The sequence below is a fragment of the Pteronotus mesoamericanus genome, unplaced genomic scaffold (assembly GCF_021234165.1).
Source record: "Pteronotus mesoamericanus isolate MK-2021 breed Mesoamerican mustached bat unplaced genomic scaffold, CSHL_Meso_final contig_1242, whole genome shotgun sequence".
In the NCBI taxonomy this organism is placed as follows: domain Eukaryota; kingdom Metazoa; phylum Chordata; class Mammalia; order Chiroptera; family Mormoopidae; genus Pteronotus; species Pteronotus mesoamericanus.
The window spans coordinates 1,925,390-2,195,094 of record NW_026555053.1 but is presented as its reverse complement, the minus strand read 5'-3'; the positions used below and the strand labels follow the sequence as shown (position 1 = coordinate 2,195,094).

The 269,705-nt window shown below is 50.9% G+C and overlaps 2 protein-coding genes across 3 annotated transcripts; both read left to right on the top strand.

Moving 5' to 3' along the window:
• Window positions 1-77,771: 77,771 nt before the first annotated feature.
• On the top strand, window positions 77,772-115,275 carry SH3GL3 (SH3 domain containing GRB2 like 3, endophilin A3). Of its 2 annotated transcripts, XM_054588474.1 has the most exons (9): window positions 77,772-77,940; window positions 90,672-90,740; window positions 91,442-91,514; window positions 93,726-93,869; window positions 97,521-97,654; window positions 98,856-99,014; window positions 101,317-101,420; window positions 102,541-102,650; window positions 114,647-115,275. In XM_054588474.1, the coding sequence occupies exons 1-9, from the start codon at window positions 77,896-77,898 to the stop codon at window positions 114,850-114,852; spliced, it is 1,044 nt and encodes a 347-aa protein (XP_054444449.1). In that variant the 5' UTR covers window positions 77,772-77,895; the 3' UTR covers window positions 114,853-115,275. The 2 variants fall into 2 exon arrangements, with proteins under 2 accessions (XP_054444449.1, XP_054444441.1); XM_054588466.1 differs by lacking the exon at window positions 77,772-77,940 and having other exon boundaries at window positions 90,697-90,740; window positions 93,733-93,869.
• A 7,545-nt stretch (window positions 115,276-122,820) lies between these two features.
• ADAMTSL3 (ADAMTS like 3) lies at window positions 122,821-266,281 on the top strand. The gene is made up of 29 exons (XM_054589091.1): window positions 122,821-122,949; window positions 124,259-124,361; window positions 143,262-143,381; window positions 176,524-176,651; window positions 182,763-182,808; window positions 185,510-185,746; window positions 191,324-191,450; window positions 198,877-198,951; window positions 204,856-205,013; window positions 207,137-207,248; window positions 209,322-209,460; window positions 210,542-210,592; window positions 211,274-211,478; window positions 214,540-214,687; window positions 216,207-216,291; window positions 221,602-221,891; window positions 226,289-226,418; window positions 231,295-231,487; window positions 231,571-231,750; window positions 234,568-234,721; window positions 236,799-237,858; window positions 243,264-243,391; window positions 245,391-245,519; window positions 254,066-254,248; window positions 257,133-257,316; window positions 259,594-259,789; window positions 260,735-260,832; window positions 264,182-264,396; window positions 265,107-266,281. The coding sequence occupies exons 2-29, from the start codon at window positions 124,293-124,295 to the stop codon at window positions 265,241-265,243; spliced, it is 4,977 nt and encodes a 1,658-aa protein (XP_054445066.1). The 5' UTR covers window positions 122,821-122,949; window positions 124,259-124,292; the 3' UTR covers window positions 265,244-266,281.
• Window positions 266,282-269,705: the final 3,424 nt, after the last annotated feature.

Here is a 269,705-nt window from a genome sequence, read left to right as displayed (position 1 = left end):
ATCTTTATCTTTGGTCAGATTTACCACACATTTGAGGCTTTGAAATCTTGGTCCGGTGGGAAAGAGGAGCATGTCAGCACCCTCCTTTTTCAGTTGGATTCCACAACGGACAATAGCCTTTGGGGGAGACGGTTTCATTTTTCTCGCAGGATAATAGTCAGGAAGGCTCAGGCCTGCTCGTCTGAAGGCTAATTAATTTCTTTAATCCTATAGAGTCTGTGGAAAAAAAATCTATGGCGACTATGGGTGGACAGCTATGGCGTGCGTGTATGTGCGCGCATGTTTTTCTTCCTGAATTTCTGAGTTTTAACACATTAGATGAGACCACGGCACCAGGAGAGAGAGAACAATGAAATGTTGGCAAACTGGCAAGGGTATAGTTACCAGACCAGCTTCCTTGGATATACCTTGAAAATACATCTGATGTATTTCCAGTAAGTGAGTAAACCCCTCTAGGCTGCAAAGAAAGATTTTTTTTTTTTAACCACTCCCTTTATTCATTCAACTTTGCGACATTCCTCCCCAGCACCCAACGAATGACAAATGCCATTTCAATAGTTTGGAGATAATAAAATAATGAAATCATCCGTCACCTCCGGGAAGGTCGGGGGGGAAATTCACATTCAGGGTGGTTTTGTACGAAGGTGGAGGCTTTGGCTCTAGCGGAAATCCAGCCATGTCAGTTTGAGCAGTGCAGTTCACGCTTTGGAGCCTCAGTTTTCTCATCCGCAAAGTGAGGGAGACGGATTAAAGTCACTTGTTTATTCCCCCCAATACTTGTTAATACTGAGTGTTTTCTGTGAGTCGGGCGCTGTTCAGGGGCCGAGGACATGGCAGACCCCGCCTCTGTCCTGCGAGCTGCCACTCAGCGCCTGTCACTCCCTGGCCATGTCCCGCCCTTCACTGCTGACAGGGGAGATCGGCTTAGAACTTTCCACCCCACCTGGATCGTCATTAATTCCTGGATTTAAATGTTGGCGTGGTCTGCCCGTCCAGGACTGTAGCCATGCCGTCCTTGCCCCGCAGCGGGCTTCAGGCGTCTCTTCCCTTTCTCACGTCTTCGTTCACACTTTGACCCTGCAGAGACCTCCTGGTTCCTGGCCCCTCTGTTCCTCTCTCAGGCCCCTCCTGGCCTCCCTGTCTTACCTGTGGAGTCGCAACCCCGTTTCTATTATTCATTTTACTCTCTCCAGTGACCCCTAATTCCCTGGCCTTCTCTCCTCCTGTAGCATCCGGTGGCTGGTTCTAAGCCTGGGTCAGCGCTGTTAGCAGCTTCAACATGCAGATCAAATGCTGACCGAATGTGGAGGGTGGATCGAACCTGCAACCGTGGCATACTGGGATGACGCGCGACCCCACTGGGCTACCTGCCGGGGCCACAACAGTTTTTCCTAAGCCCGTCAGCTTCCGTTTATCCACTCCCCTCTCCTCTGTCCGAACAGCCTCACCCATGGAGGGGAGCACTGCTCCCCACACCTCCCTTTTGGCTCATCCCTGCTCTTTTTAGACTTACTTGGAGCGCACCGTCCTCCAAGAAGTCTTTGCTGAAAGCGCCATGTTTTCCCTTTCCTTGCTGGGCTAGATGTCCGCACTCCTCGCTGGACCCTGAGAATAGGTTTCATTCTCATTTAACACATTTTAATGTTCTTTTATGCGCCTGCTTTGCATTCGACTCCGAGCTCCACAGTGGCCAGGACCGTAGCTGCTACTTAAGTATCTCCCAGAGATTTCACAGTATCATCTGTGCCCAGTAAGAGGTGTTCAATAAAGCACCATTGAAGAACTGAATGGTGGAGTCATTGTCCTGTGGCACTAGAGCTTTGCATATCTATATTTATAAGGGACAGTGGCCTGTAACTGTGTGTGTGAAGTCAAAGAAGTTTGGGATCAGTTGGTTGCTTCCCATTTCCCTCAATGCTATGGAGAAGTTTTTCTTTTTCTTTTTTTTCTTTTTCTTTTTTTTTTTTTGGAGAAGTTTTCCTCACATGGAAATTATCTGTTTCTCTAAGATTTGACAGCATTCATCTCTATATTCACTTTTTCCTAGTGCCTGGTAGGGGCAGAGTTTTTATTTTTTATAATTTTTTTCTGTTCATTTTCTTCTATTACTCTCTTCCAAGTTTTCTGTTTCTTCTACTTCTAATTTTTAAATTTATTTTTAGGGAGAAATGTCCATCTAAGTACTGTTTTAAAGTTCAATAACGTAACTGTGCTCTTCCTCTGCCAATTTTTTCAATTCTAATTTTTCTTAACTAGATTTGCTGCTATAGAGTCTATTTTATTTGTTCCTTCAATGAGCCAACTTTTTTTACCTTTATTATTTCCTTACTCTTATTTTCCTTAGGATTTCTTTTGTGTTCTGTTTCTATAAGTTTAATTTGAATGCTAATTTATTCTCAAACAATTATTTCACGGTCTAAATTCAACTCTTGAGTGTGTCACCAGCCACATTTTCTGTGATTTCTGACGTACTATTTCCATAACTGTTTTTCCAAATCATCTCTTATTATATTATTTTTTTTCTTTTCGCCAGGTGTTGTATAAGGCTTCCCAATTTATTAATGACGTTTTTATCTAAAAGGATATGATTCCTCACTTTACACAGACGGAGATCATAGCTAATATTAATTTCTACTTATTTGCATTTATTGAATTTGTCTTATAATAAAATTATTTGTGTTTCTGCTTATAATCTACTAATTCCACCTAAATTAGTAGTGTTCCTATTCTCTGGTTATTTTTGGGGGGTGTATACACTATTTAATGTCACAACCTGATAACAGGGAATTTAAAATTTTCACTGCAGTCCTCAGTGTCGGGGGGCGGGGGCGGAGTTCGGGCTTGGGGATGTTGGGGGGCTGCTTGGAGGGCGGTGCCGATGTGTGCATAGCCCAAAACAGAAGAGCTTAAAAATACAAAAGTAGAAAAATTTGCATTGATCCACTTTTCTTCTGCCCCGTAGTTTCTTCATTGTTGCACTTACTGTCCTGTGTTATAATTGCTTATTATTCAACATCAGATTGAATCAGCCTTGTGCACCAGGAATCCCGGTAGATGTTCAATACGTACTTGTTAACCACGTGAGTAAATGCTGTTGGCTTCTCTTTTTCAAACCAGCCTGAGATCGCTTGTTCCCTGAAACGGCACTTGATCTAGTTGCTACACATGCTGTGACTTTAGAGATTTCATGACAAGCTTTCTCAGTCTTTTCTATTTTCGTGCTGACACGTGACATATGTTCTGTTGACTTTTGGCTATTTGGAAGCCAATCACTATAGTGTTTAATCCTAGTAATAATGTCTGAAAACACTGTATAATTTTTTTGTTCTGTACTTAATCAAAGGGGGTATTTTTTGACTCCCTTTCATGGGAAAAAAACATATTATGCCCTTCTCTCTCTTCCTTTTCCCATTCTTCTAAAATCTAAAATATAACCAGACAATAGGTATATTAGTTCTATATTGCCATGTAACGAATTATCCTAAAATTTAGTGACTGGAAGCAACAAACACTATTACCTTACAGGACGTGGCGTAGCTGGGTCCTGCGGCTCGGGGTCTCTGTTAAGACTGCACTCAAGGTGTTGGCAAGGGCTGCAGTCATCTCGAGGCTCAACTGAGGGAGAAGGTGCTTCCAGGCTCACCATGTGGCTGTTGGCAGGTGTCAGATCCTGGCGGGCTGTTTGCCAGAGTTGTCAGTTTCTTGCCACGTGGGTCCTTTCTTAGGGCAGTTCCCAACATGGCAGTACTTCATCCAGAGCGAGCAAGGGAGAAAGCGAGAGGGAACAAGAGAGAAGGAGAGAGACGGGAGATGGAATCTTTCTGTGACCTCATCTCGAAGGGGACATCCCGGCACCTCTGCTGTACTTCGTTGGAAGAGTGTCTCTTGGGGCAGCTCACCCTGCAGGGAAGAAGTCACAGAGACCCGCACCCTAATGGTGCTTTCACTGATTCTGACCACAGTGATGCAGATACTTTGGAAGACTATCTGCATAAGCAGCACTGAGCTTATCAATCTTTTTGTAGTCTCTGCAACTCTTGGAACATCTTTCTCTTTTCTTCATAATGAGAAACCGGTGGCAGGCAGGGACCTTCTCGTGTGTCACACATTCACCGCAGTGGGCTGCAGAGTCTCTCCTTTCTCTTTTCACATGGACTACTTTCATTTCTCTCTCTCGTTTTTTTTTTTATCCTCATCTGAGGACATTTTTTCATTGCTTTTAGAGGTAGGAAGGGGGAGGAGGGGAGGAGAAAGAGAGACAGACAGAGAGAAAGAAATATCAATGTGACAGAGAAACGCCGATTGGTTGCCTTCTCGTTTGCTCCCCGACCAGGGATCAAACCTGCAAGCCAAGTATGTGCCCTGACCAGGAGTAGAGCTTACGACCTTTTGGTCTATGGGATGATGCTCCAACCCGTGGAGCCACACGAGCCTGGACTAACACTGACTATTTTAGAAGAGATATATGAAGCAAGTTTGATTTTAACTCCTTTAATATGACCTTTCTCCTTTCCCCAACTGATTATCATATTGTAATTACATCTTTCCCTTGAGGTTTAGGAATACATCAGGATATCGTTTCCATTTTATTGATCTTTTCTGGGATAAGGTAGGTCTTCTTGATTTACAATTTCAGACCCCACTTCCAAATTCTGGGAACTTCAGTAATTAATTCTTAACCAGATGTTCCCTCTCTATCGGGACTGTAGTTTAATGAAGACCCGATTTCTGCTACTATGGGTATGGTTTTGTTGCATTCTCTTTCTGTGCTGACCTGTTCATCGAGGGACACAATGAATTCCTTTATCTCACTGGAAATACAAAACAGCTTTATCGTCCAGTTAACTTACTTGAGAAGGAAGTTGTTCCTTTGGGCTCTTACATAGTCTTTAGTGCTGCAGAATTTGTTCATAGGCCCCATGTTCCTTTCTCCCTTAAGTTTGAGTTTTCTAAAAGTCTTTACTATGTTTGTCTGGAAGACCTGAGGGACTGGATTGCTTAAAAAACCCACATCCCATGATTCATTCGAACATGGAGAGCTCTCCCTGGGACTAGTGCCAAAGGTTCAATCAAAAGCTTGCCAATGACTCCCTTAGGAAGTTTCTGGATCTGAAAATGAAGACTAGACCAGGAATAGCTGAAGGTTAGCTAACCTAAATCTTTCTTGGAATATCTTATTGCGTGTAAATCAATCAGTAGATGCCGGTCACTCATTCCTCCTCTGCTGAATGGCTGAACAAACACAATCTCCAGCAGATCAAGTCCTCCCTTATTAAAGTGGGTGAGTTATTTCTTTGTTTTGCCCATGTTTCAACATTTCCTTTTTGTCTTATGCATCTTCAGGTTAACATCTGGCCCAAATTTATACTCCACGGGTATAATCTACCAATATACCTTTCCCTATTTTTGGGCAGTCTTTGTACCCATTTCATCCCTTTGGACTCACTTCTCTTTTTGCTGAAGTAAATCCTGTGGTAGTCTTTTCAGTGAGGATCTGTGAATAGAAAATGCCCATAGAGTTTGTAAATCTGAAAAAGCCTTTATTTCACTCCCTCTCTCATGAGTAGCGGTGTAGGTATGTAAGGGCTCTGAACTGATGATTTTTTTCGCTTCAGTACATTGATGACATTATTCCATTAGAACCCTTCAGCTTTTGATGTTATTGATGAGTGGTGTAATTATCATTTTGTAACAGGTAATCTGTCTTTAGCTTTAATTTTTTTCTCTTTATCCTTGATTTTCTGCAGTTTCATAATGTTGTGTTTCAGACAATAACAGAGCTGTCTGAAAATGACTTTAAAATGATGACTTTAGGATCTTCAAGAGGAACAATAGAGGAAGAATTTATTTTCAGTTATCCTGCTCAGTATTTGGTGCAATATTTCAGTATGAACAAAAATTCTTGCCAATATTTCTTCTACTATTGCTCTTCCCTCATTTTCTCTATGCTCTCACTCCAAACTATGACTAGACACATGTTAAAAACTCTCTATCCATCACCTGGAATTCTAAACTGCACTTTCTTATTTATCTATGCTCTGTTCGGAGTATATTCCTGGTGCTAGCTCTCAATTTTCTACTTTTTTTGTGTGTGTGTCCAATAGAGAGGAGTCTTATTTACATTAATAAATATATTTTTCAATTCTAAGTTTTATCATAAATTCTTTTTCATATTCTTGTCCTTACTTCATTCCTACCTATTTTGTTTCACAACTTTTTATTCTTTTCTAGATCTTATTCATTCATTTATCTCTTGAAGATCCTAAAGTCATCATTTTAAAGTCATTTTCAGACAGCTCTGTTATTGTCATTTCATCTGGAATGAATTTCTCTACTCACTGTTGATTTAAAACTTAATGGAAGAGTGGAGACCAGAACTAGGATCGTCGTCTAAAACGTAGATTAAGGTGGGACTCTTGTACTCAGAGAGAAGCCTGAAAAAAGTGCTAAGACTGCCACCTGCACCTATGGCCCTTCAGAAAGCCACGTAGCCGTCGGGGAGGGAGAAACTCCACCTTATATCCCGGACCTGAGAGTGGCCATGTCAGTGTTTCGTGTTTGGAACTTCATTTTGCAACGGTACTGGCCTTGGTTCCCCATCTTTCACGGGGTATTTTTGAACACATAAACTCTGCCTACCACGTGTAAGCTTGTATTTCTGATAGATTTATGGCCCATGGAGGTGCTTATTTTCTTTGGGAGCACAGCTATATATTTTTAGTGTTTTGTTTTTACATTGTATTTTTCATTGTCATGTGATGAGAATTAGGGGCTGAAAGTGTGCAGTGAACTTAATTTTGACTAAGACCTTTCACTTTAAAAATTTTAATTGATTTTAGAGAGACACAGAGGGAGAGAGGGTTGTTATTCCATGTATTTATGCATTCATTGATCGAGTCATGTATGCGCCCTGACCAGCCTTGAACCCGCAAGTATGGCGCATCAGGACAACACTGACCAACTGAGCTACCCGGCCAGGGTACTAAGAGCTTTCAAATGTACATATTTGACCCTTAAACAACCTGGGGTACAGGGCTCTGGCCCCATGTAGTCAGAAATCCATGTATAACTTTGACTCCCCCCTAACTGAGTTGTCCCTCAGTATCCACGGGTACCAAAATCCACAGATGCTCAAGTCCCTTCTGTAAAATGATGTAGAATGTAGATCAACGCACACAGTCAACCCTCTGCATCTGCGGAATCCCAGCCAGATTGAAAACAGTACAAGTATTTATTAAAAAAAAAAATACGCTTGGAAGTGGACCCTGCAGTCCAAACCCATGTTGTTCAAGGGTCCACAGTAACTTACGTTGGAAGTTCTGTATCCATTTTATATCTTCACTGTCTCTACATCTCAATAACAAGTTCCAATGTCCAAGAACAGTTTTAAAATTCACTTAACAACAAGCAAGTGTTGGAGATGATTCTTTAATTTTGAATTTCTATTTTATTACCTGTGTTGAAGGTTAGCATCATCCTATGACACATTATCCCACCAACCACAGCTGCTCTCTAAACGTAAATGCCTCATGAAGCTTCGAATTATGGATATATGTCCAGAGATGCGGCCATTATATGGAATGACTACCAGTGTAATCTATTTCCAGCCCACAGTGTTTGTTTATAGAGATTTGGTTGATTCTCTCAGGCAGGTCACGGATGACGTTGCCCCAGCTCCGGGCAGCGCCGGGGCCTGGGAGCAATCGTGTGCATGAGACGTAGGTCAGCGGAGGCCCCTCTGCCCCAGGGGGCCCCGGACCGCCGTGCACGCTTAATGTTACACGAACACCTGCGTAATAGCCCCAACTAAGTGACAACCTGTCCGAGGTGATAGTCACTCATAACCTCTCCTTTCCATCCCTCAGTTACCAAGGACAATCGCAACCTCTCCGCTTTCCTTCCTTGGCCCGCGGGGAGCCTGACGGTGTGTGTATACACATGCGCGTTCTCCCCCACCCGTATGCACCTGCAGCTGCAAGGGAAAAACTTTTCGGAGAACGGTCTTCTACCCATCGTTCTGCTCTAGAGAAAGGACTCTGGCCAGCGTGTAACAGGAGGTGCCGGGAGTCCAGGACTGAACGGTGTCGAGGAAGAAGGGGCTCTCGGGTTCTCGGGCTTTCGGCAGGAGGTCAGTGCAGACTCCAGTGGCCACAGAGGCTGAGTAGCAGGGAGCCGCAGCCAGGCCTGTGGCAGCCTCCAGGGTCGTGCAGCCAAGGGCACGGGCCCCACGCCGCCAGCCTGCGCCTGCTCCGAGACAGGTGATGCCGCAGAGGAGGGGGTGCGGGAAAACGAGTCCAGGAGAACGAGCACCGTGTCACTCATCCATTCATTGGGGGGTGTAAAGTGAGAAGCGTCAGATATGTAAAGTCTTCAATACCCAACCAGACACTCCCACTCCGTGCAAGACAGAGCAGGGGTTGATTGGCTTATGTTCCTAAATGCCAGGGACATGATATAAATGTTGTTTCCTATTTTGTTCATCTCCCGCTATCGGAGTTCTGACAAGTGATTCTCCTCCTCCGTACTTATCACTATGATAAGAATGCGCTCTGATATTTGTATTGTGTTCTGTTCTAGCAGAGTCCTTTTATTATTATTATTTTTTTAAGTCTGCAAGTGGTCGTTAACAGATGAATGGGTAAATAAAATGGGGGCATTACATATATGTTATAGATACATAAAAATGGCCTATTATTTCAGCTCAAAACGGATGCAAATTTGGTCACATGCTAACACGTGGATGACCCTTGAGGCCATTATGCGAAAGTGACACAGTCACAAAAAAGTCACAAATACTATATGATTCCATTTCTTATACGAAGTACCTAAGGGCAGTGAAAGTGAGAGAGACAGAAAGGAGAGTGGCGGGGGCCAGGGGCTGGGGGAAGGGGAAGGGGCAGCTACCGCTCAGTGGGGACAAAGCTTCAGTTTTGCAAGACAAAGAATTTTGGAGAGGGATGGTAGCAGTGGTTGCACACAAATGTCAACATACCTAACACTGCTGAGCTGTGCCCTTAGAAGTGGTTAAGATGCTAAATTTTATATTATTCAACCACCCCCCCAAACCGCAGTGAGGTAATTATGACAAAGCAAGTGGGAACATATAGCAGTGGAACCCTGCCTAATCAGGGTTCAGTCAAGGAGGTCTCCCCGGAGGCAGCGGCAGCGGCACCAGGCCCTAAGAGATGAAGGATGTTAACCACGAAAGGGTGCGGAGGGCAGGGGCCGAGGGGGCTCCAGACTCTGAATAGGTTCAGCAGCTGCCGCCCAGCACTTATCAAATCCGGTGCGGGTTCCTGCAGTCCATGGGCTTCCTGCTTTCAGTCTCTTTCCACCTATTCGCCGATGCCGGGGTAATTTTTCTAGAACACTGCCTGGGTCATGTCACCGTCCCACCTCCTTGGTTAATCCTTCCGGAGCTCTTTTCGTTGTGCCCGCTGAATAAGCCCTCTGCCTCGCACTCGAGGCCCTCTTTGCCGCCCCGCCTGGCCCCACCCGGTTCTCCAGCCTCACTCTTCACGCCCGGAACTCTGGCAGCAGGCCTGTCCCTCTGTCGTTGTGAGTGGGCTTATGAGTTCGCTCCTCAGCACTTTGCTTGTGTCACTTGTGGTCCCCGCTTGTTCCTTCAGTTACTGCCTCGACTCCTTCTGCCGCTCGGGTCGTTCCCTTTTTGGACTCCGGACCTTGTCCTTTCGCCTTTGCTGTCCTGTCCTTTAACTTCCCCCATCCCTTCCGCCTCTCCGCACCCATTACCCAGGGGTGGAGTCCTACTCCTGTCCCCGGTGCTTACTGCCGCATCCAAGGAGCCAGCCACGCTCCTTGGTGCGCACACAGTCATCCGCTAGCAATTAGTCCTCGTGGCCAGCAGCTTATCGCCGGCCTGCGGGAGCCGGCGGGCCCAAGGCGGATGCCGACCAGGGCAGCGGCCTGTTTTCCCTCAGCGCCGAGCCAGGAGCCCACCTCTGGCTCCGTTCGGCTACCCCTGACATTCCTGAGCTGCGCATCCGCTGACCAGGCCCTCCAGATGCTTAACAGGATTATCCGCCCAGCAGCACAGCCCTCCCAGGCGAGTGACTTCACCCGCGGTGCAGGGCCAGCAATAGCACACAGGCACATTTTTGGGAGAGGCCAGGGGACACGCTGGCAGGGCCGATGGAGGTGGGGTGGGGAGGGTGGAGGAATCAGGTGTGGCCCTGCGCTCGTTAGAAGCGAAACGAGTGTTTGAACTCAGGAGCAAAGCCTCTTTTGCAGACTGGAGTTTTTGCACAGCAACTCACTGCCTAACTATTCAATTGGCAAATGCAACCACCGGCGTCACGGGCCGGGGAGAAGTGGGGGCGGAGAGTGAGGAGGCGCAGGGGTTGGGAAATCCACCTGGATGCCATCAGTCTTGCCAGAGTAAACAGAGCTGACAGGAGTGCTTGCCTGCAGCCTGGTACAGGTTAGGGGGGGTCACAGAAACGGCCTGGTGACCCGCCTGCCTTAAGGTAGAGACGCTCTGGAATCTGTCACAAAGGACAGAGCTGAAAGCTCATTCCTTGCAGAATGAACTCGGTCCCTGGCATTCCACACAGTGGGGAGTGCATGCACCCTGCACATGGTTTAAATGTAAATCTGAGCTGGGATCAAATACACACATTTAAAGCAAAACAAACTGCAAAGATTCCCCTCCCACCCGCCCCCAAAGTAGGACCCTTTGTGATAGATGCCACCAGCAATAAAAAAAAATTGGTTAAAAGCTCTTTCTCAGTCTTCTTGAGGGTTTAGAATGAATAAGCCGGATTTATAAGGAGAACCTGCCACTTAATTATCTAGAACTCGCCCAACAGAATAGCAGACTCTAACTTGAGCAACGATCCTTTAGTAAAAAACCCCATTTAATGGAAGATGGAAATCTCTCTTCATGAGAACAAAAACCCCAGCCCCGGTCTGGTGGTTCAGTTGGAGCATCGTCCCGTAGACCGAAAGGTTGCAAGTTCGATCCCTGGTCGGGGTGTATACCAGAGGCAATTGATGGATGTTTTTCTTTCACATCGACGTTTCTCTCTGTCTCTCTTCCCTCCCTCTCTCTCTAAAATCAATAAACATGTCTTCGGGTGCTGACTAAAAAGATAATAATATTAAAGAAGGAACAAACCCCCCAAACATTCGAACAAAACCCCCAAACACGCGATTGTTTTTAGGGAAGGCCCCGATGGGCGAGACAGCAGCAGCCATCGGCACGCTTTCCCACGCCCTAGGAAGCAGTAGAGAAATTGTGAATAGAAAGAGTTTGAGTAACTAACGAGGAATTTTCGGATCGGAGGTTAACTCTTCCCCTCAGCAGACCCCGAGGGGCAGTTTTGTGCCTGGAATGTGCCCGAGTGCCCAGGGGCTACCCACACATTCAACGTCACGGCCGTGGGCCCGTCGCTCAAAAGACACACACGTGGTTCCTTGCGAGGCTGAAGAAGAACAGTCACCGGCCTAAGCCTGCCTGTGCCCTCGCAGATGTCCCGCTGATTTGTCTTGTGACCCTGGGCAAGTCACTCCACCAGCCCGGGTCTTGTTTCTTCAGCTATAAAACGAAGACAGTACACCCCTGCTGCCTTCGGGGTGTTCCTGGCACTAATGAAGGCTCGTAAAGGCTTTGAGATCCTTAGGATGAAAGTGTCTTCAGAAGAGCAAAGCCTGATTATTACGCCTCGGCCATGACATTCCCATGAAAACCGTGGTCAGACTATTACCCCACCTCTCAGTGAAGATCGAATAGCAGAGGGTTGTAATAAGTTCTGAAAGGACGGAGACCTCCATTACTGATACAAAATACGTCGCAGTGAACTAGTATATTAAGGGCTATTATCATGAATAATTAAGGCCAGGTTCTACTTACAGATTAATGAACCAAGTGTCTGTTGTGATGTAGTGAACTTTCATTGTGGCTTCCCCCAACTGTCTAACGTCACGAAATGTATTGATTCTCAGGGGATCCTCCAGTTTGCATGGATGATCAGGTTTACTTCACACAATGGGTGAGTGGCATGAACTTCTGAGGGATCCTCCTCTATCTACTGTAGGAAATAAACCCAGTTAGAGGTCTCCTCTTAGGAACAAAAAAACACAGTTCCTCAATGATAAGGAAGGGCTCAGCTACACGAGGCCCTTAAGTTTGTGATTAATCTTGAACACATCTTCCAGATTAAAAATATTGAAGAACATCAAAGTCACATCCACGGCTCCAGGCTCCACACATGAGTGTGCAAAGGGGAAGGCCGGCTCCCGCAGACGCTTCGGCTGATCTCGAAAATACCACGGCTCCTGAAGATGCAGCCGCTTCGGAACGTGGGACTGTAATTAGGTAAAATAAAAGCCTTTGGATAACTCACTGAGTTTGAATATTAAGAATTTATAATTTCTAAATTCAACAGCATTAAGAACGGCGTCTGGAGTATGGGGTGAGATGTGGATTTTAAAAAGATACGGCATATGGCAGGGTGGCGTGGTTGGTTAGTCCCATGCACCAGAAAGTGGGTTTGATTCCCAGTCAGAGAGCCTGGGGGAGGCAACCTATTGATGTTTCTGTCTCCTCTCCCCCCTTTACAAATCAATGAACATATCCTTGGGTGAGGATTAAAAAAATAAAAATAAAATAACACGGCTAAGAGGAATTACAGACACTAATATGCCTATATTAATTAGTGGGATGACTTAGGTTATAACTGTCCCAAGGCGATTTTAAACCAATATCCGAAGTATTCGTGTTTACATCGTGTGGTGCCTTCTTCATGACATGTTATATATTTTTAAAATAATGCTGCCATTGGAATTAGCCAATATAAGGTAGGTAGCAACACCAGTGTGCCTATGACTATATTTGGTGGGAGAGAAGAACAGATTCCTTTCTGTGGCGATACAGGGTCACTTTCAGATTTCTGGGATGCTCTTTGAAAAGGGGAAGGCGCTGGGCAACAGATGAGGGGTGTTTCTACTACAGTCAGTTCTGTCTTTGCAGCTGGTAAATGCATCTGCGCAACTCACTCTGATGGTCCGATACTGAAAAAATAATTAAGGCCATTCAGGACCATCGGGTTTATAGATAAGCCGGATAAACCACCGTTCAGGGCAACCTGCAGTTCTTTTCCTGACTTGAGCCAAGTTTTCCAAACATGCCATGCCGTGCCTTTGCTCAGCAGGTACTTCCGCCCGCCCACCCCTCCTCTGCCTGGGAAACTCCTGCTCATCCTTTAAGACGCAGGTCTAAACATCTCGGTCTCTGTGGGGCCTGCCTTGGTGTTTCCAAGCAGAGACGATGGCTTCCCCCCAGTTGCTCTCACATACTCAGCTTACACCCTGTTCTATGGTGCAATCACCATATCCCAGTGCAAGTATTTTAGTGTTTATTTCCCCGCCAGCCGTGAGCTTTCAGACATGGGGACCGTATCTTCTTCACCTCCGTTGTGGCTCTAGCGACAGGGGGATAGGACAAAGTGCTGGGTGTCTAAAATAAGTCCACTGACTCTAAATTCAAATGTTTACCAACCACCATGACAGAGGCCCTGACGAATGAGAGCAGATGCTGGTTGTAAATAATCACGAGGGCCCTGGCCAGGTAACCCAGTTGGTTAGAGCGTCATCCCCTTATGCCAAGGTTGTGGGTTTGATCCCCAGTCAGGGCACATACAAGAATCGACCAATGAGTGCGTCAATAAGTGGGACAACAAATCAGTGTTTCTCTCTCCCTAAAATCAATTTAAAAAAACACAGTCATTTAGCCTGTTCTGGAATATAGTCCACCACAAGCTGCGTAACAGGTGCTGAATCATCTGAAATAAGTTCAACTGTGGCCAAGTTACAACACGGGGCTTGGACCTGGAGCCAGGTGTTGCCATTGTCCCACCGGGTAAAATGGGCAAGGACTACCTTCTTCATGGTGCTGTTACAAATGTCAGAAGAGGAATCGAGTCAGAAGGCTCCTCGTGCCCAATACAAGTCGATTGATTCTGAATGTGCCTGTGGCTACATCACCAGCTACTAGAACCTCTAGAAAAGTGGCCCTCACTCATCACCTCTACAGGGATCAGCATGTCCTGGGTCATCAGGGATCCTTTGGGGAGTTTGGCCTGGAGCCCCTTCAGAGGAGATCAAATGCAAGGGTCTGCGTGAGGTGATGCCTCACCTGAGCAGGTGGCCCAGCCTCCGTCAAACCTGCGGCCCAGTTGGCACCGCGGAACTAAATCAGACTCTCTGGGGGCAGGACCCAGACGGGGGTATTTTTGAAAGCTCCCTTGAATTAGTCCACCAGGGAGCCAAGTTCGAGAACCAGAGACTAGAGGATAGGGCTCACAGACAGGGACGGCCACAGAGGCCTGGCAGGTCACAGGGACAAGCCAGAGCGAGACAGCTGGGAGTAGCGAGGACTGCGGCAACCTGGAGAGCACGTGTCCTATTTACAGATTTCCAGCTTTCAAAAACGAGCACACTGCTCCGGCCAAATGAAACACAGCTGTGAGCTGGATCTGGCCCATGGGACTTGGGCTTGCAAACCCCGCCTGCCCGGTGACGCTCGAGTGGCCACCGAGGGTTCTCAGAACAGGTCACAGCCCGGCCTCAGGAAGTGCTGCCGCGGCGAGCAGCCGCGCTTCCCGAGGATTTCCCCTGCATTCCGCTCCCTGCTCCCCAGGCAGCATCTCCCCAGATGCGATGGTTAATTGGCTTTTATTTATTTTACATGCGTTTACATCTCAGGTGCCTAGAAAATATATTTTAAAATGCCTCCACAGCACATGCCTGGGAAGGTTGAATTTTATCCTGGCAGAAAGTGTTTCACAGTGATTACTGCTGACATGGCTCTTATTGAAGCTATTATACGAGTTCTTCTGTTTAAAGGGAAGGAAGTAGACCAGGTCAGCTGCACGTTTTTTTGTTGGTTTCCTCCCCCCACCCAGTAAAATGGTGGGATGTTCTTCACAACAGACCTCCCTTTCAGAGCTGCCCTTGCCGTGGGCAGCGTTATCTTTTCCTAGCAGAGGACCAGGCCTCGTGTCGCTGCAGGAGCAGGATGGCGTTTTTAGTTTGCAGCCCCAGGTACAGCCTCCACTGTGTTCCTTTAACGTTCTCTGGGTTCAGAAGTCGTTGACTAAACTGGGTGTGGCCTGGACAAGGCTGAACAAGTCCCGTAACAGTTTCCTCCCAGCTCTTCCCCACCCGTTATTAGTAAGTAATTCCCTTGCTGCTCTGAGGCCACGGCACAGAACGGGAGGCCCGGGGCGGGGCGGCCAGGACACAGTGCTGACCGGAATTGGCCCCCCAGAGGAGGGTGACCCCGACTCTGTTTCTTTCTGCCATTCCTCCAGGCCTCCGTGGTCGCTGCAGTGAACTAACACCAGGGTCTGATACTTCTAACCCGTAGTGTCTGAACGTCTTTCCAGAAACTTACCCATTTTGTATGGACTAGCTATTCCTCTAGCAGCTGTGCAATGTACTATCTTTCACAAATGGAATTACTTAGATCCATGACGGGAAAGAAAACCATCACCACCATAATGATAATGGTGTGAGAATGAACAGGCATACCTGGAATGAATGAATGACTGAGTGAATGAATGAAGGGCGGTCACCCTGGACCGCGTTTCTCATGGGCTGATAGCAGGCACGTTTCATGGGGAAATGTGAAGACCGTGTGTGATTCCATGTTTGGTTTCTCTGCTTTGTGTCAGTTGCTGTGTCAGAACCAGGGAACAAAGATGAGCAAGTAAGCTCCTGGCCTCAGGGAGCTCCCTGAAGCGGGGGTGATCTAAGACGCCCCAGTGTGCGCAGAGGGGTGTACAGGTCCTGTGGGAGCTGAGGAGGAAGTGACTAACTCTGCCTCGGGGCACAGGGAACGTCTTAGAGGAGCTGGGACATCAGGGCTGGGTCTCAGAGGCACTCCCTTTCCCAGCAGGAGCCTGACTCCAGGTTGGGGACCAGGGCTGGCCTCGGGGAAAGCCCACGCTGGCCCTCTGCCTGGTTTCCCAGCTGTTCTTCTCCAGGCTCCTTCACGGGGAGAGGGGAGGGCAGACACGGCCTGTAAAGGCCACTTCTCTCCCTCCTCCCAGAGAAGCCTCTCATCCCCCGCCATCTCTCACAGGGGGTACCAAGGCCCGCGGTGAGAGAGGGCTTTGGGGCTTGATGAGCAGACTCACACACCAAACAGTGGGACGTAAGCAGAGGCAGGGGCGTGCCACGGTTTGCGGTCGGGGTGACTGGGAGTGGTCCCGGGAGTGGTCCCGTTTACCAGGTGGGGGTCTTTCATCACTGACGTTGTTTAGAATTGTTGGCACATGGAGATAATAAAAAGCAGATAGTCTTTTAGTTAGCTCTGTTACTGTTTTAAAATTCTCTGCAGATAATGTGCCCCCTTATTCTGTGCACCCCAGGTGGACTCCTCCCAGCTCCCCGCCCCATTTGTCACAGAATCAAACAACTTCCTGAAAATGCAGGAAAAAAAACCCCCTGAAAATTCAAGACCATTCCCCATGTCTTGGGATTTCGAACAGGGCGTGGCTCTCCATGTGCCCAGCACGCAGCCCCAGCCCCGGGAGGAGACACTGGGGACTTGAACTGCAGACTGAATCCCGAGGATGCAGTGTGGTGTGGCACCATCACGCCCTGTTCTCCTCACCCAGAGGCACTGTTTGGTGGGGGGGGGTACAGCTTTCTGGATCTTTTGTATCTCATACTCACCTTAAATTTTTTTTTTTATTTAATGATTTTAGGGGGGGGAGGAGAGAAAAAAACATCAATTTGTTGTTTCGCTTATCTATGCATTCATTGGTTGCTTTTCATATGTGCCCTGACCAGGGATCAAACCCGCAACCTTGGCGTATAGGGACAACGCTCTAACCTCCTGAGCTACCTGGCCATGGCTCTCACACACAGCTTTTAAAATAAAAGTTGGCTCGTGCTGTAGATTCTAATTTGGAAAGTCTATTTTCCACTTGACAATCTATCGTGAGCATCTTTCCATGTCAGTAAGTATTAGTTCTGCAGCATCCGTTTTAATGGCTGAATAGTTTCATTTGCTAGACGGGCCATCTTCCAACACAACCCTTGTTGCACACACAGCTCCTAAGTCTTCAATAGGGTTGCCAATCAGCCACCTGGAGGATAGTTGTTTGGACACACCCTCCGCAGAGTCAGAGGCTACCTGTGCTTGAAAGGTTTGCGCTGCATGGTGCCAGTTTGTGCCCTAGTGCCAGCAGCCTGGATTCTCACCTGTGGAAAATTATTGTTAAAGCTCCTTGTCCATTGATTAGGCCAAAATATGTCTTAGTTGAACTTATACTTTTGATAGCTAGTTAGATAGAATATTTTCAATATGGTTACCAGCCATCTGTATTTCACCTTTTATGTCTTCTATTTTTCGGCGGAGGTGTTAGTCTTATTCTTTTTCAGTAACTTGTAAAATCTGAAAGGGTAAGATTATTGACCTGGCCATACTTGGGGCAAAAAGCATTTGCCTACTTCCTTTTGATTTTAAGTTTTATTTTTTTAAATACAAATCTATAATCTTTCCCTTTTTAGTTTTGATCATTCAGGGTGACTTACGTTTTCTTTTGGTAATCTTTATGGTTGCGTTTTTTAGTTGACATCTAACTCATATGCCATAGAATTTACCATTTTTAAATGTAGGATTCATTGGGTTTTAGTATATTCACAATGTTCTACAACTCTCACCACTATCTAATTCCTAAACATTTTCATCATCCTCCCTCGAAAAGAAACACCCACACCCAGTAGCATCCCTCCTCACCCCTTTATCCCAGCCCTGGAAAACCACTGATCTGCTTTCTGTCTCTACAGATTTGCCTGTTCAGGACATTTCATGTAAATGGCATCACACACTCTGTGGCCTTTGTGCCTCGCTTCTTTCACTGAACGTCATGTTTTCAAGGTTCATCGTAGAAGGAATCAATATTTTGTTCCTTTTAATAGTTTTCCCTGTATAGATACACATCTTTATTCATCAACTGTTGTAATTTTATAATACATTTTCTGTGAAGGAATCGTTTACCTCCGTTGTTCTTGATGCGTGGCCCTTAGACTGTCAGCATACCTAGAAACTTGTTAGAAATGGCAATTTTCAGGCGTCACCCAGACCGACGGAGTCACAACTCCTAAGGTAGGCCATGGCCATAGACAGTAAGATGCTCAGAGTTGGGGATGGGGTCGAAAAAGGAACATTTCAGGAGGAGGAAACAGGAGGGAAAAGTCACAGAAGCTGGCGCTATTTATAGATATCCCACTTCATTAAAAATGAGTTGAAGAATCTCAGAGATGGGAAAAAGAAGTCTTCATTCCGCCCCCAGCCCTCCCTGCCCCTCTTGTCCCCATTGTTAAAGGGGCATGCACGCAGCCTTAGGTGGTGTGGCTCACTTGGTTGGAGCATCATAAACTGAGAGGTCGTGGGTTTGATTCTCACTCAGGGCACATGCCTGGGTTGCCAGTTAGATCCCCAGTCAGGGCACATACGAGAGGCCACCGATTGATATTTTTTTTTGTATCAATGTTTTTCTCCCTCTCTGCCTCCCTCCCTCCCCCTCTCTCTAAAATCAATGAGCATGTCCTTGGGTGAGGATTAAAAAAAAAAAAAAAGGGCACGCATGTAAAGAAAACTCACTCGGATACCGCTTTCTTTTGAACCAAAGCTTATTTTATTAAAGATTAGTGTGTCTGAAAAGGAGAGTTGATTTAATTTAAAAGATGCCAAGCTCATTCATTCATCACAGAGCCTCTATTGTCCGTGTAGGCCACGTTCCTTGACACTGCAGATGCACAGGAGTGAGGGGTGGCCTGAGACCAGCCCGTCGCCGAGGATCTTCAGCAATCCTGAAGCCCACCTAGAGCGGCTGTGAAATGGTTAAGCAGCAAATTCCTGGGAAGGCTCGCCACAGGAAGCTTGGTAGAGCTGATGATATCTGCACGGTGGGGGAGACATTTTCAAGTTGTTCTCAGCCTGGAAATAGTTCCCTTCAAAAAAACAACAAAAAAAAAACCCCCAGATGCTGTAAAAGCTCCCTCATGCAGGCTGCTGGACGGAGAAAGAGTTTGTAGGCAAGACGTGCCCGGTGCAAAGACAGCACAGACAGAGCCATGGCGGGCGTTGTGCATTGTGCGCGCGCGCGCACACATCTGCAGCCACCAACGCAAAACAGGCCTCCCCAGAGCCCTGTGGGCCGTGTGGAAGAAGATGTGCTTACAGTGTGAGCTCCGAGCAACTGCAGATAAGAGCCCGAGCCTGTGGCTATTGAAACGAGAACAATGAGCACCGGGGCGGGGGGAGGGGGGCTCCTCCTGCAATGTGTGTTGAACATGGCATGGCACGGGACCCAGAAAAGGACATGCGGGTGATGGAAATCTAAGTGACAGAAGAAGATGGAAACAGCCTATGCAAGGCTGTTCCCTTCCACATGGGCCTGAGAGCCTCCGCGGTGCCAACGTGGACGTGACCGCCAGGGCCCCCATGTTGCAGACATGTTGAGTTACAGCCAGGACACATGCACACGCACGTGAGCAGTTATCCTGGAAGCCGTAGAAAGCACACTGTATGAGATGAATTCAAGTGTTAGTCATATAAGGTGCCTGGATGAGACCAGCCCAAGAGATAAGAAGTCCCAAGGCCATCATTCTTCACACGGCGTCTCACGTCCTGAGAAAGAGGCTGCACGGCGAGGTTCTGGACAGTGTGGCCTCCGCCCAGGGACCAGGTCCGTTGCTCTGCTCTGACGGCGAGGGCCCACGAGACAGCAGCAAAGAAAACCCTGGAGTGTCCTCGCCCAGGGATGTCTTCCAGTCCTGCCAAAGGACCGGCTCTCAAAACACTACGAGACCGTGCAGAGTCACTGTGCTGGCCATCGCCGCACGTGGACAGCGGAGTCGGCCACCGAGAAGGAAGAGCCCACTCTCCTCAGGCTGTCGGTGGAGAGGAGGCTCCTCCACGGGATCCCGAGGAAAGCACTCACCCATACGTAGAGACCGCATTCTCTCCCTCCATCTGGGGGTTTTCAAAGTTGCCTGCTGAGTCCCGCCTCGGCCCAGCCCTCCTGTGGGTGCCGGAGGGGTGACCGTCCCACAGGCCCTTTGCTTGGAGCTGGAGTACGAGGAAGCTTTGCTCTAGGGAAGACAAAAACCTCCTTGTCATCGGCCAGGCCCAAGGGCCCGTGTCCTTGGGGGAGCGCGAGGGCCTTCCACCCCTAGTTTTACAGCTAGAGAAGCTGAAGGCTTTGAAACCCACACTCCCAGGGGTCTGCCCCACCCCTGACCCCAAGCCAAACAGGCCCACGTCAGTGCCGATGGAGGCCTGCGGGCAGCATGCTCTGTGGCCTGTCCAGGTCCTGTGGGGGGTCCATCTCGAACCCGGGCAGGAGCAGCCTGGCTCCGGACCGCTGTTCCAGGCTTCCTCCTTCAGCGCTGCCCCTCAACCATGGCTAGCGCCCCGTCCCCACACTCCTGCACGTAACTGAAGAGCCTTCCAGGTGGTCGCCTTCAAATCTAAACATAAAAGTGGAGTGGCAGAGGCGTGTCTGGGAAAGGTGTGTCCGTGTGGTTGGGGCGGGCTGGCTGGCCCCCCCCGCCCCCACCTCCCGTGGGGGCGGGCGGCTATGGCTGCTTCTGACAGCGGGCGCCTGGGTGGGCAGCAGGGGCACACGCGTGCCCTCGGCCCAGCGGCAGCAGCTGCAGAATTCAGACACGGGCTGTGGGAATGCTCGGGCCGCTTTAATCCTCTCCTGCGGCCTTTTCTCTTGGCATTTCCTGAGGACAGTGTGGGGCCTGCAGCGACTAGTTTTGGGTCTGACTAAGCGTTTTCTCTGGAGAGGAGCAAGCTGCGACGAGGCCTCATTCCTGGACGGGTGCACGGCCCGGGGAGAGGCAGCGTGAGGATGCAGCGGGCCCTCGGCCTGGGCCTGGTGTCCTTCCGAGAAGGGAGGGCCCGAAGGCACGTGGCCACACACTTACAAGTGTGTGAACTTGGCCTCAAGATACCGACAGGCTTCAGAAACCAGAACAAATCCAGAATTCTCCCCCCCACAGCTCCAGAGCTTCCCTCTGGGAATATGCTCTTCCTTCATTGTGAAATCTCGGGCCTGGGAAAACGCTGCGTGCTGCAACATACGGGTTATAAAATCATTTCACCAGACCCCTGACCTTGGGTCCTCTAGGCGAGTTCATGGCAATTTATAAAATTTCTGTTGTTTGTGCCTGCTGAGATATTTATCAACTAAGAGCCCGAAATAAAAATGCCTTTTTAAATAAAATTAAAATGGTGACCTTCCTGGGTCGGCCGTTGACAGGGACGGGTTCCGGAGTCTTCTGGAGAGTCGGGAATGTTCAGTCTGGGCAGTGGCTTCATGGGCGAGTGCACGTGTAAAAAATAAAAAGGCATCAGGTGTACACTTGAGATTCGTGCCTTTTACTCTATTTAACTGATGCCTCAGTAAAAAAGAATTAAAATTCTAAATGCTGTTTTTATTGTCTTGGTAAACTAGTAGCTTAGGAAGGGTGCTTTCATTTCCCAAAACTAAAACCTGCGTAACGTATACATCCCAAGCTGTCTCTGGGCTCTCTCCTTGCAATACCTCTTGTGCCCAAGCCCTTACCTCATAAAACAAAACCGACTTTTCAGGGTCAAAGATGATTTCTCTCCGTCTGTCATTCTTGTCCGTGGCAAATGTGGACATGTCATTCGGAATGTAGCGCGGAGGCCCTGATGAAATTGGAAAAGCATGTGGAGATAAAAATCATCCTGGGATGAATCCAGGCACTTCCTGCCACTCTCCAGATGTCACGGAGCTGGAAGCCACCCTCCCGGGGGAAGTGATTCAGCCGGCCTCAGCCAGATGTGTAGGAAGCCGCCTCAGACCCACATGCTAACACTGTCCTGATCGTGTGCAGCATATGCTCTCAGTCAAGAGTGAAAAATGCAGGCAGGGGCACATGCCAGGAGTCTTTCAAGCATGGCCCACCAGTCAGCTGACAGCACGGTGCGCTGATCCGTCCCGTCAGCAGATGTGTGTCACCGTGGCACAGGCTGAGGCTGGTTAAACAGTAACAGAGCTCAGTGACCTCATGCACACACTCAGCCCTTCCCGGGAGCCTCATGTCGCGGTTCCGAGGCCACCCGAGAGTCTGCGCTTGAACGGCGCGAAGTGGCAGAAACGCCCTGTCCTGCTCCCAGCCGTGCGTCAGAGACCAGGAAGAGCAGACGAGCAGCCCTCTGGTGCCCACGTGCAAAGTTTTAGTTCCATGTCATTTGGAGTAATCTTTTTTTTCAATTGATTTTTAGAGAGAGGAAGAGGGGGAGAGAGAGAGGAAGAGGGAAAGAGAGAGAGAAACATCAATTTGTGGTTCCACGTTTTTATGCATTCTTGATTCTTATATGAGCCCTGACCGGGGATCAAATCTGCAACCCCAGCGTATCGGGACGATGCTCTAACCAACCGAGCGACCTGGCCGGGGCCTCCCCTGGAGTTATCTGGAATACGACGGCGCCTGGGCTGCTTCGGGAGAACTGTCTAAGTCACTGAGGCTCTCTCCCGCTCTGGCTGTCCCTGCAGGAAGCCTTCGAGGCTTCCGCCAGCCCCTCCCCCTTTGTAGAATGCCCTGAGTGGGAATTTGTCCAGATGTTCCAAGCTCACAGAGACGGACTCTGCAACAGCCCTGCCTGCTCCGAGGAAAGGGGGAAATGTGCATGCATACTTGCTCACAGGTGCGCATGCACACACGTGCACGCACCCTTCCATGGGAGAGGAGACAGGCAACCGCATACAGTGTCATTCAGAGAGAGACAGACACAAGTCAGGGACAGAGACACTGTAGATAAAGCCAGAAGCCTCGTCAGGAAAGCGTCTTCTGTGCACCCAACCCCTCAGCTGGCCCACAGCAGCAAACACAGTTGCGAGACACAGGTCGTGGTATGTGGTTGGTTCTCATGGGCGAATGCAGGTGGGCGGATGCAGAGGTATTGCTCAACAGCCATTCCCACCACTTGCCCCGAAAGCAGGCTTCACAGAGCTCAGCCCCCGGAGCTTTATCCGCAGACCTCCCAGCCGCGGTGGAATTCACTGATGCCGCACCAGCGCTGTGTTCCCCAGGCGCCGATGGAGCGCGAGGTCTGTCATTTTTGGCAAAGGCACGTACCTGTTCTCTTTTCACCCAGCCACCAGGAAAGCCAAAACAACTTCAATCATCACCTCAACTCATCAAAAAACTATTGCTTCTTGTCCACATGAGATCTGCCTTTATACTCGTGGCTCTAGCTGCTCCAATGCTGACCCTCAGCATGGCCAGGCCAGAGAAAGCGCCCACCCTAACGTCTCCCTCACCTTCCGTCCCAGCAGCGCACCCTCGGGCTGTGTGTGGCGACCTACCTGCCAGCCACCACATCCGTACCAAGCACTCAAAGCAGTTGCTAAAATGTTGGCTGCAGCTCCCATTTGTGGGGTGGATCTCCTCCTCTCGCAGAATTCTCAGGGAAGAGCAGTGGCCGTGAGTGATAACACATACCTGTGGCTCATCACCAGTCATTTCCTTGGCCTTGGAATTTGTTGTTGTGTTTACCTTGGAAGATGGGCCTGCCTCAGGCAGTGGGAATGCACAGCCCCTTAGAGAAACTCCATGTTCTTCCCCCGCGAGACCTGACTCAGGCAGAACCGCAGGTGACTTCATCTCCTGTTCTGTCTGCCCCTCAGAACCAGGCACCATGAAGCCTCTTAGGTTTGTTCCTGGGTTGTTCCACCTGCCCGTGTGTTCCCAGGTTGCTGCCTCCCCCTGACAGCTGGTCTCTTAAAAGCTCCTTGTTTAATAGCATGGATTTGGGGCCATCGAAAGGGCAAAAAGGGGCACTTGTCATTTGGCATGTGTGTTTATTTCATAGTGGTGCCTTGGGTATTTCTGCGTATTTGGCGGAAGTGATGTGGACTGTCCATCATCTTGAGGGAGAAGGACTAGAGGGGAAAATAGAAGGTAGGAAATGACACAGGAGACACAACACCTGAAGACGAAGACCTTCACTCGACAGCAAGCACCTCCAGGGCAGGTTTTTGTCTGTTTTGTTTCTTCAGCGCCTAAAATAGCCCTTTGTGCATGTCATATAGTCAACAAATATTTTGTTGAATAAATTAGGTGAATCAACCCTCCCGTCTCTGGAAATTCTGGGATTTCTTTTTTTCCTCTAAGAAAAGCAAACAAATATGCGCAGAGAGAAAAAGAGAAAGAGAGAGAGAACTCCAAACAAAAAAAAAAACCCTCTCAAACCATGAACTCTTGATTTTCTGAGCAAATGGTAAAGAAGGTCTCCTTGGGTTTATTATTTACTCAACGTCTGTTCCTTACACCCTAATCACGTGCCAGGCGCTGGGCCCCAGGAACGGTGGGACTTGAGCTCATGGAAGGGCGCAGCCCCACCCCCGAGGGCCCCGTCCCATGGCAGGCAGACAAGGGCCCCGATAATTACCGCACAATGTGAGGAGTGTTCTCCGGCCCTACGAGGGGCCCCGGGAGCCAGGGAGGGCGTGACTAACTTCTGACTTTGCCCGGGGGCCTTGGGAAGGCTGGGACTTGAAGCCCTAACAGGAGTTCACATGCCTGACAAGGGGCAGAGAGAGGGAAAGGCTCCAAATTCTCATCTTGGACCCCGGTTTCATCAGATTACACACTTACCAGAGCCGCTGACAAGGAGCCAAACGGACAAGCAAATGTTGGCTCTCCTTTCCTTTTCTCCCAAGAGAGATGCTAATGAACAAGAGTGGCCAAAAGGCAGGTGGGAGTCGGGAAGAGACTGGATCATGGGCCGACGGGAGAGGCGGCCCCTTCCTCATCGTGGGCCTGGGTCACACGTATGTCAGCAGTGGGGACTGAGGCCTGGTCACCACGCGGCTTCCCCATGAGGCGGGGCCCTCAGACAACAGGGGCCTCAACGATGACGTCCACTTGGCTTACCGCCTGGCACGGTGCCAGCCGCCGGGGCTGCCTAATCAAGACGACTTGACAACATGATAGACAGGGATTCTTTAGACAAAGAGTAACTGCTCTTGAGAGAGTGGGTGCTGCTAAAAACCTGTTGGCCGTTAATTGCTGTGGAGTGTGGAATACGCCAAGGTATCTTCATTCAAATCTTACCTCACCGTCCTGGGGACCTTTTGTTGCTGTAAGGATGGTCCTTGGTTCCAAGAAGAAAATTAAAGGCTGCTCCCAAGATGAGCACAGTCATTTGGATGAAAGAAAACACATGGTTGCATTTTGAGATCAGATCTCAACAAGACGGGGCACCACCTCCTGCCCGGAGAGGAGCGGGCCACAGGATGAAGACTGGGGTTTATGTGAGGGTGCTCTGCCCTTATTATACCCCCTCCAGCAGAGGATCTGGACATGCATTTCAGGCGCTAATTAGTTCATGGGTCTATTGCCTTGGGTGCCTATTGTGCGAGCCCATTTTGCTGATGGGAAGGCTGATGAAGAGGAGATAGGCAGAAAAGACATTCGTGGAGGAAAATGGTACCTGCGGTCCCTGAATCTGTCTCTGAATTTGAAATAAAAATGGCAAATACCTGTGTTGGAAGCTTCTTGCTCGCCAGACTGCTGCTTCTGAAGGACGACAGCGTGGCGGTAAAGGGTGTCACCCTGGAGCCAGCCGTGTGCGGTTGAACTCGGGCTCTGGCGCTTCCCCACGGGCTGTGGGACCTTGGCAAGCTTCTCGCGTAAGAAATTGTGCCTTGGTTTCCTCGGCGGTATCACGGCCTTCGTAATAACAGCTCTTTTCTCCTAGGATCGCCCCGAGGATTAACTGAGTATTTGTAAAGCTTTTGAAACAGTACCTGACCTGCTATAACAATTAGGTTAGGTCCATGTGAAATTACTAACCCCTGACTGCTTTTGACCTACAAAAGCAGTAATTTCATATGGCTCACTCCAATTTGCCTAGTAATAAAGAAAAGGGTGTTATGCATAGGCTATTTATGAAATTATCATATTTATCATATTTTCATATTTTATTGTTATTGCATTAGCTATTGCCACTTGGTTTATTACTTATTATTATTACATAGCATACTGATTTGTTATAGGCCTGCTTTTCATTCCCTCACTCATTCCAATATACTTTGAAAGCAACGTGCAATTCCCTTTAAAAAAATTATGTATCACAGGGTGGTATTGGGTGTCATGTGCCCGAATGCACACCCAAAGCCTGCAGCTAAGAAACAAGGGATTGGGGCCTGACCTCTAGGGTCAGGGAGCTGCAGCTCTGGGCTGCTGGGCAAAGCCACTTCAGAAAGTGTGGGTGTCACCCCCCAACCCCTCAACACTGCCTATCAGGGGAGGCCTGGAGCGGGAGCAGAAGGGGCTGCTTCCCTCTTTGAGGCCACGGCAGGGAGGCCTCAGGAGAGCTCTGGTCATACTGGTGGGACGTGGGTTCTGTGCGCTCAGGAACCAATGAAGCCCCGACCCAGCCTGAGGCAGCAGCGCCCAGGGTGTGGGGCAGGGGTCTGGGCTGAGCTGCGCGTGGAGGCCATGCGGGGCAGGGCAGGATTACCTCCCTCCCCGTGCCCTGGCTCCTGGCCTGGAGTTTCGGTCCCAGCTGCAACATAAAACTGATTCTGCACATGCGCAGGGGTTACCAGTTGGCTGCTGCAGGGAGGTGCATTTGGGAGCCAGCAACTGCTACTGAGCAGCGTGTCAGACGTTTGCCACTGGGGCAGGAAGATACAGGTCAGAAGTCTACAAGGACCATTCCTGGCCGTGGGAGGGACCACCTTCCAGCATCAAGTCCACGGATAGCGTGTTACTGCTGGGAGGAGAGAATGTCCCCCTGGCTGGGGCGAGTGGGACAATGGCTACCTTCCACTACTGCTACTTCCTGCAGGCCCCAACGCTGGCCTCTTTCTGGACAGATAGAGGGAGAGAGAAGGGTGAGAGAGAGAGAGAGACAGACCACCAGAAGTGCACGCAGGCAAGGCCGCAGGTCTAGCCTTGTCTGGAGAAGCAGAGGAGCTTTGAGTTGCTAATAATAACAGCAAAGCTCACATAGTGTTTTTTTTGTGTGTGACTGGCGCCCTTCAAGCGCTTTAATCTCATTTAACGCTGGCAGCAATCCTATAAAGTAGGTACTATCATTATCCCCATTTTACAGAGCAGAAAAACGGGGCACAGAGAGGTTAAGAAACTTGCCCAAGGCTCTTAGCTAGTAAGTGCAGAGCTGGGATTCAAACCCAGGCAGCTGGCTGCAGAATCCGTAGTTTTCACTGCAGAAAACAAAATCTTAAGAATTGAAAAGTCAACAGCCATTCAAAGTAACACTGACAGAAAAATGGTTGAACAAAAAAGTAGCTGAGAGGTTACAGACCCAGAATTAAGTATCATCAAGGGTGATACTTACTCCAGCCAAGAAAAGGAGGTGCCCTGGCTGGGTGGTTCTGTTGGTTGGAGCATCGTTCCACTACCCCAAAGTTGCAGGTTTGATCCCCAGTCAGGGCACATAGAGGAATTGACCAATGAATGCATTGATAAGTGGAACAACAAATTGGTGTTTCTCTCTCCCTCCCTTCTTCTCTTTCTCTAAAATCAACATAGAGAGAGAGAGAGAGAGAGAGAGAGAGCGAGAAAGAGAGAGTGCACATGCGCGAGGAATGGTTGACAGACCAGGACCAAGGTCATAGTTTAGGCAAGTAAGACAATTCCTTATTATCCACCCCATTGAGCTGAGCGTCCGTAATTGCTTCTGGGAGCCTTCTTTGTTCCTGCAAGCCTGCGAGGCAGGCATGGTTAGTAGCCTCATTTTGCAGATAAGGAAACTGAAGCAGAGAGAGGTTAAATAAGGTGCCAAAGCTTACCCCCCGCAAAGTGGGTATTTGAGACTAGTTCTACTGGCTTTCAAACCGGAGCTTTGAACGCCACAGCCGCTGTGGAAGACGCCACCAGGAAGGCCATGTGGATGTGTAGAGTGTTTCTGGTCTCGTTATACAAGGGAGATGGCGCAGTGTAGAGGCGCCGCGGGAGGGAGGGAGGTGGAGAGACCTTTGGGACTCAGGTGCACATGTGGCCTTCGAGCGAAGGAGGGAGGGAATCAAAGCTACGCCTCCTCAAGGTAATTAGAAATGACAGAGACTAAGGACGTGACTCACACGCTTCAAGGCGGTAACAGCGATGGCCGTCCTCCTGAGCCCTCTCAGGGCACCAGATGCTAAGGGAGTTCCGTGTCGTGAGCTGAGCTGAGCTTCACGGCACCCCGAGGAGAGAGGCGGCCTCAGACCCGAGGCTCCAAGTTATCAGGTGACTTACCCAGGGGCACACAGCTCGTAAAGAGACAAGTGAGGATGAAAACCATGGGGCGTAGGGGTCCCCCTCCCTGTCCCAGTGCCCTGTCCATCCCCCTCATCCGAGCCGTCACTCACTAACATGTTAACTTATTTAACATGCAGTCTCCTCTGCAAACACCGTGTTTTTCTGCCCACCACTGGGTTCCTAGCAAACGTCTGGACAGACGCATCAGTGAATGGACCGGCGAAGGCTCACAGTTATTACAGGAGAAGGGCCTCCGGGGTCTGCACTGGGAGTTTGGGGGGCAGTGAGGACAGGCGAGGCTGGAGGAGGAGCGGGGGTCGGGACCCGGGTGGGTCTTGGGTGCCTGGCAGGGGTTTGGACATTGTCTTGGAGGCAGTAGCATCTTTTTTCTTACTGGAATAGACGCTGATGTGGATTTGCCTTCCTGCGTCCAATGCTTCTGACAAAAGTATCACCCAGGGACCTATGGGGGCCTTCTCCACCATCACAGCATTCCACACGGGATTGTTTCTTTTTAAAAATTTTTATCTGTTGATTTTTAGAGAGAAACATCGATGGCAAAGAGAAACCCTGATTTGTTGTTCCATTTACTGACGCTGTCATTGGTTGATTCTTGTATGCGCCCTGACTAGGGATCAAACCCGCAACCTTGGGGTGTCGGGTCAATGCTGTAACCCACTGCGCTACCTGGCCAGGGTCCACGCAGTGTTGTTTCTGATCAAGGAACTCATCGAAACCATAGCTGGCTCCTTGCATTTGCTGAGGAATATTTAGAGCTGCTGCGTATCCAGGAAGCCCGAGGTGAGTGCACTAACTAACCCCCACCTGGAGTAATAAGGAAGAGGCAGGCGCGGGGAGGGGACAAGGATGGAGGCGCTCTTGCCGTTGAGCCGGGCTGGCCCCCTGCCGGGGGTGATGAGTGTTTACGCGTGTTCATCTCAAGGTCCTGAGGGATGTAACCGAGGCCTCAAGAAGGGACCTGGGAGACAGAGGGGAAAGGGTCCTGAGGGGAAAACAAGGTCGGGGTCCTCCGCCCTAACCGGCCCTCCCGGCGTGGGGGACTCAGGGAAGATTTTGCTGCGTTGAGTGACTAGGAGTCGTCAGCAGAGAAAGAAGGACTTCTAGGCACAGGGACAAGCACATGTGTGCGAGTGAAGCAAGGAGCACATGCCAAGGTCAAGGAGCAGCAAGCAGGCGCGGAGAAGTGGAGCCCAGGGAGGGAAACGACAGGCTGCAGCCTTTCTCCCCGAGCCGCCCAGTCAGTCCCTCCTCTCCAGCTCCTAACGTCAGCAAAGGTCGCAATGAATTTTAATTCTCTCTAAGGGCTGTTGAATTTTCATCCAGATTGATCTCTTTGTTGTAGAACATATGGAAAACGTTTTTCGAGCAGGGAACTTTCTGTACCGATTCCAGACCCTCATGTCTCTCTGGGGAAACCATTCCTATCCTTTCCTTTCGTTTGCCACTTGGACTCAGCAAAAATAAACATTTCCTGCTCGAATTGGCACCAAGAGCCATGAACATGTTCCTCAGCCAGTTAACGAGGACCTCAGAGTAAGAGGCCGAAATTATGAATTACCTCGACTCGGTGTTTTTAAGTTCCATGTGCAGCTGCTGCAAGGATTCAATTATCTGTGTATCTACACCAATGTGCTAGATGGTGTGAATTCTGGAGAAGTCGTTTGATTATGGTTAATTATGCTGATGGACTATAAGGCAGAAGTATGATGGCAGAGTAAAACTTATTGATTTGATCCTTCCAGAGCAAAACTTAAAAGACATCAACATCGCATTTTTCACTTTGGTCATTCTTCGTTCTCGCTTTTGCCCCGTTAGCATTGCATATGTGTCTCCAGTCCCGCGTCCTGGGTCCCTGGCAGACATTCTCATTGATCTTGAGGACTTTCCAGATGACGCACACTATGGCCTCAGAGGCTTTGCAACCCGACTCCCAAACGCCACGCCTGTTCACCAGCCTGGCCTGGTCTCCGTACTCTCTTTATCTTTTCTGCCACTGGAACCCTGAGGCTTTGAACACACATGTCCAGCTCGGTGACTCTCGTCTGTTCCTTCCCAGTGGCTGGCCACATCTGCGGTCCCATCTTGCGCCCTGTTCTTTAGCAGCGGAGCCTCTCCTCACATCCGTGTGGCAGAAGCGTGGATGGCACAGTGGCCGGGTTGGGGACTGCGGTGCCAGCCGTGAATGGCCCGCGTAGCCGTCTTTTCCAAATTGGACGAAACGAATTCCGCAAAAGTGCTTGAAGAAACCACCCCCTTCCGCAAAATATTCCTGGCTGTGGGATTCCCTAAAGGTGTTTAAGTGCAGGAGACAGTAAAGAGATGTGCTGTGAATGGCCCTGCCTTCGGGCACAGAAGGGTTTTCTTTATAAAGCTTTCGTTTGAACTCACATCAGACTATTTACATTACAAAAATAGTGCCTATGTGTTTATCTTAAAAACAGCCACAGAATATAAAGTAAAAGGCAAAAGTCCCAGCTCCTTTCCAATTCCCTAAGGGTCATTTCTGTCAGATCTTTAAGACTGCCTTCCCTGCGCATGTCGATATATGGCTGCCTCTGTGTAGTGAGAACGTCTTTTCTTTTTAACAAGAACAGTTTGCATCATGCATATTATTCTGAAATCTGCTTTATTTCCTCTATATGATTGATATATGTAGGCATGCACAGATACATATGCTTCTATGTCAATACTTATAATTCTTTTTTAATTTTTAAAAATGTATTGATGAGAGAGAGAGGGACGTGTGTTGTTCTGCTTACTGATGCATTCATTGATTGCTTCTTGTATGTGCCCTGAGCAGGAATCGAACCCACAACCTTGGTGTATCGGGACAATGCTCTAACCACCTGAGCTACCCAGCCAGGGCCTGTGAGGTTGTCTTTTTTATTGATATGAATGTGCTTGAATGTGTTTAGTCCAGGGATCCTTTATTGTGCTCATTCTATTGCATGTGACGATAGTAAAACTAGAACACTGAGACTTCTGAAGCAATACTTAACAAACCAGGGAGTTGTCTGTATGCACGGAGATGGCTAGACCCCACATATTTAAACTCAACATGTCTTCAAGATGGTGTTAATGACTCTCCGCCAACTTGAATTCACTCTTTCATCTTTTTCCTCAGCCAACAGTTTCATAATAATACAATTGGAAATGTCTGTACCAAGTGTTAACTTATAAAAAACTTTTACTGCCCTGGCCAGGCGGCCCAGTTGGTTGGGGCCCCATCCCATACACCAAAAAGGTTGTGGGTTCGATCCTAGGTTGGGGCAGGTATGGGAGGCAACCAATTGATGTTTCTCACAGCAGTATCTCTCTCTCTCTCTTTCCCCCCGCCCTGCCGCCTTCCTTCCTTCCTCTCTCTCCAAAATCAGTAAACAGATCCTTGGGTGAGGATTTAAAAAACAAAGAACTTTTACTGACGGGTGAGAGAAAGCGCAGTGGTTTGCACACAGCGAACACGCTGGAGTCCCCAGAGTGATGTGCTTGCACGTCCCTCACCCTGTTTAATGATCACAGCCACCCCGGAGGTGGACGAGACAGGTATTTCTAGTTCAAGGCTGAGCAAATTGAAGCTCCACGGATTAAACGTCTTGTGCAGGATACCTCAGCTAGGGAGAGGCAGGGACTTGAACCCTGGTCTCCTGGTTCTCACTGCCAACCCCTGGTGTCCATTTTCTTTGCTGGCGTCAAATATAAATACCAGGATGAATGAGGGAGAGGGAAGACAAAAACCTTATTCAGTCGCGGCTTGGGAGATAGGGCACCAAGGAGAATAATTCTGCTTATTTGTTTTCAGTAAAGGAAAAAATGGGATATTCAGCACCGTTGGACTTAACATTAAGAACTCTTTCATTAAATCTCGCCATTTTCTATAAACAGTAATTTGTCCTCAAATGTTCCCAGGGGGAAATAGACACAGAACAAATACATACTGAGTCCCTATTTAGTGGGGAGACTGCAGGGGACCAAAAAAATAATGAACAATGCACCGGTTTCCCTGGAGGACTGTGATATTTGTGGGTGGGATGGTATACAGGCGGCTGCCCTTCCGGAGCGGCGTGGGGCCGGGGCGGGGCAGACCTTACTCCCAGAGGGCGCTGCCAGGCTGGCGGCAGGGGCTGGCCGTGCGCTGGGCCCGAGAAGCAGGGACAGCAGTTCCGGGGCCAGGAGGTGGGTCGAGTCTTGGGGACATTTGATATGGAGCAGCGACTCCTCAGGTCGGCCGGGGAGCCGGGCTTCGTTCCTCAGCCACCCGACTGCTCTGCCGCACCTTTGTTTATACACTGTACCTTCTCCCCAGAAGCTACCTGAGGGAACGGAGGAGTTACGTGACGTAGCTGGCAGTTTGAGAGCAAAGGTAAACAGAGGGCACCCGCAGCCTGAGTCACAGAGCAGGTAATAACACCCCCCCCCATTCCTACAGGGGAGGGTGGTCTGCTTGTGCCTGCAAACACCTCCAGGGAGGAGGGAGGCACCTGCCCAGGCTCCAACATGCCCCATTTAATAAGCTTTTCCTGACCATCGCGGCAGACCTGGGCGCACAGGTGGGTCCTCCCCTGTTGCTCGCAGGGCCCTGGGGACACCTACAGATGGCCCGTGTCTTGGGCACACAGGCTTCCGCCCCGGCTTCATAGGTCCTGAAACTGTTGCCAATCCTGTTAGGGGATCGCAGTCTTTTCAGATGAAATTTGGGAGCATCTGTACAGATAGGAGTTTAAACAGTCACGCGTGCGAGGGAGATAACATTGCACGTGTAACCTAGGCCATGTGCATTTTGTTTCAAAACAGAAACTAATACAGACTCTAGAGTTGAGTAATGTGGCCCGTAATAAAATGTTAACAAGTCTAAGGTTTAACAGAATCAGAAACCAGATGCGGAGTGCTCACGCCTCCGCTCATAATAGGACGTCAGCATCCGGGGAACGTGGCCTTCATTACCTGGCTCCCGGCCGCGTCCCCGGTGCCTGGAATAGCTCTGCTTGGTTTTACTTGGAGTCCTGAAAAATTCTGGGTAGTAAAAGTGACCACGATGGCTCTGGTCCTTTCCTGACTCCTGAGGCCGGTCAGCAGTTGTCATTTCGATTGGAACCCATTTGCTTCTCCCTTCACTCAGGTTTTAACGCGTTGATTCACAGGGTTTTCCGTGAGAAAACGGGTGTTTTAGGAACATACAGCGTGGAGACACACGGGCACGCATTCAGTCACTGTTGCCCAGAAATGTTTCAGGCACTAGAATCAGAGCCACTCCGCTGGCAGGTTTACGTCGGATTCTCAGCTGCGCAGCAGCCCGAGCTCCTGAGTGGCAGAAGCTGAACCCTCAACGGCACGCAGGTCCTCTGGGCTCTGTGCAGGGCTGTGCGGCACCGAGATGCTAAGCCCTGCCTCGTGACAGCCAGTTCCTCCAATTGGCCTCTCCAGGCCCAAGCAGTCCCTGCTCTTTATTTAAAACTTGTTCAAAAATATACAGGGCCCGGCAGAAGGAAGGCTTGCTTGAGCGTGCTCGGTAGGGTACGTGAATGTCTCGAACGAGATGGACAGCAATTTGAGCATTTCGTCCCAAACGTCCTCTGGTGCGCTTGAGTGTGATATTGCTACGTTACAGAATTGCATGCTTACGATTTTGTAATTTAAAAAAGGGGTGTTATTTGTGCTGGACCCTGTAACTACTTCTCATTAGATCCCCCCCCCCCCATCTCCTGCAATTTGAGTTAGCGCTCATAACACAGAATGATCAAATGCTAAGTCAGGCCGTGTGTGAAAGCCAGCCCTATCCCTCTGAGACACCACACCCCTCAATTCGGCCCGCAGGCCGTCCCCGGGCGTGGGGTCCCCCAGGGAGGGCTGCGGCAGGAAGGCGGGGGGACGTGGGCCCGCTGGGAGCCTCACGGCGGAGCCCACACTTCCGTCCCCCTCTCCTCTGCTTGGGACTCTCTTGAGGCAATCATGTCTCCCATGAAAGGTAAGGCCTGTCTAGACACGAAGCAGCCACGGAAGGTCCTCTGGGCAAGGCTTCCCATAGACGGTTTGGCCAAATTCATAAATTAAGTTGAAAATTTAATGCCGCTTGCTGCCAAGTGGGGCTAATTAATTTCTGTAGAGACTGATGAACAGGAAGCACACTATTCACATTATTTCATCAACAATTAATTCGCTAAGCTCAGATTCATTAGTTTCCTGGCATTCGCCATCCTAAACAGTGTTGGAAGGCGCTTGTGGAGGGAGCCCGGCTATTTTAAGGCTCCTGGAGAACACCTGAGGCTCAGCGGCCTCCACGCAGGCGACTCCACCCTGCCCCGGAGAGGACTCATTAGGGAGTGTTTTGCAGTCCTGGGAGGCGGGCCAGGCCAGTGCTCCATTCCTGCCCAGGACGTTCTGGAACTTTGTGGCCTCCCTGGCAGGGGGAAGCCGTGTTCTGGGCCTCATGTTAGTCGCTGCTTCTCTCATGACCTTCACAAATGCTCCCAAGGACAGGGAGCTGGCAGGGATGAAGCGCCAGGTCTGGGCAGCAGGTTGGTCTCCCCCCGCCCTCCTCCGATTCCCTCTAGACCAGAGGCCCCCAAGTTCCAGCCATTCATCAGCCGAACAGGAAGCATTGGACGCAACCCGGGAAGGCTTCCCGGGGTGGGGGGAAACAATATAAACGCTCCACATTTACGAATGTGAAACTCTATGAAGAATGTCAGCCCCACAAGGGTAGGGGCCAGATCTGTTTTACACCCACTTACATCAGGACCAGCTCCCAGCACCGGTCCTGATGTAGAATAGGCGCTCAATAAATGTGAGAGACAGGAAGAAAGGCAGGGAGCAACGGAGGAAAAAAGGAAGGACAGAAAGAAAGAAGGAAAGCTGACGACTGAGAGGACCACGAGCCATGCCCAGGTTGGAGAGATGGGGCGAAGACAGGAGTCACAGCCGCGCTGCGCGGTGGTGCAGGTTTCTGAGGGCGCCGTCCACATCGATGCCCACAGGTCTAGGGTTACGCCGTCCACGACCCGCACAACTCTACAAGGCACTCCCAGCAGCAGAGGGTGAAGAGAGAGGATTTCAGCCGGGAAGTGAAAAGGAAAACGGCGTGTTGAGTAACTGAAAGCAGCTCAGAGCACCCCAAACCTCTCGAGGGTGGAGACTGTCTTTTCCACAACTGTGTATCTTCTACCCAGTCACTCCCACGGAGTGGCAGGTGAGAAATGGTCCCTGGATTTAGGAACACGTCAGGTTTCCTGCCAGAGCACAGGGACCCCAGGCCTCCATGTTGGGGTTAAGCCGCATGACCCCGCCCAGCACCATGTGAATTTCAGACCAGCCCGAATGACACTGCGTGGCTCCGTCCTAGTCATGTGACCCCCTAGAACCTTCTCCTGCAAGCCCCTTGACCTCAAAGAGCATGTGCAATGCATGGCAGGGGAACACAAGGTGAAATGGTTTGGAGAGAGCCACACGAACCCCCCGCCCCACACCCGCCCAAGAAAGCTGTAAGTTGTGAGTCTGCACGGGACAGGAACTTGGCCTGCAGACCTGGCTCAGTGACAAAGGGCATCCTCACGCAGACGGAGGAGGAACAGAAGGAGCCCTGCAGGGACTCGCTTCCCGAAGCCACAGCCATGGGCTCGCACACACAGGCGGTCAGGTTGGTTCACCTGGCCGAGCTCCACCCTGGTGAATGAGCAAAGGCCGAGGAGAAGCCCGGCCAGGAGATCCTGGCTCTCCCTCCTGGCAGCTGCCACACACTTGACGTTCTCGCTGTTCGTGAATTTCCTTTTTTGTCTATGCGTAGTAAACGGCGCGGCCAAAGCTGGCCACGGCCCAGGGGGCAGGCGAGTGGGAGCCCGCCGCGGCAGCCCGCTTGCGCGGCCGCGGGTCCCCGAGGAGGGACCGCGCGCAGTCCGCCCTTCTGTGCCCGCTCGCGGAGGAGCTTGCTCATTGCTGCTTCCCCGCGTCCCCTGGCTGTTCCCAGAAGCAGGATTTTACTGAGCCTCCTGCATGAGAAACAGTTTGCAAAAAAAATGTTAAATATTGACCTCTGTCACCACTGTGAACAGGAAGAAAGGTATCCAAGTCGAAATAGCTTCCTGAAGACAGTTTCCAGGTTGAACGAGCCAAACAACAAAAAAAAAACAGTACACTCGGCTTTCAGGGTAATGTGGCCTTTCTTCACAACTGTAAATTAAATTATGGAAGACCCATGAAAATGGGGGAAGGCAGCATTCACATAAGAAGCTGGATGAGGGTGCCAAGCAAATGGCAGAAAACTTCAAGAAATTTGAGGGCCGCAGTGTTGGAAGGAAGGTCTGGTACAGAGGCACCGTCCTCCAGCCTCCGAGCCCTGGTGGCACAGGGATGTCGTGGGAGCTGCAGGCCGAGGCCCCCGTTTGGGGGGGGTCCAAAGAGAGGCTCTCAGTGAGGGCAGGAGGGGAGACCGGGGCCCTGGTGGGGAATCTGGTGACGGAAACATCCAGATGCAAGGATTATCGCTTTTCCTCCATACACTTGGGGGACTGGGCCACCGACCTGTCCTCTGTTTTGAGATCAAACAGAAAAATCAAACAAGGTGTGGCCACGTGAGGGCCCAGCTGGGCGGGAGGGAGGAGTCAAAGAGCTCCGAAGGTCCAGCTTTGGTTTCTGTGCTGTAGGGAGCAGGGAAACGGGTCTACAGAAAACTCTCATTGTACAAGAACAAGAGCTGCCCGAAGAGCAGAGGCTGTGAAAAGACTCTGAGATGATGATGATGATGATGATGATGACGACGACGACGACGGCAACGGTAGCAACGGCAGCGAATGCTCGTGAATGTGGCTACAGGCCAGATGCAAAGGCCGACGTGTCGCCATCCCCACAATCGACCCAAAGACACAATAGCATGGTTATTATCCCCATTTTACAGATAGCGAAACGGAGGCTCAGGGAGGCCGAGGGATTTGTATGCGGTCGAAGAGCAAGAGAGCCTTTCTGAGAAGTATTTACTGCAAAAAAATACATTTTTACGTGGCATCCGCTTTATTCTCCCTATAAAATTCAGGAATGCTTTCAAGATACAAAACCTGAATTAAGATGAAAGAAAAAATAGGAAGGAAGCTGGATGACTAATGATAAAATGATGTGAATCTAAAATGTTAGGGTGGAATTTGAAGCCTTCGAGGCGGTAAAGGGCAGAATTTATACCGGGGAAAATGAAAACGGAGCCCGTGTCTTCATCTGTTGGAGGCATGGGGGCTGGGGGGGGGGAGATGTGAAAGGTCTAGAATTGTTAGATGCCCAGGCTCAAGGCTTGATTCTTTCATTGGAAACATTTACACATTTCCACTCGCCTGGAAAGATCTGGATTTGATCCTGACCAGAGAGAGAGGATCAGACCAGATGGCTCCCCGCTTGCTCCCTCAGCCCCTTCTATCGGGGCACATGCGTAGGTCCTGGCGAGAGGGAGACGGAGGGCGTAGTGATCTGGGGAGAAGCAGGCTTTTAGACCTGCCTAGCTTTCCTTTCTTAAAAATTTCCTCCAGTACCTTGCTTCGTCTGTGGGTCCCATGCCTCCTGCATTTCCAGCCTTTAACATTTTTTTTGTATTTATTGACTTTGAGAGATAGAAACAGGACATCGATTTGTTGTTCCACTTATGGAGGCGTTCATTGGCTGCTTCTTGTATGTGCCCTGACCAGGGATCGAACCTGCAACCTTGGCGTATCAGGGACAACGCTCTAACCAACTGAGTTACCCAGCCAGGGCCTCAACTTTTGTACTTGGAACAAGTTTCCTCCGCCTCCCAGCTCCCAGGGTGGGCACTGGTGGTCTTCACTCCCTTTTCGCTGTGGGATTTCCAGCTGAGCTGCCCTCAAGGGGAGATACTGTCTGACCACAAAATCAAAACACAGGAAGAGCAGAGCTCTGCTGAGCACTAATAACACTGTCTGTCCCCTGCATTACCTTGTGCTTGATACTTCGCCCTGTACCAGGACTGTCAGGGAACACAAGCCAATAAATCCCCTTCCTGCTTAGGATAACTTGAGCTGGGGTTTCTATCCCTTGTAACCAAGAGTCCCCGGCTCTGGTGAGGCAGAACCAATCCAGGGCCCCGCCTACAGGCAGCCGCGCCCCTCGGAGAACCAGCAGGTGCTGGATGCAGCATTAATATTCACATCTGTGCTCCTGAGAACATTCTGTCTTAAGATACTTTTGAAGAGCCATCCGCAGAAGGAAAATCGATGAGCGATACATGAAAGGCATGTACAGAAACAGGCCTTCTTCACTCGCGTGCGCTGTTAGCGTTTCAGCTGTCCTGAGGGCTTCCCAACCCGGGCACTGACCCTCGGGGCCCTGAGACTAAAGGACACCAAAAGCTGAGTGAACTGAAAGCGGCAAGACTTGTTCCCCTGCCCTCCCAGCCTGAGGACCCGCTGGCAGCTTCCAAGGGGGCAGGGACGCTCTCTCCTAGGACACGCGATGGTCATGTTCCAGGGGAGAGGAAAAAAGGGGAAGCTCTCTTTTGTTCATCGAAGAGCACTCCCCACGCTCGCACTGTGCTCTGGCCACACCGCTTCCTGGCCGTTCCTTAAGTTTGCCTCGCCTCCTCCTGCTTCCCCCGCACACGTGCTGTCCTCCATCGCGCCTGCCCTCCCTCGGTCATGCAACGCGTATTGATGTTTCTTTGCTGGGTGTCACTCCCCCTCAGCTGTAAGGTCTGCGAGGCAGGGGCCAGTAGGGTTCAGTCTCTGTCCTCACAGGGGCCTGCCAGCAGGGTGTTCAACAATGAAGGGAGGGAGGGAGGCAGGGAGGGAGGGAGGGAGGAAGAAAGGGAGGAAGTGAAGGAGGGAGGGAGGAAGTGAGGGAGGGAGGGAGGGAGGGAGGGAGGGAGGGAGGGAGGGAGGGAGGGAGCGAAGGAGGGAGGCAGGAAGGGAGGGAGGGAGGGAGGGAGGGAGGGAGGCAGGAAGGGAGGGAGGGAGGGAGGGAGGGAGGCAGAAAGGGAGGGAGGGAGGGAGGCAGGAAGGGAGGGAGGGAGGGAGGGAGGGAGGGAGGGAGGGAAGGAGGCAGGAAGGGAGGGAGGGAGGCAGGAAGGGAGGGAGGGAGGGAGGGAGGCAGGGAGGGAGGGAGGGAAGGAGGGAGGGAGGGAGGGAGGGAGGGAGGGAGGGAGGGAGGCAGGGAGGGAGGGAGGATGCATGACTAAGTGAGGACTTGTTGCTTCTTTGAAGGTAAGAGTGACGAAGGAGTTTCTTTGTACGTTACTTCTGAGTTATTTTTCTTCTAAAGCTTTTCCTTTAATAAAAGGTGGCTGTATTGTCAGTTGGTTTGGATCTTAGATTCCTTCGCGGGGAGAGGGAGGTGGGGATGCTCAGAGCCCCATGCAGGAAGGAAGGCGGGGCTTGGTGCTACCCAGAAGCTGCGGGGTTATCCTTCTTTGGATGCGGGCTGCTTAGACAGGGGAAGGAAAGCCAGGTTGGTTCAGCTCCTGGGAAGGAATCTACAGAGGCAGGTAGCGTGTCCCGGTGAACAGTCCAATTCTGATTTAGGGTAAAAGAACATCCACATGTCCACCCGGCCCAGAATTTTCCAGTTGGCCATTATCTGGAGGCCTTGGAGAACCACGAGGGGAGTGGAGTATAAAGAGAAGAAAAACGAGCGTGCCCTCGCAGGTTCGCTCTCTTTCTCTCACAGAGGATGCCTCATCCATTGGGAAATGTTATGTCTCAGAAAATAGTTCACCATACTGTGAACCATGATTACGCTAGCGTATCAAGTCCAAAACAAACACCAAAAAAAGCAGGACCCAATATTGTAGCTGCAGGATGATGACACCTGGGCTGATAAACGCCCGGCTTACGTCCCCGGCAGCGTCGCTGACCGTCCCTGCCCCGGGGGGGGGGGCCCCGCCCTGCACCCACACCTCACTCACGCCCCCCAGGGCCCCTCCCCTCTACCCGACAGCTCCCCTCAGTGCTGCACGGCTCTGCTTCAACATCTCTTCCTCTGAAACCCTGTCATAATCCCGCCGTCCGGGGAAGCACCCCAAGGTCAAGTGCACCCCACAGGTACTTCTGGTCCTCACACGCGACAAGGGCCTGTCCCCTCGTGAGGGTGGTCGGCGTCCTTCCTGTCTCGTCCCCGGCGCGCCGCGGAGCGCCTGGCACAGGGTCTCAGTAGGTACTGGCTGACGACAGACCTGAAGGAAATAGGCCACAATTAGTTGCCCCCAAAATGCCGATTTGTGTGATTTCTACTTTTCTGAATTTTTTGAGTTTTCTGCACTCAGCGTGGATGCCATCTAGGATAGAAGGCAGTTGCAACACTTGGATGATACCGTGTGTGGAGAGGGCAGAGCAGGGTCGCCGTCACCCCGGCGTTCGGGCTGTGCAGCGCCCCGTTCCAAGCCCTTGGCAAGCGTTTGCTGAATTCCCTGATGCCATGAAATGAACGTAGATTGACGCCAAGAAGAGCCTGGTGCCATGGTTCTGGAAACTTGGGGAAATTTCCCTCAGAAACAAGAGCACAATTGGAAGATATGCGAAGGTACAGTTAGTGCCATTCATCTAGAGGTAAGACTAAGGCAAGCTCCATTGTCCAGATGATGACTAAAAATAAAAACAAGCCCCCCCAAAAAAGTAAGAAAAAAAGGGCGCTCCTTTGCAGGCCTTGTGGACCCGGAGACGCCCACAAGGGCCACGCGGTCTGGGTCACGCCCTGCAGACCCCCAAGAACGTGGCAGTTTGGGTGTAGTTCCAGCAAGCGCAATTTTGAGCCCGACAGGAGTCCCAGAGCGTCACCTGCTGGGGGCGTTTCCCGCAGGGACACACAGCCACCCCTGGGGCGTTACTGATGGTGCCTCATACAGAGAAGCAGCCGCCGCCATGGGAAGAAAACTGGGATATGACAAAAATAACAAATAAGCAAAAAGCTCCCAGGCTCCCAACTCCTTGTGCCCAGGTAACTGTCACTGAGGGTCGGCATGACCAGGTGAGATCCAAAGACAAGGGTGTGAGCCCAATATTGTCAGGGGATTCCCAGCAAAAATTCTTTTGTCATTTTTAATTGGTGCTGTAGGATCACTCTCCTCGGTGACTGGAAGCGCTGATTTCCCAGCAAAGCCCTTTGCCCAGTGTTGGGGACAGATGAAGAGCTCCTTAGTTATTTATGTTCCCCCTCCGTTATTGCAGAACGGATTTAGTCATGACCCCTCTCCGCCCCACACCGTGTTTTGTGTCATGCCATGGGGCAGACTGGGCGCTGGGTGAAGGCAGGGGCCAGCCTGCCCATTTCTGTTCGGTGCCTGGGGCAGCGCTTTGTCTGGGTGAACGAAAACATGAACGAACAAATGAATGAACACCCGAGACGTAGTAGTCGAGCCGGCCCATTTAGCTTTCCCCGCCGCACGCCCAGGTCTGGAGGCCAGCTCTTGAAATCAGCGTTGCCGAGGCGTTCAGCATGACAGGAAGTGATTAAACACACCCTCAGCAGCGAGGCAACAGCTGTCAGCGCTCGCGTCTGTAACCAACAAACAATGTGGAAACGGCATTTCTCCCTGTAAAGGAGGCCACGCTGACACGCGGACACGCAAACAACTCCAACACAACACAGAACCTCCAGTTGGGAAGAAAGAAACCACGCGAAGGAGCGATCCTCCTAGTTTGATGCCAGAGCTACACAATGCAGTTTCATCTTTCTTTTGCTAACTCACCTCTTCCTCTGGGAACAACTGTTAAAACCGTCCTCTCCTTCAGCCCCCTTATTGAGAGCCCCCTTAACATTCAAGGTGCTATTATTCTTTTAATGAGCAAAACTGGGGGCTGTTACCCTCTCCTGTGCATCTCCTGCGAGACTACAAATTAGCAGGGTGCACCTCATGTCTAGACACTCACAGGTGTCATTGGAATCCCTGATTTAAGCTGTTTACACATCGTTTTATTTATCCTTCAACATCAGGCCTCTGTTTAATTAAAATCTGCTTTGGTCCTCCCGGCGCGCGCAGACGCTCTCTCCATCGCAGCACAGAAGTGGTTTTGCTCTTATTAATTCCATCCTCGCCCCCGCCTGCTCCGACACTCCGGCCGCCCCAGCCCCCGGCTCGCTTTCCTCGGCTCTTGAAAACCACAGGCGATTGCCAAGGATGCCTCCCATTTACAAGCTGTTCTCCAGGCGAACGCTGATCTTCCCCAGACGCTAAATCATAATCTTCGTGTTTTTCGTATTTCACATTCTAGCCACAATTTCAACATCCCATCCCCGTGACATTAGGGAATGATAAATCAGCAGGCAGGACAGCTCCCCTGTACAGACTGGTACGGGCGGGCGGCGGCCAGGGCTCTGCCAACGCCCTCCCTCCTGCCAGATGTCTGCGCCCGCGGGGTTAACCCTTTCCCCCCGCGGACCAGGAGTGTCCTCAGGCAGCTCTTTTGAACAACCTACAATAGCTTTTATTTCTTTTTCCTGTCTCAACTCCCCTCCTTTTTTCCCCCTCTCTCTTCCTTGCCTTGCCAAACCTAACAATACTTGAAGGCAAAGAAAAATGCTATCAAACCACAGGTGATGTAAATGTATTCTTTCCTGAAATAAGTTAGTCTGCGTTCAAACTTCTTGCTCCCCCCTGTTCCCTGCATGTTATTAGAGGAGGATGAGGGTGGGAAAAGTTCTTCTGAAGGTGGGTAAATACTTATGACTAATGTTTTCTTGCTTGTGTTATTTTTAAAGTAGCTTTATTGAAGTATAACTTACATACCGTGAAATTCATCCGTTTTGCCAGCCCAACTCCGTGGTCTGGGGTGTATTTATAGAATTGTGCATCGAGGCTGTGATCTAATTTTAGAAACTTTCCTATCACCCCCTCCCCCTAACCCCCCCCCCCCCCCAGTGCCCCTCCGCATGTACTTCTCTCCCCAGCCCCAGGTAACCGCTAATTTAGCTTCTGTCTCTGTAGATTTGCCTTTTCTGGGCGTTTCATGCAAATGGAATCATACAATAGGTGGTCTTTTGTGTCTGGCTTCTTTCACTCAGCCTAATGCTTTTGAAGTTCAGTGCTAATGGCTTTTATTACATGGCAAAGCCGTTCGGGCTGACCAAACCGTCCCAGAAGACCACATGATCTAATGTGCACATGCTCCGGGCGCGCTCAGGATACAGACTGCAGAGCCGCGTCCCAGGCGGGAGGGCGAGAACCTCCCTCCTCCCTTTAGGGTCAAGTTCAAGGTGTGTGTGTTGGGGGGAAAAGGCGGGTCAGTCAAGAGCCACATGCAAATACAAAGCATGGTAATTAGCAGGGCTATTGGTTTTGTTTGAGAGAGAAATCTAAACCATTCAATTCACCTGTTAATTTCAACGACAGATCAGGACCATTTGCCTTCATTAGATAAATACCAGGGCTTTTCCAAGCTCTCCCCTTCGTATTCCCTACTGAGCCGGCATATGTTAAAGTACTTTGCATACTGAAATAATAGGTTCGTGGGGAAAGTAGCTTTTTCGGGTAACTGATGTGATGTCATGGAGGGGGAGAGAGAAAGAGACAGAACGGGAGGCCGCAGGCGCGCCCGCGGAAGGGAGTGGGAAGGGGCTGTGCGCCGTGGGGCGGCCGCGCGGGGGCCCTGTCTGTCCCTGCCCCAGCGATGTCCTCCGCGGCTCCTGCCGCCTCTGCAGCCTTTCGCTTCTCTTTCAAATTTTCAAGGGGTCACGGGGCTGCCCTCAGAAGGAACGCTTTGGCTCCCTGAGGGTCCCGGTGAGGGTCCCGGGGGCTGCAGCCACGGCCACGCACCACGGCGCCCTGGAGGGCTGAGACCGGGCCCACGCCCAGGCCGGAGCCGAGGTCAGTTAGACCGGGGTCTCTGAAGGCAGGGCCCGGGCACGAGTATTTGTGAGAACCTCCCCCGGTGACTCTACAGGCAGGGCCAGGAAGGAGAGCCAGGGCCTAAATAGAGCTGCGCTCAGCGAACTTCCACGGGCGCCCAGAGAGTCAGCTCCGAGAAGAACGTAGGTGCTGCTAGCCCCAGACCACACTTGGCAAAGTAAGAACTAGAGAAACTAGAGAAAACCCCCTTTTTTTTTTCTTTTACTTATTGATTTGAGAGAGAGAGACATCAATTTGTTGTCCCCACGTATTGACGCATTTATCGGTTGCTTCTTGTATGCTCCCTGCCTGGAGATCAAACCCACAGCCGCGATGTATCAGGACGATGCTGAAACCAACTGAGCTACCCGGCCACAGGGATAAAATGGTTTAACAAGTGCTTCATTACAGTTTGAGAGCCTCTAATCCACTCCTGTTTCCTACACATGTGCTGCCCCTAAGTGCGTATTCCTTCTGGCTAGAATACCCTCCCCGCTGACCTCCCTCCACCCCGGGATCGCCATCCAACTCCTATTCATCCTTCAACACCCATCTTTTCTGCGATCCCATCTATCCAGGGTCGCACTGGTACGTGCGTAACAGTGAGCTCTCCAGAGGCCTGATGGCACAGTGTGTGTTCATTTCAGTGTGTCAAGCGCAGTGCGAGGCCTGTGAAAGCAGAGTCGGGGCAAGAGGCGGCTTGTTCGCACGGAAGGGGCTCTTCGGGCTGGTGGGTGCCCGATGGGGGGTGTTGGGGGACGGGGTCAAAAAGGTGGAGGGGTTGAGAACTACAGATGGGCAGCTGCAGAGGAGCCATAGGGATGTAAAGTACAGCACAGGACATACAGGCAATAATATTGCCGTATGTGTGTGTGGTGCCAGGTGGGCACGGGGAATATCGGGGGGGACCCTTTGCAATGTACGCGGTTGTCTAACCACTGCTCTGTGCCCCTGCACCCGATACAGAATCGTATTGAAAGTGACCTGGAATAGGAGCGGAAAAAAAAAAAAAAAGCAATGATGTTTTCGCCCGCGGATGATCATTTGGTCTCCGCAAGATTTCCTTGTGTTGTCTTTCCAGGTAAATAAAAACATTTGGTGCCATGTCTACAAGTCTCTAAATGTACTAGTGAATATTAAATACGGAATGGATTATAAATTGTGTATTTCTGTGAATGTAACTCCCTCTTATAAGCTGTCACGTGTTACAAGAAAACGTGTTTTCTCTTTTATTATTACAGTTACAATTAGAACGCTACTATATACCAGAACGGGATTTCCCTGAGCCTGCCTTTAGAATTAATTATTTCCCTTCTTATAGTAAACAGGCTTCGTACAAGGGACACTGCGCCCTCGGCGCCGTCCTCGCCTGCTGCAGGGAGCGCTCGGCCGTCTGTCTTGTCCGTAGCGGGTGAGCTCCTTCACGCGGGTCCCCTATCACTCCTCTGCCTTCCTCCTTGGCCCCCAAATGCTGCCCTGCCCACAGAAGGTCCTCCTCATTTACATCTTTGCTACGCTGAACCCCACCAACATCTCTTACCCACACCCTCACACACAACTGAAATCCTCCCAGCGAAACGCAGTCCATAGTGAGATCCTTGTTTTCACTTAAAAAGAAATTAATTTTAGACTGAGCATCATAAAATGTACCGCCTATACTTCATTCTGGGATTTGGGGACATGGTCCAGCGAACTCTGATGGGGCCCATTAGCAACCTCGTGAATCAGAAACACCGTTTTATTTAGTTTAAAAGTATGCACAAAAGCGGGAGGCTCCAGATGGTGGCCTCCCACAAGGAGAGGGACCTGGGAGCCCGGGGAGCTGTCCCCAGCTCTGCCACCGCCTGGTTCCAGGGCCAATGCCCCCAGCCCCGCACCCTTTCCGGCGGAGGAAGGTTCTCCATGGCCCAATAGCTCTCTAAAGATCTATTCCATCTCTATTTTTTTATTTTGAGAGAGAGAGAAAATTCGACTTCTTGTTCCACATAGGCATTCATCGCTTGATACTTGTATGCGCCCTGACCGGGGATTGAACCCGCAACCTTGGCTATATCAGGACGATGCTCTAACCAACTGAGCTACCTGGTCAGGGTCTATCTACCTTTAGCTGTTCAGTTACAATTCAGGACTCCAAACGCTCTTTACCCGGAGAAGAAAGCATGTGTTCAGAAATGTTTTGGGTTGTTTTTATATTTAAAAACAAATCCTTTTTATCTTACAGAAAGGGTTAAGTACCTAACATGCCCTAAAGACTCCAGAGCTTGTCAGGAGTCTTGTCCTCCTCTCTCCTGATGAATTGCCTGACACGTCCCGATCCTGCAGCCCTCCTCTTCAGAAAATAACATTTGGTTCCAGTCATGGCAGAAGCCCAGGCTCTGCTGATTTAAGGCCATGAAGGAATGTGACAGCAAATTTAAATAGTTTCGTATCTATGAACACATGGGGTCCTGAAATACAAGTGTTAGCACAAAATGCTCTTCGCCGGCTGTAGCCGTCGGTGGCTCTGTTACCATTTGTTTATCTCTAGTTCTCTTTCGGGCGCGAGAACTCCAGTCCGGGTCTAATTTTCTATGTTGCGCGACCGTATGAAGATGGAACTGTAGTTTCTGGGTCCAGGTTTCAATGGGTTAACTTTATCAGAGGAACAACTCTGAACCACTTTTTCTCTTACGACTTTTTTCCTTGCGTTTCAGTGATCGTGGCATTGAGTCCACGGAGAAGGGATTTATCAACACAGTATGTCGTGTGATTTTAAGATACAAATAAACAACTGGGGCAATAAAAGAGACCCTTTTCAAAAGACTCCCCCAGAAGGATTAAATATTTTTGGCAAGTAGGCGGTGGGCGTTCAGAGGTAACTATGCCTTCTGCGATTCAAAAACATAAATTAGGGTAATTGTTTTAGAACACAGAGGCGATGCGCTGATAAATTTGGGCTCTAATTAGTAGCTTCTTTCTCAGCTCATGCTTCAGTTTAACTCCAGATACTTTTCCCTTTTGCTGGTCAACACGGACGTAGACACATCCACTTCGAGACCATTTGTACTATCCCTTTATGGGGGTTACCACTTGGGTTTCAACAGGAGGCAGGGGAAAAGAATAAAAGAGTGCTTTGAATCTAAACAAATCATGAAGTTCAGAAAAGACCTTGGCGATGTTTTTATTCGTTTCCTCCAGTGGCCTCCTTAGCATGTCCAACTGGAGGCAGAAAAACAGAATGAATTCCCTCGCCCACAGAAATTAGAACTGCCCCGGTAGTTCACGCGCCAGCCCCTCGTTCTCCCAGGCTCCGCTTCTGGAGGGGGCTTCTCTTTCTCGCGTCTCCCTCACATTCCAAACCCAGACAGTCACCAAATCCTGCCACCCATTGCTGTCACACATCTAGAGTAGGTCCTCTCTTTCCTCAACTTGAGAGTGCGCCGTACCCCCAGGGCAGCTTCCTAAAAATGTACCATTCCAGGACTCCCCCTGCCCTGAGATTCGGATGCAGGATGTCTGAGACGGGTCCCAAGAAATCTGCGTTTCCAAAAAGGCAACCAGGTGATTCGGGGGCGTGAGAAGATGAGCAATAGGAACCGGACTGGGAGGGAAAAGTGTGTCCCAGGCAGTGAGGCTGGGAGGCAAGAACCCTGAGCAGGAGGGAGCTGGTGCGAAGGAGACAAGGGGGGCCCCCCAGCCCCAACGAAACCGGTCTCTGCTTTGGGGTCTGAGGGGCAGGTGCGTCTCAGTGGAAACTACCCATTGGAAAGCAGGAAATGAGGATCAATAGCTGAGGAGGAAAACCTGGGCTGGATGTGATCATTAGCTCCTGGGGAAGAGCCTGTCCCGGGGGATGCGAAGGGAGTCAAGACGAAACCCTGTGTCAAGTGCTTGGGGAAGATGAGCCAGCAAACAGTGTAGGCGGAAGAAAGAGAAGTAATGTGAAAACCAAGAAAAGGCGATAATTTTAAGAGAAGAGGAAGTAGGTGACTATTTTACAGTCACCCTGGTTTTTTTGTGCCCTCAACAGGGCAGGCACATAATCAATGTTTTTAAATTTTTTATTTATTGATTTGCGAGAGAGAGAGAGATTTGTTGTTCCACTTGTGGATGCATTCACTGTTTGATTCTTGTCCGTGCCCTGACCAGGGTTTGAAACCTCAGTCCTGGCACATTGGGACGACGCTCCAACCAACTGCGCTCCCTGGCGAAGGCCGACGTTTCCTGAACAGAAGAGCAATGCTTCCCGGGAAGGCGGGCACGATGGGGAGGTGGGCGAATGAAGCCGTTGGAGGGTCCTCGTGCGGCCTTGGCAAGGGCAGCCTCCGTGGGTGGAGGAGAGGACAGAGTGTCTTGACAGCCAGGGCGGGTGCTGCGGTGGCCGCCCTGCGCACGGGAACAGGGCGGGGACGGCGGTGGAGGCGGCCGCTCCGGGTGAGGCGGGTTGGCTCTGCAGATGGGGGAGGAGTAAAGATGCGCAGATGAACGCCACTCGATTCTCCCCTGGCGAGGTGACGTTCCCTCCGTGGTTAAAGCCATGTCTTCCACCAAGCGTGTGGCATCTGCGGTCCTGACCCAGTGATTCCTGACCTCCTGCCACCTGCTGTGATGTCACCGCGTGGCCACCTGGTGCGCACGCCCCCACGGTAGTCCTGTTGGGCGGGTGTTGCTCTGCACCCCCCTCCTGTGACGAGGGCGACCCCAGGGTCTCTGGGCTGATAAGGGGCCAGGCCGGGAGTCCGCCTCGTTCTGTCTAACTCAGAAGCCTCACTCCTCGACCGAGGCTGCCCCTCGCTCCAACGGTATAAATTCCAAAATGACAGGAGTGCTTTCTCCCCACAGTTCCCGACCTTTGTACATTCCAGACTGTCCTTTCTCACTGGGGCGCCGTTTCTTTAGTCACTAAAGGCAAAACCCTTGCAACTCTGTTCCCCAGCCTCCTCGTCTGCTCCACCTCACCCCTTCGCACACCACACAGAGAGTCAGCAGAGGGGCTGCCGGCTGCTCCCCTCGCAGAACCGCAGGTCCGCCCCGCTCTGCGCCTCCCGCCGGTGCCGGAGCACGCCCGGGCCGGCCGCGTGTGTGGTCCGCAGCCCCCTCCGTCCCAGGGAGAAATCCCATCCACGCTGCAGGGCGTCTCGTTTATTCCACCTGGAGCTGCCAGCGAGATGCTATCGCCTCTCCCTTGCGCTAACTGTGCCTCAGGGCGGGAAGTGACTTTAAGGACACCTCCGCGGGGGTGTCAGAGCTGGCACCTAGCCGAGGTCCACCTGCATGGCGGGACGGCCTGTCTCGTCCCCTTAGCACGTGGATGAAATCACGGACCATCACTCCTCAGGCTCAGAGCTGGGCGGCTGCCCCGGGAAGGAGGCGGAAAGGAAGAGCGAGGAGCAGTGACGGGCGAAAACACCCTGTCACCACTGTGCCCGTGACGGTGAGAATGGGACAGTTGAAGAGATGAGCCTCTTCAATCCCACCTGCCCCGGAGTCGGGGTCCCACGCAGCAGCGCGTCTCTTCTACGTGCGTGTGTGGTCCCGCCGCTAGCCTCTCTCACGCCTCTGGACCTGGGCTGAGCGTTTTGCATGAGCACTCCCCGCTGCCTCCCCCTAAACCAGGAGAGGAGCGTCGCCTGCGTGCCGGACGAGAAACGAAAGCGTAGCCGCTGGTCTGTGTAACTCACCCCGGCCGTGCCAGGGCAGAGCCGGGGTTCAAGCCCAGATCTGCCTGGAACCCGCCACGTCCTGCTCCTAAGCATCGTGGAACGAACGTCCTTGGGCTCACCCGGCCTGTCACCGTGCCCTCCTGTGCCCTCCCGACACAGCCCCTCACCGATGACATCGGCTTCTTTTCTCGCCTGTTTTCCCCGCGGCCCTGGGAGTGCCCAGAGGGCAGAGACCCTGTCTGATTCAGAGCGCCTTCTCCCACCCCGGCCCTCCTGGTGTGCGGCGGCCCCCACTGGGCGTCATGATGGCAGGGAGCTGGGCCGCACCCGGACCGTTCCAGCAAAGCGAGGTTTACCTCCCTGCATCATTCATTCATTCGCTCGTGCGCGCATTCACCTGAACGTTCATTCAGCAAGTGTTAATTCGGTGTCTTCACTGTGTCAGTTGCAGCAGACACAGCGGAGAGCAGAGCAAACCGGAAGCTGACCTCGGAGGGGGGGCCGGCAAAGGCAGCCTCCAGGCCCCCTGCTTGGTTTTGCTACTTTTCCTCAAGGCTCGGACACGTACAGGCGTTTGTTGCCAAACTTTCTCGTATCTCCTGAGATTTCTATCTCCTATGCGCAATGCTCAGGCAACACACCTAAAGAACCTAAGAAAGACTGACAGCTCTGGCCGGTGTGGCTGAGTTGGTTGGAACATCATCCCGTACACCAAAAGGTCACGGGTTCGATTACCAGTCAGGGCACATACCTGGGTTGTGGATTCGCTCACCAGTCGGGGCGTGTACAAGAGGGTGATGGATTGCTGTTTCTCTCTCTCTCTTGCTCCTTCCCTCTCTCTCTAAAAGCAATGAAAAAATGTCCTTGGATGAGGACATATATATAAAAAGTCTGAACAGACAGGCGGTGAACAGACAAATTCTGAAGGCTGACAAGTCACCTAAAGCCCCTGGTGAAGTGTCATCCTGCCCTGGCTCCGTCTCTAATCTGCACGTCTTGATCCCTAATCCCAGAGTTACAGGAAACAGCCAGGCCCGGGCAAGGGCTGAGAAGGAGCCACCGGGACCCCCACGGTCCTGGGAGGTCGCTGTCCCTGCCCCCCCTCTGATGAATGATGGCTCCCCGGGGCCAAATCCCCTCCCCCTCCCCTGTGCCCGCACCCCCAGCCCGGGAAGCCCACCTTGCCTCCACATCGCCCCCTCCCACCGTCTGCGGGGGAGCCGAGCAGGTGCGTGGACCTGCTGTCAGGGAAGGAGCCAGTCTACAGCTGTGCGGGGATGCGGGGTCCGCGTTTGCCTGGGCACCCGTGGGAGGGTCCAGAGACCCTAACACCGGAGGTGCGGGAGGGGCTGGATGCCAGGAGGCTCTGCGGTGCAGGGTGCAGCTCCGGGGTCTGCCAACAGCCTCAGAGCCTCTGCGTGCCCCCGGGGGATCCGCAGCGGTGGCTTCCCGAGTCCCGGGACAGGATCCTGGGCCGCTCCCAGCACTCTCAGCATGAGATCATCCTGACAATAGGAACTTCCTGTCCCTTAAACACTGACTGGAGACGGTCCCCACCCTCCGCCCAACTGTGGACTCCCAGACGCACCTAATACCTGTGGCGTTCAGTGCCAGGCAGCGCCAGGCCCTGCCTCCAGGCCTCCTCCGCGCTGGGGCGGCCTTCTCCCTCCTGGCAGAGCGGGAGCCACGTCGTCGCGGGGAGGGGGGTGCGGGGCATGTTGGGTCGCGGGTGTTCTCTGCGCCAGAGGAGCCAGCTCTCGCAGGCAGTGACCCCGCGTGCCCCTCTCGGTTTCTCGGTCCCAGGGCTTGGCCAGGTCAGCGCAGGAACTGGGATCGCTGGGGAAACAGACCTGTCGAGGACAAGGGGCCCTGGGAGCACCCTCTGCTTCCCCGAAGCGAGGAGGCTTCACCGAGCAGTTAGGAAGTGAATCTTAGGCTAGGAATGTGGGTGCGCACCACAGAATCTGTCCCTCCCCAGTCAGATGACAGTGACACAAACCTCCCTGCCGGCCTGTGAACGGGGGAGGGGGCACAGGGTGTCCCTGGGTGTCACGTCCGTGTCTGATGCACTGTGCACACAATGGGAGCCTCTGCTAGGGGAGGCGAGTTGCGTGGTTTTTCCTAGGGCTTGAGCGCTGTGCATCTGGCTAAGGGGACGGGAAGGGTCTCAGGCCAATACGGGCGCACGCGTGTGTGTGCATGTGCGCCCTGCGGGAGAGGACAAAACGGTCTCAGAAGCAGCAGCAGCTCGGATGGGACTGGGTCAGGACTGCTGGGTGAGGTTCCTTAAGGGCCGAAGGCAGGAGTGGACAGGGTGTTTCTTGGTGGGGTGGCAGGGGGCGGGGGATAGGGAGTTTGGGAACAACGGGGCCAAAGTGTCCCGGTGTGACCAGATGCGGGAGGGATGCCTCTCCTCACTCCATCATAGGCGCTGGGTGGCAGGACCCCAGGCGGCTGGGCCTCGCGGAGGTCTTGCTCTTTGCAGTTCCAGGAGACGCAGCCTTGGGGTGTGCCTCCCGTCCGGGCAGGGCCCTGTGGTCACGGCGGCACAGGCGCCCCCACGTGGCTTCTCAGAAGGAGACCTGAAGGAGGAGGACGGTGCCCAAGAGGGTCAACACCCGGGACACCCTCCCACCCCCGAAGGATCCCGGCGGGGCGGTCAGGGATCCCGGAAGACTGACTACGGGCGTGTTTGTACCGGTTGCACATGCAGGAGAGAGAAATCCGAGGGAACTGAAACACGAAAGACTCTGATATTTTGTTTCTCACTTATCTCCAAATAAAATGACATTTACCACGTGGCTTCTGATTACAAATCAGCATTTGTTCATGGAGAAAATATGGGCAAAGTAGAGACACCACAAAAGGAGAATCAAAAGGACTCACCCGCCGATCCCCAGAAGTTGCTCCTGTTTCCATTGTAATATATCACACATGTAGTTTTGTAATTTACTTGATCCACTGAAAAGTCTATCACGGATCTTCTCCCATGTCATTAAATGTTCCTTCACATTATGGTCGTTGAGCGCGCCTTTCCATAGGTCTGCCAGAAAGTACTGAACCAGTCCTTCCATCGGACAGCAAGGTGGCTCGCGACTGTTCGCCGTGAAATGAAGCTGTGAGGGGAAGCCTGTGGACTGACAGGGGCACCTGCTCCTAATGAGTCTCTCGGAACGAATTCCTAGGGAGACAGCTGCTGGCCGAACGGTGGGCCCACTTTTAAGTCTTCGACGTCTGTTGGCAAAGTGCCTCCCAGAAAAATGGTTCCGACGTAGACTCCTACCCGCAAAGTACGGGGAGGCCCTTGCCCCACGGCCTCCGCCAGACTTGGCGTTAGCGACCTTTTAAATGTCAGTTTGAAAGTAGAATGCAATCGTGCTTGATGGTTTCAATTCCCATTTCTTTGATTTGTCATAAGGGTCCACGAAACACCTTTTCATTATTTTCATTTCTTTTTGTGTTGCCTGTTTACATCATCTGTTTATTTTATTGAAAACTTATTACGGGTGCCAGACACTTCTATGGGGTATCCTTGGCTTTCTGTCATTAATTTTCAGGAGCTCTTTATACAACATTATTAGCCCCTTGTTTTCACATTATGAAGACTTCATTCCTGTTTGTCTTTAAGCTTTTTTTTCCTTGCCTTGCAGAAGTTTTAAATGTTTGTGTAGTCAAAATTGTCGGCCTTGCTGTTACATCAAGGAAGGGTTTTCTTTATCAGCAATCTAGAAACATAATTTTCTATTCCCCCTAATCATTTATAATGTTTTCATTTACATTTAAATTTTTAAATTGATTTTAGAGAGAGAGGGAGGGAGAGAAACATCGATTTGTCATTCTACTCACCGACGCGTTCATTGGTGGCTTCTCGTGGGTGCCCTGACCGGAACCAAACCCGCAGCCTTGGCGTCTCAGGACGACGCTCTAACCCACTGAGCTGTCCAGCCTGGGCTACCTTTAACTAATCCTCTTGCATGTCTGACGTAACTAAGGACCTAATTTATTTATTTTTTTTCCAAAAGTTGGGCCATCTGTCCCAGCATGATTGATTGAGCTCTCTTCCTGTTCTCCAAGAGTTTCACGTTGATAGTTTCGATGAGGAGTTCCTTGATTTTCGTGTTTATTAACCCTTTGCATTCCTTCCTTTGTGAACGCCTTTGTCTTCCTCCCATCGGTGCCTTCATCTCTGAGGGACTGAGAAGACCACTCTTTATACTGAAGCCACAAATCCTATTTTGCTCCTTAACGTTGCAAATGTTTTCTCCAGTTTCACCCCATGCATTGATTTCCATAGAGATTTTGGCGTATAGAGGCTTTACATTTTCTCAAGTCATATTAATCTTTCTGTTGATGGGTCTGATTTGGGGTCGTCCTTGGAACAGCCTTCTGCATGCCATGGCCATGTGGAGCGTCACTTACTGTTTATTTCGTTTTCTTACTTCTTTCCACCTTCAGTTCTAATTTCTATTTTGTGTTGATCTGGAAGAGTAGGCAAAAATGCAAGTTTATCGTTTCCCAAAAGAGTTACCCAATGGCCTCACTATTGTTAACTGCCGGGCCTACACCTTCCGATTTGAAATGTTACCTTTATCATACACGGACCTCTTCTACGTCTCAGGTCCTGCTCCTTGCCCATAGCTTGCCTCTGCCCTGTCTTTTAAAAAATGTATTTTTCAATTATAGTGGACATGCACTATTGTATCAGTTTCAGGTGCACAACATAGCGATCAGACATTCTTATACCTTACGAAGTAATCGCCCCGATACGTCTCACCGATACGTCTCATACACCTGGCACCACGCGCAGTTACTACAATATTATCGACTGCATCCCTGTGCTGTGCTTTACATCCCTGCGGCTGTTTTCATAACTGGAAATTTGTACTTCTTAATCCCTTTCACCTTTTTTTGCCCAAATCCCCTCCCATCTGGCGACCATCAGTTGGGTCTCTGTGTCTGTGAGTTTGTTTCTGTTCTGTTTATTTTATTTTTTAGATTCCACGTGTAAGTGAAATCGTATGGTGTTTGTCTCTCTCTGACTTCGTTCACCGAGATAATACCCTGTAGCTCCATCCGTGTTGTTGCAAATGGGCTCTGCTGTGTTTTTAATTCCGAGGTTGCCTCCCGACAAAACCCCGGTCCCGGGTCGATCTCGCGCTCCCTGCACTTCCTCTCTGGTGCTGAGAGCTGCTGAGGAAACTCTTCAGTTCTGCTGGTTGGTCCTGCTTCATCCTCACCTTCTTCAGCCTCTCTGCAGTCATGTCAACTCCTTTTCTTAATCTCGTTCAAACCTTCTTCCTCGCCCTCATCCTCTCCTCCAGCACCTGCAGATAACCTCGCCTCTCCTGGGGGGGGGGGGGAAAGTAAGTTCTGTTGGCTCTTTCTCAGTCTCCGCCCACCTACGCCCTCCCGCCCTCGAGGGACAAAAATCACCGTTGTCTGCACCGGGTGTGGTTCACCCGCACAACAGCTTTGCACAGCGGGCCACATGATTACCCTCAGGGACAGGAAAAGAAACTGAGGCCCCACGTTGTCATTTGCTGCCACTCACTCTACCAGTAGTGGCTGAGGAGTGGGGTTCGCCTCCTGCAAGCGCCTTGCGAGTTCAAGTTCTTGGCTGCTCCTCCAAGCAATTCCTTTCAGTGCTGCTGTGTCTTAACACACGGGCAGCGTGGATGACCTTGAATTTCACCTTCATTCTCTGGCATAGCACTAAAGTCACTTACGTCTTCCTTTGTTCAACGGTCCCACAAATGCTTGTATGTGCCGGCCCCTGGACACAGTCCCGGATGCGCTGAAGCTGACAGTCTGTCGGGACCCAGAGAAATGGACCGAAAAGCCGCACCAGCAAACACCAAACAGCATCCAAATAATCGCTGCAAAGGAAAGGAACACAGTTCTTTGCGAGTGGACAGCCGGCGCCTGGGGAGAGGGGAGGGTGTTAGGAGACAGTATTTCCATCTGTTTCACATGCCTTATATTTATCAATTGGTTCCATATTTGGGAGAGAAAAAAGGGGGCATTATTTATTGATTGCGCTCCCCCCGCCACCCCACAGGACACATCTTGAGAGATTCTTCTCCATTAGGCTTTGCGGCACTACATCCACTCCTCTGACTAAACGTGGTGGAGACGCCTTGAACACAAGGCTCCATGCCCACCAGGACATAGCAGGGTCCTGAAGGGAAGCCCGGTGCCCTCCGTTCAAAGGTCCAGCATGACGCCCAGAGCTTGTCCCCAGGGCCCGGACGACTTCCGACACAGCAATGGCCTGCGTGAGCGCCACGCGGGAGTTCTACCCCTCCCCCGGTCCTGCGTCGCCCACAACTCTGCAGCCCAGCGGTGCGGGTACTGGGGACACAATTCCTCTCGCGAAGGTTCCCGAGCTCACACTCGTTACGAAGAGTCCAGACTCCCGTTGGCTGGGGACCCGTCCACTCTGCTCTGCAGCGCGTCCTGCCTGCCCAGCGAACCACAGGGACCCCATGGGCACTCAGGAGCTCTGGGGGCACAGGAAGCCCTTCCCTTGCCACTTGGTCCTGCCTCAGAAGGTGTCAGCAGAGCTCTGACAGCGGAGACGGGGCAGGGCGCAACGGCTTGTGGGGGGGGGACCCTGGGACACGGCCGCTGAGAGACTGGTGAGCAGGGACAGGCCACAGCCCTCCCTCCTCCGAACCGCCAGCATCGACCCTCACCGACTGGTGGTTCCACTTGTTTACGCATCCGTTGCTTGCCTCTTGTATGTGCCGCGACTGGGGATCGAACCTGCAACCTGGGCATGTTAGGGGGATGCTCTAACCCGCTGAGCCACCCGACTGGGGCCTAAACTGTTTTTGTTTTGTACTCATCTGTCAAACTACTAAGTGACAAGCATGTGTCACACATACTGTTCTGGGAGCTAGAATAAGACAGTGAGTGGAAATGGGTCTGTCCCCCCGGACTTTACATTTATGGCAATCGCGGTATTTCAGAGAATGCTCTTCCTCTCAGCCCCCAGGGTCATGGGCGTCTTCTAGTGCTGCAGGTTTGTTCCCAGCCAAGCCCACGGCCACCCTGTGTCTGGGGCTGCCGTCCTTCGACAAACGGCATCACGGGCGGAGAGTAGCAGTGTGCTTGGCTTCAGCTCCCCTTCACGCCCAAGGCCGAGGCCTTGTTTGCTGTCCTTTCTTCTCCGTGTGACCCATTCTGGCCCCCCAGGCGGTTCCCAGGGCCCCCCGCCCCACGCACGGGGCAGCAGCGCCCAGGGTTTCAGAGGACGCACAGCAGAAAGCGCAGCCCAGCCCCTCCTGTGCGTGGAGCCAGGAGGAAGCTTCCAGGAGAGAGGTTAGCTGCGTCCTTCCTCTCAGCCGTGGCGCCTTCTGCAGAGGAGACGGGCCTTCCCCACTGGCCTCCCTGGTCCCGAGGTGGGGGAGCCCCGTACAGCTGCTGACGCTGGAGGACACCTGTCCTGTTGGCACATCATCACGGATATGGAATAGAAATAGGCGGAAAGCAGCGCGGGTAGGTTTACTTACTCTGTCAGTTTCTACCGAAGCCAAGGGGCTCCCCTTATAGAAAAGGGCAGAAAAATATCGAGGAAAAGCAGTTCTGAACACTTTCCAGAGGCCTACTTTAAAACGAAGGCCAACATTGTGTCAAATGGCAAAAAGCAACAAGTAGTCCTTCTAAGCGAAAGAGCAAAACAGAGCCTCCCTCTTTCTCTTCCTCTTTCTCTTCTCCCCGGGCTGGGTTTTCCCGGCTTTATCGAGCGCCTTTCCCGCCAGGCACAGGAGCTGTGCGTGTATGTGCCTCAAATCACCGTCTCGTCCGTCTTGGACGGACACAGGGCGGTCCGCCCCCCACATCTCCCTAAAGCTGGACCCCATGGTATGGATTTGGGTTTCTAAACATAGTTCATGCTTTTCTTTCTCCCTCCAATACTTTTTGAGCATTTATCACACAGAAATTAATGAAGTGCCGCCAAATGGAAAAAGTGAATGCAACTTATTCTGAACTCGTGCAGCCAGGGGGTCAGCGGCGTTTGGCAGAGATGCCAAGGCGGGCGGGACCCAGGGAAGCTTCCGGTGGTCAACGGCGGGCGCAGGGGCGGCCTGGCGTCGGGCGTGGGGGCCCGGGGGGCTGGAGGTGGCCTGGCTGCAGGCGGGCGTCCTGTGTAATCGATTAGGGCCACATATGTGCCCTTCTGTGATTGGTCCTAACCGGAAAACAGGGACAAAAATCAGGGCAATGGTGAGTAAAAAAAATGAAGTCCTGGCCATTTGAGGCCGATTGTTACAGAGTTATTGTTTAGCTTCCTGCCTGGATTGTTGCCGGAGACAGCAGCCTGGCTGGCCGGCGGCTTCCTCCTCCGTTAATTAGGGTAGATCAGAGGGCTGGTTTCCTGGGCCAGTGGCTTCAGATTGTGGGTCCAAGTTTTACTTTCATGTGTGGCCTCGTCACTGCCTGTCTGTAAACAGGAGACAGTCTCTCAGCTACGTTTCGGATGCTGGGTGCCGGGATACGACGTCCTAAGAAGGGTGCTCTGAAGGAGTTCGCTTCTGAAGGAGGTCGAAGGGAGCTCTAGGAGTTACCATTATTTTTAGGTTAGAAAGTTTCTTCTAGCGCAGTAAGACATGAAAAAAAGCGAGGAGTAAAGATTCGGGAGAAGAGCTTAGCTGCACCATTGTGCTCAGGGGGCTCGGATGCACTTTTCACTGTTGGCACATGGGGCGAGGCAGACTCTCCCTCCCTCTCTTTCTCTTAGAGAAAAAAAAAAGTCAACATTTTTTGTTTTCAAAAACAGTTTACAATTTTTTTTTTCCTGTTAAAAAACGCTCAGGCTGTGAAAAGCAAAGAAGGCACATGTCTGGACCCGCCGGAACCACGATGGTAACACGTGGGCTCTGGCTCGGTGGAGCCCAGGCTGGGCCGAAGGGGCTACGTTTCTAACAAGGCCCCGCAGGAGGCAGGAGCCCGGGCTGCTGGGCTCCGCCCACCCGCTGTAAGTTCAAGACCTGGGCAGTCGGGGAAGCAGCCCAGGGCAGGCCGCAACATTGCTGCCCCCATCCTTCGGCACCAGGTCGGACAGCCGGCCTCTCACCAGATCCAAGAAGTGCCAGCAATGTTCCCCTGTGGAAGCCAGTTACTCCAGAAGTTTCCAGAAGAATCCAGAAAACAATGCACATTTTCACTTCTTACAAAGAGAAATGATGTTCTTGGGCAGCCTTGTTGCAATTCAGAAACAAAAGCTTTTCATCATGCTTTGATTAAAGGTGAGGCGTGTTCTTAATCTAGACCCACCGCCTGAACAGCCGCCACGCCCCAGTTTGGAAAATGATTGCCAAATGCCGTGGGATCCCCCCGCCACGCTGGTTCCCCAGCGGGGTTGGAATTCTGCGCTCAGGACAGATGGATGTTTGGGAAATTACTTTGTTTCACTGAACGTTGCCGACCCTGTGTGATCATTACCAAAACCACCGCTAACGAACGCTTCCAAACGATGACTCACTCCCCGATCGCACTCTTCACAACGTCTGCTCCGCCGTAGCCGTCCTGATCGCTGCTTTTGTCATTGGACTTGAAGACGGGTGCCTGATGTCCTTTGATATACTGTACATGACATCCCAACAAACCCTTCCCTTTAATCAGAAGAATCAGACACACGCCACCGTCAGAAGCCGGGCGGGGCAGGCCCACAGCAGATGTGTTCCTGCAGGTCAGATGGAGCGAGTGGATTTGGAACATACACTTGGCATAATCTTTAAATTAACCCCGGGATCTGATTTTAAAGGAAAACCCCACATTTCTCACAGGGCAGAGACGTTGTAGCCAGCAGCTTTTAACGGCAGCGAGAAAGCGCAAGTCCTGAGGTAACTTTTCATAAATCTATTTGGAAGGATGCACGACGTGGGGAAGCTCTTGGGCCCTGGGGGGGCCTCACATTGTTCAGTATCTAAAGGACAAAAAAAAAAAAACACTTCCACATTCAAACACCAAAAGGGACCTGTATCTATGGATGTCAGAGCAGCCTTGCAACACAGGCACATGTGCTACTTGTGCGCACATATTAGTTTTTAAAAATCGCCATCGCCGGATGCAGGTCTGCAGTAAGAAAAAAAAAAATAGCGTTTTTCTGACAATTCTGCAGAGCTGTTTTCTTTCAAAAGGGGACGAGGTGTTCGGCAGAGGGTCCGTTGTGGGAGATGCTCCGCGAGCGCTGAGAGGCAGCCCAAGCAGACAGGTTATCTCGGAGCGGCCCCTGAGGGCCGGCCACGCTGCGTGTGGCCGAGGAAGGGGCCCCCCACCCCGTGACCTGCTTGCTCTGCACCCCCAGAGCCGCCTGCCGAGTCTCAACAGAGCCTGGGCTTTTCCCCAGCCGCCCCCCCCCCCCTCAGCCCCGTTCCCAGCAAATGTCACCAGCTTTCTGGCAGCTCTTCCCCTTTGGCTACCGGCGTCCTTTCGGAAAAGGAAGAGACCACATGAGCGGCTCTTTCCAGAATTTCTCTCTCTTACCCACACACAGTCTCCTTATTTTCTCCGGTTTCACTTCGGAGAGGCAGGGTGAGGAAGGCTGTATTCGTTGCTTGTGCAGATTTGAATCCTAGCTCTGCCGTTCACTGACCTGGGGCCCTGAGGAAGTTGGCGAGTTTTTGGCGGAGACAGGCGTGTGGTGTGAAGGGCGCACTGTTTGCGCCCCCGTGGGGACCGGGGCAGGGGAGGGGGCGGGGAAGGGGCTGTGGATGTAGTTCAGGGGAAGGACCCCGGGGGCGCGGAAAAGAGACAGAATGGTGAGTTGGAGAAAGCAGGTGTATCTGAGAGAAACCGAGGTAGGATCAACAGAACATGTCATAGAGTTTTGGTAGACGAAGCGGGAAGAGAAGCCCTTGACTTTGAGGGGTGGGCTCCGCTCCGTCCGCCTACTGTTTCAGGCACAGCAGCTGCTAAGCGGAGATTCTGCTTTCCTCTCTAAGTGAAGTGAGGGAACCAGCTTCTCCCACATGGAAGCACGTCCAGATTATACCACGATTCCAAGAAGAGGGAGAAGGGTTTGCTAATACAGTGTGAGGCAACCGAGGTTTCCAAACAGCTAGAACCGCAAAAGCCTTCTGAGCTGATGCGTCCGGGTGATGTAAAAACAGGAAACCCAGGAAGGGAGGACCCAGGGCCTCCCCACGGGATTGGAATTGCAACCAAGTGAACACGAACTCCCACCGCTCCATTACTTTGTGAATGAGATGCCACCCGAAATGGAGCGGGAGACCCCACCACGCTCCTGCAGAAGCATCCCGTGTTTTCTAGAAGACCTCGGTCAATACTGGGAAATGCCTCCTGGCAGGAAGCGTGCGATCTCCTGAGGCCATTAGACACAGCCGACGGGACTGAGCAAACATCTCAGCGTCCGACTATGAATGGATAATGGAATCTACGGGGAGGGTGGGAGATCAATGAGCCATTGCAATTTGCAGATGCGGAGATGGACAGGTGCTTGGGGAGACGGTTCCTACCTCAGGCCCGACTTGGGAGCAGGCTCCCTGGCTGTCACGTGTGGCGGGTTGCAATGTCTTTGAAATCTTTTTGGAAGATTTCAGTTGAAGACAGTGGTTCTCCGCCCCTGAGACATTTTTTGGTTGTCACAGCCGGTGGGGGGCGGGGGGAGGGGTCAAGGGCTTCCCGTAAAAAACTGGAGATGCTGCTCAATGTCCTACCATGAACGCGATCGCTTCCACCCTCCAGCACGAGAAAGGACCACCGAGCCCAGATGTCCGTGGTTTCTGGGCTGGGAAATGCTGGTATAGGGAGGAAACTCCACGAAAGATAAAAAAGGGGCAATAATCCGCGAAACAGGTCGTGTGCCCTCCAGCGTGAGGTTGGACCCACCAAGCCAATGGCTCTATTTCTTTTCTCAACAGTGTCTCTTGATAAGCAGCATATTTTGGCTTTAAGTCCCTACAATTTATCAAACATTTCTTTGTGTGTTTCCTTCAATAACAAATTTTTACATATTCCCCTGTTTTTATCCTCGAAGCTTCCTAGTCTTGGCTTTTATGTTTAAATCAATAATCCATCTGAAATTAATTTATGTCCATTTATCCAATTGTTTTTGCTCTGTTTGTTGAAAACCTTTCTTTTCCTCCATGGACTTGCCTTGGGGCCTCGGTTGAAATCAGCCACCTTTATATACACGGGCCCTTTTCCTCTCCCATTAGCCTGCTTATTCGCTCCTACACTAACACCGCGTTCTCTTGGTTCCTGTAGCTTCATAGTAAAACGTGAAGCCCAGCAATGGGTGCACTTAAGCTCTGGTCTCCTTTTTCCAGGTTGCCTTAACTCTTTTAGGTCCTTTGCCTTTCCACATGAAATTTGTAGTTAACTCATCTATTTCAACAGCAAAATTGTCCTTTGGGATTTTGATTGGGTTAATCTACAGATTAATTTTGGGGAGAGTTAAAACCGTAACAAAAATGTGTTTTCCTCTATGTGAACTTGGTGTAGACGTGAGTTAGACTTTGACCCTTTGAATTTCTCTCTCACAATGTATGTGCACGTATACATAGGTACATGTCTCTATGTTGGACAGTTCTAGCCAATAGACGTTTCTTTACTCTTCTTCCATTGAGGTGAAAACTGCAACTCCAGCCCCTTGCACCTGCTCCCTTGGCTCCGAAGCCGGGGTGCTGGGGGCGCAAGCTGATTCTGGGAAGAGCCCGCCATCGGGGTGAGCGGGAGACAGGCATGTCTCTGTCCGGCCGCTCAGGCGACGGCTGAAACAGTTAGAAGCGCGGGACCGTGTCCAGGGTAGTGGCAGAGAGAGTTCTGGCTGAGGGGGCGGGTCATGGGATGAAGTTGATAGAAAACTGTCCCCCTGAGGCAGATGCGTTGAAGTGACACCTTCCCCAAAGGAGCACATGTCCCACTCAGGGCTCTAGGCTGAGTCGCTGGGTCTGAAGGATAAACGGACTTGTACTTCTCAGCGCGGGTCACTTGTGTGGCTATTTCCTGGTAGAAGAAAATATTGACACCTCGAACAGAACAGCCGCTACCATGTACGGGGCACTTATTGGGTGTCAAGCCCGAGCATGCGTTCTGTTGTCACGACAACCTTTTGGACATTTGGGAACAGGTACTATTACCTATATTTTACAGACGAAGAAATAAAGACCTTGAATGGGGAACTGCTCCAGGCCCCCACCCCCGGCGGCAGCAAGGGGCGGAGTCCACCCCCACGGCCCCTGGTCTCTCTGCCCCACACCGATCCACGGTCACTGGAAATCTCACAGCCTCCAAGGCCCCAAGGCCTCCTCATGCTGGGGGAAGCCCGGCTGATGTCAAATTTACCTTCTTGGCAGCTTCTCTTCCCATAAATCGACACCAAGGCCGGGGTGAGCGGCTCTGTCAGGTTCTGTCTCCCCATCCCTTAACGAGCCCAAGGAAGACAGGGCGCCATGGCCGCCGGGCCTGGAAATTAGACCTGGGGAGTCCCTGGTGGCCTTCATGCCATTATTCCTTGGCCTGGGCTCGCTCCTGGGCTTTTAAGTGCATTAGAGCGCTTGGCATTGACCTGCCGGCCGCTGCGTGCTGGCTGACTTGTCAGATTACCCCGCATTTGTACCGCTCACCTGCTGTCGTGGAAGCACTTTCCTGGCTGGTCCTCCTGAGGGACCTGCGGGCCGGCCTCATTTTACAGGCGGGGAAGCTGAGACCCGGCTGCACAGAGTCAGTGGGTCTTCGGTCTCCGTCAGACACTGCACGTTGGCAACTGCAGTGCTTTTTTTCTTTCCCATGGCCGGATCAAAAATTTCCACCTGGCCGTTTAACTAGCCTCTACAGGAGGCTGAGTTCGGGCCCCAGAGTGGCGCAGAGAGGGGCCTGGCTCATTCATTGCTGAGTACGGGCCCTGTGGGCTATCTTGGACTTGCGGGTTGATGGTCAGTGTCTCTGTGGCCTGGGGTCATAGGCTGGAGGTCCAAAGTGACGCAAATGTCCGTGCACACTCCTGGAAGGGGAGCCAGAGTGCCCGAGGGCCCCACGGGCAGCAAGGGGCAGAGTCCTCGCTCCAACCCCCATCCCCTGGTCTCTGCTCGACACCGATCCACGGTCACTGGAAATCTCACAGCCTCCAAGGCCCTGAGATCGCGTCATCCTGGGGGAGCCCAGGACAGACCCGTGGCCTGGAGACTTCACCTGAGATCAACGCCACCTCTCCACTCGGTGGAGGGAGGGGCTGGACGGAGAGGGACGGCCCATCTACCCATCAGCCCACCCACCCGTGCTCATCGCGCCTACTACGTGCCGGTGTGGGCTCTGGAGAGACCCAACAATGGTGCCGGTGGGAAGGCTCTGAAGGAGATATGCAACTAGGCAAAGGAGGGTCTCCAGAAATGGTTCAGACACAAAGAACGCCGACAGTCAGCCACTGAGGCGGGACCTCGGTCCCCCAGAGCACCCGCGGCGACGCGCCACAGTGCGGGTGAAGGCGGCCCGCACCGGGAGCTGGGTCTCGTACTGAAGACAGAGCCACGCTGGCAAGAATGGACTTGTTCAGAGCCAGTCGGCCGGGAACCCGAGGACTTCCTACCTCACGCCTGCCCTTCTGGGGGGCGGGAGTCGGGCTGAGCTCTGCACAGCAGCACCGGGAGACCAGGAAGGGGGGCTCGGAAGGGCCAAGGTGGGTGGAAGAAACGGTCCGGATCTACTAAGTTGGAAAAATACAGCTTTTGACTGTCAATCTGATAGTAAACAATACCTCTCCCACTGGCCGCCTCCGCTTGCCTCTCTCTGAGGGCGCAGACCTGTCCGTAAGCAAAGTTTTACACATCTAGGTACGCAGAATGCCGTGGGGGGGAGGGGCTGTGGATGAAGGGTAGCTTAGGAATCTGTGTTGATTTTTAAAAACTTATTTATTGATTTGAGAGAGAGACAGAGAGAGAAACATCGATTTGTTGTTCCACTTATCTATGCACTCACTGGTTGCTTCTTGTATGTGCCCTGACCGGGGATCAAACCCACGATCTTGGCGTATGGAGACGACTCTCTAACCCACTGAGCTACCCAGCCAGGGTCTGTCAGATTGGATTTAAAAAACAATATGTCTGTACAGGAAACTCACCGTAAAATGAAGACATATGTGGGTTACAGCTCACGGGTGAATAGATACATGACGGCCACCCCAGGGAGGCCGCCCGGGGTCCCGCCTCGTCACGGCCCGCGACGGGCGCCCAGCTCCGTCTGCGCCCAGGCCTGCCCTGCCCCTCGGTGCCAGCACGGTCCAGGCGGGCCCCCCGGTTGCTGTGGGCCACGTCCCCCTGCGTCTCCCCCGGGCAGCCTGTGCAGGAGGCAACCTCTACGTTGCAAAATAAGCTAGGACCCCAGGCCCCGCGGACCCCTCCATTCCCAAATGGGGCGCCTTCCTGAGGCTCTAGCCTGGAGAGCTTTGTGGCTGGTACGTAAGTGCTTTTCCCTCCAGGCAGCCCCGCTTTGGCCCCCGAAAACCATTCTGTTTAACGGCCAGCTCTGCTCAGTGTCATGGAGTTCGGACGGCGGAGCGAGGTGCGGCGCCGGCCCAGGCCACTGTGGCCTTTTTTTGGACGGAAGGGAGGACCCGGGCCGGCAAAGCAGACCTGCCTGCCCGGCCAACTGCCGAGCTGGCCCCGCGTTGGGGCCCCTTCCAGCCTCCGGTTCCGCTCCAGGGAAGCCCGCACATCTGCTGGCGATTAGGGGAGCCGAGGGGTGGTCTAATCCCCTCACAACCAAGGGCATGCACACACCTAATTCTAAAGAATGTCCGACAAATTCTTTTAAAAAATGTAATGTACTCCTTAGTGGAGCAATGCGTGTCCGTAATTTTCAAAGTCAAGTGATGCGGGGAAGCGAGCCGACCTCCACCGAGGCCTCCCGGGCCGCAGCGCCCCACGTAGGACGCACACCCTGAACCTGGACGTTCCCATGCGGCGTGTTCGAGTCGCTGCTTGTCATTAGTCACATTTTAGACGCCGTCTATTGATGTGCTGCTGTCGAAGCCCTAACCAACCCCACATCCTCTCCCCCGTCTTCTGTGTTTAGTTCTGTCGTAGTTTCTTGTCAAATTAATACTTGGATTGTCGTTGTGACAAATACACAAATGTTGTTCACCGGGATGACACACTGCATTATGGTCTTATTTCCATTATTGTACCATTTTTAATTATTTTGTTTTTGTTCACTTAGGATTTAAAGAAAAAGTCCTCACCCGAGGATAGGTGTGTTGATTTGAGAGAGAGAGAGAGAGGTTAAGACATTGATATGTTGCCCTGGCTGGTGTGGCTCCGTGGATTGAGTGCGGCCTGCAAACCAAAGGGTCACCAGTTCGATTCCCAGTCAGGGCACCTGCCTGGGTCGTGGGCCAGGGCCCCGGTAGGGGGCATGCAAGAGGCAACCACACATGGATGTTTCTCTCCCTCCCTTTCTCCCTCCTTTCCCTTCTCTAAAAATGAATAAATCAAATCTGTATAAAACAAAACAAAACATTGATATGTTGCCTGCACCCTGCACCCTCCCTGGAGATCAAACCCGCAACCCAGGCGTGTGCCCTGACTGGGTCTCAAACCCACAACCTTTTGGGGCACAGGGCAACGCTCCAACCCACTGAGACACCCGGCCAGGGCTGTTCACATAATTTTATATTATAGCACTTGGTTATCACAGATTCAGCCCACACATTCTAAAATGCTCCTTTATGCAAACACGCCACCAGAGCTGCCAGTTCCGTGGTGTTCCCTTCGGGGACAGCCCTCCTGGGGCCAGAGTCCCCAGGGCCGCGGGGGCTGGGCCTGGAGTCGGGGGTCCCCGCCGATCCTCATCCAGACTGGAAACGACCCCAGCTTCCTGCTGCTCTACTGGTCTCTCCCTTGGAAGGGGCCTGCGCTTTGGTCCCTGAAGTTCCCCGGCTTCTGCTCCTTGACTCGGGCTGTTGGTGTCCTGTGTGAGTTGGGGACGAGGTGAAGACAAGCCTGCATGTCTGCTTTGTTTAGCTGCAAACCTCCTTTAATCAAGTCTCACCTTTATGTCCAAGTCATAGAGTCGATCTGCTTGGAGGGCCCAGGGGCGACAGGAGTTAACCTGCCCCCTCGTCCCCACTGGCCGAGTACGAAGGGCAGGCCCTATTCCCAGGGTGGCAGGGTGCCCTTCACGGGTGCCCGTATTTAGTTGTCCTCTCAGGACCCCTCCTGTGCTTGTCCTCAGTCCGCAACGATCCCGTTCCATGCACAGATCCTTCACCCCTCGCTTTGTCCCTGACGGGGCCACCCTTGGCCGTGGCCTTGGGGTACCCTCAGTTGGGGGCGGAGCCTTTGGAGTGGGCGTCTCCCTTCTGCGAGGGCTGGAGACAGGGTGGAGGGGCCTCGGGTCCTGCTGTCGGGGTGGGGAGGGGCCACGGTGCTCATCTGGTCTCCAGGTGGGTTACCTGCCATGTAGCAGATACCGTGTGCTATGGGTGTATCTCCTGTAGTTTATTCCTCCCAGACGTGGGCTATACGGGGAGCCCTCTTCCCAGCCGCCTTAGCGTCGGAAGCCTGGCTGCAGGAAGAGGAGGGAGGAGAGGAACCACGACAATATTCCTTAAACTCACGCAAAGAATGTTGGCTGTATTAAGTAGCATTTTGTGATCCCTAATCCTTTATTTTTATAGCTTTAAAAACAAAGTGCAATGGAGCTTAACCCTTCGATGCTGATGCTCCTGCCTCTTTTCAGCCTCGGGGGGGCCGACCTCTCTAACTTAGCATGAGCCCTCCGTGCGCCTTGATTCGCTTGCTGATTTCCTGTGGTGTATCAAGTTCTGTAAAACCTAGTTTTAAATAATAAAGTGAAATTAATAGATAAATTTGATCACTTGGCTATAAATTCTGGGAATTCGTCAAATATGTCCTAGAAACAGGAAAATTAAATTTGTGTTGTTGGAAGGAGTGGCTAAAATATAGTTATTGATGTGACCAAAAGATACCAAAAGGTCTTCGGTGATATCAAAAATACCCCGAGCACTGGCTGGGTGGCTCAGCTGGTTGGAGCACTGTCCTCTGCGCCACGGTGGGCGCGGGTTCGGTTTTCGGTCAGGGCACGTACAGCAGGTGACCGATCGATGTTTCTCTCGCTCTCTCCCCCTTCTTCTCTCTTTACAATCAATAAAACATATCCTTGGGTGAGGATTTAAAAAAATGAGGCCCATTTCTGTCTAGAAATTAAGGAAATGCAAGACAGAGAGCAAAAGGTCAAGACTATAGAAAAGGTGAACTCAGCAAAGGTCTCAGGGGAGGATCCCAGCGATGTCCTTGGGGGAGGGGGGAGAGGCTCGAATTCTTTTCCTGACATGGAAGACCTTGGAATGGGGGGGGGGCATCCGGCATTGGCTTCCTGTGGGGAGGGGGAGCCCCCCCTCCTGGAGGCCCGTGTCAGGGTCCAAGTCGCGGAGAGGCAGCGGCAGAGGGGCCGACAGGAGACGGGGCTCCCTCTCCCCAGTCACGGGGGCTGTGGAGGAAAATGTGGGTTCCCAGGATTTAGTCAAGTGGAGGTGGGGGGGCTGAGGGGAGCTCACGCCACATGGACTCAATTTTCTGTATAAAAATCAGGTGAGGTCATCGAGCAAGTGTCAGCGTTGCGGAGAGGGCGCAGCGGGATGGAGGACGGAGAGAAGACAGGCATTTCTGAGGGTTTTCGCCTTAAATGCGTTGCGCGGGGGTTGGCCAGGACCAGGTCACTGGGGATTTGCTTTTTTAAGCAGCAGGTGATGGATCTGCAAAGGAGAAAATTCAGGGCATTTGTTCATTGCCATTGATCCACGTGATGACTTAATTCCTGTTTTTACAGATGCTGCAAGACGTCGTCAAACTCTTCCAAAGTTACGAACGTCACGTAATTTCTTGGCACATCTAGAAAAGCACACATGTTCTAAGGGTCCAGTTTAAGGTCTTTTCCACGAAGTGGACCCTCTCGTGTGCCCCGCGCCTGGACTGACAAACACGGGCAGCCTCCAGGGGCCTGGCCGCGACCCTTCCGGTCCCGTCAGGTTTGCCCGAAACAGAATGAACTTTAAAGTCGATCGATCCTGCTCTGTAAGCCCGTGGGGAAGATCTCAGGTCAGCCATGTATGTCTTGGATTTTGAGGGCGACAGAGTTCCCTTCCTTCTGTACTCGTGGGGGCGGGGGGCGTGTGCACAGGCACAGAGATGGGCCAGACCAGCTCCATCCTCCAGAGGCCTGATGGCGGCGAGCTCTCAGGAGGGGACCAGGTGGCACTCTTACCACCCTGGGGCTCCCCCATCACAGCTGCCTCTGCGCGTGTCCCCAGCATGGCTGTGAGGGTCAGGAGCCAGGAAGAGTCACAGAATGGGACAGTGCTGCCCACGCTGTCACAGGCCTATGAGGCTATTTTTCTGGCTCCGAGTCTGGTAGGGAGACCGAAGGCACATCTAACTACAGCGAAGTAAGGGTCACATTTGGATACGGAGGAACTCTGCCTCCCAGTTCACACCAGAGAGGCCTGCATGGCACTTTGAGGGGTCCGCTCTCTGGACCCCAGGTTTTCCTAGGCCTCAGGGACTCTGTGTGGGGACTTGCCCACGCACCTCAAAGGTCAGCTCCAACGACAAACTCTGGTTCATCTCTGCTGGCCCAGGCCCCAGCACAAGGCCAGGGACGCAGTAGGTGCTCAATATGCATGTCAAATGAATGAACCCAACGTGCTTTAGAGCATGGGATATTCAAATGCTCGAAGTCCTGATTCTCTGCAGGCCGACGGCCGGACTTCTGAGGCCAGAGGTTGGGAGGTGAGTCGGTCACCTGTTATGGGGACACTCCATCTCTCTAAGCTTGGTCTCCTTGTCCCTGAGTCGGAGATCACACCTCTTAGCATTGCTGTGACCATGTACGTGGGCCTGGCATGTCACGGGCACCCTGTGAATTCCCCCCCGCATACCTGGCTGGGGCTTCCTGTGGCCTGGGCCCCAGAAGGTGACACAGGCCACCAGTTTGACGCTTTAGGAAGCAGGTACACTGCACTCTTAGTGCGAAATCTGCCCAGATCAGGCACAGAGTCCTACACCCGCTTTGGCCACGGGCGTGACAAACCAGATTAGCTTCCAAAGGTTACCAGCAAAGAGAAAATGTCCCCTAGGAGAAGGCATGTCTGGCACTCCAGACAGTTCAGCCAACATGGGAACTGTGGGGCATGCGTGTCCACTGTTCATTTACATCAAAGAGCCATGTCCTGGGTGCCTGAGAGATTGTTGAGGACCTTGTGCCTCACAGTGTGGTCCCTGGACCCGAGCATTTGTGACATGCAAAATCTCTGGCCTTGGGCAACCCCTGTGGACCCAGGGAATCAGACCGTGCATTGTAACCAGATGCCCAGGGAGTGAGTCTACATGCAAACTTCTTTAAAGGCAAAGAAGTACTGTTTTAGAGAGCTTTCGGCTGTTCCAGGTGCATTTTAAAAATGTGGTGTTTCATTTTGCGGTCTTTGCTGCCATCTTGTGGTTATTATCATGAATAGCAACGAACTATAAATACAAATTAAAGCGGAAACCGGCTGCTGTTTTATTTTGCGGTCTTTGCTGCCATCTGGTGGATATTGTTGTGAATAGCAATGAGCTGCCAAATAAATCAAGGCCAAAACCGGCTGCTTTTTTATTTTGCGGTCTTTGCTGCCATCTCGTGGACATTTTTGTGAATAGCAATGAACTATAAAATATAAGTCAATCCAGGGAGAGATGCTGTAAAAACTTTTCTTTTGTGATTACAGGCATATATAGGACAAATGGGAGATTATTGAAAATACCAGATGCTAAGCATATTGATGCTACATCTGTAAACACGAGAAAATTCTACACTTAAAGGGAACCAACCACAAAGGGCAGTAAAAAGAGAAATGGGAAATCTATGGGGAATTTATTCCCCCATCCCCCGAAAAATGGGGGCTCATAGAAAATGGATAGAGAAAAGTAAACTTTTATTTAGTAGACTAGCAAACATTTTCCCCTTAAAATAGAGTGTCTATGTCTTATTCTGAGGTTTTATTAGAATGATTCAGTGATCTATAATTCCATAACAATTACTTCTAAGTCCTAGCATCGGTGTCTTTCATATATTCACTTAACACATTTTGTAAAGGGGATCAACACCCCTCCCCACCAAGGAGAATGGGGACAATGGGCACAATTAGAACATCAGCCCCAGTTGGTACCTGGAGATGAGAGACGTAAAGGAATATGTTCACACTCAGACTGATAGGGTCTAGGGCCAGAAGAATCTCTGGCCAGGGAGGGGCGCAGACCTTGATACAACCCTGAGCGGTGACCACAACAGGAATTGAGGATGTGTAACTATGATACTAATGACAATATCTCACGTACGGTGTTTAACAAAGCTTCCCTGCATCCTGTGAGATCAGGGACAAGGCCAGGCCAGCAGGGAATTCTCTGTCCACTGTGACAGCACTCTGGGCACCCACCCAGCTGTGCCCGTGGGGAATCCCTGTTTCTTGTGCTCCTGCCTTTGCTGGCTGCCTAGGCAGGATCCCCAGCCTTCAGTCCGACCTCTGATCGCTAACTCACGCCATTGCAGGGAAGTCAGTACTAGCAGGACCGTAGCTCCTGTCACCTGGAATATGCAGTATGACCAACGACACCCCATGTTTCCTGGGCCCTTTAACTCCGTCTTTTTTTACCATGACTTTTCCCTCATCGTCACCCCAAATTCTTGCTAATCTAGGTCCTCCTATGCCCTCTTTTTAGGCATTCATTCATGCATTAAGTGACTTTTTAATGAGCAACTTGGAGGCTCCAGGTTCTCTTCCGGTCAAGGGAGAGCTGCAGTCGATAAAGCAGAATAACCTTAGAAATCGCCTTCCTAGAGCTGTTAGCGGCCAGCTCTTTTTCATTTCGCGGTCTTTGCTGCCATCTTGTGGCCGTAGTCATAAATAGCAACTAAGTGTAAATAAATGTGGCTATTTACATTTTAAATTTGAAAATGAAATAAAATTATAAATCGAGAGCTGCGGTTGACACCTTTAAAGTGATCAAGTGCCCGAGAGCTACCGTTGGCTAGTACCGGACAGCACACACATAGAAATTCCCGTTATCACAGAAAGTCCTACCGGACAGCGCTGCCATCTTCATTGTGGTAGTAGGAATGGATGATAAATTTAAAACACGTATTACTATAGTATAGGTAGATAAAGACCTATAAAGGAAAATAAAGTGATTTTAAAAATACCTAGTGATGGTATCGACATGCAGGGGCTGTGACTGTAACCGCCGGCTCTAACAGTCGCTTTCTCTTTCTTGAAATTCCTCCTTTGGTGCCATGACACCGAACACTCTCTGTTCTCCTTCTGCATCTCTGATGCCATAGTGATTGAGAGTCCTTCTCAACATTCTTACATTAAGAACACTAGAGGCCCAGGTTTATCCAGGATCTCAAGGTATCCACACTGTAGCAATATTTGTACACTCAACACCATTCAAAAGAGCATCTCTGATGAAGCTAAAGGTGCTAGCGTGCTCTTTAAAAACTTTGAAATATAAGTAAATGTATTGAAAAACCAATGTCTGATGCGCTTATGTTTCCTAAAAATTTATCTCTAGTTTGCATTACTTCTAGTTCCCATTACTTGGTTCAACCACACAGTGGCAGCATTACCTTACAAAACGGAAAGGCATGAAACTAAACTGGCTGGAACGCTTGTAGTTCCAAAAGGTTTACCTCTGCCTTTTCTCAGTATCACCACATGGTGGTATAATTAGTTTACAAAAGTAAATGGCATAAAACTACTGGCTAATCTTTTTATGGTTTCTAAGGGTTTACTTGTGCTATATTTCAATATCACCACAAGGCGACAGCATTAGTTTACAAAATTATGGCAGAAAACTAACCACTGACTGACAGATATACATTGGCTTGGCCAAAAAGTTTGTTTCCTGCCATAGAATTACAGAATTACCCAGAAGTTTTTCCATAAGATGGCTCTAGTAGTGCTTAGCTGTCTTTAACTTCATCTGAAACAATTTCGTTAGATTTTATTGTCACAGCTCATAATGTGCTTTAAAAAATCTTACCAAATTAGCAAATTTTTGTGCAGCCATTTTATTAATGAGGATTGAAGAAAATACACATTTTCAGTGTATTATGCTTTATTGTTTCAAGAAAGGTAAAAACGCACCTGAAACACACAAAAACATTTGCACAGTGTATGGAGAATGTGCTGTTACTGATTGAATGTGTCAAAAGTGGTTTGCAAGTTTTCTTGGTACTATTGACATTTTGCACAAATAATTCTTTGCTGTGGGCTGTCTTATGCATTGGAAGATGGTTAGCAGCACCCCTGGCCTCCACCCACCAGAAGCCAATAGTGGGACATAGGTGACATACTCAAAATATCCAAATCAATAAAATTACTGGTGAAAATTTAAAATGGATCTTTTAGTTTTCAGAAAAAAAACTAAACGGACTTTTTGACGAACCCATATTTCCAAAAGGTTTACCTGTGCCCTTTCTCTGTATCTCCACAAGGCAGCATCTTTAGCTGCCAAAATTTGGAGTGTTGTCCTCTAAACTGAAAGGTTGTGGGTTTGATGCTGGTCAGGGCACACGCCTATGTTGTGGGTTTGGTCCCCAGTTGGGGGCGTGTATAAGAGGCAACCGATTGTTGTTTCTCTCATGCCCTTCCTGTCTCTAAAATCAACAGGCATGTCCTCAGGTGAAGTTAAAAAAAAATATGGCATGAAAATAAGCACTGGCTGACATTCTACAGTTTCTATTTACCTCTGCAATATCTCATGAGCACTACAAGGTGGCAGCATTAACCTACAAAACTAAATAATATGAAACTAAGCACTGATATATATCTGCTTATGGTTCGTAAATATTTACCTGCAATTCTTAAAATCACCACAAGATGGCAGCATTAGCTTACAAAAGCCGCCTCACTGGGCGCTAATTCCTTATCTCCAGCAGAAACCTCCAGCATCATTTTACTAAAAGGGAAAAAGAGATCTTGGGAGTAAATGTAAAAAATAAAAACGGCATATCTGTAATGAACAAAGGCAAAATAGAATTACAGCACTACCCAGAAGTTTAACTGAATATTTATATAGAGTCCAGAAAAGTGGAATCATGTATGGTAGATAATGAATTAATGCATATTAATTTACTAGTGAATTCTTTCTGTTTTCACTGTTGAGATGGTACCCTTCACCTAACCTTTGTTTTAAAGTACAAATATTTCAGTGGTTTTTTTCCTACACATTTTCAAATGAAAAGATTTCTCTGGCCTTTTCTTGAACTGATCAATTGATTTTCCATCAGCTTCACATAAAACATCTATACATCTATCCCCAGCGGTGATCTTTCACGTCCAAGGCAAACGGCCATGGTCAGCATCTGGGATTCATCATGTCTGTTGTGTTACCTCATCGATGGGCACACATCTTTCCCAGATGTACAGATTATAAGAGGCCAATGACGTTACGAGGAAAGCAATTCAGCCTTCACGCTCTTGTCGCCTGCTGCAGCCAGGTATGTGCGGATATTAAACTGAGGGAAAGAATGCTTCTAGGTCTGGCCGCACTAGGCACTTGGCGCACTGCACAGGGCCGCTGGGTGCGCCGAGGCCCCGCCCTTCCAGGCACGCGTACCCCGGTGCCTCCCCAGAAGGGAGGTGGGTGATAATTTTTAAGGGAGCAATAGAGAAAGCTAGAAATGGAGAGGGCATGCGTAAGTGAACGTTTGAGGATTACTGAAGACATCAGCACCTGAACTCAGGCCTCCACGGGCTGCCAAGAGCTACGATCTGGAGCTTGTCTCTGGACACAGGTTTAATGACAGAGACAACCCAGCATCCCTCTTGTCACTGATCCGTGCAAACCCCCAAGGGCCCAAAGGTCACTTGTCTGTGCCCCAGGCCCCTCTCCCCGGTTTCTCACCACGTAGACAGCTGTGTTGAATAGCCCGGGACATTCATCTACTTTTTCCCTACACAGATTGAGGAGCTGCGGGTCCTCAGGTCCCGGGAAGGGTGACCGTGACATGAACAGGCTGACGTGGCTCCAGCTGGCGCACAGGAGTCTGAGCTCCCCGGCCGAGCTGTCCGCTGTGGCAGGACACACCGAAGACTGTCCGCCGGACTCTGAGGACGCGCACGCCGCCCGTGGTGCGTTTGTAGATGTTCCGACTCGGCTGTGGGAAACGGGCGTTCCAACAAGCAAAAGAGAAACAGACTCGCAGATACAGAGAACAGACCGGTGGTTGCCAGAAGGGAGGCGGGTAGGGAATCCCAGGAAAAAGGCGAAGGGAGCGAGAAGTAGGGCCTGGCAGATACAGGATGGTCGTGGGGGTGTAGAGCACAGTGTATGAAACACAGTAATACGGTGACGCGGCTCTGTGGCAGGCCAGGCGGGCCTGGAAACAGCAGGAGGGGCACTATGTAAAGTACCTGATTGTCAAACAGCTATGATGTGTGCCTGAAAATAATAGAAAATAACATACATGTAAATTGTAATTGAAAAAATTTAAAAAAAAATAAAGACTTAAGAACGAAAAAGGAATCAGTGGAAATATGTTCATGTTATTTTCACAAAAACAACTAGCTCGGAGAACACCTTTACCAAAACACAAAAACAAAAACAAAAAAAAACCCAAACTGGTAGTTATGTGTTGCTCTAAGGGTTAGTATGACATATGTCTAAGGATTAAAAAATAGTTTTAATATTAAGCATGTTATTTCAAGAATTAAGAACTGCCAAGACATTCAGACTTCAGGGCACTCTCTGGGTGCGGTGCGTGGGGCCGGGGGCCGGGGGCCGGGGGTCGGGGGCCGGGGGTCAGGGGTCGGGGCGAGGACACATTGGAACTCAGTGGGTCAGAGGCGTTAATGTGCTGGCTGTTCTCCAAGTAAACAAAGATGGTCTTCCTATTAAAAAAAATTCAAGACATGTTATTTGACAATAGTACTATAAGCCTAGAATTTAATATACAATGAATAGAAGAAATCAAAACACTGAAAGAAGATTTTTAATTGATTGATTGATTTTAGGGAGAGAGGAAGGGAGAGGGAGAACATCATTTTGTCATTGCACCTACTAATGCATCCTGGTTGCTTCTTGTATGTGCCCTGACCGGGGATCGAACCTGCAACCTTGGTTGTATCGGGACAATGCTCTAATCAACAGAGCTACCCGGCCAGGGCCTGAGAAAATTGTCCCAAATAACATTTGGGTCAAAGAGGAAATTAAAACTGCAATGACAAGTTTATTAAGAAAATAATAAGAACTACACTACCTAATGAAAACAAGGCGTGAAATCAAAACTGTATGCAGGAGGTAAACTTATGTTTTCATACGTGTCGATTATAAAACAAGGAAGAAGAAAAATAAACCACACACTGAAGTGAAGGAGCCCCCAAATAAGCATCGCTGACCATTTGTGTTGCTGTCCATTTTAGATAATTTTTAAAAATCACAACTACTTTTACAAAGGGCAAAACGTCTTTGCAATATTATGAGGGTTGAAAACTATGAGAATATGAAGTGCACATTTACACTTGACTAAATGGAGAGATAAATCACCAACATTAACTGAAGAGGGAAACTTGAATATACTATTAACCATGAAGAAATGCCAAGAAGTTGCTTAAAATATCGCCCCCAGCCCCGCATCCAGCTTCCTCTGCCTCTTTGGGGGGAGGGCAGAGCCTGCAACGGGGCCAAGGCCACAGCGTGGGCCAGCTCGTCCTCAGGGACCCTCCCGGTGGCTGGCTCTATGCCCTCCACCAAATTCATTCATTTTTCTCCTGTATCAGAGGATGAATGTTCCTAAGGGAAGGAGAGGAAACAGGCACTGGAAGGTGGAGTTACCAGCCCAGTCCTCACTGGGACGCGGTCAGGGACAAGAGAGTTGGGAGCTAATGACAAAGGAGGGGGGGCAACTTTTGTTCTGGAGAAGCGCGGGCGGCCGGGAGCGCACGCCAGGGAACAGGCGGTGAACCGGGCGTCCAGGGCCCACGCGAGCTCTTGGTCTGTCTGGACAGATAGGCCGAGCGCCCACACAGGGGGGCTTCTCTTTGTAGGCGCAGCGTGGAGGAGGATGAGGCGTTTCCGTGCCAAGCGTTGCTGAGTGCGTTGTAGGTCTTGGGAGCCCTCGGGGCCTTTGCGGTCAGATTGGGCAACGATCTGACCTCCTGGGAGCCGCTTGGACGTGAGGACGAACTGGGATGCTCCAGGCCCCTGGCCGGGCCTCGGCGGTGGGCGCGCAGACTTCTGGCCCCTGTGCAAAATGACGCTGTAAGCGACACTCCAAGGGAGCTGGGTCTGCCGTCTGGTGAATTCCCTGGGGACTGAGCGAGCTGTTCATGGCTCCTTGGAGACAGTTGCTCTAACGCAGGTGACAGTGGGTTCAGCGCTCTAGGGAGGCGAGCGCCATATTCATCAGTCAATTTCTCAGTTACTCAGGTTCCTGGAGGACCAGCATTGTTTGGGAAGACTGTACCCAGGACACCGTGTGGGGAGAGAAGAAATGGCCCAGCTGCCCACAGGCCTCTTCCTCCTACGGCAGGTCCCTCGTCCTGCTGTCTTCCTTTCCTAGGCGCATTTTGGGGAGCCCCTATCTGAAAACATAAACCTACCCAATTGCGCCGGAGGGAGGCGATGTTGCCTGTGAGTGAAAGCAGGTTACGCACACGTCCCAGAAACACAGAGAGGTGGTGCCTGTCTCCCCTCGCAGAGCCATCGAAAAGCCAGATACCTCTCCTTTTGCGCGCAGCCAGAAGCGCAGTGTGGCTTAGCTCCCTGCATCCAGACCTCGCCACGATCAGCTTCCCAGGCGGGTCTTCCCAGCCACTGGGGGTCCTCCGGGTCTCCACGCAACAATGTGCGTGGGCGGCCCCAGAGGCCTCATTTGCATACGCCGCGGCTCCGCCAATGGGCTGCGCGGGGGCTTTGGTACGCGGTGTTGCCAGCTGCGTGCGCGTGTGTGCGTGTGTGACAGCGGCTGAGGCCGTGGCTGTGGCCGTGGCCGTGGGAGGCGGGCCCGGCGGACCCCAGCGCGCGGGGACTGGCCCGGGTGCCCGCTTCCCCAGCGCGTCGCGGCCGCGCGGCCCGGCCGAGCCCAGAGACCACCCAGCCCCGGCCGGGCACAGCCGCGATGTCGGTGGCGGGCCTGAAGAAGCAGTTCCACAAAGCCAGCCAGGTAGGGGGCGCCAAGCAGGGAGCCGGGGACTGGGGAGCCGGGTCGCCGAGGCCCCGGGGCCTTTAGGGCTCTGGAGCCCCTAGGCGCCTCTCTTAGGCTCCACATCTTCCCGCCTAAGAGCGCGCGCGGGGGTGGAGTGAGGGCCGCCGGCTCGCTCCTCCCCAGCCCCCGCCCGCGCTCCAGTCAGAGCTGCTGGAATTCCGCGGGTCTGTGTGGGGGCAAAGGCGGTGGCGGGCCGCAGGGTCTCCGCGCGGGAGAGGGTGGGCGGCCGGAGACCCCGCCCGTGCCTCTCGCGCCCGCGGCTGGGAGGAGGACTCAGGCCGTGCAGTCCACGCGCGGGCGTCCGCGGACGCGGTGTCCTAGGTCTCCGGGGCTCCCCGCGCGCGCGCACGCGCCCCTCGCGATGGTCCCGCTGGAGTGCGCCCCGCCCCGAGCCGAGGCTCCCCACCACGGTCCTCCCTCCTCCACCGTCTCCCCGGGGCGCCCGGAGATGGGCACCGGGCTCCCGCTCCCAAAGGGCTGCTGATCAGGGGTCGGAGAGACACCGAGACAGACACGTAAACAAACTGAGACACACCTCCGCGCAGGACCGCAGACCACCCCGCGGGGGCGGGGACGGAGCTCCCCGGCGGGGGAGACGTCATTGGAGAATTTAGTGCGAGGAGCAATTTGTGGGAGGGGGGGTTGGGGCTGGGGTGGGGGAGGACGGGTCTTCTGAGCCAGGAAGAAGGCGAACAGGCCGGGAGGTGCGAAATTGGGGCGTGCTGACAAGCCAGTTTGTGTTCCCACGCTGCAGCCTCTTCCAGCCACGGCAGAGCGCGCCTTGTAAAATCCGTTGAACACCTGCTCCTTGGATCGGTGGCTCCGACCCTCCCTCCCTCCCCCAAGACGCGCCCCGGCCCCCCCACCCCTGCCAGTTCGCTCAAACCAAGTGGACAGACTTCATTCCGAATCTACACTTCTGAGGTCTCATCCTGCGCCTCCCACAAACTGATCCCTGAAAAGCAGCTGGAACCAGAGGACTCTCTCCTGGTTTCAGTCCCGGGCTGGCAGGTGCTGCTCTTCCCTCACGCGCTCCCCTTCCGTGAAGACAACCGGTTTCCAGCCTCGGGTCCTGCGCGAAAACGGAGCGCTCTTCAGGGAGATTAGAAGCCCTGAAGGACGGGCCAGGTGGAGCGAGGAGACCGGGGGCAGCCGGGGGGGGGGGGGCCCTCCCTGCTGGCACTTGGAGGGGTCTGTGGCGCATTCACATGTCCCTGGCAGGCGTGTGTCCTGACCTGGGGCACAAGGCATGAGGCTAAGACTGGGGCTGCAGACGGTTTGGCCTTTCCAGCCTAAAGGCAGGTTTAAAAATACGGGTGCAAATGGAAGTGAGAAAATGCACCGTGAGCTGCACATAGACTCTAGGGAGCGCCCACATTTGGGGACCCGTGTAGCTCAGCACTTGGTACGCGTGGCCGCTCGGTAGGCGCATGTGCACACGGAATGAACGGAACTTTCGGCGTGGAGGGGCCGCAAAGGCGGGGCTGGTGGGGGAATGGGGGGGGCGTCATGGGTGCCCGGGTAGAGGGGGCCCGGGCAGGTGGGTGCCAGGGTGTTGCCGGCTCCTCCGGTCGCACTGGCCGCCTTCCCACGGGCAGGGAACCAGCCTCCTCTTTTACTGCGTATGGACGTCAGGGGCGCAAACCTCCGCGACGACCAGGACGTGGGCTCTTGGATAATTCAGGCTAGTCTCTGACCACCGACCCGCATGGCCAACGGTGAACATCTCAGGAAGCTACTGGCCGGCGTTGGAAACGTGCCGCGCTAGCGGTGAGGTGGTTTGGTTCAACCACCCGCAATCCGTTCGATAGAAACGGAGTGAGCAGAGGGTCTCATTTAGCCTGTTTTTGCAGGAGCTGAAATCTTCTGTGACTTTTATCTGAAAAGAAAGATACCGCAGATCCTCTCTGGTCTTGACAATGCCCATGTTGTGGTCAACGTCTAGAAGCCTTTCTAAGAACTCTTGCCGTGTGACGGATTTGGGGGAGGAATTAGGCTGGGTTTACTACGCTAAGAGGGCGCAGGACATTTCGACAGCAGGTTTTAATTTGTGTCGCACTTTTCCTGGGCAGGGGAACCGGGGCGGGATCCCGGATGAGGTCAGAGTCTTCCTAATTCCCGGGCGTCCAGCCCGGCTCTGCCACCGGCCAGCCCCGCGATCTTGGGGATGGGACTTAACCCATCTGGACCTTGGCTTCTCTCTTTGCGATAGATTAGAGGACTTAGACGCTGTGTCTCCACTCCCAAATGGATGGCAGCGATGGTTTGCACAACCCTGTGAATATACGACACACCACTGCACCGCGCGCTTAGTGGGCAGGTTGTAGGCTGTGGGATTTGCATCTCGATATAGTGTGTGTGCGCGCGCGTGCGTGCATATTTCCCAGCTCTGAAAATTTTTAAGTAGTCCACTTAACTTTGTATTTCAGACAAAGTTGACGAAGTAGGTCTTGTACAAATAAGGGGCCAGGACTACGATGAACAGATGGTCCCTCTCAGTGACAGGCAAGTGAAAGTCACCGAGGCCCTCGGGGTTCGCGGGCGCTTCCTTCCCGCCGCCTCACGGCCTCCGAGGGACCAGCCCCTTCCTCTCCAGAGAACGAAGAGCCGTAAACGCAGAGGCTCTGCATCGTGCGGGGAGCGCGTGGAGACCAGCAGGGAAGAGGGAGGACAAGCTAAAAGGAGAAGAGTGCACATTACAAACAAAATGTAACTCTTTCCTGCAGCATTAGAGGCTGGTGCGCAAGTGTCCCCAAGTGCATATTCAGTACATTTTTAAAATCTGTTGGGGTACAGCTGGAGTTATTAGAGATACACATAAATACCTTTTAAATATATGTTTCTTGATTTTAGGTGGGGGTGAAGAGAGAGGGAAAAACACTGACTGGTTGCCTCTCATTGGCGCCCTGACCAGGTAGCAAACCGGCGACCTGGGCCTGTGCCCTGACTGGGAATCGAAGCCCCAGCCTTTCTGGGTACAGGAAGGCGCTGCAACCCGCCGAGCCGCACCGGCCGGGGCTCCATGCCGATCCCTCACAGACGGCATTGTGGTTGCCTGCGAAATGCGGTACCTGACGGAAAAAAATGTTACCGATGGTAACTCCGCCAGCGTTACCGCTCCGCGACCTGCATTAGGTATTGTTGAGGCAGGAGCTGCGGTCACCCCGTCTGGCTGTGCCTGGACCCAGGCTAACCGCCGGAGTCTTTCCCCCGTGGACTCCAGGCGCCTCTTCTCCATCCCGAGAGTCTAGGGGACCGTTCCGTCTTCCCTCTTTTTCTTCTTTTCTCCCCAAAGTAACCATAGAGCGATGACACTAGATGGTGATGACGTCGTGGGCTTATGTTAAATTGACCTTGTTTCTGTCCTTACGTATCAGCGCCTGTCAACCTCTGTCACGGGCCCCAGCGACAGTAGGGAATGTGGGACTGTAACACAGTTTTAGGGGCGTAACTTCTCCCCTTTCTCTCTTAATGCATTAATGAGAAAAACGAGCGGCCGCAAGGGACCCAGACATTTATGGGTAAACACTTCTGAGAAGCATATTCTCTGTAAATTACGAGAACCCCTAGGGAGGCCATGCATGTGTCTTGTTTCATTTTCTCATTAGAGACAAAGATAAAAATGCACTTTGCAAAATCCATGATTTGTGTTTTCTCTTAGATGTATTAGAAAACGGGTGAAGCTAAGACATTCTTTCTCCTTGCTACCTCGATTGCTTGATACACGAACTCATACATCTGCGCAGTATTATTTTTTAAGTCGGGGGCTAGCATAGATGTTCCAACCAAATCGATTGAGATTTTTGTCCTATCTGAAGGACATGGTACAAGCCATGCGTTTCTTATGCCTGGTGACTTTTCCCCCCTGAAGTGAATGTCCTGTAGGGTATCACTTGGAATTTGAGATAAAAATGCATTTGAAAGCAGGGATTGGGGGTGGGGAGTGATTTTTTTCAGGTTAACATTGCAGTTTTATTAGCAAATTGAATGTAAATTACATTTCCCACAGTTACGTGTTGCGGGGGGGGGGGGTGCCTTGTATATTTGGAGGAGAGGTGGTTGGCACATTTACCCAGAAAATGAAAATGCCAGTAACCAGAACTGAATATCCTATGTTATTTGCCTTCATCATAAGTATTCTATGGAGTGCCCATCAGCAGAATGTGAAGGGTTGGATTTTGTTTTCCGCAGAAACCTGGGAAGGGTGTTGCGTTCGGGGCAGGGGTCTGGGGAGGTTCCAGCTGTTCCCTGCTGTTCCCGAGGCCATCCCATGGGATTTTAGTTTTACTTCATTTTATTTTATTTTTGTTTTGTTTTATTTTTAATCTTTACCTGATGATATGTTCTTTTTATTGACTTTAGAGCGAGAGGAAGGGCGGGGGGAGAGAGACATCATTATAAGAGAGAAACATCCACTGGCTGCCTCTCGCATGCGCCCCGACTAGGGATCGAACCCCAAACCTTTCGGTGTCCTGGACGATGCTCCAGCCCCCCGAGCCACCCAGCCAGGGCCTACAGTGTTTTAATGGATGAAAAAAAAAATCGCAAGAGTACTATTTCATGACATGTGATAATCACACAAAATTCAGATTTCATGCTCATCACGTCGCGTTGGAACGCCGCCACGCTCTTTGGCCCGTGGGGTGCGTGGGCCACATTTTCCCTGTGACAAGACAGCGTGGAGCGCAACGCCTGAACGATCAGCGTCTGGCCCTTTGCAGATAAAGTTCGCCGCCCTCCGCTCTGAACCGTCTCTCGGCGGGCGGCGCGGGGCGGGTGGTCCATGGGGGCTGGGATGTGCGTTTCTGAAGCCCCGGACGAAACCCTGGAAACATCTTGTCTGCCTCCGCCCTTGGGTTGTGTGTTTTTTGGAGAACCTCCAGTGATTTGACAAGTGTGATCCATCCCGGTGACCTGGGAAGAGCCTGGCTCTGGAATACAGTCTTGCTTTGTAACTCAGGAGACACCGGCGGGAGGGGCCCCTGGGCACCTCCGCTCACGCCTGGCCGCGGTCACGCGCCAGCGCCTCTGTCCAGAGCGGGCGGTGCTGGAGCGGGGCCGTGGTCTGTGCGGGAACTTGAGAGCGTTTTCTGGGTACAGGTTGCTTGGCGCGCTGCCGGGAGCCTCGCTGGAGGTCCTCGCTGGGGACACGGTCCTTGCCCCCGCCCCCGCCCCACTGGGTTCACGCTGCTCCATCATCGGCCCCTTCTTGCTTTAATTATTCCGGCTGTCCCTTGCCGCCCAGTCAGCTTCTACAGTCCAGCGCTCTCTCTTCCCGGGGCTCAACAGGATTCCTAACCAGGCCATTTTCCTGGTTAGCTTTCTTCTCTAGCATCGCTTTGATGAAATGTGTGTATTTTTACTTGTGCCCCGTGTGCCGAGGGACTCGGTCCCTGGACCCCGCTCTCCGGGGCGCGGCCAGCTCGGCCCCAGGTACCCGGGCCCGTGTGTTCCAGGGGGACGGGATGTTCTGCAGCTGGAGAGGCCTGCACACGTCCTGTAGGCTTTTCAGAAACTTCATGCAGAAATTATGTGAACCAGATGGTACCCTTTTGAGTTGCCAGACATGCATATTTTAAAGGAATACGGTGTATTTGTCTCCTTACGAGACGGGGGTGCTTTGAGAAAGCAGAGCAGCTGAAATGGCCACACTTGAAAAACTCTTTGGAGCCCAGCGTTGGAATAAGGGGCGTAATATCAGGAGCCCGGCGTGGGGTGGTCAGGAGCAAAGGTTATTGGATTTACTCAGTTTTCTTCTTGGAGAACAGCAAGCCACAGTGTCGTAGGTAAAAGAAGGTATAATCTGTCAATGTTTTCCCTTTGATTTGCCACTTAGCCCCTGTCGGGGGCGTTTGGGGCGGTGAGGGTAGGTGGGGGCGGGGTGGGGAGGTTGCTGGGGCCCAGAGGAGGAGCGGACTGCGAGGGCCAAGCCGTTGAGCCGAGCGCAACGGGACAGGGTCACGTCACCCGGAGAAGACAGCACTTGGGAGCCCCCGCAGATGCCAGTCGGGGCAGAAACGACGGCAGGAGCAGAACCCACGGCAGGAGACTTGTTAGCGCTGAGCAGGGGCTGCGGGGGCGGGGGGGGGGGGCGGCGCCGGTCTCTCTGCAGATAAAACGAAGCACGGAATGGAACCCGGGAGCCCCACGCAGGCGGGGACACCTGGTTGGGGTCCCAGCTCAGCTACGTAGTAGCCACGTGAACGCGAACACGTCTCTTCCCTTCCATAAGCCTCAGCGCCCCGTTTTGTACAGTGGAGAGAATGACCGCTCCGACGTGGTGGACCCCGTGGATTAAACGGGCGAATGCACACATGTGACGCGCTGAGAACAGGGCTGGTCCCATAATAAACATGCAAGAAACCCTGGCTGGCAGCTCTCCCAGCCGGCCTCCTGCCGCGGATGGAAAGTCAGACTCTGCTCCTTGAAGCAAAATTGGGCCAAACTTCACCCTCACAACCTCTCCTTGTGCTGTGAGAACCCTCAGCCGGGGACCAGGGGTCCTGCTCTGGCGGCGACCGAGCTCCCTCATCCCCCTCAGATGCCACGTGTCCACGCTGCACCCGCTAAGGTGGGCACGTAGCAGCTCGCGACTGAAGGCCTCGGTGCCCGTTTCCCGGGTCCTGCACAGGTGAGCACATCGGGGTCGGCGCTGGAGGACCAGCCCTGTGGTTTCATTTATCCTCAGGCCCAGGGGGTTGCGTGTTTGGGGTTCCGCCCAGCACAGTCGACTGTGCATTGTTTTTTGGGTTCGAGGCCCCAGAAGCAAAGAACAAGTGGAGAGGTCGTTTTCTTGGTCGTTGTCCGTTTTGAGGTGATCCCAGGAAAACCGTGGGGCGGGGGACGGACGCGGAAGAGAGGAAGCCAGTTCAGGGAACGCTGCTGAGCCGGTTTCCCCGGAGGGCACCTTGGGCCTCAGTCCCAGGAGGGAATTCCCAGGGACACCTGAGAGTTACCCCACCCGAGGCAGGTGCTGGGGCGTTTATCTGCCACCTGCCCCGGCCGTCCTTGGCTGAGGGCTCCTCTCGGGAGTCATAGTTACTTAACGCTTTCCAGTTGGTCTGCCCCATGGGCTGATATTTTTCATGTAGTTGGGGAAACAACACAGCAACAACAACAACGAACCCAGTCTGAAACTGGCAGGTTTGCAGGAGCAGCCTTGAGCTTGCAGAGGTGAGTCCTGGGCACCCTGGGCAGGGCTGCCTCGGCTCCGTGTGGAATGTGGCCTCTGCCACCTACCGGTTCTACGGTCTTGGGATCCCTTCTTACAGTGTCTCGGTTTTCTCACCTGTAAAATGGGCACAGCAGCGGTACCTTCCTCCCTAGACGTGTGCTGTGCCCATAGACGGCCCGGGGAGTCGGCGTTCTGGTGGCTCTTCCCTTCGGCTGCTCCGAAGTGTGGTCTTTGTAATAACCCAAATCATCGGGTGCTTCCTGGGTTCTGTACGCCATTGCAACACAGGGCCCAGCCCGAGGAGGAGACTGTGGGGACCTGCACCTTTGGAGCCAAGTGCAGGGAACCCAGGGACCCGGCCCCTGTGGGTGGCGTCGGAAGTAGGGCTGTCCCGTGGAGCTGGAGGCCTCTCACCTGTGGAGCTGGGGGCCGCGTGCCGGTCAGCGTGGGGCTGTGGGTGTCCCGGTGGGTCCCAGAGGGCTGGTCGTTGCGTGGAGGGAACATCCCACTCAGGTGGTGTCCGACGGGAGCAGAAGCAGGTTACGGTGTCTGACGGCATTAAGAGGTGTCCCTGTTCATTTGGGGTGACAGGGAAGGAGCTTGTGTCACAGAGGCCATTGGGAGAGACCCCTCCCACTGGGGGCTGCTCCCTGAGCTCACACCGTCCCTCTGTCTGTCTTGGTGAGTGAATTGGGCAACAGAGACGCCTCTGGAGAGAGTTTGAGTTGGGCAGCCAGAGGCGACCTTGGACAGCAAAGCCGGGGGAGGGAGGCTCGTTCCCAAACCCCGGCGGCTGGAGCCTCCCGCACGCCAGTGTTGCAGGAAACGCTGCTTTTGTCCAACACAAAATTGTAAATCTATTCAAAACGCTAGGAGACTCTTTTTGTGATTACGTGTTGCCGTGTCTTTAACGAATGGTCCAAGACAGCTCTTCTTCTTCCAGGGTGGCCCAGAGACGCCACCAGGCTGGACACTCCTGGCCTCCATCGTGCAACGTTCCTTCCCGAGCCCCAGTCCGACCCTTGGTGCGTGGCGGGGCGGCGGGGCCGACTTTCCTCGCGCAAGGGTGTCCGTATGACGTCGAGGATCGGAGCATCTCTGTGCCCTAGAATCCACGAGACTGAAGTGCCCTGGAATCCTTCAGCCAAAAGTGCAGTCAGAGACGAGCGTGCGGTGTTCGCACTGGCCGGCCGTGGGGCCGGCTTCCCAAGGCCCCGGGTGTTCGGGGGAGCTCGAGGGAGCGGGAGAACACACCACCCCTTCAGGGCTGGGGCCCAAGGCACAGCAAACCCTCCTTGACGTTTGCCCGCGAGGCCTGGGGACAGCAGAGGCCCGTGCGCGGCATCCGGCTCGTCCTCCGTCTCTCCGCCCACGGAAGAGGTTGGCCCTCAGAGGCCTGCAAAGCCTTTGGGACACAGGAGTTATGCGGAGTCAAGTCACATCCCCAACCTATGAAAGGGGAAACGGGCTTGTTTCAAGCTAGATGAACCGCGACCTTTTTTTAACATTGATTTTAGAGAGAGATGAAGGGAGAGAGAGAATCGTTGACTTGTTGTCCGCCTATTTGCGCATCCGCGGGTTGGTTCCTGCAGGCGCCTGACCGGGGGTCGCAGCCGCAGCCGCAGCCGCGTGGCGCATCAGGATGGTGCTCTAACCAGCCGAGCTGCCCGGCCGGGGCCCCTGTGGCTTTGACTGTTGCATGCTGGGGGGCCGGGGCCGGGGGGCTGGGGTCAAGCCGCGCTGTGGCGCTGCTCCCGCAGCACGGCAGCGAGTGGCCCTGGCGGGCTGTCCACCGGCGGCGGTGCCCGAGGGGTGTCAGGTGTTGGGGCAGGAGATAAGAAAGTGCCCCTCAGGGCCTAAGACGCGGAGCGGAGAGATCTGAGTACGTCATGACCTATTACCCGCCCTTCGGGGGCCCCTCGGGATAAACGGCCCCCGCGTCCCGAACCGCCTGCCGGGGACACCCAGCCCGTGGGGCCACGCAGGGGCCAGGCCTGAGGTCCTGTTGGCCCCGTGCCCATGGTCCCTGCGGGAGCTTGTACCTACCTGGCCTGTCGTGTGGCCCGGGAGCTCTGTCCTCGCGGGTCCCTTCGTTTTTAAGGTCTCAGAAGGGGCGATGGATGGTCAGCGGTGTGTTATCTGACACTTAGCTCATTAGAGTAAGAGATGGGAAGACCGCGCCTGCCTTCCGCTTTAAAAAACCAGCTTATACATAGTGTACATTTATTTGTGAATTGGGTCATATTTGTGTTAAAATGAAAATTTCTCTGGGCGCTTGCTCTTTAACAAAGGCTCGGATTATAAATTTCACCCATTGGATTTCTCCAGCAATTCATACCATTTGTACATTCTGTTAATTTCTCTGAAACATTTTTAGGTATAGTCATGAGTTCAACGTGCATGGTTCTCCTCAAGCTGTGGATTCCAGCTTTAAGTTCATTTAATTGTAGATTCTGCTGTTTCACTTCTTACTAGCTGTTCATCCGGGAAACCAGGCCTTGTCGGCAATTTGTTGCTCAATACTGGGATTAATGAATAACTTTGTTTTTCAGTTAACGCTGGACATTTCAAAGTCACTGTTACTGGTATGATGACTCTTGAGTCCTGTTAAATTTGAGATCTATGCTAAGAGCCCTCTTAAGAGGAGGACGTGAACTTTTGGAAAAGAAAGAAGGACAACATCCTTGAAAGAAGGCGATCTTTTTATAAGCCCTCCCTAATTAGCTAGAAATATGAATAATTCAGGGATTCCGCCCTAGAATAAGTAGGCACTAGCCTGTCGTTTCTGGAAGGAGTTCGCAGTTCCTTTGGAGAGACGCGTCCCCACGCCAGCCTCTTGCACCAAATCTATTTTAAGTTACACTGTTGGACAGGAGTCAACCGAAAACGGCCCGAGCTACTCGGTGCGGTTCCACGCCCGCTCGCTGTCTACAGTCCACACACAGCCTCTGTCCCTGTGGCCGTGCCCGGCGGCGGGTCCCAGTGACCCCATGAATCTATGGGGCTGGCGACCCAAGGCTTGTGACGAGGAGGAAACAGAAGAGGGTGTCATGGAAGGGCGTAAGGGTTTCTTTTTTCTCGCTCGGCTGTACAAAGTGCTTTTTGTCCGTAATGCGTGTGCAGCCATCGGAGAACTTCATCCCCAATGCACAGCCGTGCCTGGTGCCAAATACCTCATTCTGTATAGAAACGCAGAACTGCTTCTCGAGGCGACAGAATAGAGGGAATCTTTGCCTCATTCACATGTGAATAAAACATCTTTGTTCCTGGAAAAGAAAAGTGCCTCTTATTGTTTGGGAGCTGGGCGAATTTTCAATTCAACCGATGGCCACTCTCTTATATCTTTCGGGGGGGGGCGGGAATGAGCTTTGCTGATGCAGTAATCTCCTGTTAATAAGAACGGGTCATCGTCGGGGCCAACACGGCGGCATTGTGCAGAAGTCAGGGCTTAGGGGCCCCGTGGGAGTGTGTTTATGCGTAAATGTCCATGTAAAAAGGCCCGTGGGGTGGTGATTGTTGGTCTGCTGTTTGGATGTTGAGCTTCCTGGCAGCCAGAGGGAAAAGTGGAAGCAACCAGATAACCTTTCCTGGGGCTCTGCAAGGAGGACCCAAAGCGTGTCCACCGCCAGGCCAGGGGTGTGGCGTTTGGCTGTCCCAGAGAAGACAGCCAGTCAGAAGGGCAGGCTGAGGGAGGGGTGCCGGGCGTGGGCCCCCCCGTGGGGAAGGCGCCCCCGGAGAGCCCGGTCCCACGGGCCTCCCGCTGCTCGTGTGAACCCTGACGCACTCGCTGGGCCTCAGCAAAGTGAGAAAATGTAAGGACGGAGAAGGGAGAGGAGTGAGACTCTAGGAAATCTGCACTGACTTGATTTCAGAGGTTGTGCCCTTCCTACAAGTGTAGTAGTTAAAGCACCTTTTTATTTAAAAAAAAAAGTGCTTTCCTAGGAAAATGAAAAGTGGGAAGCACTTTCTTATATAGTATTAATAGTTGCTATGATTAATTATCAAATTTCATGTTGTTTTATAACAGTAACTTTTATAATTAGAAAATAATTATGTTATCGACTTATAATAATAACAAATGCAACTTATACGACAAATAGATGTATGGTGATTATTGCATCGTTAGCACCCTTTCATCTTGGAAGGATTCTTGGATGATTCCTTTTAAATAAACAAGTGCCTGAAGTGCCTTTAAAATAGGATTTGAATGATGAAGACCGGGTTTATGCGTAAATTTTCAGGGAACACAGCCCGGAGAGCGAAAAGAATGTTAACATTCATTTCTACCTTTTCTCTTATCGGCATCCGAAAATAGACCAAGAGTACGTTTCATTGTTGCTATTTATTTGCTGCAATAGCAGTGCCATCTCCCTTGACTTTAGTCCTTTAGCCTTGAGCTGAAGTGCGTGGGTGGAAACAACTGAGTCTTTGAGCAGAGTTTTGGGGGCAGGAGTGGAGCGAGACCTTCAGAGAAGAGACAGGAACCCGCCCCAGACCCACTTTCTCTCCGAGGCGCCGGGGTCGCAGGGCCGTGGGCCGGGACGTGGACCGCAGCCGTTCCAACCAGCCCTCGGGCTTCACAGTAGCTTTTTCTTAAAAAGAAATTATTTATTTTATTTCCCAATGACACTTAAAAATTCAGTACTATTGTGTATTAGTTCCGGGTGTACAGCAAAGCGCGCCACCTGCCCGCCTACCTTTCTGCTGTTTCCCTTCCTTCTCCCTGGAGCAGCGCTCCTCCCGGCTCTGCCGAGTTCCCGGCTGTGTCTCGAGCCCACGTCTTGTACACCAGTGGTTCTCAGTGTCTGCAGACCTTTGCGGCTGTCCCCAGGGGTGTGCATGCTGCCGACCTCTCGTGGGCATTGGCCAGGGACACCGCAGGAGTCTGCTCCAAATAGCCAAGTGCCGAGACCGAGAAAGTCGGTCTTACCCCGCGTCTTTTCTCCTCCCGCCTTCTGCCGGGAGGCCTGCCGCCAGCGCGGCCGCTGCCGTGTCCTCGGGAACGCCCGCGAGAGGTCCCCTACCTGTGGCCTCTCAGGACCGTCCTGTGGGTCGCCGAGAGGCCCGTCACTTAGAGTGTTCACCATAATTTGTACCCAGGGCTCTTCTTTTTTATTGTTTCCATGGGTCCCCCTTGCATTTCAGTTGAGTGTTTATTAACTCTTTGGCTGAACTTTGGGTTCTTGGGTGACAAGGATCGCACCTCATTAATCTTTATTTCTACAGGAGCACCTACTACGCGCCTTACATATAGTAGAAACACAGGAAATAGCTGTTGAGTGAGGGAAGTTGTGTATCTTCCCATGTCCTTAGACACGGTGACTCCTTCCAGTAATTTCCTTAAAGGACTTGGTAAAACAAAGCAAAACAAAAACAAACAACAAAAGAAAACAAAACGAGCAACGACAAGCCGAACCCAAGGGGCTCTCTTTGTGGGTGTGCGTGAGAGATCATTTGGGTGAGAAACTGACCACAAATCATCGTCCAATGTGCCTGTTTGTCTTTATTTCTGCAGCTGTTCAGTGAGAAAATCAGTGGCATCGAAGGAACGAAACTAGACGATGAGTTTCTTGACATGGAAAGGGTAAGAGCGCGTTTCCCCGTCGGTTGCGGTGTGAGCGTGACTCCCACCGCGCGGCGGCCCCGCAGGGGTGACAGCGGGGTCCGTGTGCCTGCAGGTGGGTGCTGGCGTCCAAAGGCCACGCTTTTCACACGCCTAAGCCCAGGCTTGATTGCGCAGATGGGACAGGTTCACTGGCTCCTTCTACTGGCTCAAAAGCCCGTCTTGCCCAACAGCTAAAAAGGCCAAAGCCCGTTACAACCCTATGCCTTGGGGAGTCAAAGTGTGTTTCTGGGACGAGATGCTTCACGTGTATAGAAACTGATTCCCCCTGCAGACGCCCTGCGTCTGTTCCCTGGGTCACAGCAGCTGCGGAACACGCCGCTGTGTCCTGGTGCCGCCCTAGAACCGGGTGTGACACGGGGTGATGCCGAGGGCCCTGCATGCCTCTCATGACAGCAGCACGGAACACGCACACGTGTGGAAGCCGTGGGGAGAGGAGGGCGGGGCTCCTGCCGAAGTGACTACGTCACGCTCCGAAGATGGCGAATCTCTGTCCCCGAGCGTGTTTCCGATGTGGGGTGTCCCTGGGGTCCCCTGGAACCACCACCCTCCTCGGCTTTCTTCCCTTAGTCTTGGGTGAAAATTACCATTCTTTGTTTTTCTGTGACTTCGTTGTCATTTACCAACGTTTTATGTGTGTGTGTGTGTGTGTGTTTTTAAAGAAAATAGATGTCACCAATAAAGCTGTTGCAGAAATTCTCTCAAAAGCCACGGAATATCTTCAGCCCAATCCAGGTAAAGTTAGAAAGCGTCTGGAACTACTTTCTCCTGTTCGTTCCCTGGGACAGAGGCTGAATGCACACAGTTTATCTGGCACTTACTTGATGTGATCGGGGAACGAGGCCTTCTGTGTCCCCCATCATGAGACTCAGGGGTTTAAAGTCCAGTCTCCAGCCACTCAGGAGCTGAGGAGTCACGGAGTCCCCTCTACTGTGGCCAGAGCATCCGGGCACCGCTCAGGGAGGACATTTCTTACGAGATGCTTCAGAAACCCACGAAACGTTTTGCAAATGTTTGCCTATTTAGTCATTTCCTCCTGCAAAAAAAAAAAGCGGTGCACCCTGTCCTGCAGGCGCACATTAATTTGAAACGGCTTTCGCTCTGCGGCCCAGGTGCTGCAGTCGGGGGCACGCGAATGGAAAAGCAGCAGGAGCCCCGCTGGTGACATCGGCTTCTCCACGGGAGGGGCTGGATTCCCAGGTCACGGAGCCGTGCTCCCTAACAAAAATTTAAAAAATATGTTTGTTGACTTTAGAGAGAGGGAAGGAGAGAGAGAGAGAGAGAGAGAGAGAGAGAGAGAGAGAGATCAATTGGCTGCCCCATTTGATGCCCCACCCAGAGATCGAACTCACAACTCTGGTGCACGGGATGATGCTCCAACTGACCAAGCCGCCCGGCCAGGGCCGCGGAGCAGCGTTCTCGATGAGGTGGAAATTATAGACGCGGACAGAGGCGTTCAAGCGTTGAGTCCTGTGGATTTCTGAGACTGCCTTTACTTTTTAGAAATTTATTATTTATCTATAGTTACTGGGACACCCCCTCCCCCGCTTGGCAGTAGGAATCAGCACTGACCGAACCATCTGAAAATCTAGAAAGTAAAACGTTGGACAACATCAGTTTTATAAAAATCATGGCCCGGGCGGCTGGTGGGCATAGCATCTTTAGACTCTTGTAGATGGTTACGGTTTTAAAAGCTGTAAGAGTATCGCCTTCGTGGCCTTGTGAGTGGGGCAGGCGACGCATGCCAGTTCTTTCGCTGATAAGTCGGTCAGCGCCTCCTGGGTTCTGGGGCCGGCGGGGAAGCCGGACGGAGGTCCTGTCCGCCAGGGTCTGACCTTGGGATGGGACGGGCCGGCCACGAACGTGTCCAGGTGGCTGGGGCCCTGGCTGTTCCCAGGGAAGAAGGAAGCAGGCGCGGCAGCCTCTAACCCAGTGTAACGGCCTCACTCACAGGCTGCTCCGTGCAGCTTCACCCTGGGAGACAGGAGCGCGTGTGTCTGTCTGTGTGAGCCCGTGTGTGTGTGTGCATGTGCGTGTTGGGAGCATGACGCGTTGTGCCCGGGGACTAGGAGGATCCGTGCTCCGAGACCGAAGTGGGCAATGCTCTCCCAGGCTGTGCCCGGAGGGGCCTAAGGCCTTGCGGCTCGAGGCCTGGTTCCCGACCGCAGGGTCCGCGTCCCCTGCAGAGCCGTGGTGCCGGAGGCTGGGCGGGAGGCGGGGGAGCCCAGCCTTGGGCTCATCCCAGACTGACTGCATCAGGCTCTGCATTTTACCAGGGTGCTTGGGGGATTGGTGTGCATGTCCCCGTGTGGCACACGCTGGCTTAGAAGACATTGAGACAGATATGTGATTATGAAAGTAAAAGGAAAGAAACGCTTATGCTTTCTCTAGCCAAACGGATCCCAAACACCACAAGCTAGGAGGGCGTTCTGTGTGCTCATAGTCGCATTTTTCATAGTTGTCTTCCGATTGGTCCTGTATTAATTTCATCTCAGGTCCAACCGGCCGGCTCTTTATGGTTAAATACTGTGGCCTCCCCTCTTCTACATCTTCTCTGTCTGCACATTGTACAGGCCTCTTTCCGCCTTTTTCCCGCATCGTGCTGTGTTTTCCTTTCCGGACACAGCACCAAATGTCAGTGGCGTAGTTACATCTTGTGTCATCTGGCTCCCAGTAACTGGACGGAGCTCCCGAGGGCTGACACTGTCTTAGGTCCTGAAGGGCTGCGGGACCACCGCGCACCCGAGCTCTGAGCCCCTGCCTCCGGCCCACGAAAGGTGAAGACCGCAGGAGAGATGCCATAGGTCGCACACGACCCTTTCTTGCCTCAGGTCTCTGGCATTCGGTGTGGGCGACCTCGATCTGACATGCCGCGTTTGTTAGATGCTCTGTGCCTGTCTCTCCGCCTTGTCCCTGTAAGGAATTACAAATGACGATGTTTTTAAGCATACAGAGCTAAGCTAGGAATGCTGAACACTGTGTCGAAGATCCGAGGGCAGGTGAAGACCACCGGCTACCCGCAGACGGAGGGCTTGCTGGGAGACTGCATGCTGAAGTACGGCCGGGAGCTCGGGGATGGCTCCACCTTCGGTGAGTGCGCCGGTCGCCCCTGCGGCTTGTCGGTTATCCACGGGGCCTTTCAGGGGTGTCCAACCTGTGGCCCACGGGCCGCACGCGGCCCAGGATGGCTGTGAGTGTGGCCCAACTCAACATCGTAAATTCACTTAAAACATTATGAGATTTTGTGTGTGTGTGTGATTATGTGTCGCAATGTAGTGAATGTGTGACCCAAGACGACTCTTCTTCCGGTGTGGCCCAGAGACACCAAAAGGTTGGACACCCTGCCTGTTTTTTTTTCTTACTACCAAAGTTGTACATATCTGTTACAGGAAGTTTAGAAAAGCTAGGGAAGGAAGATCCCAAATCATACGTGCAATGAGAGGTCCAATTACACTCTGTGGTACATCCTTTATACCTTGTTTCTTCTTACCTGTGTTCACATATACGTTTAAAAAATTAAAATGGAATTATAGTATATATCCTCAGCCTCATTTGTAACCTGTGTATTCCCACTAACTGTAGCATGATACATATCATTCATTTATTGATTTTAGAGAAAGAGAGGAAGAGGGAAAGAGAGAGAGAAACATCAATTTGTTGTCCCATGTATTGATGCATTCAGCTGGTTGGTTCTTGTATGTGCCCTGACTGGGGATTGAACCTGCAACCTTGCTGTATCGGGATGAGGCTCTAACCCAGCCAGGGCTACAATATTGTTTTTAAAGGCTGCATAATATTCCACGCATCCTAGTTTGGTCAACTAATCCCACTTACCGGATACTTAGATGTTTCTCTTTATGTAAAAAGTTTTACGTAGCATTTGTGGTAACCATTTCCAAGGTTATGGTTCTAGATGAAATACCTAGTAGTGGAATTGCCGGTCTACTTCTCAGGTTTTGGAAGCATATTTGAGAAGGTTGTACCAATTGGACTCTTCCACCAGGTGTGGGAGAGAGTAGGTTACTATTCCCGGGTTCTCTTTCTAGTGCACTTTGAAATCGCTGGTCATGTGATATGTAGCATCAAAAACTATTATTTTGGTGCTGTTTTGACGTCACTTTTGGGATTATGCATGAGGCCGATTTTTTTCATATTTGTTACCATTTTTGTGAATTGTATATGTGTGTCTTTTGTCTATTTTCTTATGAAGGTGCCTGGTGTTGTTGTTTTCTTACTGGTTTGTGGACCCTTTCAATGGTCAGCATATATGCCTTCGATGGCCTTCTCTGTTGGTGAAGTTCTCTCTCCGGATAGGCATTTGCCCCCTGACCGCATAGGCGGGGGTCCCTGTAGTGGAGAGGGAGGCTGGCTTTTTATGTTGGGGGGTCCCTGGGCCTCCCTCAGTCGTGTATGGCTTTCATGTCAAGTTTAGAAACACTTTGCACTTCACCCCCACTAATGGTGCAAATGTTTATTTCTACTTTCTTTTCATCCAAACAAATTTCCAGGCTCCTGAGTTTAATGGATGAATACTGTTCCGGAGGGTTCCAATTTTGTTTTTCTCACAAATAAGTAGGCTAAATTATTATATTTCAAGTTTGTTCCTGGCCTTTCCTGTTTTGGTGACCTGTACCCTGTTCTGATCAAGTGCCGTGTTGTTTCCAGCATGGCAATGTAAAAATATATTTTAACATATGTAACTAAAATGTCGCCTAGATATTGTAAAAAACCTCATGAACACCCTCATCTGTCTTATTTTTTTTCAGATAAAACTTAGTCATGTTAAGTCTCCTCTACTAAAAAAGAAAATGCTCATTAAATTTGGATGAACCTTTCTTTACATTAATACATTACATTGGGGGGCGCATTGAATTTCATATCTTAAGTCTTCCAGGAGATTTTGGTACTTCTGCTATTCGTGTTGTGGTTACAAGGAAGGGTATGGAAGTTGAGAATTCAAATATTTGGCCATCATAATTCATCTTTGAAATTGGGGGAAAGAGATTTTGAAAACTTTTTTAAAAACCACAAGTGTTCAAGCATTGATTGGTCACAGAGGGTAACAATGTCTGTGAGACCAGTTTAATGCGGATTTTATTTTGTTCCCCGTAAGTGGGGGACAAGGTGGCTTGCTTTTTTTTTTTTCCTTTATCCTGAAGGCAGACCTCTGGGGTAGGCCAACATCCGGGGCATCCCTGCCATGCATCTGGTTGCAGTGACAGGCGAGGGGGCGTGGATGGACAGACAATTTGGTGGCCTCCCAGGTGCCCAACAACTTAAGGGAACTGGGGTGGGGAAGAGAGCCGAGTCAGGCGGGTGGGAAGCCAGGCACGGATGGGTCGCGAGCTGCCGGAGGGGGCTGTGCTGGGGGACCCCAGGTAGTGTGACCCCCCCCGAAGTGCAGCAGCTGCAGGGAATGGAGCCTCGTGCGCGCCTGGAATCCGCAGCACTGATCTTGGGGCAGGAGGAGAGGATGCCCCATCCACGCAGAGTGTCATCTTTGGGGTCTTCAAGGAGAGATACTTGGACATGTTTCTGTTGAAGCTAAATTACTTAACATCCTGGGGTATGGGTTGCAAGGGAGGGAGGTCAGAAGCAGAACCCCCCGTTTCTGACTTGCCAGGCAGGGAAGAGTCTCCGGGCTTGAAAAGGACGCCCCACTTCCGTCAGGGCGGCTTAGAAGCAGACTCCTGAGAGCCAGCAAGGCCACCGAGCTCCTGGGGAGGCCCGAAGCTGAGGGTGGGCCAGAGGAAGTCCCAGCCGGCTGTCCGTTAGCGTAACACTTCCACTGAGATTTTGCAATGTCCTGTAACGAACGTACGCTATCTAGTTTGCTTATCAAAAAAAAAAAAAAAAAAAAAAAAAAGGTTAAGGCAATGGTACTATCCCTGCTCTACAGGTGAATAAACTATGCTCGCCCTCAACCAATAAGTGAGACTGTTTCAGGTCACAATTCGTTAGAAATGCAAATTTCGGGGCTGGACTTCAAGGTCTTTAAGCCTGGGAGTGGAGAGGCCACAAGCCCTGCCTTTTTACAAACTCAGTTTGGAAACCACCCCCAAACGGGAAAACGAGTGCAGCCTCGGGCAGCAGGTCCCAGAGTTGTTTTGAAAAGAGACCTGCAACCTCACCGTGCACGGATTAGCCGGTGCCCAGGCACCAGGGTGTCCTTCAGCCTGGCCTGCCCATCACGCCCAAGGCCCAGGCAGGCCCCGCCCACCCCGCTGGGAGCGCCCTGCGGGGCGCGGCGGCCGCCAGGCTGTCTCTGACGTCACTGCGCGATGGGAGCCTTAGAACCATCTGAAGGGCAGGGAGCGGCCTGAGGCAGCAAGCGCTGTGATGCGATTTTGTTCATTTATTTCCATTGTAATCTTTATTGGTTGCCGCTCAGCCCCGATGATGACTCAATCTTTTCATTGTTTACAAAGAGCGGCCGTGTTCGGAAGCTTCCAAGAAACCCTGGGTACCAGCTCCTAGGAGCAGTCTTTTAAAAGTGGAGCTTTAGCCCCATCTAGTGGCCAGGACGGTAAGTGCCCCGGCCTGTCGGCTTCCAGGTGAGCTTCATGAAGAAAACGCGGAACGCGGAGAAGAAACGTAGATGTTTTAAATTTTTTTCGGTGTCCATCCCAGAGCGAAGGGCTTCACAAACCATCCTCCCCAAATTTTGAGAAAGAAAGAAACCACCGCCAACCTTGGGGTCCGTGGCCAACGGACCCTTTTTATTGGTATTTTCTGTTCCAGGTGGTGCGCTGATAGAAGTTGGCGAATCCATGAAGCTCATGGCTGAGGTGAAGGACTCCCTTGATATTAATGTAAAGCAAACGTTTATTGATCCACTTCAGTTACTACAAGACAAAGATTTAAAAGAGATTGGGGTAAGATTTCTTGGCTGTAAACCCACCTGTTGCTACTTAAAATGATGTTTATATTTAAAGCCACTAGGATGGCTCTGGAGGGACCCCGTGGAAGCATCAAATGATTGTGGGCAGTGGGGAAAAAATCACCCAGTGATGTTCACCTGGCCACCTGGGCGGGCGCCCCGGGGCCAGCGAGCCCTTTGCTCGGTAGCCTGTTGAAGCCAGTGAGCAACCAAGCTAGATGTCCCTATTTTCACAGCCGTTTCTCACATAAAACGACTCCAAAACCGCGTAGTGGGTTTTTGATAATGAAAATCATCACAGTCACGTGATACATTGCACGAGCGGTCATCACGTCCCACGACTTCGTTTTATTTTTGGAAGATCATTAAAAACAGCCATCCAGAGCACACGCGTAGGATGTGGGTATCGCCTTGATTGTAGCGTGTACTCAGCTGCTTCTGTGATTGTCAGGGAACTTTATGGAAGATGCACAAATGTTCTAGACTCAGCAGGGGGGTCCGGCCGGCGGGCCGTGGGCCGCATGAAGCCCAGGATGGCTGTGAATGGGGCCCAACACAACATCGTACGTTTACTTAAATCATTAGGAGGGTTGTGTTTTTTTTTCTTTTGTTTGTTTTTGTTGTGATTACAAGTTGCAACGTATTTACTGTGTGGTCCAAGACAATTCTTCCAGTGTAGCTCAGAGATGCCAAAAGGTTGGACGCCCTGTAAGAGGATACCAGAAACTTGCTTTTTTATCATCTACGTCTCAGCGAGGAGCTGACAATAGTGCCAAAAAATACAGCCCTGTTTTGGGTGCAGTTAGTAGGGTTGGAAGTTCTTCGGATGTGAACAGAGCCAACGTGAGGGGCCCCCTAACAAACTCCGGAAAACGGATATGAGTTCCGATATGGTGTCCTTATTGACTTCCATTCACTCTATCATCTATTCACTCATCCACCCACCCATCCGTCCGTCTGTCTACGCTCCCTCCATCCATCCGTTCATTTCATAAATACACCTTGAGAATGTGCAGCGAAAGGAGGCTCTAATAGATGCTGAGGTGCCCACCAAAACAAAATGTAAGATGGGTTCCTGCCCCCTAAAATTTAGGCTGTGGAAAAATAACGGTTCTTCTCGTAGGAGGCAGGAAGGTCTCCCAGTGCTGTGCTTTGAGTGGACCGGTTCCTAACGGCCTGTCTCCTCCATCTCTTAGCACCACCTGAAAAAGCTGGAGGGCCGCCGCCTGGATTACGATTATAAAAAGAAGAGAGTAGGTAAGATACCAGACGAAGAAGTCAGACAAGCGGTAGAAAAATTTGAAGAGTCAAAGGAGTTGGCTGAAAGAAGCATGTTTAATTTTTTAGAAAACGATGTAAGTATTTAACCCAAACAGGAGGCTTTCGTGTGAATGAACACGCTGACTATATGTTTGTAGAGAAACCCTCGTGCCTTTGTTGTCAGAAAAGTTTCCAGAACTTCCTGAACCCGTTCTCTCCGGCCTCAGCGATAACTTTAGATGTTCAGCAGGCCCCAGCTCGAATCAGGTCCCGGGGCGTCCCGGTTGTCCCAGGGTTGCTGCCCGGCTGTGCTGCAGCTGGCGGGGGGAGGTGGGACGTCTCGGCAATGACCCAGCTGCCGGCCTCTGTACTTGAGGCCGGAGCATCGCTGGCTTTGTGGAATGGGAAGCCCACGTCACGTGCGAGTGGCCGTGGTGCCGAGATGGGGACAACCCCTCTGGGGGGCAGGTCGTTGGAGGGGGAGCCCCGCCTCAGCCCGGCGCTCTGACGCCTTCAGCTGTTAGAGTGAATGTTTGGGTCATCAAAGCACGACAGACTTTTCAGCTGAGCCACGGGGTGCTGCCGTGCTCGGGGGTGCGCCGCTCTTGGGACCGAGCTCTTAGCCGTGCGGCTGGTCGTGGGCTGTGAGGCGTGCCACCAGCTCTGTTCGTCCACGCGGAGCTAGAGTGAACGGAGTTCAGGCAAGTGGTAGGGTGAAGGCTCTTTGGGTTGGGGATGAGGAGTCGTGCCGCACTTCTCCGTGCCCGAGCCGAAGAGCCCGCGGTCGCCTGCCCGCCTCCAGGTGGTGCCGTGGGCCAGCGCAGCTCAGCTCTCGCTTGGGACCTATTCGTTGAAGTTTTCTTTGTTTTAAATGTTTTTAATTATTGATTTCTTTTAGAGAGAGAGGGAGAGAAAGAAGCATCAATGCGTTGTTTCACTTACTGATGCGCCCGTTGGCTGATTCTTTTAGGCACCCTGGCCGGGGATCAAACCTGCAACCTTGGTTTAGCGGGGACAATGCTCTAACCAATGGAGCTCCCTGGCCAGGGCACTATTTGTAGAACTTTTAAGTCCATGGGCACAAATGAGAGGATTTATTTACCTGCAAAACCATGTTCTACTTACAACAGTTCATTAAAAGGTACATCCAGGTCTTGCATCATTGAGTCGAGTCAAACGAAGTGGCCTGAGTCCCTGCCTGAGCCTTGGTCTTGTGACAAGCGGGGATTACGCCCAACGGCGATAAGGCTCCAACCGGGAGAAAGTGATTTACAACCCCCACGTCCATTGACCTGGAGTCCTCAAAAGCATCCTCTGTTTTGTGTCTCCTGTTAAATATCAGGTTTTATACGTTTTATGGGCAATGGGAAGGGGTGTAGCAGTTTGCTCTGTTTTGTTTGTTTTACCTTGTCGTGTACAGATGTGCGTATTCCTTCCAGCCCCACGTCCATGAGCGGCGGTTCAAACCCTCGGGTTGAGTCCCATGTGAGACTTGCGGTCTCACCCGTGTGCCCCATCGGCGGGCGCCTGTCTCCATTGCTCTGCTCTTGGTGGTCGACCCAAGAGACCTCAGTTTTCCCTTCAGTATCAGTCCAAGGTCAGAAGTGATCCTTCCTTAGGAAAACTCCGTCGTTTGGCTGTTCGGGACAGTGACAGCATCGTGCTGGTCACACGGCAGTTAAGCCCCTCCCACTCTGCGCTGGCAAGGGACAGAGCTAGTTAACTACACAAGCGCAGGCCTCCACCGGACGTGGAGCTACGCCCGCCTTCTCATCCCACGGGACCTTCCCCGAGTCACCGGACGGACTTGCCAAACTGGGTGGTGCAGGCAGTGAAAGAAACGTTTTACCTCCTGCCTGGTTTTGGCGATCGCCAGGCCTGGGTTTATTGCTCCTTTGGTCCATCTGTCCAGGCGTTTGATCCTAAGTGTGATTGGGACGCAGAGGCCACGTGTTCAGAGCTCGCTGCTCTTGGCCCAGGGACAGCTGGGAGTCTCCGCTGTTGAGCAGGGAGAGGCAGATAAGCCACCGTGGCACCATGTGCCTTCATTGTCAACAAGAGACGAAGAGCATAGAGGCCACCTCTTCCCTCGCCGCAGTGTCGGTTTCCCTTGTAACCGGAAAAGCTCGATCTCTGTTTCCAGATCGCTGGCCTTCACAGCATAAAAATCTCCTGAGCGTATCATCTCATTGGAATACCAGGCATTTTATTGCCTTCAATCACATGTAGAGTCAGAACTCTGTTGGAGCGTGTTTTGCCCGCATCTCTAGCCCCTACCAGGGCCTGCGGGTGAGGGCGGGGGTGGTGCCCTGAGATGGGCCGGAGCGAGCCCGGGGGACGCGGGCCCCCTGCAGCGCCGGCCCGGGCCGCACGGAGTAATTTCCTTTTCCGCTGCAGGTAGAACAAGTCAGCCAGCTGGCCGTGTTCGTAGAGGCTGCTTTAGACTATCACAGGCAGTCCACCGAGATCCTGCAGGAGCTCCAGAGCAAGCTGCAGACTCGGTAAGGGCCCGCCGCGCCGGGGCCGCGGAGTTAGAATCGGTGGGCATCGCTCCGCCTCCCCGTCTCTCTGTCCCGCCTTCCCACTGCCCTGCTCTGTTTTGAACTGCCTTTAGCTGGTTCCATGGGTGGGTATGGGATCGTACTGAGATAATAAATATGCAGTGACTTTGGCCAAAAGGACGGAACTGGGGAAAGGGAGCTGGCACTTTCTCTCCTTTTTCTTTTCTCTAAATCCCTTTTCCGTGACCTGTGTCCAGGGCAGCCAGGCAAAGCTACTCATTGGCCTTGAGTTCAGCCCCCGCAGAGCTGGTCTCACTCCTGCCTGAGCGTCTGGCTCCTCGTGGACAGCGATGGGGGAGCACACGCTCCCCATCGGGACTCCTCATCGGGAGGGCGATGAGGGCAAGTGCTCCCTCGCCACATCCAGGGATGTGGCGACGCCTCAGACGACACTCAGAAAGTGTGTCACTATCTGGAAAAAGACGTGTCTTACACCAGCAGCTCAGCTATCAGGCTGCATTCGTCATCTTGGCTCTGAGAGGCGTTGAGGCCGAGAAATTCCTTCTGAATGATCACAGAGCGATTGCTGCGTCCCGTAGGCCTTTCAGGATCAATGTGTCCTGTGCTGCTCTGAAAACCGGTGATGTCAGACGGAGTGTGCTCCGTGACCCCGTTCATTAAAACAAGGGTTTTAAAAGAAAGCGCCCTGTGTTTTGAAAACAGAAACGTGTCTTACCCAGGATTGTGATGATGAATAGATTTGGTGGGATTTCACCGCAGAGGGGAGACAAAAGGTGTGCACAGGCCGCGAGGCCTCCGCTCGGTAGACAGGCAGCCACCTGGAGCTCACGCGAATGAGTTTTCATTTTCTGTCTCAGGCAAAAAGGGAAAGAAAGTTGTCGGTGTTGATCACCCAAAGACACTTTACGAGAGACACGTTTCCAGCCCGTAGTGGAACCGTGCTGTTTGGGACGTTACTGCCAGCACTTTGGGGGACTCGAGAATCAGTGTGCAGAAGTCACTCCCGAGGGCGTGGGCCCCTCAGGGCAGAGCAGACGTGGGTTGGAGGCTCTGTGTTGCCTTCAGCAGATCCCGACTCATCTCCCAACCTGTGTTGCAGGATATCGGTGGCATCCACTCTGCCCAAACGCGAATACAAGCCACGGCCCCTAAAAAGGAGTCCGAGTGAGCTCAATGGGGTGCCCACCACCTCGACGGCAAAGCTGACAGGTGAGACACCCGCTGCGCGGGCCGGTGCGCCCTGCAGTCAGGCTGGGTGGGCAGCGTTTGCCTCCTGCGTGTGCTCCCCAATTCTGTTGAATACCCCGAGACCCTGAATTTTCTTTCTCTCTCTTTTTTTTTTTGTTGTTGTTGTGTGGTGACTCCTCCCCCCACCCAAATACGAGATCATACCAGGTTACTGTTCTGCAGCTGGCTTTTGTAAATGTGCCACTGTTTCTTGGAGTTATTTCCATGCCATGTGTCTAGATCTAACCCACTATTTTTTTTTTTTAACAGCTTCTTAGTTTTCCATTACACATACATTTCCCTATGCATGGCCATGGAGGTTGTTTCCAGTTAAAGCCTGTTTCTGTAGGATATTTTGTATACACTGATGGGCTAGTCTTTCTTGGCAATGAAGGTACTTTGTTGGACGAATGCAAGTTTCAAGTGATAGTAGGTATTGTATAGCCAAGCTGCCCTCCCTCATGGGCACGTTGCCATTGATGTGGTAATAGCGGCTTTCCCACACCCCTGTTGTTAGACTTCCACTTTTGCCAAGCATTCAAGGGTTAAAAAAAAAACAATGAAAAACGGTACTCCATCTTAATTTGTCTTCCTGTGATTAACTAGTGACATTCGCTGTTTTTTCTGTATTTTAATTTGCCCTTTGTATTTTGTTAGGTCTGAATTGCCTGTTCTTGTAATTCGCTGTTTTCCTCTGGGTACTTTGTCTTATTGATTCATAAGAATTCTTTACGTACAGGGAGATTAAGTTTTTATTTTTTTTTTCCCAATTTGTGAGGGCGTTTTTAACATACTTCGTATATTTTTGTGGTTTACAAATATTTTCTCTCATTCTGTAACGTCTTTTTACTCTCTTTGCAGTGTTTCTGCTATCAAATTTTAAAAATTTTGATGACATCCAATTTATCAATTTTTCCTTTTATGTTCATGCTTTTGAGATGCGGTCTAAGAACTCTTTTCTTAGCCCTAGGAGTTGAGGATTTCCTCCCATGTTTTTTTCCCCAGAAGTTTTATGCTTTTTTACATTTCAGTGCACGATCCACTTTGAGTTAGTTTTTGTGTAAGTGTGAGGCTTTGGTCAAAGTTCGTGGACTTCAAATTTCTCCTCTGTAACACCCTTCCCCTATAAGTGATGCGGGCAGGATTTTCTTCCAATGCTGTTGCTATGCTTTCAATTTTTTAAAATCATTTTTTATTTTTCAGTTACAGTTGACACCCACTATGATAGGAAGCGATAATGTAAAACAAACCAGTAGTAAATAATAGAACAATAGAGCGGCCGCACTTGTGGGGTGCTTCCTGTGAGTCCGGTGATGGACTGAATCCTTCTGATATGTTTCGAGTCCTGTTGCCATTCCCATCTTACCGATGAGTGAGTGACATTTTCTCCAAAGGTCACAGAGCCTGTGAGTCGCAGAGCTGGGTCCTTGCACCGATATGTCATTTTATGTCACTCGGAAGGAATACTGGGTGGGGGGGGTGTGTAAAATGCTCAGGAGCCTCAGGAATGAATCTGCTTTCAAGATTCCCGGTCCCAGGGAACCCCCGGCCAGCCAGGGGGCTGCTGAGGTGTCCGGACGAAAGGAGGAGCCGCGGGGAGTTCCTCCCGGGCCTGTCAGTCCCCGGGTTCCGCCTCCTGGTCAGCAGCTCAGGCTCTGGGCAGATGCGTCCACGCTGTCAGCCAGAGTCCACAGATGTGGAGACGATGGCTTTGAAGGAGGCTCAGTGCCCAGGAGGTACCCCGTCAGCCGCTGTTTGACACGTCCCCGTCCCTCCTGCGTCTCCTCAGGGGCCCCGGGCGGTAGCGCTGGTCCCCGACTCCAGCCCTCCGCCCCCGGCCTCCTTGATTTGTGGGTGGAATTTGCAAGCATAGAGGGGTCCCGCACGGTTTGTTTCTAGGGCACAGTTTCAAAAGAACCTGGCGGGTTATGGCCTGCATTAATGGGAAATTACTTTCCATTAGGATTCTGAATGATTTGCACATAATGTTTATGAAGTGAAGGAAAAATGTCAAGCATTTCACTAACGATTTAAGGCAAAGCTCCCAGGGCTCTGCCAGAAATGAAATCCAAGAACATTTTCTTCATCGTTCCTTCTTCCTACAGAAAAAGTAAAAAAAAAACCAAAAAAACAACAAGAAAAAGGGGAGATGAAAGAATGTCGGTCAATTAGGCAGAACCCACCGTGGGGCTGAGATGGAATCTTTGATAATGCCATTTCTGGGTGCTTAGGAGAAGGGGGAGGGGGGCCAGACAGGGAGTGGGGGTGGGGCGGTGGCGAGGAGCTCACGTTTTGAAATGATGGATTGCAGACCAAACCCAAGTGCAGGCCCTGGCTGGGAGAAAGCGCCTCCTGTCCAAGCCCGTGAGCATGGGGTCGTGGCGCTCCGTCGGCCTGTGCTGTCCCCAAACAGACGAGCAGTCCAAGAAAAGTCCTTGAACGGAACGGCCTGGCTGGGTAGTTTCCAGAAAACCACTGGGTTTGAGGAGAATTGTGTAGGGACCGGTTATCGTGCCTGAGTATCTCCCCTCCCAGGTCATTTTAATCCGGCCCAGGTTGTCACTTAGTGAATTAATTACAAACTTAAAGACTAGAGGACAAAGTATATTTTATATTTTTTTAATCAACGCATTTATTTATGACGGGGTTTTTTTTTTTTCCTTCCCACTGAAGTTCTTAAAGAGGGTACCACTATATATAATCCCAACTAAGGGTTAATAGGCTCCAAACTGGGATCAGCTTCAGAAACCAGAAAGGCTGGGGTTCGTGAACAGCCGTGGGTTCCCAACGTGGGCCAGGGGCGTGTCAGCGCAGTGCCACATAAATCTTCCAAGTGGCTTGCATGAAGGCGTGCCAGCCCCCTTTTGGTATAAAAGAGACCTTTATAAATTTCTCGATACTTCTAAGGGGGCTCGGAAATCATGTCGAGAGCCGGGCATTCCCCTCCCCGGTACCAAGTCTCTGAGATGACATTAAAAAAGAAACACAGGTTCAAAAGTAGAGTGTGAAGTCTGAAAAATTAAAAAAGACGTGCACTTTGCAAATAGACATACGCCTTTTTTTTCCAACCGAAATTTCCAAAGAGGAAATTAAATTTTCACACGGCAGTTGGGGTGGCTCAGTCAGGAGGTGATTTCTTACTTTTCTCTTCTTTCCTTCCCACTCTTCTGTTTCTGGTTTTCTTTTTCCTTGCTTACCACCTGCACCCGCCCCCTGCCCCCGGCCCCCTGTGTTCCTGTGTACTATCAGGGCTCGCTCAGAGTTACAGTTTTTGACAGCAGAGAAATAAACAAGGAAACAGGAGTCTGTCTTGCAGTGTATAGTTCCAATTCTGGCACATTTAGCTGGAGGACTTCGGGTGAGTTTCTTAACATCTCTGGACCAATTTGAACTTGCCCCTAAGTGAACTGATTGGACTTAATACATCCCAGGGTTCTTTCCCAGCTCTAGGTTCTGTGGCTGCAATATTTATCTTTTATAAGCACAGAGCATTCTTAGAAACTGGAAGAGTACACTGGGTGAACATTCTCTAATTTTTCTATTTAAGAAATATTTTTAAAAATTACTATGTGAGCTATGATTACTATTGTTCATCAGTAGCTGTTGCTGTGGGGAAGGGGAAGAGACCTTATCTCATTTTTCAGTGCAAAGGGAGTTTTAGAGCAACAGGTTCTCCGACGGCCAGGAGTGGTTTCCTGTGCCGCTGCTGGTCCATCGGAAGAGCGTTCGAAAGCCTGTAAGAGGTACCTTTGAACTTGGTTCTGGCGGCTTTACCGCTGCTTGGCTAAAAGGCTGATGTGATGATATTATCTTGAATGCTGCATATGTCAGAATCTTAATATGTATCCTAGAATGCTATGTTCGGTCTTCAAGCTACAATTTAAAATGCCATCATCTCAATGTTAAATAAATGTTAAGTATCATTATGTAAGGACTTAGGTCTAAAAAAACAGCATAGACATCAGTTGTTTCCAGGGATTGTAAACAGGGGAGCTCTTGCCACATTGCAGAGGCCTTATGTAGGCGTCCACACAAGTGACACCCTCTGGCGTGATCCAGTGTATGTGGCCTCAGGCGCCAACCCTACCGCCAGATTTTTGGGGATGAGAGACATCGGAAAGGGCAAGAAACAGCACATGACCAGTGGCACGTGTCTGACGCCGGGCCTCCAGGTCGGGAGAGCGCCCGGGAGAGACGGCCGAGAGCCCGCTAGAGAACGTAGGTGTGTTTAGGTGCAATCTCCCGATTTTTGAACATGGGCAACTAACGCATGCAGTACAAAGCAAAGAGCGGACCACACCAAACAGCCCCCACCAGCCGGTCCCTCTGCTAGTGGCCAGGAGGCCGCCGCGGATCCAGGCCGTCATTGGGGCTCCCCAGTTCCCTTCACCCAGCGCGGCCGAGGCGGCCTGGCTGCGGTGGGGCCTCTGAGGACGCTTCAGCGACTAAACGGAGGCGGCTTCCGCAGTGTCTGCAGAAGTCATCTCGGGATATTCGGTCCTCCAGTTGTGTTTTGTTCAATGTCATTTCATCGTGACGTGGATGAGATGCGGGAGGAGCCCAGCTCTCGTTGGCAGCACTTAGCGTAGGGTGAAGTGGATTTCATTACACGTTGTTCTGCTTCAAGTCGCAGAACCTGCCGACAGCGGAGAGGGCTTACCCCTCCCAGCTCTGTAACGTGGAGGGTGCAGACGTTGCTCCTTAAAACCTGTGGGAAGATGTGGAGGGCTGGTGTTAAGCCATGTGCTGATTTTGATAGATTAGCATGATGAAGCTTGAGTTCCATTGACAGGTCATCTCAATAAACCTCATCTCCTGTGGACGACGCGTTGTTATCTCTAGAAGGACAGTTCATAGACTTTCCCGAGACGTAACTTAGAAGTTCACTATGGAGCTGTCTCAGTCAGCTGGCACTGCTATCGCAGAGTCCCATGTGGACTGAGTGGTCCAAACAACAGACATTTATTTCTCACGGTTCTGGAGGCTGGGAAATCCAAGGTCATGGTGCCCGCAGATTCAGTGTTTGGTGAGGGCTCACTTGCGGGCTTGCAGGCGACTGTCTCCCCTGGGCCCTCACAGGACATCGCTGCCCCACTTCAGCATAGGAATTTGGGGGTGACACACACATTCAGTCCGTCACTTCCATGAACCATGTATTAATATTTAAAGTTGGCAGATAAGGAAATCCGGGCCCAGAGGTGACCCGGAACTAGGACCCAAGCATCAGAAGTCTCCCTCCAGGATGTTCTAACCGACAGCCAAAAATACGACATCAGCGATGTTGAACAACATGGCTTCTGTGATGTCTGTCAACATTATACGCCCGTGCTGGGTCCGGGTCAGCAGAAGGGGACGTGGCAGCTTCGAAAAAAATTTTGCTATAACAGCTTGAGATTTTAAATTAGAGAAAAGACAGTATAAGTTTTGAAGGCTACTTGGCTTAACAATGCTTATTCTAACTTAAAAGAGACGGTACCTAACTGGCCGAACGTGGTGCCTGGCCAGAGTCTGGACCAGAAATGAACGTGAGAGTTTCCATCATTTTTTTGCCCCAACATGTCAAGAGAGAAACTCTGTAGTCACTCAAACCGCAGGGGGTGGTCTTGGTGGCCGAACCAAAGCCTCCAGAAGGAGACTTGGTCCCGTTCCTGATGGGACCGCCAACTCTCCCACTCGGGCGTCTTCCTCTCTGCTCCCCATCGGCCCCATGGGTGGCATAGTCATAAGGAGCCACTGAGACCTTCCTCACGTCAGACCAGGAAGTGAGCACAGTGGGCCACACTTCCAGCGGCCACAGCGGGGTCACCTGCAGGCCTCCCTGCCGAGCGGGCTTTGGGGTCAGAGGGAGGCCCAGACCCTGGCTCCATGCCGCTGGGTCTCGATGTCATCGCCCAAAGAACAAGAATTATCCCCCCGACGACCCGGGGTTATTCTAAGGGTCAACTCTGCCCGTGTAGGTTAGAGGTGCTGGGCACGCCCGGGGCTTGGTTCCCAGTAAGAGCCCTCAGTTCAGCAGCTGCCACGTTACCTAATCGGTTGTCTGATTTCCCAGCCTACAGCCGCCTGGAGGCAGCAGAGTAGGAAGGCCTGGTCGCAGCTGACTCCAAGGGAGGAAAGAGAAAAGCTATAAAAAGCGGGAACAAACCCTCAAAAGGCTCAGCGGTCTTGGGCATTTGCTAAGAGACAGAGAGCGAGCCTCCGCAGGTCAGTGGCTTCCGGGGGGCGCTGCCCCTTGTATCCTGGCAGGGACTCACGGTGACATCAGCTGTGTGGATGACTTCTCTCTCCTTCCCCTGCCCCCGGCAAGAAGAAGGCATGAGGGGTCCACCTGGCCTGTCTGTGGGGTGCTCTGATCAAATGCCTTCGGGTAGGGAGACCCCCAAAGCCGGGGCCCGCCAAGGCGAAGAGGATGCATCGGGTGCCTCGGGTGGTCTTGAACCCCACGTTCAAGTGCCGCAGGAAAGCTGGGGTTTTGCCTGCCCCCTGCCCTCCTGGCCACCCCCACCTGCACCTCCCAGTCAGGACGAGAAAGGCAGCCCTTGAGAACAGACTCCCAGGTCCTGGCCTGCGGTGGAGAGAGCGGGAGGAGGCGTGGGGAGGACCCACGAGAAGGGCGGGTTGCAGGGAGGCCTGCCCCACTGGGCGTCATCTGCAGTGTCTGACCCACCCCTTGGAGGGGCCACGGTTGGTTTTTTTTTAATTCTTACCCGAGGATATGCTTACTGATTTTAAAGAGAGAGGAAAGAGGAGGGAGAGAGAGAGAAAGAGAGACATCGATCGGTTGCCTCCTGTACGCACTCTGACCCACAATCGAATCTGCAACCTTTCTGATGTGCGGATGATGCTCCAACCGACTGAGCCACCCGGCCAGGGCTTGTTTGATCTCAGTGGAAGCCTGGAGCTGCTCACCTTGAAGCAGCGGCTCTGGCTGAGGAAGGCAGGACTGAGTGTAAGTACCTGAAGGACCAGGCAGGCGACCCTCGTGGGGCTCAGGAGGGTTTAGGTGGACGGAGCTCCAAGGCAGGGGCCCACAGCTCCTGCCCAGCCCCGCTGACGGACACCCCCAGGCTGGGGCTGGCTCGGAAACTGGGCCTACACTCCTAGGCGGGGCTTTTGCGGGGAAGGGTCCGGGAGAGAGTGACCAAATGCACCGAGTGTGCGCGTGGAGGGCGGTTCCTGCCGCTCCCTGGCTCTGAGCCTCTGCCCACTTCACTGTCCATCCCTCGCCCCCGGGAGAGGACGGCACCTACGAGAGGGCTTCCCTGAGAATTAAACCCACTTAGGACATGGCCCCGGCGGGTGACAAACCCTACTCACCAGGGGTGGTTATTCCGTCCCCGTAACTGACTGGGGCTGAAGAATCATGGGGCCCCCGCCAGCACAGAATGTGCCCGGCATGTCCGAGGTGCGAGGCCCCGGGCATCAGGGACGGGGGGACGGCAGGGTGGGGTGGGGTGGGCGCTCCAAAGAACTTTCCTGCTGTAAAAATCAGAGGGGACCCTGCAGTGTTAGGAACGGGAGTGTATTATTGCCAAGAGGGAAGGGTCGCTTATTTTAGGGAGCACATGGCTCCCCTCCCTGCCGCCCCCAACGCCCCGTGTTAGGGTCTCCTCCCCTTCCCTTCTCCCCGACGGTGTGCGCCGGAGCGTGGACACTCAGCATTCCGCAGACCCACTTCCTTTCCTCGGTTAAAATCATCTCTCATCTCAGCGCCTTTCCGAGGAGGACCGGGGGTCTCCCACCTCCGCGCTCCCGGGACGTTCAGCGGGGCCTCGGGAGGAGGAGGAAACAACCTCGGCGCCCTGCCCGTGCGGGTGTCGAGTGCCGTTTGAAAGACCCCTCTGAGCAATGTCGCTGCTTCTGCCTGGGCTCTCGGTCCCATCCCTGCTGACGGTGTCGTACCTGTTTTTGGCGGGAAAATCCACACCGTCACTCGGGTGGACGGAGACTTCGTTTCTCTTTAACCGACCTGAGGTGGCCGAGGAGCCTCCATTTTGACCAAAGGCAGAAACAACTAAACAACGTGAGCTTTTTTCCATTTCTACAGTTGGCCAAACAAAAAACAAAAAACAAAAACAAAAACAAAAAAAAAAAACCAACAAAAAACAGAAACCAAATCTTTTTCCATTTCTTCTAATGGTGAAAAAAAATGAAATCTTGCCATGTCCAGGTAACGCGGTATCTTCCCATAGAAAGTGTAGGCTATCCGTTTATTGCTTTGGCAAGGCGGGATTTAAACCCAGGCAGTTCAGCTGAAATTCCTTGATCGGAGCTGTTGGTTTTTTCCTCACAGATCCTCTCCCCCCGCCCTCTCTACCCCAAGGTGGTGCCTGGGTGCAATGGGGCATGTACAGGCCATCCCCGGGGCAGGTGAGGAGGCCTGTCCTGCGGGTCTTAACCGTGGCCACAGCTGAGATAACACGTTCCCTCAGGCTGGGCCTCTGGGTGGGCAGCTGTCTGCCCCTGGGCCACCCCCAGGCCACCTCTGTCCAGGGCCTCCCCAGCACAGCTGTGCTCTCAGTTCATCGGGAGCTGGTGGCCCCTTGAGACCCCTTCTCTCCATCCCCACGGGGCTCAGCCGGCCCCAGAGCTCCCGGGGGCGAGGGGACTCAGTCCCTGAACCCCAGGGTTGAATTCGGGGAGCCTCTCTTCCTCCTGCCCACCCTCTTCCCTCTCTACTCCCCTTCCCTGCCTTCAGCAAGAACTTATTTCTCTGGAAACAGCCCTTCCCTCTCCACAGCTCGTAATAAAATCGTGACGCTCTGAGTTCTTCAAGCTCTGGTTCCTAGGAACCCAGAAGTTTCAGTGACTCTCACGCTCTCTCTCTCTTCTCTCTCTCTCGCTCTCTGTGTCAAATCTCATAAAAGCTTCTCTGGCTCGGGCACAAAAGCCAGAAAGCCTTGGCGTTCACAGCACTTCCCAACTGAAATGGCATTAGTTTGGAACCGAAAAGCTAAACATTGGATGCTTTGTTCCCGTGCAGGTTCCATCCTCCTCTCCCTAAGTAAGCGAGGCTGCAGCTCCCCAGGTCGAGCGCCCAGGCCGCCAAAGCGACCGGGATGGCAAGCGCCCTGGGTGTTGTTTCAGCATGTCACCCCGCTGGGTGTGTCCACGGAGACAGCTGCCCAAGCCCTGGTGTGGATGTGCCCTGTGCCCACGCCGGGGGGAGCCGCCCTTGGGCCTCGGGCTGCACAGACGCAGCCGGAGAGCCGGGCGCTCGGGCCGCAGTCAGGGAAGGCTTGCCCAAGGCTCTCACCACGCCGCGTTCTCAGGCGAGACGCTGGGTTTCGGGTTCACTCGCTGATGGAGTGTGATAAGCCTGTTGGTCTCCTTCCAGCTCCAAGAAAACCTGAGCGGGCAGAGCGGCCAGGGTCCCTTGCTTGGCACAGGTGGAGGCAGATGGCGGGTGGGGGGTTCCCTGATTGGGTCGCTGCGCGCGTGCAAGGCACACCCATGAGAGCACTGGGAGGTGGTGGCTTGGAGAAGGGCAGGCCCCCCGTGGCCTGTCCGTCCGCGCAGGGAGCTTTTGGGATGCGAGGGAAAGATGTATCAGCAGCCCGGGGTCAGTGTGATTAGGTCTTTGGCAGCACTCAGCGGTGTCATAGATCCTGGAGGCGGTGACGTCAGGGGGTGGGGACAGCTCACGGGCTGGGCTTTGGAGCCCTGATGTCACATTTGGGCTCCTTTTCAGAAAGAGGAGCATTTGTGGGACACCCACTGGCACCCTTCTAGCATTACTGACATTTTGTGTTTAAGGCGGGGCCCCCCAAGACTGCCCGGTGGTTTGGAACAGTGGGGACCCACCTCTGAGGCCACGGGTCCCCTTTGGGGGCCTTAGCAAACTGGAGTGGGGGGACCTCATCTCCCAGACGCACTGAGTCGCTATCCACAGCCTCTCCTAGAAGGCGTTCTACGTTCAGAAATCCATAGGCCGAGATAATCTGGGGCGCTTTCCCCCCCAAATCTTCTAGTTTGACTATTTGAGAAAATAGAATAGTTTCATTTATTTTATAAAATTAACATGATACCAAGACCTGACCAGAATATAAAAAGAAAGTAATTTCATCTTTAAATACAAATACGAAACTCTTAAATAGCAACGAACTCAGTCTAGCCATAGGATAACAGTATGCACCGCGTAAATCTGTGGTGTCCGCAAGGCATGCCATCGACATTCGTTTTTTTAAGAATCTTATAAAATTAATCCTATGAGTAGTCAAAAATATGGCCCAGTTAAAATCAAAATGAGATTTTTGTGGGGGGAAACTTGATACGTTGCTCCTGAAGCTTACCTGGTTGAATGGTTTTGTGAAAATAGGAAATTTTGAAATAGAAATGTAAGGACAGGGACACGCTTTACTAGTTGTTAACATTTATTTTAAAGCCACAATATTTTAAACAATATGGCGGTCACCGAAATGGATCAGAGAAGCAAGATACAAAAATCTTAAAATAGGTCTAAGTGCTTATGATGATTAAATATACAAAAAAGATAAAAGTGGGGGAAAGAATGGGTTGTATAATAAAATGTGAGGAGATAATTGCTGATACATTATTAAAACAAATAATACCTCACTTTGCCAAATCCCACATAGATGACAAGGAAAAGTTCATGTGAAAAATTAAATTAAAAAACTGGGATAAATCTAGTTGAACATTTATGTATAAATGTGGAAGAGAAACCATGAATGAAACATTTGATCAATTTGACTGGTGATGCTGTTAGAAATTTCTGTATGTGCCAGAAACCAGAACCCCCTTTCTCAAAACAAAATAGACAACCCAGATGGTAAGCTGGTAAACATGCTCGGACAGATAAAGGCTTAATATTTACAGTATAACAGCGTTCAGTGTAAAGAATGACAGATAAATAAATAGCTAATAAATGTTAAAAGTCCTGGAAAAATTTATGTTCTAGGGATAGCACAGTCCTTCCTAGAGGTTTACCCTCAGGAATAATTGTACACGTTTGTAAATACATGTGTATTAGGGTAATTTTCACCGTTATCTATGAAAGCAAGAAAAAGCAGAAGAAAAAATAGGAAGGAATGAAGGAAGGAAGAGAGGGGAAAGAAGGGAGGACGGAAGGAAGGAAGATGAAAGGGTTCTCACATATCCAATACTGTATCGGTAAAGGCGTTATGTTCTAGTAACAGAGTTGACAACTGGTCAGTGATGAAAAGTAACCTGGAAAGATGCTCACTATAATATATAGAAAGTTTTTTTTTAAATGAAAATGACTGTATGTAAGTACATCCGCAAACACATCCATAAAGCTGCCTGGCAGCTTTTACGCAAGAATGCGAGTTCAATGTCGGTTGTGTCTGTGTTAGTGGGTTACAGCTGCCTCTTCTTAATTTTGCGTGTGTCTTTGTCCTTTTGTTTTCTCATTTTCTACCATATCCGTGTTTTAGTTTTGAAATTTAAAAAGTATTTCTTTTTAAAAACGTTACCCTGAGAACTCCGGGGTCAGTACCCTCTGACCCTGGGACCTCCCGTGAAGTCAGGCCGGCCTGTAAGGGTTCAAGCTCCTGGTCGCTGGCTCCGGGGCCATCCCCGCACACCCAGGCCTTTCCTGCTGCCCTCCCTTCCAAGCGTCTGAGCCATGAGTGACGCCGCCTCATTTTGGTCCTTTCAGTGTTTTACGCGCAGCGTCCAGTCTCCACAGAGAAACTCGAAGCCCCTGAGGGCGGGGGCTGGTCCTGCAGCTGCAGACGTCCCTGGGGCCGGGCAGGGCTGTGTGGCTGCTTCAGGAGGGCAGGCTGGGCTGGCATTCCTGGCTGGGAGACCAAGGAGAGAAGCGCTGGGCCCTGGAGGTCAGGAGGGTGCCTCTGGGATAGCTGAGGAGGACAGAGGCCACAAGCCAGCCCCGGGGGGCTGGGCGGAGAAAGGCAAGGGCCAGCCCCCGCCTCGGCAGGTCTCCGTGTATAACCGGTCATGTTAACGTGTGCTTTTTTGTCTCCATGTGGTGCGGACAGGCTCCCACGCTCCCCTGGACCAGCCCTGCTGCCGTGGCCTGTATGACTTTGAGCCAGAAAACCAAGGAGAATTAGGATTTAAAGAAGGGGACATCATTACGCTCACGAATCAGATCGACGAGAACTGGTACGAAGGGATGCTGCGCGGGGAGTCCGGATTCTTCCCCATTAATTATGTGGACGTGATTGTGCCTTTACCTCAGTGAACGCGTGCTCAGACTCCGGACGCGCTCTCGTAACCGAGATGAGTTCCCACCCGTGCTCTCCCCGCGTGGCGGTCTGGGACAACCTCCTGCTGTGACCGGCTTCACGACTTTTTGTATGTGTGTTCCCTTTATAACGTATTTTATATCAATTTCATTTGTATAAATGACCTCCTTGTCGTAGTTACACGAAGACGCAGTTTTCTTTTTTTTTTTTGCTTGTTGCCCTACAAGCCATTGGTTCTACAAATGGATGTCCTTGTGGTTGCTAAAAATAAACCGCACCCATTGCAGTTACGTCAGCGAATTGCCAAACGCAAAATTCAAAACGAAGAAATGCTGAATACTCTCTTTCCTGACATGACTGAGGGCAGCTGGTGGTCCCCCTGCGTCGTGTTTTTGCTGACCTTAAATAGCCCAATAAATGCGACAGTGTGTTGGTGCGTGGCCTTGGTTATTCTTAACGTTGAGTTGATTTGTAAGCGCCGTGTTCCAGCTGCCAACTCCCGTGCCCCGCAGCTGACCGGGAGCACAGCAGGGATGCTGAGCTGCTGGCTCCTGACCTCGTCAGCAGGCCCCTGAGTGGGCCTTCACGCTGCGCCCGACTCGAACGCTCACACCTCCTTCCGGATCGGGCTCAGGTCTGTCCCTGCTCGGTCGGGTTCATCTCTATAACAGCCTCACTCAAGCTTCCCTCCAGCTCCACCCAGAGCAGCTGCGATTGGATTCCTGAGTTTAGCGAGAAGCGTATGGGTCGACCAGAGGCTCCCTCTCCTCCTCCCTGTAGGACTTGGCCTGTCTGCCGAGAGCCACGTTCTGCATCCCTCCTGGCCACGCTGTGCGCTTAGAGATAAAGACCCCGCCCTAGAAGTGGGGCCTGGGGTGCTCCGGGCCCCTGACAGGGTGGCTCAGTGCGGGCGATTGTGGGGGTCGGACTGACACGGCCCAGGGAGCTGAGCTACACGTTCTGATTTCACCTCCAGGAATAACACGGGTTTGGTTTCCGTATTTCTCATCTGTTGTCTTCTCGCTTGGTTTTTAATCGGGCCTCTTTAAATGCCAACGTCTGGCATACGTGTGCAGGGACGTTGGGGCTGGTGTGGGTGGGCGTGTTCAGGCGTTACAGTGGCCCACGGGAGAGGCTGGCACTGGGGCCCGGGCAGGTGCCCGTGGACATTGGCATACGGGCAATTGTGTCTTTCTCTGTGACAACTTTCTGTGGTCTCTGCTCAGGCCCGCCGCTCAGCTGTCCAGACGTTGCACACGTTGGATAGTTTTCCCTCCCTCTGTTGTGTTTGGTCAGTTAGGCCTGTCAACCACGAGGCTGTTTCCCCCACTGGGCGGATGAGCATTGATTTCCCACCCAGGTCCGCGGCAGGCGGACCCAGCGGCACCCCGACTTTTCTGCACGAACATGCCGTCCGTGGCCGCCCACCCCACCCCGCCATGCACACACACTTGTTGTGTTTGTCGGTCTTGGAGGTTCCGATGGCAACGCTACCTATAGAAATGTGGGCTTTAGTATTAGACAAAAAAGACAAGAGGGCTTCTGTTTTGTTGGAAAAAAGGCTGCCTCTCATGTATCTTCGCCCTGGGAGTTTGCTTGTGTGGGAACCTTGTGCCGGGTAGTTCAGATGGTTTAGGTAAGAGCTGCCCAGCTCTCCCTGTGCGCTAAGTCCGAGCTCCTTCAGAAAAACGCCCGGCCTTCCCCCCTGCCTTGTGACTTAAGTGATTGGGGCAGGCCTGGGCCTCGCTCATTTTTTAAAACCCTCAGCTGATCCTAAGGTGCAGTTGGGACTGAGGACAGGGCTTTAGGTGAGTAGAGGACGGTGCCTTGAGCAATATCGGGGGTTAACAAGGCAAGTGTGTCTGTGCTTCCAACCAATGGGAGCCCTGTCCCTCCTGAGATGAACAGAGGCATCTGACACGGGTCAGACAGACGGGAGCTGATGTCTAACCTGCCATCTAAGACGCTGAGTCAGAGCGAGTAGCCTTGGCTGAGAGCCGAGCGGTCTGCTGGCTGGGCCCACGGCCATCAGACACCCCCCTAGTCCCGCAGGGACAGAGCCCTTCCCACTGACTTTACTCCGTGGCTGCAGGTGGAATCAAGAACACGTCTGTCCTGCTGCATCTCTGATGGCAGAGAGGGGATGGCAATATGGCGCACCTGTCTTAGTTACTCTCTTTTATACTTGTCACATGATTTATTTCCAGACTGGTCTTCCTCTTGACAGGGTCAAAGGAGGCGCTCACAGCGCACAGCTCTCTTCCCTTGTCCTGGGGTGGGGGCGGGCATTGTTGCCATGGCTACAGCTGCATCTGGAGCCTCTGAGTCTCATTTGTGGGATGACTCCCTTCCCCAGTTCTGAGCATTAATATAGAAATTTCTGTCATCTCCATGTGGTGATTTCAGTGGGGGACTGGGTGGCTTGAGGCAACCATTTGGGCTCAAATCGCCTTCTTGGATCAGAAGTCTTACCTGACCTGAAACTTCACGTCAGTAACAGTTTTTAAAGATTTCTCCTTCATTTGCTTTATTTGTGCTTGGCAGGACATGGGACGTTTTGTTCCCAGTTTGCCTGACCCCACACATGAATTTGGTGATATTTGTTTCATGACGTCTTTTGGTTTCTTTCTTATTTTTTCAAAACAACAATAAAAATACACTGCCCGGCCCACAATTCATGAAGTAGCATTTAGCAATTTCATGGGAAACGCAGAGTGAGGCCCACTCTTGCTTTGATGGTAAACCAAAGGCCCCGGCTGGGATTGTGTCAGACTGACCTTGGAGGGTTCAGGGCCTGCGGGGCGTGTCTTTCAGGCTCAAGTCCACAGTGGAAGAGCGAGGACCCGAGCTGAGGGAACATCGTTTGGCTGGAGCCGCTGAGCCATAGCAGCGAATGGCGCAGACAGGTAGACGTCAAAAGTGGGTCCCAGTCATCGCTTCTTGGTTTTGTGTTTTTAAGAAAAAGAGCTTTCATGTTTTTGCCCATTTAGAGGGAATTTTAACATATTCCCTGCGCATTACAGAACATTGAGAAATTCCTGATAATCGGAAGTACAGGTAGAGGGTGGATGGATGGGTAGCCAGTTTGTACCTGCACTCTCAGCTCCTGCAGCTTCAGGGACGCATCCCGTGCTGTCAAGTCACAGAACAAAATCGCCAGCCCAGGCGGTCTTCCTGGTTCTAGACCCCCAGGCGTTTCCAACTCACAGGGCTCCTGGTGAAGCCATCCTCTCGGCTCTGCCCTCCCCCCCCCACGTTCCTCCTGCTCTTGTGTTTCCCACATCAGTGAATAACGCTGGCAGCCACCACGCCTGGCCCATGTCAGAAATTGGGGCAGCAGGTTGGACTTGTCTCCCTCCCTCCTGTAAGTCCCAAAGTCGCATCGGTTCTACCTAACCACTCTCAAATCGAACTTTTCTTTGTTTCCCCACTACCGCTGATGCAGGATCGGGCCTGCATTTTTCCCATCGAATCTCATTTGCTCCTTATGCCATTGTGCTCCGAAGACTTAGCACACGCCTGGCGCAAAGTAGGCCATTGGTTGATGCCTATCCCACTGCACGGCGCGCAGCCGAGTTGTTCTTTAGGCCGAAAGCTGACCGCACGTGGACGGCGGGATCTGTGGAAAATGGGTTCTTCGCACTCATCCATATAGAACACTTCTTGCTGGGGCCTTGGTAAACAAGGGATAAAAATGCTTAATTGGCTATTTAAATCCTCCCAACGTTAAGTGTGTTTTGCAAAACTTAATACATGGAAATGTTTTTATTGAACTTATAGTTGAGAAAAGGCTTCTCAAGTATTCCTTTGTGGTGTGTCCAACCCAAATATTGCCAAGTGGAGAGAGTCAGGGCCGCGCAGGGACGCAGACCAAACAGGCGGGGCCTGTTCCGTGGGGCAGGGTGAGCGACCCGCAGTCAGCCCCGGAGAGGACGCTTCTGTGCCCAGCTCTTCCTGATGACTTGCGAGAAAACGGGTGTCCACTTTCAAACAGTAAAGTGTACGGAGTACCTTGCACTCTGTTCGCGTGCTCAAATTAATTGCTTCTACAGTAAAACCCTGGCTTCCTCGAGAGGTCGGAGGTGATGTGCTCGACATGACCTTTGCAGACAGCCAAGTGTGAAGAATAGTTGAAGGCCTATGTATTGCTTGGTGGTGTTTTCTTTTTCTTACACGTAACCCTTTTGTGAGTGAACATTTTTCTAAAAGGTAGCACGTGCTTCCGTTCCTCTCTGGACAGTCAGTCATGGGCAGGAGCGTTGATAGGTAAGCTGGACGCACCACCCTGAGCCCAGTACTGTGCGGTGACACACAGATCTCAGGTGGAGAAAACGCCAGCGGACAGACGACAGGATTTGTTCCTTCTTTGGAGCCTCGTGTAGCATTTCTGTAGTGCGGTTCTGTTGTCTGTGTGCCTTCTCCTAGCCGGCAGGGTGTCTCTATCTTAGGCCCTCTGATTTACTCTTGAAAGCTAGATATGAACGAGACATTAGAACTATGTGCAAAGCAAGAGTCCGTGGTCTGGAGGGAGACCTCGTGGCTGCCCCGTGCCGTCAGTGGACCTGAGGTCGCGGGAGGCCTGGCAGCTCTTCCTGCGCTGCTATGGTGGCCTGAGGGTGAGACAGCTAGTGCCACACTCAGATAAAAAGCCATTTATCCAGGCAAAGTATACAAACGATCCCAGAAGCTACGCTGGAAGAACCTACTGAAACTTCCTAATTTTGCACGTTCGGGATGTTAATGGAGAACGTTGACAGTCAGGGAAGACGCGAATACGTTTCATGAAGCAAATTTCTTTCCCAAGGAAGGACCCCACTCTGGACAGGGAGAACGTGGTCACCAGCTGAGCCTACCTTCTGCGTAAGATCTGCCTCTTGCCTACATGTCAGAGACTCCTCTCTCCCCTCAGCATCGCTGACTGTCCCCAACCAGAGAAGCCCAGGGCAACCTTGGCACGCAGAGCTCTCATGGGGTAGTTAGGTGGTGAACGTGGGAGGGGACCCGGGAGGTCCAGCCAGCTGTCCCCGAGTGCCCTCAGCTCTCCAGAGCTCCCTGTTCTCCTAACCCGTGGAGCTTCAGCCACACAGGCAGGACTGCTGGACCTGCTAGGTGAGCAGGAAGGCAGAACTTCCAGCAGGGTATTGGCAATGGCTTCTGCTTCCTCGCCTGACCAACTGTTTCTTGAGTGGGTTTGCTTGATACTAGACAGAGAGAGGGTCAGTCCCGGCCTCCGGACTTAGTGTGAGGCACCCGCAGGAGGGAGGCCGGCTCAAGAATCGGAGCTGCTGGAGGGAAAAAGAGACAGGAAGTCCCGCTGAGCCATTCATACCTTAGAGCCCAGTGGCTCCAATGTTACCAACGAGCTCCCCCCGCCCCGACTCCAAAGGCCTTCTCCGTGTCTTCTTGAATTGCACGCGCTGGGAACTCCGCTCCACACAGCTGCCACTGCGAAGCATAATATCTCTTTGAATTCTCCATTTCCTCTTGAATATTCATGTGATTTTTGCACCAGACCCCATGATACGCCAGGGCCGGTTTGAGGATGTGAGTGATGTGAACAGTGCTCGAGTCTGGTTGCTGAGAACACACGGTGCTAAGCCGTTCTGCATCCGCCTCCTTATTTGTAAAATGGAGTGAAAATCACACCTGCCCGGTAGGCCAGAGCGATGACTGAGTTAATACAAGTCAAGGGCCTGGTGCATCGAGTTCTCAAAGTTCCTCGTTGTTCCTCTCCCGACACCCTGGTCTGAGCGGCACACCCAGTCAGCCCTCCGTGTTTGCAGATTCTGCATTTGTGACTTCACCTACTGGTTACATTTTATTTGCAGTCCCCAAATCAATACATGCAGCCCTTTCATGTCATTGGAGGAGGGGGGAGAATTTGGAGTTGCCTGCTCTGTGTGTTGCCAGCGGACATAGAACAAGGCAACACATGGGCTTCTTGTCAGCAAGTGTCCTTTTATTTAACACTAAAAAATTATTTATTGATTTTAGAGAGGAAAGGGGGGGGGGAGAGAGACATCGACTCGTTCCACTTATTGACGTACTTGTTGGTTCATCCTTTATGTGTCCTGACCAGGGATCGAACCCATAACCTTGGCGTATCTGCACGACACTCTAACCAACTGAGCTAGCTGGCCAGGACCCTAACGAGTGTCCTTTTATGGCCTATGTTAAGGCACTTTTCACATTTTTATCTTTTATGGGTGATTTCACTGCTTAAAGGGGCCCCCAGGAGCAGTGCTGCGGTGCTCTCTGGCCCTAAGCAGACGAAGGCTGGCCTGGCCCTATGGAGCAAATCCTGCCTTACGTGAGTAAGATACCTGTGTCCGATAAGCTTCCTTCAGGCATGAGGTGCCGTGCTGTGAGTTCAATGTTAGTGAATGAGCAATATAGGTTAAATAACATGTTTTGAAAGAGAAACACACAACCAATGACATGTATCGGGTGACAAAACGGTGTGACCAGAGGCTAGCAGGAACCTAATTCCGTAATTCCCCAAGGAGCTATGGTTCCGTGTTGACAAATTCCGCCACTTTATGGAACATATAACCACGGTGACTGAGGAGACTCAAAGGTGCACAGGTGGACTCGGCCAGATTCAGCCCAACCCTCCAGCACCCACTGAGGGGCCTCCCTGTCTCCTGCCCCTCTGGCCCCTTCACACTGAATGCCTGCCCTCTGCTCCCTTCCCGCCAGGTTCCAGGCGTTCTGCATGGGGCGGGGAGATGGTCTTGAGATCCTCCTCTTGGCCACAGGAAGTCACCAGACTGAGGAAGGGACATAAGGACGCAGGCAGACAGGGCCAGCTCCTTTGGTAAAAAGCTGTAACGCCACCGGGAATGTGCCAACCACAGAAGAGCTACAGGTTCCAATCCTGGCTTTGCGTATCACTCTGTGCCGGTTATGACTCCCCTGAGCCTGCATCTTCCTGGGCGAAATGGGACTGAGGCCACTAACCGATGCCACAGGTGCACTTAGCGGCACGCGAGGGCGTCGGCACAGCGGCCGGCACACACTGCGCACCCAAGCAAATGCTGGCCGTGGTGCTTGGGTGGGGGCATACAACGGACTTCAGTGCAATCCCCTGTCCTTTGGCTTTATACCACCGAGGCTGGGCCAACGCCGGCAACAAACATTTCGCCCTAGTTCTCTTCACTTCTAAAAGTCCGCAGGAAATTCACCCTGGTCCCGGACACCCCTTCCCCATTCCCACCCCAAATCACAGGCCTGGACGCCCCACTGCTGGGGCAGCCAAGCTCGGCTCCTATGAGGTGGCTCCTGGTCTCTGGCAGCCAGGTGTCGGCGGGCGGCGAGCTCACTGGAGTCCCGCGGCCCCTGCGCCGGGCGCCGGGAGGGGCACCGGTCTCCGGCTTCAGTCATGCCTGGCCGAGAGCGCCTGAGCACAGGCACGAGCCAGCGGTTCCGGGCAAACGTCCGTGTGGCCGCTGGGCCGGCAGAGCAGAGCCGGCGCCCGGGCCGAGCCGGGTGGGGGTGGGGGCGGCATCCCCACTCGGGCTCCGGCGGGGGCGGGGCGCCCCGGCTGGCTCGCGCGCGGCCGCCTTTCCCCAGCGCGGCCGCCGGCGGCGTCGGCGTCGGCGTCGGCGTCGGCAACCCCGGCTCTGGCACCACGCCTGGCGGCCGGCCCGGGCGAGGAGTGGCTTCCAGGAAGCGGGCGCAGGAGCGTTCCAGCCGCGTCTCGCCGTCGCCGCGGCCCCGCGCGCTCCGAGCGCCGGGCCGGGCCCCTCGCGCTCCCTGCGCGCCGACGACCCCGCGCGGGCGGAGGGCGCCGGCGGGCGGCGCCGGGCGCGCCGTGCACTTGCCGGGCGGTGCAGGTGGCGGCGCGCGCCCTGCGCTCTGGGCCGGGGCCAGCGCTGCGCCGCGCGCCCGCAGGGGCGGGGGAGGCGGGGCGGCCCGTCCCGGCCCCATTTAACTTCGCGGCGGCGGCGCGGCGGGCTGGAGGCCGGCGAAGGGGAAGGTCCGGGCCCGCAGTGCGCACCAGGGGTCGACGGGGCCGCCTGGCCGTCTCTCCTCAGCGCGCGCCCAGCCCGCGCCGCCCGCACTGCCTGTTCCAGAAGCGTCCGCGGCGCCAGGTGGGTGCTCGGCGCGGGAACGAGGGCGGCTCTCCCAGCGGGTAAGACCCGGGTCGGGGACGCTGTGGACTTATTTGACAATTCCAACTTTAAAAATAAAGATGTCAGTGACTTGGCAATGCTAAAACAGAGAGAAAAAAAAAAAAAACAAACCCCAAACTGAACCCCTCCGCGGAGTCTGGAGGCTTCGGGGAGGGACGTGCGGGGCTCTGCGCGGGCGGAGGGGCGCTCTGGAGTGCTTTTTGAGGGAGGTCTTTCAGGTTTGGGGGGCGTCTAGTTAGAAACGGGTGGACGGCAGCCAGAAGCCTCGGGCGTCGGAAGGTCCCGCAGGTTGGCCTCGCGGGGTGACAGGGCGCGGCGGCGGCCGCCGGAGGAGCGACAACGTGGCCGCGGGCAGCCGAGGCCGCGCGCCGCCGGGGCGGCCGTGCCCGTGAGCGGGTGCGGGGCGCGGGGTCCCCGGCCCGCCGCCTCCCTGCAGCCCGGAGGTGCCGCCCCGGGTCGGAAGCAGCAGCACATTTGCGGATCGCATTAGGCCGGGCCCTTAATGCTTTCTCCAGATGGAGAGGAGCCACCGACCCGCCCCCGGACACCGGCTCCGCCAAGGCGCCCGCGAGGCGAAGCGCTGGGCGAGGGTGACTTCGGCTTTTCCAGTCTCGGCTCGCCCTGATTTGGCCGCGAATTCTCGGGGGGACTCTGAAGCACTCCCCACGGCCCTCCGGGTGTCACCGGGTCTCTGCGGGCTTCCCTCCGCCCCCGCTTCGGGAGGCCGCTGGCTGCCTCGCCGGCCTCTCCGGCTGCAGCTTGGGGCGCTGAGGGCGCCCCGTGTCATCGGCGGGCAAAGCCTTGAGCTTTCAGAAGGTTTGCACTGCAGCCCGGGAATTGTCACCACCTTGCTGTGGGACCTCAGGCAGGTCCCTTCCCCTCTTTGGGGTGGCTTTGTTGGCCTTAGACTCATTTTTTGCCTGAAGTAGCAGAAGCTGGCAGGTGCCCTGCCCCTTGGCTCCGTGTTGGCTTCCTGAGTTGTTTGCCAATAGCCACACCCTGCTGCCGACAGAGGAGTTGGAAAGTGGCTGGTGCGGAGATGCCGCGGCCTCTGGAGAACCCGCCGCGCGCTGCGCACATGAGGCAGGTCCAACTGCCCTCCTGACCTGGATGTGGACTCAGCCCACAGAGAGCCCCAGGCAGCCTGTGCCCTGTGGGAGGCGGCCCCATCCTGGACCAACGCGAACCTTTCCAACCTCACTCTGACGGAAGGGAGCTGCACCTGGGGCCGGAGCTGGTAGGAAACCAACTATTTCCTCTTTTATAGGCTTCACCTGAGACCCTCCAGGACACCAGACCCCATGGCTTCCTGCAAGGGCCCCTGGTGGCTGCTGCTATGGATGGTCTTCCCGCCCTCTGCTCGCCTGCAGGTAACAGGGAGGGAGAGGGGCACGGGATGCAGCCTCTGTTTACTCAGGAGCTTTATTCTAGGTCCCCTGAGGTACCAGAGAGAGTATAATCTTTTCTCTGGCCTCCGACCTGGTCTCCTAGGTTGACTTCCCTATGAGAATAACCCCAGTCCTTTGGGTCCTCCCTGAGTCCTGGGCAAGGGCTTTAATGCCACGGTGGGTTCCATGTGCCAGAGGTGACTTGGGACAGTCTAGAGTAGCTGTCTGCTGGGAGCCCGGCCCAAGGAATGGGGAGAGTTCAGGGTCTGGCGTTAGCTCAGCTGCTAAGTAAGTATTCTAAGTTTACCTCTGTCAACACACACCACTCTCTCTTGCGTTTTTTTTTTTGTTGTTGTTGTTGTTTGTTTGTTTGTTTTAAGAGTCCTGTCTTTCCCACTAGTCTGGGAGGACCCAGCTCATTTTTTGAGTCCTCGTTTGCTGATAAGAGTGACTCCAGCCTTGCCTGAGAGACAGTCGGGAGAGGTGGAGACAGTGGCCAAGTGGGTGGCACATGCTTCACTTACTCAGAGCCACTTCTACCCAACTCCAGCCGATCGCCGCCGAGTGGGGACACAAGCCCACACTTACCAGATCTTCCCGTTTTTCAAGAGAGCCGGACCGTCCAGGTTTCCTAGGAAATCTCCTAGTTTTCCAAGCATTGAAAGTCAGACAGATGTGTGTGTAGCCCGGGTGTGGTCAAGCACTTTGTAGCTCCAGAGCTAAAGGTTCAGGAGACAACTTCGTCAGGACTGTGTCCTGAGAGCTGCTCCTATTTGACGCTGGGTGCATTAGAACAGGCTAGCCCACTGGGTGCCCTGTGTAAATTCAAATGAGGAAGCTACCTCCCCGAAGACATGATTCTCTGGCACATGGTGTGGTGGCCTGAGAACTCTCTGGGCCTAGCAGAGGGCCTGGCACTTCACAGGGGCTTAAACATCTGTTATGTGAGCATGCACCCGGGAATAGAGATGCACTTGGGGGCCATTAGTCAGACTTCTCTGCCTCTCTTGGACTCTGTTTCTAAGGCCTCTTTCGTCTCCTGTGTCCCATGATTTCGGTGACTCATGAGAACTGCTTAGCAAAGGACATCTCTCTTGTTTTCCCATTTTGTTGATGCTGCCCTGTAATCATATTTTCATAGAGGTCTTTTGTCAGAGCAAAAGTATTCGAGGTGATTTTGTGGTTCCCTGGTCAGCGAGGTGCAGTATGTGGCTGAAAAGCAGACCTTTGCGTTTCCAACCCACCTGCTGGTCTGAAACGGGCTCGTGGAGCTTCAGAGAGTTGTTCCTGGTCACGTGGGGCCAGGGCTTCCAGACGCGGAGTTTCACGTTGTCTTCTTTCACCCTACACGATCTGAATGTTCTTTGAGGCTGGCTGTTGACCTTTGGCCAAGGTCCGTGTGTGCCCAGCTTGTAACATTCACTAACCTCTTTTGGATTTTTCCATACCTGTGAGCTGCTGGCAGCGTGTTTCCATGTATGGGGCGGTGTGCACAGAACGTCGTAAAAGGGGGTTCTGGGCCAGCGGTCTTCATCACCCACAGCGTCTCCTGTTCAAATCCCAGCACCACCTCCCGGCGTGTCCCGCAGACACCTCTGCATCTCGGTTTCCACATCTGTGCAGGGACGGGGGCAGAATCTACCTCATAGAGACCAGTTAAATCATTGTACAGTAGAAGAAAATGACAAGCACAACCAAACAGAAACAGTGCCTGGCACCTAATGAGTGAACAGTAAATGTTAGCGCTCTGAACAGTTACTTAGAAATAAGCTCAGGGCCTGTCATTTCGTTGGGAAGCTGTAGGGGGCCCTCGCGAAGCATAAACTGTGGAGAGAAGATGCTGCAGAGGCTGGGAGGGGCGGGGCCTGATCTCAGGGGCGGGGCCTGCAGGTGTGGGCGGGGTTGGCCAGGAAGGTCCCATTTTGGGCCCTGGGAGAATTCTGGTGAAGGGTAGGTCAGTCCTGGGGATCTGCCGTTGCTTTGGACACTTTGTTATTTCCCCAGTGGTGGCCTGGGTAGGATTCACAGCCTGCTCTCTGAGGTTCCTGGGGATTTTGGTGTTCGGGGGTCTTTAAAGCTGTTCTTTAGTACGTCCCCTTGCCTTATTAATGCTACCCCCAGGTAGCTGGTAGAGAATTAATACGCCTGTGAGGCTGAATGTCAAAGAGTGTGGGATGTGCCAACTAATGGAGTAAAAACTGGATTTTCTTTATTAAATCAGCTAAAATGTAAACTCTTGTATTCACTGAGCACAAGTAATTATGACAGATGGCAGAGCCAACTATGAGGTCAGCAGGCTTGTTCTTTTCTAGCTCCTCACCGGTCCTTTCTGGGGGCGCTCGCTGTTCCCCTCACCCGGACAGCTGGAAAGGTTGTTCTCCTCCTGTCTCGGGGGACTCTGGGAGCTTGCTGTGTCTCCAGGTCCTCTCTCCGGAGACCCCGATCTCCCCTGAGCAGACAGCTGCTCCTGTTCCAGCTCTCCCTTCCAGCCGCCTTCGTCAAGAAGTCCCGCCTCACTGGGACCTAAATGTGGAGCCCGCCGCAGGCTGCAGGCATGCTTCATCGAACCCGGTCCCGTGAAGTCTTGGGGTTCCATTTACTGAAATCCCAGTCCAGTTTAAAATTTTGATCCCACACTTAATTTGTGTCTCATCTCCCTTGTATCTAGTTGAAGTGCGGCGTGGCCCTAGGTCCCCGAAGTGGAGCCATGCTCAGTCAGCTTCCTCATCACCACCAGGGGTGAGGACTAGCTCTGGGTCCGTCCCTCCCTCCCTCCCTCCCTCCCTCCCTTACCTGAGTATATGTTTATTGATTTGAGAGACAGAGAAAGAAAAAGAGACAGGGAACATTGATGAGAGAAATACAGATCAGTTGCTTTCTGAATGCGCCCTGACCAGGGATTGAACCCGTAACCTTTTGACGTACAGGGCAACCTTCCAACCAAAGGAGCCACCCAGTCACGGCACGCCTTCCTTTTCATTATTCTGGGTCCAGTGTTTTGGAGGTTAGAGACAAGGAGCGGAATCAGAGAGGAAAGCAAACAGCTCTTTATTTAACTGGATACCCCTTTCTGCTAGTCACCACTACCTCTCTGGCTCTTATGGACGCTCTGCCCTCTGAGCAGCATGTGTGAACCTTGTGGAATCCTGCAGGACCTCCCTTTCCTGAGGCAGGAGGTGCAGCTGAGCCTTGCCTCAGGCTGCTGGGGGTTGGCGCTGTCCACCGATCCGCAGGAAATGCGTGCATCCCTGGTGTGCAGACAGTGTGGGTGTAGCATTCTGCCTCCTCTTTCGGTCCCGCCAACGCCCTTCGGTTCTCTGTTTCTTGCTGTGGTAAGTCTGGGGGCAGACCAGATCCAGTCTGAGTGGATAGTCACCGGGGGGGAGTGGATTGCCAGTCTCTCCTTGAAAGTACCCTGAATTTCTGTGCATGGTGCTCTTTTCCTTCAGTGAATCTCTGCCCATCTTAGAGATTAGCAGGGCAGAGAGGTGGGGGCTGGTGAAAATAGGGCCTCTCTGCCTCTTCTTAGTGATTTCTGAGGGAGACGCCCGTCTTAGGTCCGTACCTCTTAACCACGTGGGGCCCTCGTTGTCATCAGCTTTGAGTCCTAAAATCCAGTGTTTTCGGCACTGGAAAAGGCCTCCATGAATACCTCAATACTAAAATTAGACAGATTACAGTTCTGGTGCCTGTGGTTACAGTGGTTCTGGTCTCACATTTGAAGTGCTGTTTTAGGTGGTTCTTGGTGGCTCTGGTCTCAGGGGTTCTCTCTGGTGTTTTTTGGGCTGTGGTGTTGATTCTGATCTTAATCTAACATTCTGGTCTCGTCAGTTCTGCTAGCAGCAGTGGTGCTGGCCTCAGAGATCCTGGACATTTTGGCTCTTCTGGTCTCGATGGCATTTTCGTCTGTGTGGTTGTCATCATGGTGGTTATGAGTGGTGCCTGTCTTGGTGTCAGCCCTGCCCTTGGGGGCACTTCTCCCTGCTCTGACACCCCAAACGTTAATTCTGGCCTTCAGCTTTCTCTCTTGCCCCTGCCCCTTTGGTGGTCTTGAGGTACAGAGACCCCCCACCTCCTCCCAACCCCTCTTCTGACCCAGGAGAGGGAGGGTGGCTGACTCAGTCTGTGATGGTAGCCTGCGTCAGTTTCCTCATGAGTGAATTGGGGTCCCAGGGGGTTATGGTGAGTGACTCGTAAACACTTATATCAGCCTTTTACAAGAGCTTTTTCTGCTGCCAATTAATTTGTGGTAGGACTTTTTTTTTTTCTCTTTGCACCCTTTTCATCTCTTTCTCTCCTCACTCTCGTCTGCATGGTCTCCATAGCTTCTGATCCTCCTCCTTCAGCACTGCCGAGCCAAGTTCTGGGGCGCTTTTCCTGCCATTCTCTGTCCAGGGGAACAGGTTCGAGTGGATGACGGTTGATTGAGCCCCTTGCTGTAGCTTGATATTCTGTGTCTAGAGGCATTGACCACAAGCAGATAGACTATGCACATGGAACATTTAAGTTGTAGAAAAGTAGAAGATAGAGATAAAGGAAGGGAAAATCAAAATAAAAATTTTACCTGATACTACCACCCAGGTAACAACTACTATCATTTTCATGTGCAATCTTCCAGACTTTTTCCACGCATAACTGCGATGTAAATACATGTGTATGTTTTGGTAAGTAGGATCATGCTAAACGTACTGTTCTTCTACGTCACTTTTTTCAGTCAGTATATCATCCTCAGTGTCTTTGTGTCAGTACATATACAGCAGCATTTTCATTTGGAATGCATGGATTCATTGCACTTGGGGGTATACCACAATACTGTAATTTGTTTAAATGAACTATCTCTTTATTGGCTGTGTGAGTCCTTTCCAGGATGGTTTATACACTTGAGTTTGCTTTCAGCCACTTGCAATGAACATCTCATGCCCACTCTTGGCTCACTTATTTGAATATCTCCTTAGAACAGTTCTTCTTAGTGGAACGTGCCCTCCTCTGCATTTGGCACACACTGTGGCCTTCCCCGCTTTGCCCTCTTCGGTCCCGGGTGTGGGTGTCCCGGCCCTTGGGGGGTCTGTGTGGGAAATGGGCCTCCCGTGAGGCCTTGCCCTCCACAGCGACCTTGGATGCGTGTCCACGCCACGTCGACACGGACGACGGGGTCTGAGCAGAAAGGCCTGAGCCTGCCCTGAATGCAGACTCCACCTTGTGAACGAGTGGACCCCACGGCCTGCTGCTGCAGGCGGGTCGTCGGGCATCTCCAGAGGGAGCGTCGTGGGAGAATGAAGGGGCGCTCCCTCCTGGCGTGACATCTGTGACACCTGGCTCCGTGTCCTCTTGCTGCCTCTCTGGCTTCTACCTCCGCCTCCTTCTTTGGCCCATCTCTGGCTCTGTCTCACCCTTTGCCCTCTTCTTCTTCGCTCCCTGCGTTGTCCCTGGACCCCTGAGTCGCTCTCTCAGCGGCCTCTGCCCGAGGTTCTTCCGGGGGGTGACCCAGGTCTCAGAATGATTCAGACTCTCCAATTTAGGCTTTTGACGTTCTCTTCGATGAGGATCGTGGATACGCTGAAAAGGTAAAACGTTGTCCATTATTTTACAGGAACTGTTAAGTGTGAGCGCCGAGTACAAAGTACCGTTTTGATAACTCTGTTCTGTTTGTGTTTGTTTCTGTTTTTTTTAAACTGGAGGACCCCTCCGAAGTGAGAGGCTTCTGTCTGCCTCTTCCATGAATGAGTTCGAGGCGGTGTGTCCTCCAGGGGTGGCCCCTCCACCTGGAAGTCCCGGGGCTTTGAGTCCCGGTCTCCCCAGCTCTGACTCGGGGCCTGGCTCCTTTGTCATGAGACCCTGGAGCCAGGATCCTGGGCTCTCTCCGGGGGTGTCCTTTTCTGTTGCCCCAACTCTGTACCCATTTGTTCCGCCTCAGAAATGTCTCTTCCATCTGTTTTTTCTTCTCTGTGTCCGTTGAGACCATATGTGTGAAGAGTAGGGTGCATGGCAGCAAGGGGTGTGCGAGAGGGGCGATTAAGGCAGTTTGTGGCTACCCTCGGGGGGACCCTGAGGAGTACGCGGGACCCACGGGATAAAGAGGACTTCCCGCAGCAGGCAGCCTGTGGCCCGGGGGCGTGGATCAGGAGGTGGTGGAGGCGGTGGGAGGCACCGGGAAGACTCCGAGGACCCCCGGGGGCGCATGTGGGCCCCCGGCCCAGGGCGGGCTGCTGGCACCGGGCCAGATCAGTCTCGGGGAGACCGTCGCTCTGTTCACTAGAGTGAGTGGGTCAGGTCTGAGTCATGGATGAGAGGATGTGAATATGGAAACCATTTAAGAACCTGAAGGGATGGAACTTGAGACAAGTGATTACGTGGGATTGGCAGAGAGAGAGAGTGAGAAATTGAAAATTCCTTGAGGTTTCGAGCAAGTCTTAGGGGGCCCCGGAGGGTGAAAATTCACCCTGGCCTTGTGATTTGGTCGGTTGTGTGTGAACGAGCCGTTTCAGGGGACAGTGTGGATGGTGGACGGGGAGGCCCCGAATGAAGGAAATGAATGATCTCCTCTGAGAGAGGAACAGGATCAGTGGAAAGGACTTTTTTCTTTTTGAGCAAAGTGAGTATTCAGTATATATGTTCTCTGTGGGGAAGGAGCCAAAGAGAAAGGGCGGGATTAAAGAGACAAGAGGAAAAAACCAATTATAGGTAATTGTTTCTTCACAGAAAGGAAAGGAACCGCGCGGTCCCTTCACTGCCCCAGAGCTAACACCTTATGGAAACCACATTTCAAGGCTTATGGCGGTCATTGCTCTCCGTTTATTTTTACAAAGATGCTAATTTCCATAAATAGCATGGCAGCATAAAGCAATTTCCTCTCCAAGTATTTTCTGCAATTACTTTCTGGAATTTGTCAGCACCGAACAGCTCCAGCCCGTGCGCGCCGTACGGCCCGGCGGTCCTGTCCTCAGAGCTGCGTTTTTTCTCCACACCCTCGGTTAGAAGTGAAATAGCGTTTTGTTTAGAGAATAATTTACATGCCTGGGAGAACTCTATTTTATTAAGAAAACGCTTCCTGTAAGATGAAAGGACTCTAAGTTCTCTTCACTTTCTCTTTCGAAATTTCCGTTGTGTCCTCCACCCCTTATTTAAAAATATAAAATGTTTTCGTTGTAAAAATGTGGAAAACACAGGAAAGAACAAAAAGGAAAAAAAAATCACATTTAATTCTACCAGTTAGGATTTTGTGGTATTTACTTTTAATATTCTTTTTAGAAGGTTAACATATGTATATGTATTTTATAAAAAGTGATTGCACCATATTTGGTTTGTAACATTTTAGTTAACAACATGAAGACCATTTCTATGTGCCATTAAATCTTTTTCTATACTAGCATTTAATGTCCTCAGTATTGTGTCATGAGGTAACATTTTATGAACTGATTCTTGGCTGCCGAACATGTGGGCCGATCTGTATTTTGCCGTTGCAAACAATGGCCGCTACAAACACACTTTCTTTTTCATTCTCTGTGTCCTTTCTGCTAGGACGCCGCTGGCCAAAGCCACTCACGTCGGCGAAGCCTTAGTCGGGGTAGGGACGTGCCCTCACCTGCTCGGAGGCGAGAGCAGGTTATATGGCCAGGCCCTGAGTCACTGGAGTGGGCAAGTGTGCTCCTCTCAGAGAGGTTGTGCACACGCGTGCGCAGGTGGCGGGGAGGGGGGGAGGGGTGGCAATACCTCCTTAAAAGATTTTATTAAGTTTTTAGAGAGAGGGGAAGGGAGGGAGAGAGAGAGGGAGAGAAACAGTGACGTGCGAGAAACATTGATCGATTGCCTTCTGTTTTCTCACATGTGCTCCAACTGGGGACTGAACCATGTGCCCTGACTGGGAATCGAACTGGCGGTCGTTCACTGTGCGGTGTCAGGGTGGGTGGGAATAGCTTTGAAGAATAATCTAATCGAATCTGGCCAAACCAGGCTTTGCATTGAGTCTGTGTTACCCCTGGAAAGTGTGCTTCAATCACTGTGCCCACGCCATCGTTATAAACTAGCATCACTGAATTGGGATGAGTCAACGTGAATGAGGCGTTGGAGCTCCGTGTGCGTTCACTGTGTAACACCAGCTTTCCTTGGTGAGACAGGTGTTCGTGTGGGACGGGGAGGCTGCCCGTCCTGTATCGCTCGTACCGTCCACCCTCACCCTGAGTCTATAGCAAGTAGAAGCCTAGAAGTGGATTCCTCTCGACCCCTAGTCCAGTGTTACTTCAGCTTGTTGTCTGTGACCCCCGGGGAGAAGTGAACTGATTAACATCATGACTCAATGCATGTGCATGTGTGTGTATTCTTGTTACTGGAGTCGAGGTTTCAAGAAACCGCACTTTTCCTTCCTGTGAGTGACTCACTGTCCTGTTTGCTTTGTCATCCCTTTAACTCCAAGTGGTACCATGAAAAAAAAAATGTCTAGCTAAGATCTAATAAATGAATTTCATGCCCCAGTAAAGGGCTGTATGTACAGTTTGGAAAAAACTGCCCTTGCTTGTAGACCCTGCTCTCTGTCTCCTGCGCGGATTCAATGATTCTGTGTCCCTGACGTTTGGTTGGAGAGAGGGGTTGATAAATGAGCCTCCCTAGCACAGAGTCGGGTTGGCTGCCACCTGGAGTAGCTCTGCTCCCCTGGGGTGAGGGGGTCCCCCCCGGGCCAGCTGTTGTGTACGCGTGACGCTGGACTTCCCAGCTGCTGGCCAGCAGGGTTCTTCAGCGCGTCTAGATGGTTGGTCATCTTTTACTCCTCCGACTTACTGACAAGATGAATCACGTTCATAGACTCTCTAGTATTGAATCATCCTTGTCTTTTTGGCATTAACTGTACTTCACCGTGATACATTGTCTTGTTAGCGTTCAGCTGGATTTGGTTTGCACATATTTCATCGAGAAGCAGCGTATCTGTATTCATAAGTAATATCGGTTAGTATGTCTCCGGTTTTCATGTCCAGGGTTTTGTTCTCTTTGTGAGATGGAAGCGTTTCTCATCATTGTTTTTCTCTCCTCTGTTTTCATCTACAAGTTTTATCGCTGTACATGCCCATGTTTAAATTCATGATCCATTGCAAATTGATTTGTGTGAGGTGTGTGAGGTCAAGACTACTTTTGACTATGGACGTCCAGCTGCTGTTGTTGGGTTCTTTAAATGCCAATTACATTTATTTTGTTGGTTGATGATGTTGTTTAGTTCTTCTCTCTCCTGGATGATTTTTCTGTCTAGTTATTGAATCAATTGCTGAGAGAAGGGTGTTGAAATCCCCAACCAAAATTACGCATTTGGCTCTTTTTCCTTTCAGTTTTCTCGGTGTTTGCTCCAGGTATTTTGAAGCTCTGTCTTCGGGTGCACGCACCTGTAGGGTTCCTGTGTTTTTTGGTGGAATGTCCCTCCATGTCCCTCTTTGACCTTTGACTCTGGGGGGGTGGGCTCACGGGGTAGACCAGTGGTGTGGAAAAACCCAGGCTAAACAGAACATCAGAGATCACGGAGCGCAAAGCAGACCTCACCGTGGCCTCAGAACCCGTGGGGGTCAGAGCTCAGGCTAGCGACCCTCCTCTCGCCCATTTGGTGTCTTGCTCTGGACAACCAGCGACATCACTGTCCGTGGCAAATGGCTGAGTCACCCAACCTGTCTCTCCCTTAGGCACATCTTTTTCGACTTCTTTTCTTTCTTTTCTTTTCTCACTCGTTCTTCTATCCCATGAGACTAGACAGCCACCCCTTTTTCCCTTTCTTCCCCAACATGTTCAGTCTGCCAAGGGAGCCCACCTGGTATTGTCCCTCTTGCAGTGGGCGCTACGGGCGAGGAGGCAGCTGAGCAGGGCATCGCAGGAGGAGGCATTGGGTGTGTAGATGGAGAGCTGTAGTGTCAGAGGGCGGAGGGGGTCCCCGTCTGTTTATTGTTCAAGGACACATGACCGTGCTGTCGTCTAAATACTCTCATTGGTCTTTCCCTGGCCTTGGCCGGGATCATGCTGTTTCCCTTCAGTTTTCCGCCAGCACACAGATGTCATCTAATGACTTTCCTATAAATGTTTGCTTTTTCAGAAGGGAGCTGTGTTTATTTCTTCAGTTACAAACACGTGTTGTTTATAACTTGTAAAGAAATGGGAGTCTATTCTGATTTGCCTCCCATCTACTCTTCTCCCTCGGCCGTTACCCGGCGCGCGGTCGGGTGGGCCCGCCTGGGGTTAGTCGGAGGTTGCGGAGTATAAGGCAATGCGCTTGGCGATATTTGGGCTTGGGCCCCAAATTCAGCTGGAGGTATTGGCTCAATAAAACCAGTCATTCTGTGGAGCCAAGACGAAGCCCGCGTTAGTGGGGAGTTTGGAAGAAAGTCGATACTGGGTCAGACCTTCCGATTGTCCTCCGCAAGGTGGGCGCCGCTGTGTTTGCACTCTGCCCTTGTATGTGGCTGTTTCCTCCAAGGGCTGGGGTGGATTGTGTTGTCTGGCACTGGGATTTCCACGTCTGCAAATTGCTTGTTTTCTTACCGTTTGCCATGAGTTTTTGTTCCATGTCCTCTCATTTCTTTGTAGACATCACTTAGATATACTAGATACTAATCCTTTATTGGTTATATACCTTTTCTCTCTATCGTTACCGCTTACGATGAAAAGAAATGTTCATTTGAATTGGAACGTCGTTTCTCCCTAGCGGATAAATTCCTGGAGAGCAGGGATTTGGGTCTGTTCTGTTAAACAGTGTGAAATCCGGTGAGCCCGGAGCAGGGGTGGCACGTGGCAGATGTTCAGAAACATTCGCTGAATGAATGGACGATGGCTCTTTATTCATCTGATCGTTTCTGGTTTGCCATTTGGCATGGCTGCTCCTACCGGAATGCCGCCCAGTTTTCCTGTTACATCTTCTTCTGAATGGTTAGCCGCATAAATTTTTTTACGCGAGAAAATTACGTTATATCCCGTCTGGCCCTGTGAAGAGGAAATGAATGAGTTTCCCACCAGACTCTACCACTTACTAACCATGACACTGGACAACTCTCTCTACTCTCTTTTTTAAATATGGCAGAACTTCCGTTTCCCCCCATATTTGAAAAAGGAGGCCGATACTAACTGCCTCACACGGTTGAGGGGAGGTTAACTTAGATAAGCTACGCGGAACGTCTAGAATGTGTGTGGCACATTATCCGTGCTGGGTGATGCGGCTGTTTCTTCCTGCTCTCGTACTCTCCCAGACGAATGGCAGCGAAGTGAGAGCCGGGAGCCCGGCCACGTGGGACCGTTTCTCCCTATGGCTCCCCAGTGGGCGTGGGGAACCCCACGACGGCTCTTCCCAGCCTCTCCCTGGCCCCGGCCCGTCCCGCCGCCTCCTTCCTCCTGCTCTGGCCTCATCGCCGCAGCGTGAGTTCTGCCCGAAGCCGATCACTGCGCCGCTTTTACAACCTGTCACAAACCCCTGAGTGGAAGCAGACAAGCTTTGCGCCCCTGCTACACCATTTTTCCTTCTGAAGACTTAAAGACGTGTTTCATCGGAACAGAACTGTTTTTAAACAAGGATGTAGACTGCTTTCCTCACAAGGAAAGCTTGTGATTCGCGTGCATTTTAGTTACTCCTAAACACAACCAACAGAAGAATCGGACCATTCTTCCCTGTTGGCACGGATGTGCTATGAGAGGGGACGCAGAGATTTGTAGGAACCGCCTTATGTCAACTAAGTACAAGCAATAGTTGTAGTCACAGTGTTCAGATTCTGTTTGCATTGCAGCTGCAACAATGGGGGACGTGGAAGATGTTTCTTGTCTTTGGTCGCACACAATGTGCTTAGAATGTTTGAGCTGTTCTTCGGTTTCTTGTTCCAAGAGTCAAGTTGAATTTGGTTGTTCAGCTCCACTGCAGCATTTGTTGCATGTACGTCTTCCACACTGATTTGTTGTTGATGCCGGCATCCTCAACGTCAAAGAGCTGGTTAATCGCTGTGGGAGTGGACCCTGTCTTAGGCATGGAGCCTGCAATGCCATGAGGTCTTGACTCTGTCTTCCTGAACCTCTTTTGGTACCATCTGCTTAGTCTTGAACCCATGAGAGTATCTTGGAGAGTAAGGAGTATGGGAAACACCCAGCTGTTCCTTCTTGGAGCGTTCAGGGAAGTAAACTGATCCAGGGTCCTGTGGAGTGTCCAACAGAAATGTAATTCAAGCCACGTTTGTAACTTGACATTTTCTAGTAGCCACGTGAAAGTGAAAGACACAGGCGAAAATTAATTTTAGTACTATATTTCATAGTACGCAAAATATCCAAATATTATCATTTTCAACATTCAGTCAACGTAAAAATTTTTCATGAAACCCTTCACCTTTTTTCATACGAAGTCTTTAAAATCAAGTGTTTATTTGATGCGTACAGCTCGCCTCAGTTCAGACTCGTTGCGTCTTGCATGCTCACTAGCTGTGTTTTCTTGAATGAAGAGAGACTTGAGCCTGCAAGGGCTCTCACTGGGTGGGAGTCGGGACAGGGGCAGAACATGCTCATGGGGACACCTGCGTGTTCTAGCAAAATGTCTGACTTCCACGGGCGCAGATGAAAAGATTTCTGGAATTGCCATGTAATGTTATTTAAAATGTCCAGTTTTCAACAAGCATTTGAGACACAAGGAATCGGGAAAGTCTGGCCCCTACGCATGAAAGGGAAGTTGTCAGTAGACACTTCTAGGAAGCCGGCTTCTTAAACAAACAATTTAAATCGGTTATTGCATAAATATGTTCCAGAATTCCAGTTAGGAGGAACAGTAACTTACAGTGGGAAAGCAACTAGATTTGTATCAGACTTTCCTTTCACAATTCTTGCTTCTAGAAAATGATGGCGTTTTCTATTTATTAATGTATATATGCATATATACACACAGATATGCTGTATATTTTAACATTTACTTCTGTGTCCACGTAGGATTGATTTGCATACTTTGGTTGAGGGGCTCTGAGTTTATCCTCTTTCCTCCTAAGTTCCCAGAGAGAGAGGGAGAAACATTGACTTGTTGTTCCACTTGCTGGTGTGTTCCTTGGTTGCTTCTTGTATGTGCTCTGACCGGAGATCGAACCTGCAACCTTGGGGTATTGGGTCAAAGCTCTAACCCACCGAGCTACCCAGCCAGAGCTTATATATTTTATTGTTATTTTGAATATATACACATACACAAAATACATACGTATACAAATATTACAAATATATACATAATGTATATACATATAAGCACAAATATATTTATAACACATATACAAACATCCACAAAGTAATTTATGTAGCATGAGGTTTAGAGGACAGGAGGTGGCCGGGCAGTGGTGATGTGAGGGACACCTGGGTCCCCACCTTGGACCATACGACACAGAATCTAATCAGACCCCTGAAACTCCTCAGGTGACCCTTTCTTATCACCCCTGCCTCCCTGCTCGGAAGTCACCCCAGCAGAAGGTGAATTTTGTGCCTGTGCTTTCTTTAACCACTTGAGTGTGTGACCCAAAATAGTGGATTACGTGGTGTCGGCCTTTTCTGAATTTTATCTGAATGAAATCACACTGCGTCTCTTCTGCTCAGACTCCTTCTCTGTTGATGTGTGAAGTTGAGATCATTCATTTTCACTGCTCTGTTGTGTTCCAGGGCATAACTGTACCGCAATTTATCGATTCATTCTACTGTTGATGGCTCATGTTCGTCCAGTGTTAGATTTATTGTGGTGGTGTTTTATTTAGGAATTTTGCATTCATTTCGAGGGTGAGATTGATATGTGATTTCTTTCTTGTCTCGTTCTTGTCTGGTTTTGTTATCAAGGTTATGATCTCATAGGATGAATTATTGGGTGTTCCTTTTTTTTCTTCTGTGTGTTGAAAGAGTTTTTTAAAGATTGGAATTATTTACACTTTGAATGTTTTGTAGCGTGTACATCTTAGACCTTCTGGATCTGTTGTTGTCTTCATGGGAAGATATTTAAATACCGATTCCGTTCTCTTTTTTTCCCAAGGACCACCAAGATTTTTCTTTCAAGAGCTGGTTTTGATTACGTAGAATTTTTTTCCTGAAACTTTTTTGTTTCTCCCAGTATTTCAAATATATTGGCATCATTTTCTTAACTTGAGTTCTGACATATGTGGCTTTTGGTGGTTTGTTTGCTTTCCCCGGTGCTCGCGGTGGTCGCTTCTCTCCTGGAAGAGTAGAGCAGCCGAGCTGCCTTCTGTCTCACGCCCCCTTGAGTCTGTTCTCTGTAACAACAGCTTCACCACTCTCGTTAATAGGGATAAACACTGACTTGGTCATCTGCCTCCCAGACCCCCTGAAGGTCCAGGCCGCGCCAGCCCCTCCAGCTTCCCTACAGTTCTCTCCAGGCTTTGCTCTAGCTGAGCTTTCTAAATTCATAGCAACGGTGTTACTTTGATAATATAAAAACAGTAAAGAAACAAAATCACCGCCCCTTCATCTTCATGCTCGATGTTCCCCGTTTCGAGGAATTTTGGAGCTCCATTGACCCACAGGGGCAGAAGGCCTGGAGACATGAAGGGGACGTGCCAAGGACCACACTGCCCTCATGCCGGTGGGCTGTTCCTCCAGGCCCCCAACTTTACCTCTGGCCCCTTCCATTTGGCCCCTCTCTAACCTTGAGCATCCATCCCCAGTTGTAACAGGTGTGCAGTGTCTCTGATTCTGTCTAGTTGATAGATGGGGTTTTCCATGTATCTAGTACCATAAGTAAAACTGATCCAAGTGTCAAACACATATGGAATGATGTGATTTTTTTTTAATCCTCATCTGAGGACATGTTTATTGATTTTTAGGAAGAGAGAGAGAGAGGAAGGGAGAGAGAGTGAGAGAGAGAAACATCGATTGGTTGCCTCCTGTATGCACCCCAACTGGGGATTGAACCTGCAACGTAGGCGTGTGCCATGACCGGGGATTGAACCTGCAGCCTTTTGGTGCATGGGACAAGGCTCCAACCAAGTGAGCCATCCAGCAAGGGCTGTGTGAGGATGTTTTAAGCACTCAAAACATTAGCTGTTATTCTGTATATTATTAAGAAATTAAAATTATACCTTAAAAAGATATCAGTTTTAACCTGTAAACCTATATCATGCCTAACACCTTGTTTGGACCAAACACTATCGTTGGCATTCCTTTTTTTTTTTAACCAAAAAAATTGTGCATTTCTTGTGATTTCTTCTGCTGAGTGACGGTTCCAGTGTGACTTTGTTCCCACTGAATTGCAGGGATTGATGTTCGTTGGCCTCGTCATTGTTCAAATCTATCACCTTTTTTTTTTTCCTAGAAGTCCTTAACGTTTTAGCCTAGACCCCCAGGTTCTTGTCGTTTATGGAGATCCGAGTGATGCCGTTTTGTGTCGCTGGAGCAAAGCCGCCTGACCCCGCATCACGGCCTTCCTGCCGTCTTGATGCTGGAGAGTTCTGGGAGGCGCGAGCAACCCAGCGGCGGACTTGGCCGCTGTGCCGACGTGCTCACGCTGAAGACTTCCTGTCCTCGGCTTGGGAAAACAAACCGGCTCACGACGGATATAAACGTTTTTGGGAGTATGTGCAAACAGCACATTTCTGTCTTTTTCTTCTCTTGGAAGGCTGCGTTTGGGAAGCCTGCATGATCTCAGCCACACAGATGAGCTGTTTCCTGAGAGAAAGCTGTAGGGGGAGAAAGACCTTGAATAAACAGGAATAAGTTCCCGACGAGTTTCTGGATTTTGTCAGGTGGGGTGGTGTCTCGTGGCCAAATTGGGAAGAGCTGCTCTTGCTTTTTTTCCCCTCTCTCTCCTCCTCTCTTTTTTGCTACTGATTTGATTTGCATTCACACGTGAGGGATGGACACGGATTTGCCAGGTACTCAGTTCTGGTCTCCAAGGTTGGCAATAAACACCCCCTGCCCAGCTAACCTGTCAGCCATCAGGCGGTGGCGTTCTCTGCGTCCCTCCTCAGTACCCGTGTTCTTAGGGCCTGGGTGGGCCGGGCTGTGGCTCCGTGAGAGCAGGAGGCGTTGGAACAGCCAGGGTGTGGCCTGGCCGTCGTCTGAGGGCTGCGGAGGCAGAGAGGAACGCAGGGCCAAGGAGCAAAGGGTCGGAGCGCTGCTGTAGGTACAGGCAGATCCCAGCCAGGTGCCTGGGGAGTGCAGATACTCTGCAGCCTCCAAGGGGAACGGCAGGCTCCCAACGCATCAGTTTAGAGAAGCAGAAAATGTCGCCGGCTGGTGTGGCTCCGTGGATTGCCAGCCGGCCTGCGAACCAAAGGGTCACCGGTTCAATTCCCGGTTGGGGCCCATGCCTGGGTTGTGTGCCAGGTCCTTAGTAGGGGGACCTTCTCCTGTAGCCACGGTCCCCACATCCCCTCCAAATTCTGAACTCTCCCTTGTAGGTCTTGGTGGCCATTAATGGAGGTTGCATGATGCTCCCTGACAGGGCCTCACATGCCTTCTGCTCAGCCCTGGTGTGAGGGGAAAGACTTCTGCATCGGGGCTCACGGCTCTGCCTTCTGAGCATTTGGCTTCGGTCCTGTCCTGTGAGGGTGTGTTGGAGTCTCAGCTCTGCCGTGTAGCATCTCACGTCGGTGCCCCGCCTGCGTCCCTGTACAAGCCTCTGACGAGGTGTTCCTTGGATTCCCTCGTGGCCCACGTGGAGACCTCTGAAATGAGGGGACCGTAACTGGGGAAAGGCCCAGGCCAAGGGGCTCAGTTGGTTACAGCGTCATCCCGATGTGCCAAGATTGCAGGTTCGATCTCCAGTCAGGGCACCTATGAGAATCAACTACAGGATGAATAAGTAAATGGAACAACACACCGACGTTTCTTTCTCCTTTTCCTTTCCTCTCTTTTTCTTAAAAAAAAAAAAATCAATAGAAAACGATTATAATGGGGAAAGCCACCCTCAGCCTGGGGACAGGCTCTTCGTGGTGGCAGAGGGCCCAGGGCTCAGCCCTCTTCCCGCTCGGTGTTGGTGGCCGAATGTGGGATGCCATGAGGCGAGAGGAGAGTGGTGTCGATACTGGCCGATGGGGTGGGGGCCCCAACAGGGCCTTGGCAGGCGGGCGTGACGGGCCAGATCCCCAGGGAGTGTGGGCGGCTCCCGGTGTGGGTTGCAGAGACCCCGCGTCACAGTGGCACGTGGAAAACGACCGAGGGGCCGCCGCTTCCCGCCCGTCTGGGGGGGTCAGGGGCCCGGTGTCTGGCCCCATTCGCACTGTGGAAAGAGACGAACGTCTCACGTGTCGCGCTCAGACCGCGCTGGGAGCAGTGTTCACACTGGCTCATTGCATTTGAGTGGGAATCACGTATTTTTTTTAATGAGTGCGTGACTTTGGAGGCACATGGGGTCCCGTCCCCTCCTGCATGGGCCTCTCTCCGTTATACCAGGCAGACCCTGTGCCCAGCCTCGGTCACCCATTCTCTGTCCTTTCTGTGGGGCAGCGTGAGCCCTGGGACAGATGCTGAAATCTTGTCCTCTGATTGCCATCTCGAATTTACTTCCTCCTGCCAAAGTCAAAGCCTCCCTTCCACCAGAGGGGGCGGTGGGGAGACCGCTCCATCCACTCTCGGATTCGCGGTCTCTGGAGGGTTGTGTGGATTCCTCCGGACCCCGTCCCCGGAGACGCGGCTGCTGTGGCCGGTGGCCGGGAGGATAATGCATGTCGGCAGCTTCTACCCGGGGCCCCGGGTCTGCGTCCTGGGCAGGTCTGGCCTCTCTCCCCCTCCCTTCCCTCTGGCTCCCGCCTCCTAAGGCCCCTCACCTCTCTGGTCACCCCGTCCTGTGGGGAGTTACGTGCCACCAAGCCTCCTGACGTTTAAGAAGTCACCTCCCACCTGGGTGACAGCGTCAGCACGTGTTCTCAGCCATCTGCCACGGGCATGACGCTGGCTTTTGGGAGCTGTGAGCGAGCTCAGCCACTGCCCCTGAAGGCGGGTCGGGTTCTCTGGGACTGTATTCCACGGACTGGGTGAGGGGACGCAACGGAAAGCGTCGACCTTGCCCTCGGCGCCGGGGTGTCTCTGTGTCCCCAGTAAAACTACCTGACCGCCTGCGTCTGGGTTTCTTCACGGGGGCAGTGGCACCTGCCTCACGGAGCCGGCGGGTGTGAGGACAAGTGAGGTGGTTCTCACCGTTCCTGGCTCACGGTGAACTTGAGTCCCCTTCGCTCCCAGCCTTCTGTGCCAAGGGCCCCCGCCGGCCCTGTTGTGTGTGGCTGCTGGCGAGGCCGCGGGAGGAGCGGGGGGAACTCTCCCGGCTCCAGCGCCTCCTGGGTCTGCGATTCTGTAACTCGTGCTCACGCTGTTCAGGCTCCAGAATTCAGATTAGACTGGGTGTGTGTGTGTTTATGGTGGGGGGCGGGGGGGGCAGAGGAGAGGGAGAGGACGTGGGAGAGGACGGCGGGAAAGATGGTGCCGGCCAGGGCACCTCGTCCTCATGGGCGGCGTGATTCACCCCTGCAGACTAGTGTGGCATCTGTGCACTTGCTAGAGTCTGACAGACGTCCGTTGCCTTGGGAGAGAGTGAGCTCCCCACCACTAAAGGCATTCAAGTGGAGGCTTCAGGCCATCATGGCAGGGATGCTGCAGTAGACAGGAAGGCGGCATCGCAGAGGAAACCTGCACAGAACTTAAGCAAGCTGGCCCACACGGTGGCTGAATCTCTGGCAGGTGTTGGGGGGCCAGGCAGGTGTCAGGGAATAAGCGCTGTGTGTGCCAGATGGAGGTGGACCAGGGCGATACCCTCCTCTTTCTGGGCCTCAGCCCAGACACCTGGCGTGTCTTACCTGGGCCTTCCCTTTGGGGACAGCCCTCCGTGGGCCAGTTCTCCTGGAATCAGCCTCTCCAGAGATGGCGGGTCTGGGGTCCACGCTGCGGCCTTGTGTGTAACCACGCGACCTTGCCTTTCAGGCCTCAGCGGAGACGTCTCCGGGAGCCTACTTCCTGCCCGAGTTTGCGCTCTCCCCGCAGGGAAGTTTTCTGGAAGACACCACAGGGGAGCGGTTCCTCACCTATCGCTATGACGACCAGGTAAGACCCTCGTAAAAGAGCCTCCCTTTGCCTTTGCCACTTGCCAATGGATAGGGAACGGTACCTTCAAAAGAATTCAAATTTGCCATTGGCACCACCAGTACCGTCGACCCTTGACACCCACATCGGATCCCAGCAGGCCTGCCTACAGTTTCTCACAGTGTGCGGGGCGTCGACCTGAGAGTCACCGTGGCTTGTTTTTGTTGCCAGAAATCCGTGACAGATTCGTTCATTTCAGCAATCACCAAATTGATTCCTCAGGGCTGAAGTTATCCAGAAGTACTGTTTCCCCGTGAAGCGTTCTTTCTTTGCCCTCTTAGCTTTGACCCGCATCGAAGTTGGTTTTCTTGCCAAGCCTGCGTTCCACACAAAGGAGCAAAGTGTAGGCATGGCTGCATGTGTGCGCGTGTGAGCATGCGAGGCCTGTGCACACGGGTGTGTATTTCCGTCACTTCATGAAGGCAAGTACGTAAAGTTACCGTGGGGGCGGCGGCGGAGGGATGGCTCTCTCCCCGTGTGATGTGTCGCTTTCTGCCCTTCTCCACGATAGATTTACAGACGACCTCTTCTTTGTGGTCCCTTTTAATCGAGAAATCAACAATCCAATCAATGGGTTTTCATATGCGAACCTCAAGGACACTCACTGAGGAAGGAGGATGTGTGGAAAACGGCGAACCGTGTGTTTTTTAATTAAAGAGCCGTTGGTGCCTTTTCCAGGTCCTACAGACACATTGTATTTAATATAATAATATAATATAATAAATAACATAAAGGCTAGGGACAGAGGGGGAAAATAAGCCCCTCTGGCCTCCTCAAAAGGCCTAAAGCAGATCTTAAAAGTGTGTGACAGGCTTGGAGGTTTTGTCCTGGGACCTGGTATCCCAGAAAGCCCGGTGAGTGCGCGTGAAATGCTGCTCCTATGAAGGGGGAGGGATAAGGTCAGATACTAACACGCCGCCGATAGCGCCTGCTCTGTGCCGCCACAGGGGATGGAAACAGGCGCGTGCCCCCAGCTGGGGGCACCTCCGGGACACACCTCAGAATAATCCGCTAGACTGTTAGCCCGTCTCCCCTCTGAATTCTTTCCTCTCTCCCCTCCATTCCGAGCGTACAGACCGCATTGTAATGTCGGGAGCTTCTCAGGCACGGGGGTAGAAGACGAAGGGATCACGTGGGACCCTGCTTGACAAGTTTCGTCCCGCGGCAGCGTACGATAAAGTGTAACACTAACGAAGAACACAGGCCCTGGAGTCACGGCGTTGGGTGCGAATCCTGATTCTGACAGTTTACTTGCTGTGTGATTTTGGACAAGTTACTTCACTCCCCTGTGCCTCCATGGCCTCATTTGTGAAACGGAGGTGTGGATGGTTACCTACTCTGTGGAAGTGTTTTAAGGATGAACGGAGAGAATTCATGTAATTCCCGTCTCCCCCCATGGGGTGCGTGGTGCATATAAACACTCAGTTTAGCTACTGTCACTTCTAATATCTTTGCAAAGACTCAATGCAGAGGGTTGCAGATACGCTTATGCTGAAGCCAGCAAGGAATCACATTCTCTGTGTGCATCGCGGACCTCACACAGTCTTTTAAATTAATTTTTATTCTGGTATCACATGCGTACAGCCAAGGGCACGCATGTCTGAAGTGTAGAACTTGCAGAATTTTAAAGTCTTTTTATATCTGCATAACCACCACCCAGATCAAGAAAGGGAACATTTCTAGCCGCGCCCCCACCCCCCGCCCGGAAGCGCCTTGTGCCCCTCCAGGCCCACACCCCGTACCTATGATGCAACCACCGTTCTGGCGTCTCTCACTACTGCAGATTGGTTTTCTGTTTTTTATTTTTCATTTTATGGACATGGGACCCTGCAGCACATACTCATGGGTGTCTGGCTTCTTTCACACGTCATTATGTCTGAGATTCAACCGAGTTGGAGCAAGCGTGATGCAGGGTTTACCGTCTGTCACTTGTATTCTTTGGAACAGATGGTCTCATATTGGAACAAATTGCAGCCCATTAGGTGGCGCGCAGCATTGCCCCTGCGCGGGACTTCCCAGCTGGTCCCTGTAAGGTTTGCGGGACCGTCCCTCCGAAGATCCCGTCCCGGGAGACGCGTGTGGGGGCCATCTGCCCGAACAGCCTCCCTCACCCCCAGCAGCTGGCGTGCCGTGGCCAGAAACAGGTGCGGGCGTGTGTTGGGTACCACCCAAGGGCGCGCCTGTGCTGTCAGAGCGACGCAAAGCCAGAGTGAGAAAACACGTACAGTCTGGAGGCAGCATTCGGGTCCCTGAAGTGGTTGGGTCAGGCCTGGGTGCCCCGGGATTTTCCCGTCTGCGAAATACTCCTCCGATCCCACGGGAAGCGAGGGCCGGCATGTAGATATCTGCTCTTTTCGATAGGCCTTGGAGGACTTCTCCAAATTATTTTATCCTGGTGAATTTTCACAAAGACCTCTAGGTCACTCTTCAAATGTCTCCTGGATTAGGTGTCTGGAAAACCAAGAGCCCGGAGGCCTGTAAAGCCCAGCTGGGTTGTGGGCTGCGTTTAACGAGCCGCAGGAAAGGCACGCTGCGGATTGCACGGGGGTGAAGCCGCTTCGCGGGAGGAAGCTGGGGAAGGGAGCGGGGCGGTGCACGCAGCCCCCCCCTCTCCTGCCACGGATCCGGCTTGTCATTTAAACACCTTGTTCAGCACCTTTGACCTCAGATGCTTCATCCGTTCAGAAAAAGCAACGTGGCTGGGTTTCCTGATCTGAACCCCTTGCGCTCTCAAGGAGCCTCTTTTCCGAGACCGCAGATAGAATAGTCTACGCTCCGTAGTGTTAATTGGATCACTCTGATTACCGCGGTGGCCTGGCCTGCCGCACGGTAAACTGTTACTCAGAGAATCATAGAATTTTACAGCTGAGGGAGACGTGGGCTCAGATGCCTCGTTTCACAAATCAAGACAATGGAGGCTCTGCGGGTGCAGATGCCTTACTCGAGGACACCCAGGCGGCTGTGTGAAAATGTTAAGACCGTTGCCCTCCAAGCCTCAGGCTCGCTGCTCTGCGGCCTGGCCCGCCGCCCAACGCTGAAGAATCGCCTAGAAAATGACCTTGGTTCCTACAAATTCAGATTCCACTGTTCTGGCCAATAGAACTTTGGAGACTTTAGTCAACCAAAATGAGAAGGGGATTTAATATTGGCGGGCCGTTTAATCAGCGTATCCTTAACTCCTTCAGGAATTTGGAATTAGCTCTGCGGATGGCGTTTATAAGCATAATTGTTATTGCAATATAAGTGACTTTTTTTTTTTTGTTTTTTCAACATCTGGGCGAAACATGGTGGCTGGAATTAAAATGGCACGTAGTGGCATCAGTTGTCCGAGACAGTTACGATGCATTAGTTGGCGATGACTCCCCAAGGCGCGTGGGGTCGAAGACTGGTGGGTCGGCCAGGCACTGGGGCACATCCTTTTGCTCGTCCTTCCCCCAGGTGGCTTCGGAGAGCGGCCCCCCAGAGGACAGGTTCACAGGCCAACAGCTGAGTGCCGCCTGGGTCCCTGCGGCGGAGCCTCGAGTTCTCCGGCTTTTTCTTCCTCCCGTCGCTGACCAGCTCCCTCCTGAGAGCTGCTGGGCCACTGTCTGCCTTGGTCCCTTTCCGGGAAAGAAGATGCAGTGGTTCTTGGCATCCTCACCTGCAACTCCTTTGCAGCTTTAAATGCGGGACATCATGCGATCTTATGGGGCCTGACTTTAAAGTCTGTTCTGGGCTCAGTGTTTCGCAGTTGGAAGTCATGAGGCAAACTGATAACCTGTTTTGCACAAACACTCTTATTTGTGTGTTTTAGCTTTTAGCATTTGTGAGGCTTGGGGAACCGTGGAAGGTGCGCCTTCCCAGACTGTGTGGACTGGCTGGAACGGGCGTCTTCCTCACTGGCAGGCATGGCGGGAGCTCACTTCAGAATCTGTGACCGAGGACTTTTTCTGATGGCCCGTGCTTTATGTGTGTACCTGTTGGCATGATGCTCACGTTGCCACCATTAGAGCATGAGCCACCAAAAGGCAGAAGAAAATGTTCACAGCTTGGATTCTAGGCTTGAAGGACCAGACTGGGTGTTTACTTGAGTGGTGGGCTCTGACGTTCCTAAAATTAATCTCGGGTTGGTTCCCGTGTAAGCTTGATGCCCCTTAGAAGAGAACCACCTTGGTTTCATGTTGCACAAGTCCTTTCTCTTCCTGTTCATACCCATCGTCCCCTCTCCCCTGCAGGCTCCCCTGACCAACACGGCATTTGCTTTGCATCTTGGAAGAGCATTCACAGTTTTTCCCAAGTTCACAACGCTCTTACCTATACTCTGACCTCCCATTACTTTCATTCTGTCTTCTTCTCATTTTAGCTCTTAAAGTCTGACTGCTAGTATCTCCTCCCTCCGCCTCCCCTTCAGCTTTGTTGGGCATCCTTTGGAAGCATCTTGGTGACTTCCCCACGTCCGCGATCTGGTGTGAAGCCACCCACGCTTGTGGGAACCCGAAGGCATTATAACGTCATCAGCGGAGTCACGGTGGATGCGCCTCTTCATTGGAGGCCGTTGGCCGATTGACTGTGTGAGTGCTCTGTTCAAAATTCTGTCCTTCTGTTTGTATTTTCCTGACTATTTCCGCTGCTGGGAAGCAAAGGGCTGGGTGCGCAGCCATGACAGGCATGCAGAGTGGAAGCACGGCAGAGCTGGAAGGAAGTTCGGGCGTCCTGGCTTTTCTGGGGAGGAGCTTGAGCCCCAGAGAGGAGCAGGGTCTTACCCGAGGTCACACGGCCAGGCAGCAGCAAGCCAATGGCCCGCGCTCTGCCCTTCTGCGCGGTCAAGACATTCTTACGTCTAATCTGCGGGAAGCTGAAGTATGAGAGAAATGTTTGAATGAATGTTTTAATGCTAGTGGAAACAAGAAGACAATAAGGAAGTCTATGCATCGTCTCGTGTCTCAGCTTCTTTTAAATGTCTTTTTATTCTTGGCCTATTATGACAAACCTAATTTCCTCGTCCCTTCTGTAACTGTTGATTTATACATTCTTTCTAAGGAGAAGAAATCCGTTTGCTGTGAGGAGGTCTTTCTCAAAGTAACTTCTTCCGAACTTTTTATGAATGTCTTGGCCGGGAATTTCGTTGTGGTTAAACTGTTGGCGAGCCTCAGAAATATCACTCCACCTTTCCAAGTTATTTATGTAATAGTTTTGAACTCGAGAAGTATATACCACCTCCTGAAACTTGCAGACAGGAAAGATGGACATAGATCTTGGACCAGTAGGGTCCTGTGGTCTTCTTCGTGGACCCCAGCGAGCCACTCCTGTGGTTTCCACCCAGGAGACTTTCCTGTTGTTTCTGGCCGTGCGTCTGGTGTTTTTAAGCAGCAGGCCATTGGAGTTTGAATTGCTCATTCCTTTGTTAGTGAGTAATCTTGGTCAAATGGAGTTATGTTCCTTAAATATTCCAAAGATTTCACGATCTAATGAGAAAGCGGGCTCAGAGTCAGTGAGGAGACAAGACCACACTCACCAGAGTAACTCATAGTCTGGTCCTGCCTCAGGCGCTCAGAGAGCCCATGAGCGTTGCTCAAGGGCAGCCAGCGCGGCCCCGGTCGGCTTTGGCACGTGTGGACGCTGAACATCGTGATCATCGAGCTTTGTGCAGAGTCAGTTATTTCTCGAGTATGAAAGAGTTAGGTCTCTGAATGGAGACACAAGACCCAGCTTTTGAAATGTGCACACACCTTCCTCTACGGCTGTCTTCCCGGACTCATTTTTGGGGTGCTGTGTGGTTTTTTTTTTTTTTTTTTTTTTTTGGAAAAACCACTTTCACCAGATAGGTTGAAAGGCGGAGGCAGGGTGGGACAGTCCAAGGCAGTCCCTCAGGGTGTCCAGGGACGCCGAGAGGCAGGTTCCTGGCTGCCTGTGCCCAGACGTCGCTTCTCTCTGCCATCGGCCAGCCCCTGCTTGAAGAGTTTGAGACTTTAGGCCCTTTAAGCAATGCGACTGTGATCTTCCCTCCCTGGGCAGAAGGAAGTGAGGGGGCTCTCCTCTCCCCGACATCCCTGGTGTGTGTTCCTCTTCTGTGAGTGTGGGCTCAAACTCTGGCCTGGCCTGTCCCCCTCAGGCAAAGCACAGGGACAGATGGGTCTTGCAGGCAGGGGATGGAGAATAATGCCAGGTGGGCCCTGGATGGGGGCATCTTATTTCTCTCTCTGCCACGGGGGAGAAGACGGAGATAGAGAGAGCAACCACAACCAAAGGTGAGGCGGCTTGCGGGTCAGGCGTGAGCGAGAGGGAGCCTGGTCGGCGGGGGTAAGGCTTGGCTGGTTCTCCCCGAGCTGAAGTTGGAAGGACTCCGTGCGGAGGCCACGGTGGATTTATTCCCTAGCACGTGGGATTTCAAGCATTCTGTTTCGATTGGCTCACTTGGCGTTTGGAAGCGATTTCTCCTGTCGGGCCTTCCGTCACGGAAGGGTAGGCGTGGTTTGCACAGAGGCTCCTGACAGACGAAGGCTCCGTGATCAGGGCTCTGGTCATTCCATGGACACGTTTGTCTGCCCCTGCTTGGGGTGTAGTCACCCTGGACCGTGTTTTCTTGGGTCTGGACTTTGGGAGCTGGGACATTCGCGAAGGTTCTTCCAGACGGGGGACGATAGCTCTAGCCCAGGGACGCATGCACGGGGCCTGGTGGAGAAGAACACCCCAAGCACCTGTTGTGTTACTCTCCGTATTTAGTTAATGTTTATAATGCTCTCTCTCTCTTTTTTTGAATCCTCCCCTGAGGATATATTTCATTGATTTTAGAGAGAGAAGAAGGGAGAGAGAGGAAAAAACATGGATCGGTTGCCTCCTACATGCGCCCTGACGGGGGATTGAACCCGCAGCCTCTCCCTGTGCGGATGATGCTCCACCGAGCTGAGCCACCTGGCCAGGGCCCGTTTATATAATACACTTATTACGAGTCTTATGTAAACGTGTGTAGGGTGGCCAACTGTCCCAGTTCCGTGGGACCAAGACAGTCCAGGCAAACTGGGACGCTTGGCCACCCAGCGTTCCAGCCCAGACCTGACGGCTCACTCTTGCCACCGCGTGAGATCAGAAGCCCTGTGGTCAGGGTGCGGCGGCTACTGTGTGGGCAGGATGTTCCAAGGTCACGTCAGGGACGAGCGAGTGGCTGTCCGGGGTGACCCACTTGGACTCTGTGTCAACGTTGCTGTCCAGTGACTTTCCAGGCCTGGTGTGGTTACCGAAGTTCTCATGTGTCCTTCCACGAGGCTGTGCTCCAACGACAGTCTCCGCACAGGCTGCCCTGGGTCCTCGAACGTCCCCCTTTGCCTTCTTGACCCTCAGGCCATCCCCTGGCATCTCTGTCGAAGCCTCATTCAATCCTTCAGCTCCGTTTCTGCTTCCACAGGGACGTCCCTGATACTGTCCTCACCTCGACTCCGCTCCCAGGGGAGACTTGATGTGCTTCCTTCCTTCCCTTAGTGCCCTGGAGGGTTTTTTTTTTCTTCTTGTATTTTCTGCCCCCTCAGCACATGGTAGCCTTTGTGGGCGGCAGGGATGGGAGTGAGGAGAGCGGAGCAGGTGGGCGTGTTGCCAGAGTGCACTCGGTCACGTGGACTTTCTAGTGCTGCTCCGGGTGACTTATTTATCCCAACACGATCCAGGATCTGAGGTGTGAGGCACTTCCTGTGGAGCCTCCTGCCCCAGGGTCAGCGGCGACTGCTCAGGACTACGACCGATGGCTCCCAGCATCGCCTCTCCCCAGACACCGTTTCCGTCACGGCAGGCACGCCGCACACGCACAAGTGCACAGTTGTTTGGGGCAGGCCTCCACTTCCGAACGTTGAAAATCCGTGGCTGCTCACACATGTGAGTTATGTGGAAATGAATGCCTGGGATATAACGGGCACCTCCCCGCCCCCGCCCCGTCCCAGGCCTGGATTTAACCACGCACTTTCTCCGTCAGGCGGGCCTCACCCCTCCGAGGCTCTCGCGTGAAGCCCCTCTCCCCTGCTCCTGGTGCAGGGGGCGTTTCTTCCCCAGACGCTCCCACTGGGCTCTGAGCCCCACGGCGGCAGGGCAGCGACTGCGTCTTCTCGTCACTAGTGTCTCCGATCTTACTCCACGGCCCGGCACGTAGTCAAAGGCCGTGTCCCTTGTCGGGAACCTTCCGTGGGTCCCACTCGTTTCTGCCTCGGAAGTGGCTCGAGTCCCGACATGGTGGGCCCGGATTCCTGTCTTTCCTTATCCTCACTGCTGTTTGTGTGCCTTGGGCTCTGGCCAGAGGGACTTCAGGCCCTGCCTGCCCTCGGCTGTGCCAGGCTCCTGACATGCCAAGGTCCTCACGGAATGTCTGAGCTCCCCACGCTGCCTGCTCAGGTGGCATCTTAGGGAGGGGCAATGATGTCTTTTTTAATTCTCACCTGAGGACATTTTTAAGTTGCTTTTAGTGAGAGAGGAAGGGAGAAAGAAAGAGGGGGAGGAAGAGAGAGAGAGAGAGGGAAACATCAATGTGAGAAACATCAATCTGTTGCCTCCTGCACACACCCCAACTGGGGTCCAATCTGCAACCCAGGCATGTGCCCTGACTGGGAATCAAACCCACGACCTCCCTTTGGGTTATGGGACTTTGACACGCCAGCCAACTGAGCCACACCGGCCAGGGCATATTCACTTGCTGTCTTATCTCTTGGGTTGGCGTGAGAGCAATTCTGGAGCAAGCCTGTGTTACTTCTCTGCACATAGGCACACTCATTTCTGTGTTTTGTGTGTTTGTTTTTCCTCTCCACCTGCAACTGTGAGGAAATCGTCTTCCTTCCAAACACTGTTAGCCCAGCGGCGTGGTAGGAGAATCAGGTTATTTTCTCTGGGTCTGGACGCTGGCAGCTCTACTTTTCATTCGCAACCCTTCCCACGTGGCCGACCACCAGTCAGGACAGAACTCCGAGTGCATTTGGATGAATCCTTCTCCCAATCCCTTCCTCGGAGATTTAAGGCTGACAGGTTTTTACCTCCGCAAAGTTCAAAATGGTTGAGCAAATTTTCCTTTCTAATTAGGAAAAGCCAAGATTTTTGACTCAGAATTTTGCCTTTGTGTTAGGTTTCTGCTACGTTAGCAGGTAGAGGATGTATTAAATATATGCGTTAACAATGCAACTGTGCTCTATTTAAAAACCGAACCCTGAACATGCTGTTCCCATGAAAGGTTATAAATGCTTCGAACTGGGGCCGTTAACATGTGAGTCTGTCCGCCGCAGCGGTGGGTTTAAGGAGCGGCCGTTCGTTCAGACACTTTCAGCCACGCCCTCAGCAACGGCGGCGGAGCGCGGCTCTACGCTCTGCCAGGCATGGTGCTGGGCGTGGGGGGTGGGGTGTGAAACAGGATTGTATCCAAAGTAACGCCTGAAAGTCCAGTCTTGAACACTAGGGAAGAGGAGGTCTGGTTTCTCTTTTTCAGGAAAGGGTACGGTTAAAGCCGCCCTTTATTAAGCAACCTCCAGGTACAGGAATTGTATCAAATATTGCACGTGCGTTATAATCACAGTTGCTCCTCGCAGCCGTCCCCCCTGTGGGCGTCAGCAGCGCCTACACGGAGAGGGTGGTGAAGCACAGCCCCTGTACAAGGAGGGATGCAGCTTGTGTGAAGAGGGGGTGGTAATAAGGTGTAAGAGGAGGGACAGAAATTAAACCTTTTTGTATACATCTGCTGCACCTTCGACTTTGGACTCGTGTAAATATTTTACAGAATTGGAAGGAAAAAAATAGACTTAAAAAGTCTAATCCCTAAAGATCAAACAATAAAATAAAACCAAAAATAGTGTGTTTTTCGTGGGTGGCATGAATCACATAGAATAATAATTCCAAGTGACTGTAACACATATTAGTTTGACTGTAGGTGGGCCCACTCAAGGACAAAAAGAACTAAAAATAAAATAACTTTTTATAATAATCGCATTGGTGGTGATAGAATTGCTGGTGCTCTTCTGAGGCAGTGGAATGTGGAGAAAGCAGATGAACAATACACAGGTGGTAATCTAAGTTTTTCTTTCTGGTATTCTTTTTTTTTTAAATTTGTTTTTATTTATTGATTTGAGAGAGGAAGAGAGAGAAAGACCGAAAGAGAGACATCGATTTGTTGTTCTACTTGTCTGTGCACTCATTGGTTGATTCCTGTATGTGCCCTGACTGGGGATTGAACCCGTAACCTTGGTGTATCAAATGATGCTCTAACCAGCTGAACTACCCGCCCAGGGCTGTTTCTGATATTCTTGAGAACCCAGATTCTTGCTGTAGGGGGAAGGGGACACAGATAGAAGAGACAAGAAATCAAGTAAAACACCTGTAATACACATATTGGTTAAAAACTCCCGAGTCGTTTTATCTTAAACAAAAATGATATCAAATTAAAAACCATCAAATTCATGAGAAAAAAATTGATTAGCAGTAAAACATTTTACAATTGTATCTTTCTCCTAGAGAGAGTTCTTAAAATGTTTGTCCCCTGACCTCTTTGCCACAGTAAAACAGGATCTAAAATAGTTTTCAGTTTAGTCCAAAATTATATGTACAATGAGATAATGCGTAATTTATCAGCATTCCATGCGCGTAAACCATTCCGTAGCATTCAACTTTAGAGTGTTCCATGCTTCGCAAAAGCACCTACGATGTGTTATGCATTTTGACACCAGGGCAGGCTTGAGAAGTGTTGACCTACAGGTGGGCAACGAAGGTGGTTTGGATTCCAGCGTTTACAAAGGTTCGAATGTGTCTGGGGGCATCAGAGCCTGGGTAGCTACGTGAGGCACTACACTATTTAAAGACGAGGTGTGCTTTGCTCTGGGCAGGGGAGCTACGCTTAACAGTAACCTATTTTCACAAGAGCCTGTTTTGTGTTCGAACGTGAAGGAGCTGGATGTCCTGCCCCGTGACAGGATAGTGTTCTTGGCATGTCAGATTGGACTCATGTAAGACATGGACTTACAGTGCCAGGAACCTGGTGCAAACCTTTCACTAAAATGGTTTAAAAACATATTTCCTTCTTAGCTGTTAGCCTTAAAATAGCCCACTCATAGTTTTTAAGGTAAAAACACTTCATTAAACGTGCCAGATTTTGAGGTACACTGTTAGGAGACTAAAAAAATAAATAACTGCAAAAAAAAACACCCCAGAACAAAACCCCACACACATTTTGTTCTTTCCTTGGTTCACAGGGTGAGTATAGGAAACCTTTTTTTCGGTGCAGGATAGTTAGCAGTTTTTTAAAAAATTGATTTGAGAGAGAGAGAGAGGAAGGGGGAGAGAGAGAAACACTGAGTTTTGTTCCACTTATTGATGCATTCATTGGTTGATCCTTGTATGTGCCCTGACTGGGAATCAGACCCACAATACTGGTGCATTGGAATGATGCTCTACCCAACTGAGCTACCTGACCAGGGCAGCAGTTTTTATATTTCCATTCTGTTAAAGTTATACTTCACTGAGACGCAGCGTAAGTTGGCGACGCCGGCCCGACCTGGGATTGGAACAGTGGGCAGAGCTCTCAGGGGTAGTTGTTGCCCTGACGTGTGTTGTGTCTGCGACACGAGACCTGGTTCTGTCTGTGCTCTTACACAAGCACAGGAAGTCTCACTGTAAACAACCCAGCGTCGTCGGACCAGCAGTGCCCTTGAACACCTGGCGCATCGTCACAGTCGGGAGCAGTGAGTGGCGGGGGCCCCCGCAGCCGTGTGGTCCCATGTGCACACACGGGTGAGTCAGGCCCCGATCCCTTAGTAAAGGGTTGGAGTGAATGGGGTGACTGCCCAAGTGTCTCTCAGAGACACCGCCCCCCGCTCCACCCCCATTCAACTCCCATTCCGTTACAATCCAGCTCTGAAGCCTACGTCGGTTAACCTCTTTAGAGAACCAGGGATGTCCCAGAACCTGTAACATGTTCTGCCGTGTGCGAGAAAGGGGCCTCCAGTCCTCTGAACGCTCTTAGACACGGCCTCTCCGCAGCATCGATCCCTGAGGACCTGGCTCGGTTGTGGGAGACGGCTCCTCGGTGGGACCGGCTTGGCCCGTCAGGAGGCGCCGTGGGCTGGGACGAGCCAAGACGAGGAAAAGGGGAGCGTGTCCTGTCAGCTGAGATGAAGGTGCAGGGCGTTGAGCCTTCTGGATTCAGCAGGAAACCAAGCCTGGGACAACAGACTCCAGCTCGGTAACAGAGAACAAGGGCAGGGAGTAAGTGGGTGAGAAGGGGGTCGTGGCTGTGTGGGGCCGACCCCAGGGAGCCCCCCACGCGGTCAGAGCCGTGCGAAGACAGCAGCCGGGAGGGAAGAAGACATTGCATAAACCTGCTGAACGCATTTGTGAAAAACTCCAAAACTGTCACGAAATACATATGGTGGTTATGTGGCGATTTAAAAAAAAGAATTTAGAAAATCCAGAAATAGAAAAAGAGGTGGAAATTAATGGATACCGCACTCTATGAGTCTAAGTAATCCAAATAAACAGTTAGAAAATGTTTAAAGCAGGACACTATAAACACTTAAAAATTTAAAAATTTCTATGTTTCCCTAAAGCATTTATAGGTCAGACAGGAAATGAAAAATATAATTACAGGAAATAAAAATGAGACTGCATCAAAAATTATAATGTAACTACAACTATGCTGAGAAGTAAACCTGTAAGCTCAAATGCTTTAGTAAATGTAAACATTTAATATATTCAACAAGTGGTATGGGAACATTTGGTTAATTATTTAGAGAAAGTTAATTTAAATCTTGTATCATATGCCAAAAAGAGTTAAATAAAAAACCATAGAAATCATAAAAACACTATAAAAGTAAATGTTTCTCAACTTTCTGATGGAGAATTTTACAATGAATGGAAAATCAAGGGATTGACTACTTAGAAGGCTTAAAATATATATCAAAAAACACCCAAATGAAAATTTAAAGGAAAATAACAATACAAATTATGCTAAAATAGTTACTGTGTAAAAGACTATACAGATAGTATAAGAAAAATTCTTATGCAGATAGACAAGAAAAATTAAAGGTAGTAGATGGATAAGAAAAGGTAAATAGAGAATGTAACCGGGAGTGAGAGGAGAGACAGGGCCCTGCAGGAGAGACAGTAGGACACAGACTCTGGGGAACAGTGCGAAGACCACACAGGAAGAAAGAGGGGAGAAAGGACTCTTGCTGGCGGACCGGGAGAAGGTGCCATGTGGCTTTGGATTAAGAACTAGAGACCGCGCGGCGCAGCGGACGGTGCTGAGAACTGAGAGAGGCCTGCCCAGCCGAGCCCCGGACTCTGTTATTTTCTTCTGAAGGACGGTGCCCCTGACCGGCCTGACCGGCCTGGCTGGGCAGAGCGGGGAGGGCAGGACGGTGTAGGTTGGTGGGTGTTTTAAGGGGATTTTAAGATTTAAGAGGAACATTTAGCCATTAATCAAACCTGTATAACTTTTGAATAAATAGTTCCTTTCCTTTTCACACACACACAAAAAGAAAAGGTAAATAATTCTAAGGAAGGCAGATGGTTAACAATCCTCTGAAAAGCTCCTACTTTACTTATAATCAATAAAATGTAAAGTCAGACAGTTAGCAAAACATTACGTTAAAAAAATAAAAGTCATCCTGGCTGGGCGGCTCAGTTGGTTGGAGCGTCGTCCCCGTACACCAAAAAGGCTGAGGGTTTGATTGCCAATTGCGGTGCACACAGGAGGCAACCAATCAATGGTTCTCTCCCTCCCTCCCTTCTTCCCTCCCTTTCCCTCTCTCTAAAAAAAAAAAAGAAAAAATCAATAAAAAACCAAAAGCTTGGGTAAAGATTTAAAAAAAGAAACAGTGAAAAAGTATGAAAACCCAGTGCTGGTGCTTGTGATGGGAGAGGTCAGGCTGCCACAGTGCTATGCAGTAAGTGCAATGCTTGTTTGTTTGTTTGTTTCCCCAATGATTTTTTTTTTTGAGAAGCCATTTTGCAACATGTATTAGGAGTCTCAAAAATATCTTCACTGTTTGACCCAGCAAATGCCCTTTACTGGGAATTTCTCAAGGGAATAGTCTTAATTTTTAAAAAATGCTTCATGCAAAAATAGATTGAGTTCATTATTATTTATAATATGTGAAAACCAGAAACAATCTAAATATTAAACCATAAGGAAATAGCTGAGTAAATTATGGGATTTCTAAGATGAGATATTATAAAGTTTTACTATATTCACAATTTTGAAATAACATGGAAATGTTAATATTATATCCGTAAGTTAAAGGATCAGGTCACAAAACCATATAAGCCTCCTAATTTAGCTATATGTGGACAGAAAGAAAAACATCAAGATATACCCTAAAACTTCACAGTGGTTATCTTTGGATTATGGAATTACGGATGTTTAAAATTTTCTTTTAAATGAATTTTCCAGGTTGTCTACAAATGACCATGTGATACTTTGATCATTGAAACATGATAAATATTCTTTCTAAATAATGATGAAGGAGTACTCAGGGAGAGTGACTAATAAGACTGGGATACCTTGATAGTTTGGGGTTAATTTTAATAAAAGAAAGGATTGGGGAATGGATATCTTAAGACTTCACACGTAACAGCGCCCACTTTTTTCTTTGTCTGGTTGCGATATCCACTTTTTTTTTCCTTTAAGAACTTCACTAAGAGATGGAAGACGTTACCTTTCCATGTGTCTTCCATAGAGAAACTTGTCCCTGGGGAAACCTTTTCCTTTTTTCATTTTTCAGATCAAATAAGTCTACAGGATTCTGCCATGGGAGATACATATGTTGAGGTGAATGAGTTTCACCTCAGAAACCCACTCATGTATCCATTCCCCTCCTTCTACATCTGGGTAAAATTGTACTGTAAGGTGAATGTGGATAAATATCCATCTAGCAATACAAACACTAATCAAAAAAGAGTTGGCTTGAAACCATAATTTGTTTAACTCATTAAAATGCCTCGTGCTAAATCATGTGATAGAATATATTTGTGATTAAAAAGGTACAAAAAATTGAGGTTGGATATGTTTGACTTGGGCAGAAAACCCTCTAGAATGTTCTTTGCAATAACTCTCAAACCTGAGAACTTGTACCCTAGTTTGTGAAAAGTTGCCTTGAACATAAGACCCGGTCACTTTGGGTGGCCAGTCAACTTGGAAACAATCATCAACACACACACCAAATGGGCCCGGGGACATCACTTGGGTGTAAGGTGTCCCCAGCCCTTGAGATATGCCACAATATGCTTAGATGAATTTATCAGGTTATTTTTGAAATGGAAAGTCTCCATTAGGTAAGTCACTAGGAGTAAAGACTGCACCTCTGTGGATCTCAATTTGATCAAAGATCACCTGGAAGTACTGTTTTTGCTTTACTCTCTCAGGGACGGAATTGTCAGAGAGCAGGTAACCGATTGGAGTGGTTCCTGATCTGCAGGTCCTTTTTTTTTTTTCCATTAAGAGATATATAATATCTGAAAAACTGAATTAAACATGTTATGCTTAAAAAAGTCCTGAAACATTATGGAAGATGCTGAGTTGCTTGTAAGGACTGATTGCCGAGAGAAGATGCTAGTTGCTAAGACCAAGAGCGCTGGTCACCTCGGATGCATCCAACCAGTGGATTTTGCAGGCGAACCTCCAGCAGTAACGCCAGCAGGGTTGAATCTGACCTGACATCCAGCACCTGGGCTGGTGAGCCAAGAAGAGCTGAAGCTGGAGGCTCCTCCTGCGTCTGGGGGAAGGAAGGGGGAAAAGGGGCAGAGGCTGGTGGGAGCCCCGGGGAGAAGGAACCACAGCGCAGCCTTGTAGCGAAGCACAAGCCGGCCCGAAACACCCCGAAGCTCAGTCTCTCAGTGGTTGCGGCGTCTAGGATCAAGGCAGACTGACTGACGGCTTTTACGGCAATGGGAGTTTCCAGAAATGGAGCTGAGCGTGAAGGAGGTGTTAAGTTGTTTTCCAGGCCCCTTCTTTAAAGGCTGTAATGGAGTCTTTCCATTTAAAAAGAATTAAACTAAAAATGATATTCTGAAGGGGCACCCCTTCATTTCCTGGAAAATAACTCATTTCCTGGCTGGTGTCAGATAAATGAGCCATCGCTGTATGTTTTATCTGCCTACTAGATGCTTCCTTGGTCAGATCAAAACATACATGGGATTTAAAGGAACAGGTTGGGATCGGTGTTAGTTCTGAAAAATGGACTTTCCTAGAAAATTCTGTTTGAACGGTGGGCAATAACATACACCAGGGCTATTGCTTTTACATTTATTAATGAGTTTGGATTAGAACCATATCAGAATCTGTAAAAACAATATTCAGCTCTGTTTTAACCAGTTGATTGTAATTCCACAAAACCATTATTTTTATTCCGTTGACGTCACACGGAATTTATTGAACTGTCCTTGTTTGCGCTAGGTTATTTTTCTGCTCCTCAGGTAGGGTTGGATTTTCAACAGCACATCGCACATGCCTGTTTGTCTTTGTTTGCGTTAAAGGGGTTTGTTTCTTTAGAAACTGCCAGCGAAGGATAGAGTGTCTCTCTGAATGCGACTGCTTTCGGACCGCAGTGCGTGCAGGTAATGGAAATTGTCATAAATGACATTTGGTTCATTAGAATCTGTCAAAGCGGGTGGGGTGAGGGATGGCCCTTGGAAAGCACACAATACTGCATTGTATCGGGGAGGCAGACTTTGAAGGACTTCCTGAGCTGGCGTTCCTTACGACCCGCCACGTCCTTACCGTTTTCTGCGTTTCATTAAATTTACCATAGGGGTGGAATCGCAGGAGTGAAATGGGAAGTGGCATGTAAAATGTCTCGTTAAACTCTCCTGAACAAGAATGAACTGAGTCTTTCCTCCAGTCGGGCAGCTCCCAGGGATAGAGTAGCTCACAGGACAGCTTTTGTGTTCAGCGAGCTCGCAGCCCAGCCGGGGACCAGACAATCCTGGGCGATGCTGTGGGCGAGGTGTTGATAGCGAGGGTGGCTTTCTCCAAGGGATGGGGGATGCAGGCATGGCGTCTTTCAATTAGGAGAGACTGAGTCACAGTGTCTGGGTGTGATGGGAAACCTGGGGCTGGTGCGAAGTTCAGCACTTTGACATTTTTGTGGGCTGCACACATTATATGGGTGGAATTTAATGGCATCTTGACTCACCAGAGATATTTGCGGGTCTAGAGATTTGGAAAACAACTCACCCTACTGTGTGCTGCATTTTAGTGTGTAATGTTCAAATGGCCGTGCCACGCTCGCCAAGCCTTATTTGGCGGAGGCCATCTCACTGTGCCGACAAAAAGGGTGTTCCTTAAATTTACAGGGGGATGACTTCATTTGAAAATATCCGCTAGCTTGTCGACAGCATTCATGCTTCATAAAACAGGGTGTGCGATCCTGAATTTCAGATGAGTAAAAACGTATTTTGACATCGATTTTGAATGCTTTAGGTAATTCGTTTGGCCTAGTGCCCAGTAAAAGCAGGAGAGTGACGCAAACAACCGCAGAGAAGTCCAGGGACCCCTCTCTACCGGAGAGACTACCTGGAACGGTGCGTGAGGAGCAGGCCTTGCAGGCAGACGCTTAACCAAAGGTCGGTGCTCAGGTTGGAGGAAGGTGTGGCAAGCTGCTCGGTATAAAAGGAATGGCCTCTGACATGAACATTTTCTTTTTTATAACAGTACTTTTTTTAACAGTGTGAAACAGTTTGTAAAATAGAGATTGTGAATGCATAATGTCATTAAATCCAGATAGTAAGTTTTATGGCAACAATTAATGCTGCATCTGTGTGGGTTCATTAAAGCCGAAAATGTCCTTGGCATATATGTTGCAGTTTTTGAAAAAACAATTTAATAATATAAACTGTCTAGAGTATAGAAAAAGATAGACAGCATTCTAAAACAGTAGTATAATGTGGATACCAAAACGTCAAAGATAACAAAGAAAAGGAAAGCTATAATGTCATGAACCAAATGCTAAAATTCTAAATAAAATATTAATAAATGGAACTCAGAAGATTTTTTCTTTGTAGGCATCCAAGGGTGGTTTTCCCTAGGAATGAAAAAGCAGTTTAAACTTCTGTCATGATCAGATTAAAATTCAGTCTTTAACAGTTTGTAGAATTGTCTCAATAGTGGAAGGCATGTGATAAAATTTAACATAAAATACTGATGAATAATTTTTTGAGCATACTGGGAGTGTAAGGAATAATATCCTAATGAATATTATCAATCAGCATCATACTTAGTGTTAAAATATCCTATCAAAACAAGGAAGAGGAAATAGAATCGTATAATAAATTTAAGTATTAAACTAGAATACTTTGCCACTGCAATAAGACAAGATAAAGCCATAGGTAGAATAAAGAGTATAAAGGAAGAGCAAAAACTATTATTATTTGAAGAAATTACGATCAGTCTAAAAATTTAAAAAATAATATGTGGTAATAATTGTTTTATTTTAAATTTAACCTTTCTAATATATACTATAGTGTTACATATAATAACAACATAATGAAAAACAATGAAATAATAAAAATAGTATATAATAAGGGTTATGTTTTTTATCTATTATTATAAATAATATATAGTAAAATAAAATAATCATACCTACAGGGCCCACTGTGTGTGTGTGTGTGTGTGTGTGTGTGTGTGTGTGTGTGTGTGTGTGAGAGAAGTTCGTTTACGCAGCACAGGTCACACTGACCGTCCTCGGAAAGCAGAGCGCTCCTGCAGAGGGAGAGGGAGGAGCCCGCACCTGCCCAGGACACTCAGCGGTCATTTTGCTCCTACTCACATACCTCTGGTTTCCTGGTTTTGTTTATTCTGACTCTGAGGCCTCCACTAGGTGTGATGAGCAAGAAGCCCCCAAGCTGCTCTCACGGACACTGAGGTGAAGGACTAGGAGCCTCAGTTTTCAGTTCGTGGTTGGTCAGCAGGAGTTCTGTGCTTCGGATTTCCTACATATGTCTTTCTGCAGAAGCCATTTTTGTAACATTAGATGGGTGCGTTTATCTGTTTTTAATTTTTTTTTATGCTCACCCCAGGATACATTTGTATTGATTTTAGAGAGAGAGAAAGTGGGGGGGACATTATATCAGTTACCTCCCATGCTCCCTGACTGAGGATCGAACACACAACCTTGGTGTGCGGGACAACACTCCAGCCAACTGAGCCACCTGGCCAGGGCGAGTGTGTTTATTATATGAAGCTATTTGCATTAGTACACAGAATACAGTGTGTAGAGAGTGACGCTGTTTGCTATGGACAAATGCAGTTTTCACGGCAGCCTGCTGTGCTGGAAGGGAAGCAGGCTTTTGCGGCGGACACATGGGCTGCACCAGGTGCTTCACTGTGCGACTTTCCTGTAGAATCTTCTTTAATCTTTGCAATGACCCCATATCAGTTTTGAGTGTTTCCAGCTGTAAGAATGGAACTCCATACCAATGGGTGCTTAAACAACCAGGGCTGGTCTAGTAGCTCAATGACACCATCGAAGACCCGGGCTCCCTCTTCTGTCCTCTGCGCTCGGTGTGTTGGCTGTTCTCTGTTCTCTGCTGTGTTGGCCGTTCCTCCCTCTCCTCCCGCTCTTCCCATTGCAGCTTCAGGTGCCACGTTGAGCCCAAGGGAGAAAGAGGGAGAGAAGGGGGTTGGGACCACCTGTGCCCCCTGAATCAGAAAAGCAGTGTTGGCCCAGAACAGCTAGGGCACATGTCTTCTTGTACATCATTGGCCAGAACTGGGTCACATGGCCACCCAGGAATGCAAGGGAGGCTGGGAAAGTGGTCGCAAGATTGTCATCCTGAATTAGAAGTCACTGCCTGGCATTCTGTTAGCACAAGGGAATGAGGGTGTGGATATCAGGGGTCAACTGTTAGTGTCTGGCACAAATCCTTAAGGTTTTATACCCGTGGTATAAAAAATCTGAAGGTTCACATGGAGCTAGGCTAAGCCATTGGACCAAGACCAGCAGCTCTTGGGTGACAGCGATTCGGTGACGCCTATTTCACGTCTAAGCCCCTGCTCCTGACCATTACGCAGGGCATTTTATGAAGGACATTGTGCACCGTGAATGCTCTGTAGAGTGACAGTCACACGATGAAGCTACCAGCCTCAGGCGAAAACAGGACACTTCAGGTAGCTCCTCTTTTCTGACAAAGTAGAGTAAAAGAGAGGTTGCTGTGCTTACCATCCCCAATGGAAGACACCACGGCCAACAGTGTAAGGCAAAGCTTTGTCCTAGGGGTTCGGGGGTGGGTGCGGAACTAAAGGGACTGGAGCTTTCTCATAATGTATCTCTGTTTGGACACCAAGCCCAAAGCTAACAGAAGTGACAGGCTAGATGGGGTGTCTGAGGACACTGCCCAGATATGCGGTCTGGGTATCATTTGGAAATTAAGTTATCGAAGGAAGCGTTGGGCTGCCCCCTGGCTGTGGGCCCCCAACACCCCCTCCGCGAAGAGCCAGGGGTTGCAAGCGTCCCTGAGGTTTCCTGCCTCCCCGTCCTTTCTTCCCCGGGTTCCTGTGCTGCCTCTCTGTCCTGTTCGCCTTTCGCCTGCTCTCGCCTCCCCGGGAACGGGCGCGGACGCCTGTCTCATCACCTGGCACCTGCCGGCAGCGGCGGTGGCAGGCGTTCTGCCCTGTGTCTGTGTTTGTGTTTGTGGACTTTCTGCTCGGGCAGGAGAGTCCGCTTCCCGCTCCCGAGATTTCCTGCCAGGGCCGCGGCCAGATCTGTCCACCGAGTCAGAGAAGGGCGGTGAGCGGCGCCTCTCACCCCTCGGGGCAGGGCTGGGACCCTCGCTGGAGGACGCCCCCCACGGTCAGCGTCTACTCCTGGGAGTGGCCGGGGCGTGGGGGTGGGGGGACGAGGAGATTCCTCAGTGCTTTTCAGAACATGGTCTCATGTGACAAAATTCAGGCCTTGGCTGGAACGGCTCTGAGTGGATTTTTGTTTATTTTTTGTCTGCTATTCTGATCCAGTGCGCTTTCGTTAAGGGAAATGCATGTCTCCCAAACATCCCTTCTTCTCCACGAGGAGGAGACCCAAGGGATAGTTTTGCTGGGCTGCTTAGGGATGGAGACGCGGCTCCCGGTCCGGGGGCAGCCTGCGGGGGCAGCATCACGTGCAGCGGCCCCAGACTCCCCGGCACCGGCGTGGCAGCGCCCTGCATGCGTCTGCTCGGTGTCTTCGGGCGTCCTCAGGCGTGGCAGAAGGACCCTGTGCAACATTCCCACCTGTCAGCCCCCTGAAACAAAGCGTTTCTTCTGCGTCCCTTCCCTGGCTCACCTCCATTCCCAGGGGGCCGCAGAGCCACCTCACTCATCTTCATCTGAAGGGGGCCGTGCCTGGGGTGCGCCAGTCTTTTCCCTCAGTGCCTGCGATGGGGACGTGGGGACAGCGGCACTCTGCTCTCAGGGAACTGTGGTCTCGGCGGGCGGTGGCTTGTCGGCTCGTTACCAGCATTGTCACCCCGTGTCAGTCACTCCCTGGGCGCCGTCGTGGGGGATGTGAACAGGTATCAATGCAGGCAGGCTGCGCTTGACCTTGGGGGACTAGGGAATAATTGGTGGGCCGGGGCGTCACCGGAAATGATCCGTGTGTCCTATGGAACTTCCGAAAAGAAGGGGCCTGGGGACAGGGAGTGTCACTTGTTGGGTTTTCCGGGGGGCGGACTCCGAGAGGAGGTTGGTGTGCAGTGTGTTTACGTGGGAGTGCTTTTGGGACAGCGCCCCCGGAAGGGAGGGATGAACGTGAACGTAGGATGGGCAGCGGGTGAGCAGGAGCCGTAAATGCAGGCCCAAACACAGCCCGCACCCACCGCACCAGGAGCGTGGGAGCACGTTGCCCAGGTGGGACAGAGATGGCCAAGTCACGGGACGGGGGCTGCCCTGGGCGTGGCCGAGGGCTGCGGGGCTGGGGGGGAACACTCCCCCCGTGGGGGCCCCCGGGGTTCGTCCGCTGGCATCCGGGGCAGCCGTCGGTCAGCACGGGGAGGCACGGCGGGAGGTCACGTTGAAGCCTCGGGAAGAGGCGGAAGGGGGAGGGTCTTACCTGCAAAGCTGAAGACGCGGGACTTTGTGGGGATTGGGAATCCACGAACCCGTCTGGGCCGCGGGGTATGTGACAGATGTGAGAGGGTGTTTTACAGGGACGCGTCTGCCTTGGACACATAGGACGAGCTGTGGCAAAAGTGGAAAGGCAGGAAGGTGGCTGTGGACCAGTCATTCGTGAGAGTGGACACTGTGGTTAGTGACAAGGATGAGCTCACCTGCAAGCCCTGTGTCCAGATGGACGGTGGCGCTTTCCTCCTGGTCCTTTTCCCATTTTTTATCGGCCTGCAAAAACGATAACCCTGAAAGTCCCTTTTCATCTCTCACAGGGTGTGAGTCTACGTGAGAGTTCTCTGTTTGGGTTCCTTCAGTGTATCCTTGGGAAAGATGTTAAAGGCCAGTTTAGTGTAAGACCAGGCTTGTGGCAGCTTGGCTTTGGATATTTGTATGTTGATTAGTGCCGCCGCTGTCCAGGCTTTCCCAATCCCCACATTTCCACAGAGTTTGAAGCCAATGGATTATGGATTCAAGCTGAAGCAGAATCATGTATCAGCTATTACAAGCTTGAGGGGTTTGTTTTTCGATCAATTACAACATATCCGGTAACTCAACCCAGCGCCCCTCGAGACAGAATTAGCTTTCCTGACAGCGCGGAGGGAGCGCGCGTCTTGACCTCAGCTTCTGCTGAAATACGCGTGACAGCGGGGTTGACGCGGGCCATGCAGAAGGGAGCCAGCATGAGCCCGTACTCACCGAGGACCTGGTGTCGTGACCAGAATCCAGCTGCTCGCTTACGGAAAGACAGAAGTAAGACGGTAACCAAAGGAGGAAGACTCATCCCTCAGGACTCCGACCCCTTCTCATCCACGCTGGTGCATAGAGACATTTTCCCCTATGGGAGAAGTTTTAATTCCTTCATTCCTGGACTCAGGATATGACTTTTTCTGCAGGTCTACTTATTGTTGAAAGTATGACCTCTAGGCCTTTGCTTGTTAACTAAATTATTCTTTCCTGCATTCATTTCGTAACTGTGCTTCACCAAGTGCTTCCCCTCATTCAGGTACTGCGCTCAGTGCTAGAGGTGCGCAGGCAGGTGAACCCACGTCAGACCCCAGATTTGACGGAGCTCATGGTCTAGGCGGTGAGACAGACATTCATCTCACGATCACGTGTTTTGCTCTTCAGTGACAAACTCCATTTGGGTCCCTCGGAGGGAGTGACAACTGATGAAAACTTGCGTGGACGAGGTGAACTAGGGAGGTTGGTGTGTAGCTGTGAGTCGCTGATGCATGCAGCTTCAAGATCATTAAAATTTTGGCCTTCGATGTTATTACGGGCAAAAGAAAAAAGCTAATATACTGACTTAACCAAGTGCTGGAGGTCATCCAGTAGGTTAGACGCAGAGCCAGGTTCTACTGGCCTTGAAACTGAGTCTCAGGTGACAGGGGGAGGGACACAGTTCGGCTCGGAGCCTGGTTGGCTGCCGCGGGTCAGCCGTACTGGGGGCTCCCAGCCCAGGGAAATCAAACACAGGAGGGACCACACCAAACATAAACCCAAAGGTGTTTGTGATGTTCTTGGACGTAGATTTTTTTCCCAATGTGTTTGGGTCCCTTCCAAGAAGGTGAGTCCCAGGGAATTCGTTGGATCTGGTGTGGGGACTGTTAGCAGCAGGGAACCACGTGGGGGAGCCTCACGCGTGAGGCAGCACCTTGAGCCCACACAGAGGCAAGACACAGAGGTGCCAGTGTCCCCGTGGGATCGTGTTCTGTGTTAGGCTCCCTCCCCCTCCTCCTTCCTCGCTGAGCCCCAGCTGTAAGGTGGCTACCGTCACGTGCAGCGGCGGGGTGAGAGCTGGTCCACGTCCGCCCACGGCATTTGGGGTCAAGCAGCAGCCTAGAAGGGACCCCTCCTTGTATAAGGAGTCAAGATCCACAGTAATCACATGAGAAATGTGAAAAGATTCCACATCCTAACATCGAAGTTGATCCTAAAGCGGTCAAGGAGGAATATGTGGAAGGCAATTTATTGCAGGAAACACATACATATTAAGTAACTTTTGCTTGGCCTCTTGATGAAATTGAAGAAGAGGTTGAGTGTATGAACAACAACATGAGATGAAAAAGGGGCTTAATAATTAAATACATGCTTAAGTTAAATGAATTATCGATTAACGTAAGGTTATTCTATACACATCTGTATGTTTGTGTACATACACTTGTTTTCCGAGAAAATTTTTGGTTCGGCTTTCAACTCTGTGACCGTATTTCCAACAGTTACTTATGCTGTGGATATCTCACGAACTTCTGGAATTGTGGAAATTTTCTGGATTTGCACTAATACCTTGGCCACTAGCCACATGTGTGCGTTGCAGGTGTTTTAATGTTGTTAGTGTACATTTAAGGTCACCTTATGGTGGCAGATAAAAATGTGACTTCGCTGATACACTCTTTAGAAGGTACCATGTTCCTCTCATAACTCTCTATGCAACCCACTTGAGTTTATACGAGTATTTCCCCTCCCCCTCCTGCAAATTATAGAGACTTTTTGCTCACATGCTCATCCATCAAGACTGGGTTCCAGTGACACGTTCCCAGCAAACACCGTGACCTCTGAGGCTGAGGGTCCGTGTCCTCCCTTGTTCCTTGAGCACTTAGCGCCCGCTGGCAAGCCTGTGGTTTCCTTTATCTTCCAGAGGGATTAATCTTCTCGAGGGCTGATTAACTTGGGCTCAGGGAATGTTGTTGAAAGATGAAGTGAATTTTAACTTTGCTAAACCCTGGCAAACTCTGGAACACTTAACCGAGCTACCCAAGGCCATTGCTGTCTAACCTGGGAGACTGTCCTACCGCTTCTTAGTCAAGACATGAAGGTTTTGGTGCCAGCTCGGCAGAACGTTCCCATTTTCTCTCTTCACCTCGGGTGACACGCCACCTACAGGGAGCCCCAGGGACAGGCACAGGATAGAAACAGCGTGCTGGCCCCTCCCACTACCTCCCTTCCCGCCTGTCAAATGCTATTTCTCACGGGAGTGTGTTAATGGCTGGGGCCCTACACTGTGGTCTGGGTAATATTCTTCACGAGCCGTTGGCACCAAATCTGTATTTTTCTATGTGAAATGGCTAACTGTGGATGGAAGTAAATCACTAAGAAAAGTCAAAGAAGGATTTTTATTTTTTTAAAACTTGGTATCGTTCGACTTGAAAGTCTGGGCTTATTATTTTCTTGGCCCAGCCCCCTGGGGACTGTCAGCTACGAATGCTTTGAATATGGGCTGAGGTACGTTGAAGGTAAGAGCTTCTTCAGGCTGTTTTGTGGTTCTCGGGGCAGGGCAAGAAAGGATGTCAAGTAGGATTTTTTAGGAGTCGCTTCTCGGTGACTGTTATTAGATGTGACTGTGGAGAAGGCCGACTCTTCTCCTTGCAGATGGCTGCTACCCACAGAAATTCTCCCTGAGCACCTCCCCAAGGAGTGCTTCCTTTTTTGGCTTTAATTGGAAAGAAAAAGCTAACGAAAAAGAAAAATACGGAGGCTCATCTGACAGCGCCACATGGTCAGGTGTGGTTCACAGGATGTATGACTATTTTTCAAGTCTGTGGTTTAAGAGGTTTCTTGGGTTGGGGTCTGAGAGGCAGAGCTGAGGTGAGGATTTGTGGTGAGGTGATTTATTCAGGAGGTATTTCCGGGGAAACCCGATCAGGGCGGGAAAGCAGGGTGCGGGGGGAGGTGCACAGCTCAGGTGGGATTTTGGGGGAGTCCCCACCTCAACCTCATCCCTCAGAAGCTCTGGGGGGGTAAACTACTCTGCTGTTTGTCCTGCCTCCGTCTTGAAATATATTAGCATAAAGACGTCTTCCATCTTCTTAGTGCCTGCAGAATCCGACGGGACGCTCCGCATTTCATTCTTGGAATTGATCTACAGCAACATGTCTCTGCTTTTTTCAGTACTCTTGCCAAAGAATGTATCAACTTTGTTATTCCTTATAATGAACTCAGTTTTAGATTGGTGGAGCCCCTTTCTCATATGTTTATTTTCTGTTTCATAATTGGTGTTTATTTGGTGTTCATTCCTCTTGATGTGGAGAAGCCTTGGCTGCCGTTGTTTGAAAACTCTTCCTAGCATTTGTGGGAGATTTAAAAAACAAAACAAAACAGAACAAGAGGTCCGAGCAACTTCTGATCCAGGAGTTTGCGAGTGTGGGCGACTGGCAGGGGTGGGCGAGAAATCACAGAACTGGGCCCACCTCCCAGGTAGGGGGACAGGCAGGGCGAACCCCAGGGGCAAGGGGCTTTCTCAGAAGGCCTCCTGGACCCTCCTGACCTCAGGCTCGGCAGCAGGCGGGGGCGGGAGCCAGGCCGGCTCCCGGTCTCCACTCACTGGTCACCTCCAAACAGAGCCATCGGATGAGGAGGGTCTCGTTGCTGGTTTAGTGTCTGCCGCAGGGAGCTGGAGGCGTCCCTGGGACTCAGCGAAGGGCTTTAAAACAGTGGCCAATAGCCAGGACCCCGTAGGCTAGAAAAGGGCAGACAGAACCAAGAGGTCTCTACCCTCAGGGTAGTGAGCTGGGACGCCTGCACTGCTTCGGGGAGGAGGGAAGGGACTGAAGAAGGGGGTGGCGGGGGGGGGGGTAGGGTGTGTTTCTCAAAGTGCTGCCTCGCAGCTTCAGAAACGCTGGTGTTCGATGTGTCCTGATGGACCTGAGTTCCTGAATCCGCGTGATAGCTTGAGTGACATTTTCCCATCATTTACCCAGTTTATTAAAAATTTTTTGGAGGGTGTTGTTAAAGATAGTATTAACCTGAAAGAAAGTATTTACTGTGAGCAAAATCTGGGGCGTTCGTGAGCTCCTTAGGTAGCCTTGGTGACCATCTATTTGACGTCGGGGAAGTAATACCCCGGTGGAACTTACTTTCTTTTGGGTTATTTGTAACATGGAGCTGTTAATATAGAGTTTCCAATAAGTGACCTTCCATGTGAAATCTGTGTTTAATTACTGACATTTTTGCAAGGCTGGTAGAACTGTACTATTCATTATAAGTCACAGATTTAGGAACTTGTCAGGAAAATATTTTATGATTTGATTTATGCACAGGGATCCCAGAAAGGCAAGAAGTCCTGGAGTCTTTATGGGGTTGTGAACACACTTATTCCTACGATATTCTTGGCATTTGCCAGTCCTATTATATAATGAGTGAACAATATCTTTTTTGAATTTTTTTCATCCAAATTATTCTGTAGCTAGAGCTTCACTTGGGAAAACAGGATTTTTCTAAGAGATCGTTAAACCTGGAAATTTTAACTGAACAACACAGTGCATGTTGTGTCTCTGAATGTCTTTTCATAGGTTTCCCTTTCGTGTTTTTTTCTGCTTAAAAAACAAAAAACAGAAACAAAAGCAACAACAAAAAAGCAGCAACAGCCCTGGCTGGTGTGGCTCAGTGGATTGAGCACTGGCCTGCAAACCAGAGGGTCACCAGTTTGATTCCCAGTCAGGACAGATGCCTGGATTGCGGGCCAGACCTCCCAGGACGGGGCACGTGAGAGGCAACCACACATTGGTGTTTCTCTCCTGCTCTTTCTCCCTTCCTCTCCCTCTAAAAATAAATAAATAAAATCTTAAAAACCACAAACTTTCACGGGGTGTTTTATTGCATACAGTATTCATGTTTGTTGTAAAACTGGGAAATGCAGATGAGCAAAATGAAGAACATTGGAAACCACTGCCATTCTGTCACAGTTGGAGAGCAGAGCGGAGCCAAACATCAGGGCTCCTCCCAGGGCTGTGACGTGGGGACCCTCGTAGCAGTGTCGGGGGCTCTGCCCGGGCTTCCGGTGGCATCGCCGTGTTTCCTGGGAAGTCCTGGTCTCCGCAGCAAGGGGCCTCCTCCTCTGGGTCCCTTGTGCCTGTTGCTCTCCGTGACCAAGGGCTGACTCAGCCTCCCCGCGTCCCACCGGCCGGTCGCCTACTGCTCGTCGCCTCGAGGGACCCCTTGCTCGACCTCCCAGGGCCCCGAGCCTTGACCTTCCCCAGCCCGTGGCATGATTTTTGGTGAGAAAACCACCCCGTGCACCCGGGGCTGGGAGAGTCGGTCAAGAAAGCCAATTGCTCATGAAATAGTCTTGATGAAATCAAATTCTTTTGAAAAACGGGCAGGTAGCTGTGCTTGCAGTGTGGACAGGGAAAAAAGAAAAAGGGGAAGACCCCGTTGGGGCACCGAAGGGACGCGTGGTCGCCCGTCAGAGGTGTTCGAACCCAGGGTGGAGGCTGACAGGGAGCTGTGAGGGTCGCTTGGCGGCTGCGTGTGGCTGGAGTCCTTGTCCCCAGGGGGCGCATCTGGGAGGAAACGTGGGCTTCATCAGGGGTGTGGCGGAAAGGGGTTCTGCTCGGAACCCGCCCCCCCCCCCCCCGCACGCCTTGTACAGGATTTTGGTTGACCCAGGTTGAGGGGACCTGGGCCTGGCTAGGCTTCCGATAACAGCTTACCTTGCCCAGTAGTGATAACATGGAGTTTAAGTAATGGCCTATGAGAGCTGACGGGGATGTTTGAAAGGGGGCCGCTGGGGACAGGGAACTGGCAGGCGACCACGCTGCCCCTTCAGCGTTATCCTCAGGCCACACGTGGAGCTGATACCTGTCATTCTGTTTTACTGTCACTAGATTCCAGAGCTGGGACTGGCCTAAAGTGGGGCGGGGGGGCTGCCGACCTCTCGTAGGACACTTGCCGCCAGCGCACTACCCGAGGCCCCAGGCCCCCACCTCTCCCCACAGCCCTTTCTCCCTCCTGACACTGGATGACGGGGACTGGTCTTATTTCATGTTTGCATCGTAACATTAAACTATGTCCACCCGATTCCCAGTCTGATGAGTTGGCTGCTTCCTTGGCACGAGGGGCTGCCTCCTAGTTTGAAAAAGCAGAGTACGCATTCACGGGGTTCTGGAAGATGAGGGAGCTGCGTCCAGCCCATTTATCAGGGGCCTGGGTGGAGCATAGAAGCTGCAAAGCTCAGCAAAGCAGCTCACAGATGGGGCGACGGGATCCGGGGGCAAACGGGTCTCCGCAGGCTGGTGGTCGGGGCCAAAACCAACAAGAGGAAATTCAGTAGTGATTAATGTTAAGTCTTGCCTAAGTCAGAAAGGGAGGGGGCAGGCTCTGCTGTCGTTTTGGAAAAGACATTCATTGTGAAGAGCAATAATAAGCTTACATGTGCTTATTGAAACATTCACTCATTCCGTTTATTGAGATGCGGCGTGTGCTGGCATAGGGGGGTGTGTGTGGTTTTAGTTGGGGTAAAGGTTACCATCTCCGTTGTACAGCTGAGTGTCAGGAAGTTGAAGAAAGTTACCTGGAGTCACACAGCCTTTAATTACTACGTGGGATGGGGTCCATGGTGGGGTATCGTAAAGGGTATGACTGTGGGCGGGAGGGAGAAAGGAAGGAGGAAGAGAGGGAGGGAGGAAGGAAGGAGAGCGAGAGAGAGGACAGGAGAAAAGAAGGACACTTAGATTTCATCAAAAGAAACCTGGGTCACAGGGACCATGTGTGGTCTCCTATTTGCAGACACAGGGCTGTATTCTTGCCACTACATATTAAGGTGAAAAATGCAAACTCATGCGTGTGCAGAGAGAGAAGACTCATGAAAGAGCTGGGCAGTTGAAGGCGGCAGAGGGTCCGAGGAAGCTTGAGAGGTCCTTCAGTCGCAGAGGGCAGAGACTCGCTGTCCTCGGCCCGTGAAGGTGGGGGTCCAGGAGCAGGCTGCGTGTGCTGTAGGGAAGAGCTCACAAGCTTGGCTGGTTGGAAATGACCCGGCGACACTTTATTCTGCTCCCAGGGAGATGTTTTGCTTATCGTTCATGGTCCATCATGCTGTTGCATCAGGAGGAAGGGAGGAGCACTGGGTAGGGGTCCGGCATGTCATCGCTACTCTTTGGAGAAAGAAGAAGGCTTGAGACCGGCAGGAGGGCGGGCCGGGAGGGCGGCGGGAAGGTCCCAAAGCAAAATGCCCGTCTCCACAGCCAAGGAGAGGAGAGAAACGGAGGACTCCTTGAGGTGTCATTTTCTCTGTTTTTTAGGGGGGAAATATCTCACCGATCCAACCAGAAATACCAAATGTCTGCATTTCTAGCTTGCCTCTTTTAGTTATTTAGAATAAAGGTTGTTTTTTTTTTTTTTTAAGTAAAGGTAGAGAAGTTATGGAAAGAAACCTGACTCGAACCATAAACTGAACAGATGGGAGAGTAAAAATAAATTAAAACAATATTGCAAAGGACTCTCAACTTTCACTTTAAAATATATATGATGATGTTTTTCAACTTTTCACATTCAACCTATCAGTGTATCGAGTGACAAAATGAAAAATCAGTTGCAGCTGTGTGTATTTTAAACATTTACCTCAATGATTTGGACTTGCCCACCTAAAAGTCCAGATGAATGTATTAAACTGCTTATTGTAGTCTTTATGAATTCAAACGTTATATTATGTTATAGGCAGGACACGGTTCTATCTGGCGACGGTGACTGTAGAAAATTGAACTGAACGGTGGTCTAATTGGAAGAGTAAACAGTATGGGTTTAATTAGCCCTTATTCCCAATGACAGATTTGAGACATTGCCAAGTCCTTATCCTTTTCTTTTGCTTGACTGTTCCCGAAATATTGCTTCCCCTCGGGGCCGCTCCTGCGCTATAAATAGGGGGCTTGGCACGAGTCCACAGAGCCCACTGTCTGGTGAGACCTGGGTGAAAATTATTGGAAGAGCCCCTCCTTGCTTCTAGTCATTATTTCATTTCACATTGGAAGGTCCTTTTTACAGATCCGCCTCTTAATGTAATTTTTTTTGTTTTTTTGGTTGGATGAGGTAAGTTGGCCTAAGGAAACCCATGTGGTATCAAATTCAGTCGCGGGCCATATGCCAGAGTCTCCTTCTTAAACGCTCCTGTTCCTCAGCGTGGAACTTACCTACCAACTTCTGCCCAACCTGGATTCCTCCATATGTCACGAGAATGGGGTTCTTGTTTGCTTGCTTGCTTGCTTGCTTTCACGTGAAGTATTAAGGTATTTGCTTAAAAGAACAAGTTTACAAGATGCAGAGAAACAACACACACAGGAGGTGTTAAAATCACCTGCATTCCTTCCCCATAGAGGCCGCCCCTGCTGACGTTTTAATTAACCATTCACCACTCACTTCTTTCTCTATGCACGTCCATGTTTGCCTGTATTAGAAATAGCATAGGTCCTGGCCGGGTGGCTCGGTTGGTTAGAGTGTTGTCCTGATCCACCAAGGTTGTGGGTTCAGTCCCCAGTCAGGGCGCATATGAGAATCAACCAATGAGTGCACTGAGAAGTGGAACAACAAATCGATGTTTCTCTCTCTTTCTCTCTCAAATCAATCAATTAAAAACAATTTTTAAGAACAACAACAGAGTCTCATGTGGTTCTCTCATGAGTGCCTTTTGCCCACTCCCCCCCAAAATTTCTTAAAAAAACCAAATTTCAAAAACCATTAAAGTTCAGATATAACAAACCTCCTTTATAGCATCACCTGCCCTCATCAATTTAACGATTTTGTCATATTTGCTTCAGATGTTTTAAGGGGCTGAAGGCAAGAAGACATTCCGTTGGTGTCCCTTTGTGTCTTTTCCTGGAGACTTTCACTCCTGGTCCCGCGTCCTCCCTTCTTGGAGGCAGTTTGGTGTGATTCCAAGCAGCCTGTGGGTTTGCGCTTTTACGCCACATTTTTGCATGTCTAGTCACATACCGACGCCGTTCTCTGTAGGTGAAGGGATAGGAACTGCTAAGTGCGTTTCTATGTTCCCATGATTCATTGCATCGGTCCCTTCCTTTGTAGTTTCTACCCTTGTTGACATACGTAGGGCAGTCTTTCCTGTATCTAATCTGTCATTTTTCTAGCATTTTATGGTTTTGGCATTTTTAATATCAAGTTCTGACAGATCTGGAATTCATTTCAATGCACTTTGTGAAGATGCGATCTATTCCTCTTCTGTAAGCCACCCATCGCACTGAGTGTGGCCCCGCGCTGCATCCGGACGCTTGGGGGTGTGGCAGGGCTCGCCTTTTAAAATTCAGTGCTGGGGACCGCTGTCGCCGCGCCAACTCCACACTCATTTAATTGAGGCAATTTCCCCCTCATTTCCGTTCTTCTGCAGTTTTTCTTCTTGGCTCTTGTAGGCATTTACTCCACCAGATGAACTTTACAATTGCACTGTTAGGTTCCAAAAAAATTCCCTTTGGGACTTTGATTGGAGTCGCTATAAATATATAGATTAATTTGGAGAGAATTAACATTTTATAGGATTGGGTCTACCCACGTAGGACTAAGGCATGTTCCCCCAGTTGTTCACGTGTATTTTAGGCCCCTTCGTAAAGCTTTGTAACTTTGAGTAATGAACATTGCTTTTTAAGGCAGCTCTATCTATCACTGTATCTATCTGTACGTGTTTTTACCTTGGAACTCCCCTTTTATCTTTTCCCTGGAGTATCCCGACATACGTCAATGGTGGCAAGTCCAGGAAACAAACCAAACCCAGCTCATGAAGGATCCGTCCCTATTTTCTTGGACCTCTAGCGCTTTATTGACTTTGCTTCCTTGGAATGGAGCCTCTCAGGAGGTTCCACAAACCCTCGTGGGAAAGGGTTTCCTTGGAGTTAGCCCCAGTCTGGCAGATGGCGCACCGGAATTTCAGGGCTGAGAACGCCTTAGGTACCAGCTGAGACCTTGCTGTGTAAGTTATAAAATAATAATAATAATAATAATAAAATATTACTGATATGTAGCCAGTTTATTTAACTCTCCGGATGCTCACGTTTCAGATTTAAAATTGAGCTTAGAGCCATCTGGGCAGAGAAACAACAACTAAACAACCTTTGTAAGGTGGGGAGTCCTCAGATGCCCCGATTTTCCATGCACAGCGGCCTTGGGTGGTCCTTGTGAATGCCGCTGGTCCAAAGCAATGCACCTTTTAGGCAACTTTGGTTTCTGTGAACAGTTTAGAATGAGACTCTGGAAGAGCCAGGGAAGGAGTGGGCTGTTTCCACACATGTGCCTGTAAGGTGTCGTGGGTCTTCTACGTTCTAGACGTCAAGGAACACGCGTGCGGACGAAGACAAAGACGGCAACTGGGACGCGTGGGGCGATTGGAGCGACTGCTCGCGGACGTGCGGCGGCGGAGCGTCCTACTCTCTGCGGAGGTGCCTGACCGGCAGGTAAGCGGCGGCGGCGGCCCCGGCTCCTCCTCCTCCGTGATGTCAGGGCCTCGGACGGGCTGGGGCGAGGGAGGCGCCAGGCCGGTCAGGCCCCGCGATGGGTGTGGCATCTGCTGCTGGAACCGCGGCCAGGCGGCAGCGTCCCCTTTGCGCGGGCGTGGCCACACCCGTCACCAGCGGCTCCTCGCCCGCGGGGGCCGGGGCTGTCAGACCCTTGGGTCTGGAGGGCGGGAAGGCCTGGCCTGCTCAGTCGCCGGTCCGCAGTCCTCACGACATGGGGTCACCTGAGGGTGAGGCGTCCCGCATGGAGACCAGGGTGGGGGAGGCCACACGTGAGCATCTCTCTGCGGCCTCCAAACCTGGGGTCTGAAAAATGTGCCGTCAGTGGTGAGACTTGGGTGGGAAAGGCACGTCGTCTCTTCGTTGGTCGTTCAAAGAATAGTATGCGCTTGGTTTCGTGGGAAGGAATTAGAGGAGTACGTTAAGGACTATATGGAAGACCGCCTTTATCCTATGGTCCTATGACCAAAATGCTTATCTGGCCATGGATGCTTCTATTAATTTTTAGAATTACTTGACTTTTGCCCGGGCGATCTTCCTCACTCTAGTAAAATTACTGTAATGTTGCTGAGTGATGGATCTCGGTGTGTGCGTGTGGATTTACGTCTTCTCTTCCTGACAGAGGCCAGCTGCTCAGCAGGTCCCACCTTCTCTGCACAAGTTTGCACAGGACACCTGGGCAGAAGGAGAGGAAAGGCAGGGGGAGACTTAGCTCCGCCCGGGCTGCAGGGAGCTGGGGTCGCTGCTCCCTGGTTTGGCAGGTGTTCGCAGCTGGCTCCTTCTCGTGATAGGCTTTTCCGAGACACTGCTTCCCCCTTGCCCCCGGTCCTGCGCCGTCTCCTGCCTGCAGGCCCCTGAGGTGCGCCCCGCGCAGTCCCCTCCCTGGGGTGACTGCCCTTTGCTCAGTCCTTGGACAGCGAGGCAGGCTCCCTGCTTCTCCTGTCCTGTGTCTGTTTGCCCCTCGAGTCTATCTGGATGCGTCCCCGAGACAAACCCTGGTGGGCTCCCCCGCATGCGGCCCCCACCCATCTGGTTCTCCTGGACTGCGACACAGTCTCTGAGGTCTGGGCTCCTCCGCTTCCAAGGCCCCTGCGGCTCCCGTGTCAGCCCTGACCGTCCTCAGGGGCCAGCTAGACACCAGCCACGCAGGGGACATCGTCCCATCTCCGGACATTTCTTCCCCTTGGTTTGGGGTTAGCAGAGGAAGGACCCCTCCCTTCTCATTCTTGGGGGGGGGGGGAGTCAGAGGTGGGACGCCAGCACCGCTGCCTCCAGGAAGCCTTCCAGAGTCCTTCTGCTGTCTAAGCTCCCGCACCCAAGCCTCTTGACCCCTGGGTGTGGGTACGGCGTTGAACGATGGTCAACCCAACTAACACTGAGCCCGCCCTGCTGATTCATCTGCTCCAGGGGACACGCAATAAACAAGTGTGTGACCAAATTATAAGTAATTAGAAATGACACGGGGACTAGAGCCCTGAGCCGGAAGTGGCCCGTGCCGAGGGTCTGACTGCAGACAGAAGCCGGTCGTGGAGGGGACGGGAAGGAGACAGGAGCGTGCGGCGCCATGGCGCTGAACGGAAGTCTTTGTGCTGGAGGAGGAGAGGGAAGGGAGAAGGCGGGGCACAGAACCCGCCTCTCAGACTTGGCATTTCAGCTACAGGTAAAATGTCCAGAAAGAGTATTTGGAAACAACATCATGGTGTCAGATTTTTATTCAGTCAAGAAAGGGCAGAAAGAACAACTCCGAACTGTATTGTGAGTCTGCATCCCCGAAGTAGCACTCACTGAACTCTTTCATTTTTTTAGGATTTACATAGTCGTCTTTAGTCTATGTATATACAATTATTCACCTGTATTCTGCAACTGGGTTTTAGGTCTTAGGATCCCCCAATTCACCCATTCCCAGAGCTCATTTAATTTGGACAAATATCTGAGACTAGAAAACATCCTCACCTAAATAATCTTTTTTTAAAATTAGAGAATAGTACATTCTGTGGTCACATTTACAGAACAAGAGTTGTGTGGTAGTAAGTCCTTATCCCAGACCTGTGGACACTCACTCATTCTCTGTCTCTGGGAAAAAACAGGGACAGTAACATCATTTCTCTGCATAAAACATTAAATTAGATTATTTCACAATAAGGGCTGCAGGTTTGTAAATAACTCACTCACTCCTGCAGAGCACCTTGAGGCACCCCCGAACCTCACACTCCCATCCCCACGCTAGGAACGTCCAACATAGTTTTGGACGTCCTCCGAGGTTACTAAGAAAGAAACCTACTTTCCTTCGAAAGCTCATCGGATCTTTTATCCTTGAAGAGCCTAGAGACTTATTAAATCTTTGTAAATACTGAGTTCTTGTGGTTGATTTTTCTTGGAAGAGGAACATGGAGGTGGTTCCATATAAAACCAAACAGAAAGCTACCCCACGGTTTTCAGGAGCATCTGGTGCCTTTCGGTGCCTTACCTTTTATCCGTGTGCTTCTCTACCCTTGCAATTTAGGGGAGCGGATGCATGTAGCTATTTTGCCCACTTATCTCTCTGTGGAGAGAGTTATTGTAGAGACTGATCACATTCCAGCACAGTCCATTCTTTTGCATGGCACGCCCTGTGCCTGCCAGTGTCTTTTTCTAGGGCAGAACTTTGTCAGTTGATGGCCTCGTCAAGCACCAACCAGGGGAAACACAGGTTTAAGGTAACTACTATTTTTAAAAAATTAATACATTGCTATTCTTTAAAACACATGCTTCTCCGTGTTTAAGACACTAGTTTTTGAGTCTGTATATCATCGGATGAATGTAATAAATTACAGTACTATAAACTCCAGGGAAATTTTATTAATGTTTTTAATGTGTCCTCCTGTAGAATCAACATATGTTTTTTATATATTCATCAATTTATAACTTCTAGAATCTTCAGTTTCAGGGTGTGATGAATGTTGTACTGGGTAGAGAATACCTAATTGTAAAATGATGTTCTTGCATTTTCATATACTCCTGATAACCATTAGCTCTTGCGGGTCATAATTAGAATGAAATTAAACGCTTGGAAATCATCTGTCTGCAGCTCCATTGCTTTGAGCCAAAGGACTTTTTTCCAGAATAAGCTGGCAGGTTCCTGCTCGGGGAATTAGGACTCCAGTGTCCTTGCCTTTAAAACTGCCTGCATTTCATTTTATGCCTGTTTCACAAAGTGGCCATTCCTTGTCCCCTTCAGCTGGAACCCAGTCGTGCCACCAGCTGTCTATGGGCCACCGTGCGCGCCAGGCTGGAGGACGTGAGGTGGGACCCTCGAAGGGACAACCGGGGTCTGGGTTACGGACCCTTACTACGGGCTCGTTAAGGGAATCAAGAGAGAATACGTCCTTATCCCAGGATATGTTCACTGATTTCAGAGAGAGACAGAGAGAAGCATCGATAGGTTGCCTCCTGTACACACCCCGCCTGGGGATCGAACCCGCGGGGCCCTGACTGAGAATCAAACCCACAGCCTTTTGGTGTGTGCGATGACGCTCCCAGCAGCTGAGCCACCTGGCCAGGGCTCCATGGATCTTTATATGCACATCCGGGGCCGTAGTAGGTTCACCATAAGACGTAGTTGCAGAAGGAGTGAGTCCATGTTGGTACTTTACGTTTTGAGGATTCGTGAAGTAGAAGGATCTCTTTCAGTGCCGCTTTGCTGCCGTTGCCGTGGCGTTTACACAGGAGATACACGCATGTGTTAGGTTTAGATTTTTAGGATCCACACCCGGGATGCAAGGGACTGCCTCACCGTGTGGCCACAGCGGGCGGCAGCGGGGTGCAGCTTGCTGTCCCAGGGCCTGCACAGCGGGGCAGAAACTTACCCGTACACGGTCCTCAGTAGATACTATTGTTCGTTCCTTCGAGTTCTCAATTCCTTTTTACAAAAGTAGTTTTGTTTTTCACTCACATAGCTAAACTGAAGCAATTACTGAAAGTGCATCTGAAAAATCATTTCTGAAGTTCTCGTACGCTGTTAAAGAAAAGGCCGCCCTTTGTAAGTTTCAACCGTTTTTGTGTTCCAGTGGGCAGAGCAATTCAAGGGTTCCCTCGCCCGGCGCCTCTGTAATTTGCCTGCCCCCTTGAAATTAGAAGCAAAAGCTTTTGAGGGTTATAAGTCATCACGATACAAAAAACTTTTGGCTATCACTTCCCGAATCTATTAGCTGCTTTCCTCAGTTGGGGCTGGTCCAACATAAGCAGAGCACTTAAAATTGCCCTTTCACTTTCTCTGTAATGTATTTCCTTCTTTTATCCACACAGAAAAAGCACAGTGAAGTCAGTCGTGTAAGTAAATGACCTTGTGTTGCTTCCCAAGGCAGGGGAATCTCTTGCCTTTGACCCACAGAAAGGCTTCTCGGCCCTCTTAGCCTCCCCACCGGCCTCCCAGATCGGTGCTTTTGGAATGTTTAAAATTGGACGTAGCCTCATGGAGACTTTAATGCGTTTTAAAATCATGTACCTGTGACCAGTCACGGGGGCGGGAACACACGCCGGTAGAGCACGCTAAGCCTGGGCCAGCCGACGGCGATCGCCTAGGGAGCGGTTCTGACCCGCGCGTCAGGAGCACGCGCTGAGAAGGAGCACATGCTTGGGCACTTCGTCTGTGTCCCAGTTCAGAACGTCTGGGCCCTGTCATTTGGGTCCCGCCTCTGCAGGCAGCTGTCATGCTGTTCTTTCCGCTCTGCAGCTTCCTTCTCCCGTGTGTCTTTCAGAACAGAAGACAGGAGGAGGCTGGGGACGTGCTGTGTCAGGGACAGAAAGTCCGGCGGGGGCGGCATGAGATGTAAGGGAGAAGGGAGAGATTGAGGATTGTGAAAAACGTCTCAGACGGTCACACACAGAATCACCGCCACAGGAGAGGAAAATTAGTCGCAGGGAGGATTCTTTCTGTAGGAAGTTTCTGGGGAGCACAAGAGAAGGTCAGGGCCACGAGACATACCTAAGAGGACACCAGAGATCCAGGAGCCGAGGCAGGGAACTCTAGCTCGGAAACCAGCGGTATTTTTGGAACAAGAGCTGTCACCAAAATCATCGTCTTGAGAATCATTCGTGGCCACTGCCAGCGAAGACCTCAACTATCCCTGTCAAAGGGGCTCACCGTTTTTGGCCAAAATCGATGAAGCACAACTGGAGAGACTATACTTCTTACGTCAAGTGCTTAAACACATACACACAACAACAACAACAAAACCCTGTAAGTGTTCCGGCATAAAAAGGAAACACATGCACAAAAGAATGAAAATCAGACCTCCTCTTCAGTCTTCGTGTTGAAGGCCAGCAAAGCCCGTCTATAGCGTTTGAGGAACATGAAGGTTCAGTAATACGCCAGCGCTGTTCCCTGCTTAAAGCAGCAACCAAATAATACGCAGCCAAGTGCTAAAAACCCACACGTGAAGAACGCCTGTGATAACATGACGGGGAGTTATGTTGATGAGAGTAGGTCTGGGGGTCCCCAGCCAACTTGGGTGAGTTTCTTCAGTGAGGGAGGAAGAGAAATTGTCCTCTGCTGGTAGCTTTTCCTTCGTTTTCCTAGAAAAAAATGCATACATGCACACATTGTACACACATAATACATGTGTGTTAGGGGGGCGTGGCCCCGTGGTGAGAGCTGCGTGTAAGTAATATTAGGGCATCAGCAGGGGCCCTGGAGGAGAGAAGGAGGAGGGATCAGCTGAAGAACAGGGATGCGCGCCCCCTGGGCACGGGTAAGGGCGTGTGGGCCGCCTGAGGGAAGGAGGTGCTGCGCGCGTGGCCGGGGCGGGGGGGGAAGGGGGAGGCGTTGGGACAGCTGTAAAAGTATAAACAATAAAATATGATTTTAAAAAAGAATGCACTCTCTATTTAAAGTTGCTCTGCTATGCAACTTTGTAGCCTCCTGATGCATGAAGTTTATTCCTTAGACTTTAAACTGGATTTTTGAGAGGTAATACGCTCCGATAAAAGTGTTACCAGTGCCTTTTTTTCCCCTTTAGGCTTGCCACTTCGATGAAATCATTGTTTTCTTTTTTCCCTTGTTTTTTCCTTTAGGAATTGTGAAGGGCAGAATATTCGATACAGGACGTGCAGCAATCATGTAAGTTCTGTAATAAAAATATATCATCTAACAGTCATGCCGTAAAGTTATAATATTGCAGTGTGTACTGTAAAGCCAGTGGTCTCTTGGTGTTCTTTGTGGAAATTTTGAATATTTGTTTAATCAACAACAGGTTTTGTGTATCTCATACCTTCCCTGTATACTACCTTTTTAGGCCATTTCACATTTATGATCTAATTTGGTAGGTATTTAATAATCTCCGAATTCATGGAAACAATACCTAATGCCTGTAAATGCCTTCGGTGCTCAAAGCGTTTTCTATAGAGCATCTCACCCAACCCTGGGAGGCACATGAGGTGAGGTTACTTCTCTTTTGCAAATGAGGGGACTGGGGCTGAGCAAGGTGGAATTATTTTCCAAAGGCTACGGAGGAAGAACACAGACTTGAGTTGGTCTCTCTTGCTCCCAAACACCTGTCCTGGCCACCACACAGTGTGTCAAGGGGAAGGAGAGGTGACTAAAGAAAATCACCCACGAGGATGGGTTTGTGAACGTCACCCTTCTTTTACATCGAGGTGACATCGGTTTATAACGTTACACAGGTTTCAGGTTTCCCGCCCTATCGTGCGCTGCCGGTACACACTCCACCGTGCACACCACTGGAAGTCTTGTGCCCCTCTGGCGCCCAAGGTTAAGGTGTGGTCTTGCCGAAACAAGAGCGACAGAGGGTTTTGGAATGATTCACAGCACACTAAAATCGTCCCAGAAGAAAGTTTATTCGTTATGTCTTATTTATTCCCTACCTACTTCCAAGAAAGATTTGAGGCAGGTTATAAAGGCACACACACAATCAAATACAAAAGTCAGGTACTGACAAAGGGAGAGATGGGAGACATTCGATTCTAAAATTCTGGCTGATAATTGATTAATAATTGTTCGTGGAAGAGATAAAATTAAATTTGAAACCTTATACTCTACGTCAAAATACATTTAGATGTAACAAAGAGTTAAATATAATTGCTGTTCGGGAATATAGTCAATAATATTGTAGTAAGTACTGTGGGACCAGGTGGGTACTAGACTTGGGGTGATCACTTCATAAGAAATATAAAGGTCTAATTGCTGTGTTGCACACCTGACACACATAATACTGTATATCAAGTGTAATCGAAAAATAAATTAAAAATATGTCATTGTTAAACTGTAAAGGAACAAGAACAGTACATTTAAGTATATACCTGTTCTTAGGGCGGTGGGGAAGCATTTCTGAGCTCATTAACTAGGAAAGAAACCTTAAAAGGAAATATTAGTAGAGCTTACTACCTAAAAATTTAAAACTTCTTGACTTTACAAAACACCACAAAAATTAAATGGGGAAAGTATTCCAATATAAGTGACAGAGAATTGATAACTTCTTTGTGAAGTTTAACAGTTTTATCTGTTAAAAAAATAAAAAGACCAACATTCCAATAGATAAACAAGACAGAAAACAAGACATTTTTGAAGAATTAATACAATAAGCAAATATACGTGAAAACATATTGAATCTAAATCATTAAAAGCAAATGCAAATTAAAACAGTGCAGTTCTATTTAAAATTTATTATTGGAAAATTTTTTAGAAAGTTATGATATCCAATCTAAGAAGAGGTATTGAGAACAGGGAACTTATGTAGCCTGACAATATTAAAAATACCTTCCTGGAGGGCAATTCACAGTATTTTTTTAAGAGCCTATGAAACACACCCTTTTTTCTCAGAAATTTTATTTCCAGAGATTTGTCCTTGGGAAATAACCAAGGATTTGTGTAAAGATTTAGGCACAAGAATCTTTGTTATTTATTCTTTTTCTGACTAGAAACTACTTGTCAACATTTGTACAGTGAACATTTGTAATAAGAAAAAATACAAAACAACATCTTGCCTTTCTGTATCTGTTGTCTTCAATTGGGAAATTTCTATACGATGAATTAATTCCCATGAATTGGGAAGCTGGCACTCAGAAGAGTAAAATAACATTTTTTGCCATCAGCATCTTGCTTGGGATGTATCGGATGGGAGGAGTCACCAGTTTAGTTCAAATATCGTTGAGTTATGAAGACTCGCACGAACACTCTACTGTTATTATAGGCAGAGGGAAAAAGCTACGTGGTGTCCTTCCACCCTCCCCCCAGTTGGAGGCAGGCACGTGGTTCCCGTGAAGAGATGGCTGGGGGGTCCAGGAGCAAGACAGGAAAGTCAGATGGATTAAACAACAACAACAGAAACAAATACAAGGTCTCGGAAAGCACAGCAGTTTGGGGCCAAAGTAGCGCCAAATCATCCCTCACAGGGAAATGGCTCCCGAAGGTTGATCACTCGAATCACCTGGAAAAATGAAACACGTTTTGTTCCCCTTGTTTCAGGAAGACAGGCAGTGTGTCAGGCGTATGAAAATGTATGTACAAGGTGGATAAGATAGAGCCAAATGTAATTGCCTGGGAAAAACCGCCTGGGCAGAGAGTGATGGGAATACACAGGGCGGCCCCCTGTATGGGCCGTGGCTGTGGAGGTTCCGGGAGATTCCCACGGCTGTAGGTTCGGTTTGAATGTTTAGACGGAATGAGGTGACTCCCAGGAGAGAGGCGGGGGGAGAGGGAGTCCGGTCTCACGGGACCCTGGTGGCTGTGCTCACCGCCCCCCCGCCCCCCGCTGGCCCATCTCCCCGCGTGACAGGCCCGTGGCCTCTGTCTCTGCCTCCAGGACTGTCCGGACGATGCTGAGGACTTCCGGGCGCAGCAGTGCTCTGCCTACAACGACGTGCAGTATCAGGGCCGCTACTACGAGTGGCTTCCGCGCTACAATGACCCCGCTGCCCCCTGTGCGCTCAAGTGTCACGCCCGGGGCCAAAGCTTGGTCGTGGAGCTGGCCCCCAAGGTGCTGGATGGAACACGCTGCCACACAGACTCCCTGGACATGTGCATCAGTGGCATTTGCCAGGTCAGCCTCCCGCTCCCTCTCCCCCGTTCGCCGAGGCGCCACGCCCGCTCTCGATGGGATCTTTTTCTCCTTTTGTTGGTGTGCATGACAGACTGTTTTTGACCATTTCAATGTAAAAAATACTGTAGAGAGTGTTCCTCACTCTTTAAGTTGTGTTGCTTATTTAAAATAGTTTAGGTTTTGTCCCTGTAGGCGTGAGAAGATCGCAATATGAAACCTCTTGTGATTCGGAGGGGCCAGTGGTCCTCCAACCTGAAAGCTCAGCTGAATCGCTGGAAGGACGTTTTAAAACATAGCGGGCTGGGCCCCACCGGCCCCAGTTCCTGATCCAGTGGGTTTGGGGTGTGGCCTGAGGACTCGCATTTTTAACAAGTTCCTGGGAGATGCTGATGCTGGGTCCAGGGACCCCGCTTTGAGAACCACCGCTTTGGAAGGTTAACATTGCTGGGTTCTCTGAGCCTTGTGAGCCGTGGTTTTACTGAAATTGATTCATTGTCTTGGGTCTTGAGGATCAGTGACTTATTTGCTGAAAAATTCGCACGAACACATGCTGAGCAGGTTTTCAGCGTGAACTTCGCAGAGCAGTGTCGAGTGTGGATGAGGCAGAACCCCACACGCTGCCGCAGGTGTGAGGTCAGGGGCTCTGAGGGGGTGTTCGGGCAGCGCAGGGACGGCCGGGAAAGGATAGGATTCCGCCTCCATTCCTTTACTTTCTGGGGGGGAAATTTAAAGTAGCGAATCGTATTTCACCTCCCCTGTTATGCTCAGAGCAAAAACAGCAGCAGCAACAACAGCAAGTGAATGACCTAACCACGCATTTAGGGTCAGGCTCAGAGATGAACCATAATCTTGCTCCTCCAACTAGCTTCTCCTTCCTTCATCCAGAAAATGAACTCCGTTGCTCACCGCAGAATCCTGGAGTCATTCTGGATTCTTCTCTCTCAACTTACACATCTAATCCCCTGCCAAGTCCTGTCGAGTCTGGCTTCAAAGTCTATTTCGAACCCACCACTGACTTCTTAGTCTCAGCCTTCACCAGCTTCTCTGACCTGAACTATGTCAACACCCTCCTGTCCTGAGGCCTCAGCTTCCACGTTGTTCCCCTGAGAGCCATTCTCCACACAGCAGCCAAAACGATTGCTTTTTTTGGCCGAGAAATATACTCTTTATTTTTATTCATTTATTGTAAACTGTAGTTGACATTCAATAGCGTATTAATTTCAGGTGTCCAGCGCAGCGACCCGGCATCTCTATGCCTTACGAAGCCATCGCCACAGTAAATCTAGTGACCGCCTGTCACCGCACACAGTTACTGTGATAGTATTGACCCCATCATCCCCCGAGCCCCATGATGATCGTCTTGAGCATCAGTTTGTCCCTCCTCCCTCCATGGCTTGTCATTGCATTGATGACACATCCAGGACCCTTGCTGCCTTTCTAGGCTGTTCTGGAACTCTTCTCTTCCCGTCCTCGCTTTTTCTTAGAGGCGATTTTTTTTTAATTTGCAGTGAAATTGAGGGGAAGGCACAGGGATTCCCCACATCCCCCGCCCCGACATAGGCACAGCCGCCCCCACTATCAGCCCGCGCATCCCACGGGGCACATCTGTTCAGCCGATGCACTGCCACTGACTTATCAGTATCGCCCAAACGACCCATAAATGTGTCAGAGTCTTTATTTGTCAACAGAAGCCAGAAGTCTGTGTCTGGACGGGAAACATCCAATTTAGAACAGCACCCTCCTGTTAATGACCCTGCTTTCCTCCGTTAATGACCACATTGCACTCCTGCCGAAAGCAGGCTGGGTTTTCGTGCAGCAGCCGGCAACCCCTGAGCGCACTGGTTTGAACGGATTATTGATTACTCCTGGATAATGTGGCGCATCCAACGTAGGTCAGCGCGGGTCCCTGCTCTTTGGACATCTGAGACCCACATGTTTTACCTAAGCGTGCGAATGGGGTTGCATGGCTCACACATGGTCCCTTATAGCTTCTTACAGAAGTACAGGCGTGTAGACGCGTCCCTCGTTGGCCAGTCACAGTTGACGACCACCCTCGACTTCTCAGGGGCCGGGAGCTGCTGTACCCCCGCAGGCTGGAAGCCACAGCCCCCTACACCCCCGTGGTGGCAGGCACGCCAGCATTCTTTTCTAGTGTAGAAGCCAATTTTCAGAGGTTGCAACAGAACTTGACTCAGAAAATTATTTGCTGCTTGAAGGATTAAGATGGGCTTATTTAGGAAATTCCTATTTTGCTTAATGTGGAGCAATGTCTCCTCCTTAGTATCTTCTTTTAGTTGATCAGGAAATCGTAGGCAGGAACGGCGAAGCAGCCTCAGCTGAAGCGATGGTATGTATGTGAGCATTTATCCCAACGAGCGCTGCTGGTATATTTTAAATATTTGTTTAGGTTCTCTCCAGTCTTGTGTAGCCTGTCTCATGAACGACACTGTAGGACATGAATCTCATCTTATTAATTTATACTCTGCAGCGCCTGGCTCTATAGAAATTCTTGTTTAATAGATGCGAATCTATGCTATTGATAGAGTTGTCCCTTCGTGGTTTTTAAATCATCATAATTAGAGACCTAGACTTGGGGAGATGCCGCAGGTGTCGAAAACACTTTGGGCAGTTTTTCAAAGTTGCTAAGTTGCTGACTATCGATGGGATGGGATCCGAGAGCCAGAATCGAGCAGTTGCTCAGATTCGAGGCCACCCTGGCTTGTACCCGGTGAAGCCTGGGGCCGCCAGACCTCCTTTTTGCTCTTGTTTTTCTGTGATGTTTTCACATGCTTTTTTTGGCTGGAAGATTTGGATGAACTGGAACTTCAAAAAAAAAAAAAACAAAAAAAAAAACGATGAAACAAACACAAGAGCTCAGGGAGGTGTTCGATTGCCCAAGATCTTGCAGGAAGAGAACACTCTTCCAGACAGGCCCATCCCAGCTCCGAAGCCCACACCCTTCCTGGGCAGCTGGAGGGAGGGCGGCGCTTCCTCTCAGGAGACGCAGAGCGCTCAGGGCTCCCAGGGCGCGAGGACAGAGCTTGGCCCTGGGAGCCGTGGGTCTGTCATCGCGCCGTGGCGGGCTGCTCCCGCCGGGCGCAGGGCACGGACACAGCTTGGTCACGGGTTGAATCGCAGCCTTCCAAGCGTGTTCCCCAAGTCAACCGCTTCTACGTGGTGCCGCATGCACTTGTAAATATTAATATAATGGCCCTGTCCCTGGGCTCTTTTTGTTGTCCATCTGCTGATAGAAAAGGTGAGGAAGGTGTGGCATGATGTTAAAATTGGGTGTCAGGTGACCTGGGTTTTAAAACCATTAGTGGCCCTGGCTGGCTGGCTCAGTGGGTTAGAGCATCATCTCGATACCCCAAGGTTGCAGGTTTGATCCCCGGTCAGGGAACATACCAGAAGCAACCAATGCATGTATAGATAAGTGGAACAGCAAGTCCCCTCCCCTTTCCCCCTTCCTCTCTCTCTCTAAAATCAATAAATAAAAAATAAAAACCACTACGGCCATGATATGCTTGCCGTGTGATGTCAAAAAGTCATTTAAACCTCAGCAATGTTCGGAAGCCTTATTTGTAAAACAGACATACAAGGCACCAAGTATATTACAAGGTCACTGTGAAGATTAAATGAAATAATGTCTGTAACGGGTTTGGCCCAAGGCCAGGCATGTGGCAGGCATTCAGTAAAAATCAGCTACCGCTATTAATATTTCATGACTCTTTATAAAATCATATGATCAGGAAGAAAGTATCTTAAAAGTCATTGGAGTCAACTACTCATCGAATAATTTGGCGTCTTCTCCAATTTCGCTCCTGGCCCGTGGTTGAGTACTTTTTGTTGGACACCTTGGACTTTTCCAGGCTTTTTCCTAGTGAGTTAAGTTAGGCTCCGACTGGTAGCTTTCACCATGGGGAAGCCGGCAGAGCAAACATCAGCTCTGCTGTTCCGCACCCCCACCCCTGCCCCAACAGTGCTGTGTGAATTGGAAAATACCTCTAATCACAGGCTTCTGCTTAAACTTCCTTGGAGCTTTTCCCCACCTCTCTCTGAAGCTTTCACTTGATTGCTCTCCTTCCCTTCAGCACCAGACTTGGGGGGGGGGGAAAAAAACCATCTACAGGTGGTTTCGACTTCCCCCAGTTTTATACTCTCTTCAACACCTTGGATATAGGGTCTGCTGCCGCAGCTCCCGATGCAGAAGCCTGGGCACGGGGCTCCCCGGCCCAAAGTGAAGGCTTTACAGTGAAAATCGGTGCAAGCCCTTCCCAGTTTTCTAGTCGCTCCACTGAGAGTGGTCCCTATAGTTTCTCACTTAATCCTTGCGAGATCCTACCTGAAACATGTATTATTATCCCTGTTTTCGTTTTAGGGAAGACGTGTCTGCAAGTTTGAGTTGTTCGACACCCTGCAGCCGGAAAATGGGGGCAGGAGGGGGCAGGTTTTGTCTGTGGGCCGCCTGCCTCCGCAGCCCCTTATATGCCTTTAAACCCCAGATCAATGCAAATAAATAAAGAGGAGTGAGGGTCGAGGAGTCAACTATCATGTTAGTTAATATCGTATCAATGGCATATTTGTGAAATAAAAAGAAATGTAAGACATTGCCCCTTTTCTCATATAAGGAAGCTCACAATTAATATATGTGCATGTACACAAATAACTCACAAAAGTTATAATTCTCAGGAGTCCGAAAGATAGCAATAGAAACGTATTCTGTATGAAACATCTCTCTTAGTCACTCCTTTCCTGTATTTTGAAAATTGTTTATAAAGCCCTGGCCAGGTAGCTCACTTTGTTGGAGCATCATCCTGTACACAAAAAGGTTGTGGGTTCAATCCCCGGTTGGGGCATGTGCTGGAGGCAACTGATTGATGTTTTATCTCATATCCATCTCTCTCTCTCTCTCTCTCTCTCTCTTTCTTTCTCTCTCTCTCTATCAATAAAAAACATATCCTTAGGTGAGAATAAAAAATGTTGCTTGTAAGGAAAACTATATAGACATAATAACATAGAGGTGGGAATCTGTAGGTAGAGGCATCCATAATGATAAAGAGAAGGACATAATAAAATAAAAATATAGACTAGAGAGAGAGATGGATATATAGATGGTGAGATGCAGGTATGCGGAGATTGAGATAAAAACAAAAAAATGCTTAAAATTATGGGCCAAAGGTATACGCATTGAGTTCAGGATAGTGGTACATTGGAAGGAAGTGAGAGAATAGAGCTAGATTTAAGGGAGGAAAAGAGGGAAGAGATGGAGAGAGGAAACGTTACCTGTAAAGTTCTCTTCGTTTTTTACACGCAAAAATGTCTGAATAAAGATGTAACTGGGAGGGTAAGAGTGGGAGTGTGCAGAGACAGCTTCCCTTCTTCCCTTTTAATGTTTTGGGCCCGGAAGAGAATCATGTGATACTCTAGACCAGCTTCATATTATTCATATTTACAAAAGCTGTGTTCTCATAAAAGAGAAGCCACTCGTAAATCTAAGAACGGCACGCTCATAAACGGGAGAGAAACCGCGCGCTGCGCCCAGGCCTCCCGGGGTCCTGACGCCCTGCTCTGTCCCAGGCGGTGGGCTGCGATCGGCACCTGAGGAGCCACGCCAAGGAAGACAACTGCGGGGTCTGCGCCGGCGACGGCTCCACCTGCAGGCTGGTGCGGGGACAGTCCAAGTCGCACGTGTCTCCTGAAAAAAGTAGGTTGCCAACCCCATACAATGTTACCATGAAGCGCAATGTGCTTTAGATCCAATACAATGTTACCATTAAAAATGTGCTTTAGGCTGTCGGTTGCTACAATAACGTCATCCTAAACGTCATTCCCTTGGCAAAACTGTGTGGCCAGTTTCCTGAAGGTCAGTTATCTTCTGAAAACTGTGTATCAAATGTTTGTTCCCTTTGTTTCTTCTAACAGGACCTGTTTCTCTGAACCTTTGCTGACACAGAGCATGACTATTTTTACATATTTGCTGATTTTGGGGGGGCTAACCATGAAATAATAATTTCTTGTATTTTCCTCCCTGTGATTGTTACTGAGTTAGAACGTATGTCATTGTTGTGCATTTCTACATTTCATTTTCAGTCAGCTGCCGAAGGTGCCGACTCATTTTCCCGCCTGGATGTTTTCCTCACTATGGTGTAACTTGCGCTCTCTCACGAAGGCCAGCCTTCTCTCTGTTACAGCTATTTCAGATATTGCTCTCAGTTTGTCATTTGACTTTAAATATTGTTTGCGTGTTTAGAACCAACGGTTTCTAAATTTTAGATAGCCACAAAAATTCCACTGTTTCATTCCAGTGATATGTGCCTTTCTTAATCCTTTAATGTAGGGGTCAGTAAACTTATCTATAAAGGACTTGATAGTAAATGTGTTAAGAGTTTTGCAGGGAATAGGGTCTCTCTCACTTACTGAGCATTCACATTGTGGCGCACAAGCTCCCACAGACAACCTGTGAACACACGGGCATAACCGTGTTCCAATAAAACTTTATTTACAAAACAGGCTACAGGCTGAATCTGACCCTCGGGCTGCAGGTGGCTGACCTCTGTCCTAGAGCGGCCAGCAGATGCTGAAGAGCAGAATCGCCGAAGCTAAAGGAGGAAATACTGTATTTGCCGTGTACAATGCACAGCCATGTTTTTGGCTCACATTTTCAGGGGGGGAAAATCCATTGTTTTAACTTTTTAATTTGATTATTTATTTATATTTAGAAACAAAACCGATGATCATATCCCAGCGTATACATTTGCATATGGATATCGTTACTGCTGTCTAGAGGGACACTTTTAATGCATAAGCCTCAATAAAAGAGTTGAACACAGTTACGTAGATGCAGATTTAGTACTGCCCATGTATAATGCGCCTCTTTATTTTTCCCTCAAAAATTGGGGCACAAGTGTGTGCCTTATGCACAGCAAAATGCAGCAATTCCCAAAAGGAGGCAGTGGGCCGCCACGTCAAGTGCAGTTGGGGGCCCCAGTGGGAGGAGGGCCCCAGCTTCTCTGCGGCAGTTGGAAGACTGTTTGCGACGTCGGCAGGAGTGGCGTCAGTGAGCGGCGGGCGGGGCCCGAAGGCGGCCTCAGTGGGTCCGTGATCCACGGGCAGGTGAGGACGCAGGGAAGGGCTCGCCCCGGACCCCGCAGGCCAAGAGCTGTGGCTCCTGCTGGCCCTCGGACGTGCGGGAATCACACGAGGAAAGACGTTGTCTCACCAGGGCCCACGAGAGATGAGAAACTGAGATAATGGTAATGGAACCGGGTGGAAGCTCAGTGCAATCGGGGCAAGAAAGGAGCTTGGAGACGGGAGAGGGCGGGCGGAGTGTGGCGGCGGCTGGAAGGGGTCTCACCTGCTTGTTTCTCTTGGTGAGGCAGTTCTCTCTCTCTCTCTCTCTCATTGATTTTCAGTTTTTAAGGTGTAGATTCTTCCAAAAGTCAATTGACAGTGAGGCATTTTCCCTCCATGAAAATGCACGTGTTCCCATAAGCTCCAAATGTGTCATTCTGATTTCTTGGAGGCATCTCAGACCCCTGATGCCAGTTCAGAACATTCCAGCTTCAGGGCCCCTAAAATATCTTTGGATTAATTTCTGCAAGAAAAAGCGCCGCCGGATCGTACAGGCCAGTCTTCGGAGGGCACAGTGACCCGGGCCAAGCCGGGGACACCGCTGGCCTGTCGTCCGATTCTGTACGTGGGTACCTAGGCAAAGGCCAAAGGCAGCAGAGGCTCCCTCCTGCCTGCGTGGAAGCTCTGCCCGCCCTTGCTTTTCTCGACAGCCCCTTCATGTCTGTTACTGCTCTGAAGCTGGCCTGCCGAGGCCGGTTTTGGCTGGGATTTTCCACGGGCCATATGGAAGCACTTTCCTAGAATCGTGCCTTGTGTGAAAGATATGTGGGAAGGGAAGCCATGGCTCCCCCCGCGTGTGCATCGCCGGGCCGGCGGCGGCCACGGAACCCCTGCATCCTCACCTTGCCAGGCCGTCCTTCCTCTATAACCTCCTGAGGCCGCACGCGGCGTGAGGACAGCGGGGAGACACTCACGGCACCGCCCTGCCCCGCGGCCCGCGCGCACGGTTGCTCGCAGGCTAGCCCTCCACCGCGCAGCGAGGCGGTTCAAGGTGTAGGAGCCTGGAGCCAAAACCTTTGCTATGAGAAAAATCAGAAACCCATCCAGATACAACACATAAATTTCCTGCGCAGAAGGAGGAGGAGGAGAGAGGCTGAGCTAACAACTGGCACCAACAGCTTTGGATGCTGGAACAGGGGACTAGAGGCCGCTCAGTGTTTAAGGAGAGGAAACTCGAAAAACAGCAACAAGGAGGCATCATTTGCATTGATCTGGAGAGTCTTGGCTTGGCACTTGGGGACTCAGTTTTATTTCCAGGTTTGTCTGTTATATTTTTTGTCTTGTCCCCATAAGGGCACGAGGCGAATAAATAAGTGTGCTCAGTTTGTCTGCTCTGGGATTTTGCACATATTCACCTGGTAGCAACGAAGTGCCTGTGGTGCCTATTGACACGGAAGTGCCTGGGACCGGCCGGGAACGCCCGCACGTCACTCGCCCTCGGACACTGTGATGTGACCCCCCTCTTACAAAGCAGCCCCTGGTACTCCTGACAAAAGTAGAGTCCTGGGCTGGGTGAGCATGGGGCTGCCTCGTGGGGTGATACGTCATATGCTTTCTCGTTATTCCCCGATCCCCAAAATAAATGTAACTTATTCCATGCCAAGGAGGACTGTATCCGCTAGACCCTCCCGTCTTCTTGGGGCATCTCTTTCTCCTTCCCCATCATCTTTCTAGAGCCAGATCCCGAAGGATGGTCCTGGCCAGGCAGCTCAGTTGGTTAGAGCGTCGTCCCAATACACCAAGGTTGCAGGTTCGATCCCCGGTCAGGGCACATACACGCGTCAGTGAATGAACGCATCAATAAGCAGAACAGCAAATTGACACTTCTGTCTCCCCCCACCGAACTTCTTTCTTTCTCTAAAATCAATTAAAAAGAAAAAAAAAAGATCCTGAGTCGTGCAGGAATATTCAAACCAAAGACCCTGCTAGTTTTAATGGGATGTTTCCTCCCAGTTTAATTCGACAAGAGTGCATCAGGGCACGGAAGAACAGCCTGGGCTGCACACCCAGAGCCCTGGGTCCTCACTCTCAGCCTAATTTTTCTCTCGATCTAGTGCCTCTTCTGTGCCCTTTGCGTGAGGAGAAATAAGAGGAAAGTGACACGCAGACCCTGTGGAGAAGGAAGGTGAGGGATCCCGTTCTTCTCAGCGCGGCCGATGGGCCACGGGCACCCTGGCTGCGGCCTCTCCACGAGCTGCTTTGCCCTGAGGGCGAAACCCTCGCCCCTGCGCGCGACCCTCAACGTCTTCATCTAGCTCCCGTGGCACCTCCTGGCTGCCATTCTGCCCCTCGGGAACTAGGCTTCGGGCGTATGGCCTTCGGGAAGATTCTGGAATGCCAGGCACCCTCCCCCTCCCACCTCGTGGGCCTTGGCTGTGGCCAGGATCTGGAGCCGCTCTTAAGGCGGCTGTCCGTTCTTGTCCTTGACCTCAAGTGTCACTTCCTCGGTGAGGCTGTCTGAGAGCAATCAACCTGAAGTCTGCCTTCTCTTTTCTGTTTATTTCCTGCTTACCTCCCCTTTATTTTATTTTATTTATTTTTTGCAAGAAGTAATGGTTTCATATATTTATTGGCCTGATTGGTTGCTCCTGCTAGTCCGACGTTGCAAGAGGAGGCACTCTGTTGGGTGATTAGATGTTGGCAAATTTCCCAGATGCCTCTGGCAGGTGCCTTTGGTGACCCTCTCTGCTTTTCAGCCTCTGTTGTCCCTGTAATAGAAAAGAAATGATGTGCCCCAACCCTTCTGGGTTCTTAGCTGAGACTGTCCTGCCCCCAGAATATAAAAACAGATTAATAGGAGAAAAGTAAATGTAATCATGTAGGTGTGTATATACCAGAGCCCCACAGACTGGTGACTCGAAGTGGCCAACGCAGGAAGCTTTTATACAAAAAGCCAATAAATCAATGAACAGACAAGGGGGTCTGGGCTTGGGGAAGTAGGAAGATGGTGACGAAGAATCTCAGTCTGTTCATACGGCCTTCTTGGCCCTCACTTCCATGTCTGACAGTTACCTGACATAAATTGCAGTCCTTCTGGGCTGAAACGAATGCGTATCGATTCGTTGATATTGTGCGGACCATCCTGTATATCCTGTGTATCTTGCTACTTAGCAGAGCTGTGATCTGTGGCAGGAAATGAGACATAGAAAAAATATGACGGACCGGCTGGACCGGAGCATTTATGTGTGGGAGGGGGGTGAGTGAAGGCAAACTTAATGGCCCCAAGGTCAGCCCAGTGATTGCAAAATCAAACAAGTGAAACCCGTCCAGTGCACGTCCGTACTGGACGCATGAGTTTGAGTTAATGCAATTCAAACGTGGTCTCTCAGGAGAAGGGTTAAGAGTGTCCTTTGGGGTTTTGACCCCAGCCCTCCTGCTAAGGAGCTCTCTGCTTGTCAGCAAGCCACTCAACCTTGCAAAAAAACTTCTGTTTTCTTCATTGTAGAAATGGGTTTTTGTTAGACTGAGGGAGGTCATTTATCTCAAGGTACTGGGACTCGTGGCTGAGGGCATACTGAGCGCTCAGCATGGTTTCAACAACTTCCACTTATCAAGGCCTCCTTGGACGCTCTCAGCAACCCCTTGAAACAAACGTCCTTGTGGTAGCTCTCTCCTTCCCTAGCGGTGACAGGCACAGAGAAGGGAAGGAACGTGCCGAAGATCACACAGCCCATCTAGCCCAGGGTGTCTGGCTCTGGAGCCGGATCTGAACCACTATTCCGTATTGCCTGTCACCAGTAGTTCGTAAAATAGGGCGAATGACGTTAAAGTGTGACGAGGTGGGGGCCCAGATGATGGCACAGGGGCTAACGGTCGTGAGGATCTTACCCCACATTTCAATGGAAACATTTTGGAATAGTCCCATATAATGGAACTGTCAGCAGGGACCAGTTACCACCGTCACCTCCGCCACCACCTCCACCGCCAAATCTGGGGGTTCCCAAATGGGATGGAGAAGAAACCTTTTCTTCACCTTGAATGGTAGGAACCACTGGTTCCTGCACCGCGCGAAACCATCGTGTTTTAAGCAGCCTCAGAATCAGGCGCGCTCGGCCGTTCTATCCGCACATCCGCGACGCGGAGCCAGCGCGGAGGCGCAGACAGGCGCAGGGTTTGCAGTCGGTCCCTCTCCCTCCGGCCTGGTCCCCAGCTCGGGGCCTGGCTCCAGGCTGAAGGGGGTTTACCAGGAAGTGCATGTGTAACGGGCAAGGCAGAACATGGTCGCAATCCTTAGAACAGAACTAACTGGCTCCCGGACCAAAATAACAAAGATGGGTGTGTTTGTATCTGTTGGCAATTTAAAAATCTTAAAAATTCATGGCCCAATGCATCGAAATATATAAAGAAAAAACACCCTATAGGTATATGAGAAGAAATTGAAAGAAGTCAAACTACGATGAGAGAGATTTTAACACGCTGAAGTCAGTAAAAGTTACATGTAGGTTCTCTACAGCATAATTATTCATGTTACATTAACAGGTCCGTGTCAAGCATTGCATTTCGCGGGTACAGACTGTCTCGTCAAGCATTTGTGGACCATTTAACAAACTGATTCTATACTAGACTCCAAAGACAATTGCAAAAAACAACAACAAAAACAACTCAGTAAAACAGAAACTGCCAGAAGAGGCCTTGCCCCGCAGCTGCCCCCGCTGCCGCCCCCGCCCCTTGCCCCCCCCCCCACGGAGGCACAAGTGCCCTCTCCCTTTCCAAGGCCGGTTCACCCCCCCCGCCCCCTCCGCTCCCTCAGGGATCTCACGCCACCCATCAGCCCCTCTCTCCGCTTCACCCCCTGCCCCCGCCCAATCAGGGACACACACGACCACCACGTCTCTTCCGTAGTAAATAAGTACAAGTTTAAAATGTGTGGATGTGCATGTATCTGTGTGTCCCGATGGAGGTTTGTGTGCACATGTGTCTCTGACTCTCCACGTCACCAGCTACCACTCGCCCTTTCACCCACCCTTGCGGACACTTAAGGAAAGCTGTTTGCACGTCGCGGTTCTCCTTGGTCATCGTCATTTATTCCTCAAACCACAGCCTCCTGTGCTCCGCTGAGGCGCCTTCACGAGGCCCATCGACGCGCTTTTTACAGCTGTCACCAAGGAAAGGCTCTTTAGCCGTCTCCGGCACCGCGTTTGGTGCCACGCCCCTCTGTCCCTAACGTCCCCTCCTCCTCCCCGGGGCTCTCCCTTCCTTTCCCGTCGAGCCAGAGCCCTGCGGTCTCCTGCGGAGCTGCGAGGAGACGCTGCCAGGCGTGACCCCCGCCCCCCGCCCGCGGCCCTCGGGCCCTGCAGCGCGCCCTCCCTGCGCCCCGTGTGAGGGCCACTCAGAACAGGGCCGCAAACGCACGCCTGGCAGCGGGACCCCCCGGGAGACTGGGGTGGGCGGCTTCCGGGGCTGCCCCTGACCCTCTGGGTCGGGGTTGCGGTGGGGGATGGGGGTGGGAAGATCCTGTGTTTTCACTGTTTCTTCAGGTGATTCTGGGAGGTAACTGGCCTATCAAGGTATCACCGAGATTCTTCTGTAGATGGTCAAGCTTTTCTGGAAGGTGACAGGAATGAAAGGGAAGGATGTGTGAGGAGGAGAAGCCATTGAAAACGGTTCAGTGCAGATTGCTTGTCTCATAACCTAGGAAAGCGGGGTCCCCTTCCAGGTCTCCCTGTTCCTAGCCTCGCCCAGCTGTCCCGCCGTGTGCATTTCCCTCCGAAAGTCATGTCGGGAGCGTCGGAGGGTCCAGGGCCCTTTCCCCGGCAAAACATTTTCAACCTTTTCTTGAATGTTACTTAACAACGCATTTAAATGAAATTATGTGAGTAGTAGCAAAGTGTCTTATCCGTAGCAGGTGCTTTCCAAGGGCTCTTGGACTGTATACGCTGGGAATGATGCTTCGCACACTGAGAACGCTTCGCACACGCCCCCGGTTTGGCTTGACTTGCGTGTCTTACGGGGCCTTCGGCGCAGACGTTTGATGATGCTTGTCCTGTGTTCTTTCCTAGGGGAAGAGAACGTGATCGCCGTTCCTTTGGGAAGTCGCAGTGTCAGAATCACAGTAAAAGGGCCTGCCCATCTCTGTGAGTGGCATTTAATCCTAATGCCGTTTTATTTCCTGAAAGTTTGTTTGGAAGAAGAAGAAGAAGAAAAAAAAAACCCTTTTGTGTTACTGGGTGTGTGGACAAACATCTCAAGGATTTTGACTCTGCAATAGTCTCTGTCAGTAGGGAAATGATCAAAACCCTGACCTTCTTTGTTTTCATGCCCCAGGAGGAGATACACCCATTTGGGATTAATCCCTCAGGGGATAGGAAATCGTTACAGGTGATATAAACTTTGTACCTAGAGAGTAAACTAGGATTCGGGAGTCTGCGGGAGGTTTCCGCAGGTGGGAGCTAAGCACAGAAGGTAAACGGCATCAGTGGGCGCGGCTCGTGGCGAGCAGCTTTGAGCCAGCGTACCAGGGTTTCAGGTCTAGGGGCGCTGAGTGCAAACGCTGGCTTCCCAAAACACTGAGGCTTGGCACACGCAGGATTGAGTCGCGTTGGGTTGTTTCTTTGGGCAAAGCCGGGCGGCAGCTCCTCTTGGTTTCTCTGGGGTCTCGGGGCTGGAGGAACTGAAAAGACCAAAGTGGGCCTCCTCCTCTCCCGAGCTCTCCTGGTGACCCCAGGCTGGACTGTCTTGGTCTTTTCCAAAGGCAGAGGCGTCTCTGCCAAGCTCCCGGCCTTGGAGAACCTGACTGGGTCCCGCACTCAGTTTGTAAAACGTGAAAAACACCGTACCTGTTTTAAAGTCGCACAGAGCAAGGTCCACGTGGGCAAACGGCTAAGTATTTTGCTGTTCTCCTCCTCCCCAAGCCACCATTTATAATTTTAAATTGTTAAAATTTCTCAGGGCCAGAAGCGTCTTACATTTTTGGAAGCTTTGAAGAGTGTTGGGATTGGGGGGGGGGGGGGGGGTGTTTACGATACAGAACTAATATTCCAACCAGAACTGTCCTTGGAGAAAAGTTTGTATCGAAATGTTTCAATAAAACTGTAAATGTTTAAAGTCACCGATGATATAGATTAAAATCTTGTAAAATATTCTGTAGTCCATTCTAATGTAAATAGGAAGGCAAGAGGATATCTCTGCGGCAGTGCGGGCAAACCGTTATTCGAAAGCCTTTTTTTACCCTCCAGTGTATGACCTAGATGATGACGAAGAGAGTGTGACTGATTTTTCTAAACTAGAATGTGACACTGTACAGCCAGGTCATATTGTCACTTCCTCCCAGGCTTTCTCTGTAAGGAATCATCAGAACTTTTTAAAATAAATCTTAATTGCAAAGGCTACAAATGTTATATTGCCACGGCACTTCGTGCACGCGAAGCGGTTGTGGGGACCAAACATGTTTAATATGTGCATTTTTATGGAATTTATTGGGGCTACGTTGGTTAATTAAATAGGTTTCGAGTGCACCGTTCCCTGACACGTCCTCTGTGTGTTGTGTTGTGTGTGTTCCGCCCAGAGTCTTGTCTCCTTCCGTCCCTGCTTGTCCCCCGTTTTCCCTCCTGTACCGCCCCCACCTCCTTCCTGTCTCGTCATCACCACACGCTTTTTAACCTCCTTCTTTCGGTGGCTTAAAGCCCACGGCTGTGGGCTGATAGCAAAGCTTCATCCGTCTGAGAGCCAGTTTGAGTTTTTGAGAGCAGGCCAGAATCATTCGGACCCCAGTGTTGCGAATCATTGTCGTGATCCTATTGTCAAATAACAGCTTCGGATTAAAAAAACTATGCAGGGTGCCCGTCGTTCCTAGCAACGTTTAGCGTCGCGCGTGACTGCTGTTAAGGAAGGCAACCCACTGTCCGCCCACGGTGAGCGGACAAGGAAAATGTGGCCCGTGTGGAATGGTGTGTGGCTGTAACAAAGAATCAAGTGCGACCCGCGATGCAACGCGGAATGTTTTGGAAAACATCGTACCGTGCGGAGGGCTTATGGGAGTCCCTTTATGGGAAACATCCAGAGCCGGCTACAGATTCGCAGTCTGTGGAGGTGGAGGGGAGATGGCGGCCGCCCCGCCGCCGGCGCGGGGCGGTTTTGGGGGAAGTGTGAGGAGTGGCTGCTCGTGAGTATGGCGTTTCTTTGGGGGATGATAAAAAACCTCCTACGCGTAGATGGCGCTGATGGTTTCATAGCCTCACGGATGTACTGGAACCATTCAACTACATTTCAGGGGGGTGGGTTTTACAGCACGTGAGTTTTATGGCACACCAAAAAGATGTTGTAACAAAACGAAGCAAAAAGAAAAAAAAAACAAAAGAGGCCGGGACGGGGCCTGATTTTCTTAGAGGTGGTTCCCAAGAACCCAGCTCCAAAAGCGGTTTTAAAAGTTTGAAAGACAGAGTAAGTCGACAGTGAACGGAATAAGTAAAAGTGAAACAACGTTAAGTAACGGCAACAGCTTTGGGGCAGAGCGTTTGTTCGTGTGCGCGTGTGTTCGGGTGTTTTAAGGGTAAGTGTATACTCAAAGTTGGTGCTGTTCCAAAAGCAGGGCTCTGACACGGCGCCCTTTCTCCAGAGATGACAGACGGGCGGCTGCGGGTCCTTCCCCCACTGAGCAGCCTCGCAACTGAGTCTAGGAGCGTTCCTGACGGCAATCCTCTGCTGACGCAGCATTGGCTTTGTGGATAAAGTGCTTAGTTAACATTTCTGGGCTTCTAAATATAGATGTCTGTTTATTTTCTTGATTTCCACAACTGTTTTCTTCATTTTTATTTCTAACAAAGATACGGTCCTGAAATCCAGCTGCCTTGGCAGGAATCAATCATTCTTTTTAAAGATCTGTAGCCACTAGCACCCTCCAAAAGGAGTCATTATTAAGAGTCGAGAACACCTAGGAACGTCAGTGTCAGCCTCTCCGCTGCGGAAGGGAATTTAAATTACAGATTGTCTCAGCGGTGCCTGCAAGTGTTCAGGTCCTGAATGCCCTGCCCCGCCCCGCCCCGCCCCGGGGGCGGCCCCCGCATCTGGCCAGCCCGTGGCTCCGGGCCTCCCGCTAGTGCACCCCCTCAAAAGGGAAGTCATGACAGGCTCCTGCCAAAGAGACTTCATAGTAGCGAAACTCCAGCGTTCACTGTGTATGACCAACAATGATCTTGAGAAGCCAAGATGCCACAAATGGAAAACTTCCATCGCCATTGGAAGAATATTGTTTTATTTGCCTCTAAGTCTTGCCTGATGACCACATATGGAGATGGAGAACTTATAAACGTGGACGCTGCATTGTGACCAGAGGAAACATGCTGAATAAGTGCATATCCCATAAAACACAACTCTACTCGAAGCATGACTGTGACGTATTTATAACTAAGCCGTGCCGAGTGCTCCTTCCACGTTGGCCTAAAACCACAGGCGTGTGGCCTTCTCAGAATTTAAGGAGACCTGCTGGGGGTGGAGGACAGGACCCTGCATCTTGAAAGAAGCTTAGCTGCGTCTCCAGGGAAGCACTCATCCTCTTCCTAGACGTCATTTCTCTTCGGAATCACTAGTAGGGTTTCCAATATTTGAAGGCATCAACATAGACTCGAGGTGGGAAGATTCGGGGGAAGAGGGTCTTGATTTCTGATTCTGTTTGTAGCTGCTTGGGGCTACACACCGTGTCCTCCCCGACTCTCTCTGCGCGCCTGTCGCCACCACCACGCTGAGCAGGAGGAGGAGCAGGGAGTCCGAGCGGGCAGACGGAGGGAGGCTGACGCCTTCTGCCCTTCGCAGGGGTTGGGTGTTTGCAGGCTGCCGTCCGCCAGACCGCAGCGCTCGGCAGAAGCTCGGAGAAGCGAAGGGCTTGTGTGGGCAGCGCTGGCTGCACGTGGCTGGGGTGAAGGCATAGGGGTGCTGCAAATTAATGAGCGTTCACACAGAGCCCCAAGCCAGCACTTGGCATTATCGATGTTCTTTCCTGTCACAGAAGAGGCGCTAAGAAGGAGGCAGCTTCACTCCAATGAAAGGGACACCTTTGGAAGAGCTAGTGGCTTCGTTAGTCCACAGCCTCAGAATCCTTTGCGTCCATGACCCCTCATCAGAGTGCTTACCTGTCTGTATTCTCCCACGTCGGACCCCTTTGCACAGTTGGCGTCAGAGTACCTGCGTCTACGTCCTGTATGTGCCGCGGCGTCGGGGACCCAGAGATCCGCAAGCCTCGAGAAGTAATTGCAGTAAAGATCCTTTATGATACGCACGTGGTTTGGGGAGGAGAGGAGCGGTTTGGGTAATCCCGTGCACTTGAGAACTGGCTTTGTTCCTTGTGGTCTCATGTTCTTGTCACTGGAGATCTGGGACCCTGGAGAAGTAATAGACTAGACTCGACGTTAAAAAGCAAAACGCCAGACACAACGAACAGAAGAGCCATCGTTTGCTTTAGAGGAGAGACGTCATACCATTGTCCCTTCCTCCCAGGTTGCCTTCCCGGATTCTGACACCCGCACCCCAGCCTGAACGGTGCACCCGATGAGGCCTGGAGCACCCCGATCCGGGAGTTAGTGCCGTGGGAAAGCCATCACCAAGGGGCAGAACCCATTGCAGGGCCATTGAGTTCAGTCAAGTCGTTTCGGGCAGGACCCTGGTCTAGAAAGTTGGTGCTTTGTGCGTCTCCTGGGAGGACGGATTTTGTCCAGCTTCGCTCTGTGTTTGGCTGTGGCGTGGATGCCCTCTGTTTCTCCTCCTTTTCATCAGAGATGGCTCCTGCATGCATTCCAGGCCCTCTTACTGTCTCCTGTCTCCCGTGTCACTTTTACTGACAACTCTCTTTATAACACGCGACCTTATATCGTCATTGGAACTAGGAAATGAATTTAATCTCACATGTTCCAAAAATCGACTGCGGTCGTGGAGCCCAGGGCCAGCGGGGTTGGGGTTTGTTGGGCCTGAGAGTAGCCAGCGTTCATCCCTGACCGCTAATGACTCCTGCAGATCAAGTAGCTCCTGTCCGGCCCTGGAGCCGTCCCAGCCGAGCTCCCAGCCTGCCTGTCAGGGATCATCGGCGATGTCTCCCGGTACCGGTCATGCTGGGGGTCCCGGGCTCAGATTCCTGCAGCTGCTCCCCTGGCAGAGACAAGCCCTGCAAAGCAAACTACCGCAGCGTGTGGATTGCAGCCCCTCAAGGCCAGCCGTTTGCCTGGGTTTTATCGGCTTCCTGTGTTTAAGTCTGAAGCTGGATGGAGTTTGGGTTCTGTTGTGCCCTTTGTTTACAGTGGTTAAAGAACCTTTAAACGCCAAGGAAGCAAGTGGAGATTTTGCAGCAGAAGAGGGCCTGAGGGTTGTCTGATCTGATTTCCTTTTTTTTTTTTTTTTTTTTGGTCTTCACCTGAGGATATGTTTTCGTCGATTTTAGAGGGAAAGGAAAACAGAGACAGAGAGAGAGACATGACATATTCTTCTTCCCCTCATGGTAGAAAAGGCATGGAAGAGTTGACTAGACCTCATGGGACCCAGCACCTTGTTAGCCTCTTGCCAACGGCAATGAGAAGGTTCAGTGTTTGCAAACTGGATGGATGTATAGATACTGTGTCAGTATCACATGCTATCCTATGTAGTGAAACATCTTCCTGAAATAAAAGTGCTTTTAAGGTAGTTTTCTCATTTAGGACAGATTTTTGGTTGCTAGATGCAGGGGTGGGGGTGGGAGAAATGGGTGAAAGTGGTCAAAAGGTACAAACTTCCAGTGATAAAATACTTCGGTTCTGGCGATGTAATTAATGTGCCAACGTGATGACGATATTTAGCAATACTGTATCGCTTATCGGAAAGCAGCTAAGAGAGAAACTGTTACAGATTCTCACCACAAGAAACAAATTATAACTATGAGGTGAAGAGTGTTAACTAGACTGTGGCGATCATTTCACAACAGATACAAGTATCAGATCATGATGCTGTGCACCAGGGACTAATGTGATGTGATATGTCAATTCAATTATAGCTCTCATTCAAACTTTATTTTCAAATTTTAGTTATTGAATCCAAAACGCTCCAGGGAAACAAAGGGGAGCACAGCTTTAACAGCCCTGGAGTTTTCGTCATAGAGAACACAACAGTCGAGTTCCAGAGAAGCTCGGAGAGACAGACCTTTAAGATTCCTGGGCCCCTGATGGCTGATTTCATCTTCAAGGTAGGCTGACCCTCCTCATAAGCTTCAGGCACCTGAAGCTCAGCACATCTTAGATTTTAAAAACAATTGTGTGTTCAGTCCTGGCTGGTGTGGCTCAGCGCATTGAGTGCCAGCCTGTGAACCAAAGGCTCACCAGTTCGATTCCCAGTCAGGGCACAGACCTGGGTTGCAGACCAGGTCCCCAGTAGGGGGCACGTGAGAGGCAACCGCACATGGATGTTTCTCTCCCTCTCTCTTTCCGTTCTGTTCTCTCTAAAAATATATACATAAGATCTTTTTTAAAAAATAAAAACAATCGTGTGTTCAGTAGGAAGTCACCAAATGATTGCTTTCACACGGAGCGCATCCCTAGTATCTTCTTCTTGGCCTCCATTCCAAAACATTGTTCCTCTTTCTCAAGTGCCGGCTTCCAAACCTCCACCGTGAAGAAACAAACGCCACTTTGATGGGGCAGAGACTGTTTTGGGATTTATAACCTTCAGTTTCTGCTCCGTATTAAAGCTCTAGGTGGGGTTGGGTGATGGGATCCGCTGCTACGTGCTCCGCGCCCTAAACCAGCTCTGCACGCGTGCGCGTGGCTGTGCATAGGGGAGCAGTACAGACAGTGGCTCCTTCCTTACCCGCTGCCTTGGTTTGCCCAGGTACCGTCCCGCAGGGAGCCCTTGTCCGCGCACCTGTCACAAGGCGCCCTCAGAAGACCTCCTCCTGTGCCCACCAGCCTGCGCCTGCTCTCTGGGTGACTCGGGGTCACTTCCACGTGTCCCGACCTCGCGAGTCAGTGCCTGTCTTGACTTCCGTGATTGGGCTTTCTTTGCCTAAAATTTTGCTTTATTTTTCTTACAGTTTCCTTGTGTCCAGTGAAAGCCTCTAATGTATTGTTTAATTTCTTGAACTTTTTTCGCCGTAGCATCTTAGCCTAGCTTCTCAAATTGACAGTCTGAGGCAAAAGCCATGTGCTAACACTGATGTTTAATGACCAGGGACTCGAATGAGGTATTGCCCGGCCCCCCAGGCAGGGGAATAAGATATGGAACTGAGGTCAGAATTGCGGGGGATGGGGCAGGGGAAGTCAGGGAGCAATGCACTTTTTCTTTTTTTAAAGTTCCTATCCGTTGATGCCTATATCTGGACTTCTTGTAATTGTGTTTATCATCTCTATGTGTTCCACTGTTTTGACTGTTGTTAAATTTCATCTTGGTTGTATACCAAGTTATCTTTGAGTTTTGCTGTATCTGGCAGAGGCGAGATTGTAGATAAAACTTGAGACTGGGCTCCTCTGGTGCCTGTCGGATTTTAGGTCATCGTTTTCTTTCTGTCTGGTAACGTTGAGGATTTTTCTTCATCCTTGTTGTTGTCCTTATTAGAAATGTCTGCTCTGAGCCTGACGGACGATTTTAAACCGAGGGCTCCTGTCTTTTCAAGGTCGAGGAAGGGCTCGGCAGCTGTATGATCGGATCTTGCCTCTCCTTCTCTCCCTCGTCCATTGTGAACGCCAGAGGACGCTAACGGGCATTTCTGGGTCTCTCCTCCATGGGCTGAATGTGGTTTCCCAGCTCTTCTCCTGTGGCCTTCTGGGACTCCTCTTAGGTGCGCTCAGTTGCTCAGTCTGTTGGGAGAGAGCCTTTTGCTTGGGTCCAGCCGCCTGGCAGTACACTCGCCTCCAGCTGTAACTTGGGGCTCACTCTCGTTCCTTTCACTTACACCCCGAAGTGCGCACGTGCCACGCTCTGGGTGCACACCCTTTAGTGACTGTGGTTGTGCTTTGAAGGCTTTTCAGAAGGATCCGCTTAAAGACGTTCTTCTTAAAAGTGTAAGGATCTCATTTATGTGCCAAGGTGTAGGCAAACCCAGCTTAAGCCTCCATCCCTGCTCTTGGAGGCATTCAAAGCAAATATATCTGGAAGAAAAAAAAGGGAAACAAACGCACAAAAAAAAGGCCGCCTACATTTCTGCGACCTCATTCCCAGACGTGCAGGTATCTGGAGAAAAGACTCCAAGGAGTCCGAAGATACTCTGAATCCCTGTGTGCGGTAACTCTCGGGGGCAGGTGTGTCTGCCTGGCTGAAGGGCGTGCACCTCGTTTTGGTGGCCCCAGAGGGGTTATCACAGCTCTCTCTGTCCAGACCAGGTACACGGTGGCCAAGGACAGCGTGGTCCAGTTCTTCTTTTACCAGCCCATCAGCCATCAGTGGAGGCAGACCGACTTCTTCCCCTGCACCGTGACCTGCGGAGGAGGTGAGGCTCGGGCTCTGCCCACGGATATTCAGAGCCCTGCATTAGGAAGCGCACGTGGGCGTTCGCGGAGCCGACTTCCCCGGGGGTGTGGCCGGAGGCACCTGGCAGTGAGGCCCCGCGGCCGAAGATCAGCAGTGGCTGCGGGAAGAGAAGGGGGCCGTTGGGCTGCGTCGGGGGCCGCTGCAGCCCAGCCGCCTCTGCACCCTGGCGGGCCCCCAGTGCGTCGGCTCCCCTGCAGGAGGGCTGCCTGCTTCCTTCCTCTCCCTGTTGGTTATCTCTGCGCTGTTAGGGAGGAGGATTAACTGGGCCTCCTCAAATTATAAACACACACGGGGGCTTCTTGTCTCCTCCTGGGAGTATGTTTCCAGTTAGTACAGAGATTCTTCTTTGATGCAAGGAGCTCTAATTGCATTTCTGTTTTTGTGTTTTGGGGGGTAAATTAAAACACACTCATAAAACCCGCAAGGAAAGCATTAGGAAAATTTAATTCTGTTGGTAATCACATCGGCATGATTTGTATAAATGCCGTGTTGGAGCGTTCTTTATTTTTGGGGGGTGGCGGTAATCAGGAAAATCAGCCCGCCCCTCCCCGGAACTTGGACCAGCCTCCCTGGTCTCGTCTGTGATCATCTTTGTCGGACTTGGGAGATCCGTCAGGAGAACGTGCCGTTGGACATCGCAGACTTTATGGCAGATACTGGCATGTTAGTGACATTTTATTGATACTGGATTTTCGTTCTTGTGGTTTTGGTTTTGCCTTTTGTAATGCACGCCAGTCGGCCTGGCGCTCAGCTCGCGTCCCAAGCCACGGCCCGTCGAGCGCTGTCTAGTGGTTTATAGAATCCGGTTCCCCTCGGCCGTCAGGCCTGGACGTGTATTTTTAGACCTTGAGACCAATTGGCTGAGGCTGAGAACCGTTCCGCCCCCCGCCCCCCAGAAGAGCTCATTCGGGTTTCGAAAAATTACCTTAAAAAAATGACATTTACGTGGTGACAAGAAACCGGGAACCTGGTATTTCAGCAGACAGAGGTGTCGCTGTGCCCGCTGTCTGTCTAAGTTGATGGCACGCCTCCGTGTGGGATGCTCGCTTTCCACAGAGACAGTGCAGATTGAATTCAGTAGAGTCAGGAGCAGGTCTCCATGCTTTTGCCCTGGGACAGCCTGTCAGGCAGAGGGAAACGTAGGGGGAGGAGGGATTTTGTTCTTCCCTGTGGCACGAACAATGCTTCATCCCCTGGTAGAGATGGCAGCGGGCATTGGAAGTGCCCGGGAAAGCCAAAGAGTGCCTGGTACCCGCGGGTAATGGGATGTTCTGCAGCAGACAGGAGCGGCAGAAGTGTAAGGTTGCCTGAGAAAAGGAGAGAACAGAACAAGACTGAAAACACAGTAACAAAAACATACCACGAGGTGAGCAAAGTAGCCAACAGAACAAGATAGAAAAGCACAGTATCGGAAATGTAACCGCTGAGTGAGGAATGTGGAAAACAGAGCAAGGTTGAAAACAGTATCACTTATTTAGTTACAACAGACATACACGAGACAACATCGTGGAAGACCCGTGCATGTGAAGGGCGTGGAAGAAGTCAGCAGGGTGTCTGGAGGGGTCACAGGGGAGCAGGACAGGGACAAGGGGACCGTAAGGAAATGTGAGGGGCTTGGGCAGTTCTGTGACGGCAGTGAGACATGGCAACGAACTCAGGACAATAAATGAGTAACCTTCTGCACCCAGGTCTAAGCATGCTTTTAAAAGGATTTAGACAGATGTAAGTGCTGACTGTTACAATCAGTCGTTCTCAATCTTTTAGACATCTTAGAAGAACCTGAGCATCTTTATTTTAAAAAAATACTGATTCCTGGGCCCAGCCACCATGGTTCTGGGGACCCTGGGACCATGGAGGGACCTGGGTGCCTGTGTCCATTCAGAGACCCCGCGCGGTTCTGAGGCACAGCTGGGGCTGAGCATCCGCGAGCTCAGCTCCTTAGAGATGGGAAACGGCGCGCGGGGAGTGATAATTTCGCTGAGCGAACACGAAACAGATGCGACGCTCAGACTCTCTGTTTCTCCCGTGGTAGGTTATCAGCTTAATTCGGCGGAGTGTGTGGATACCCGCCTGAAGAGGGTGGTTCCTGACCATTACTGCCATTACTACCCTGAAAACGTGAAGCCCAAGCCCAAGCTGAAAGAGTGCAGCATGGACCCTTGTCCATCCAGGTTTGCCCCGTTGCTCTTTTACTTTGAAAAGACACGCATCAGCTACAGCCCCGAGCACTCCCGCCTGGCCGCAGAGCGCGCCCTGCCGGTGTCCAGCCGTGAACCCACGTGGGCCGCTGTGGTCCCGAGGAATTGGGCTCCCCCGCTCCCTCCGTCTGAGCTCCCTCTCTGTCTGTGGGCGGTGTCCCTGCGCTGTGATATTTAACCCTTTATCATGAACCTCTCTGAGCATCAACTCAATTTACACTGTTTAAGATTTCTTCACCCCCATGCCATGCCTGGTCCATCTGCCGGTCACAAGGGCCTGTAACCCACCATCTGAGCTTTTACACGGCATCACCCATGCCCGCGTGTGGACTTCTGAAGTGTTCATGTTAAATTCAGGAGGAACGATGTGCAAGGGTCACACATGTTCGTGCCAAAGCAGGAAAGCTGTGCGTAGACTCCCCTGTAGCATAATTTAATACCTGCTGACTTGGATTGCCTGGGGAAGTTTCCTGGCTTCGCTGCAGTATCTTAAAATAACAGCCTGGTCTCGAGTCCCAGAATCCCCCGGCCCTGCCAGCTGGCCGAGGCGCAGGTGTGCGCGTGGAAAAGGAAGTGCGCGCGGAGGGCTTCATCTCCTCTCACTAACCTGCCTGTTTCCTGGAACCTTGTAATTATCAATAGAGGCCTTTACCAGGGACGCGTTTCTGTGAGAGGAAATGGTTTTCTGAAGACCAAGCTACAAGACAGTGTGGTAATATTATCAACGTGTTTTATCAGAGTAACCTTTTTAAAGGTTAAGAAAGGCATAGATAGATTGATCCAAATAAGGAGAAGCTTTCTCCTTTGATTAATACATGTCACTAGGTCCCTTTCCTGTATTTTCCTATGGAACTGGGAGTGGCGTATGTCGGGGATGTTTCTGGAAATGAAGGAGATGGAGGCTGAACTTGGGGAAATGGTTCACAGCACTTTGCATGCTTAGCTTTCAATTCGAAAGAGCTGCGTCTTTTGGGATGTCAAATTGGTATTAGTCAAATTAACCAGCGCGTTCATTGCTTCAGAAATGATGTGATCACCCTGGTTTCATTTGCAGTGACGGATTTAAAGAGATCATGCCCTATGACCACTTCCAGCCTCTCCCCCGGTGAGTCATGCCGTTCCTGTTTGTCCTCCGCTCCAAGTTGCTTGCAAAGAGCAGTTGCGTCTGTAGCAAGAGTCTAGGATGTTGGAGGGATAGACCACAGACCCTGTGCAGAGAGCTCCGGGATCACAGGCTACCGTGCAGTAACAAGAAAGGCCTTTCCGCGAACTCCGTGGAACAGGCTGCCTGCAGCGCTGGGGTTCACCACCCCTGCCGGTGCGGGGCGCGCCCTCCCTGCCTGGGGCCACGGAGGGAGCTCCCGCGTTGCCGGGGGTCAGCATCTGAATTCCCGTTCCCACCTAGATAACCAGTATGGTCCTTTCTGACTCGGACTTTCTATGACTCTCGCGTAATAGTGCCCTTTAGTATTTTATAGTTTAGAGACAGCTTGTGGATGCTTGCGCACTCAATATATTCAGTTAATTTGACCCTCACCAAGGTCCCATGGAGGAGAACAAGGGCAGGTGGATTGTCCCCACTCGACAGTAGCCTCAGGTTCAGAGGAGTGAAAAACCTATGCCTGTAGATGGTGCGTAGCCGTGAAGATTCAAGTCTGAACCCTCCAGGGTGCCTGTTCTTTGAGCTGAACCACACGTGTTATCCTTTTTGCAGCCGTATTTGCAGCCTTGAAACAAGCAGGCCAACAACCAATAAATAACGTGCTTTCACTTGTTTGCTTTTGAGCTGGGAACATAACCCTTGGACGGCGTGTTCGGTGTCCTGTGGAGGCGGGATTCAGCGGCGGAGCTTCGTCTGCGTGGAGGAGTCCATGCACGGGGAGATACTGCAGGTGGAGGAGTGGAAGTGCATGTACGCCCCCAAGCCCAAGGTCATGCAGGCCTGCAACCTCTTCGACTGCCCCAAGTGGGTCGCCATGGACTGGTCTCAGGTGAGCCAGGACCGGGGGCCGCTGTTCCTGACGCCCCAGGTTTCCATGAACATTGGCTACCGTGAACCAATTGTCATTGGTTCTTTTTTTGTTTTGTTCACATTTCCCTGAAAAAAGGTTTGGAAAATTACATGCCCCTTCATCTATATTCAGATTGATATCTAAAATTAATTTTATCACAGGTTTAAATTAAAAAACCCAAAAAGGTCATTTCTAATATATTGTGAGTGCTGACATTTTAAAATCATGTGTGAAAGCATTTTTTTAAAAAAATGTGTCCACTAGAATGTAAATGATTTCTATTCTTGCCATCTTTCATTTAAAAAACATGTGAACAAGTTCTTGAAGAATTTGCGTATTTTGCATTTTTCCCTCTTGAACTCACATTTTCAATCCACTCTCTTCACAGGAGTTTATCCTCATTAATGTACTTTTATGCTTTAAAGTCTTTTAATTGATTATTCCCCAAGAAAATATATAGCAGTTAAAATTAATTTATTTTAATTTCCTGTGGCCAAAAGGCTCCAAGTATTAAAAAATGTGCCCTTGGATTGAGTTGTTATTATAATATTTAATTTTAATACATAATCGAAAAGCATGAATATATTTTAAATTTTGGTAAATAATTGTTACACATAAGAAGTAAATTTTTGTCTGAAATTGGTATTTCCAGAAGATAAGTGAGCCTTAAAAGATTCTCCATGGTGAGAACAAGACACAAGATCACGATAGTCGTATTCCTACCTTTACTGTTGATTTCTCATTTCATTTCGTTTTGCACTTACACACTGGGATAGCTCTCTCCCGTAGGTAAGCAGACTGAGCTGGAAGGATTGTATCAGAGCGTGGTCGTTCTCTGAACTTCTGAGTTCCGTGCCAAACCACGCTGCGATCTAGCGTCAAAAGCCAGCCTTGCTTCCCCGACCTGCAGAGCATGTTTACAGCTCTTAGGAGCTGTGTCCGTATGTTTTATGTTGGCTTTAGAGCCGGGACACTGGCACCCCGCACCCCCAGAATGTCAACACTGCATCACCAAAAAATCACATACACGCTCAGGGAGGAGAATCTGCGAGCTCTGCAGATGTGCTCGGCTCCACAGAGGAGCTGGGAAATGGAAGCGCGGACCGTATCGCCGGGGCTGCGCCGAAGGAGGCACGGGCCTTTGGATCGGCCCCTTCTAGTCGAGTTACACCTTACAACCGTATTTCTTTCTCTCTGGGAGACTTCTTTTCTTTCTCGGCCAGTGTAAAACCCCCTGTCAAGATCATCTGTATTTCAAATTGATCAACGTAGGGTAGGTGGGTCTGTTTCCCAGAAGTAGGGCCTAACCTCACACCTCAGCCAATTCTTACAGTGTTTGTTTAGCGGTCGTAAGAGCGGCTGGAGGAGATGACCGACCGAGGTGTCCCGGCGTTCTGCCCTCCGTGGGGGGCGGGGGGGGGGGAGTGCACCCTGACAAAGGCCGCTGTCGCCTCTGAAACTCGCCTGTGACCATGCAGACAGCCTGAGGGACTCAGGCAGAACCTCTGAGCTCTATGACGCTGTGGCGAAGTCACGCTTTTGGCAACAGGAGTCTCTGGGGCGGAATTCCACTCTGCCCCTCGGGAACCGTGTGACCTTGGGCAGGGTCCTTGGATTGGGGGCTGTGTCCCTCTGTTCGGTGCAAGGTGTGTGCGGGGCGAGGGAGGCCACACCTGCAGGACCCTGCCTCTCCCGGGGGCGGATCCAGAATTAGGGACTCCTGAGCGCAGGCTGTTTGTAGGTGACTCGTGAAGGAGAAAAAAAGAACAGCCCCGGCTGGTGTGGCTCAGTGGATTGAGCACCGGCCTGCGAACGGAAAGGTCCGCTCGTTCGATTCCCAGCCGGGGCACAGGCCTGGGTTGTGCGCCAGGTCCCTGGTTGTGAGAGGCAACCAATCGATGTTTCTCTCCGTCTCTTTCTCCTTCCCTTCCCTTCTCTCTAAAAATAAGTAAATAATATCTTAAAAACAAAATCTTTCTTAAAAAAAAAAAGAATAGAAAACATAGATGTTGGGTATTTAAGTGAATGTTTATTTAGAATAAGAAAGTTAAAACATTTTGAAAGTTGGCAACAACCCTACTGTGAATTCTGGACTTGAGTTAATAATAATGTGGCAGTAATTTTGGTCCATTGGCAATGATATGCATCCTCGCCAAAGCAGGGGGTTAATAATAGGGGGAGTGGATGCGGGATGAGGGGCCTTGGGGAACTTTGAACTCTCTGCTCCATTTTCCTGTAAGCCTAAGATGGTCCTAAAAATTAAGTCTATTAATTTTTTTAAAAAATGCATTCACTAACATGTAGCTAGGTTGAAAAGGCATTAGATTTCTCACAACATGAAAATACTCCATTCATGACCAAGAGTACCTTCTAAATGAAAAATAACTCAGGAAAAAAACTGGCAGCACAACCATCACATATATTCAGAAAAAATAGCACCCTGTTTTTATTAATTTGAACCACTTGATATGCATATAGTATTTTTTTTTCCTAAACTTTTTGACAATAGCTTTGAAAGACCAAAGTCTGTAGCTAGAAAAGAGAGAGGATCCCCTGGCATGGTCGATCCAAATTTGGTATTTTAAATTGAGAGTTTAGAAATTTTTCTTTCATCTTCACAAATTGTTTTGGATAATGTCATGTAAATTTTTAATCAGATTTGAGGAAACCAAAGCTTCCTTCAGAGTTGAGCAGAAAGGCTTGAGGGAATTCCAGTTTTCCTGGCACTCTGGCCTCATCTTCTGTGTTTAATAATCCACGTAGACCAGCAATTTTCACCCTTTTTCATCTCACGGCATATGTAAACTAATTATGAAATCCGGTGGCACACCAAAACAATATTTTTTGCCAATCTGACAAAAAAAATTTTTTTTTTTGCCAATCTGATTTACAAAAAAATAAACAGTAGTGAAAATTCTTGCGGCACACCCGTGGAAAATCGCCGATGCAGATGGTGGTCTCTCCTTTGCACAAGACGCAAAACCTGTGTGGATCGCCTCGCAAACAGGAATTTCATTGGCTCCCCTTTTCCTCTTTGAAGTGCACCGTGACCTGTGGCCGCGGACTGCGATACCGGGTCGTGCTGTGTATCAACCACCGCGGACAGCACGTGGGCGGCTGCAACCCACAGCTGAAGCTGCACATCAAGGAGGAGTGTATCATTCCCGTCCCGTGCTACAAACCCAAAGGTAGGTGTGCGGTGCATCTTACGGTTAAATCCAATGGTGTTTCCCAGCTCGCGTTCTGACACGGCAGTGTTTACATTCCAGCTGACTGACTCTCTAATGAAATGGCGTTGCTGACAGGTTACGGTAGACCGCGACAGAGAAGTCAGATGGCAGGACTTCACAGATCTGGGGGGAGAATAGAGCTCCTGCTGGTTCAGCCCGTGCAGAGTGGTTCCTGTCTGTCTACGTTTCTGCTCGCATTTCTCAGTGGATGTAAACTCTTTTGATGCAGTCTCTGCCTTGAAGAAAAAATGGGAAAGATGACAAATAAGAAGAGCAGTAAAACTCCCCCAAAGTTCTTATGGTTCTCTGTTCCCTGGTAGTTGTATGTGCCTCCCGCTACGATGTGTGTTTCTGGAGGGACGTCGTCTTCTCGGGTCCTGCGGTCTGCTGTGGCTTGAAGGAAGATGCTCCGCTCCCAGGCTGGATCTGCAGATCCATTTAGAATTTCTTTCGTAGTCTTACTTGTTCCCCATGCATTGGCTGAAATGGGTAGCATCTGTGCGTGGCATCACCTCTCGGTGACGCGTTCCTCTCTATGCATGACTGCGTATTTCCCTAGACGCCTGTAAGGTATTACCGGCCCTTGTGACATGCACTTTCTTTCTGGGAGTGGAGGAAGGGTGACCCCCACCTGTTAGAGCCCAGGAGTTTTCCTTCATACATTTGGAGAGGCCGGTACGATTCTCCTTTGTTCCTGATCCATACCTGTCATCTCGTAATGAGCCGGTTGGCAAGCACTTATTTGATGACATCCGTCTCCCAGGGAAGTCGTTGGTTGCTGTGCAAGGGACGAAGACTGGTTTTGCGCCTTCCTCGGTGACGTCGCTTCTCCCTTCCTTCTTCACTCTGCGGTGTCTCCACGGCCACGTTGCTGGTGTCTGTGGTTTCCCTGAGGCAGCCCCAGACTATCTCCTTTCTCACCTCACGGCGAGGTTGTTTCTTCCTTTACATCTCAGGAGGGCCCAGAGGACAGACCCAGCTTGCCCGGCATGGGAGCTCTCGTTGGGAATTGCCTCCCCAGCAGCTACGACAACAGTAAGAGTCTGAGTAAACCAGAGCACGGACTCTCCGCCTCCCAACCTTTATGCAATTTGTGTTTCTCTATTAAATTCTTCATTCGATGGACAAAAAGAGCGAGTGGCAGAAGAAAGCAAGCTGACACTGTTGAAGTGAGAACTTTAATATGCCAACAGCTCGTGGGTATGAATTTATAAGAGGCATTTTATGTTAACATGGAGCATATATTCAACTAGGCCATGGGGTCATTTGATTCCTTTTGATTAGGCGTTAATTCAGAAATTCTATGATGATGATTTTTGGTTCCGCCCAGAAGCCCCCTCCTGTCCTGTGCCAAAGGACGTGACCCGCGCCAGCCAAGCGTGAGCTCTGTGCTGAGGGCATCTCCAACAAGGCATAACGCCTCCGACTCCCTAGTGATTAACAATAATTAAGCTTGTTGTTTATGTTCTTTTCTTAGAAAAAAGTCCCGTGGAAGCTAAACTACCTTGGCTGAAACAAGCGCGTGAATTAGAAGAGACGAGAATAGCAACAGAAGAACCAACGTGAGTCCAAGGACCTTTTATGGGAGCGATCCGGGCAGCCCGTGAACATGATATATGTAATTTTTGTCCTTGCTGGAATGCAGTGATACATTTCAAATCCAAGTGACCTGGCTTTGCAAACTCTAGAGAGCCCGAGCTGGCTGGAGGTCTCCTCTGTTTCACAATGCAGCAGCCCTGCTTTGGCAGGATCTGTGAGAAGCCCAGAAAAGAACAGCACTGGTTAGCTCAGGGTGCACCCAGGCGGTCCTTTACAGTGGGGAACCCGGGGCGAACTCCCAGATCTAGACGAATGTGTCGGGTTTCACCAAGGACCGTCCCAGTGCTAAACACATGGTTAGGCCATGGCCGGTCTCTATGAAAACAGTTACCTGGAAATGTGTCAGGGTGACCCGAGAGGTTATCAGATGACACCCCAGAACTGCGATGCTGCGGGGCAGCAGGGGGACAGGCTGATGTTGAGTTTGGCGCCTAGAACCGCCATTTTTGACTGTGTGCCCTCGCACAAGTCTTGAATCGCTCTGTGTCTCCCTCTTCAGGCCGGGTTTAATCTCCCCGCGGTCCCTTCCAACTCAAAAATCCAGTGGCTTCCATCCACATGTGATGTGAGACGTCTGGATTGAAATGGTGTAAGTGGGAATGCAGAATTAAGAGTCAATCAAAGAACTGCCCTGGAGGCAGAGGGAGAGGAACCGGAAGAGAGCAAGAGGTCAAAGGTGCTCTGAGCCCCGGCCAGGCGGCTTAGTTGGTGAGAGCTTTGTCCCCAAAGGACACACGCAGGAGTCAGCGAGTGAGTGTATAAATGAGTGGAGCAAGCAGTCGATGTTCCTCTCCCTCCTCATTCTCTCCCTGTCTCTCTAAAATCACTAATCAATAAATAAATAGGAACAAAACAAAGGCGCGGTAGGACTCCTAGGAGTCGAGAACGCCAGCACCGCTGGTAGACTCACGTAGTGGGACCGCGGAGCCCACGTCAGACACGCGAGGTCTGTGGGCTGTTTCCCAGGAGGGCGCCTCCCGGCGCTGGGGGTGGGGGCCCCGGGGCCCCGAGGCCTCTGTCCTCCTCAGCGCTGGGGCTGCCTCTCTGGCGCCCTCCTCAACGGGCAGGGCCCCTCCCCAGCCACTGCACGGTGCGCCGTCTGCAAGGTTTCCTGCCGTCGAGCCCAAATACATACGCCTCCTTCACATTTCTGCTTTCTGAAACAAGGAAAACAAAAAACCCCCAGGTCTGTGCGCCATCCGTGTGACGCATTTTCACAGGTTGGGGGAAAGCCAGGTCCCGAGCGTGCTGTCTTTCCCACGCTCACCGTTCGTAGCCTTCCCAGTGGTTCTCGTGGCAGGTGATTTTTAGATCCCTGACCCCGCTCAGCGCTCTTTTCAGAACACACTCTCGTGGGTCGGTGTCTCTTGGGCCTGTGGTCCCGCCCAGCGGGGAGCACCCCCGGGACCGTGCCTCGAGAGATGTGGGCTGGGGCGTTGGCCCCCACGCTCGTGACACGGGCTCTTGTACACGGGCCGCAGAAGACGCTGTGGGCGCTGCGAGGTGAGTGGCGAGCGTGGGGCCCACCCCGGACGCTCGGGGATCCGCAGGGAGACGGGGGCCCGAAGGAGTGCCCGGAGGAGGACGTGGGCCCAGGGAGGGCCCCTTGTTACGAAGGCCAAGGAGGGGCGCAGGGAGCGAGGCTCCCATCTCGCAGAGGGCCACGGGGCAGCCGCGGGGGCTGAGGGAGGGTGGTTCTGTTCGTCCGGAGAGCCTTTTCCAGTGAATTCCAGAGCAGTGCCACTCAGAGGGTAGAGAAGTAAATGTGGAAGAGACTTAAGGCATAAATTCCCAATCAGGAGGACATGGGGCAATGGCCGTCTGACTGGAACGCATAAGCACTGGGAGTCCAGTTGATCCGGAAGAGAGAAAGAAAAGAGTGGTTGATGGTGTGTCGTTGGCTGTTGTTTTATTGCTTTTCACTTGAGGGTAGGGCAGTCTTACACGTATTAAAAAGATAGCAAGGATTTTAGACAGGTCGTTTGACATCCCTGGGCCTCCCAGCGGTACAGGGAGGGGGGTGGGCTCGCCGCCCCTTGAGCTCTTGTCCAGCTCTGAGCTCCTGGGATGCTGTGAGGGGAGGAACCTGTGGAGAACAGGATGCACTTGGAAGGGAGCGTGCGGATGCCTCACCAGCAGGGTCATAGGGTTTGCAGTCTAGAGAGATGCGTCCTACCAGGATCTCTTGTTCCCAAAACAAAAACTTGTCCCCGCGCCTCACCAACTTCCCGTTCTCCCAGCCCCTGGGGATCTCTGTTCTACCTTTGGTCTCTACAGACTTGTCACTGGCATTTTGAGCAAAGTGCCCCAAGAGCCTTTGGGGGTGCCTCTAAGTTTGGGGACCCCTGGATCAGATAGCGTCCCTTTCAAGACCTAAAATACGGTTCAATGTATTGACTTGGAAAAGGGTGATACCATGTAGCTGCAGTGGGTTTGGGCCCCCTCCTCATTCCCAGCCTGCGTTTTCGGTCAGCCCCACCTGACCTCGCTGGCGGCTCCTTCCTCTGCACATTCCCCAGGCGGAGCTACGTGGCCTTTCCTCCCGCAGGTAGGGGAGCCCGCAGCACCTGGGCCCTGGCCCGGGCGGCCCCTCCCTCCCACCTCCGCCCCGCCTGCCTCTGTGGCCTCCAGCAGTTTTCCTGTATCACTCGCACGGCTGGCAGCTCCCGGCCTGCCCCTGGCTGCCTGGTGTGAAGTTTATAGTTTCCTCCCTCCCCTTCTCTCGGTTCATTCCCTCGATTTCCGAGCAAAACCGCAACATCGCTCAGCTTCCAGTTCATCCTTTTATTACCACTGTCTTTTGTGGTTTGGGGATGCTTGCTTGTTGACAATGAAGGAAAAGATGAACATAGCCGTGTTTCCAGTCCCCCAAGGCGAGCCTGCCAAACCCGCCCAGAGAAGATAAATATTTCTGCTCCTGTGGTTTACCGTGGCCCGGGCTCTGAATTTACATAGGGAGCGCATGTTCCAAAGGCTTCCCCCGCCCCCCGCTTTTTTAAATGAGGAAAATAAAAATGATAGCTTACAAAGCTCAGCCAAGGAAACTGCTGTGTTGACCTTCTTCGCTTTCAGCCGTGGAATGTGTTGACAGTTGATACAGCTCCTCGTTGTTTTAAAAGTTCTTCCCCAGAGCCTCTGTCATTTCGGTGGGGTGGGACCGTGACGCCCCCTCTCCCATCTCCCACGTCCGAAAACCAAGGAAATAGGACAGATTGAGAGCGAATGCTTCATGCGTTTCCTTCTCTGCTATTTTAGCATTTCCATTTGTGGAAATCATAGTGGCTAAAATCAAATTAGGTTACATTTCGGGAATCTGTTTTACTAACAAACTTGGGACTCACTCATAGTGAGGGCTTGTTTTGTGCCAGACCTTTTCTGAGTGTTCCACGTGGGTTAACTCATTTCCTTCTTACACGGGCCCCATGACGGGGCATTATTATTTCCTCCGTCCAGGGAGGAGGAAACCCCGGCACAGAAAGACAAAGACACTGTCTGACATTTCAGAGCTGGTCGGTGGCAGACGGTGACTCTCTGGCGGGGGAGACTGGGAAGAGCCCCACTTTTATGTCAGGTGACCCGACTCAGGCTTTGCCCATCCTGGGGTTGGTGTGGTAGGGCGGACAGAGAAGGCAGCGATCACCTGCTGACACTGTGAGGTTTACAGATCAGGGACGGCTTCCTGGGGGAGAGGGGCCTGTGCGGCTCTGAGGTGCACCCGGCGTGTGAGGAACCGCGTGCCGGGGGCGGGGGGCTGTGTGCGGGCCAGTGGGGCCCCGCGGCCGCACCGGGGCGCAGAGGCGCTGAGGGTGGAAAGAGGGGTGGCCGTGGCAGCAAGCAGGCAGCTGGGGAAGCAAGCAGGTCTCAGAGGCAAACCTCCGACGACGCATCGCGGATTTACATTTTTTTAATTCCACACATCATCAGCGATGCCATTTCTGTTAACGTCTCTGTTTTTAAAATGAGTGCATTGACAAAGCTTTCTTTATTCCCAACTTAATTCCTGAGCTCCTGCCTGTAGTTATTAAGCGCTGGGATGGGGAGCCAGGAAAATCGATGTTTCTTTGTGGGGCTCGTGTACAGCGGTGGTGTTTCGAGTTTGCCGATGGGGTGGGCCCCCGTGGATGGCTGTAATGAGGCTTTGTTTAGGGCTGGACGGCTCCGGGAGACCTGTACAGCCCTGTCCTTTGAGATTTTTTTAAATCCTCACCCGAAGATGTTTATTGATTTTTGGGGAGAGAGAGGTTGCTGTGAGAGAGAAATATCAATCAGTTGCCTCCCATACGTGCCTGGACCAGGGATCAAACCTGCAACCTTTCCGTACACGAGACGATGCTCCAATCAACCGAGCCACCACTACGGCCCATCTTTCGATGATTTTATACATCAAGGCCAATCAGAGTCTGTTGCAGACTCAGCGCTGCTGTGTGGCACGGAAGCAGCCATGGGCCATGGGCGAACAAGCCACGGTGGCTCTGTTCCAATAAATCTTTGATTAGGGACCCCAAAATTAAAATTTTATGTATTTTTCACATGGTACAAAATATTATCCTTTCTTCCCCCAACCACTGAAAACTGTAACATTCCTCCCTAGCCGGCAGGCCACACAGACACGCGTGGGCTGGATTTCGGCTTTGGACGGGGTTGGACAACCTGTATTTAGTGGGTAATAATTCAGGATGAGAAATAAATACTTCATGCAGCTGGATTGTGCAGGACCTTCAATGTTTTCTAAGAGCCTCAGAGGCTTCGTGTATTTATATGGTACATGGAAGAGAATGGTAAAGCCTCATCTGCTCTGCAGAAAACATTGCTCAACTTACAGTTTAGTTTCTAAATACGTATTTGAGACAGTTGACTCAACCCCTGCATGTTAGCAAAGGAGAAGCTCGGTAAAGGTTTGTTGACTAAATATCGGTGGAAGTCCGCATGTTATAAAAGAACTCAGATGAGAAGTTATCACTACAGAATTGTTTCTTTATTACCATAACATAATGGTGTTATGCGAAGCCCAGAGCACAGGGTATAGAGGTCTGCAACTTCTGTAAAGAGTTGCAGAACGGGTGTAAAGCTTAATTTCTCTTTGGGGAGAAATTCTCTGCGTCGCTAATAAGATTTGCAAATTTCCGAAGTACATCGTTGAGCACCCACAAGGCGTAGCATTCTGAGTGGGTTGGATTTCGCCTGAATGACGTCCTTGCTCCCTACGCAGAATGCTTTTGCCGCTCTTGCTTCCGGGGCCCGCTCGTCACGGTTGCCTCCCTGGTTCTCCGCAGGTTCGTTCCGGAGCCCTGGTCCGCCTGCAGCACCACGTGTGGGCCGGGCCTTCAGGTCCGAGAGGTCAAGTGCCGCGTGCTGCTCACGTTCACACAGGCGGAGACGGAGCTGCCGGAGGAGGAGTGTGAGGGCCCCCGGCCGCCCGCGGAGCGGCCGTGCCTGCTCCAGGCCTGTGGGGACGGCCCCGCCGCCCTCCAGCCCGACGCCTCCCTCCCAGAGCCGGACAGCGAGATGACTTACCACTGGGAGTACGCGGGGTTTACCCCTTGCACAGCGACGTGTTTGGGAGGTATTGGCTCCTTTGCTTCAGGGACAGTTATGTGTGTGTTGCTATTGGTTTGAGAACTTACTAAATGGGTTGAGCCAAATATGCAGATGAGCACAACTGTGATTTGAATAACTGGAAACCGTGCCTTTCCTTCCGTTTATTTTTTATTGTGATTATTCTAGAAAGAGAAAGGATAGTGGGACTGTACCTTGATCCCGCCCCCCTCCCCCAAATTATGTTCTTTGGCCTAAACAGCTGAATAGTGGAGACAGGGAACAAAGTCACCGATGATGTGGGATAAACGGGAAAATGCAGAGCTCATGGGCTGAGCCAGCCTTGTGCCGGAGGCGGCCTGGGGTGGCCGGCTTGGGTGCGGCCCACAGTCAGATGTCGTCCTCAGGAACCATTTGGGTTCGTGGCTGCTTTGAAATGCTCCCATGGAGAGAATTGTGATATCAGCGAGTACTGCCTTCCCGAGTTCAGTTCCCCTCCTGACATATACATACATACATATACACACACACACAGACACATACATATACACACGTATATACGCATATCTGTATCTATAATATAAAATATATATTTAATATAAAAACATTTACGTGTGTGTGTGTGTGTGTATACGTGCACCCGGATGACATTGATTAATGCAGGGTGCCCCGTGAGCGGGGTGGGGCGCAAGCCAGCCATCCTGCGAGGGGGGAAACGGAACACAAACCGAACTGGCCCGCTCCCTGGGGAGAAGGGTTCCCGACGTGCTCCATTAGCCATAGCCGCTCTGTTCTCCTCGCATCTCTTCCCGTCGTGACTGGCCTCTAGCTGTGGCTCCTTCCAGCTACTCTTGACATAATCGGTCACTTCCTCTCAGGTTCCATAGATGTTTATGGCGCTGTTCGTAAGGCCAAACAGCTTTCAACGACCTTTAATCCTTACCAGCTGTTCCCCCAAAGAACTCACCTATTCGGAGTGCTATAAAGCCTGCATTTGGACGTCAAGAATGATATCGTTCCTGTGCACTTCACTGGGTCCGCAGCACACACCTTACGCCTCCTTCTTTTTCATGACCTGGGAGGTCACTCCCTCGCAAACGGACTCATCAGCAGAGAGAAAAATACGTGTTAACTCTTCTTTCCACTCTGGCCCTGGGCCTGTAGCTGTACAATCTGTACATATTTATATATAGGCGTCTTGTCTATTTCTGAAAGAGCATTATAATATGTTAACATAGCATTGTACGAGGCAACCCCGTGTGAAGTTAGGTCTATTTTTTTCCTTAATGGATTTATAGTGGCTCAAAAGATGAATTGGAGTTCTTCCATACCTGTCATGAATCTTAAATCTAGGAATTACCTGTTTAAAAAGATTCGAAGAGCTCGTTCCTACACCTGCCTAAATCCAGTTCTCCTTTTCCCTTCTTGGGGGCAGCACTGAGGGGGAGGCTCATGGCCCCACGTTGACCATCATTTTCAAACCCGCCCCTCTGCCCACTTACTGTTGTAGTCGACTCGAGGTTTTAATTTTTAAGTAAATGCCATAATTTAGATTTTCTTGAGAAAAAAGTCATCCATTTCATGAAGATATTGCGATTATTATCGAGTTGTTCATCCAGCCTCAAGTTGCTTTAAGCTTCCCTCTTCTCTCTGTTCTTTTTTGTTTGTTTGTTTTTTGGCCACAACGAATGTTTGATCTATTTACTCTTTTTGACCTGAGATTTTGATAGGGAATGACTTTCTAGAAATCCTAATGGCAAGATTTGGAGGGCTTAGTAGTTCGTTATTCATTTACAGTTGGACACTATTATGTTACAATTATTACAGTTCTGTTACAGTTATTACAGAGAGTGTTACAATTTCTGGCTTTTGGAAATTATTGCTGTTTCTTTGTAGACGAGCGTAGGATCGATATTTGTTACTATTCCATTAAGTGCTTAGAGAGGGCATGTTACATCTATTTCCGGGGCCTAAGGCTATTGGGTGATTAAATCAACATAACTGTTTTCTTCAAATTACTTTTCCACATTTATTTCACCGCTTGATGTATTGAGTACTGGGTGGCATCGGAAAGCCCCTGGCAGTAGGTTTTTCTCATTGCCTTGGGTGTTTCTTACTGGGCCTGCGTGTTCTGTTGTTTGGCATGTTGAATGTTCAAGACTGGTTTGCCAGGCACCCAGCTCACACGAACCTTAAACCAACGAAAGGGAGCCTGTTCGCTAATGATTGGCTCTGCCTCTCCTCTTAGAGTCTGTGTTTTTACCCTTTCCTCATTAATTTCTTGATGAAGTCTTTGAATTTTTTTTTTTTTTTTTTTTTTTTTTTGCCGAAAATATAATAACCGTCTGATCATCACAGCGTGGCAGTCAGATGGGCAGCGTGAGGCGTCCCACCTCCCCTAGCGAAGGGACTCGTTAGAAAGGCCGCGCTGAGATTGCCACGCTGGATTTACGTGACATCTTCTAATGCTTACGTGTAGTAGTGCCCGCATTTTGTTAAGTCCAAAACGAGGTAAACCTGTTCTTATCGTTTTTCCTTCCGTTTCTGAAGACAGAGGTTTGGGCGAACCTCCTGAAGCGAGACGTGTCACAGTCACAGTGTAGGTCCAGTATTTGCGACGGGAGCTGTTCCTGTGGCCGTCTTTGGAGAACCCGCCCTGCGTCACTAAGCATTCCAAATCCTCAACTAAATTTCCCCGTTCTTTTGAGTGACTTTCTTTAAGACGGAGAAGATTGCCCTGTTATGAAATGCCACCGAAAAGGGTTGAAATGCGACAACTTTGGTGCTTTGAGGTCCACCTGCTTCGTCTCCAGAAAACACTCCAAAATAGTCTCTGTTCTTCAAAGAATTTCGATTATGAAGTAAAACATATGTGCAACGTTGCTTGATTTTTCTCAGATTAGAAATAAATGCAGCCGGCCCTGGCAGGGAGGCTCGGCCGTTCGGCGCATCATCCCGTGCGCCGAAGCGCTGTAGGCTCAGTCGCTGGTCGGAGCACGCACAGGAGCAACGGACTGATATTTTCCTCTCATGTGGATGTTTTTATCTCTCTGTCCCCCTTCCTTCCTCTCTAAAATCAATACATATATTCTCAGGTGCGGATTAAAAAAAAAGCAACTTGATGGAAGATGCCTAGAGACTTGAGATGGTACCCTGCCATGGTCAGGAACCTAAGATTACAACCCAACAAAGCAGGAGAAGATGGAGTCGAAAGAACTAAACATCACAAATATATATATTTCATATATACTTTGGCCCATCCTGCATTCTATAAAATATTGTTTAAAACGGTTGAATCGAAACATGGCATTTGGAAAAAGAACCACAGTATTATAACATAACGGAACACACATTCTTGCATGAAACTGAATACATTTGCATATTTCTGCTAGCTGCTGTTACAATTTTTATTTGATTTTTTTCATCAGAAGTTTGATTTATATTTTATTGAGCTCTGAAACCCCAATAATCCCTCCTAGCCCAATGGACGGAGAACAGAGGTGGAGACATGGGCGTTGGGGTTAGACAGACTTGGTGTGGCCTCAGGGGAGATACAAGCCAGCGAGAGTTTATAGCTGAACACGGTGTGGGCCCTGCTTTGGGAAGCCGGCTGGCGGCATTGGGTCCTGCAATCCTCAGAGAACTAAAGAGAGACTGCTGAATTAGGAGGGAAGGAGCCTAATTTTTAGTTTCTAATTTACCACCTTTTTTTTTTTTTTTTTTTTTTTTTTGCTGTCTTAATCTCTCTCTCTATACCTCAGTCTCTGTACTATGACGTGAACAACGTAGGCACAATGCCACTCTTCTTTTGGCCTTACAAGATTGCGGGGGACTCAGAGAACCCACTTGAAAGCTCTTTGCCCACGTCAAAGCCCTTCCCCACTGTGGGCGGGGTAGGGGCAGGCATGGCATAGACCTATCACCAATTACTGCCATAGTGACCAGGAACTCAGGCCATAATGGAAACTTTAATAGAGGTTATACATCAAATTTAGCACAAATGCAATGATACAGAGAAAATGTTACTGTTTCGCAGCTGACCTGAAGGTTCCTCTTAGGGAAACTACTGTGTATGTTTTCAAGGAACACATTTGAGGGACCTCCCAGCTTCGAGTATGGGTGGAACGTAGACACGTTTGGAGGTGGGACAGGGAGTCAGGGGTGCTCCTTAATGTTTTGCGGTGAGTGTATTTGGGGGAGAAGAGGTAGGGGGCTGAGTTTAAAAGGCGCCTGAGAGAATATCAAAGATGGGGAGGCTTGAGAAAATGAAGGATTATTTGCTCCCACGCACACCCTGAAGTGTAGGCCTCGCCGCCGCGGTAGAGTCCAAAGGGCAGTGGGTGAAGAGCCAGACGCCCTGAGACTCGGTTTTCTTTCCTTTTTCCCATCGGAGTCACTTGCGTTTTCTCTCCTCCCGACCCCCAGGCCGCCGAGAAGCCGTGGCGGTGTGCTTGCACATCCAGACCCAGCAGACCGTCGACGACAGCCTGTGCGACGTGGCCCACCGTCCCCCGGCCATGAGCCAGGCCTGTAACACAGAGCCCTGCCCGCCCAGGTAGGTGTGGTCCTGCGCCCCGGCAGGCTGTGTCCGAAGGCCGCACCCTCTCCCACCGCGGGCGCGCCGGCGTGTGGGGGCTGGCCTCGCCAAGACTGGGCCGCCCGGCCTCCTTCCGGCCGCTCCCCTGCCAGGGGCGTGCGCCGCCGCGCCGATTCTGCCGAGCGGGTACCAGCAAGCCCCGCCGGCTGGACTCCTGCTTGCGGGAACCTCGAACGAACTCACCATGGCCTGCCGCCGGCAAAACCAAGCGGCCAACGGGTTTGTCCTCTTCCTTCGTCGGTCTTGTCAAGGGCATGTCTTGGCCTAAGGCCCCTCGGCGGAGGGCGGCGTTGAGTGGAGTTCGTCCATGTGTGTTCAGTGACTGAGTCATCTCTCGTCGGTTCCCTAGAACCGACAGCAGCGGGCTATTGCCCTGGACCCCGGAGGGCGGGGTGTGGTGAGGTACCACCTCAAAGAACAGGGGAGGAAGGCTTCCTTTGGTCTCTGTGGTAGGAAAGGTTGACCTTAAAAGTTCTTTGGCTTCCCGCTTCAGTCCTAAGGTCCTGGGGAGGGTAGGTGTTCCCCCAGCTTCTCTGTCCCTGCGTATTGCTGGCTGTAGGGGGCGGGTCATAGCTCAAGGCTTCCCACGCAAGACCTTCAAGGACCCGGCCCCGAGCCGCCCTTCCTCTTCTCTCCTTTCCCTCGATTGTCTTGATCACCCTTCTGCCATCAGGCTGGCTTCCCCTGCAGTGGCTTTTTTTGGTTTCAATTTTCCTCTGATAACACGGACACGTCATTGTTGGCAGCTTACGACCCAGTATTTTATAAACCTGTCCTGTGCCTTCTGAGCGGCCGCTGCCTTAATTGAAGCCTGTGTGCCCAGAACTGTGTGCCGCTCGGACCCTTCTGGACACATGTGCGGAGTGACCGTGTGACGCTCCCGCATCAGGCCCTTCCGGTGCGGATTAAAATCCACATCCGTGACTTTGGCACAGTCTTAGTTTCCCGGGGTTGCTGTCACAAAGGATCACACGCTGGGTGGCTTAAAGCACAGAAACACACAGTTGCACAGTTCTGGAGACTAGAAGGGCAAAACCACAGGGCGGTTTGCAGGCTGGTTCCTCACGAGGGCTGGGAGGGAAACCTTGCTGCTGGGAGCCTCCAGCGTTTCTCGGCCTGCGGGTGACGCTGCGGTGTTTTCCTGTTGTCTCCCTCCTGCCTGTCTCAGCGCCCGAATTTCCCCTTTAAATGAGGTTGTCACTCTTGTAGGATCAGAGCCCACCCTAATGCCTCGTCCTAATTGGATGATCTACAAAGACCCTATTTCCAAATAAGGTCCCAGCTGCAGGGTCTGGGGTCAGGTCTTCAGCATCTTTTGAGGGGATGGACAGTTCAACCCAAAGCAGCATAGAAAGTCCTTCGTGACCCTGGTTTTAGGTTCTTGGACCACATCTCGTGACACTGCCTCTCTCGCCACACACGCGCGCGCACACACGCAGACACTCACCCCGAGGAGCTTGGTCGGTCGCCGCAGTAACTTCCACCACGCCCCATGCTCACGCTCTGTCGTGCCTCCTGGGTGTTGCGCAGCCTCTGCCCGGAGCCGTTCTCTGACATGGAATGTGCTCATTCTCTCCCATAAACGTAACGATCGGCCCCCCTCTCGGTGTGTAAAGAAGCCCAACAGGATGGGAAATGGGATCCCCGCCTGAGACATTCAACCGAGGGGAACGCCTCCATTCCCAAGAGAAGTCACGATGCCTCAGGGACACGGGACTAAACCACGGCCAGGTGTCCCTCTGTCCAGGAATCTCATACACGTCCTGAGCTCTCTGGGCCTCGCTCCCTAATCGGAATAATGACGAAAGATGCGAGACTTCGGGATCTCCCAGGTCCCTCCCCGCGCCGACCTCTCCTCACGGAGTTCTTCCAGAGGCATTTTCCATTCGCACCTGCAGAACCACGCCTGGTGGTCGGGCGATCGGCCTCGGGTCTCCTCGTGAGCAGCTCTCCCTGCTCCGGGCTGGTTTTCGTGCTAAGAACAGCAGCCTTTGGTTGGCCTGCCCAGGAGGTCAAGGCCGGGTGAGTTTGGTCTGCACAGTCGTCCTGCCTTTGCTCAGCAGATCAGGAGATTTAACGAGGCTGGAAACCGCTTCCTCAGGCCGCCGCCGCTGGGCGTGTGCTGGTTGCCGAAGTGCCAGCCGTGGGCGGGATGCCCTGCCCTCGCCACGGGGCCTCGGCGGGAGCCGCGGCACGTTGTCGCCGGCATCAGCGCCGTCTCTGCAGAGCCCCCAAGCTCAGGCTAACAGAGCACCCAGTATGTCTTGGCCACGTTGCAAAATTAAGAGTCTGTTTTTATGTGAAGGGAAAGACTATTCCTCATTTCAAAGGTGCAGCTTTAATAAACAATTTTGAAGGTTGAGAGTTATATTGGGAAGAAAAAAAAATAAAACCCAGCAGAGACAAAACGTTGCTGCCAAAATAAAGGTAAGTTTACAAAAATGTTTTAGGTTCTAAAAACCAGTGGTGTAGGAATAACAGGAACGGGGTGTTGCGTAATATTTTCCGTACAAATATTTACTGACTCCAAGGGCAATAGCAGTAAAATATCGCCCCAGGGAGAAACTTACCGCGAGGCTGGGTTGCACCCTCAGCGCATCTCTGTTTACCCAAAGGCAGAAGGATTTGATGGACAGGCCCGGGCTCTCCAAGGTGGGGCGCTGCATGTTTATTTGCTCTGCGGGACTGCTCCCCTGGCCTGTCCTCTAACTGCTGAGTGTCTGCGATGTGTGGAGTGTGCTGTGTCCAGGGGGAGCCGGCAGCTTGTGGAAGCCTGCGGGGCCGCGCAGCGGGCCCACTGGTCTGAGGAGAGCGCCAGGGAGGGAAGCAGGGAAGCCAGATGCAAGGCTCCTGTGTTTTCTGTACCAACTTGTCGCCCAGTTCTTGAGTTAAAAAAAAAAAAAAGGTTCGGATTCCGTGGTTCATTGTCTGTTAGTAAGACATTGTTACCCATTTTTTGGGTAAAATGTTTCATTTCCAGTCCCTTGTGCCTCTAACTGTTCTGGTTCTGTACTTTTTGAATGGTGATCAGCCTGAAGTCGCTCACTCCAAGTGGCTCTGGAACATTTTAAATGACACGGGAATTCAGCTGCTTCTTGAAAATTTATAGGCTGTCAGGCACAAAATTAGCAGGATCTAGTCCCTTTCTTGAAAAGAACTTTACGTATTTTCCTAAAGAGGTATCTATTTTGTCTAGGTTTTCAAATATATTATTAAATTCTCTTTTAATTAGAGTTTGCATCCTTGATATTCCAGGGGCTTACAGAACTATTTTCCAGCTTAAAATCTTTTTTTGTTTACATCCTTCTGTTTTTCTTATAGCTCTTAGCTCCCACTTCACACACATTTATGCGTCTTATGGTCTCCATAGTTGTGTACTTATTATGTCTTCACTGAGAACTTTTGCCTTCGTATATAAAAATTTTAGTTTCTGTCCTATTATATTTCTCTTGAATCTTTCCTCTACTTTAAACAATGAAACATTTATTGTAGAAAGGAGAAAAACGGAAAACCACTTTTAATGCTGTTTCTTTTACAGAAAACTAAGTTATTTTTGTCTGATAATGAGTGTTCATTGTATGAAAAAAATCACAGGCAAGAAAAGAGAATAAACCTCCTACAAAGTAGAGATCATCACTGTTAACATTTAGGTGCATATCAAGACTTTTTTCTACCTGCATTTACAAATGCATAAGGCAATAGGATTGTACTCTATTTCATGACCCGCTTCTTCCTAATAAAAGTATATTATGAATGTTTTTAATGTCAATATACACCTACTTTATATTAAATAAATAACATTAAATTTATATTAAATAAACTTAGATAAATATTAATATATTAAAGTATATTAAAATAATAATCTACTTTGTTTTAATGGCCATTAGCATTGTGCTATGTCAATAGCCAATCATTAAGATTGTCTCCCCTCCATGTTGTAAAATCTAATTTAATATTTATTTATTGCTAATACATATGACACTGGAACAAACCTTTTCTTATTGTACATTTCAAACATTTTGTGATTGTTCCCTCATGATATCCCTACAGTAACTAGTTAAACATTCGTGTTCACGAATAATGGAATATCCACAAGTTAAAAGAGCTGCAGTGGATAACTGTCCTGTCAGTTGGGCCGAGCCTCTCGGCGATCTCACCGGGTGCCGGCGTGGGTGGGGGCGCCAGCGTGGGTGGGGGCGCCGGCGTGGGTCCCCCTGGCGGGGGTGTGAACGGAGGGACTCTCCCGTGAAGGCAGTTTGGAAGTAGGTGCCAAAAGCAGCTGCCCTGGTTTTTCGTTTTTACAGATGTTTCATGAGAAAACCTGATTTTTCCAAGATCTTACTGGAAGGGAATCCCAGTGTATGTGTATGTGTAGTAAATCCAATCCTCACATAAAAGAATTTTTCTTAGGGATATTCCAAATAATGAATCCAGGTGCCCTGAAAATGTCCTGAAGTGTGCTTTTCAGCATTGAAAATTTCTTCTGACACCTACATAAATCATCCCTGCTTTGAGCTCTACTCAAAACCAAACCAAGATTCCGTTATTGATACGGGATGGCAGGTTAAGATGGGGAGAAGTCAGCTTCCTCTCCCTCTGGACTTTTCCCCAGTGCGTAAAATCTTGAACCACGACCCCGACGTTTCTCTTGTCTCTCAGCCTCGTCCCTCTCTGTGTCTTTGAGCTGCAACCGTTGCTGGAGACACTGCAGCTGTAGGTTCTGTGCACCAAAGGTCGAGCCTGGAGCTCCAGAGAACCTGGAACCGTCCACGTTTAGACTGTGGAACGTCTCCTTGTCAGACAGTCCCACATCCTCCCTTGTTCTTTGGTACAGGTGGCACACGGGCTCTTGGGGACCCTGCTCAGCTACCTGTGGCGTCGGGATCCAGACCAGAGACGTGCACTGCCTGCACCCCGGGGAGCCCCCCACCCCCGCCGAGGAGTGTGGCGAGGAGAAGCCCCATGCCTTGCAAGCCTGCAACCAGTTCGATTGCCCGCCTAGTTGGCACATTGAAGAATGGCAGCAGGTACGGCCGCCCACTGACCCCCCCACCCAGCAGACTCATGCGTGCGAGGGCCCGGCATTGATCCCCGACTCCTGTGTCCTCAGTGTTCCCGGACGTGCGGTGGGGGAACTCAGATCCGGAGGGTCACCTGTCGGCAGCTGTTGACAGACGGCAGCTTTCTGAACCTCTCAGACGCGTTATGCCAGGGCGCCAAGGCCTCATCTCACAAGTCCTGCGCCAGGACAGACTGCCCGCCTCACGTAGCCGTGGGGGAGTGGTCGAAGGTGAGGGCCATTCCCGGCTTTACGCGCCCTGCTTCCTCACCCTTCCTTTGTGCCAGCCGCCAGGTCTTTCCTTCCCAGGGTGAGAGCTGGGACCAGTGTGTGGACCGGTGTGTGGTGAAGTCTCCTCTCCCTAAAATCATACAGCGCGTCCCGGCTTTAACTCACAGTGACCCGGGCTGAGATTGCATGTTAGTGGGGAGCTGCTTCCTGAGCGTCCCTGAGGTGCTCCTATCTGCCTTACGCTGTCCTTCAGTCAGTGGCCGTGAGATTGCTGATTGGTCCCTCCGAGCCCTGAGCAGATAGATGCGCTTCTCCTCAAGAGTCTTTGCAGAGTCGGGGGGAATGCAAGATGGCATGGCAGTAGTGGTCGCTGCAAAAGCACAGAGCTGCTAACACAGGACAGGAGGATCATTCACAGGGTAGGGTTTTGCTGGGAGAAGAGACAACAAAGGTAGGACCGGAGGCCCATCAGTTCCCGAGGCAACCCTTCTTCAGGGCCGGGGCAGGCTGGTCACACTCCAAGAGGCCAGGCCAAGCACGGTCAGGACCCCTTCCCGGCCCCGCCTGGGAAGCCTCCGCCTGGGAAGCCTCCACCTGGGAAGCGGAGCAGGTGCGTGGGCAGGCAGGGCAGCTGGCCCGGGTCGGCCTTCAGAACCAGAAGCCAACCTTCAGATCCGGGCAGGCCAGGCGCACGGGGTGCCAGCATTTGGGGCTCCCTCCTGGGTTCAGGGTTTTCCCCGTTAGTTGAAGGTTTGCCTCTCGTTTCAGAGTTGCTTTGTTTCGGCAAAGACTCGGCCACCAAATTGCCACCCTCCCTGCAGCTCTTTGCCACAAGTCCCTCTGCTGCAGGGTGGCCCACTTGTGTGTTCTACACAGAAACAGGCCCTTCACCCCGGCCCCAGCCAGGCTGAAGAGCCACACCAAAATTCCCATTTTAAAAAAGATCATTTAGTTTTACAGAGAAGGGAAGGGAGGGAGAAAGAGAGGGAGAGAAACATCCATGTGTGGTCGCCTCTTGTGAGCCCCCTACTGGGGACTTGGCCCGCAACCCAGGCAGGTGCCCTGACTGGGTATCGAACTGACGACCCTTTGGTTCACAGGCCGGCACTCAATTCATGGAGCCGCACCAGCCAGGGTCCAAAATCCCCATTTTCCACAGAGCCAGGCCTCTGGCCTGCGGCTGCAGGAATCCTCTCTCCCCAGCCTAGCTCTGTTCCTGGCATATTTGGACTTTGCTCATTCAGCGGTGCATTTGTTTTCCTTGATTTCCTTAGATTGAAATTTTAGGCACAAAGGAGCTTTCCATTCTTCCCTTGCTGTCCGAGTTCTAAGAACAGAGTGTTGTTCCCAGATGGGGGTCTTCCGGGATCCGTGAGCTCTTGCAGGCTGTTTCCACTCGCCATGCTTTCACGGAGCCTGCGACCGTTTTGTTTTCATTTATCATTCTAACTTCATGCTGTTCCTGGGTGCTTTTAATTTTTTCTACTTACATGACTATCCGGGGTTTGATCCCTGATCTGGGCGTGTACAGGAGGCAACGGACCCACTTTCCTCTCTCACGTCGACATTTCTCTCTCTCTCTCCCTCTCTCCCCACTCTTCTCTCTAAAATCAATAAATACATCCTCAGGTGAGGATTTAAAGAAAGAAGCAGAAAGAACCCACGGGCCCCTGAGCAGAAAAGGCAGAGAGGTGACAAAAGTTCCCTCTGTGGCCTCGTGTTCTGGTGACATCCGTGCAGGAGTGCGGAGGGGCGGGGCTGACACACTTCCACGGGAGAGGAGGCGCGGCCGGGGGTGCCCTCTCCCCTGGCGGCTCGTCAGGGGGCGCGGCAGCCGGTGCGGAGGAGGGCGTTACTGTCGGGCCCCCTTGGAAAGCGCTGAGGGCCAGAGGACCCCGGGGACTCGGGCCGTGCAGGCTCCGATCGGACGACGGGAGAGCGACCCTTCAGTCCGGGGCAGGATGGGCAGTGGCAGGCCGGCAGCTGCGTTTTAGAACAGACCCCAAACGGCAGAAATCTTGACATTATCTGAACAGTTTAATGAAAACTGAGCCGTCTGGAGGGGAGAGGTGGGAGGGGACGGAAATGTGCTTGTTTCCTCCTCCTCCTTAACTGCGGGTCAGTAGATGTTCTTGAAAGGTAAAAGGTGTCATTAAAAGGAACGACCCGAGTCTCTTGTTGGTTTCTTTCATTTTCTTTCTTAATTTGGGAGGGTTCTTTGAGAATGAACCACTTACGGTGGAAAAAAATAAGACATTCAGCCGCTCTTTTAATTTTACATTAGTTTTTTCCTAATACACCTAATAAAGTTGCCAACGTACCTAATATAAATTTTCTAATTACCTAATTAAAATTTTAAATTGCATGTCCACAGCATGATTATCAAATATCAATGAGCATTAAATATTAATGTTACTTCACGTAGAGTAGTTTGGGTAGTTTTTCAAAAACTTTCCTTTCGTACCTTTCTGTTTCTTGAATTCTTGGTCTTGGATACGTATCTTTGTTAAAAAAGCAAAGTCATCGTACTATAGAAAAAACAGCTAAAAAACAAATTAGAGACTCCAGTTGCAAGGCCAACAAACCCCTGCGCCAATAGATTGCAGGGAATTCATTACTATCCCAGAAAGAGAAGAGAAGGAAGGGAGCAAGGCAGGGGAGGACAGGGAAGAAAAGGCAGGGGACTCTCTATGTTCTAAAAGACAGCAGAGCCCAGGAAGCGGCTTGCGCCCTGGCGCACCCACACGTGACGTCCCCTCGTCGTAGGCCGCGTTTGCTCACGCTCCGTGTCATCCCGTTGTGCAATTCTCGTTGCAGTGCTCGGTCAGTTGTGGCTCGGGAACCCAGCGAAGAAAGCAGATGTGTCAAAGGCTGACGGCCAAGGGCCGGCGCGTCCCCCTCCCTGAGACCTTGTGCCGTGACCTTCCGGGGCCCCCTCTCGTGAGAGCGTGCCACATGCCCGCGTGCAGCAGTAAGTGGGGGCGGGGGGGCATCCTGCGCGTCTGTGTCCCGAGGGCTTCCCCTTCCAAGTGTCCGCTGAATATTTCCAAGCTGAGGGTCAAGCAAGCCAAGCCCGAGTCAGAGTTGTTTTCAGCTGCCAGCAGGATAATGTCGGAGGCCAAGATAAAGGTCTAAGAAAAGTCAGTTTGAAGGACTGTCCGCCCGCAGAACAAATGTGTCTTTCAGGTTTCCTCACCTGGATCGCTACCTCCTTACACCCTGCACTTGACCGTGGTGTTTTCCACTTAGAATTCATGAGTGTTCCTTGTAGAAGTTAAGCCAAAATACTTCCTGGGTGTTGTTTTGTTTTGTTTTGTTGGCTACTGATATGTTTGGACTCATTCTGTAAAAGAAGGCATAAGCATTTTTAATTATCCAAGTATCTCTTCCTGCATTGACTCTAAAACCAGAAATACCTTTGGCGTTTAAAAATGGCAGTATGGATACTTCTTCAATTAATTAAGTTATAATTAATTTTAATCACTAAGTTATAACTTACATAAGCTTGGCATAAAGAGTTCATAGTATGGCTTCCTAATATACCAAAGCTGATAGATATGTAGCGTTTGTATATTCACTGTGCATGGGAGAACATATGTTTACATGTGCCTATGTATGTTTTATGCAGGAGGGTGACAAAGGAGTTGTGTGCTGTCCCTGCCGCAGCTGAAAGTGAGGGAGCGGAGGTTGGGGGGAGTTGGGGGCCACGTGCACTGGAAGCGCACAGCTTCTGGGCCTGTTTCTAGCTTTATTTTTTTTCACTGTCTTTCATTATTTGCCTGTAAGAGAACATTAATTACCTCGGGTACCGTCCTGAGCTTATGGTAAGGGGGGAAAAAATCAGAAATTAACTATTATGTTAATGCTGCTTAGGAAAAAAATATATACATGAACTCTAAGTTGACCCACAACTTTCCTGGAGAAACTCGCAAAACAAAGTAGGAACCATGATAATAACTCTTCAAAAAGTGATAGCGTTTGTGGGCCCTTATTATGGAGAGTTCCTTTCGTGCATCAACTCATTTAGTCCCCATAACATTTTGAGACCGAGATAATCCCTGTTGAGAGACAAGGAACCCAGGATTTAGAGAAGGTATGAGACCTGACCGAGGCCCCGGAGCTGCCAGTTGGTCCCCTGTGCTGTTGACCACAAGGCGGTCCCGTTCCTGCGCCCACGCTCTCAGCCACTCTCCGTGCTGATTCATGGACGACGCTAATGTTTTTTCTTGGGAAGTCTTTGAGAACAAACTTTTAAAATTTTGAGCTTCCACGCCCCTGAGAGTCCAGGTTTAATGGTGTCCTGGAATCCAGGGCTGTCCGCGGCATGTGGCGCACTGTCATGCTTTGAGCGGCTTATCGATCTAATTTTTATTAATCGTGGATGATTTTATAGCAGTGTGGCTAGACCATAAACTGCCTGAGAGGAGAGTGAAATTAAAGTAACGCTGGCAGCTTCCTCTAAAATAACAGAATAACATGTGGGACCACATCGTGGGTTCTGAGGGCATGCAATGTGGTACAAGATGAAATTGTAAATTATTCTGGCATGCAGTGGGGAGCGGAGGAAAATGATAAGTCTTACGGAGGGGGGAGAAAAGCAAGAAAAAGACAGTAATATTTCTTCTTCACCCCACCCCATTCCCTGGCTTGCCAACATGTAGGTCATGGAAGCAGACAGGAGGCTGCAATGCACGCTCCCAGCACAGCCAGCGCGCCCTGAGCGGGGCCTCTGCCCCAGCCGCAGCTGGCCTCCCCGTCCCCTTCCTCTGACCGCCGCATCAGAGAGCCCGGCAAGAAGCTTCCATTCCCCCATCCCCCCAAGCCCTGTGGTGTTCTTCCCACTGTCCTCCCCGACCGGGCGCCCACGCCGCCCCGTCACACCTTCCAGTGCATCGTGCACAGACCGATGGGACACTTTCCGCCTCTCCTTTCTCCAGGACACTCATTGGCTCGTACCAGCCTTGGAAGGTTATTGTCGAAAAGCATTTCTCACGGAGATGTTGGTTGGTGTCTTCCTCTTTTTCTTTTTCTTTTTTTTCCCCCTGCAGAGATGAAGACAAAGCCTGGTGGGCGGGGTCCTCAGATCCTGGGTGTCCAGAGAGTCTACATTCAGACGAGGGAAGAGAAGCGTATTAACCTGACCGTTGGTAGCCGGGCCTATCTGCTGCCCAACACCTCTGTGATCATTAAATGCCCGGTGCGGCGGTTCCAGAAATCGCTGATCCAGTGGGAGAAGGACGGCCGCTGTCTGCAGAACTCCAAACGCCTGGGCATCACCAAGTCGGGCTCCCTGAAGATCCACAGCCTCGCGGCCCCCGACAGCGGTGCCTACCGCTGCGTCGCGGGCTCTGCCCAGGAGACTGTTGTCCTCAAGCTCATTGGAACCGACAACCGGCTCATCGCGCCCCCGGCCCTGGGCGAGCGCCCCCGGGAACTCCCGGGGATGGACCCCAGCAAAGCCGACGGCTTGGGAGCCACGTGGCACAAAATGAGGCAGATGTGGAGTCACAAAAACGAGCTTTATCGGGACGATGGCCAAGTGAATAACCAGCCTTTCCTCCGAGCGCTGCTGGGCCACTGCCGCAGTTCTGCGGGAAGCCCCGACACCTGGGAGTTGAGGAATAAGCAGTTTGAAGCAGCTGTCAAACAGGGAGCCTATAGCATGGATACGGCCCAGTTTGATGAACTGATAAGAAACATGAGTCAGCTCATGGAGACAGGGGAGGTCAGCGACGACGTTGCTTCCCAGGTGATATATCAGCTGGTGGCTGAGTTAGCCAAGGCCCAGCCGGTGCACCTGCCGTGGAGGGCCACCCAGGAAGAGGTGCCCCCCGCGGCTCAGCTAAGAGGGGACACGGGACGTGAACCCCACAGCTCGAGTGTGAAAACCTCAGGCAAGCTGACCTTCAAGCCAAAGGGACCGGTTCTCAGGAGGCCAAGCCAGACCACCTCGATTTCATTTAATAAAACGGTCAATTCAAGGATTGGAAGCACAGTGTACATCACAAAAAAGACGGCGGTCATAAATATTCTGTGTGAGCTCGTGACCCCCAGTGAGGTCACCTACACGTGGACCAAAGACGGAGCGCTGTTACAGCCCTCAGAGAAGTAAGTAGGGGAAGAGCTCAGTGTGCCCTTGTGCAAGGCCTTGTTAGTGGTTATTCCGGTTTTCTCGAAAGCATTTTCAAATTCCTTCTCTTAAGAATGTGTTTCCAGCAGGATTCTTTAGGAAGGAAAGTAAAAAAAAAAAAAATGTAAGGATGTGTTTTCCACATAGGCATTTGAGTTTTTAACGTTGAATGGCGCTCTTCCTCGACTCACACGTTGTAGGTGTGATACAGCAGTGGATATGTGAGACTGAGTTTAGGTGTGCATCGTCTCGCTCTTTGCAGAGCACTTACCGTTTAAAGAGAAAAGCAGTGTAAGGCCAATGTAAAAGGAGGCACACTTGCCGCTGTCCTATACTGCATAGGCACTGCAAATCAGCCTACAGTGCTCTGACATATCTCTGGCACGGCGGGGCCTCGTCTGAGCAAACATCAGCCCCGTGAGGTTGGTGAGGCCAGGGTTCATGGTATCCTGTGACATCACTGAGAAACAGAATCCCATGACTAATTCCTGACCAGTCAGAACCAGGGACCAGCTCTGGCTGGTGTGGCTCAGTGGATGGAGTGCTGGCCTGCAAACCCAAGGGTCGCCCGTTCGATTCCCAGTCAGGGCACACGCCTGGGCTGCAGGCCAGGTCCCCAGTAGGGGGTGCGTGAGAGGCAGCCACACATGGATGTTTCTCTCCCTCTCTCCTTCTCTTCCCCTCTCTTTATAAACAAATAAAATCTTAAAAAAAAAAAAAGGAAGAAGAAGAACCAGGGACCATATCTCCTGAACACTGCCAGCGATGTTTGGATATGACACAAACATTAGCCTTGGCAGAAAGATTAGGTGTCTGAATAGTTTTCTATATCATGCCATGTTTAATGTCATGAACTCCAAAACTAGAAGATACGACAGTTCAACAGTTTTTGAGCTGGTCAAAACAAAATAACAAGCCATATGTTATTTTATTGTGATCTGCAAATATATCACAATGCATTTATTTCATATAAAATAACAGGGGATAACAGAAGTATTCATCCCTTTTGCACTCTTCACTGTCTCCCAGTCTTGCTACATAAGACTGTAGACATTTTGCTTTTTTAAGTATGCAGTTAAGAGTGCAAGCCACACCCTCTGTGCCCCTGGAGGCTGTTCAGAAGCACAAACAAAACAGCAGATGTTAAATTGTTTTGTGGACAATGAGGCGGGTTAAAAATGCACGTCTTTTATTGTGCCTTTTGTGCGTTGAGCCTAATGTGGGATCCTCCAGAAGAAAACCAGGTATAACTCAGTGTTTTCTAATAACCTACTAGGCTATGTCTTAGAAGGAAAAGATAGAACAAATTTAATTTTTTAAATTGTTTGCCCTGGTGCGAAATGAAAGGTTAGAAGTAGAATAAACCTCGCAGATCCATAACCTTAGCAGTTCTCAAATCCGTTTTGTCTTAGGGCCCCTTGAATTGACTGAGGAGCCCAAAGAGCTTTTCTTCACATGAATTATATCTATTGCTGTTTACCATGTTAGAAATTAAAACCCAGAAGCACTGAAAACATCTTTCTGTTAATCCATTTTGAAACAACCCTAATCAGCCAGTTACTCATTCACATAAAATAACGTCATTTTTGAAAAGCAATATTCTCAAAGAATTTACTGGTAACAATGGCATTGTTTTACATCTTTGCAAATTAATGTCTAGATTAATAAAATACATCTGGATTCTCATACTTAACTTCTGCATTAAATCTGTTGGGATATGTTTTTTGAACTGAAGCTTCTAGAGGAAATTTGGCCAGAGCCAGAGATATTAGTTGGATAAAAAAAGGAATAATTTAATAGCCATTTCAGATAATTGTGCCTTTTCTTCTTTGATACATGAAAACTAGGAAAGTGGCATTTTACCCTTAAAGGCTAGCAGGATTGTGAAAGCTAAAATCATATTAATGAAATTTTGGTATTTTGTTACGATGAAATGTATTTGTTTATCTTGTACTCTGAATGGATCTTTTACTTACACAGATTTTATAACCTCCCATGGGTCATTTAGAAAATATTGGATCTTCCAAACATTGACAAGCTCCATGAAACAATTTTAAAAGTGCACATATTCTATAACATTGCTACCTGTCTCATCAGGAAAGTCTTTGAGCTAACAAGGGGGAATAGGAATTTTCTGAAATTCTAATCTTTGCTTGAAAGTTCAGATTTATCACTGGCCATGAATTCTGTCCGTTGAGTTCCTGGAGTTGGCCAGCTCAATTTTGTTCATTTAAAGACGTGTTTGCCAATCACCCTCGTCCAAATAACCATAGTTTGTCCGTTAGTCATTCTCTCCAGAAAAAATGGTATTCCCTGACAACCGCCGTCCAAACCCTCACACCGATACTCGTGCATCGTGTGGACTTCCCATTTTGACATACAGAATATTAAAAACATATGGACTCAAGGGTCGTAAAATTAGTGAGTTTTACTGCTTCATTAAGAACGTCCTTATGGGAAACTGGCTTTATTTTTTTTCCCCTGCAAGTGTGTGGAAGGCAAGAATGCAGTGACGGCTGCTACACGTTGGCGCCGCTGCCTCGGCCCCTGCTGAGGCGCCGGCAGGTTGGCCCACCTCTGCTGCTGCTGTCTCTGCAGATGTCAACACGGTGACATGGCAAGTGGCACTTACTATGGCCGTGAAAGTAGTTTTGACCTCACGGGCCCCGGGGGTCCACAGACTAGCCTTTGGGGGCTGCTGCTCTGGCTGAGCAGTTCCATCTTAGATACTGTGAGGAAACACAGGCTGAGGAAGTTGAAGTGATCGTTGACCGATGGCCATCCAAGTCCCACAGGGACAGGAGAGCAGGGTCAGCTGAAGTACATGTTGGTGGAATTGAGTTGATTTTAAATAGTTTGACTTGATCAACTGGGATTAACATTTGTTTCAGAGGCTGAGACGCCTGGAGGTCAAGTAAAGGAGAGGTTTTAACATGGCCCTTCCTATTCATATGTGTTCCTGCATACTTTAAGACTCAGCCATTTGATATTGAAACAATTCCAGGGGGCTAGTTAAAGTTTTGTTTTATCTTACCTGGCTGGGTAGCTCAGTTGCTTAGAGTGTCATCCCAATACGCCACAGTTGCAGGTTCAAGCCCCAGTCAGGGCACATCCAAGAAGCCACCAGTACATGCATGAGAAAGTGGAACAACAAATCGATGTTTTTCTCTCTCTCCCCTCTTCCCCTCTCTCTGTAAAATCAATTAATAAAATTTTTTAAGTTTTTGTTTTAATTTTTAAGAGAGTAAAAGAATATGGCCCATTTTTATTTCCATCGTTTCCAAAGTTACCTCATTAATTTGTCCAACTTGTATTTAATTCGTCTACATGACAGAGGATCTCGCCTTTAGATATATTTTTCTGTGTGTGTTGGGATATCCACTTGAGCAAGAAATCTCAGCTAGAAAAGGAAAGCTGTGGGTGGATTTACTGAGGATGGTCCCTGTGGAAAGGTCACTTTGTCATTAAGCAAAGAACAAGGTCATGTGGCAGAGGCCAAGGTCAGGTCCCTCAGGAACTCCGTTTGCTCGTTCTGCAGCCCAGGGCTGGCCCGGGCTGGCCACGTGTGTGACTCCGTCTCTCGTGGACTCAGCTGTACATTTCGGTGACTTTCACTGCGCTGTCAAAGTGAGACGGGCAGACTGAAGGAATTATTTGAGAATTGCTAAATCACACAAACAAAGATGAAATAACTTAAGAAAACTCGGTAGCACACTTATTTTTCAAGGGTACTTAACTAGCATAAACTTTTGTTCTTTTTTTCTTTTTACATTTTATTTATTTATTTTTAGAGAAAGCAGAGGGAGGGAGAAAGAAAGGGAGAGAAACATCCATGGGTGAAACATCCATTGGTTGCCTCTCGAATGCCCCCTACTGGGGGCCTGGCCTGCAACCCAGGCATGTGCCTCGACTGGGAATTGAACCAGTGACCTTTTGTTTTGTAGGCCGATATGCAATCCACTGAGCCACACCAGCCAGGGGTAACTTTTGTTCTTAATCAACTGTTCCTTTGTAGGGATTTGACAGCGAACTAGAGTCCAGCCCCACTCATAGCTAGGTCTGCCACACTCCCGTTTTGGTCCTGGGAAAGTCAGCGGTTGTGATTTCTGCCCACTTCTGTACCTTTTCTATGTGCGTTGCAGGGGGCTGAGTCTTCCTAGTACATAGACTCTGAGCCATTATTCCTTTCTATTCGGATCATTCATACATTTTGTCGTCCAAGGTTCTTGAGAACTTGCTGTATAAAACTCAGTGAGAATGCACAGCTGTGAATAAAATTTGGTCCTTGGTCTTGAAAAGATCACAATCTAGTGGGAAGAAATTGATTTTTCATCAAATAAATATATGAACCAGAGCAGAAGGAGCCCCGAGGGAGTGGAAGATAACTCTGGGAGTATTGGGAAAAGCTTTAGGGGAAATTGCATTTGATCCAGGACTCGGCGGGTAGGTCGGTGTTTGCCGGAGGGAGGAAGGACATTCCAAATAAAGTGAACAACATATGCAAAAGCTCAGGGCGATGAAAGGTTATGGAATGCTCTGGAAACCGTTAGAAGTTCATTCTGGCAGGAGCATGGGGCAAGCAACATGAAGTAGCAGAATATGGAGACGTGGCCCAGTTCCCGAAAAGACGTGTAGCCCTTAGCAGTCACAACAGCCCTGTCCTGCTGAGACCCGTCCAGTGGGACGGGCCTGCAGAGACCGGAGGGGACGGGCAGCTGACCCAGAGGTTCTAGAAGCCTTTCCAAATTGTTAAGAAAGAAAGAAAATTAAAACAGAACAAACACTCTTTCCGGTTCCCTGAATAATTATCGCACTTGCTGGGATGCGCCTGACCAGCTCGCGTTCTCAGAGTGGCACCTCCACGTGAGTGGCCCTCAGCCTGGGGAGCCATGAGGGGCTCTCACGCAGGAGCCCTGGTTCTGCGCGGGGCGGTCGAAACCCAGTCGCGTGTGGCCTCCGTGCGGTGGCCTGCTCAGTGCCAGGAAGACGGTAGCCACTGCCAGTCCAGTGTGAAAATGCTAATGGAAAAATCCCCCCGTGCCGTTGGTTAGGGAGGATCGGGGTGGCTGGTGTGTCTTTTTAAAAAATGGGGTAGATGAAGCACGCAGTCCATCCCCGAAAGCCTCCGCTCGTGCAGAGGAAGATAAGGAGGCCGGATCCGGCCGCCCATCCAGCGCCGTCTGCCATGTCAGCGCGTTTCAGCCGAGAGGAAAGACTTTTCCACCCTCTGGTCTGTGTCCTTTTCTGCCTACTGGTCATCTGTTGGGGTCCGTCACAGCTGGAAGTCTGTAACCTGGCTCTCCTCCTTCTGCGTGGCTTGCTGTGGCCCTGGAGCAGTTAAATGTGCTACTTGACTGCCTCTTCTTCCTAACCGCCCCTACAGGATAATCGTGTCCGGAGCGGGGAGACTGCAGATACGGAGCCCCACGGAGAAGGAACAAGGGCTGTATGGGTGCTCGGTGGCGAACCGCCTGGGCTCCGACGCGGAGAGCTCTCCCGTGCTGCACGCAGGTACTGCCGCTCTCAGAACCCGGCACGCCGGGGCCTCGGTTTTAGCAAACTGTAGAGCGGAGGTTCTCAAACTTCGGGGAGCTGCAGAGCTCCCTGTGTGGGTGGTGGAATAGACCCCGTTCCCAGAGGTTCTGACCCAGGAGGTTTGGGATGGAGTCTGAGAATGTATGTTTTTAACACGCTCCCAGGTTACGCGGATGCAGCTGGCCTGGGGGCCACACTTGGAACACGGCTTCTCTAGAACTCTCTTTCTAAGAATTGGGAATGAACACGACAACATTTAATTGGTGGTGCTTTTCCTTTTAAAGAGCCACCAGCCAAAGAAAGAGCATAATTCTCCTAAGATTGCTGTAAACCTCCCAGCCGCAAACCTACCAACGCCTCCGCACGCTTGAAGAGAGGTGCACCTGTACATCAGTGTGTACCTTCCTGGCAGCGCCGTTTTAATAGTAAAGTGTGCTTCCAGCGTGAAGGACCATTTTAGGTGGCAAGGTTGTAAGCAGCGCCTCCTTGTGGCCAGCTCTGTTCTGGGATTAAAAACAAAGCAAGAGGGCCTTCTTCCCACTCCTGCTCTGTGGCTTCTGGTGTCTGTGGCTTCTGGTGTCTGCAGCTCCAATGGGCTGGAATGATAAGAGGGACAAGATCAGGGATTAGAACCCAGCACTTGGACACGTACGTGTGGGGCTTTGTAGCAGACACCTCGTGTCTGTATGTGGAGGCGGTTGGACCCGTTGCAACTCTGTGGCCTGACTCCCAGCCCTGCCCCTGTGTTCCGGATGGAGGCGGGGTCTTCAGGCCTTGGTCTTCCCGGCTTGCTCTCCTCTGAGCATCACCTCCTTTCCAGGAAACTGATTCCAAGGCTCTAAAATTCCTACGAGGAATAGAAGTCCCGCTTGCAACTCATAGTATCCCCTTCAGTCAGTCCTAGAACCATCCGGATCCCCGGCTGCGCTGGCGCACAGTCCCACGAGGGCCAGAGGACATGCTGTGGCGGCTGCAGCCCCCTCCCCGCCCAAGAGCTGCTCCCAGCTTTCCAAATCTCAGGACAGCTTCCCAGCGCCCTGGCCCTCCAGCGGAGAATGGAACATTTGGTCATGCAGCCATGACTGTTCCGGAATCCTCTTCCCCAGAATACATGCGAACCAAAGAGCTAGCTAACCGTCCTCATTCGCCCGTGCTCGGTGCAGCGGTGAGGAGAGGATTTAAGGAAATATGGCCTCTCTCAGGTGCTGATGGGGGAGTGGGGGAGGGGTGCTCTGTCGCCTTCCTCCCGGGCGCCTGCCCACACGCTTCTGAGTGGCGCTGGACAGCCAGACCTTTCTCTGCCTCCCACCCACAGGCCTCCCAGCAGTCTGCGAGTTGTTTGAGGGCAAGAGTGGGTGTTTTCCAACTCTCTCTCCCAGTGCCAGCTCGCACCACATGTCTTTCCGGAGTGAGTTCATAAATCAATCTGTTAAAAGTACATAGTTCTCAAAAATTCAGGGAAGTAGAAGCCCTTGGCTGGGTCCCTGATTCTTTGTGACCTCGTTTGTATCATTTGCACCACGCAAGTTTGATGCGGGGTTTCCTGACCCAGTTTCCTTCTTGGGATGCCAGGCCCTGGTGTGATGGATTGGTCCTCGCGCAGCTCTCCTGAGGCCGCTCTGCAGACCTATCCCCTGGGCCTTCTTTTCTTCTGAATTCCTCCTTTGCCAGAGTATCACGTGTACCAAAGAGGGATTTGGTCGTAAAACCCAAATATCCCCATAGTCCATATACGGTTGTTGCAATCAGTGCACCTTCGTAGGTATCTCTTTGACTATGTCCATCCATCTGTCCCTCCATCCTTCCACCTGTCCGCTGAGCACCCCCAGGCTGCGCGAATCCCTCCCATCAAGGTGTGGAGGGGACCAGGACCCTCCCTGCTCTCGACAGCTCATCGCCCCTGCCAGGTGCAGCTCGGGTTACCAAAGAGCCCATGCCTGAACCTAACGTTGTTTTCTGTTCCCTTTGAATGAAGAGGCGCCTGTCATCTTGTTCCTGGAAAGAAACGTCACCAGAGTGGAGCGCGGCCCTCTGTCCGTCGTGGTTGGGGGCACCGTGAGGGCAGCCCTGGGCGCAAACGTGACCATCCAGTGTCCTGTAAGAGGTGAGTGTGTTCACTTCCAGCGCGAGGGCGCGTGGCCAGTTGCCAGGAGACGCCGAGACCTCAGCGTGGCCATCTTAAAAATCGGATTTCCCAGGGAAATGGCAGCGGGTCTGTCTCTCAGGGGCAAGCTCACGCCAGCTCACAAGACCAGTGTGTGAAACAAATGTTTTTAAATTCTATTTTAGAGAGAGAGGAGGGGACAGAGAGAGAGAAACATGAATCGGTTGCCTCCCATACACACTTTTATTGGGGATCAAACCCGCAACCTTTTGGTGAACAGGATGACACTCCAACCAACCAAGCCGCCGACCAGGGCAAAGAGGATGCTGCTTTGTTCCTTTCCAGTGAGGACTGTGACCGCCTGACACACTGTCATGTTCACTCCAGAAAGACCAGAAAACTCTCTGGAAGACTCCCTGGTCCCCCAGTTCTCACAGGGCACCTGTAGCTGCAGCCTCTTCAAACGAATCTCCCAGGCAGGTGGTGGCGGGCGAGGGTGCCGTCTGAGCAGTGGGCTTGTTTGTCGGGAGTCAGTAGACACGTCCTCCAGCTGGACAGAGTCTGCGCTAGGCAGGGCCAGGTCAGGGAGTTGGCAATGTCAGGGTCCCCAGGCCCTGCCGCTCTGTCCTGGACTCTCCCCGTGGGAGCCTCACCTGTCTGCCCCTCTGTGCGTCTTTCCGCTTTGTTTCCAGCAGCGAATAAAGCTCCTTTCTAACAGACTCACTCCTTCCTTGATAGAAGTAACACCTTCGGTCTGACCTCGCCTTCATCTCGGGCCCTTCCGCCCCTTTAAGCCACAGATTCTCACGTCTTCGCCCGGACCTGTGCCTTCTCCAGACTGAGGTCAGCGTCCGGTGCTGCACACGTGTCCCCTGCGTACGGGCCGGAAGGGCTGTGTGAAGAATAGCTTCCGTCTGTTTCTCGGAGACACGGTGAACTCCTCAATGGGAAGAGCCACTCTTTAAAGATGACCTTGCGTGTGCCCTTGAGTTAACTCTCTGCACAACTCTATCGCCCTGGCCCCCACGTTCCAATGAGGCAGCTGTAGTGGTGGCCACTTAGGACGAGTCCTGCCAGGGCGTGACCCCGAGCGCCCCGACCTAGGGGAGCCTCTGCTGCTGCTGTTAGTCCTGCCGTGAAGGTCCACATAACACAAGGCTCTGAGGACAGATCGGCCAGGCTTCAGGCTCTGTCCCCGCCCCCGAGGACCAGCCACTCTCCCTGCTTCCAGAACAGCTCCTTTGGCTCCACAAACAGTGGAAATTTGCTAACCCCCGAGGTATTATTTTTCACCCCTTGGAAGCCCCTGCCGTGTTTGGACTATACAGACGTTTGAAAAAAATTCCCTCCAGCCTCCCAACTGACTCCACCCACAAATATGTGAGTTTTCTGGCAAAATGCACCGACCGTTGCCGACCGGGCCAGCATTCTCTGGCCGCGGCGAGGAGGGAGGCAGGACGGAACTTTCCATTGCCAAAGCCACAAATGTCTGGAGCTCCCTCAGCCCTCCACCTGCAGAGGATTCTGCAAAATAGATCTGACTTCTATTAAGAGAAACCTCAACATTATTTCTAAATTTCTTACTTTCATGATCGTTTAAAATCAGGCTTTCAGGGGGATGAGCCGCGGGAAGGGCTGTGGTATCGTGTTTGCTGTCGTGAGTCGGGGATGGGTTGAGTGGAAACTGGTTTTGTGAGTGAGGCTTCCAGCATCAGCGTGTGGCCCAGCGCTGTCCTGCCCGCCCCCCCCACCCCCCAGGCCCCTGCCATCTGCCCTGCATCGGAGCTCCGCCTTCCTCCTCCACACTCAGCTCTTACTAGAAATGGTCCTGGGATTTTTGTTTGTTTGTTTGGATTGTCTTTTTTTTCTTTTCCTTTTTTTTTTTTTTTTTACCTGGCAGGTGTTGCCTATGGACTGGACCCCAGGCACGCATCAGGAGTCCTTTCCTTTTAAAAATAAACCGGCCTTGTTTTGAGTTCTGTGCCATTTTAAATAAACCTGCAGTGAACTTCCTGTGTTCTCTTGTGGGCAGAAGCTGGAGCTAACTTAGCTTTTTACGGGGAGGCATCTTCTTAAAGGCAGGTGGGGAAGCTGATGAAGAGGCAGAAAATGTGTTTTCCAGCCCGTCCTGTCACTAGCTTGTATATGACGCCACCTCTGACATAGGAAATGTGCTATGTTAATAGAAGAGAAGACTCTTCATTCTACAGACAAGAGCATTATCCCCTTCGCAGACCTGAGTGCTGCTTTATAGAATTATATTTTCATATTGCACACTGAGACGCTGCTGGTAAATCAGTAGCATGTATAAATTTTATTTTTCAGTTGCCCTTCAGACATGTTTCACTACTAACTCCAATGAGTTCAACTGGTCATACCTCTTAGACAGACTCATAGTTCTCTGCTGCAGGCAAGTACATTTGTGCTCACCCGTACGGCATAGACATGCTGACCGATCATCTCTGCTCGCTCGGAGATGGCATCTCTAATACCTCTGCTCAGTAATACGACCGGCAGACCTGTATTTCTAAAGGTTAAAAGTTCTAACTCGCAAGAGTTATTTGTCTTGCTCTTAAGGAAAAATAAAAAGTTTCTTCTAAATATGGGAGGGGAAAAACGTTTTAACTGCACCCTCTCTGCCACCTTCTGGTGAGAAAAGAAAGTTCCATACGAGGAAGAGGACCAGTGAGTGTCCGCAGCTGCGTGTTCCTTCCTCGGGGCCGATGCGTGGTAAGGACAGTGTTTGTCTGCCCTGTCACTTTCTGGTTGCTTGGGCTTCTGGTTCTTAAGCTCATGGGAGAAGCAGCTGATCTCTCTCTTTGCTCTGAAGTGTTCTTCTCGCGTCAGACTGAATTATTACCTTTCTTTACTGTGTTTAATAATTTCCCTTATGGGGGAGGATTTGGAGAACATTCTTGTGGTGCAGCAAGAGTATGCGGTTAAATTCCTAAACGTAGCCTCATCTCTCTGGCAATTATTTCCCCCCGTCCAGTGGATATTGGTGTATATTATATAGTGTGGAATTTAGTGCTAGTGATTTAACATCTTTGTCACAAATCCCTCTGACCACCGACCGCCCCCCCCAAAAGAACTCTCTCTCCAGAAAAGTACATTTACCCACAAAATTTTGCATATAATTTTCAGAATACTTAAAAAGAAAACCTCGCCTGGCAGGCTGGCTCAGTTGGTTGGGCATTGTCCCATACACCCAAAGGTCGCAGGTTCGATTCCCGGTCAGGGCATGTAAGGGAGGCGACTGATCGATGTTTCTCTCATCATAGATGTTTCTCTGGTCACTGGGTGATGACTTAAAAAAAAAAAAGAAAAAGGAAAGAAAACGTGAGACTAGCCTGCTTACTACTGTTTTATGAACTGAACATGTTGGTATTTCTACCATGTTCTAAGTGAAAGCTCACTTATTTTCTTGATCTGTGGTTTTTGGAATTTTTCCCCCTCTTCTATGTTTATCTCTTTTTTTAAACCATATAAAATTCTTGAAATAGCTCAAATTATTCTTAAGTACATTGAAGACCTCTTCTCCCACTCAAAAAGGTTGCCGCCCTCCGCCCTTGCTCCTTTTTTCCTACTTCTGCCTGTAGTACGGAGGCCTTCCCAGCAACCGCCTGTCCTTGTGCTGAGTTCAGTCAAACGATCCATCACAGGGGCTTGGAAACTCCATCCATCCGTTCAGCACGCATTTGCTAAGCCCAGTCTAGTATTTTAGTGTGCAGATCAAGTATAATCTCCTTTCTGTAACTGTATAAACAAGGAAACTAGGATATAACCAATGCAGAAGTATAAATGTTTACTAAGGTGCCTCGGTTCCACGGGGAGAGAATAGTTAAGGCTTCTGAGGGATTGAAGAGGCTCACTGAATAGAGGACACTACAGTCAGTTCACGTGGAAGGAAAAGAGAGGCCGTTTGCAGCCAGAGAAAAGGCATTTATGCAGAAGAAGCGTCAGAACACGAGAGATCCTGGCTTGTTTGCAAAACCGCAAGCAGATCTGGGTGAGTTAACACAGAGGGTGTGAGGCAGAGTGAGAAGAAGTGGACTTGGAACCGCGGACTGTGGAGGGCAGTGAGTGTCTTGCCGAAAACGCTGGACCCCTGGGCTGCTTTTAGCTGGCAGTGGAGAGACAAGCAAAGTGGGCAGCAGGGTAGCAGTATGGCCCAAGCGGTGTTTGGGAAGGCACATTCTGCTTACTGGGTGGATGGAACATTAGAGGGGAAAGAAACTGCAGAAAGGCGCTGGTCTGCTTGCTCAGCTGGTTAGAGCGTCATCCCAATATGCCAAGGGTGTGGGTTCAATTCCCGGTCAGGGCACATACCAGAAACAATCGAGCACTTCAATAAGTGGAACAACAAATGGATGTTCCTCTCTCTCTTTCTAAAATCAGTCAATAAATTTTTTTTTAAAAAAGAAACTGCAGAAAGTTATAAACTACACTCAGTGAAATTGCATCAAGGATCGTTGATTGCATTGTTGCGTCAGTTCCTCAGGATATTAAAATCAGATCCCATGCCTCTGATTTATCCAAGAGAGAGCAGGCATTTCTGGCATTTAACAATGGATGTGTCATTAATTGAGGATCTGGGACATGCATGTCCCCAGGCTAGGGCTTGGTGTTGGCACACAGAGGTTGAATTAAACCTGGAAAGGAACTGTATTGCTGAGAGCTCGGCTGAGCGTGTGCGCTGACAGGCAGCATTTCAGTAAGGAACCTATTGAAAACCCATCAGAGTTCATCAAAAATACCAACAACTTGCCCGGACCAGGTGGCTCAGTTGGTTGGAGCATCGTCCCGTAATCGAAAAGGTTGCAGGTTCCATCCCAGTTGGGGCACGTGCGGGAGGCAGCTGATAGATCTCTCTCCCCTCCCCCTTCTCTCTCTGCACCCCCTTCTTCTTGCTCTAAAATCAATAAACATACCCTTGGGTGAGGATTAAGGGAAAAAAAAAAAGATGGACTTTAAGGATGGGTGGAAATTTTCCAAGCAGTAAAAGACAGCACGAAACACCCCCGAGGGGAGGGGACAGAACACAGGCCATCTCAGTGCCATGGACAGGGAGGCCCCCGGGGCTGGCGGAGGAGCCGTGTTGGCGGCGCTGCCCGCACCCCGGAAGGGCCGGATGCTTTTCTCCAGCAGGAAGAGGGAGAACGCGGCCCCGGGGAGCCCTGGCTCTCCCTCCCCGCCTTTCCTCGGGAGAGGGGAGCCTCCTCATAGAGTAAGCGGGGGTGGAGCTCAGAAAACAAGAGCGGGATCAATGCCTTGAGGGAGGAAGAAAGGGAGCCTCGGGGAGGCAGCCCAGCCTGGAGGTGCAGGAGCTCGTGCATGGGTCTCGGGCGTGGCGGTGGCAGAGAGCAGGACCGGCGTGGAGACCACGGTGCGTGACCTCTGCTGTAGCTTTTAAGGAACATAGCATAGCTGTTTGTTTATCCACGTCCCGATGTTACTTAGACGACTAGAATTGCTGCGCATCTGGAAGGGCCTCCGGAAGGTCCCGGGTTGTTCCCGTTCGGGCTGCCGTTCAGGAATTCTCTGTGCTGGACCCCGCAGTCCTTACCACGCGTCTCTCTGCCTGATTGGCGCCAGCTTTGAGTCTTGTTCTTTGGGGTTTGGAGATAAAATGCACAATTATGATCATGGCCCCTTTCTGGCCTCTAAATGAGACCCTGGAGGACAGTCCAGCAGTGAGCCATGAAGGGCTCGTGAAATATGGCGGGCGGAGCTGCAGAGGGCAGCCCCGCTCCAAGCAGAGCAGGGGCCTGGGGTTCCCGAGAAGTCAGGGGTGGCCGCACCGGGAAAAGGTCTTGAGTCAGCATGAGGAAACCGCTTTCAAAAACCTTTGAGGAAATCCCAGCTGGTGTGGCTCAGTGGACTGAGTGCCAGCCTGCAAACCCAAGGGTTTGCTGGTTTGATTCCCAGTCGGGGCACATGCCTGGGTGGAGGGCCAGGTCCCCAGGAGGGGGCGCCCCAGAGGCAACCACACATTGATGTTTCTCTCCCTTCTCCTCTCTCTAAAAATAAATAAATAAAATCTTAAAAAAAAAAAAGAATAAAACCTTTGACGAAAGACTCTTGATTGTAGAGTTGGGGATAGATGCTATGACCCAGATTGTTTCTAAGTCCTCAGATCAAACGGCCGGGGGAACCTGCTTAGGCCAGTCTGGTGACATCACTTTGCTAGAGAACGGAAAGAACGTCAACAGACAAAGAACGTTGATAGCTCTTCAAGAGGCTTTTGTGAATGGTAAGAGCCACGGCTTTATATTTTGGAGGGAGTTCTGGAGACGGCCCTCTGGATGGATAGTTCTTATATCCAGAAAGAACAAAAGGGCATGCAGTTAACTCAGAAAAGAGGGGAATTCCTTACAGAACGCCCTGCCTTGTGCAGGTGGAGCCTATAATGGAGAAGACGAGGTGCCCTCTTTGTGGCGTGAGCGTGGAGACGTGGTCCGTGACTCCCAGACTGTGGACTCTTGTTCATTCCTCTCATCTATTCACCGTGACGCCCTTTGTGGTTTGCCTACTGTGTATTCAGTTTGCCTCTTATTTTATCGATCGGCAGCATCGTTTCTTCACACACCCTGGAGGGAACGACTGGCTGCTTACACTCTTCGTTGTCTCCTGTGAAGCAACACAGGCTCGCGTCACCGTTGTGTGGCTGGAGGAACCAACCGACCCACAAAATACACAGGAACGATCTCTGTGACACATGGATATACAAATCCGGAGAGCAGTCTGAAGGGGCCAAGGATTTGATAGTAAGGAATATTTCACAGGCCTCTCAGAAATGAAGGAAATTTATTTTTAAACAGTGACTATTTTAAAGACACCCTGGAGGTGCAGATTTTTGCAACGCTTGTTTCCTTGCCCCTCCAGATCTGAACTTTTTTTCCACAACGGTTGCCTTCCAAGAACAATCTCCGCATTGTGGAAACAGAACGTATTGAATATTTCAGCGCTGTATGTCTTGGGGGAAATAGCCTGTCTTTGAGGTTAGATAAATAAGTTTAAACTATTTCTGACATCTTATAGCTGTTTCAACAGAGCAAACATTTGCAATTTTGAAAGACCGCAGAGAGCAGCGGTCTGGAGGGTCCCTTCCGAATTTCCCCTGGGCCCTTCGATGCTTTGGGGATGTTCACACATGGAACAGTGCTTCTGGATCCTTCTTTCCACAGCCCTGAAGACCTCTGCCTCTCTGTTTTCATCTGAAGACGCACCAGGTTTTGTTTTGTGTCTGCCATTTCTTGTACAGGAGGACTGTGGCTCTGCGTCTAAACTCAGCAGCCGAGCCTTGCCGTTGTCAGGGTCAGGCTGAGGGGGATTGTCTCTGACCCCTGCCAGTTCCCGAGTTTGGAAACTGCAGAGCCTTCGGGGACCCTCTTGTGCCCGTTCTCGGTGGCTGACATGACCCGGGCCCTCTGTCTCTGGCTCCGTCTCTCTTTCACCCTCCAGCAACCAAGATGAAAAACTCAGTTTCTACTCATAGCAAGACATTCATTATTACCAAGCATTTGGCCATTTTTTAAATAAATTTAAAAAAATTACCTATTGCTATATATAGAGAGAGGAAAGGATTGATTTACAGAGAGAGAGAGAGAGAGAGAGAGAGAGAGAGAGATCAATTTGTTGTTCCACTTACTGATTCGTTCATTGGGGTTGATTCTTGTATGTGCCCTGACTGGGGATCGAACCTGCAATCTGGGCATGTTGAGATGATGCTCTAACGAACTGAGCTACCCGGCCAGGGCAATGGCAAATTTTTAAAGCAAGACCACATAGATTCAGGGGTTGTGGCAAAGGCATCCACTGTGTCATCTTTTATTGCTTCGCCTGCTCCTGGCTCTCCTTACCCTCATCCTTCCTCCCCTTCCTTTTCTCCCCTTTTGGGGGAAGAAGTTCTTTCAATTCCTCGTGCTCCCCTCCGCGTCCAGAGATGTCACTTCCAGTCTCTGCACCTCCCAGCGTCGACCCAGACAAACTTACTTTGTTGTTCCCTGAAAGGACGCTCTTCTGCAAAAGCATTAGTGAACAAGCTCTGTTTCCCTGGACAGTTTGTGCTGCTCTGGAAGGAGGACTGTTTGACTGCAGATGCGCAGAGAACGATGTAAACATCCATATTAGATATTTTTGTTTTCCAAAGACTCCTTTGTGACAGCCCAACACTGGGGACTCCTGTCTCCCCGGTCACCTGGCTTCACCAGCTCCTCTTTCCTGACCCCTCTTCCGATGTCCCCACTCAACCTCAAATTTCTTTTCCTTCCCCATACACAGCAATGCCACCTGCTTTGGCTCCGACTCCTTGAATTGTACACGTAGACCAATCAGGGGCTCAGTGGACCAGAGCCCTTTGCTGGAACAGGACCCCCACCTGCCATAGAGAAGCCATAGAAACAGAAATAGCTGTTTTTCCTATGATAGGGGGAGATTAAGCCCATTGGCTAGCTGCGGTCAGCGTCCTCAGTGGTTTTCGCCCTACGGTCTGTGCACCTGTTCTTAAAGGAACCTGCCTGTGTCATATTTGTTCTTCTTCCAAGGTGTCCCTCGGCCCACGGTAAGGTGGGTGAAGAGAGGGGGACCTCTGAGTGACAATGTCTCTGGGCTCATCAATGGATCCCTGTGGCTGCAGAACATTTCCCTTGAAAACAAAGGAACCTACGTCTGCAGGGCCACCAACGCTCTCGGAAAGGCGACGGCAACATCTGTCCTGCACCTCTTGGGTAAGCGTCCAGTTGGGCTTGTTCTTAAGCGCCTCCTGGCCGGGGTAGGACCCAGCATGTTGGCTCTGGAGTTGAGTAAACACAATGGACGTGAAATGGTCTTAACTGTTAACTAAGTGCTTTTCTCTTACAAAGTTGTAACTTTCTGCCTAAGCACCTGCTCTGGGATGCAAACTTTCCCGCCCAGGTTCAAGTCCCTTCCTCTTCTGCGTCTGCATCTGCCGCACTCCTGACCTCAGCAAGGGTCTAACAGAACATGCCTGCCCCCTGCTGGCTGGGAGGTCCCAGCTTTATTCCTTGCTTCCCTCTGCCCTCATCGGTCCCTTGCCCCTCTGTCCTCTGTGATTCAGCTGGGTCTTTTTATACTGAAACGTTTTTGATAGAAAATTCACTCCTTCGGAAACCCACAGAGCTCATATCCCAACTGGGCGTTGTTATTTGTCATAACGTAGGTGTTAATTTTCCAGTTTCAAAATTCTTGCCCATATTATTAGAGGGGAAGATTGGCTAAGAACTCTGGAATCAATTCTTTCATATTTTTTTTTCTTCTCACAAATTTTATTTTCCATCCATGCTAACTTAGTTATATATCAGTGCTGAGCAAGGAGACCCTAACCTTAGTACCTCAGGCTTGCGAAGCTCTTCGGGAGGCCAAGCGAGAGAGGCAGTGGTAAGGAAACCAGCAATTCTAGAATCACAGGCAGGCAGTCCTGAGGGTCTCAGCGCCTTATAGCACCAAAGTGGGTGAGTGCAGGACACACAGACACCACTTTTGGACCCCATGCTCGACCACACCAACCGTACTGAACAATAGTGGCTACATCATTTCAACCTTTGAACTCTTGAGCAAGTGTCTCTCATTTGCAGAATATATCCCATATAATACAAGTCTGCAGACTGAGATCTAGAAGCATAGTTTCCAGGCTCCCATCTCCTGGAATACAGGGAGAACAGTACTGAGCTGTCAATCAACAACCCACCTTCTGTTATTTATGACATCATTATCTAGGGGTATGTATATAACGTACAGGGTCTGGCACCAAAAAAATAAAAAATAAATGCCCCGTTTTAATTACAAAATCTCTTACTACAAAATCATAAGCATGTAACTCTGTGACATAACACTATCACACTCAAGCGACACCATAGGACATTTTAGGTGAAATGTTCAAATGAAAACTATAGATTATTACACCCATCTTATTACCCTACCAACCACACTCAAGCAGGCCGTATTGCTGCTGGACCCTGCATTTCTTCTTCTCTTTTAGCCATAATACTACCATTATTACATGCAGTCCTATCCGTTTATTCCACATTTGTCTTAGTCCGTTCCGGCTGCTGTTACAAAATACTGTAGACTGAGTGGCTTATAAACAACAGACACCATTTCCCATGGTTCTGGAGGCTGAAAGTCCAAGATCAAGGTGCCAACAGACCCGTGTCCGGTGAGAGTTGGCTTCCTGGTTCAGAGTCTGCATCTTTTCGCTGAGTCCTCAGGGGACGGAAGGAGTGAGGGAGCTCCCTGGGGCCTCATCCTATTTCTGAGGTCCCCAGAGTCATAGCCCAGTCACCTCCCAACAGCCCCTCCTCCGAAGACCAGCACAGAAGGGGTAAAAAAAAAAAATCATCAGATTCACAAGATGAACACAAAGATTAAATGAAACAGTGAGGTTGAAGTGCGTAATTTAGTACCTATCACCGGGAAGGTTCTCAATAAAGTTGGATAGTTATAAAGATTGTTTTAAGTAAATAATAACACTAGGCCCCACTAAAGATACCATCCCGTCCTGCTTTGCAAATGATGCCACATGCAACTTACGGCAGAAATGCAAACATCAGGAGGAAGAACTGGAGGACCCGTTAAGTCACTTGGCAGTGTGAGGGAGCCGGCGGACACAGCTGGTAGCTATCAGTTGCTTGTGATTATTACAGGAAAATCTGGCACGTTCTGAGATCACACACAGATCTGTCCTCATCGCATCTTTTTACCCCGTGTCAAAGGGGCGGGAAAGCTGTTTGCAGCGGGGCGAAGAGGGACAAAACAGTAGCCAACGGCCGGGGGCGGAGGGGGGGCCGTGGCGTGGGATCGGCTTCCGCTGCCCTGAAGGACAGTCCCGTTTTTACCTTTCCCGATGTCCTCAGGGAGAACCATCTGTGCCAGGCAGGACTAACTTGAAGTGTAGAGTAAGCATGAGTGGGAAAGGAAGAAGGGGTAGAAAGGCCTCTTTAACCTTCCTACTTAAGCCCTAGTCCTTGCTGAGTTGTCTTTCATTTCTCTACCTGATCCACTTCCTTTGAATCCTCACCTGAGGTGATGTTTATTGATTTTACAGAGAGAGGAAGGGAGAGACAGACAGACAGAAAGGGAGAGAGAAGAGAGCGAGAAACATCAATTAGTTGGTTGCCTCCCGTATGCACCCTGATCGGGGATCGAACCCACAACGTTTTGGTGCACGGACAATGCTCCAACTAACAGGGTCGCCTGGCCGGGCCACCTGATCCACTTTTGAGAAGCTGAACCCTGTTCGGGGAGAGGCCACCCTCTCCTGTCCCCCTGGCTCTGCTGGAGGAAGCTGAGGAGGTTCGCGCGCAACCTCCTCCCTCTCCCTGGGGTTTTTCTGGCGGGTCCAGCTGGCCGACTACAGCCCCGGCCCAGGCTCTGGTCCAAGGGCCCCTCCGGGCCGCCACTCCCACCAGCTGCTACACTGCGTTCCTCGAGGGGAAATAAGAGTTGAAGGACCCCCTTGTGCGCCATGATGGCCTCCAAGAAACAGAGGCCGCTCGGCAGAGAACAGCCCGCGGAGGCCCTTGGCCGTGTCCTGTCCAGCCCAGTGTCCTTTCTCACTTGCGGCCGTCATGACATTTCCTTTCCTTCCTGCAGAGCCTTTTTGGAAGCTTGGGAACTGGACACCATGTTCTGCCACCTGCGGCCGCGTGGGAGGCCGAGTTCAGCGACCCCAGTGTGTGATGGCCAGTGGACAGGAAGTGAGCGCGGCCCTCTGCAGCCACCTCCAGAAGCCCCGCGCCGGGTTTCAGCCCTGCCACACCCGGGACTGCCCCGCGAGGTACGTGTTCTGTTTCCTGTTCTGTTCCTGACAGTCATCGGGAGCCTGAGCTCGCGGGTGTACTAGGCGAGCCCGCGGCAGGCCCGGGGCCCCGGAGAGGCTAGTTACAAGTATAGTTCCCCAGACTCCAGTCCTGGAGCTAAAACCATGGACACCCTTTCTATGTAACAGGTGATACAAATCAGTCATTTTAAAAAATGTACGAAATCAAACTCAGGCTCCACCCACCCTGCACCCGATCCCCATCCGGTGCCTTCCAGACGCCCTTTGTTCTCTCGCGTCCGTCCGCCCTCGTCCGATTCCACGGCCACCCTGAGGTCCGAGCCACTGTCCTTCTGGGAGCCTCCTGATTCTCGTCTCCCCCCCTAGCGCGCTTTTTCCACTCTGTAAGCAGAATTGTCTTTGAAAGCCCGATCTTGTCATGAGTGTCTAAGAGTGGTGCATGCCACGTGATGGGCGCTTGGTAAATATTTGCTGCCTGATGGAAGAAATGCGGGAAAGAATCAAGATCCCTCCGGCTTGGGCCTCAGGCTGTCGTTCTGTCTCATGGTGTCTGTCTTCCAGCCTGGTTATGTGATCTCCACTTGCACTGGGGTTTGGTGGTGTTTTGGTTTTGGTTTTGTTTTTTTTTACCCCTTACATGTGCCATTCTCCCCCCTGACTCAGAGCCTTTGCACATTCCGTTCCCTCTACCTAGAACACTGTTCCTTGTCTTTTCCCTTAGTTATTTCGATGCATCTAGTTTCTGGGAAATCTTCTCTGACTTTTACCCTCCAGCCTAAACCAGGACTCTGTGCTCTGTTTTTGTTTTTTTTTTTTTATTTCCTTGTCATTCTTCAAAGCAGCTACTGTAGCCTGTCTGTCTTGGTCTCCCACTGGACTGTCATTTCTGTGACAGTAAATTCACGGCTCCAGCCCCTCTTCCTAGCACGTAGCACAACGCTGGCCCCAGCATACACTCTAAAAACACGCGTGGAGTGAATGAACGAAAGAATGAACGATTACATAGCATAGTCCCTAGCGGATAACTGACCAAATATTTGGCACCAAAATCTACAGTAAAAACAAAATAATAATAACAACAGTAATAGTCGCATTTATGGAGCTTGAATCTACCAGGCCGATTCTGTCACCCCGGTTTTGTGGAGGAGGAATTGGAGGCATGCTTAATGCTGTGCCACTCGTGCTTGGTCATATCCAGAAGACATGACGGAGGTCATCGAACCCTGGGTCCCTCTGCATGGGGGTGGGGGTCTTCACAAGCCCGTGAGCCCCGTCTCAGAACACGGGTTTTTATAGCTGTAAAATAAAATATACTTCATTCCAGAGAAAACCAACGATACAGTTCTGAACTATTAAAAGAATGTGTGTTACCGTAATGGATTTGCTTCTCTGTGAACACCCCGAAGACAGAGATCTAGTTGCACAGTAATTCTGACATGGTGGAGAATATAAATGATATTTGGAGACACCTGCCTCAGTTGTAATGTCCTGTGGATATTTTTATGGGTGACAAAGTCAGAGGTATTGCTAACACCTCTGTGTTTTGAGGCTTTCATTTTTATAACTGAGAGAAATATACCACTGCCGTTAGAGCTGCGTGACAAAAATGTCATTCTTTCCCCATCCATGTCCGTTGTCCCTTGGAGAAGCTCAGGTGAGTGGCCTTGGATTAGGGTCTCCCGCCTAATGACCCTGAGACCCTGGGGACCGCTCGTACGTCTTCCAGGACAGGGTGCCCAGGGCCTCACGGGCGCCCCTTCTGAGTTCAGTCTCCTACAACCATCCAAGTGTGACCTTGGGGTGAGACAGAGCCAGCGCCCCCTCCCAGCTCCGCTGGCTTCTTAGTTCTCTGACCCCAGCCAAGCTGTGTCACCCCGTGGGCACAGGTTTCCTCCCTACGAGAATGGGGAGAACATGACGATTACGTAAGACCACAGAGCGAACAGCACCTAGTTGCTTTAAAAATAGTGTTTTCTCCCTTTTGGTTTCAAAGAGTCAAAAGCTGCCTTTTCGACATTTGCACCAGACTCTGCCCCCGCTTCCCTCCCTGGGGCCGCACAGGCCTCGCGCACTTGCCGGCGGCGCTACCCCAGCCCTCGCCGGTCGTCCCTCCCTGTGACTCGGCTGCTGCCCTGCGTAAGAGGAGCCTGAGAACGCGGCCAGGCGGCACCGGTGCTGCAGCCCCGCCCCGCCGAGGCCGGACGGCCGCCCCCGAGACAGGACACCGGCCTGACGTGCCAGCCCTCACTAAACTCCTGTCGTTTTTGTCCCCAGGTGGTTCACGAGCCCGTGGTCCGAGTGCTCTGTGTCCTGCGGGAGAGGAGTCCGCGTCCGGCGCGTGACGTGCAAACGCACAAAAGCCAGCGGCTCCGCGCGGGTGCTGCCGGCCGTCGCGTGTGACCCCCACGGCAGGCCTCTGGGGAGGAGACCGTGTTCCAGCCACCCCTGCGTCGTTGAACCGGGGGGCCAGGTACAGCTCGCGGGGCTCGGGTTTCGACAGCACGGCCGCCACCATCCCCTTGTTTCTAACATTTTCAAAGTTTTTATTTTTCCCTGACATGCGACCTTCAGCGCTATTTTGTGTTAGTTTCACGTGTACAGCGTAGCAGTTAAACAATCACGTACTTTACAGAGTGATCCCCCATATTTCCAATACCCGCATGGCCCCCCATGTGCTTATTACATATTATTGATGGTATTGCCTATGCTGTAATTTGCATCTCTGTGACTATTCTGTAACTACCAATTGTACTTCTCAATCCCTCACTTTTTTTTTTCACCCACTATGCCCAGCAACCATTGGTCTCCTCTCTGTTTCTACCAACCTGTTTCTATTCTGTTTGTTTGTTTATTTTGTTCTTGAGATCCCACATGTAGGCGAAATCATCTAATACATTTTTTTTCATGGGGTGGGGGGAATCAGATCAGTCTCTAAAATGACTGTCGGTGTCTGATGTCAAGGGTTACATTTGGAAATCAGTGTCTCCGGTGTTTAATACAAAGGTACACTGAGGCCGGGGCCTCTGACCAGAGAAGCTGCGAGGTAGCCTGGTCAGGGGCAGCAGATCAGTGCAGGCTTTGCGAAAAGCAGCAAAGGGCTCTAGCGACGTGGGCGCAAAAGCGCAGAACCTATACCCCCAATGCCGCCTTAACATATGTTATCAGGAACATATCTGAAAAAAAATTTTACAGCACCATATAGGACCCTATATTAGTCTTCGAGGATTGCCACAGCAAAATACCAGAGACCAGGCACTGTCAACAACAGAAATTTATTTTCCTGCAGTTCTGGAGGCTGCAAGTCCAAGACCAAGGTGCTGTCGGGCTTTTGGGAGGCCTCTCTCTCTCTCTCTGGCCTGTAGAGGGCACACGTGAGCTCACGAGGGTGTGTCCCTGCGCTGTGCTTCTCTTCCAGTGTCCTGGACGCTGCCTGGGCCGCGCCGCGAAGATACAGCAGCATCTTGACGTCTGTCAGCACAACAGCTCGGACTCCAGCTGTGACGAAGGAAGGAGGTACCGCCCCGCCCCAGGGCAGCGCGTACCCCCACCCCCTCAGTCAGTGACTGGGACAGCCTGTCTGCCACCTCTCCTAGTTGCCAGCTCGTAGTAAATCACGGCTTCCCACAGCCCTCTTCAAGAGCACACTCTGTAGTGAAATAGGAATGTGTGTGTACTAATGATAGTTACCCATTATTTGGATGTTGAACGTGTAGAGAGAGACACCCTAAAGAGAAAAAAAAAGTAGCTTTGAGATTGGACAGATATGTTCTTGCTCGGTGTACAAAGTTGGTCAAGCCTAGTAATACTTCGTTTAGGTCGACAGATTCGGTCCTCTGGTGTTTTCAGTGAACTACGTGATTCCCCTGTTTAGAAACTGGTTTGTTCGATCAGGAGACAGGCACGGTGGTTGAGCAGAGAATAAAATCCCCTACCTTGTTGAGGCGCTTACGCCAGATAGGAGTTTGCTTCTTCTCTAGTGTAAAAGTCTGACCTGGTCGATGATGTGGTATAAAGAGCTGAGCTCCATGAAGTCACCCCAAGACCCAGGCTCCTTCTGTCCGGTGTCCCTGTCGTCCCAGAGGCGTGTGCCCCAGCCAGCGGACCATAAGGAGAGCGCCTCAAGGGCACGCTAGGGAGCCAAGTTAGACTTCTTTCTCTGATCCTGGGACCTTCGACTGCCCACTCCTATCCTGCAAAACCGGGAGTCACAGGCACTTATGCGTGGGAAGTTCCGATGAGTTAAGTGAAGCAGCCCAGATCCTAGGAGACACTCAGCACGTCGCTCACTGCTCCTCCCTCACCTCCCCCCGAGTCTTGCTGCAGAACAGGGGAGGACTGTGACGTGGGGCTCAGTGTCCATGTTGAGCCACCAAGGAGCTTTGGCAATGCGGTGTCGGCTGCGTGTCCTATTCCCCACGACGCAGTTCAAGCCAGAGCCTTTCCCCTCAGACGGAAAATGTTTGGAGCAGCTGCCCCTCCTCCTCTGCAGACAGGCTCATTTCCTATCTTGCTGAGGAGATAGAGACCACACACAGATTCATATGTGCCATCCAGATGTTTCCTGTTGCCTCTCGAGGATGTATTTACGATGCAAACCCAGACGTGGGTGGAGCTCACTTTGTAACATATCAGACATGTGTTTCGGGAACTTGCTTTTTCTACTTATCCATACATTATAGACATTTTCCCCATCTCAGTACATAAGATTCAGTTTATTCTTTTTCATTGCACTTAATGTCACCTCATTCCATGGCTATGGCCATTTGATCAGTTGAGATTTTTTTTTTTGCTGTTACAAACAAACGCTTCAGTAAACATCTGGAACATATATCTTTATGCACAGAGGGTATTCTTATAAGATAGATTTTAAGTATGAAAATTGATTGCCAAGCATGTTCATTTTGATACTAGATGACGATCAAAATGTCTATACCAGCAGGATATAAGAGCCACCACCTTTGCCATCAGTGTAATATGGGCTTTTCAGTCTTTTAAACATTTTTCTTAATCCTCACTGGAGGGTATGTTTAGTGACTTTAGAGAGAGAGTAAGGGAGGGGGAGAGAGAGAGAGAGGAAAAAAAACATTGATGTAAGAGAGAAACATTGATTGGTAGCCTCGCATACACACGCAAAGCAGGAATCAAACCCACACCCTAGGTGTGCGCCCGACCGGGGATCGAACCCACAGCCTTTCGGTGCACCTGACGACGTTCCAGCCGGCTGAGCCACCTGGCCAGGGCAGACCTTGCATTTCTTTTACTCAATGACCAGCCTCTTGGGCTTCAGCTTCTGGTTCATCTTGGGCTCCCTGTGCTGCTCTTGCCTTTTATGTTCAGGAAGCTCAACAGCTCCTTCTGCCTTCCCTCTGGCCGTGCCTTCTATCCAGCCCGAAGAAATATCTGTGTAGGTGAAGGCTCGCGGGGCTAGAAAGAATAAAAGTCAGCCCAGAATGATTTATGCAGGGAGGGCGGGGGATTTCTTGTGAGGATGGGACCACCTGACATTTGTGCACAACAATTTGGTATCCTTTTAAACATATAGTTTGAGTGTTCTTGGAATATGTGTTAGAACCTTTTGAGGAGAGAAGCTGGTCTCTGTGTAAGGGGACTGCTGAGGAGCACTCGGCCTCTGCCGTGCTGTCCAAAGAAACGCAAATGTTGGCCCCTGAGATTCCTACTCACTGGGGAAAACAAAGGCCAGGCAGTTAGCAGGCCGCTGCGATGCTACCCGCTTACAAATCCTGTGACCAGTTTGACGGTATTAGAGAAACTCTGGGATGGCGTCTCCCCCTGCTGGCTGATCTAGGTATTGCTTCCCTGAGAGCATTTCAGATGATCACAATTTTATCTTACTACATTTCCAGTGTAGTTTCAACACTCCTTATGAAATGTGTGTCCTGACAAAGGGTCTTTTATCGATAGAAACACGTCCCAGGAATCCAAGGGGAGAATGCCGCCAGACCTCAGGAAGGACGGTAACCAAGGCAGGAGCAGGCATAGGGGGCTTTTCCTCCCCTCATTTTTGCGGCTGTTTCTGTTTCACTCTTTGTTACTTCTGAGTGCTGTTTCTTCTTTTTTCCCTGCCTCTCTGACCCATGTGGCAGAATATGGCCACCACCATGCCAGACACCAGCAACTTACAAGTTCTTGGGAGAAAGGCAGTTACTGAACCGGTTCAAGTTAGCGTGCTTTTGTGGCCGTCTTTGTGGGGGGAACATTCTCATGTAATGCAAATAAATGATCCAGGAGCCTGGGCCGACAGAACAAGGGCACCTGCCCCAAAGTGGCCCCACTAAGGTGGCTCCAGGGTAAATACCTCTAAAAAAAATCAGAGAACATCCATTAACTTCCCATCCTGTGTTAAAGGGTAAGGAACCAGAGGTAGCTTCCTGTTCTCCAGTGGCCTCTGATAGGTCTGACCACGGGTCACGCTGTGGCCTGAATGTAAAGGGAAGAGCATTTCTCGTAGCAGACGAGATGGTGCGTGTGCAATTCGTACTCACACCAGAATATCCTTCATGTGCTTGTATAAACAAAACTTAAAGCGTGCAAACAGATTTGAAGTGTTTCGTGAGTTATTCTTCTCTTCCGAGGCCAAATGCATCTTCCGAGGTGCACGCCTTGACTCGGTGTTGGAAGCTCGCGGAAACACGCCGTCCGCGGCCTCCTTCACGGCCACGGTAGCCCTACCGCTCTGCCTAACGGCCAGCCACGAGCAACGCAGACCCGCCTCCTGACACATTGGGCCCTGATCATCAAACCTGTAACACACTGACAATGCGGAACCGCAAAAGGCTTGATGCTCAGCACGAGGTGACACCCACTTTTCCCGTTTCCTGTTTTCTTGTTATTTCCACCTCAGACCCACGCCTGGGAGGAACTGCTCGTCAGCGGCCTGTGGCGTGTGCTGGCACACCGGCCCCTGGAGGCCGTGCACAGCAGCCTGTGGCCGGGGCTTCCAGTCCCGGAGGGTGGACTGCGTCCACGCCAGGAGCTGCCGACCCGTGGCCGAGAGGCGCTGTCTGCCGAGGAAGAAACCGGCCTCCTGGCAGCACTGTGGGGGGCCTTCCTGTGACAGTATGTACCCCTCCCAGGTATCACAATTGCCCCCCAAACCTTGCTCAAAGCAGACCCTCGTGTTGCCTGCCTCATCAGTGTCGCGTCTGAGGGCTCAGCTGGGGTGCACGTAGCGTCTGGGGACATAGGAGAGGAGCTACTTTGGTGTGCGTGCGGCTCAGTGTTCTTCAGAGACACGGCAGTTGAATCACTAGGGTGCCGGGGCTCTGGTGACCGCCTTCTAATAAGCATGGGCAGCTGCTCGCCCCAGACTCCCCTGTGCCTGGTAGTCTCGTCCCTTCGACAGGGATCTGTGGATGGGGCTGAGCAGGTAGCAAATGTCCGGAAGTTATGTGGGAAATTGGATGGTATGTGTACTTCTGTTGGGGGAAGGTTCGTAGCTTTCATCAGTTTTACAGGAGGTCTGTGACCCTGCCAAAGCTAAGCGGTGCTGCTCTGGGCGCCGAGAGGGGCAGCCTGAGCCAGAAGGGCGGCAGGGTCCCTGGGACCAGGAAGTGGTCCCCCCACCGCCCCGCCTTGCTGAGCACTGAGTGCGGTGCGCCCCCCACCAGCACGAAGCAGCGGCCCTGACCAAGCGCTGTTTCCTCTCTGTGCTCAGCGATCTCAGTTTATGCTTTTTGTAACAGCCAACGATTTTTAGCGAGGTCTCTAATCAGCTTCGTGTTCAATGCATATGAGTTTGTTTTTGTTTCGTTTTCTTTCGTTTCCAGGAAACTGCACAGACACAACTTACTACTGTACATTTGTAAAGCATCTTAACTTGTGCTCGCTGGACCTGTACAGACAAAGGTGCTGCCGGTCGTGCCACGCAGGACAAACCTCTGGAGGGGGCGGGACGCTGCTGTGAAGATAGAGCAGAGACGTAGGAGCGCCTCCCGCCATGGAGCTGGTTCGCAAATGTGCATTTCTTCAAAAACTCTAGGCCCTGCCGTCCCACCCAGGTCCAGGCACAGTCACCGCGGTTAAAATTTGGTACTGTCATTTTCCCATGGCCGGTCTTTCATTTCAATTCTGTTCAGTGATGTATTCCAGGACTAGGCAAAACGCCCTAGCAGGCCCACCGTGGCACATGCGACAGCATCGTGTCCGTCTTGGCAGGCGGTCACCAAAGGCCACGTGTGCGACGTCACATGCTGCTGCTTCCCGTGAGGTGTAGACTAGTGTCACGCAGGGCGTCCTGGAGATGGGGGAACACCGCGACCGATGGCTTCCTCCTCTCTCGACTCTCGACTCTTGACTCTTAGGGTTTCTGCGGGTTTATAAGGCATTTACATTTTAGAAGCTCTGGCCGGTAGTTAGTTATTCACACGTTGGCACTAATGGGATTTTTATGGATCCTTAAGCTTAGTCTGAGAAAGAGACGGTCACTGTGGACAGGCTTGTAACACTCACTGGTCCAAGGATCATATGGGGAGGTCACCTCGTCCTTGCTCTTAAAGAACCTGCGGGCGAAAAGGGACGCTGTTGCTGCCGCTTGCACAACTCTGCACGCCCGCCGGCGGCCCAGCAAGACATCTTGGAAATCACAGCAGAGGGAAAGTTAACTTCTACTGATTTTGAAGTATATTCGATGGTGTAAGAGCTGTGAATGAAACTTTTTCTGAGCGCTATTGTCTTGCACACAAACAGAAATTCAAAGCCGTATCAGACCTAATTTATCATCAAGTGGTATTCCTAAGGATTTTTATTTTGGAGAAATGATAAGAAAGTAATCTCAATATGAAACACGGTAGTTGAAAAAAAATTGTTTATGGTACATCATTGTTCTAATTGGAAGTCATTTTTCATCACATCCAAAGTGAATTAGGGTGAGGCCGGAAGGTACTCTTAGGAGGGGGGTCGAGGTAGGCTTTGGCAGCTACGTCTAGGGCTCGTTTTTGATTCAGGATGGGTTCGGTGAGAGGGGAAGTTAAGCGAGGGGTGAGGCTAGAGTTGGCGTAGGGACTTAGGGTTGGGGCCAGGTCAGCTCCGAGTCGGCTGGGGCCAGCGGGGCCGGCGCTGGTGCGGGTGATAATGTCAGGGTTTGCGGTCCGTGCCGTGGCTGATGAGTGGGGTCTGGCAGTACATCGCATGTTCTAAAGGTGGTTTTGTGGTGGGCCCCTCCCCCGTGTGCTCCACCAGTGATGGCGCCCGATGTCCTACACACCGAAGGCAGTGTCCCGGCTTCGTCATTCACTGTCCCAGCGGCCTGCCCCGTGCTGCCTACGGCCTGCTGGCAGCAAAGGTCCGTGAAGCAGGTTGCGCAGGACCTCATCCCCGGTCTCCCGGAAGTGAATGCTGCGCGGGGCTTGTCTGCGGACATGCTCGCTGGGTCTCTCTACCGTGTCCCGAGGGCCGGTCTCCGGTCGCACGTCAGCCGCGCTGACACTGTGATGAGCACTACTGTAAGTGGAGGGGTGGCGGCTGGGAACGGACGGGAACGTGCATTGGACACGCCAGCCCGCAAGTCACTGAGCATCCATCAACACTTGACTGCTGAAGGTTTTTAAATTAAAAGAGAGATCATCTGTAAAATACTCTTTGTATATACTTCCATGACTTAAAGGTGCAATATTTTATTTTGTACAGTATGTAATAAAGACATGGGACATATATTTTTCTTATTAACAAAATTTCTTATTATATTGATTCACCTTTGTATTTAAAGTCACTATTTTTCATTGGCTATTGGACTTTGTCTCATCGTTCAAAGGACATTCCTGTGTACTGTATTTTACTACTGTTTCTGCAACAAGAAGAGTAATGTTTCTCTTTCATGATCCTTAAGTAATTCAGAAATAAATTTACTTTGATTATTCAGTGGCATCCTTATAAATGCAGGTGGCTTATTTGTGTTCTGTTTTTTGGTAGCCGTGGGTCCTGTCACCTTGGCTGCCTCGTTGTGACTCCAGGGCCAGCCTTGATGGGTGCACTGCTCCAGGCGGTCCTTTGTCCTCTGGAGTGCGGGTAACAAGATTCAGGGCAGATCACCCCGAGATCCCTCTAACTGCCCGAACACCGTATCTGTGTTCTGTGAGTCAGAGCGGGAAGAGAGTCAAGGGGAGGCGGGCGGGAAGGGAGTTCTGGATGGACAGCCCGAGCCGGGGCTGGAAGCGGCTGGCCGTCCGGAGAGCAGCGGAGCTCACCCCCTCGTCTTTTCTCCGCTGTGAGGCAGGCGCGTAGGGACTGATGCGAGAAGTCTGCGCCTGGAGACATTTCCCACCTTCCAGTCCTTGGTGTCTTGCTTCAGGATTAGCAGTGAGTCAAACAGACAACAGTCATGGTCTTGGAACTGAGGTTCCCACTCATTTGCCAAAGGCCTTGGAGTGGCCAAGATCACTTATGGAAAACAAAAATCAGTCGTTTTACAGTAACTTCGGGACCATGTTAACCTCATGTGGCTGAGCCACACGGGAGATAAGCAGTTTTACGCCTCAAATGTCTCCAACGTAAGCGTTCATCCTTCTTTTTCTCCTCCTCACCCTCCTCTCTCTCCCCCTCCTCCTCCTCCTCCTCCTCTTTCTCCTCTTCCTTCTTCCACCTCCCGCCCCCCCTTCCCCACCTAAGGGCCACACACGTTCTACGGAGTGGAGAGCATTATCAGGAGAGAAAGGAACACTTACCAACTTCATTTCCAATTCAGAGAAATTTCCCTAATCACTAATGGAGTATCTTTCCACGTGCTGACTTCACTTGCCATCTTTTATCAGTTGAACTGTGTCCCCTCCCTGCCAAACTTTGGAAATAGGATGTTTGCTGGTGATTAGGATGTGATGATTAGGGTGGATGATGTTCGTGAAAGTCCTATGTCTGTGAACACCAATAACTGATGTTTTTGTAACTCTAGGCACAGATGTGTGCATACAGGGAGAACACCCCGTGAAGCTAAAGGCCGAGACCTGCAAGCCAGGGCGCGCCAAGGACAGCGGCAAAACCGCAGACGCCGGGAGAGAGCGACAGAGCAGACCCTCTCACGGCCTCAGAGGGAGCCCGTGCTGCCGGCGCCTGGGTCTCAGGCTTTTTGCCTCCAGAACTGTGAGACAGGACGTTTCTGTTTCTTTACGCCACCCAGCTCACGGTACTTTGTTACAGCAGCCTTAGCAGCAATACCTACGTCTGGATATATTCTTTGGCAAAGTATCTGTGTACCTCTTTTAGCCATTTTTTCCTAGTGCTGAGTTTTAAAAGTTCTTGATCTATTCTGGATATAGGTCCTTTGAAGTGCGCGTCATAGGTCAAGAAACAGGGCTCAGAGAGGGAAGGTACTTCACACAAGGTCGTGCCCTGGTCTGTGGAAGAAGGCAGAGTTCCCATTGTGCAGACTGGCACCTTTAATGCTTGCTGGCTGTAAGCCCCTCCTGGCCGCAGGGCCTCCTTATATTCTGCTGTGGCTACAGAGGACCTCTCAGTGGGACCGTGGGGAGTGATAACGAGACAGCCCTGGCCGCCCCAGGGCCCAGCAGCCCAGCTGCGGTGCTCACGAGCAGGTTGGGAGGGGCGGGAGGCCTGCGCGAGAGTCCCGAGTCTGTGGCGTGGGGTGGAAATGGGCATGTCTGTGTAAAACATCACTGAGTACAGAGGTAGGAAACCGAAGTCTTGTCCTGGCTGGGTAGCGCAGTTGGTTAGGGCATCATCTTGATATACCAAGGTTGTGGGTTCAATTCCTGGTCAGTGCACTTACAACAATCAGCCGATGAATGCCTCAGTCAGTGAAACAGCCAACTGGTGGCTATATCTCGCTCTCAAATCAATCAATAATTTTTTTTAAAAGGTAAGAATATCAAATTATGTACAGGTTAACCTAGGTAAGACTTTATTAAAAGCTCTATTTTCCAGAGGAAGATTGGGTACAGAAATGACTTCATGAAAATTTATTCCTTTATTGATGCTTTATTCATGTTGCAGAGAAATATAAAATCTTACCTATCATGATTTTAAGTACTAAGTACAAAAGTAAATTAAAATAAACTACTTTCAAACAATTAAAAATATTTTAACCAAATGGACTTATTCTCAATTAGGTATAGAGTGTGAAACAAATATAAAGCAACAAATGATTAAACTTTAGTATAAATCCTATTCTCCTATAATGTAATAATTTATTAAAAACACACACACACAGTAACAGTTTAATTCAGTAGGAGGTTTTCAGCATTTACAGATGCAGTGTGTGCCTCCACTTCACGAGGACAGGAAGGGCATAGGTTCGGCCCCGCGCTGAGCCCGGTCCCTCTGAACTGCGGCTCTGGGCGTGGCAGTCGGGCACCTAAGGACCTGAGGGGACCCTGAAGGTTTCTTCAGAGCTGTCAGTCATTCCTGAAGTGACTCCA

What these genes read in the sequence shown, in the direction of transcription:
- SH3GL3 (XM_054588474.1), top strand. Translation starts at nt 77,896, where the DNA reads ATGTCGGTGGCGGGCCTGAAGAAGCAGTTCCACAAAGCCAGCCAG. An exon ending in ATATCTTCAGCCCAATCCAG is followed by an intron (nt 91,515 to 93,725) that starts GTAAAGTTAGAA and finishes GATGTTTTTAAG; the next exon opens with CATACAGAGCTAAGCTAGGA. An exon ending in CAGAGCAAGCTGCAGACTCG is followed by an intron (nt 101,421 to 102,540) that starts GTAAGGGCCCGC and finishes CCTGTGTTGCAG; the next exon opens with GATATCGGTGGCATCCACTC.
- ADAMTSL3 (XM_054589091.1), top strand. Translation starts at nt 124,293, where the DNA reads ATGGCTTCCTGCAAGGGCCCCTGGTGGCTGCTGCTATGGATGGTCTTC. An exon ending in ACAGAGCCCTGCCCGCCCAG is followed by an intron (nt 226,419 to 231,294) that starts GTAGGTGTGGTC and finishes TCTTTGGTACAG; the next exon opens with GTGGCACACGGGCTCTTGGG. An exon ending in CATCCAGTGTCCTGTAAGAG is followed by an intron (nt 245,520 to 254,065) that starts GTGAGTGTGTTC and finishes TCTTCTTCCAAG; the next exon opens with GTGTCCCTCGGCCCACGGTA.